We start from the raw sequence: 288,358 nt of genomic DNA, 5'->3' as shown, positions 1-288,358 counted from the left end.
GATCATGAAGATGGTGCAAGACTGGACAACGTTTAGTTCTGTTGCCATGAGTCAGAGGTGACTTGACAGCAACTAGCAACAGCACTTTCTACTAGAATACAAACTGGAGAGACAACCTACTTACCCATTAATCAGCTGTACATTAGGGAAATATTTAGCCCTACTATGGCTCACATGAAAACCTTGGTGGCTTAGTGGTTAAGAGCTATGGCTGCTAACCGAGAGATCAGCTGTTTGAATCCACCAGGCCCTCCCTGGAAACTGTATGGGGCAGTTCTACCCTGTCCTATAGGGTCACTATGAGTCAGAATCGACTCAACAGCAATGGGTTTTTTTTTTTTTTTTTTTGGTTTTTATGCCTCACACATACTGCCCCCCCCAACCTAGTGCCGTAGAGTAGATTCCAACTCATAGCAACATATAGGACGGAGTAGAACTGCCCCATAGTGTTTCCAAGGATTGGTTGGTGGAGATTAAATCATTAAAAACAAAACTTCCAAGGGGAAGGATGAAGCCAGTTTTTAGCCCCAGTTGTCACAACCAGAGGTACATTTGATAGTTAGAGACTATCAATCAGAGAAGGACAGGCTTTTAGGAAAAAAGACATTTTCTGGTCTGCACTTTCTTGCAAGATGATCATTCCCCTCTGGTAGCCAAGGCTTAAAGCTTTGCATCGTAGGAAAAAAAAAGCACCCAAATTTTAGAGCAGTTCCTTGTTTCCCTAGGGTTTTTGGTCTGGGTGCAATAGCAGTTAGAATGGAGATATCTAGAGTGATGGCAATGGCAATACAAAACATGTGCTTTAAAAGCTATACTTTGAGAATTATAGGCACCAGTCACTGAACTCACCTCTGCAATGCACTTACTAACATGCAGAGGGTATGGTCGGACTGGTGTGGGTCAGTGTGGGACAAGGACTGGCATGGCATGTGACGTTTATGGGTGAAGAAGCACCTCAGCAGACGACCAGGACTAGGATTGAAGAGCTACGTATGGAAGAGTGTTTAGACAGGACGCTCTGAGTAGCAAGTGACAGAAAACCAGCTGTTATGGATAGAATTGTGTCCCCCCAAAATGTGTTGTAAATCCTAACCTCCATGCCTTTGGTTATAATGTCATTTAGGAATGGGTTTTCTTTGCTATGTTAATGAGACAGGATTAGTGTAGGGTGTGTCTTGAGTCAATCTCTTTTGAGGTGTAAAAGAGATTGAACAAGGATGTGAAAAGCAGAGATGGGGGAAGAGAGATGCCAAGCCACATGAAGAATGCCCCAGGAGCAGGAGCTCAAGGAGACAAGGACCTTCCTCCAGAGCCGACAAAGAGAGAAAGGCTTTCTCTGGAGTTGGCACCCTGAATTCAGACTTCTAGCCTTCTGAACTGTGAGAAAATACATTTCTGTTTGTTAAAGCTACTCACTTGTGAGATTTCTGTTATAGCAGCCCTAGATAACTAAACACCAACCCAAATTAGCTCAAGCAAAAAGAGTGATTTATTTCAAGAATACAGAAGTAGTTCATAGGGTCAAACGACCATCACCTGCACCCAGGTACACTCTGAGGTTCCAGGGACTGGAACCAGGAATCCAAACATTGCAGCAGTCTTTGTTTCTCTCTCTCATTTTTTTTTTTTTTTTTTTGGCTTATAAGAACATACATTTATTGCTTCATAGTCTTGGAGGCTAGGAGTCCAAATCAACATGTCAGCTGCGCCATGCTCCATCTGAAGTCTCTAAGGGAAGATCCCTTCTTGTCTTGCCCAGCTTCTTGTAGCCCAGGCATTCCTTGGCTTCCAGCTGCAGCATAACTCCCTTGTCACATGGCCTTCTTCCCTCTCTTAAATGAAGCAACACTTAGGATGTGGTCTGGGAGGGTTCCCAATGCAGAGTTCTATGTCCTCAAAATGGATACATTACCCTCCCATTGGCATCAATGTCTTTCACCAACCAGGAAGCCCCTTTTTCTCTCTTGCTCTCCTTCTCTCTTCTGCTTCACTTCAGCTTCCTTCTCTGCTGATAGAGATGGACATTCTCAGCCCAGCAGGGAAAGTGCCTCTCAGCAAATGTCAGTCACATCTGAAAGATCTGCAACCAGAGAAGAGAAGACGCTTTCCTTGGTCCCAGGTTGGAAGATCCTAGGAAAGAGCTCTGGCTATCCAGTTTGGATCTTATGCCTTCCTCTTGGCCTATCACTGTAGTGGGGGTGGGGGGAGTTCTATGTCGACCCAGCCTGGGTTATGTTCCACTTCTTTGAACCAGGGTGTGCAGGTTTTGTACCAGAAAGTGGCTTCATAGACATGACCACAGTCAATTGGTTTTCAGTTGGACAGCCTTCATGATACATCTCTGATTGTCACTTTAGTTAACCTTAGTACCCCACCAAAGAAGGTTGGGCAGTTACTAGGACAATTTCACTCTGGGTGTGTGTGTGTGCATGTACATGTAGTCAGGCTGCCTGGGTAAAAATTGCTACCCCAACACTTATTAGCCAAGTGATCTTTCTATGTAACAGTTTCCTTATCTGTAACGTGAAAATAATACCAACTTCATGGGGGTGTTAATAGGATTAAATGACATTATATATAAAGTCCTTAGAACAAGCCTAGAATACGAAAGATTAGTTATCACTATTACTAACATGAAGGGCACTGGTGGCTCAGTGATAGAAGTCTTGCCTTCTCTGTGGGAGACCTGGGTTTGATTCTCAGCCAATGCACCTATATGCAGCCACAACCCATCTGTCAGTGGAGGACTTGTGTATTGCTATAACGCTACACAGGTTTCAGTGGAACTCTCAGACTAAGTCAAACTGAAAGGCCTGGAGATCTACTTTTGGAAATTAGCCAATGAAAATCTTATGGGTCACAACAGTCTAATCTGCAGCCAGTTATAAGGATGGCATAGGACCGGGTAGCATTTTGTCTCATTGTGCATGAGTCACTGCCATGAGTCAGAGGCCAACTTGACAGCAGCTAACAACAACATCACTAACATATATATACTAACAGCTGCTAAATAAGGACAATGTTCATGCTATCTTATATGACCTGAATAGGAAACCATGAGATATACAAACTTACTTTCCATTTATTGTCTTTTGCTCCTGAGAAGCTGCTCAGGCTGTCCCTGAAAGATGCCTAGTGGGGCTCTCAGGCTGCCCTGTGTCTCTCTGGGCCTTACTCCAGAGTGAGTGCCTTTCTCATTTTATGGTGCAAAGCAGTTTATTCTCCAAATTCAGGGTGGCTATCGGCCCCAGAGACAAAGCACCAGTTGATGCTTACAATCGGCAAAGCTGTATAACCTCTGCTTGGCTTGTGTGAGCTGGTCAGGTCACAATTACTGAGCAGCTCTCCCTCCTCTCTAGGACAATGGTCCCTTGTTGCTCTTGGTGGCTTCATGTCAATCCATTTGTCATCAGACCCTCTTTTACTCATTAGAGCAACTCCTAACCTATCCAATAGTGCATTTCTGAAGCCTGTATTTACTTTCCTCAGCTTCCTTACACAATACTCTGTCTCCATCTTCATTCAACTCAATTCAGCAAATACTGTTTGAGCTTCTACTATAGGCCAATTATCCTTTTGGTATCATTTATTTTACTTCCTTTTCTTTTCTCAACTTTTAGTTCTCTCTCTCTTTTTCTAAGTTTCACAGTAGAAGACATCACATCTTTCATATACTTGAAACTCTATTAAACAAAAACAAAACTGTTGCCATCGAGTTGATTCTGATTCATAGAAACCCTATAGGACAGAGTAGAGCTGCCCCATAGAGTTTCTGAGGAGCGCCTGGTGGATTTGAACTGCCAACCTTTTGGTTAATAGCTGTAGTGCTTAACCACTACGTCACCCAGGCTCCAAAATTCTATTCGATGTTGAAAGTGTATTCAGAAATAAAATTTCATATATCAGAAGTCTGTGTGAGAGTGAATTTAAGTTAGGAGAGGATTATAGAGACCTGACTTTTTATTTGTCTGTAGTTAGTAAATTCTTCATTCCACAGTGTGGGCTCATTTTTTCAATTAATCATTTTGTTGGATTAATTGTACACATTTAATGAGAGATACTTGACCAGATGGGCCCATCAACACTTATGGTCTCTAAGTGGTTGTCAAAGGTGGTCAGCCCAGTCAAGAACAAACTAATGCCTAAAGAGGACCTATTTTCCTTTGGGCATGCCTTCTTCACCTTTAAAGAGCCCTGGTGCTACAGTGGTTAAGCGTTCAGCTGTTAACTGAAAAGTTGGCAGTTCAAACCCACCAGCGGCTCCACAGGAAAAAATATGTGGCAATCTGCTTCCATAAAATTTACAGCCTTGGAAGCCCTATGGGGCAGTTCTACTCTGTCCTTTAGGGTAGTTATGAGTCAGAATCAATTCAACAGGAATGAGTTTGGTTTGGTTTGGTCTTGCACCTTTATGCCTCAAAAGCGGGAATACTATTACCTCAAGCATGGAAGAAAACAGGTTAGTCGGATGTCAATAAACCTCTTTGAATATGTTATTATATAACTAAAGAGATAGCTGCCATGGAGTCAGCTCCAACTCGTGGCAACCTATGTACGACAGAAAGAAACATCACCCTGTCCTGCATCATCTCATGCTGCTGGCGTGTTCGAGTCCATCGTTGTGACTATTGTGCCAATCCATCCCACTGAGGATCTCTCTTGCCCTCTTTGGCCCTCTGCTTCAGCAAACTGACATCTTCCTCCAGTGACTGGTCCCTCCGGATGTGTCCAAAGCGAGCAAGTCGGGCAATGTTCTCTTCTGATCGGAAGTTTTTCATTGGCTAATTTCTGGAAGTGGATCACCAGACCTTTCTTACTCTCTGCTTAAGTCTGGACGCTCCACTGAAACCTGTCGTCCATGGATAACCCTGCTTACATTTGAAATACCCGTGGCATAGCTTCCAGAGTCACAGCAACACACAAGTCACCACAGCACGACAAACTTGCAGATGGGTGGTGGATGTAATGAATGAAAGACATGATTATTAAGCAATTTATCATATAATCATAATCAGTGAGATGACAAAGACCCGCAGATAGGTACTATGTTTGCAGACATCTGCCTAATTTCATTGCCTCTCACTCTTTCCAAAGAGAGAACTGTGCAAAGTGTATAAAATGATGCCTATTTATTAATTAGCTATTTTCTTGGATGTCATGCTAGGTCTTTTGTGCAATCTGTAGTGGAGATGACTGAGGAAAAGGGCGAGGAGTCCACAAGCTAAATCTTTTATTTTTAAATCATATTTATTGTTTGTTCATTCATTCATTCAACAATCATTTATGGAACATCAGCTATTGTCAAATACCATGGAGTTGTCATGTGGGTCAGTGTCAAGCTGTGCTCCATAGGGTTTTAAATGGCTGACTTTTTGGAATTACATCACCAGGCCTTTCTTCTGCCTCTGGGTGGGCTCAAACCTCCAACATTTCAGTTAGCAGTCAAGCACATTAACAATTTTCACTACCCAGGGACTCCAAAGCTAAGAGAATGAAATTATAATTTACCTTTTTTTTTTTAACGTGTCTGTCAGTTCATTGTACCATGATGGCTTGCGTGTTGCTGTGATGCTGGAAGCTATGCCACCGGTATTTCAAATCCCAGCAGTGTCACCCATAGTGGATAGGTTTCAGCGGTGCTTCCAGACTAAGACTACGGAGAAGGATCTGGCGATCTACTGAAAAAATTGGCCAGTGAATAATTTACGAGTAGCAGTGGAACATTGTCTGGTACAGTGCTGGGAGATAAGCCCCTCAGGTTGGAAGGCACTCAAAATACGACTGAGGAAGGGCTGCTTCCTCAAAGTAGAGTCAAGCCTAATGACATGGATGGAGTCAAGCTTTTGGGACCTTCATTTGCTGAGGCAGCATGTCTCAAAATGGGGAAGAAACAGCTGCAAGCATCCATTAATAATAGGAACATGGAATGTCTCAGGTATGAATCTAGGAAAATTGGAAATGATCAAAAGCAATCCAATAGAATGTGGAAACTATCAAACAATATCATTAATATGTACAAGTAAAATTTTGCTGAAGATCATTCAAAAGCAGTTGCAGCAGTGCGTCGACAGGGAACTGCTGGAAGTTCAAGCTGGATTCAGAAGAGGATGTGGAACAAGGGATATCATTGCTGATGTCAGATGGATCTTCACTGAAAGCAGAGAATACCAGAAGGATGTTTACCTGTGTTTTATTGACTATGCAAAGGCATTCGACTGTGTGAATCATAACAAATTGTGGATAACATTTTGAATAATGGGAATTCCAGAACACTTAATTGTGCTCATGAGGAACCTGTTTGTAGACCAAGAGGCAGCCATTTGAACAGGACAAGGGGGATACTGTGTGGTTTAAAAGCGGCAAAGGTGTGTGTCAGGGTTGCATCCTTTTATCATACTTACTCAATCTGTATGCTGAGCAAATAATCTGAGAGGCTGGACTATATGAAAAGGAACGGGGCATCAGGATTGGAGGAAGACGGATTAGCAACCTGTGATATGCAGATGACACAACCTTGCCTGCTGAAAGTGAAGAAGACTTGAAGCATTTACTGACGAAGATCAGAGACTATACAGCCTTCAGTATGGATTACACCTCAGCATAAAAAAACAAAAATCCTCATGACCGGACCAATAAGCAACATCATGATAAACAGAGAAAAGATTGAAGTTGTCAAGGATTTCATTTTACTTGGACCCACAATTAGCACCCATGGAAGCAGCAGTCAAGAAATTTTGTGTTGGGCAAATCTGCGCAAAAGATCTTTTTAAAGTTTTGCAAAGCAAGGATGTCATTTTGAGGACTAAGTTGGGCCTGACTCAAGCCATGGTATTTCACATATGCATGTGAAAGGAAGATCGAAGAGAACTGACTCTTCTGAGTTATGGTGTTGGTGAAGAATATTGAATATACCATGGATTACCAGGAGAATGAACAAATCTTTCTTGGAAGAAGTACAGCCAGAATTCTCCTTAGAAGCAAGGATGAAGAGACTTGGTCTCACATACTTTGGACATGATATCAGGACAGACCAATCCCTGGAGAAGGACATCATGCTTGGTAAAGTAGAGGATCAGTGAAAAAGAGGAAGACCCTCAACAGGATAGATTGACAAAGTGGCTGCAACAATGGGCTTAAATATAGCAAGCATTGTGAGGATGACTCAGGACTGGGCAGTGTTTCATTCTGTCATACATGGGGTCATTATGAGTTGAAACCAACTCAACTGCACCTAACAACACAAAAGCAACCCCTCCCCCCTTTTTAAGAGGACTTTCAAAACATCTGTATTCCTGGTAATTGGCAGCTTACAATGATGCTGTTGCCCAAGGCTGCTGTCAGGACAGGAGCACAAGTAAGGTTCTGTGATGACAAGGTTCTCTGGCAATGAAACCTCTTAAACAGTGTTAGAGACAGACAACAAAACAAAATTCTGACATCCCAGTTAATTGGCCTAATAACCTATTTAGTGCTTCTATTCTACCTCCTAACTCAATGTGTAGTGCCTGAGGTCTTAAACCTTGTAAGTGGCCATCCAAGGCACAACAATTGATCCCTTTTTGCCTGGAGTAACAGAAGAAGGAGAGTCAGGAATAGGAGGAGGATATGGAATGTGTGGCTAATTGCCTCCAGGAACAACTGCCTTCTTTGCCATGAGACCAGAAGAACTGGATGGTGCCCAGCTACCATTACTAAATATTTTGATCAAAGATTCCATAGAAGAATCCCGATCAACATGGGGAAAGTGCAGAAAAGAATTTCAAATTCTCATGGACTCCAGATTTCCTAAAGCCATGAAGAGTGGATGAACCCCTGAAATTATTGCCCTGAGATAATCTTTAAACTTTAAATCAAAAATGTTCTCTGTAGTCTTCTTAAAGCCAAACAATAAAAAAAAAATAGTTTAGCTTAATTAGTAAAAAAAAGTCTGCATTGAGCATTATGCTGTTTTAATAACTATCTATATGGGATCAAATTGACAACAGCAACTCGAAAGATTAGATAGAAACCTTAGGGGACAACGAGTTTATGTTAATGGGGGAAGGACAACTCAGAAAAGGAGGGTGAGAATGGTTACGCAATTCAAAGAATGTAATTAACGTTACTAAATGGTACACGTAGAAACTGTTGAATTGGTGTATGTTTTGCTGTGTATATTCTCAACAACAACAAAATAAATAAAATTATATAATTAAAAAAAAACAGAATTCTGTACTGTGTCAGGATGCATTTAACAAGACTTTTGTGTCTATCTGGTATTTCGATGCCTTATAGAGCAGCAAAATGAGTGAGCACGGGAGCTCGAAATAGTTGCTATAGTAATGACTAGGGCACATTTTGACGATCCATTAAAAATGTTTTATAATTAAAGACTTTTAAATATTTTTATAATACTCTCTCTAAAATAAACCTAAATACAGAAAATTGATGAATTTTCTATGTACTCAGCCCTGACAAAGCCCATTCATAAAGAGGCTGAGTCCAAGTGTCTAGAAATTCAAATAAAAGGAGCAGCTGTCACTAGAGTTACTTCTTGAAACCATAATCCAACCTGACACCTTCACTTTCCTTTATACTAAAAACTGTAGCCCCTCTTCTGGCATTGCCATGAATTATTGACGTTAAGTTCAAATTTTCTCTAGGATAGGGAGCCTAACAATCTCTTTGACAGGCTGAAAGATGGATATACATCAAAGAAACAATCCTTTACTGCTGATAAAATTCAAATCACTCAGTCACTAGAAAAGCAGTAAATAATCAAGCCCTGATTGAAATGCATGATGTACCCATCATGCTTTCAGCATGTGCTGGGCCCAGGCAAGAGCGCAAATGGAGGCCCACATATCATATGTGTAAAAGTTATAGTCCAGGCTAACAAATTGTTCAGTAGAATATGTTCTATTCTCCTATGTTGGCAAATATTCTTTCTTGATACTTGGAAGGCAAGATCAAATTTAGAATTTTTGGAGTACTTATTGGAATGTCCCCAGACTGCAGTCTGTAACCTTCAGTCACCCCCCTTCTTTTCCACTGGCTCCATCTGGTACCGTGGGGGGCCTTGTAGTACACGGCATATGGGTGGACACCCTAGTCTTGCATATAGAAGTTCTATTTGCCTTCGACCGCCATCCCAAGGTCCCTGGGTAGCACAAGAGGTTTGTTTTTGGCTGCTAATCCAAAGGTTGGTGGTTTGAACTCACCTGGCTGCACTGTGGAAGAAATTTCTGGTGATCTGCTTCCATGAAGATTAAAAAACCAAACAAAGATTACAGCCAAGAAAATCCTATGACATGTAGCTCTACTCTGTAACGCATGGGGTCACTGTGAATCGGAATTGACTCAACAGCAATGGGTTTGGTTTTTTTTTTTACCACTCTCCAGTAGGTGCCCGCCTTGGCTATTCTCAAGTCTGGGGATGTGTACTCCGTGCTATGCAACCTTAGCCCAGACCCAGGGAAGAGACCAATACAGGCCCTGGAAGAGGGCTTAGGGCCATGTAGGAAGGGAACTCCAGGGTCCTGGATACCTGGACTGTGATCTAGACGGTAGGACATGAGCTCCAGGTAGTTGTGTCCCTTTGGATCTGGAGGGAAGGCATGGCCAGAGAAGGGCCAAAGTGAACCCCCTAAAGCATGGGGCCTAGAGCACCAACCCCTTTGTCCACATCAAGGGTGGGTATGGGGTAACTTCCTTGCACTTGACTAAGGGCTAAAACTAAAAAAAAAACAACCCAAACTTGTTGCCATTGAGTCGATTCCGACTCTTAGCAACCCTGTAGAACAGAGTAGAACTGTCCCACAGAGTTTCCAAGGAGCACCTGGTGGATTTGAACTGCCAGCCTTTTGGTTAGCAGCTTAACCACTATGCCACCAGGGTCCCTAAAGGCTAAAACCACCCTGTGCTTATTTAGCAGTGTTAAATTCTCCCAGAGTGCCTGGTTTACTTTCCAACTTCCTTTATGGGCATCTGGAAAAACACTAGGCTATGCCATTATCCATAGGAAAAGAGCCCAGGGGAAGGCAAAGTGGCTTCATAAGAGCCTGCCAGATCTTATGGGAGTCTGGGTTGCAGAGGCTGTGGAAAGCAAGGAATTGAAACTATTCTCCTGCCTTTTTAGGATCCTTCTTCAAACGTGACAAACTTCTCTAGTGAGCAAATGCACCGACTTCTGTGTCGGTCAGAAGCCCCTTCTCAATGTCACCTGTGCATCTTGTTCCTCTGCTGTCTCATCTTTTAAAGGTGACCAGCAGGGCTCCTCTCTCTAATAGTCCTCTCTTTGCTCTTCCCATCAGCCTCCCTGTCTGACATCCACAAGTTCTTTGTGGGTCAAAGCCTAATTTAAATCCCTTGCAACCTGGTTTGTGCCTTTGCACACCCACAGAATGTCAATTCCTCTTGCTCTGCTTTTCCCCTGCTGGATGACTCATCCAGAGTGAAGTGGGGAGGCCAGCCCCACTAAAAAATGTGCATTTTGGATCCTGGAGATTTGATTATTCTGGACTTTACATTTGATTTTACTATTTCTACAACACGACCAGAGTTGAGAATAAAGCTATTCTTTGGCATTTCCTCATTTCGTATTGGGAACTAGAAAATGAAAAAAAGAACTACAATAAAACCCACAAAAACCGGAACCTATGTCAGGCAGAAACCTGTCAGAGAAGGAAAACTCAAATATTTTCCACTAAAATGAATGATAGAATAGTGTTAAGACCCTACCTGTCAAAGGTGGAAAACTTGCAAGACTAGGAAAACAAGGCAGTCCTGTTGAGTTCCAGCTCTCACAGGTTTCACTGTTTTTCCTGCCAGGAAAATTTCAGGTTCAACTTGTTTTCTAAAGCAATGAATCATATCAGTGACTTGAAGCCAATTTTGACAGGAAATAAAAAGCTAGTTGCCTGTCTATAAAGCATCAAATCTAGTAGGGAATATGAATTATTATATTTGGAATTTTGGCAAACACCCACTAAAGCATTATTCACTCCACAAAAATGTATTAAAGATAGTTCATTGGATGGTATCATATATAAAGGTAATTAAAGTGTTCTTTTCTGAAAGATTCAGTTTTTTTTTTTAAGTTGGATTCTTATTGTTAATGGCGGAGGCAAGCTTAGACATTATAGTTACATTTTCCAACTGTGTTGATATTAAAAAAAACCAGAGAAATCACAGAGTTCCTCAACCCAGACATACTATGACGATGAATTGATACATTAACTATTTATTTACTAAATAATAGAGCTGGAAGAGACCGCAAAGATTATAGATACAACTTTCCATTTCACTAAAGAGAAACGGGAGGCCCAGAGAGGGTGAATGACTTGTTTGAGGTTGCACAGCTGGTCAGCATGTGACAGAGCCAGGCCTGGAGTCTCAATCGATCTTCCATCCTTTTAGAGCAAATGCCTTCTCCAGGAGCAATCATGATATTTACTATTTATTTATTGTGAAAGCATTTTCTCTTATGCTATATTACCTAATGTTCACACAGCTTTGCAAGATAGGTATTATTAGCTTTACTTCAGAGAAAGAGAAATCAAGGCTGGGAGAAAATAAATCACTTACCAAAGATTTCCTATCCACTTGGCAGAGCTAGCACAGGGAAAGGCACGAATGAGATCCCCAAGGGCACCTTCTTTCTACGATTCAGCATCACTTGCCCTACGCCACACTGCTGAGAGCATCTTCTTATAAATTGTTGTCTTTTCTTATGCAGCCAAGAACAAATCGGGATGAATGAGAATCTGTCTCCAAATCAATTTCTTCTTCCTTCCTTCCTTTCCTTGCTCCCTCCATTCCCTTGCACTCCCCCTTCCCCTCCTCCTCCTTCTCTTCCTTTTCTTCTTCTCTCTCTCTCTTTTCTCTTCCTTTCATCTCCTCCGTGGAAAGTATTTTGCTAGATGCTATATATTTTTTTATAGAAGGAAAAAAAAAATTTTTTTTTTTTTTTTTTTATAGAAGATAAGGCCGGCAGTTCGAATCCACCAGGTGCTCCTTGGAAACTCTCCAGGGCAGTTCTACTCTGTCCTACAGGGTCGCTATGAGTCGGAATCGACTCGATGGCAGTGGGTTTGGGTTTATGGAAGATAAAATGAAGGGTTAATATATTGACCTATTCCTTAAGCTGTTCAAAGTCTAAAAGAATATTTTGACTTGTACACAAGATAGACTGTATAACAAATTAAAAGAAGTAGAACGTGTTACAGAAATTCCAGTGTAGGAGGAAAATAAGAATGACACTGTAAGAGCTCTGGGAAGGAAAGCCCTTGGAAAGATTACAAGTTGTTTTACTCTTTGACCTCTAGGTGGTGAAAGAGACTGCATGCTATGGTGACTTCCTTTCTAGAGAATGGACCTGAGGCTTTATTAAAGAATAAGTTAATGAACTTAAGGGGCAGGTGAGGAAGTTTGGATTCTCCAAATGGGCCCTTGGGGCAGGTGGGAGTGGGGGGGACTTCTAAACTTCCAAGCAGTCTAGACTTCTAGAATGTAAAAATTTAAGTAGTAACTAAAACTTAATTACTAAAAAATATAGTTATTCAATTTGCTGTGCTCTCACCCTGAGCTATGTAAATTTGGATACATTTGTATAGAAGTAAACATCCAGATCCTGAGGGAAAATGAGTAAAAAGCGAGTTAAATAGAAAGAGATTCAACTGAGCAATAGCAGCCCTTAGGTACTTTAGCAGGTATTTCCACAACCCTGAATGGCAACTCAGTGGGTGAATAACATATAAAATCAGATATCTCAACTTGTGAAATTACACAAGCCTTCCTGATGTTTTTGGGCATTTTAAACTTTAATAACTTACATTCATGGCACGTACAAGTTTCAAAGCAAATTTAGATTTGTTTTTTTTTGTTCACAATCTAATAGCACGCCAAAAACCCATTGCCATTGAGTCGATTTTGACTCATAGCAACCCTATCGAATAGGATAGAACCACCCCATACAGTTTCCAAGGAGCTGGTGGATTCGAAATGCTCACCTTTTTTTTTTTTGCTTAGCAGCCGTTGGCACTTAACCACTATGGCACCAGGGTTTCCTAACAGCACATACTGAATTCTAATTCTGGGTTTGAAATTTTTTGAAAAATGAAAGAATGGCACCATAAATGAGCAGGAAAACATGGCCTTATGACTTGTCAGACCAAAGTTTATAGCAATGTGAGAAGAAAAATTTTACTTTGCCTTCAAATGCTGTTTTCAGATTTATTGCTACTGTATTCACACCTGAGAATTCTTTGACATTAAAAGTTAAAAAAATAACTGCAACTTCAAGAAGGAGGTATAAGAAGGACTTCAATGACATTTGTGTTTAAAAAATAATAATAACTGCAACTTCAAGAAGATTCTATGTCAATGACATCTGTGATTTTTTTTCCTTAAAAACATCTGGGAAAAACAATACCTGAAACAAACCTGAGAAAATGGGAGCATCTGTTAAATCTGGATGGTGGTGACTTGAGTGCCCATTGTTTTGTTGTCCCTGCCACCTTACTGTCAGCTAAAATATTTCATAATAGAAGAATTTCACACAGGCTTTGTGAAGACCAGCTTATTTTTATTAGTCATCAAATCATAATATACACCCATTCCTCCATCATTGTTTTGATTTACCACTGGGAAAATTACACCACAAAGATGGCAGACATAGAGTGACTAGGACTTTCAACCAATTAGCGGAGGTATAGAAAGTGACTGAAAGAAGGACTGGGAAATTTGGAGGGACACAGCCTCTCTGTTTTCCAGCATCTCAAAGCCTTAGTTTGCTGATGGTGTTGTGGGAGGTGCATCATGGAGGCAGGGTAGAGAGGGATGATGGGTAACCATCCCTCAGAGCAGGCCTGCATCTACTGGTTCTACTGGTTAAGCTGTTTCTGAGATGATTGGGTCACCACAGGACGAAACAGTGCCTTTTCTATGGTGGGAGGGAAGGTGCCTGTTACGAATTGAATGGCGTCCCCCCCAAATATGTGTAGAAATCCCAACCCAGTACCTGTAAATATGACCTTGTGTGGAAATACCGGTTTATTGTTATGTTAATGAGGCCATACCAGACTGGGTGAGTCTAAAGCGCTATAACTTCTGAGTTATAAAAAGAGCAAGTTTAGACACAGAGACACACGCAAGAGGAAGACACCATATGACGACAGACGCACAAGGCAGATGTTATCTACAAGCCCAGGAATGCCAAGAATTGCTGGCAGCAACTAGAAGCTGAAACAGACAAGAAAGAATCTCCCACTAGAGCCACACCCTGGATTTGGACTTCTTGCCTCTTGAACTGTGAGAATATAAATTTCTGTTCTTTAAATACCACGTGTGGTATTTCTGTTACAGCAGCACCAGGCAGGTAAGACAGTGTCCCACAACAAAATGGGGTGATCTCTCAAGTGCTTTGTGAAACACAGATACAGGGAAGAAAATGTCAAATGTCTGATACCGAACTGTAATACCTGATCATCTTTCAATTATAACTTACCTTCCTTCTCTCAGTATATTTTTGATGTGGAGGCAGGATATTTAGCTGTAGAAGTTTCTACCTAAAAGAATGGTGGTTAAGAAAAGCCTGTTAGAAGATGTCCAAAACTTATAGAATATCAGTGGTGAGTTTTCAGCTCACCACTGATATTCTATAAGTTGGTAAATCTTCCCAGTACATTTATTATATGCTAACCTTGGAGATTCTTATCATAACCACAGATATGGTATCAGGCAAATTTCTGAAATAGATGAAGAGTATTCTTAATAATGGGTGGGACAAGTGGTTAAGGGCTCAGCTAGTAACCAAAAGTTTGGCACTTCAAGTCCACCCACAGACACCGTGGAAGAAAGTCATTGAAAACCCTGTGGGGCGTAGTTTTACTCTGACACACGTGGGGTTGCCATAAGTCAGAATCAGTTCAACAGCAAGTGCTGTTTATTCTTAATAATTGATTTGAGAGATGGAGTGCTTCTAATGGAAGAGTTCCTGTGCTAAGCATTTCTATGCATGCATCATCTTGTTTAATCCTCAGATCAGTTCTTTAAGATAGGTAGTTTCTTCCCTACTTTAAGTATTAAAAAACTAAGGCTCAAACGTTCAAATTACTTGTCTAAAGTCATATAGTAATGGTAGAGCCAGGATTTGAACCTGAATCTGTAGGGCTCCACAGGCCATGCTATTTTAAATACCCAGCAGCTTGGTGTACCTATAGACCTGTTTCTTTTTAATGGCTCCATATCAATTCATGTGGCATCATGCAATGATTTATCTAATCATGGACACTGATAGATATCTAGGTTATTACCATTTTTTTAAAAAATATTTCAAACAGTGCTATAAGACATCACATTGGTGATTTCCATGAATGATATCATGCTGACCAGGCAGGACAAGCAGGAGATACCTAGCAAGCTGGTGGCCTTCATGAGACACATGCATTCCAGAAGATGAGAGATAAACCCTACAAAGATTCAGGGACCTGTGAATTTAGTAAGGTTTTCAGGGGTCTAGTGGACAGGGGTGTGCCAGCACATACCCTCTTATGGACTGAATTGTGTCCCCCCCAAAATGTGTTGTAAATCCTAACCCCTATGCCTGTGGTTATAATCCCATTTGGGAATGAGTTTTCTTTGTTATGTTAATGAGACAATATTAGTGTAGGGTATGTCTTAAGTCAATCTCTTTTGAGATATAAAAGAGATGAAACAAGCAAGCGAGCAGCAGAGATGGGGGAGGATAGATGCCATGTCACATGAAGATCACCAAGCAGCCAAGGGATAGAAGTTGAAGAGACAAGGGCCTTCCCCCAGAGCCAACAGAGAGAGAGAAAAGCCTTCCCCTAGAGCCAGTACCCTGATTTCAGATTTCTAGCCTCCTGAGAAAATGAATTTGTACATTAAAACCACCCCTTTGTGATATTTCTATAATAGTAGCACTAGATAATTAAGACACCCTCCAAAGTAAAAGACAAATTGCTGCATCTTGCAAACCCTGCAATAAAAAGTTGTTGCTTCTGTGAGTTCTGGAGGCAACACATTTTATACCTGGAAATACTGCTGTGACTCACTACCAGGAGGCACGAAAGGCTGCCAGCTTGGAGGACGTCTTGCAGCCGAAAAGGGCTCAATACAGTCATACAATCTAGCAGATCATATGGTGTAATCACATGGGTCATAGATGAAGTTCAGATATAAACAATGAAATGAGACCTGGCTAAGAACCTGTTGCTGGCAAGTTGACTCCATCTCATAGCGACCCTATAGGAAGAGTGGAACTGCCCCATAAGGTTTCCAAGGCTGTAGTCTTTACAGAGGAGTCCTGGTGGCACAGTGGTTAAGAGCTCAGGCTGCTAACCAAAAGGTCAGCAGTTCGAATCCACCATTCACTTCTTGGAAACCCTGTGGGGCAGTTCTACTCTGTCCTATAGGGTTGCTATAAGTCAGAATCAACTTGACTTTATGGAAGTCTTTATGTAAGCAGACTGCCACATCTTCCTCCCTCAGAGTGGCTAGTGGGTTAGCTCTTAACCACCGTGCCACCAGATCTCCCTAGACCTGGGTAAGGAAAAAAAAAAAAAAAATTCATGGCCACCAAGTTGATTCCAACTCATAGTGACCCTATAGGACAGAGTAGAACTGCCCTATAGCGTTTGTAAGGAGTGGTTGGTGGATTTGAACTGACGATCTTTTGGCTAGCAGCTGTAGTGCTTAAGCACTACACCACCAGGACTCCACAGACCTGGCTAAGAGGGGCCGTTATATTGGACCCATGCTTCAGAAGCCCCTTCAGATATCACAAACACTAAAAAATAAAGGAAATATCAGAACCTCTGTCACTCAGGATGTAGTGCTCAGCACAAGTACACTACAACTCATAACCATAAACATCTGTTCTCATTATTAACACTGTTCAGGCCCCTTGGAAATAACTTCTTAACAGTTCCTGCAAAATACCCTTGATATTCTTGAAGCAACTTTTGCATCTACGTCTGAACACTCTCGACACTGCTTTGGAGGGCAAGAAGGGTTTGAGCAGTTGTTGTTGGGTGCTACCAAGGCGATTCCAACCCATAGCAACCCTATGTACAACAGAACGAAACACTGCCTGGTCCTGCACCATCCTCACAATCTTTGCTGTGCTTGAGCTGATTGTTGCAGCCACTGTGTCCATCCATCCTGTCCAGGGTCTTCCTCTTTTTTGCTGACCCTCCACCTTACCAAGCATGATGTCCTTCTCCAGGGACTGGTCTCTCCTGATAACATGTCCAAAGCATGTGAGAAGAAGTCTCACCATCCTTGCTTCCAAGGAGCACTCTGGCTGTACTTCTTCCAAGACAGACTTGTTTCTTCTGGCAGTTCATGGTGTAGTCAATACTCTTTGCCAACACCATAATTCAAAGACATCAATTCTGCTTCAATCTTCCTCATTCATTGTCCAGCTTTCATACACATACAAAAAAAAAAAAAATTTTTTTTTTTTTTTTTTTTTTTATAGGCGACTGAAAATATCAAGGGGTCGGGTGCACCTTAGTCCTCAAAGTGCTTTTCAACACTTTAAAGAGTCTTTTGTTCCAGGTCTGCTCAATGCAATACATTGTTTGGTTTCTTGACTGCTGTTTCCATGGGTGTTGATTGTGGATCCAAGTAAAAGGAAATCTTTGACAACTTCAGTATTTTCTCTGTTTACCATGAGCAGTAGACATGCATAAAGAAAAGATAAATTAACTGGTCAAATACATTCCTCAGACAACTGCGTATGATAGATTCTTGCTTAGTGAAGTATTGCTTCCTCACGCTAAGCATCTCCTTTCACCGTTCTCATTTCACAATATGTGGCTGAGGAAGTTGTGAAATAGCACAGTTCACAAGAATTGTACATGGTGGCTGAGAGATACTGGCAATTTTTAAAAATTCCTGTTACTCTTGAATGTATATGCATGTAGGTCACATTAGCAACTTGATGAACATTGAACACTAAAATTGTGAGTATACATTTACAAAAAATGTAAGAATTGTTTAAAATGAAAAAAGTAAATTTAAGAATTCAACTTTAAATAATTTGATTTAAATTTTGATATTTATTAATTATTGTAATTTGTTGCTTATTTTTAAAAGATGATTTCAAATAGTTTAGAAGAGAAATGACTTTTTTGGGAAAGGATTTATGCAAATTAAAAAAATTTTATCTGTTACTTTAGTTTATATTCTTATGAAAATAATTTCAAATTATATATATTTTGGTTACAAAAAAGCTTTTTGTTTTTAATCCTCTAGATCCTTTGGAGCCCTGGAGGCACAGTGGTTAAGAGCTTAGCTGCTAACCAAGAGGTCTGCAGTTCAAGTCCACCAGCAGCTCCTTGGAAACCCTGTGGGGCAGTTCTACTCTGTCCTATAGGGTCACAATGAGCCAGAATCAGGTTTGGTTTTGGCTTTTAGATCTTTTACCATCAATAAAACAAATTAGGTGAAAATTTTCATTAGTACAGCATAACTAATGATACTGCTGATATTCAGGAAAAAATACATTTTATGAAATAAGTAAATAAACAAAAAAATAAATTGTATATGCTTTCAACAGCACTGGGTTTTTGGGGGATATGCTTTTATTTTGTACTCCTCCAAACATTGCCAAGCCATCAACACAATACCTGACTTAGGTGATAACAATTAAATTCAGCTGCCTTTGACATATTGCTAACTTTCAGCCATATAAAAACCATGACTTTACACGTAGTTTTCCATTTTTTAATATCATGAAGGTATCTTTGTCAAGTGAGAAGGAAGGAACATATTTTATTTAACTGTTAATTTAATTTATAACTTTCAATTATTTAGATGTGTGGTATGAGGTCTCCATTGGCATCCTTGCCCTGGGCTCTGCAGATGCTAGGAGTTTATAACCAGCTTTAATAATGCTTGAAGCAAGCACTGCCATCATAATTGTAATATTTGCAAAGATGACCTCTAAGGCCTCCACTCACTTATGGATACATATCTATTAAGAAACTCATCACTTTTCTTCATAGCCATGCCTCTGCATCACTGATCGTAGGCTTCAGCATGAACAATAGGTGTATGTATTCCTAAAAGAATGTCTAAATCAAATTTTTAAAGGGATTTCAAAAACCAAACTTGTTGCCATTGAGGCAATTCCAGCCTGTAGAGACCCTAACGGACAGAGTGGAACTGCCCCACAGGGCTGTAATTATTATTGAGAGGCCTAGTGCTGAAGTGGGTTAAGAGCTCAGGAGCTAACCAAAAAAAGGTTGGCAGTTCGAATCCACTAGCTGCTCCTTGGAAGCCCTCTGGGGCAGTTCTACTCTATCCTAGAGGGTTGCTATGAGTCAGAATTGACTCAATGACAACGGGCTTGTTTTTTTTCTTTTTTTAATCTTTAAGGAAGCAGACTATCATAGCTTCCTCTTGAAGAGCAGATGGTGGGTTCTAATGCCTACCTTTCTGTTAGCAGCAGCTGAGCGCTTAATCATTGTGCTGCCAGGGCTCCTTTAAAGGGATTTAGAGTGCTCATTATTTGAGAGACTGCTCATGATCAACTTTGTATTTTAAGGCAAAGACTTTTTATAAAACAAGCTATCATTCCCTAATTTACATATTTTTCAAAGTCTATGCTTGGCTTAAAATGGCAACTCAACCCTAGCTGCACGTTAGAATGACCTGGGGAGGGTTTAAAAAATACCCATGTCCTAGGGAGCACAACATAGAACCCCTGAGGGAGCAGGAGAACAGTGGTATGCAGACCCCAAATTCTCATAAAAAGACCAGACTTAATGGTCTGACTGAGACTAGAAGAATCCCGGTGGTCATGGTCCCCAAACCTTCTGTTGGCCCAGGACAGGAACCATTCCCGAAGACAACTCATCAGACATGAAAGGGACTGGACAATGGGTTGGAGAGAGATGCTGATGAAGAGTGAGCTACTTGTATCAGGTGGACACTTGAGACTGTGTTGGCATCTCCTGTCTGGAGGGGAGATGCAAGGGTAGAGAGGGTTAGAAACTGGCAAAATCATTATGAAAGGAGAGACTGGAAGGAGGGAGCGGGCTGACTCATTAGGGGGAGAGTAAGTGGGAGTATGGAGTAAGCTTATATGTGACAGACTGACTTGATTTGTAAACTTTCACTTAAAAATTATTAAAAAAAAAAATACCCATGTCCTGGCCCCGCCATAGGAAATTTTTATTTAATTGGTCTGGAATAGGGCCCAGGCACAAGCATTTTCTTTTAATGTACATTTTTGTTTGTTTGTTTAAAACAATTATAATTTTTTAAATCATTATAAATTAAAAAATAACAACCACCACAAAAACCAAAAAGCCAGTTGCCATAGAGTTGGTTCCAACCCCTGGCGACCGCATGTGTTGCAGAATAGAACTGTGCTCCATACGGTTTTTAAGGCCATGACCTTTCAGAAGCAGATTGCCAGGCCTTTCTTCTGAGGTACCTCTGGGTGGGTTCGAATCACCAACATTTCAGTTAGTAGCCAAGTACTTAACTATTTGTACCTTGCAGGGACTTATATAAATTTACAGGAAGTTGCAAAAAATGTACGGGGAGGCCCTGTGCACATTTCACCCAGTTTCCTCCAATGATAACGTCTTTTTTTTCCCTCCATTTTTTTAAATTAAACTTTTTATTTTGAGATCACAGTCGACTCACATGCAGTTGTGAGAAATAATACAGAGAGATTCCGTGTACTCTTTACCCACTTCCCCCTAGCAGTAACATCTCGCAAAACTATGTGGTATATTACCACAACCAGGATAGGGACATTGATAGAATAAAGATATACAGAATGTTTCCATCTCCTCAAGGATCCTTCGTGTTGTCCTTGAATAGCCACACCCACTTCCCTCCCACCACCCGCCTTAACCCCTAAAAAAAAATAATAATTTGTTCTCCATTTCTATAATTTTGTCATTTCAAGAATGCAATATAAATAAAATCATACAGTGTGTACCTTTTTTTTTTTTTTTTTTACATTTTATTATGGTTTGGGCGAAAGATTACGTAAGCAAACTAGTTTCCCTTTCAACAATTTATACACATTTTGTTTTGTGACAATAGTTGCAATTCCCTTGATATGACAGCACGCTACCCTCTTCCTCCCTGGGTTCCCCCTTTCCATTTGCCCATCTTTCCTGCCCCTTCCTGCCTTCTGAACTGTGTTTTGGGGCAAATGCTGCCCTTTTGGTCTTGTGTGGTTGATTGTTCTGAGAAGCATGTTCCTCACAGGTGTTGTTCACTTTATAGGCCTGTCCATTGTTTGGCTGAAAGGTGATCTCCGGGAGTGGGTTTAGTTCCAGGTTTGAAGGGTGTCTAAAGGCCATAGTCTCAGGAATTCCACCAGTCTCTATCAGACCAGCAAGTCTGGTCTTTTTTGTGAATTTGAATTTTGTTCTACATTTTTCTACCACTCTGTCCTGGACCTTCTACTGTGATCCCACTCAGGGTGGTAGCCGGGCACCATCTAGTTCTTCTGGTCTCAGGCTAGTGGAGGCTGTGGTTCATGTGATTCATTAGTCTTTTGGACTAATTGTTTCCCTGAGTCTTTGATTTTCTTTATTTTTCTTTGCTCCAGATGGGAAGAGACCAATAGTTGTATCCTATATGGCTGCTCACAAGCTTTTAAGACCCCAGTCACTACTCAACAAAATAGAATGTAGAACATTGTCTTTATCAACAATGTTACGCCAATTGACTCGGATGTCCCCTGAGACTATGGTCCTAAGCCCTCATGCCCAGCTACTCAGACCCTCAAGGTGTTTGATTATGACTAAGAAGTTTTCATAACTTTGCCCCCTGTGTGCCTTACTACATACATGGATATATTTGCAGCACATACAAATATGTATGTAGAAATAGCCTCTGTCAAACCTCTGTATCCTCATGGGTGTATTCCCATACTCCATCCCACACCTGTTCAGCTTATATACCTACCTATGTATCCACTTGTAAATTATTGTTTGATATTACTGTTATTGCAGGTTTGTGTAATAGTATTTACTATTGTTGTCTTCTACTCTTGTTTAGTCCCAGTGTCTTCCTTTGCCTTGGTCATGTTGTACTGACCTCCCCCTTATTGTGTATTGCGTTTCCCTTCACCCAAGTTAATACGTGTCTACTAACTAGTGATTTTCTCTCCCTCCCCCTCCCATCTCTGGTAACTATGAAATGTTTCTTTCTGTGTATAAACCTTTTCTTGACTTTTTATAATAGTGATCTCATACAATATTTGTCCTTTTGTGACTGACTTATTTCACTCGGCATAATGTCCTCCAGTAAATTTACCTTAGTCTTTAAACTAGCCCAGATGAGATTTGGCCTGCCCTGCATGTGCATAAGAGCCAGCTGTGATCACTAATTGACCTCAACAGATGACACAGCCACAAGGAGGAAAGAATCAATGAATCAGAAGGAAAATCATCAACTGGACCCTATTTAGAAGTGAGAGGTCCAAAAAGAACCACATCATCTCCTGTTTCCTGGTCGTCTTCTAGAGTTTTCCTTCCCCAGAGCACCTGTGCGGCCGCCATCTTCCTGCCTAAATCACATATAAGTCCTGCTTCCCCATAGCTTGGTGAGCTAGATCTGAGGAACTTCTCTCAGCTCCTTGCTCTACGCTTTTGCAATTAAATTAATTCCTGTTTTTCAAAGATCAGTGTCCAGATAACTGGCAAGTCTGAGCGTGTTGGACAAGGACCCATCTTTTAGGGTTCGGTAACACTATTGTGAATAATGCTGTGATGAACATGAGTGTGCTTATATCTATTCATGTCACAGCTATTATTTCTCTAGAATATATACCTAATAGTAGGATTGCTGGATCATGGCATCTCTAACTTTTTAAGAACGTGTTACACCATTTTTCACAGTGGTTGTGCCATTTTACAGTCCACCAGCAGTATATGAGAGTTCCTATCTCCCCACACCCTTGCCAGGCTTTGTTGTTTTCTGATCATTGCCATTATTGCTGGGGTGAGATGGTATCTCATTGTTGTTTTGATTTGCATCTCTCTGACAGCTAATGATCATGAGCGTCTCCTCATGTATTTGTTCACTACCTGAATGTCTTCTTTGGTGAAGTACCTGTTCATGTTCTTTGCCCATTTTTTAATTGGATTGTTTGCCTTTTTGTTGTTGAGGTGTTGAAGTTTTCTATAAATTTTGGAGATTAGTTCCTTGTCAGATATGTTGTTGCCAAAATTGTTTTCCCAGTCTGTAGTTTCTCTTTTTACTCTCTTGGAGAAGTCTTTTGATGCGCGTGAGTGTTTGATTTTTAGGAGGTCCCAGTCATATAGCTTATTGTCTGCTGTCTGTGAGTTTTTAGTTATGCTTGATAGTCTATTTATGTCATAAATGAAGACCCCTAGGTATGTCCCTATTTTTACATTTAGGCCTTTGACCCATCTTGAGTTAGTTTTTGTATATGTGAGGCAAGGAGCCTGTTTCATTTTTCTGCAAATGGATATCCAGTTTTGCCAGCACCATTTGTTAAAGAGACTATCTCTTCCCCATTGAATGGATTTCTGCCCTTTGTTGAAGATCAGCTGTCCATAGGTGGCTGGACTGACTTATGGGTTCTCGATTCTATTCCATTGGTCTATGTGTCTGTTGTTGTACCAGTACCAGGTTGTTTTGACTACCGTGGTTGTATAGTGAGTCAATGACAACATCTTGCTAATTATAGTACAATATCAGTTCCAGGAAAATGACATTGTTACAACCCATAGAGCTTAATAATATTTTCCAGCTTTACATGCACTCGTATTGTGTGTGTATATGTGGTTGTATGTAATTTTATTACACGTGTAGATTTGCGTAACCACCACCACAATCAAGATACAAAACTGTACCATCACACAAGCCTCCTTCATTCTATTTCTTCATCCCTGACCCCTTGCAATCACTAATCTGTCTTCTATCTGTATAATTTTTATGTAAATAGAATCATACGGTATGTTACCTTGTGAGATTGACTTTTTCACTCAGTCTAATTTCCTTGAGATCCATCCAGGTTGTTGCGTGAATCAATAGTTTGTTCTTTTTTATTGCCATATAGATTTCCATGGTATGGATGTATCACAATTTATTTAACCATTCACCCACTGAAGGACGTTTGAGTTGTTTCCAAACATTTATACACATGATATGTGTGGATATAAGTTTTCATTTCTCTGGGTGAAATGAACATGTGTGGAATTGCTGGGTCAGGTGGCTAAGTGTGTGTTTAGTTTAAGACACTGCCACGCTATTTTCCAGAATGGTTCTACCATTTTACATTCCTACCAGCAGTGTATGAATAATCCCGTTTTTCTGCATCCTCACCAGCATTTGATTTTACTATTAAAAAAAATTATTGTTGTGAAATACATACAGCAAAACATTTTCCATTTCAACCATTGTTATATGTACAATTCAGTGACATTAATTATGTTCCCCACATTGTTCAACCATCACCAAAATCCATTTCCAATTTTTTCCCTGATATCCTTTTTTTTTTATCCTTAACAGAAACTCAGCATCCCTTAAGCAATACCTCCCCATTTCCCATCCCTTCTCTCCCCTAATAAACTTTGTTCTCTGTGTGTTTGCCTATTTCAGATATTCATATAAGTGGAACCATACAATATTTGTCCTCTTGTGTCTGACTGATTTCACTCAGCATCCTGTTTTCAGTGTTCATCTATGTCATAGCGTGTATCAGAATTTCACTTCTCTTTATGGCTGAATAATATTCCGTTGCATGTATGAACCACATTTGCTTAATCCGTTCATCTAACGTTGATGGACTTGAGTTGTTTTTACCTTCTGGCTATTGTGACTAATACTGCAGTGAACCTTGATGTTCAAGTCTCTGTCTGAATCCTTGCTTTCATGTCTTTTGGGCATATACCCAGGAGTTGAATTCCCACCAGCAGTGTATGAATAATCCAGTTTTTCTACATCCTCACTGACAACAATTAAAAAATTATGGTGTTGAAATATATATAACAAAACATTTCCCGTTTCAACCATTATGATATGTACAGTTCATTTAATCTTTTGAAGAATGCCATATTGTTTTCCACAGTGGCTGCACTATTTTGCAATCCCACCAGCAGTGGATGAGGGTTCCAATTTCTCCATGATGTTACTATTTTTATTTTAGCCATTCTGATAGATGCGTAGAGATACCTGATTGTGGTTTTAATTTGCATTTTGCTAATGGCTAATAATGTTTTTCATGGATTGAATTGTGCCCCACAAAAATATCTGTCAGTTTAGCTGGGCCGTGATTCTCAGTATTGTGGGATTGTCCACAATTTTATGTGATTTTCGTGTGTGTTGTGGATCCTATCACTATGATGTAATAAGATGGATTATCAGCAGTTATATTGAGGAGGTCTACAAAATTAGGTAGTGTCTTAAACTAACCTATTTTGAGATATAAAAGACAGTAACGAGCAGAGAGATATGGGGACCTCATATCACCAAGAAAGCGGTGCTAGGAGCAGAGTGTGTCCTTTGGACCTGAGGTCCCTGTGCTAAGGTGCTCCCAGACCAAGGAAAGATTGATAACAAAGACCTTTCTCCAGAGTCGACAGAGAGAGAAAGACTTTCCCTGGAGCCAGCGCCCTGAATTTGGACTTCCAGCCTACTGGACTGTGAGAGAATAACCTTCTCTTTGTTAAAGCCATCCACTTGTGGTATTTCTGTCATCATAGCAGCACTAGATGACTAAGACAATGTTTAACCACATTATTGTTTACCATTTGTGCATCCCCTTGAATGAAATGTCTCCATAACATTTACCCATTTTCTAATTGGAGTGTGTGTTTTTTACTTTAAGTTTTGAGAGTTCTTTATATTTTTTAGTTGTCAGTCTTTTTCAGAGATGTGGTTTGCAAATATTTTCTCCCATTCTGTAACCTGTCTTTTCATCATCTTACAAAAGACTTTCATAAAGTGAGTTTTTAATTTCAATGAGATTCAGTTTTTCCATTTTTCCTCTATGGACTAGGTTTTTGGTGTCAAGTCTAAGAATCCTTCACCTAGCCCTAGGTTCCAAAGATTTCTCCTGTTTTTTTTCCTCAAAATTTTATAGTTTCACCTTTTATATTTAAGTTCATGATACATTTTGAGTTAATTTTTATATAAGGTGTGAAGTTTAGGTTGAAGTTCATTTTTGTCCAACGTTGTCAATTGCATCAGTATCATTTGCTGAAAAAACCTATTCTTCCTCCATTGAGTTGCCTTTGCACTTATGGCAAAAAATCATTTGGACATATTTATGTGAGCCTATTTCTAAGTTTTATTTTCTTTTCCATTGATCTATGTGTCTGTCCTTCCACCAATACCACACTGTCTTGATTACTGTAGCTATACAAAAAGCCTTAACATCAGGTAGAGTGGTTCCTCTCACTTTATTCTTCTATTTCAAAATTGTCTTAACTATTCTAGTTTCCTTGTCTTTCTAAATAAATTTCTAGAATAAGCTTGTCTATGTCTACAATAGGAGTCTCTGGGTGGTGCCAACAGTTAACTTGGTTAGCTGCGAACCTGAAAGTTGGAGATTCGAGTCCATGCAGAGGAGCCTTCAAAGAAAGGCCGGGTAGTCTACTTTAAAAAAGTCTTCCATTGAAAACCCTATGGAGCACAGAGCTACTCTACCACACACAGTGTAAAAATGGTGTGGGGGTGGTGTCTGACCTCCTCTAACTTTACAAGGGGGCAGGAGAAACAAGATCAACAGCCGAAAGCTGACTGCAGTGAGGCTGAAGTCAGACATACCTCCTTCTCCAATCTTTTTATCAATTCTAACACCAACAGTGCCTCCCATGGCACTCTCTATTCCTCTGCTGGGTTTGATAATTCATTGCAATGGCACACAGAAATCACAGACCATACTCACAGTTACGGGGTTTATTAGGAAGTAACAGGTTATAATTCAGGTTCACGAATGCTCAGGATACCATTCTTGGATCAGGACAGCCCTTCTTGGCCATGCTCGCAGGCAGGCCTCTCCCTGCCCCTTGACCGCTCTCTGAGCCTGGCCTTTGCCCTGCTCAGGCAAGTGTTACAAAGCTCTTTTATCTCCAGTAATAAGTGCCCAGAGGCACCCCACTCTGCCAGTAAGCCTCCTGACAGAAGGTGCTCAGCTCTCTCACTTCCAGCCTACTGTCTCCTGACGGACCCCTGGATCTGCTGCTTCTGCTGCTGCCATTTTTCTGCCACTGTGTCTCAACATCTGTAGTGTTACAGCTCTCCCTCTCGGTCAGTGTCTCTCTTTAAGCCTAGTGAGATGGCAAAACTGACCAATCCCTTTATAGGGTTCCATACACCTTATTTGCTTGGTCCCACTGCCACAAAGGTGCCATGCACATTATTTACATTATTAGCAAGCTATTCGATCCCCTTGGTGGGCCACAAGCAACTCATTTGCATACTCACACCTAGTCACTTGGTGGGAATTACAAAGACTATGGTGAAAGGGACCATATTAAGTAATTCACTGCACCTCGCATGGGGTCGCCATGGGTTGGAATTGACTTGATGGCAATTGGTTATTGGATTATATCCACAAAAAAAACTCACTGGAGATTATTCCAGGAAATTTTGATTTAATTTGCCTGGACTAGTATTTTTTAAAAGCACCTGGGTGATTCTGATGTGTAGCCAAGGTTGGGAAGTTCGGTTTAAAAGCAAAACACACCTAAACAAAAATTACCCCTGGAAAATAAATCACTCAAGGGTTGGTTTGAAAGTTTGAAGAATAGATGTAGTCTTCTAAGAAAACGGACCATGAAATGAAATTTAAAGAAGTGGAAGGAGCAGAGAGAAACAGGAAACTTGTTATGACCCTGTAAAGTGGTCTCCATTAAATGTCCATTTAAGTAGGAGGGAGCCTAGGTTTGAAAGAGTAGCGCAACTAATCTTGATGAAGCATCCAAAATATGGAAAGGATTGGTCTCAAGCCAGGGAATTCTTACTTGGCTTAAACACACATAAGACTTAGGTGTAGCCTTGCCCACACCCATTGAAGGCAAAACAATCTAGATAGGTGTGGTGCAATTAAGTATGTGAAAGTATTTCTTGCTTGATGCAGATGGTAATGGAAAGGAGTGTTGAATATTTAAAACCAAAACCAAACCTGTTGGCATTGAGTCGATTCCAACTCATAGCAACCCTACAGGACAGAGTAGAACTGCCCCATAGGGTTTCCAAGGAGCACCTGGTGGTTTTGAATTGCCAACCTTTTGGGTTAGCAGCCATAGCTCTTAACTACACCACCAGGGTTTCCGTTGAATGTTTAGAGAATTTTAAAAGTGGGTCAGCTCAGTAAAATATTTTGAATCCTGAGCCATATTCAGAATTCCACTTGGAATAAAACAATAGTGATACATTTATTGTTTCCTCCCTCCCTCCCTCCCTCCCTCCTTTCCTTCCTTTGTTCCTTTCTCCTCTCCTCCCCTCTTCTTTATCTCTCTCTTTCTTTTTACTGAAAAGCTTTCCAGCTGTACCCAGTAAGCATCTGTGTTATTATAGTAGTTTTCATTTGCTTAAAAATTATAGCAGCCATCACTGAACAGGTGGATACATGCTTAAGGGGGATATCCATGCCCTTTAAATGTTGTTAATTCTTCTCATCACTGCAATTAATACATACTCTTACTATAGCTATAAAAAAAAAAAAGGCAAAATCATTAAAATAATACTATTTAAAAGCAAAATACAATTTCCCCTATCTTCTATAGCTTACTAAGTAGTTGGTGGCACAAAAGTTTAAATCTGAAAAATTTCTTGTTGTTAATTGTTGCCCAGTTGGCTCCAACTCATGGCAACCTTATATATATAAGGTTCTTACGAGTTGCCTGGTCCTGTGCCATCTTCATGATGTTTGGTATGTTTGGAGTCCAGTTGGGCAATATTCTGTTGTGATCCATAGGGTTTTCATTGGCCAGTTTTCAGAAGTAGATCAACAGGCCTTTCTTCCTAGTCTTAGTCTGAAAGCTCCTTTGTAAAATCCTTTAAACATTCGACAGCCTTTTTCATCACCATCTGCATATAGAAGGAAATACCACGGGCGACCCTGCTGGTATTTGAAATACCAGTGGCATAGCTTCCAGCAACACAACACAAAAATCACCACAGTACAACAAACAGATGAGTGGTGGAATGGAGAGCTTAGGAAGGCTCTGATGTTTGTTAGCAATCACACTTACAGTTTTCAATGCTACTGTCTACAGTGGCAACAGGGGAGGAAACTGAAATCTATTTCCTTCACATTTTCTTCCTCTTGCCCTGATTCATTGATATTCACGTGACAGTGAAGTGTTAATCTATTTTCAGGGGTCTCTCTCACAGAGAAGGGAATGTGCCACAGTGGCTCTCCATTTTATCTGCTTGGAGAATCTTGTTTAAAGTGAAGTTTACTGGTCCCCAATTCTAGTCATTCTGATTCAGAAGGTCCTGCACTGAAGACCTCCAAGGCTGCATTTTTAACAAGACCCTTGGATGATTCCAATACGGGAAGCATCTGGGGCTGCTCTGAGGCTTGCAACAGTTGAGTGATAATTACGATAAAGATCCTTTAAAATAATACTATTTAAACTGGACATACAATGGAATATTATTCAGTATAAAAAGGAATGATGTTAAATTGCACAGAGCTGCATGAGGGAACTTTGGGGCTGATAAATGTGTTCACTATCTTGATTGTGATTAAGACTTCAGGGCTTACACACACACACCAAAACTTACCAAATTGTACACTTTATTTATTTTTATTGTGTTTTAGATGAAGGTGTACAGAGGAAATTAGTTTCTCACTAAACAATTAACACACATAATGTTTTGTACCATTGGTTGCCAACCCCACGGCATGTCAACACTCTCCCCTTCTCAACCTTGGATTCCCCATTACCAGCTTTCCTGTCCCCTCCTGCCTTCTCATCCTTGTCCCTGGGCTGGTGTGCCCCTTCAGTCTCATTTTGTTTTATGGGCCTGTCTAACCTTTGGCTGAAAGGTGATCCTCAGGAGTAACTTCAGTACTGAGGTAAATGGTGCCCAGGGGCCATGCTCTCGGAGTTTCTCCAGTCTCTGTCGGACCAGTAAGTCTGGTCCTTTTTTGTGAGTTAGAATTTTGTTCTACGTTTTTCTCCAGCTATGTCCGGCACCCTCTATTTTGATCCCTGTTAGAGCAGTCCATGGTGGTATCTGGGCACCATCTAATTGTGTTGGACTCAGTCTGGTGGAGGCCGTGGTAGTTGTGGTCCATTAATCCTTTGGACTAATCTTTCACTCGACTTTGGTTTTCTTCATTCTCCCTTGCTCCAGACAGGATCGGACCGGTGGAATATCTTAGGTGGTTACTCACAAGCTTTTAAGGCCCCAGATGCTACTCACCAAGGTAGGATGTAGAACATTTTCTTTATCAACTATGTTATGCCAATTGAGCTAGATGTCCCCAGAGACCATGGTCCCCAGCCTTCAGCCCAGTAATTTGATCCCTCAGGGAGTTTGGATGTGTCTATGGAGCTTCCATGACCTTGCCTTGGTCAAGTTGTGCTGGCTTCCCCAGTCAAATTGTACACTTTAAATATGTGTATGTGAATTATACCTTAATAAAGCTGTTTAAAATAAATAAAAGGAATGACATTATGTTATATGCTACAACATGGATGAACCTTGAAAACATTATGCTGAGTGAAATCAGCCAGACACAAAAGGACAAATTTTGTATGATTTCACTGATATGAAATATCCAGAATATGCAAATGCATAGAGACAGAAAGTACGCTAGAGGTTCCTAAAGGGGAATGGGGGGTTATTGCTAAATAGGTACATAGTTTCTGTTTTAGATGAAGAAAAAGTTCTGGAAATAAACGGTGGTGATGGTGCATACATAGCGTTGCAAATGTAATTAATGCCATTGAATCACACAGTTAAAAATGATTAAAAGGGAAAATTTTAGGTATAATTTACCACAATACAAAAACAAGACTAAAGCAAAAAATTACAAAGCAATCCTAATAAACTAAACATTTGTAATAAAAAAAATATGACTGCTTTGGAGATGGAAAATGTTAATTTGTGGCTGGAATACCCTTCAGTGAGAGACATTCCTTGTCAATTCTTTTTTCAGATCTTTTGAGTTGTTTCTTTCTTGGAATGCTCTCTCTTGAGTTGTTTCTGTCTTGGAATGCTCTCTTTTGAGTTGTCTCTCTCTTGGAATGTTCTCTTTTTTCTTCTCTTACAAAAGCAACAACAAAAATTCCCCTTTCAGTTCTCACAACTTCACTGAAAATTTGTCTGACAGTGGTGTGGCTACTAACTGAAAAGTTGGTGGTTCAAAGCCACCCAGAGGTGCCTCAGAAGACAGGCCTGATGATTTGCTTCCAAAAGGTCACAGCCTTGGCAACAGTTCTACTCTGCACACATGGAGTTGCCATTAGTTGGAATCATCTCGACGGCAACTACCAATAATAACAATTTCGGTCTATATAGATCTTTGCCTTTCCTAAGCTTGCTACCATCACAATGAATGACACAGAAGCATTCTGAGGGAGGGCTTCTTGTTAGAAGTATCACAGGAGGGCTCGAGACTCTGGCTTGACCACGAGGCATCTGTACTAACAAATGGTTCTTTCCTGGAGGCATCTCCTGTTGCCGCCTCTTCTGCCCCCTGAACGGTCCCTTCAGTCACTCCTCCCTGGGCCTTCACTGCCTCTGTGACTTCACCCCTGTTACTTTCTCCTCTGCACCTGGCCTGTCCTCCCCTGTCTCTGGGACATGGCTTTTTTCTCTGCTGCCCAACCCCCAAACATTTGTGTTCAACACATCAGGAAGTTGCTGGTTTACAAACACAGCCGTGATCAGACTAAAAACCAGTTCTTGGTTTCCATGGCCAGAGATTCTGTAGACCAGGGAATTGCTGTGGTTTCTATCGTGTGCTCTTTCATGGAGGCCTCAACGATGACTGGGTTTTGCACCAGTTAGTCTTGCCACTCCAATGTCACTGGAAGCTCCTTAAGAGTAGGGGCCAAGTCTTCTATCTCTTCCATATTTTCCATAACCTCTGTTTTTTTTTTTTTGTTGTTGTTGTTTAGATTCAGAATTAGAAGGGACGTTAAAGTTGTAGTGAGAAGGGAATATGATATAAAGAAAAGGGTGAGACAAATGTGGGCTTCAGTCCCCTCACTGTCACTTACTAGCTTCGTGTGTCAACAAGTCATCTTCAAAACAGGGATAATAGCATCAGCTTTGAAGGACTCTGATTAGGATACAGTGAGATAACAGTATGTGAAGCTGCTGACACGGTACCTAACATATGAAAAAAATAAAGTTGCCGCCAAGTCAATTCTGACTCACGACAACTCCACGTGTTTCAGAGTAGGACTGTGCTCCATAGGGTTTGCAATGGTGATTTTTCAGAAGTAGATAGCCAGGCCTTTCTTCTGAGGCACCTCCGCGTGGGCTTGAACCACCAGTTTTTGGTTAGCAGTGAGCATATTAACTGTTTGCATCACCCAGGGACTCTTGCCTAGGGCATAGTCGATACAGAAAAAATGTTAACTCTCTTCCCAATGGAGATGATCAGTTTTAACTTTTTACTTGGTGTAGGAATTTCTATTATAATATCCTTTATCAATGGTAAGTCAACCTGTGCTTGAAGACCCCAAGGGACAGGGAATTCACTCCATCCATCCAGTTTTCAGAAGTATAATTGTCACGCATTTCTTCTTTATATTCACCCACACTATTCCCTGTAGTTTTTGTGTACTAAATTTTCTGTTTTGGGAGGTAATTGGAATAAATAACCACAGGGACACAGCTAGTCTATAAAGCACTTTTGTGCAAATTAGAAAAAAAGGCTCTTTCTTTGCAAGACACTTTAATTTCATCTGCTGGAAAATTGTTATAATGCACTACTTTTGTAGAACAAGGCATTTTGTTGCCACCAGCCAGAAAATTCTATCAGCTATACAAATTTATGATATCCAGGATGTGACTAATCAAAAAACCCAAACCCACTGCTGTCAAGTCAGTTCCGACTCACAGCAACCCTACAGGACAGAGTAGAACTGCCCCACAGCGTTTCCAAGGAGTGGCTGGTGGATTTGAACTGCTGACCTTTTTGGTTAATAGCTGACCTCTTAACCACTTCACTACAAGGGCTCCTGACATGATGTGAATGGTATCCCCCTAAATGTGGCCTCTTTTTTTGTACACCATCTGAGTACAAGAAAACATGGACCCTTCAAATGACTGCTATGATTTACATGGTATTTTACAGGTTAAAAAACATTAAAAAAAAAAAAAGATTTAATTTGCTCTTCATGAAAATCCGTAAAATTATCTTAGTTTTATAGATGAGACAATTGAGGTTCAAATAGTTTACCAAATACCAAAAAAACGCACAGCTATGTGGTACAAGAGCTTTTTGGACCCCAGCTTTCATCTAGTGTAATTTTTATTCCTTTAATCGCACAACTTTCATGATATCAAGAGAATGTCTCTGTGATATTAGACAAGTCATTGATAAAAATGTTCCTAAGGTCAGGTCTATTGGAGGAAAAAGGAAACGTTACATCTATTGAGTGACTTCTTAGTGCCATGTGCTTTATTTCATGTAATTCCACCCTCTTGAGGTAAAATCATTATACCCATCTTACAGGTGAGGAAACAGACTCCAGGTGGGTTAGGAGGCTGTTCAAGTTCCCGTAGCCAGTATATGCAGAGGTGGCCTTTGCGTCCAATTCTGTCTGAAAGCCCTGGTTTTCCTCTTCCACATAACGCCACACTCACAGGTAAACCTCAAATAATTCTGGATTTCATTGTTGTTGTAACTGTTAGTTTCTGTCAAGTCAATTCTGACTCATGGCAGATTCTGACCACACTTGTGCAGAGTATAGCTGCCCCACAGGGTTTTCAAGGCTCTGACCTTTTGGAGGAGCCCTGGTGGCAGAGTGATTAAGTGTTTGGTTGCTAACCAAGAGGTCGACAGTTTGAATCTACCATCTACTCCTTGGAAACCCTATAGGGCAGTTCTACTATGTCCTATAGGGTTGCTATGAGTTGAAATCGACTCAACGGCACTGGGTTTGGTTTTAAGTTTTGACCTTTTGAAAGGAGATCGCCAGGCCTGTCTTCTGAGGCACCTCTGGGTGCTTTCAAACCACCAACCTCTCAGTTAGTGGTCAAACGCTTAATCGTTTGTGCCACCCAGGGACTCCTGATTATTTCTTATTAGCTCAGTATCATTTTTTTATGTTGTGCTTGGTTGTTTCCCTCTCTCCTCCCTTTTTGGGTCTCCTTTAAAAACCCTGAGTTAAACAGAGCTTTTAACAGAAACTATTTGTTTGGTTACTCACCATTTTTTCCCTTTTTGGTAATCATTTCTAATTATGAAGTCAGAATTTCTCCCTTGAATACTTCCCAAGAGCCATTTTTCCATTCAGAGTAGCACTTGCTGATTAATTGACAGCAGGCACTCAATGAAGATTCCTAGAATTTAGTTTATGGGTTCCCAGGAGCCCTGGTGGTGCAGCAGTTAAGAGCTCCGCTGCTAACCAAAAGGTCAGCAGTTCGAATCCACCAGCCACTCCTTGGAAACACTACGGGGCAGTTCTACTCTGTCTTATAGGGTGGCTATGAGTTGGAATAGACTTGATGGCATCTTTTTTTTTAGGGAGCTAGCATACTTAAATTCGAAAGCATTGCTTTCATTTGGAAATACATTTCGAAGTTTTGTTTCCCTCCACTCAATACATACATCACAAGATGGGAGAATTAAGAATGGCAATAGCTTTGGTGATTACATGGGAAAAACAGTCAAATTCCACTTCTCTGCCACATCTGTTCTGACACCAGCTGCCCATGTAGCATTTCTTCCTCTGACCCTAACCACCCAGACCTAGGTCAGAACTTATAAGTTAAAGGGCACAGCCTCTATACTGCAAAGTCTGTCCAAGACCTCAGATGCCAGCCACAAGTTTGGAGTCCCCATGACAACATCATTTCTGACCTATAGGTTACAAACTTGGGGGTTTCCCACTAGCCCTCAGAATGCCAGCTGTAAGGTCAAGGGTCCCCAGATTCCTTTCACCTGTGATCTGCTGGCTACAAAATTGGGGTTCCTTTACCCCCTCAGGATACCAGTTGTAAGCCTGGGAGTCCCCAAGCCCTCTCACTTGACCTGCTGACTCCCACTACTCCCTTGGGTTCAATAATTTGTCAGAATGGCTCACGGGACTCACAGAAAGTGCTATAGTTACCATTATAGTTTTAATACAGCATAAAGGATACAAATGAAGAAAGACAATGGACGAGGTCTGGGAGAGTTTCCAAGTGGGCTTTCCATGTCCCCAAAAGGGATCCGCTACTCCCGTCACATGCATTGATGTCTTTCACCAACCAGGAAGCCTGTGGAGCTTCCATGTCCAGAGCCTCATTCCATAGGCATGTTTGATTGAATGATGTTCCTCTCCACCTGAGGTCAGCTGATATCAGGAGGTGGGCTTAATGGTCTGGCCAGCCTCCAACTGACTCACCTCATTAGCATAAATCCTCAAGTGTGGTATGGAGGCCTCTTACATAACAAAGACACTTCACTCACTGGGGAAATTCTAAGGATTTAAAGGTTATCTCTCAGCAGCTAAGGACAAAGACTAAATTCCTTGGGAAAAGTTAATGTAAGGAGTTCTGTGGGGCAATGGTTACACTCTTAGTTGCTAACGGAGAGCATGGTGGTTCGAACTCACCCAGCAGCTATGTGGGAGAAAGACCTGGCAATTTGCTTCTGTAAAAAAGCTTCAAAAGTCCTGAACCAAACCCATTGCTGTCAACTCGATTGCAACAGCCAAGAATACTTATGGGGCAGCTCTGCTCTATCACATGGGGTCGCTATGAGTCAGAATGAACCTGATGGACCCAACAAAAACAAAGTTAATGTAAACCTCACAATAAATATTTCATCTCCTTCTCTCCATACCACTTCCTTCATTTTACAATGAGTAAATTAACTCAAAGGGGTTATGTGATTTAACCAAATACAACTGGCTATTAAAGTCAACACTAGAATTACAAAAAATAGGCTCTATTTAACAGGGATAAATATATCCTAAATTTAGAGCAGCAGTGGACATCTGTTTTTATTAAAAGCCTCATATTCACTTCTTCTTTTGGTAATAGATCCCTATCTTTTTCCTTAGGGAATTACCCCTTCCTGACTTTCATTCCAGAGGATTGGGCTGAGCTAATTCAATCTCCAGCTCCATGGATGGGTATGGGGTACAGGTCTGGCCAATCAGAGTGTTGCATCCCTCTAGCTGTAGTGACTGGTTCAGGAATGGGCACATGACCCACCCAGAGCCAATGAGACTCAGCACTGGATTTCTGTTGGGAGGATGGATTCGCTCTGGAACTGCCTGCAGCCATCTTAAGGGGAGAACTGCATGCGAATGGAGCCATCACAGAGGAAGACAAAGCCAAGCGATGGCAAAAGACCAGTCTTGAAATACTGTTTGATTCCTGAAATACAGACATGCCTGAAGTGAGAATACCCCTGGAATTTTTAGTTATCTGTCTAATAACTGACATGAGCCAATAAATCCCCTTCCTAACTTTTTTTCATTGCCTAAGGTTTCTTGCCACTGCCCATCTGTCACAGTTTGTTGTACTGTGATGGCTTGCGTGTTGCTATGATGCTGGAAGCTATGCCACTGGTATTTCAAATACCAGCAGCGTCACCCACGGAGGACAGGTTTCAGCAGAGCTGCCAGACTGAGACAAGCTAGGAAGAAAGGCCTGGAAATCTACTTCTAAAAATTAACCAATGAAAACCTTATGGATCGCAACAGAATATTGTCTTATGTAGTGCTGGAAGATGAGTCCCCTAGGCTGGAAGGTGCTCAGAATACAGTGGCCACAACAATGGACTCAAGCATACCAATGATCATGAATACAGCGCAGGACTAGGCAACTTTTCATTCTGTTATCCATGGAGCCGACTGGAGAACAACTAACAACAAGGCTTCTTAAAATCAGGTTTCTGTCATTTACAACTAAAAGAAACCTAAAGGAAACATGATCAAAAAAGCTAATTGATAAGAATAAGATTGGGAAGATATGGCTAATAGCTATTCACGTAGAGAAGCATCTTATAAGATATTCTTACTCATATTAACTTGAAATTTGATTTCCTGAAATGTCTGACAACAGGGCTTAGTTCTGCACTGTAGAACAAAATAAAATAATGTAAATCTACTTCTATATGACAAGGATATTCGTTAACATCTCAAAATAGCTGATCCTAGTCTCCATCTATTCAACAACAACAAAAACACACCAAACCCACTACTGTCGAATCGATTCCGACTCATACCGTCCCTATAGGATACAGTAAAACTGCCCCATAGGGTTTCCGAGGCTGTAAATCTTTATGGAAGCAGACTGCCACATCTTTCTCCTGAGGAGAGAGTGATGGATTCAAACCACCGATCTTTCCATTAGTAACTGAGTACTTTAACTCCTGCACCACCAGGTCTGCTCAGATACTGCTTAGAAGATTATTTTCAGTTTTGAGTAATATTTTTACAGAGGGACATGGACAAACAATAGACCATCAAGAGGAGGGTGACTGGGGTAATATGAGGTCTTAAAACCATACCATTACTGAAGGAACAGAAGCTCAGTCAAGGAAAGTGAAGGCTTAGAAGAGTGAGAGAAAAAAGAAAGGTGTTTTCACATACTTCAATTGCTGTCAGTTGAAAAATAAATTATTTTATCACTTTATTTTATTCTACATGGCAGAGCTCGGAATAGTGGTTAAGAGTTGAAGGAAGGCAGATTTCAACTCAATATGAGCAAAAATTCCAACCAATATGGTCTCTCCACAGTGCCTCTCATGGGTTCCATATGAGTCCCGTATGTTGGTTATTTTCTTGGAAAAATCAACTAACACATAAATATTTCACTCTTTTAACAGAGATTTTGCATTTTTTCTTTTGGTCACTGTTAATAACCGAGTGCGGGACATGTTTGTTCAACACTGTATACGTATAACAAAAGTCTAGGACAATGTTGGGTGTTTTATATATTCAATAAATGCATGAATGAAGTGACTGTTAGATTTGTGCCTTCTCACTTCAAAAAGCAATTGTCAAACTTTTTTTTTAGGGCTCGGTGAATTTTTATAAAATTAATTTCAGTGAGTAAAGAATTAATTTATACTTTTAAACTACAGTGGTAAGCACACAGCAAGACCTGGCCTGTATCTTCTAAGGATGAATTAAATATTGCCTTAGTAATTTCCACAACATTTTGTACGAACTATTCCTATTTCCTGTACACGGTATCATGTTGGTGTGCACTCCAAGGAGAAGGACTATGTCTTATTAAACTCCATATCAAAGGAACTGGTGGTACTGGAGGCCCTGGTTATCTCAATGGGATAAGAAAAAGAAATAGATATATAAGGATAAGAAAACAGGAAACAAACTCATTCTTTTTGGAAGATGGCGTGTCTACTTAGAAATCCCAGAAGACTCTACAGAAAAACAGAATTATTAATAAGAATTAAGAAGATTGCTATGTATAAGATGATAGATCAATTTCAAAAGTAAACTGCAGATACAACTATTAGTCTCTACTCACCTGGAACAAAAGAGAACGAAGGAAATCAAAGACTCAAAGGACTAACAGCCCATAGGACTAATAGCCCACACGAACCACGGCTTCTTCTAGCCTGAGACCAGAAGAACTAGATGGTGCCTGGCTACCACTACTGACCGTTCTGACCATGAACACAGTAGAAGGTCCTGGAAAGAATGGGAGAAAAATGTACAACAAAATTCAAGTTTCTAAAAAAAAGGCCAGATTTACTGGACTGATAGAGACTAGAGGAACCACTGAGACTATTGCTCTAAAATGCCCTTTGAACTTGGAACTGAAGCCACTCCTGAAGGTCACCTTTCAGCCAAATAATAGAGTGGCTTATAAAATAAACAATATCACCCATGAGTAATGTCCTGCCCTAAACAATCAACTACATGAGACCAAACAAACAGAACATTCACCCAAAAGTAAAGATGAGAAGGCAAAGAGGGTCAAGGAAACTAAATTAATGAAAACAGAACAAACAGAATGTAAATAATGACAATGTTGATACATTGTGAAAATTGAAACTAATGTCACAGAACAATTTGTATAAAAATTGTTAAATGGGAACCTAATTTGGCATTCAAACATCCGCCTAAAACACAATGTTAAAAAGAAAAAAAGTAAATTGCAAAAAGTAGAATGTGGAATAGCAACTGTAGTAGGACAGAGGAGAACTGCTCCAAAGGGTTTCCTAGGCTGTGATCTTTATGAGAAGGAGCCCTAGTGGTATAGTGGTTAAGTGCTCAGCTACTAATTGAAAGGTTGTCAGGTGGAAGCCCCCAGCTGTACCTCGGGGAGAAAGCTGTGGCAGTCTGCTTCAGTAAAGATTACAGCCTTGGAAACCCTATGGGGCAGTTCTACTCTGTCCTACAGGATTGCTGTGAGTCAGAATTGCCTTGACAGCAACGGGTTTGGTTTGGCTGGCAATCTTTAGGGGAGCAGATCCCCCAGTCTTTTCTCCTACAGAGGTGCTGGTGAGTTCAACCCACTGACTTTTCAGTTAGCAGCTGAGTGCTTTAACCACTGCACCACCAGGGCTCCTAAGGATTACTGTATAGGGTCACTATATAAGGTTGTTAGAGAGCCCTGGTGGCACAGTTAAGTGTTCCGGCTGCTCACCCAAAGGTCAGTGGTTCAAACCCACTAGCCAGATCAAGAGAGAAGGATACAGCAACCTGCTTCTGTAAAAATTACAGCCTTGGAAACCCTGTGGGGGCAGTTCTACTCTGGCCCATGGGGTCACTATGAGTCAGCATTGACTTGATGGCACACAACAACAACGAGAATATGTAATTAAAAAAAGATAATTGCAATAGAAAATACAAAGCACCTAGAAATAAACCTAATAAAAATGATCAAGACATTTATGTAGAAAATTATAAAACTTTATTTAAAACCTTAAAGAAGATTTGAATACATTGAGAGAAATACTATATTCATGGACTAAAACACTATACCATAAAGATTTCAGTTCTCCATGAACTGAGAGTTTCTCTACAAATCGAGAAACAGATTCAGTACAATTCCGACTAAACCCCAATAGAGTTTTTCATGGAGCCAATAAACTGGCTTTAAAATTTATATGGAATAAAGGACCTGGATTAGTCAAAATGCTCCTAAGGAACTAGTAGGGGAACATGCCCTACCAGATACTGAGACTTATCAGAATTCTAAGTAATTCTGACATTGTGGTTTCGGCCTAGGGATAGACAGACAGACCAGTGGAATAAAATAGTGAGCTAGAAACAGACCAATACAAAAAGAAAAACTTGATATATGGCAGAACTGGCGTTGCAGACCAGTGGAGAAGAGAGGGGCAGGCCAATAAATGGTTGCGGAACATTTGATAATCCATAAGGAAAAAAAAAGAAAAAAGATGAATGGGTAAACAAGACGTGATATTTACAGACAATGAAACAGTACTCAGCCTTAAAGAGAAATGAAGTCTCGATGCATGCCATGCTACGACATAGATGAACCCTGAAAAACATCGTTGTTGTTGGTTGCCGTCCAGTCAGATTTGACTCACAGTGACCACAAGTGTGCTCAAGGCAGATATTTAAAAAAAAAAAAAAAAAAGTTAAACTATTGTTCGGTTTAAAGAAGATTTCAGGAGAGATTTTTGGTTTAAGGTTTAAAGACTATCTCGGGCAATTGTTTTGGGGGTCCACCCAGCCTCCAGGGCTGCAGAAAGACTGGATTCATGGGAATTTGAAATTCTCTTCTGTATTTTCCCCCTTTAGATCAGGATTCTTCTATACAATCTTTGATCAAAATGTCCACTAATGGGAACTGGGCACCATGTGATTATTCTGGTCGTGTGGCAAAGGAGGCAGTTGTTCATGGAGGCAATTAGCCACACATTCCATTTTCTCCTCCTATTTGTGACTCGTCTTCTTTCTCTGTTGCTCCATGTTAATAGAGACCAATTGTTGTACCTGGGATGGCCACTTGCAATTTTTAAGACCCCAGGCACTACGCAACAAACTAGGAGGTAGAACAGAAGCACATAACATGACATTAGGCCAATTAACTGGGAGGTCCCATGAAACTATGACCCTAAACCTCCAAACCAAGGAACCAAACCCATGAAGTGTTTGGTTGTACCTAAGTAGACTCAGCAGCTGCTTGTTTCTTTATTTCTTTTTTTGGTTGTTGTTGGAAACAATACTTGCCAACTCAACTTTTTACAGGTGTACAGCTCATTGACATAAATCACACTAATCAGCTGTGCAAGCTTTGCCCTTGATTAATTTGAATTTTCCATCACAGTAACTCAGTGCTCCGTAAGCAATACCTGCACCCCCTCATCCCTGGTAACCGCAAATAAACTTTGGTGTCTAAACATTTGCCTGTTCTTGTCTTTTTATATAAGTGAGATCACACGATATTTGTCTTTTTGTGATTGTCTCGTTTCACTCAGCATAATGTCTTCAAGCTCCATCCATGTTGTAGCATGTATCAGGACTTCATTTCTCTTTCTGGCTGAGTGGTATTCCATTGTATGTATGTACCACGTTTTGCTTATCCATTCATCCATTGGTGGGCATTTAGGTTGTTTCCACCTTTCAGTTATTGTAAATAATGCCGCAACGAACATTGGAGTACATACGTCTATTTGTGTGACCGCTTTCAAGTCCCTTGGGTATATTCCCAGCAGTGGAATTGCTAGTAGTTCACACTGGGTCTGGGTTATGGTAGTTCTATTTTTAGTTTTTTTTTTTTTTTTAGGAACTGTCACATTGTTTTCCAGAAGGACTGTACCATTTTGCATTCCCACCAGCAATGGTGAGAGTTCTAATTTCCCCACATCCTCGACAACATTTGTTCTCTTCTGTTTTTATTTTATTTTAGCCATCCCAGTGGCAGTAAAATGGTATCTCATTGTGGTTTTGATTTGCATCTCTCTGATGGCTAATGACATTGAACATCCTTCCATGTGCTGGGTGGCCATTTGAATGTCCTGTTTGGTGAAACATTCCGTAGGGTTTTGAATGGCTGATTTTTCCAAAGTAAATTGTTAGGCAGTCGGAACCTACTGGACTGCAATGGATTTGGTTTTTTTTTTTTTTTTTAGTTTGGTTCTGTTAGCATCTTGAGCGTGTTAACCATTTCCATCACAATGGATAAAGGGCCTGCCTTTCTTTGTAAAGTGGTAGGAGGGCTATCTTGAACTCAGGGAAATCATTCCAGGAAAGAAGATATATGGAATTTAAGTATCTAGAAATCGATTTCCTTCAAACTTTCTATGCTTGTGTACTCCCAGAAAGCTTTTTAGTACCGGGGTGTAGGGGGCAAGCTCCAGGCTGAAGACCTTTGCTGATGGAATTACTGATGCTTTATTTCTTCTGAACACATGGGTTTGCCATGAGTTAGGATCAACTTGACTGCAGCTAACGAAATCTCTTAAAATGACTTGTGGGAAGACATATGTCTGCTTTTTTGGCTATTTTTATTAAAATGTACATATTTCTTATTTTCCATACGCATATATATTATACCACTCATATAAGTGACATGTTGTTGTTGTGTGACTTATAACAGCCCTACAGGACAGAGTAAAACTGCCCCATAGGGTTTCCTAGGCTGTAATCTTTACAGGAGCAGATTGCCAGGTCTTCATCTTCCAAAGAGCCACTGGTGGGTTTGAACCATTGACCTTTCGGTTAGCAGTTGAGCGCTTAACCATTGTGCTCCCAGGCTCCTTATATATGACATGTCTTTCAATAAATAAAGTTGAAAAATCTGCAGAGCTTGCAGGGCAGTTTTATTTTACACATGCACACAAGGGAAAGCCCAGGAAGTCTGAGTTTATAGGTTTAAAATTTTGTGGGGGGGTGTAAAATTTTCACAGCTGGTAGAAAAATTCCACTCAGGGAGAGAACAATATGTATGAAAATGATAAGCATTTTTGCAAGTGGTAAGAACAGGCAATAGAGCTTTATTTAAACAACTCCTAGTTCCTTGTTGCTGGTCGAGTTGACTCAACTCTGACTCATGACAACCTCACGTATGTCAGAATAGAACTGTGCTCCACAGGGTTTTCAATGGCTGATGTTTTGAAAATCGATTGCCAGGCCTTTCTTCCAAAGCACCTCTAGGTGGACTGAAACCTTCAAACTTTCAGTTAGCAGTCAAGCACATTAACCTTTTGCACCACCAAGGGTCTCCTTGGTAAGCAAAGAGACAATATAATAGTTTTGCATTTAAAAGAAACAAACAAACAAAAAAAAAATGAAGGAATTAGGATGTCGAAGACAGCTGAGAACAGTTGGGAGGAGGGAAGGGTGGGAAGGAGGGACTTAGGAGTTGCAGCCTGTGGAGAAAGGTGGACTGTGGGAAATGTACTGGTGGGGATACCAAAGGTGGTTTAAAAATAGCGGTGCCCACGTGTGATGATGCGGTCCAGTGTAAGGCAAGGTTACAGCCCCCTCCCTACCCAGTGGTTACTCACTTCACGGGGACATCAAGTAACACTCAAATGACCAGGTGAGCTGGAATGATAAACCACATTATCTGAATACCTGGTGTTTCTTCAAAGTTGGGGTTCTGAAAGAGCATTGAAGGAGACCACTGGCCCTTCACGTAAAACTCAAAAAAAGTTTGGCTAATAATTGGATTACAGATGTTTGTCTGCTTACCATTTCCTCCTGAAGATTATCTATTGAAAAATTCTAAGAAAAAAATAAGTTCAAAATTGAAAAAAAAAAAAAAAAGTGATCTCTAATATTTAATTTTAAGGCTTTTGAATATCTGCAGCATGAACTCCCAGATCCTCCCAAATCTGCAATAAACTGCCACCAAAAAAACCGATTGCCACTGAGTCGATTCTGACTCATAGCGACCCTATAGGACGGAGTACAACTGCCCCATGGGATTTCCAAGGAGTGGCTGGTGGATTTGAACCGCTGACCTTCTGGTCAGGAGCCAAGCTCTTAACTACTATGCCACCAGGGCTCCATGAATTACCACATACAGGTGCTAAGGTGGGTGGTAGGACAGAGAGGAGCAAGTGAGAGTCCTGAAAAATCAGTGACCAAAGGCAGAGATGAAAGGAAAGCTCAGGAACTGGCAAACTCTTGAGGCTGGAACAGGACTTTGCAGATAATATGCAATCTCAGGCTTGAGTTAATTTATCTGATTTCCATGTGACAGAATGACCTTGGATGTATCTAGGACACTTATGGTTCTGTACAAGTATACACAAAATATGCTAGCAAATGAATACATTATAAAAGGTTTTGGATTCTTGGAAGGTATTAATTGAGGAAATACTTTCATGCTATGTTTAATATTAATGGTAATAACTTTTAAAGTATAATGCTGAAATGGATGTGATTATTGGGATTTTTAATTTTTTCTTGCTACACGAGACTGTAAGAAATAACCAGTACCAACTGCTGTTGAGTCAGTTCCAAATCGTGGTGACCCCATCTGTGTCAGAGCAGAACTCTGCTCCAGAGGTTTTCAATGGCTGATTTTTTGGCAGTAGATTGCCAGGCCTTTCTTCCAAGGCATCTCTGGGTGGAATTGAACCTCCAACCTTTCATTCAGCAGCCAAGTGCATTAACTGTACCACTGAGGGACTCCATAAGAAATAAAGGGAATGCCAAAGTGGACAGGATCAGTTCTGTGTTTGGCAATAATTCCAATGTGGTAGGACATGGTCATTACCTTCTGTGGTTTGTATCCAAAATCTAATCACTGCTTACACCTCTACTGCTACCCACCTGTGGACCCATCATCGTCTCTTGCCTGGATTCCTGCAGTAATCTCCTAACTGGTTTCCTTGCTTTTAAACTTGCCTTTCATACTTTCTATTTTCAACATGGTAGTCAGGGTGATCCCTGTAAAATACAAATCAGATCGCTTCTCTTCTCTGGTAAAATCCCTACAAGGGCTCCTCCTTGCAACCAGAGGAAAAGCCAAAGTTGTTACAATGCCCTCCCGGGCCCCAGATCTGATGACTCTCATTATCTGTACCTTGCTGCCTCATCTCGTACCACCCTCTCCTCACCCACTGTTCTCCTAGCTCACTGGCCAACGTGCTATTTCTCTACCTTGCCACGCCTAACCCCGTCTTAGGCCGTTGCCCTTGATGGTTCCTCTTTCTGGAAGGTCCTTGAACCAGATATGTTTGATTAACTCCCTCAACTCCTTCAAGTCTTTGTTCAAATGTGACCTTCTCAATGAGGCTTATCCTGACCACCATATTAAACACTGCCACATGTACACCCGCCCTCCTCCACCCCTTTACCATGCTGTACATTTCTTTTTTCTAAACATTTATTGCCCTCTAACACAATAATATTCTTTTTTAAATTTTTTTAATGTTTATTACATATTTTTTTTCCCCAGAGTATAAACTCCATGAAGGGAGGGATTTTTGTCTGTTTGTTAATTGACATGTATCCCAAGCACCTAGAATAGTCCCTCATAAAGAATACCTCTTCAATAGGTATTTGCTTAACGTCAACTCAGTCTTCACAAGGGAAAGCACTATTTCTCCAAGTATAATCTGGGAAATGATAGTTCTGAAGGAAGTCACACATACACACAAAAAGTTCTGTGGTCAAAATAAAGTTGTGTGGTCAAATAAGATTTATATTCCCTTCTTGAAGACTGACAATTGACACAAGTACCTATGTATTAGTCATCTAGCGTTTCTGTAACAGAAATACCACAAGCGGACGACTTTAACAAAGAGAAGTTTATTCCCTCACAGTAAAGTAGGCTAAAAGTCCAAATTCAAGGAGTCAGCTCCAGGGGAAGACTTTCTCTCTCTGTTGGCCTTCTCCTCAATCTTCCCTAGGACTAGGAGCTTCTCTGTGCAAGGACCCTGGGTCTAAAGGATGCGCTCTGCTCCCGGCATTGCTTTCTTGGTGGTATGAGGTCCCCCTGTCTCTGCTTGCTTCCCTCTCCTTTTATCTCTTGTAAGATAAAAGGTGGTGCAGGCCACACTCCAGGGAAACTCCCTGTACATTGGATCAGGGATGTGACCTTAGTAAAGATGTTACAATCCCACCCTAATCTTCTTTTTTTTTTTGGCTTTAACAAGGAGAAATTTACTCTCTCACAGTCTAGTAGGTTACAAGTCCAAATTCAAGGTGTCAGTTCCAGGGGAAGGCTTTCTCTCTTTGTCAGCTCTCGAGGAAGGTCCTTCTCCTCAATCTTCCCCTGGTCGAGGAGCTTCTCAGGCACAGGGACCTTGGTTCCAAAGGACAAGCTCTGTTCCTGGTGCTACTTTCTTGGTGGTTTGAGGTCCCCCCTAATCTTCTTTAACATAAAATTATAGTCACAAAATGGAGGACAACCACATAATACCGGGAATCATGGCCTAACCAAGTTGACACATATTTTTGGGGGACACAATTCAATCCATGACAACCTATTAGTATATTTTTTTGAAAATTCTCTGTGAACATCAAAGTTTGTTTTACAGGGTACTCCGGGAGAATTAACCAGGAATGATTGAAAAATGTTTAGAAATAAAAGTTGCAGAAATGGCTCATTAGGAGAATAGAAAAAGAGCCTGGGGAAGATGGGCACATACCTACTTTAATCCTATAAATAGCAGGTTTCACTGTGCACTCAGGATTTGGGGTTGGCCAGCCTAATGTGCTGACCAAAGGCCACACAGGCTCAGAACAATGGCCTGGGTCATGAGGACGTAAGTGAGAAGAGACGAGACAGTCATGAGCCTAGCTGCATTGCCTGCCAGGAACTCATCCATCCATTCATTCCAAAACACTGCTGTGCTAAGTACTACCACTGGCACTGGGAATCAGACTGCAGAATAGAAAGTGATGAGTAAGGTGAAAATACAAGAGTTGAAGACATTTCCAAGGGATCTCCAAGGCAAATACAAGGTCTGGGGCTAAAGTGTTAACACCGTGGCGCTCCCTAAAGCCTAACATGACAGTGGCCTGTTAGCCCAACACTCATGATGGAGATGGGGTGGGGGAAGGAAAGGAAGGGAGGCAAGCATCTCAGGACTCTCAAAGGCTTCAGGGGCATCAGGCAAAGCCTTGTTATTGTTAGTTGCCATCGAGTCCCCCCCAACTCATGGTGACAACATGCCTATCAGTCCTATGCCATTCCCAAATTGGTTGCAGATAGGACCACTGTTATCCACACATAGGGTTTTCACTGGATGATTTTCTGAAGTAGATCATCACACCTTTCTTCCTAATCTGTCTTAGTCTGGAGGCTCCGAAGAAAACTGTTCAGCATCATTGACAGGTGGATAGTGGCTATGCATGAGATACTTTAGCCAGAAATCCAGTCTGGGTCTACCGAGGCTGTAGCTTGTTCCTTTTCTAATGCAATCAACCTGGGAGTCCTGGCAGCATAGGTTTTTGTTTATCTCTATATTCTCAAATGGAGCCCTGGTGGCGAAATGGTTAAGAGTTCAGTTGCTAACCAAAAGGTCAGCAGTTCGAATCCACCAGCCGCTGGGGCAGTTCTACTCTGTCCTATAGGGTTGCTATGAGTCAGAATTGACTTGACAGCAATGGATTTTGTTTTTATATTCTCAGACATTATCTTCAATCACACTTTATTATTCATACGACATTTCTTTGGCAAGAGTAGCTGTCCGGAAGGCAGCCAAAAATGCAGGAAGTAAGGACAAAAAAAGGTTCTGAATAGCTTTGCTTCTTCAAGAACTCTTTAGCCCTCAGTGAAAGCCTACTGGCTCTAGGGCAATTTATAGCCTTCTCCAGGTCATTTCCAATTGTTGTCAATTCTGACTCATGGAGACCCCAGCGTGTCAGAGTAGAACTGTGCTCCAGAGGGTTCTCAATGGCTGATTTTTCTGAACTAGATCATCAGGATTTTTTTTCTGAGGCACCTCTGGGTAGACTCAAACCTCCACCTTCCAGATCATAGGAGATGCAAGTAGCAGTCAAGGCAGTGGGAGGGAAAAACTGAGGACTGTTGCAGAACTGCACGTGGTAAGCCCACAAGCTTTGATAGTAGTGACAACGGAGACATGAAAGCAGAAGAGGAGATTTACCACTAGAAATGAGACCCAATCATTGTGAAAGTTTACTCTCTTGGGGTTGTTTAGTGCAAGACAAACTCTTGACATGTCAATAGACTCCAAGGGTATCAGTGTATTGAAAAATAGGTTCTTTTCACAGCATTCCCCCTACTTACCGGTTATGGTCACTAGCTTCCTTTTAGTATGCAGGAAAATGTGCGATGCGTTTGAGAAAGAGCTCTTTCCAAAACACTAACATTAAAAAAAAAAAAAAGGTAGCTCATATAGGGTAAGCTCTAGCTACACAGAGTTAATACTTTTTGGACAATTACTTTGTGACAGGTTATTTCACATATAATTTTTTCTTTGGTCTTCTTATGGATTAAATTGTACCCTCCCCTCCAAATATGTGTTGGAATCCTAACCCTTATACTTGTGGATGTAATCCTGTTTGGAAATAGGGTTTTCTCTATTACGTTAATTAGATCACATCTGAGTAGAGTGGGACCTAAATCTAATCACTTCTGAGTTATAAAAACAGCAAACTAGACACAGAGACACGCACAGACATGTACACACTCTGAGGAAAACAGGTAACATGTGAGGATCGTCTACAAGTCGAGAAACCAAGGTATGCTCAAGGCTACTGTGATGGTTGTGTGTCAACATGGCTGGCCCATGATTCTCAATGGTTTGGCAGATATGTAATGATGTAATTATCTTCCATTTTGTGATATAATCTAATCACTTCCATGATGTTATCTGATGTAAACAGTCAGCAAGTTGTAAGGTGATTTTTCTTGAGGGTGTGCCCTGCATCCAATATATATGGACAATATGGCAAAACTCACTGGCCTTGCTCTAGATCTTGCATCTGGCTTGTCATATCTGACCTCTGGTTCTTGGGACTTCAGCCAGCAGACTGCTATATTGCCAGCTGAACTTGGAATCGTCAGCCTCTGCAGCCTGTGAACCAGTAGCCTGATGTGTGACCTGCTTATCTTGGGTTTGTCAGCTCCTGCAGCTACATGAGCTAGGAGAAGCCTTCAAACTAATACTGGCCCACTGACTTGAAACTTGACAGCCTCTACAACCAGGTGAGCCATTTCCTTGAGATAAATCTCTCTCTCCAAGTATATACATATATATACATACACATATACATATATACACACACATATATGTACACACACACACATATAAACCTGTTGCTGTTCAGTCAGTTCTGATGAATACCTACCCTATAGGACAGAGTAGAACTGCACCATAGGTGGCTTTGAACTGCCGACGACCTGTTGGTTAGCAGCTGATCTCTTAACCACTGTGCCACTATACACACACACACACACACACACATACATGTATATATATACACATACATATATATACATATATACAAACATCTATAAAATTACACACACACATATATATATCTGCTTCACTGGTTTTGCTTTTCTGGAGAACCTAGCCTAAGACACTATGTTTTAGGCTCCAGTGTCGACCACTCAGAAGTTTTACAAATCATATTTATAAATGTTGTTTTTGGAGTATTTTTAATTAATGGAGTTTTTATTTTTATCAGATTTTATTTCTGTATTCAGTTATCAGTAACTCATTTCTGTCTGTCAGTGGAGGCTTATGTTGTTGCTATGATGCCAAACAGGTTTCTCTCCTGTTTCCAGACTAAGATGGACTAGGAAGAAAGGCCTAATGATCTACTTCTGAAAATCAGCCAGTGAAAACCCTACAGATCACAATGGCCTGATTCACAACCAATCACTTCGATGGTGCAGGGCCAGGCAGTATTTCCTTCCATTGTGCGTGGGGTCTCTGTGAGTCGAGGGCCTACAACCACAACCATTTCTGTTTTGTAATTCTAACTGGTTCCTTTGAGAGGTCGGTATGTTATCTCAGATTCTTTTGTCTTTTGACTTATCAGCATCTCCTTAATGTAAGCACATCTTTTTGACATCACAGCATCTCCTTGCTAGGCTAGCACACTGAGATGAGTCTGTGTTGATTTACCTGGGATGACTCAATTATACAGTCTTCTTGAGGAGAAACTGCCATTACTGCTGCAGTAATAGCTAAATCTGTTAGATGTTCCATTACATTAATATGCTTCGTTTTCTGAACATGAATAAATATAAAAACGAAGTTTCACTGTGATTTCAAGCTTGGCGAAATGAGTTAGGCAGGTAGGCTGCAAATATGTTCCAAGGGAAGTGAAGAAATGAAGCTCTGTTTCCAGAGTTTAAAATCTCTACGTTTTTGTGGCTAATACTTGAAGTGCTCAAAAAGCAAAGGTGATACCCCACTGTGTCAGTTTTGACTATTGTCTAGATCTGTTTCTTAAATGCTAAGCCTGGATTCTAAATGTCCTATACAGGCAACAATTTCTGCACTTTTCCTGAAGGTGGACTCCTAGTATAACAAAAAGAACAATGGAATTCCAAGTCTGAATCCTATTTTTTGTTGCTTACTTGCCAGATAAGCCAGCTGCAAATGACCCTAACTTAGCATTCTCATTAATACAAATGGAGGTAGTGATGATATGATAATAAAAAATGGTAATAATACCTGCCTTTTTCTTCTCATAGCGTTCTTGGGAGGATCAAAGGGGATAAATGAATATGCTTTTTGATTATACAATATCATTATGTAAAACCCACTGCCAGTGAGTTAATTCTGACTCATAGTGGCCCTATAGGACTCAGTAAAACTGCCCCATAGAGTTTCCAAGGAAGGCCTGGTAGATTTGAACTGCTGACCTTTGGGTTAGCAGCCATAGCACTTAACCACTATAGTGCCAGGGTTTCCAATCCATATGTGGTATTATTAAAATGACAATTTTATTTTTGTATGGGTTATAACAGTGTGGATGGGTTCAACCCAGTTTTGTTGGTGATTATGTTTAGTTGTGTCTAGAAGGAATATATCATTAGAAATTTAACTTCTTAAGGGGTTATACATTTTGTCTTAGTTATCTAGAGATACCACAAGTGGATGGCTTTAACAAACAGAAATTTATTCTCTCACAGTTTAGGAGGCTAGGAGTCTGAATTCTGCACACCAACTCTAGGGGAAGGCTTTCTCTCTCTGTCTGCACTGGGGGAATGTCCTTGTCTCCTTTCAACATCCGTGTATCTAGCGTTCTTTTGAGATCTCCATGTGTCTTGGCATCAAGCTTCCCTTGGGTCTAGGAGTTTCTCAGTACAGGGACCCCAGGTCCAAAGGATGTACTCCACTCCCAGCTCTTCTTTCTTGGTGGTAGTGAGGTCCCTCCTCTCTCTGTTCCCTTCTCTTTCCTTTTACCTCTTATAAAAGGTGTGACTCAAGGAAGGGTGTGACTTGAGTTACATGCTCTTGTAAGACTGTGACTCAAGATACACCCCATGCTGATCCTGCCTCATTAAAATATAGATGTTTGGATTTCAAGAATCACAGGGGGACACGTTCAATCCATGACACCTTTGTAAATTCTGAGAATGATTTTAATTCAGTTTTGTCATTTGATTACCTTTGGTTAGGTCTGGACTGGCATATTACTGGTGTTCTGACATTTTATCAGTCAGAGGAATCTTGCTGACTTCCTGAAGTATGCCAGAATCTTTTTTTTGGCGGGGGGATCTTTTTGTGTCTGGCCTATAATTTCAGAGAGCAGTCATCACTGCAGATAGAAGGCAGGTGGGCCAGAGTGCCTGTGGCATCACCCTTGCCATCTCATTTTTTGAACAGGAAGAGTAATGCCTTGTCCACTAGAGTAACAAGCCTATATCAGGTATGTGTGGGAGGCCTCTTGACAGAGAAGCACTTTGTTTTAGGGAGGCGAAATGGCCATGAGGCTGAGAAGCGGCCATGAGGCATGGGCTCAGAAATCAGATAGGCATGTTTTGCTTAACCTTTCTAAATATACAACCAGGTTACTTAAGCTTTCTAAACCTCAGTTTTCTCACTCTTAAAAAGGAAATTATAATAACAATCACACTGGGTTAATACCACTGGCAAATAAAATAACTTTTGTAAAGTTATATCTAATGCATTATCATTATGAAACCACAATTGACAAAAGATTGTGTCTTAGTTAAGATTTCCAGAGAAACAGAATCAATAAGACATATATATGTAACAATCTCATATATATCATATATGTATCAGTCTCATATGCATCAATCAGAACCAATAGGATATACATATACCGAAACCAAATCAAACGCATTGATGTTAAGTCACTTCCGACCCATAGCAACCCTATAGGCAGAGTAGAACTGCCTCATAGAGTTTCTAAGGAGTGCTGGTGGATTTGAACTGCCGACCTTTTGGTTGGCAGCCATACAGATCGAGATTGATCTTAAGCAATTGGTTCACGTGATTGTGGGGCCTGGCAAGTCTAAAATCTGTATGTCAGGCTGGAAATTGAGGTAGGAGGTAGGATACTTATGTTATAGCCTAGAGGTAGAATTCCTTCTTTCTGGGAAACCTCAGTTTTTCCCCTTAAGGCCTTCAGTTGTTTGGATGAGTCTCACCCACTTAATCAAGGGAAATATTCTTTACTTAAGGTCAACTGATTATAAATGTGTTGCCAGGAAGAGTCTTATAGACTACTCCACACGATTTGTGTCTTTCTACAATGTCTTTATTAAATGGTTTATTTTTAGGTCTTATATTAATTTCATCAATTCATTAAGCATGAACACACATTAGCAGGTTCTTGGCTATCCTGGACCCCAGAGATCTCAGAATACCAAGAAGGGGAGAAATGAAAGAGACAGGTCAAGCTTACGGCAATTAGATGGTGTAGTTCGATGGTGTCATTCGATAGTTGGCGATGATCTCCAGTCTCAATGTTTAGCGATGGTCTCTGAATCATGTGTAGCTTCCTGTGGGCTCGTGAGCCTGGTGTTAGGAGGGTCCATGAGTAAGCCTCGTGACCACTCTGTTCAACGTCTCTTGAACTTAGGAGTATGCCTGGGAAAAGCTGCCGCTGCCCACTGCTTCCTAAGTTCTCAACGTATGACCGAGCGCCAGATAGTAGAAAGGTCTATGAGTAATCCTGGGACGAGCTGCTGCTGCTCACTGCTTCATGACTGTTCCGTTCAATGTCTCTTGAACCAGGAGTAAGCCTGGGTGAGCTGCCGCAGCCTAATGTTTCTTAGTTCCCAACGTATAAATGAGAGGAACATCTCTTGTCTCTTGACCAAGTGACTCTGGGAAGGCTCCTAGCACTGTTGTCTCCTTCTGTTGCTTCTTTTATACACATTGGAGCTTTTTGAGCTCAGCTGGTTGATGTTGACAGAGTCTGGTGATGTAATGTGGGTTTCTTCTTGATGAAGTCTATCAGTCTCTCTGGTTGTCCTGATATGACTATTTTCCTCAGTCAAGCCTGCCACGTCTTTTTATCTCTTCAGCCTGCTCCCCTTATTACAGACTGAACTGAAGATGACAGTCACCCTTGTCCTGACATGTCCCAACATGTCTCTTAAGCCTGCTCTCCACCAAATGTCAACCACATCTACGAAATATCTTCACAGCAACATCTAGAGTAGTGTTTGACCAAACAACTGGACACCACAGTGTAGCCAAGTTGACACATAAAATTAACCATAACAGGTGGAAATAGGGTCACAGGGGAAGGAAATGAGAGAGATGTGTCCATGGTGTAGTTTTTATGCATTTTAGAATCCTATTCAGTCCCTCAGAAGCTTATTAAAATCCACACTCTTAAAACAAAATCCACTGTTGTCAAGTTGATTCAGACTCATAGCAACCCTACAGGACAGAGTAAAACTGCCCCATAGGGTTTCCAAGGACCCTACAGGACACAGTAGAACTGCCACTTAAGGTTTCCAAGGCCGTAATCTTTATGGAATCAGAATGTCACATCTTTCTTCTGCCGTGGCGGGGGGGGGGGGGGGGGAGGAGGAGGGGGTGGGGACTGGTGGTTTTGAACTGGTGACTTTTCAGTTAGCAGCAGAGTACTTAACCATTGCACCACCAGGGCTCCTATACTACAGTGTCAGAATAGAACCGTCAAGATTTAAGTTCTGTGACGTTATGTTTATGAGATCTAAACTGAGCTACTGCATTTAAAAGTATAGACTAGGATGATAATTTGTGTGTTCTGTTAAATAGAAAAAAAAAATGGGCTAACATAGGGCTAGTATTGTTTTCTTTCTCCTAAACTGTGCATATATGACAGCCATTTTTTGAAGTCTGAAGAGCATACCTTTGTGGAAAATTATAATTGGCCTGAGGCATTTACTCTGGCAATACTACCCTAATGAGCTTACTTCTGTTTTCTGGCAGTTCACATCTAAGTATCGATTTTTTTTTAACACTGCTTTCAAGGTCCTGACTGTCCTCAAACACCTCTCTTAAGCAGTCATCTTGCTGAAGATAAGATGAATATTGCTTCTGTGCTGGTCATTATCCAGGACTGTGTGATATTTAATGAGTTGGTCTAGCCTCGTTGCTGTTATTAGGTGCCGTTGAGTCGGTTCTGACTCGTACTGAACAGAATGAAACATTGCCCAGTCCTATACTATCCTCACAATAATTGCTGTGTCTGAGCCCATTGTTGCAGCCACTGTGTCAGTCCATCTCCTTGAGGGTCTTGCTCCCCTTCGCTGACCCTCTAGTTTACCAAGTATGAAGTCCTTCTCCAGGGACTTGTCCTTCCTCATAACATGTCCAAAGTACGTGAGACGAAGTCTTGCCATCCTTGCTTCTAAGGAGCATTCTGGCTGTACTTCTTCCAAGACAGATTTGTTCGTTCTCCTGGCAGTCCATGGCATGTTCAATATTCTTCATCAACACCGTAATTCAAAAGTGTCAGTTCTTCTTCAGTCTTCTTACTCATTGCCCAGCTTTCACATGCAGATGAGATGACTGAAGATACCATGGCTTGGGTCAGCGTACCTTAGTTCTCAAAGTGACATCTTTGCTTTTTAACACTCTAAAGAGTTCTTTTGCAGATTTGCCCAGTGCAATATGTCATTTGATCTCCTGACTGCTGCTTCTGTGGTGGTTGATTGTGGATCCAAGTAAAATGAAATCTTTGACAGTTTCAATCTTTTCTGTTTCTCACGATGTTGTTTACTGGTCCAGTTGTGAGGATTTTTGTTTTCTTTATGTTGAGGTGTAATCCAGACTGAAGTCTGTGGTCTTTTACCTTCATCACCAAGTGCTTCAAGTCCTCTTCACTTTCAGCAAGCAAGGTTGTGTCATCTGCATATCGCAGGTTGTTAATGAGTCTTCCTCCAAACCTGATGCTGCGTTCTTCTTCATTTGGTCCAGCTTCTAGGATTATTTGCTCAGCATACAGGCTGAGTAAGTATGGTGAAAGGATATGCCCACGACATACACCTTTCCTGATTTTAAACCATGAAGTATGCCCTTGTTCTGCTGGAATGACTGCCTCTTGGTCTATGTACAAGTTCTGCATGAGCACAATGAAGTGTTCTGGAATTTCCATCATTTGCAATGTCATCCAAAATTTGTTATGATCCACATAATCGAATGCCTTTGCATAGCCAATAAAACACAGGTAAACATCTGGTATTCTCTGCTTTCGGCCAAGATCCATCTGACATCAGCAATGATATTCCTCATTCTACATCCTCTTCTGAATCTGGCTTGGATTTCTGGCAGTGCCTTGTCGATATACTGCTGCAATCATTTTTGAATGCTCTTCAGCAAAATTTCACTTGTGTGTGATATTAATGATATTTTGCTAATTTTGCATTCTGTTGAATCTCCATTCTCTGGAATGGGCACAAATATGGATCTCTTCCAGTTGGTTGGCCAGGTAGCTGTCTTCCAAACTTCTGGGCATAAATGAGTGGACACCTTCAGTGCTGTATCCATTTGCTGAAACATCTCAATTGGTATGTCCTCAATTCCCGGAGTCTTGTTTTTCACCAGTGCCTTCAGTGCAGGCTGGACTTCTTCCTTTGATGCTATTGATTCTTGATCACATGCCACCTCCGAAATGGTGGAATGCTGACCAATTCTTTTTGGTATAGGGACTGTGTATTCCTTCCATCTTCTTTTGATGCTTCCTGTGTCGTTCAATATTTTGCCCATAGAAGCCTTCAACACTACAACTTGAGGATTGAGTTTTTTCTTCAGTTCTTTCAGCTTGAGAAATTCAGTGTGTGTTCCTCCTTTCTAGTTTTCTAATGCCAGGTCTTTGCACATTTCATTGTAATACTTTACACTGTCTTCTTCTGTAGCCCTTTGAAATCTTTTGTTCAGTTCTTTTACTTCATCATTTTTTCCATTTGCTTTAGCTGCTCTAAGTTCAACAGCAAATTTCAGAGTTTCTTCTGATATCCATTCTGGTTTTTTCTTTCTTTCCTGTTTTTTTAATGACCTTTTTCTTTCTTCATGTATGATGTCCTTGATGTCATCCCACAACTCGTCTGGTCTTCGGTCATTAACGTTCAATGCATCAAATCTATTTTTGAGATGGTCTCTAAGTTCAGGTGGGATATACTCAAGGTCATATTTTGGTTCTCGTGGACGTGTTTTAATTTTCCTCACCTTCGCCTTGAACTTGCATATGAGCAATTGATGGTCTGTTTTGGAACAAGCTCCTGGTCTTATTCTAACTGATGATACTGAGCTTCTCCATTGTGTTTTTCCACAGATGTAGTCGATTTGATTCCTGTGTATTTCATCTGGGAAGGTCTACATGTATAGCCACCATTAACATTGTCGAAAAAAGGTATTTGCAATGAGTAAGTCGGTCTCGTAACATTCTTTCGTGCAATCTCTGGGGTTGTTTCTATCACCAAAACCATATTTTCCCAGTACTGATCCTTCTTTGCTTCCAACTTTTGCATTCCCATCCCCAGTAATTATCACTGAATCTTGATTGCATGGTTGATCAATTTCAGACTGCAGAAGTTGGTAAAAATCTTCAATTTCTTCATCTTCGGCATGTTTGGTCTAGCCTAAGGATCCTCAAATATGTGCCTGTGTGTTTATGTGTGTGGGTGGGGGGGGAGGAGTGGGGGATAAAGTACAGATTGTCACGTGGTGGTGGTGGCGGCTTCCTAGAAAATCTCCATGGGGACAGGGAGTGGAGTGACATTTTTTGCTCCTTAGCAGGAGACATGAGTTGAGAAACTCTGGCCCCACAGTTTAATGTTCAAAGCAGCTTGTTGATGATGAAATTTCTGAAGAAGGCAAGGCTGAGGTCTGGACTTTGAAGAGGAAGTTGTTAACAGCCTTCAGTGGGCCTTCAGTTTGATGTGAATCCCAAGGCTACATTGATAACAATGTTAGTCTGCACAAAAATCATTGTCCTCCTGTTTGGTTGGATTCTCCACCAAGATTCTTGGCTCAGTAACAGCTCTCAGCTAAACTGCTGACGCAAGGCTGTGGGTCTGGTTTCCAGCTGAAGCCTGCAGGCCACATGAGCTCACTTTTCTTTAACGTTTCTGCCCATCAGTCCAGAGCACTGCCTTTGTGAAAAGCCTTCATTGGCTGATGTTGGTGTTAGGTGCCCTGAAGTTGACTCTGACTCATAGCAACCCCGCATGAGAGAGAGCCGCCACATTGGGTTTTCTAGGCTGTAATCTTTACAGAGCAGATCTTTTCTCCCAGGGAGTCTCTGAGTAGGTTCCAATCACTGACCTGGCCATTTGGTTAACAGCCACCAGGGCTCCCCTTCATCATCAGCTAGCACATAGCAATTCCTGGCAAGGATCTTCCATACTTCTATGATTCTCAAAACCTGTTAATAAACTGAAAAAGTTTTCCAGCTAACAGTGATAACACTTGGGTATCTAGGGGCAGAGAAAAAGTGAAGGGGCAAAAAAAAAAAAAACAAAAAAAACTTTTCAAAATGCACATGATATAACGCTAACACCGTTTCTTAAAAAAGGGTAAAATAATTTTCCATCCAGAGGGATGTAAGTGATTAGAAGCTCGCAGTCCCCAGTGGTTGCTTGTGTGACAGGGAGGGAAAGATCAGTGTGTAAAAAACTATGTTTTGATCAGAGGAAGGTAAAGAAAGACAGAGTCTGGGTGCAGTGGGCCTGTCCCCGGGCTGCCAGCCACCCGCATACTAACCCTTTGCAGCAAGGGTTTGCGAAGGAGATAGCCAGAAAGGAAAACGCAGGAAATCTTAGCCCGCGCGGAGGCGGGGTGGGGTGTGGTGCTGCTACTGCGGCGAAACCAAAACAGAGCGGGGCAGAGGGGTCCTCTCTAGGGAAAGTCTCCTGTCTAGGTGACCAGGTCGTTTCCTCTGGAGGGAGATGGGACTGCGAGCTCTGGCGAAGGAAGGGGCGCCTCCCGTGGTGCGCGTCGCCAGCCGCGGGCTCCCGCTGGCGTCGCTTCCCTCTCTCGGTCCGCCTCGGTTCAGGCCGGGCAGGGCGGGCCAGGTGGCGCTCGGGGGCCGGGCTCCGAGTCCCCACTTCTCCTCCCTCCTCCCCGGCGGCGGGGCCAATGAGCGCCGAGAGGAGGGGAGCGGGAAGCCCAGCGCGCTCGGTTTCGGCCCTCCTACGGCGTCCGTGGCCGCTGCGCCAGCGCCGAGTTTGCGCCCCGCGAGTTGGCGTGGGTCGGCGTTCCCCGGCATCGCCTGTCGGTCGCCCTTGAGCGAGGCGTCTGCGCAGCACTCGGCCTAGCCACCCAGGAGCACTTGGGCGGGAGGACGCCCATCAGGGTGGAGCGGACTGGGGCCGGGGCAGCCGCCTCCCGAAGATGCAGGATGGCAGCAGAGCCGCCGTCCAGACTCACCTACCGCACCACGGGCTCCACCTGTCTGCACCCGCTCAGCGAACTCTTGGGCATCCCGCTGGACCAGGTAACCGCGGGCGGCCAAGGCCGGGCACAGCGGCGGGAGCGCAGACACCGCTTCCTACCCGAGGGATTGGGGGCGTGACGCTGGGAGGGGGGGTGCGGTGAGAAGTGTTTTCTACGCCCCCACCCCCGCAACCCCATTGCACGCTTTGCAGCTACAAACCAGACAGCTGGGCTTTTTTTTTTTTTTTTTTTTTATTGCGTTGGTGTTTTTCTCTTTTTAAGTGTGGAAAAAAAGTTGGTACGCCCCGCACGACAGGTTAGACAGAACTTTTTTGTTGCTGAAGTGTTGGATTGCCTCGTTTCCTGTCACTGAGTTCTAAACGTTCTGGTAAATTAAATTGATCCAGTGTTTCTTCGATCAGTGTAGTCAAGTCTAATTTAAGTTAATTCAGGTTAATTTTAGATGACACGACTTCAGAAAGAAGCCTGGTTAATCTATAGATTTTGAATGAGAGACCTGTGTTTCAGACTTCTGCAGTGGGACTTGTGTGTGATGTCTATTGGAAAGGGTGGAGGGGCACCCTCTGCTTCTCCAAGGGCCTTAATGGTTTCAGTCGCTTATCCTTGGGCTTCCACCTTCTGAGTAAGACAAGTTAGTGGGAGAAGAATTCTGGTGAAGTTATTTGAACTGTCCAGGAATTGTCTGCTAACGTTAAAATTAATAAAATGGCAACAAAGCACAGTAATTCATGGTAAGAAATCCTCCTGAGGATTGAAGCTGCCTTCTTTATTTGTCAGTGGTTAAGAGCTGTGGAAACGCTGGTGGTGTAGTGGTTAAGCGCTACGACTGCTAACCAAAAGGTCAACAGTTTGAATCCACCAGGGCCTCCTTGGAAACCGTATGGGGCAGTTCTACTCTGCTCTATAGGGTCGCTATGAATCGGAATCCACTTGACGGCAACTGTTTCTTTTACTAAGAGCTACAGCTGCTAACCAAAAGATCCGCAGTCGAATCCACCCCCCACTCCTCGGAAACCCTATGGGGTAGTTCTGCTCTTTGTGTAGGGTCTCTGAGTCAGAATCTAAGCGACGACAACGCCTTTTTTTTTTTTTTAAAGTGCTCTATGCTAGACCATCTACCTGTACTTAGTAGTGACTGAATAAATAGCTGTGAATTTAAATTGAGTTGGGTAGGGCGCCCTGGAGGCTCCCTCCACTGCTGAATGTTTCTTCAACGTTGAGCTTCTCTTTACCTGCATCTCATTAGTGATTTTTTTTTTCTTTCCTCCAACATGAGCAAACCTGCTGCCCTTTCCACTCACATTCCTTTAGCAATGAGGAAGTGAGACCTGGGACGTTGGCCTTATTCTGTTACTGTTGACTGAGCCATCCTTCTATCTGCTGACTGAAGGTCCGACTCTGAACCTCCCCAGGGCCTCCCGCCTCAGCTCCAAAACTCAGAATGTCAGGACGTTAGGAGGTGTATCAGATGCTAACTCATTTGGGCTTTTGTAAATTAGTTTCAGTTTGTAGTGAGGATGGGAGAGACCCAGGGACCCAAGCAAAAGGCAAACATAATAGCAAATTCTTTAGCTCTGAAGCTAAATATAACTTATAGCTGAATTTCCTTAAGGTGAGTTTGTTTTGTACTCTTTCCCCAGCCTCCCTCAGAATTTGTTTTAATTATATTTTCCTTGTTAAGGCGTTTTGCACAGTTAAAAGAATCCGGGGTGTCTTTTTGTATGAAGAGAAATAGTTAATGGATCATAAAAACTCATTGCCCTTGAGTCAATTCTGACTTATAGTGACCCTATAGGACAGAGTAGGACCGCCCTGTAGGGTTTCCAAGGAGCGGCTGGTGAATTCGAACTGCCAACCTTTTGGTTAGCGGCCGAGCCCTTAACCAATGTGCCACAAGGGCCCCTAACGGACCATACCAAAAATGAAAACCAAACCCAGTGCCGTCGAGTCGATTCCAACTCATAATGGACCATAGTCAGCCAGTATTTATGTTTTCAAATGTTTTTTTAAACCGCACTCACCCCTTCTCTAAACCACTTGCCATTGAGGCAACCCCATGTGGGTTAGAGAAGAACTCCATACGATTTACAGTAGCTGATTTTTGGGAAGTAGATCGCCAGGCCGTTCATCCGAGGCACCCCTAAAAAACCAACCAAACCCGCTGCCGTCGAGTTGATTCCAACTCATAGAGACCTATGGGACAGAAGAGAACTGCCTCATAGGGTTTCCAGGGAGCGCCTGGTGGATTTGAACTGATGACCTTTTGGTTAGCAGCCATAGCTCTTAACCACTATGCCACCAGCACCCCTGAAAAAAAAAATTAATGGTGATGCCACCAGCACCCCTGAAAAAAAAAATTAGGTCATCTCAAACCTCTAGCCTTTTGGTTAGCAACTGAGTGTGTTCACCTTTTGCACACCCAGGGACTCTACCCTTTCTCTAGTCTTCTGAATTTCTGTAAAAGTAACCTGGTTTTTAATTTGTAAAAAGAAATGGAAGAGCCTTAGGGATGTTAAAGACTGCAGGGAAGAAGGGATGACTAGAGTGAAATGAAGGAAAAATGTTGGTGGTGAACAAGGACGAAGTATCTTTGATCTCTTTGATTTTAGGATAGCCAGAGTGCTTGGTGGCGCAGTGGTTAAGAGCTCGGCTGCTAACCGAAAGGTCAGCAGTTCAAATCCACCAGCTGCTCCTTGGAAACCCTAGGGGGACAATTCTCCTGTGTCCTATGGGGTCGCTCTGAGTTAGAACCAACTCAGTGGCACCTAACAACAACAGACTGCCTGCGCAGGATCAAGTTTGAATGACTCCTAGTGGGATAAGCATTTATCACGCAGTGCCCCACGTAGCTTAATTGTAGGCCCAGGGAAAATCCCAAGCCGTAAATAATGTGGTTTGAGGCTAAATTGTGGCTTGCGAGTTTGGTAGCCTGGTGTATATTTCTGTGTACACCTTCAGTAACTTTGGAAGAGCTAGATGACCTTGTGTGTTTTTGACTCACGCCTCCAGTGACTGGCTGGGTGTGACTTAAAGGGACACCCAGACTCAGCCCTTTTATAGTCTTCTTTCAAGGGAAGCAACCTCATCAATGCAAAATACCTTCCCACCTGGGGGGTGGAGTGGGGGTTGGGATGGGATAGTAAAGACTCTGGAATGACAAGCAAAAGAACAATATACTGTTTTAGTATTTATTTATTTGCTTATGTCTACTTGCTGGAGAATATGACACAATCCAAAATTTAATTACTGGTCCAGAGCAATGGGTCCCGTGCTGGTGGCATTGGTGCCGTGGAGTCGATTTTTGACTCCTAGTGACCCCATGTGACAGAATAAAACTGTTCCATAGGGTTTTCTAGGCCCTGGTGGCAAAGTGGTTAAGCACTTGGCCACTAACCAAAAGTGGTTCGAACCCGCCAGCTGCTCCGTGGAAGAAAGATGTGACATAAAGATCACAGCGGTGGACACCCTATGGGGCTGTTCTACTTTGTCCTGTAGGGCCACTATGAGTTGGAATTGACTTGACAGCAATGGGTTTGAGTTTTTTTGGTTAAGCTTTATGGAAGCAGACTGCCAGGTCTTTCTCTCATGGAGCCCCTGGGTGGGTTTGAACTATCAGCCTTTTGGTTAACAGCTGAGCTCTTAATGGTTGTACCACCAGGGGTCCTTACAAAGTAATGTATTTAATGTGTGTGTGTGTGTGTGTGTGTGTGTGTGTGTGTATAAAGAACATTTGTGAACCCCCAGACAGCTTGAGAACTAGGACATTATCAATGCATTCCTCCCCCATCGTATATAAGCCGTCCCTCCACCTTTTCTTAAAATAGTCACCATTCTCAACTTTATTTCTAATATTCTGTTGCTTTTCTTTATAATATTTAGTGGTACCACGTGCATATATGTATCTCTACACAATATATTGTTTACTCATGCTTGCTTTCGAACTTTGTAAAAAATGTCTTTTTTTCCACTCAACATTGTTTCTAAAATTTGTCCAGGTTGTCAGTGTATTTGTGTGTAGCTGTAACTCATTCATTTTCACCCCTGTCTAGTGTTCTGGAATATGAATATGCCATGATTTATCTTTTCTCTTATTGATGAACTTTCGGTTGTTTTCTTTTTTGGGGGGAGTGCTACTCAGGGAATGCAACCATAAACATTGCATATGTCAAAGTGTTTCTTTGGGATATACATTCACTCGGGTGGAGGTGCTGGGCCAAAGGAGTGGATATGTTTAAAATGACAAGATAATGTCACTCCTTTTGCCAAATTGGCTTTTCTAGTTTCCTGGTGAGGCTGTTTGAGAGTTCTTGTTATTCTACATTCTTATTGTACTTGTGGAGCCTTGGTGGTGCAGTGGTTAAGAGCACAGGCTGCTAACCAGAAGGCTGGCAGTTTGGATCTATCAGCCACTCCTTGGAAACCCTGTGGGGCAGTTCTACTCTGTCCTATAGGATCGCTTTGAGCTGGAATTGACTCTATGGCCATGGGTTTGGTGGTTTTTTATTGTACTTGTTAGAATACCTTTTTATTTGAAATGCTGGCTGCTGTTTTAATAAATGCGGCCTTGTAAAAAGTTAGAAATTCTGTCCTGGTTCTCACATTAACAAAACAAAACCCAGTAAGTCTGAAGTTTGGGAACCACCGGTCTGAAAAGTGGAGCATATACAACCTGAGAAAACACACTTCCTGGTTTTCTGAGAGAGCCAGCAACGGGTGGAATGAATAGGTGTCGGAGCAGTGTGTTGGGCAGCAGTACCTCCATCAAATCTCAGGTTTGCTGATTGATTGTTAGGGTGTGTGATGGTTAATGTTATGTGTCAATGTGGCTAGGTTATAATTCTCAGTGGTTCGGCAGACAGTATATATCAGGTCCCATTTTGTGATCTGATGTGACCAGCCAATCAGTTGGACGAGGAGTTTCCTTGGGGGTGTGGCCTGCATCCATGATATAAACGAATGTCCTGGCAAAGTTTGCTCTTCCTCCAATCCTGCAGTCTTCTTGGTGTCTGAACCCAGTTCCTGGGACAAAAGCCAGCAGGGGCCTGCAGCCTGTTGCCTGACCTCCAGATTTTGGATTCACCAATCCCTGCAACATCGTGAGCCAGCAGAGGCCCCCAGCCTGTTGCTCGACCTGTAGGTTTGGGTTTTGTCAACCCTGGCAACCACGTGAGCCAGCAGAGGTCATCAGCCTTTTGTCTGACCTGCAGATTTGGGACTTGCCAGCCTCCACAATAGCATGAGCCGTTTCTCTGGAGTAAATCTCTCTCTATAGATCGATATATGTTTCACTGGTTTGGCTCCTCTAGAGAACCCAGAGTAAGACAGTGTGCTAAGGAGAGACAGTGCTTCATCCCTTTTTTCACGGGATTGCCATGAGTTGGGGACCAACCTGACCATAGCAAACAACAATAACAACAACAGTGTGGGGCCTAGCTACTCAAAGGGTGGTGTGGCGACCAGGCATCACCTGGGAGCTTGTTAGTAATGTTGATTCTCAGACCCACCCATGCCCACTGAGTGCGACTCCGAGTTTAGCAAGAACTCCAGATGATTAATACACATAGTTATGTTTGAGGAGCGCTGGTGTGGGGGACAAGAGTAACGCCAGTTGACTTCTTTTGTCATCGCCAGCTGACATCCTACCCTCTATGAGCCTCAGCATCTTCATTTTAAAATGGGAAAAGGCCATAAGACCTACCTTTTGGGGCTGAGAATTAAAAAAAAAAATTTATTGTGGTGAAATATATATATAACAAAACATTGTCGTTTTAGCCATGTTTAAGTGTACAATTCCGTGGCGTTAATTACATTCACCGTGTTGTACAACTATCACCAGTATCCATTTTCAAAAGTTTTTCATCACCCCAAGTAGAATCTCAGTACCCCTTAACTCCCCATCTTCTCCTCCCACCAGCCCCTGATAACCACTAGTAAACTTTTCTCTATGCATTTGTCTAGATATTTCTAGATACGTCATGTAAGTGCAATCATATATGTCCTTTTGTGCCTGCCTTAGTTCACTTAGCATAATGTTTTCAAGGTTCATCTATGTCAAAACATGTATCAGAATTTCATTTCTCTGTATGTCTAAGTAATATTCCATTGTATGTACAGACAGTCCCCAACTTACAACAGGGTTCTGTTCTGCTGACTCCGTTGTAAGTTGTACACCTCATTTTTTTTTGTTATTATTGCCTTTTGTGATCAGTATCTTTACAAATCATAGCAGTGAACATCTGAGAAAGATAGCACCAGCATATTTACATGCTGTAACATTGTATGTGGTATATAGTACTAACATAAGATGTACAAAAAAAAAAAAAGATGGTCGTAAGCGTGGTTTGTTGTAACTAAAATATGTTGTAAGTTGGAGACTACTACATTTTTTTTACTCGTTCATCTCTTGATATTTGGGTTGTTTCAGACTTTTGGCTGTAGTTATAAAATGCCCTATACCTAGTCGGAATCGACACCATGGCATTGGTTTTTGGTTTTATACCGAAATGTTCTTGGATCAGTCAGGGTTCTGGCTGAAAACAGAATTGAACTAAATTGGTTGAAATGAAGGAATTTTAATGAGCTACTTAAAAAAAAAAGAAAATTTTTTTTTTTTTTTTTTTTTTTACTTAGGTGGGTGTGGGCAGGGCTAAGGCAACCAAAAAAACATGTTAGTGTGCCCAGACCCAGGGCTGAAGGGAAAAGAGGAAGTCCTGTTGCTCTTGCCCAGTGAGAGCTGGACACAGCCTCTGCTGGGATGTGGTGAGGGAGCCTAGAGAGAACCTTGGCCTTTCTCCTCACCCTGGAGCCCTTCCATCTCTTGCCAGTGTCCCCCAGTGACCAGACCCTACCTAAGCGTGGCTGAACTGGGGCCACCTGGGTGCCGTGGTCTGCAGGGCCTTCCTCCAGGGCACGGAACCTCAAAGTGAAGAGTAGAGACAGATCTGGCAGGGTAGCCAGAGGATAACAGCACAGTCCTTGATAAAAGTTTGCTTCTGTCTCATTAAAGAGCAACCTTTTATTATCCTGGTGTACTGAAAGTTGTCCCTGGATGACACAAAGAGTTGAGTGCTCAGCTACTAACTGAAAGGTTGGTGGTTTGAGTCTACCCAGAAGCGCCTTGGAAGAAAGGCCTGGCAACCTGCTTCCAAAAGGTCATAGTCATGATAACCCCATGGGGTGTATTTCTACTCAGACACACATAGTGTCAACATGAGTCGAAATCGATTTGATGGTGACTGGTTTGATTTTTTGGTATGCTAAAAATTATAAAATAGTTCTTCATATTCCATGTAAACACATTGAATCCTTTTACCAGTGTCTTAAAGTTTCACATGTGTCTTCGTAATTTCTGGTTGATTGAACTCTTGTGAATGTCTTTGGCCTCTGGGTTTCCCTGTGTCATGCAGTTTATTATCTTTAAAAATAGAAATATTCATTGAGTATTCTGCTTTCTGAGTGAAGAACTCTCGTCATTTTTTATTTGATTCTACTGTTTATTTTTTTCTGTTAAACAGGGACTCTAAACAGCACTTGAAGCTTGTGTGCAATTGTGACTATTGATGAAAAGTCTATGGTTTTAGTTTTCAGGGGCTTATTAGTCTGACATCCTCCTAAAGATGTTAAATGTAAAATTATCTTATTTAATTAAAGATAGATAGCATAGCAACTCAGGCATGTTATTGTTGTTAGGTGTCGTCCAGTCGATTCCAACTTGTGGTGACCCCATGTGACAGAGTAGAACTGCCCCATAGGGTTTTCTAGGCTGTAGTCTTTACAGGAGCAGATTGCCAAGTCTTTCTCCCATGGGTCCTCTGGTGGTTTCAAACCACCAACCTTTTGGTTAGCAGCCGAATGCTTAACCATTGTTCCACGAGGGCTCCTTGTAATTCAGATACTAAAAAAAAAAAAAAAACCCAGGGCTGTCGAGTCATTTCCGACTCATAGCGACCCTATAGGACAGAGTAGAACTGCCCCATAGAGTTTCCAAGGAGTGCTTGGCGGATTCAAACTGCCAACCCTTTGGTTCGCAGCCGTAGCACTTAATCACTATGCCACCAGCAGATATAGGGTATAGGAAATGAATGATGACTTAGAGGCCTGAACAGGTGCCTCATAGTTGAGTTCACGGAAAACTCCATTTCTGAAATGAATCCATGTGTGGCTGACAGACATGGTGTTCGGAGGCAGTCAGTAGGATTATTCAGCTATAAAGGCTTACTTACCCAAGGTAAGTAAGGAATTTTTCCTTTGCATTTAGGGGGAATTAAGGAATGGAGAATGAGTAGGTTTTTGTTTAAATCATCTGCAAATGGCTTCTGCCCTCCACTTTGTTTTTGTTATGGAGCGTGACATGATCTGTCTTTAAACTAACATTAGCGTTTTTCGTTTGCAAAATTGACGCAAAGGCCAGGATGGATTTGATGATGTTGTCTTTTTTAATCTTCGTGGTGCACAATCATGTCCTATTGTGTGCCTTCAAGTTGATGCCAACTCATAGTAACCCTATAGATATAGAGTAGAACTGCCTCATAGGATTTCCTAGGCTATCGTCTTTATGGGGGAGATTGCCAGGTCTTTTCCCCCCCGGGGAGCAGCTAATGGGTTCGAGCCACCATCCTTTTGGTTAGCAGTGAAACACTTAACCATTGTACCACCAGGCCTCCTTGATCATGTGTTAGAATCTGTAAAAGCTGAAAAGAAATAGTTTCCTGACTTTGAGGAACTTCCATGTTAGTGGTAGAAAATTTCAGGTGTCAAGGATATTTTTACCTGATGTCACCCCCAAACTTTGTGTGAGTGCATGAAGTAGCAATTCAATGTTAAACTAGGCTTCTTTGTCAGGGTTTCATTTCCTCTAACCCTGTCCCACCCGGCCCCCCATTAAGCAACAGCAAAGAATGAGGCAAGGGAAAAATAGAGGAGGAAATAAGAGTCCAGGAAATGGTTTTGAGATTAAAGCAGGGAAGGTTTAAGGCTATTAAAGGTTTAGGAAGGTTGTGTTGCAATTTAAAAGGCTGGGTGAATGTAGAACAGCTTCGGAGAATGGGCACTGCGGACTAATGGTGATATGAGCAGTGGGTTTTGGTTATTCCACCCGGACCTCTTAACAAGCTTTCCTTACCTGCCTGGAGTTTTCAGTCACCTGATTGGTTCCCTCACCCAAGCTGGGACAGCCCAACCTTCAGTTCTTTTCCTGTCTATGACTTGCCCTTCCTTAAAAGCTCAGCTCATATTCCATGGTCGATATTAAATCAATTAAATATTTAACACTATCAGTGCCAGGTAGTGGTAGAAATATAAGGATGAAAAAAAGTCAAGGTCCCCCTCCTGGGAGAGCATGTACACTGGTTGAGAAGACAAAAAAAAAAAAACCCTAACCAATCTTGTTGTCATTGAGTTGATTCCAACTCATAGCGACCCTATAGGACAGAGTAGAACTGCCCCATAGGGTTTCCAGGGAGCACTTGGTGGATTTGAACTGCCCACCTTTTGGTTAGCAGCCTGAGATCTTAACCACTTAAGATCAGCATTGCCATCGAGGCGATCCCGACTCATGGCGACCCCATGTGTTACAGAGTAGAACTGCTCCATAGGGTTTTCTGGCTCTAATCTTATGGAAGCAGATCACCTGGTCTTTCTTTTGTAGCACTGCTAGGCAGGTTCTAACTGCCAACCCTTGAGTTAGTAGTCAAGTGTAAACCACTTGCAACACCCCAAAACCTATTGCTCTGTCGAGTCATTTCCAACTCATAGCGACCCATAACTGCCCCATAGGATTTCCAAGGCTGTAATCCTTACAGAAGCGGACTGCCACATCTCCTGTGGAGAATGGGCACTGCAGACTAATGGATTTGAGCTGCCAACCTTTTGGGTAGCAGCCCAGTGTTTAACCACTGTGCCACCAGGGCTCCTTTTGTGATACCCAAGGACCTACATAATTATATAAGTGCTACACACTACTCACAGACCTGTGTAGGTGCTACATAGAGGGTTGTAGATGGTGATGTGGGTGGAACAGCAGAAGGAAGGCCCCAGGACAGGTTGAACTCCTGTAGAATTTACTGATTACCTTTTGATAGAGTTTACATTTGACAGCCAGTAATTGTTACCTTCTGAGCCCTGGTGGAGCAGCGGTTAAGAATTCAGCTGCTCATGAAAAAGTCAGCAGTTCGAATCTACCAGCCACTCCTTGCAAAGCCTATGGGGCAGTTCTCCTCTGTCCTGTAGGGCCGCTATGAGTTGGAATCCACTCGTCAGCAGCGGGTTTTAATTGTTCCCTTATGCTGTATTGTTGTTTATTTTGTTGGGTTTATATTCTGAATTCCAAACTAATTTAAAATTTCTTTCAGGTTGAGGTTTCATCCCTCTTTGTAGTCTCAGGAAAATGGTAGGTACTCACTAAATGTTTATCGTTAGTAACTGTACGTGATAATGCTGCTGTTGTTGGTGATGGGTGCTGTCAAGTCCATTCCAACCCATAGTGACCCCAAGTGACAGAGCAGAACTGCCCCATAGAGTTTTCTAGGCTGTGATCTTTACAGAAACAGATTGCCAGGTCTTTCTCTCGTGGAACCACCGGGTAGGTTCAAACTGCCAGCCTTTCAGTTAGCAGCTGAACACTTAACCTTTGTGCCACCAGGACTCGTTACATGATGTTAATGCTCTACACAATCAAAAGTCAATATATAGAACCACGTGTTCCCACTGGATCCTATTTTAAAGTGGTCAGTAGATCGGTCCTCAGGGCGGGAAGGACCTGTCACCTAATGTTCCCGGTTGAAGCTGCGCCACGCTGGGTGTGGCTGTGCCGTTGCGGTCCTACCTGAACAGTCTGCTGTTCACTCTGGGGATTCCCAGTGCACACAGCTCAGACTGGGTGTCAGCATGTGGCAGGCCACAGAGCATCGGCCCCGGAGAGAGCAAACTTTAGGTTTCTCTTTGGCTTCAGCAGTTTCTACAAAGTCAGCTCTGCTCTCCCCACTTAATTTCTGATATTGAACATGAATGGCTTTCAAGAGTAAATTCATTTGGTTAGACCATAAATCGTAAATAATGAATTCCTACTGTGTTCTTGGGGCTGTGCTAGGCTCTGAGGATTCGAATGTGGATAAAACAGTGCTGGCCCTCAAGAAGCTCATTGTGGGGTACGGGAGGGGGCACACGTGTCAACCAGGGGTACTAACTGTGTGGTCCCTGTAATCAGTGATGTAATGAGCCCTCCAAAAACAAAACAAAGCACCAAACCAGTTGCCATCAAGTTGATTCTGACTCATGGTGACCCCATGTGTGTCAGAGTAAAACTGCTCTGTAGGGTTTTCAATGCCTGATTTTTCAGAAGTAGGTTGCCAGGCATTTCTTTTGAGACATCTCTAGGTGAACTTGAACTTCCAACCATTCAGTTAGCAACCGAGTTCTTAATTGTTTGCATCATCCGGGGGCAATGAGCCCTCTAGGTGATTCTGATGTTTGCTAAAATTTGACAGCCACCGATGTACACAAATAAATTAGAACACAGTTTAATCAAGTATTGTTGCTACTGGCCCTTGAGTCGATGTCCACTCCTGGCAACTGCATGTATTACAGAGTAGAACTACTCCAGAGGGTGTTCATGGCTGTAATATTAATGGAAGTGGATCGCTAGGGCTTTTCTTCTGTGGTACTGCTGGGTGGGTTCGAACAGCCAGCCTTTAAGTTAGCAGTAGAGCACAAACTGTTTGCGCCTCTTAGGGACCCAAGTCAAGCATAGGGGGCCTAATGGAGGGAGAGATCCATTTTGCTCTGTGGAGGGGATGAGATGTAGTTGTCAAAAGTGAAGAAAACCTCCTCACCGGTAAGGAGAAATTCGAATTGGATCTTGAATGAGTAAGAATTTATCAGGCAGACAAAGTGGAGAGGGCTGTGATGGATAGAAAGAACAGCCTGTACCAAGGTGTGGAGATGTGAAATTTATATGGTTCATTCAAGGAACCGAAAGTGCTTTGAACTGGTTAGTAGGGTGCTAGACTTGAGGTTGGTGAGTTAAGCAGGGATCACATCACAAAGAAGCCTAAATGCTGTGGTGAGGTGTTTTCTTTCATCCTGAAGACGAGGGGTCAGCAGACATTTTCTATAAAAGGGCATACAGTTGCCGTCACAACTATTCAACTCTGCCATTGTAGCACAAGAGCTGTCATAGATAATACATAAACAATAGGGCAAATAAATAAAACTATTAAATGGACACTAAAATTTGAATTTCATATAATTTCTATGTATCATGAAATCTTCCTTTGATTTTCTTCCTCAACCATTTTTAAACATTTTAAAAATGTAAAAAGGTCCTTGGCATATGGGCCACACACAGTAATGGATTTGACCTGCAGGCTACATTTGCCGACCCCTGCTGTAGACCAATTGTCTTCAAAATGTGGTGCACGGACCACCATCAGAAACTGCCACCCAGACCTACTGAAGCCGAATATCAATGTGGAGGCCCCCCCCCAGGTGATTATTAAACCAGCTGGTGTTAGAGCCACTACTGCGCTCAGGTAAGACAGTGAGAGGCTGAATTGAGGAGTTATATGAAAGATTTTCATTTTGTGAAGTGGAACAGGAGGTCATTGCTGAGGGAGGCAGGGATGGAGGTGGACCGGGGGCTTTGAGGGTGAGCAAAGAAGAGTCTTTATTGGGGACTGGAGAAGGAGCTGACTAAGGTCAGCTTAATGGGCTGCTGAGTATAATCAACCCATTGAAAATCACTGATTTTTAGAGGCATGAACGTATGTCAATATATGGTTTTTCTCTTTTAGCAGGAGACGGGTAGCTGTGAGTTTGAGGAGAAGGTTGTTGAAAAGTTAAGAAGTAAGGGTGTTGGAAGATGCTGACGAGTAGGTGGAGCAGAGAAGGCGAAAAGGGAAACATCTACAGATTGGACGGACTTAAGAGTTTTCAGTGGAGAGGAAGTAGGAAAGCTGGGAGGCTGGGATATCAGAGTTGAAGATTTCTGATGAAACTTTCTGGGTGCCTGTGAGAGCTAGGATGTGGATGGGGGGAGTAGAGGTGAAAGGCATTTGAATTTAGCAAGCCAAGAAACTGAGGTATTAGAGGGATTATCCTCATAAACACTGACACTGCCCGGGTAAATTTTGGGATTTGTGGTGGAGAGGAAGACTGTGATGTCCCTAAGGTCTCCAGGAATGGGGATGAGTCAGCACGAGTTTGGTAGAGTCTGGTGACATGAAGGAGGATCAGAGAGCAGATATCCAGATGTTATGAGTCTGGAAGGAGGAAAGGTTTTGTAGAAGGTTGGTGGAAGAAAAATGATCCAAAGCAGCGATTACCCAATGAACCAGTTGCCGTCAAGTCGACTCTGACTCGTGGCAGCCCTGTGTGTTGCAGAGTAGAACTGTGCTCCATAGGGTTTTCAATGGCTGATTTTTCAGGAGTAGACTGCCAGCCCTTTATTCTGAGGTACCTCTGGGTGGATTTGAACCTCCAATCTTTAAGTGAATAGCCCAGTGCTTAACTGATTGTGCTACCCTTGGACTCCTAATGTAGCAATAAAAACCAAACCAAACCCACAGTTGTCGAATTGGTTCTGACTGATAGTGACCCTGTAGGATGACAGAGTAGAACTGCCCTATAGAGTTTCCCACATCTTTCTTCTGTGGAGTAGCTGGTGAGTTCAAGCTGCCAACCTTTTGGTTAGCAGCTGAGTGCTTAACCACTGTGCCATCAGGCCTCCTAATGTAGCAACAGGGATCTGGAAAAGTAGACCTTCTTCTACTGGTAAAATGGGAGAGCAAGAGCCTGCAAGGCCAACAGGGTTCTCTGACCAGGCCAGGAGGTGACGGGAGAGCACTGAGAAGACTGATGTTATTCTTGAATGGAGCCGAGGGAGGACTTTGAGAAGGTCAGCAGTGGGAAGATGAGTCATGTGGAGGAGGATGTTGGGAGCAGAGCAAGGATGCAAGTTGACAAGTGAGCTTGCCTGCAGGGCATTGGGGTAGGGGATGAGTGGGAGGTTCTGGGCAGGCAGAGGGGCTCCTTATGGTGTCAGCGTCCTGGTGAGGGGTGGCCTGTGATTGACCCCCAGTCTTGCAGTCTTTCCTGGGGGTGCACATAAATTTGGTGGAAAGTTCTTTTGTGGTTCTGAAAAGAATGCTTTTGGGAAGTGTAGGGGGCATTTGCTGAAGGCTGAGAGCATCAGAATATAGGATATATTAGGAGCAAGTCTGTGAGGTATAAACTCCAATTCCATAGAGTTGAGAGGGCAGAGCCGTGGAGTTGGGACGATCTCTTAGGCCAGGCCCTCCACTTTGCAGATGAGGAGCCTGTACACAAAGAGCAGGAGGATGAACAGTCTTCATTCTAGGGGGGATTTGGGGGTTGCAGTGTCCTCAGTTCAGTCCAGGGGTACGCTGGCTGTACAGGGAAAGTGCTGGCTGATGTCACAGTCTGGTGGCTTGATTCGACAGTAATTGAAGGGGACAAAGTGTGGAGGTGTGGTCAGATACTTACTGGAATTTAAAGGAGGAACGTACTTCCTGTGTGGAACATGAGGTGGTTCTTCACAACGTGGCCTCAGTTTACCTGTGTGGCGTAATGATACCAACAACTCTCGTTTGTTGAGTGCCTACATTATCAGGCACTCAGGCAGCTGCTTTTATGCATTATCTCAGTTAGTTGGTTTGACAACACTTAAAGTTATCCCAAACATTTGAAGTTAAGAAACAAGGGCCACTTAGGGTCATGGTCTTACGGGATATTCCGGCCAATTGACCTAATATAGTTCTTAGTACTTCATTTTGCGTCCTAGTTCTTTGTCTAGTGTCTGGGGTCTTAAAAGCTTGCAGGTGTCTAGCCAAAGCACAAAAATTGGTCTCTGCTTGCTTGGAGCAGCAGAGGAAAGGGGGAGAGTCAGGAATAGGAGGAAGAAATGGAATGTGTGGTTGAGTGCCTCCATGAACACCTGTCTCCTTTGCCATGAGACTAAAAGAACTGGATGGTGCCCAGCTACCATTACTGAACATTTTGATCAAAGATGCTGAAGAAGAATCTTGATCAGAAGGGGGAAAATGTAGAACAGAATTTTATTTCCCATGGAATCCAGCCTTTCTGGAGTCACTGAGGCTGGATGAACCTCCAAAACTATTGCCCTGAGGAAATCTTTAAATCTTAAACCAAAAATATTCCTCAAGCCTTCTTCAAACCAAACAACAGTCTAATTTAACTAGTAAAGAATGTCTTTATGTTGAGGTGTAATCCATACTGAAGGCTATGCTGTACTGTACTAGGGGAAAACTTCCTGGGAGTTGCTGTTGTAGCTCCACCTGAAGAAGGAGGATTTCTTGGGAGGAGGGGACAGGTGGGACAGGTAGACTATTCCAGGAAGAAGAAGCTGTTTGGGCAAAGGTACTGAGACTCAAGAAACACTAACATTCTTTGTGGGCAGTAACTGAGGATGACTCAGTCTTTTTAAAATTTAATTTAATTTTAAACTTTTTCTTGAGTTTTGAAAGTTTACTTAGCAAATTAAGTTCCCATTTAACAATTTCTATGCATATTGTTCAGTGACATTGGTTACATTTTCCACACGGTGTCCACGTTCTCATTATTTCTGTTCTAGTTCTTATGCTTCCATAAATCCTGTTCCGCTGTCCTCCCTGACCTTCTCATCTTTGCTTTTAGGAAAATATTGACCGTTTGGTCTCATATAGATGATTTTTTTTTTTTTGGTAAAAGAGCACAGTACTCATGGGTGATAGTGTTTATTTTATGAGCCAATCTGTTATTTAGCTGAAAGGTGATCTCCTGGAGTGGTTTCAGTTCAAAGTTTAAAGGGTACCTCAAGGCGAGTCTTGGGGGTTCCTCCAGCCTCTACTAGCCCAGCAAGTCTGGCCTTTTTTTTTTTAAGGATTAGAGTTTTGTTCTACAATTCTATCCTTTTCTATCTGGGACCATCTACTATGTCCCTGGTCATACGGTTGGTAGTGGTAGCTGGGCATCATCTAGTTCTGGTCTCTGCTTAGAAAGCCGGGGTTTGTGTAGGCAGTTAGCCCTGTAGGCTAGTTTTCTTCTTTGATTCTTTGGTTTCCTTCTTTCTCTTTTGCTCCAAATGAGTAGAGACTAAAAGTTGTATCTTAGATGGATGCTCACAAGTTTTTAAGACCACAGATGCTACTTACCATACTAGGATGTAGAACATAAACTTTATAGACTATATTGTGCCAGTTGATCCAGTTGTCTCATGAGACTATGGTCTTAAGCCTTCAAACCTAGTAAACCAATCCTGCGAGGTGTTTGGCTATGTCTGGGAGGTATCTGTGACTGTGCACCTTTTGTGCTTTATTATATAAATGAATATATGTGTAGGACACACAAACATGTATGTATCTCTTCCTACAGATACACCCATATATGCACACATACATACACATATACCTTGCAATACACATATATGCATATATATCTACCTGTGTAATCACTCGTGTATTTTTTGGTTGTTACTGCTGTTGTTGTCAAATTGTATGTGGTATAGCGTTTACCAATAAGGCCCCTTAATCTCATGTATTTCTTATTGTCATCATTTACCTGGTTTAAATTGTGTAGACTTCCATCACCAAAAATAACAAGTGTTTACTGTTTAGGGAGTGATTCCCCCTCTTTCCCCTTCCTGTCCCTGGTAACCACCAAAGAATGTTGATTTCAGCATGTATACCTATTTTTGTCTTTTTATAAAAGTGGTATCACACAATATTTATCCTTTTGTGCTTGATTTGCTTCACTCAGCGTAATGTCCTCCAGGTTTATCCATGTTATAAGATATTCTGCAGACTCATCATTATTCCTCATAGCTGTGTAGTATTCCATTGTATGTATATACCCCCAAAACCAAACCCAGTGCTGTTGAGTCGCTTTCGACTTGTAATGACCCTGTAGGACAGAGTAGAACTGCCCCATGGGGTTTCCAAGGCAGTGATCTTTACGGAAGCAGATTGCCACATCTTTCTCACACGGAGTGGCTGGTGGATTCGAACTGCTGACCTTTTGATTAGCAGTCGAGTGCTTTAACCACAGTGCCACTAGGGCTCCCATGTATGTACCATGTTTTATTTATCCATTCTTCTATTGATGTGCACTTGGGTTCTTTCCATCTTTCTGCTACTGTGAATAATGCTTTTATCTCTAGGGTATATACCTAGGAGTGGGATTGCTGGATCATAAAGTGTTTCTATTTCTAGCTTTTTGAGGATGCTCCATACCATTTTCCATAGTGGTTGTGCCATTGACTCTTAGTCACCTACTAAGTAGATACTAACTGAATAGTCGTTGAACTGAAATGGAGCTATATTTAGATCCTTGGATTGGAATGAATGACTAAATTAAGATAAAATTGGGAACCAGCTTTTTTTTTTTTTTTGTTACCATCTGAGTAATTAGGCCTGTTTATTATTTGGAACCTGCATTACAGAATTAGGCCCAATTTCTAATTCAAAGGCTAATTAATGATTCATCTGCTGATAAAAACTAAAACCAAACCAGCTGCTGTTGAGTCGACTCCAACTCATGGTGCCCCCATGTATGTTAGAGTAGAACTGGGCTCCATAGGGTTTTCAATAGTAGATGGCCAGGCCTTTCTTCCAAGGCACTCCTGGGTGGATTCAAACACTCCAACCTTTTCTTTAGTAACAAGCATGCTGACCCTCTGTGCCACCCAGGGACTCCTTTAGTTGCTGATAATTGAATGTTAATCTTGTGTTGTTTAAATGTAACGTACTCCATTCCCATTTTTATTGTTTGAGGTCTATATACTTATCACTTGCAGTTATAAATGCAGATATTTAATACTTTTTGGACCAGCTATATCAGGTTTGTGTGAGCGGAAGTTTCCTCTAGCAGTCTAAAATCAAGTCACACCTAGAAAAAATGCCATATAGCCAATTACTCTTAAGAATTTGGCTTCATGGCCTCAGAGTTACATTTATAAAGAAAAATATGATGAAAAGATTTTATCTAAGGAGATACAGTCTGCAGATAGTTTTTGTACCAGCAACTTGTAAAAATAATTCAGTGTGTGATTCAATCACGGTATTTGGTTGTGTGCTTTTCAGAGGCTTGCTATTTTAAGTAAGGCAACACTTTCAATCAATGAGATAAAAGGAAAGCTTGCTGCGGTCTTATTAATAACAGTTTCTGGTAGTTTTGCCAGGATAGCCCAAGGATAGAGAGTAAATCAGTGGGAAAAGTAATTTAAAATACTTTGTGCTGGTTAAAAATGTACTTTATTAAAGGGCCGTATCCCTTTGGACTTAAGAAACTTGACCACGTGCAACAAGGTGAACTAATTTATTAATGAATTTGTAATCCATCTTTCAAGTTATCCAAAAAATGTGCACTTGGTGAAACTTGGTGAATCATTTACCAATGTCCTTGTAATACTGCAGCTCTGCTTGGTAACTTTTTAAAATTATCAGTGGTTAATCTTTTTTTTATGGATTGATAATATTGATTTGCTTTGAGGTATGGTTTTGAAAGTCTGCAATAGCGTTAAGATTTCTGGTCTGATAATTGCTTGGAAATTTCCCACTTATATTAATATGATGTTTATTTTCAGGTTTATTTATTTTACCAGAACAGCACAGAGCTCGGGCTTTAATCCAATTTAAAAAAGAGCAGGGGTACCTTTGAAAAGTTTTTGTTAGGTTTTTCTGAACTCTTATTCAAGCAACTAGTTAAAATAAAAAAAAAATACGGAAGTGCTTTCCCACTTTGTCTCATTCATTATTCTGTAGCTCTGTCTTGAAACAGATCACATCAGCCGAGGTATACGCCAAGAGGGTGCCAGGCCTGAAGGAAATTGCTAAATTCAAAAGTTATTTTGTGAAATTCCGTGAAGTGGTTTAACTTGAGTGTCGCTGGGTTCAGATTTCTTTGTTCCCACCCCCTGGCCTACTAACTTTTGGCAATATTTTTTATTCTTTGTTTTTATTGCGTATAAATAAATAAATTTTTTTTTGGATTAAAATTTTAGTTTTCTAAATAGGTACCATATGCATTTAGTATCAGAGTCACAAGGCCATCTCTCTTCTCTCTGTCCCCTGTTTCCTAGCTGTCCAGTCCCCTCCCCCAGGCAGCCACGGTGGCATATGTGTACGCAGAAGCTTTTTCTCTGTTTTCTGACACAAAGCTATAGTGTGCGGTTCTTCTGCTCCTTGCTTTTGTTTGTTTGTTTAAACTCAACAGTGCATGCATCTTAGGGATTGATTTATATCTGCATTTTTTTTTTTTTTTTTTATACAGAGCTGTAGCAACATTTGAGCGATCCCTAAGTAGCACAGTTTGTGCTTGGCTCCTAACTGAAAGGTTGGCTGTTTGAACCCACCCAGCGGTTCTGTGGAAGAAAGGCCTGGTGATATGCTTCCATAAAATTCCCCCCAAAACTGAACCTGTTGCCATGGAGGCAATTCCGACTCATAGCGACCCTGTAGAATGGGGTAGAACTGCCACACAGGGTTTCCAAGGTTGTCATCTTTAAGGAAGCAGACTGCCACATCTTTTTCCTGCAGAATAGCTGGTAGGTTTGAACTGCCGACCTTTTGGTAGGTAGCCGAGTGCTTTAACCACTGTGCAACTGGGACTGCATTGGAAACGCTATGGAGCGCAGTTCTCCTCTGACACACATGGAGTCGCCATGAGTCAGAGTCGACTGAAGGCAATGAGTTTGTTTTTTTTGATTTTTAGCGACATTTGACTTTCTTTTCTGAAAGTCCCGTTTCTGTTCTTTCAGGAATTGCCTCGTCCTTTTGGCAAGTGCTGAAACTACTTGTGTTTGGTGGATGAGGGGCTGGGAAGGGATTTTCCGTGTTGCTGCCTTCTCTGATCACCAACGGCTGGCCTTTTACAATGGGAGTTGTTAGGAAAAGGGTGTGGAGCTTAGGGAGGCAGGAGACCAGGTGTGTTTCCAGTTTTCCCCACAGATGGAGAGATATATATTCAGGGCATAGGCATAAGGACTTTAAAGATTTCTGCATCCCCCCCACCTCCTCCCCCCATGCCGGGGGTGAAAATGGCTCTGCCTCTGATTGGCCTTGGGACAGTGACATTTCCCTGGAATTCTTGGTGTTCCCATCTGCTGCTTTTTGAAACCCATTCAGCCTAAAATTCTGTGACTCCAAGACTTTTAGTGGCAGCAGGGAAGGTTTGGTTTTAGATTGTAAAGGAATACTTTTTGAGGGAAAAGACCATAAACCAAGCTACTTTATTTTTTCCCTCTTTTCAGTGAACTTATCTAGAAGAATTGTACCTGTATATTTTACAGTCTCGTTTCTCCAAATGCAATATGTGCGTGTCAGGGCATGCTGACTCAAGTGATTTGACCTTTGGAACTCTGGAATGTTCTTTTTCTTTCTTCATTCTCCTCCTCAGTAGAGTAAGGCCAGAATGCCTTAGGAACTTGAGTGTTTTACTGGAAGGAAGAACATCTGCTGTTTTTGTCTACCAGGAAACCTTGGTGCCATAGTTGTTAAGTGCCGTGGCTGCTAACGAGAAGGTTGGCAGTTCAAATACACCAGGCACTCCTTGGAAGCTCTATGGGGCAGTTCTGCTCTGTCCTATAGGGTCGCTATGAGTTGGAATCGACTTGACAGCAACAGATTTTTTTTAGGATTGTTGAGGGGGTAGTAGTGGTTCAGTGGTACAATTCTCGCCTCCCATGTGGGAGGCCCGGGTTCAGTTCCTCATGTGCAGCGACCACATGTCTGTCCGTAGAGGCTTGCATGTTGCTAGCATGCTGAACAGGTTTCAGCTGAGCTTCCAGACTAAGATAGGCTAGGAAGAAAAACTTGGTGATCTACATCCGAAAAGTCAGCCAATGAAAAAAACTCCTTTGGATCACAAATGACTCATCCATTGTGAGTGTGCTTGGGGTTGCCCTGAGTCTGGAGTGACTCCACTAAAGAAAGCAGCTAACAAAAACAGGGTTGTTGAGGTGTTTAGCCTCCCCGCCCCCTTCTAAAAGATAAATGCCCATTTTTTCTCCAGACAATAAGTGGTAATGTACCTGCAGTAACAAAAGCAAAGTAAATCAGTGTTTACTTGAAGTTATATTTACAGAAGTATTTTATACAAATTATGGAGCAAAGAATGAAAAAGAAGGCTTTTCATGTTTGGGGTTTGAGGATGGCGTTTATAAAAAGGCCTTAGGAGAAGACTAACGTATTTATCTTTGTAATCTCAGCCTTATTGAGTTAACGTTTACCTCAGTTTTGTAGCTAGCTTTACTAAATTGCAAAACTCCAGTTGACGTACATGTTTTTTATCTTTCCACTGAAGTAGTTAAGAGTGTTTTTACATATGTCTTTATCTGATTACCGGTTTTGTTATCTTAGTTTCAAAGAAGAATAAAATGAGACTATAAACTAAAAACAATTGTTTCATCAAGATAAAGGGTAGCACTCTATTTCATCATAATAGCAAATAATGAAGTATGGCTGTGTACCTGAGCTAGAGAGAGAATTTGAAAGCAGGTTGAAGCTGAACCGAACCCGTTGCCATCAAGTCCATTCCGGCTCGTAGCGACCGTATAGAATAGAGTAGAACTGCTCTATAGAGTTTCCAAGGAGTGCCTGGTGGATTCGAACTGCAGACCTTTTTGAATGACAGCCATAGCTCCCAGCCATTATGCCACCAGGGTTTCCTAAAAGCAGGTAGTGGTCTGTAAAATGAGTTGTAAATTGACCACTTCCCATTGCTGTGGAGTCAATTCCAACTCATAGTGACCCTATAGGACAGAGTAGAACTGCCCACAGGGTTTCCAAGGAGCAGCTGGTAGAGTTGAACTACTGACCTTGGTCAGTAGCCAAGCTCTTAACCACTGCACCACCAGGGAGCATCTACAAGCAGTGATATTTCATTAGCAACAAGCACACCCAGCTCCCAGATTTTGGTTTCTAATATCATTCTCCAATAAAAGGAATCAGGGCTCCTTTAGACAAATGGCTGATACTAGGAGTAGGGCAGAAAATACACAAGATGAGCCTAGAGCATCTGGTAGTGCCAGAAAGCAAGGATGTGCTGAAAAACAAAACAAAACAAAATCAGAGTGATGGAACATGTCAAAGGGACACAGGAGCCAATTGAAAAGAGCCCCCAGTGGTCAAAACTGGAACACTCTGAGCAACAAAAATAAATAAAGAAGTATGGATTATAACCGAAAGTATACAATAATTGTCTGTGAGTATATATTGATATAAATAAATGATTGAATGAATAAATAAGGAGAATAGACAAATCTCCTTGCCGAAGAGTTCCAAATAATTTGGAAAGGGCTGTATAACTCTCTGCTCCTTAAATGTGGGCTGAGCATAGTAACTTCTTGCAAAGAGCACAGTGTGCAAAGGGAGGGGGATAACTTTAAATTGGAGAAACCTACTTCAGCTAAGTGATCAAGGTCAATATCAAGTTGTACTGTATCTGCCAGAAAGGGAAGTTGGGACTAGTGTTTTTCTAAGGCAATTTTTTTAGTCAGAAGAGTGGAAAGATACGCAGTTATACCAGTATATGTTTGTGCTTTAGATTTACTTTTTGTTTTAAAGTTAAATTTATTAAAATATTTACATGCGTTCTATGTCACTTTGAGCGAAGAGGTAAAGGACATTTGGTTCTACCTGAATCTTCAGGCTCCTCCTCATCGGTTCAGGTAATTTTCATTAATAAATAGTGTTTAATAAGATAAATACTTCACTTAAATCAAATAACAGAGCCACTCCCAAACAAAACACTCCATGTGTTTATCTCACTGAGATATTTCCTCCTTAAGTTTTGACCTTGGGCATGTTGTTCTGCCTCTCAGTTCTCCATTCAGTCTGTCCTTATAGCAGAACTATTCTAAGCACATATTGTTTAAGCCACAAGAATCCATGCAAAAGTCTGCTCACAAGGAGTTATGGGATACTGGCTATACAGGAGTAGACAAAATTTCAGATCCAGGCTGCGGGGCTGACATTTGGGTTTCCTTCTGAGGTCTGTCCTGTGAAATCATCTGCTATGGGGCAGTGATAAGAGTATTAGGAGTATTAAGAATTGGATTCTAGACTCAGTAGATAGATGGCTGCCTTTGAGTTGATTCTGACTCATGGTGACTTTATGCACAACAGAACAAAATGTTGCCCAGTACTACCTCATCCTCACGATCACTGGCATATTTGAGTCCATTGGTGCAGTATTATGCTAGTCCCTCCCGCTGAGGGTCTCCCTCGCCCTTTTTGACCCTCTGCTTCACCAAACTTGATGTCCTTCTCCAGCAATTGATCCCTCTAGAGCAAGCGAGTGAGACGGTGTTCTGTTGTGATACATAAACTTTTCATTGGCTAATGTTTGGAAGTAGATTGCCAGGCCTTTCTTCCTAGTCTGCCTTAGTCTAGAAGCTCAGGTGAAATCTGACCACCATGGGTGACCCTGCTGGTATTTGAAATACTGGTGGCATAGCTATGCCAGCATCATAGCCACCCACAAACCACCGCAGTACAACAACCTGATGGATGGTAGTCTAGACCTAGAAAATAAAAAAAAAAAAAAATTTTTTTTTTGCAGACTAGGAAGAAAGGCCTGGCAATCTACTTCCAAACATTAGCCAATGAAAAGTTTATGTATCACAACAGAACACTGTCTCACTCGCTTGCTCTAGAGGGATCAATTGCTGGAGAAGGACATCAAGTTTGGTGAAGCAGAGGGTCAAAAAGGGCGAGGGAGACCCTCAGCGGGAGGGACTAGCATAATACTGCACCAATGGACTCAAATATGCCAGTGATCGTGAGGATGAGGTAGTACTGGGCAACATTTTGTTCTGTTGTGCATAAAGTCACCATGAGTCAGAATCAACTCAAAGGCAGCCATCTATCTACTGAGTCTAGAATCCAAGCGAATATTTATTAGGCATGTGACCTTGAACAAGACGTTTAAACTTTCTGAGCCTGATTCCTCATCTGTAAAATGATTTCATAATATTTACATTAAGGGGGATGTTGTGAATATCAAATGATGTAGGTGATCCATTGGAAAGGTTTGATAAACTGTACCATAAATATATATTGTTTGTTATCATTTCCCCTGTTGTCAGCTCCATCACATGGTTAAAGCCAGTAGAGAAAAAGGCTTTGTTGTTATAGAACTGAACTTAGGAAATACACGTTTCCTGTCTTTCGGTTTACTTTCTAGTGGTCTAAGTTGGACAACTGTTTTACACTATTGAAAGATCTTGGATTTAAATATATTCTTGGGAGGACTACTGTAATTATTGGAGAGGATACCTGGATAGTGAGGTGCCTGTGGGTGGCATTTGGAAAGGAGGTTGAGTTTTCAATGAGTACAGGGTGAAGAAGTAGAAAAGTCTTGGCTGAGGGGAGGCTAAGAGTACTAAGGATACTTCAAGGCAGAGAAATATGGGAGGAAGACGGCAGTAAGAGAAGGTAGTGATGACAGGTGGAACGAAAACTTTCTTTTGACTGTAGTGAAATGAGAGGGTGGAAATCTAAGCTGAAATGCAAGGCAAGTTTAGTGCACTCAGGAAGTGTGAGAAAACCTTCCGAAGTAATGACTGTTCTTATCAGGAAAATACTGCTTCTTATCATAGAAATGCTGAGGCTGTTAGTTGGGTGTGTTCATGGCCACTGGAGTGGCTTTGACTATGGGAATTAAAAAAAAAAAAAAAGTCTCCTAAAACAGACACAGAGCTCCATTTTTTACTTATCTTTCAGTCAGTTGGATATATAAAGTGCCTAATGTAGTTTCTGTCTCTTTCAATCAAAAGGAAAATATTCCTGAGGAGGTATGGTCAGTAGCCAAACCAAGTCAATTCTGACTCATGGTGACCCCATGTGTGTCAAAGTAGAGTTGTGTTCCATCAGGTTTTCAGTGGCTGATTTTTTGGAAGTAGAGTGCCAGGCCTTTCTTCCAAGGCATCTCTTGGTGGAGTTGGTCCATAGATATCCTTATTTATTCTGTCATATGGGATTTTTTCTACCTTTAATTCTGGTCACTGCTAATGTAGCTATAAATAAAACTTTTTAAATTGAGTGCTTCCTGTGTACCACGTGAAACACTCCACATGAATTATTTCGTCTATGCCATACAACAACCCTATGTGGTAGGAAATAATATTCCCCCATAACAACCCGGGGGTGGGGGGGTAAGTGACTTGTGTAAGCTCCCGTGGCTGGACAGTGGCAGAGCCAGGATTTGAACCAGGGTAGGCAAGTTCCCTCCCAGGACTCTTAGCCACTTCTCTATTTTATGCCTGAGGGCCTTGAGTGCAGACTCAAAGCGGGGATAATTCAGTGAATGTGTTGGCAAATCTGGGAATGAGTCACAATACTAAGCAGTTTTGCAGCTGCCGTGTTTGGCTTGTCCAATGTGTTGAAATGACCCAGGGCACTTATTTTACCCTCTTGTCTGTATCAGGTGGAGCCCTGGTGGCGCAGTGGTTAAACGTTCATCTGCTAACCAAAAGGTCGGCAGCTCAAATACGCCAACTGCTCCTTGGAAACCTTATGGGGCAGTTGTACCCAGTCCTGTAGGGTCACTATGAGTCAGAATTGACTTGATGACGGTTGGTTTAGCCGTGGACCATACCTCCTCAGGAACATTTTCCTTTGGATTGGAAGAGGTAGAAACTACATTAGGTGCTTTATATATCCAACAGGCTGAAAACCAAAATGTTTAGGGATCTTTCAATCTTTAAAGGCCATTGACCAAGTTCATTCCTTAAACCATGACTTCTTTATTGATTAATGCTAAAACAAAGATCACTGTAGCCTGGCAGCTGGTCAGGGAGCAGAACTCAGGGCAGGCAGGTAGGGACATCAGGAGGAAGGGGGGTCACTCCAGACAATGGGGGTGGTGGCAGTCATCACCCTACAGCCTCTGCTTGAACGCTTCCAGGGATGGGGGGACTCATGAACTCCAATGGGAATCAATTCTTCTACCTACTCAACTCCCAGTATTATGGTGAGTTCAAAGCTACTAGGGGCCCTGGTGGTACAGTGATTAAGAGCTCAGTTGCTAACCAAAAGGTCAACAGTTGGATCTACCAGCTGCTCCATGAAAGCCCTATGGGATCGTTCTGCTCTGTTCTGTGGGGTCGCTGTGAGTTGGTGTCAACTTGAAGGCAACGGGCTTGGTCAAAGCTGCTTCCCTAAAGTTTCCATCCCCTGAGCTTAATTCTGCTGAGGACACACGGTAATTTTACTGTTGAAATATGTAAAAACTGTGTTTCTAAGGCTTTTTGTCTTTAAGTTAAATACTCCCTCTTCCTATCACTTCATAACTGGATAGATAGATACATACATATATACATACATGCAAAGATATAGATAGATACATGCATGGATACATATAGACACATAGATATGGTTATAGATATAAAACCAGAATTGACTTGACAGCAATGGGTTTTTTTTTTTTGGTTTTTCTGTATTTAGGTATCTATCTAGTTATGAAGTGATAGTCACAAAATTCATATTTGTATCTATGAAAAGCCCCAAACCAAACTCATTGCCGTCGAGTCGATTCCAGCTCATAGCGACCCTTATAGGACAGAGTAGAACTGCTGCATAGGGTTTCCAAGAAGTGGCTGGTGAATTTGAACTTCTGACCTTTGGTTAGCAGCCAAGCTCTTAACCACTGTGCTGCCAGGGCTCTATAGCTATAATTATATATCTTTATCCATATTTATGTCTATAGCCATATCTATACCTGTCTATATAGTTCTGGCATGATAGTCATCAGATGTAAATGGCAGTCTCAGTGAGTCTGACCCTCTTTAAAATTACCCAGATTATTGTGGAGGATGAAGAAGACTTTTACTTTTTTTTAAAACTTGTGTACGTATACATATGTATGTATATATATGCAAACGTAGTATCTTGGAATTTAAAAACTTGGGAAGAGCTTCAGGACTTAAAGGAATGAAGTGATTGTGGAAAATATCACAAGTTGTGGTAGTTATTTTGGTGCAAGGGGCTATTGTAGTCTTACGTCCAGTAGGATTGCAGAGGTTGGTATAAGAAGAAGAAGTTGTTAAAAACTTGGAGTCCTGAATAACTTGGAGAATGGAACTACTTCTGACAGGAATGGAAAAGTGGAGATAGAGGTTGGCTGAGGAGGGGAAATAGTGAGTTCTGCTTGAGCTATGTGAAAGAGTTGGCAAGATACCAAAAAAGGAATGTCCTCCCTTTTCTCCCTCCCTGGCCATCTTGGTGGCTGCTCTTGGTTGGGGGCTGTCCTGCACCTAAGGCAGGAAGGTGGTGGCTGCAAAGAAGATAAAAAAGTCACTGGAGTCGATCAACTCTAGGCTCCAACTCTTTATGAAAAGTGGAAAATACATTCTGGGATACAGGCAGGCTCTGCAGATGATCAGGCAAGGCAAAGCGAAACTGGTCATCCTCGCCAGCAACTTCCCGGCCTTGAGGAAATCTGAAATAGATACTGTGCTATGCTGGCCAGAACTAGTGTCCATCACTACAGTGGCAATAATATTGAATTGGGCACAGCGTGCGGAAAGCACTACAGAGTGTGCACACTGGCTGTCATCGATCCAAGGGGTTCTGATATCGTTAGAAGCATGCCAGAACAGACTGGTGAAAAATAAATCATGTAATTTTTTTTCTTTAATAAAAGCGGCCAGAGCTTGTTTTAAAAACAAAAACAAAAAAAAAGGAACATCCTGAAGACAGAGTGAGAATGGAACCTGTGGCCACGTGAGAGATCCGAGCTGGGGAGATACAAATCCTGAAATCATTGGCATCCAGGAGAGGATGAAACCAGGGAAGTGGATGAGCTCACTGAGGGAGAGTCAGCTGAGACTCGTCTTGCCCTGGTGAACACTCTCCATTAACTGTGTGTGGAGGAGCTTAGGAGAGAGGGCAGCATTGGAAAGGTAATTTAGAATAATAGCATAGGAATGCATGTGGGTGGAAGGGGTGTTGCAGAGCCATCAAGGGAGAAAGAGGGTTGAATTTTTTGAGAAAAACACTGTTGGGGATGGCAATAAGGAGTTTTAGGAAAGCAGTGAAGAGGGTAAACTGCAGAGTGTTAGAGGGGAATGAGGCGTGAGGAGAGTATGTCTGTGTTGACCACTCACAAGAGAAAGTTAGTGGCTAAGGAGAGAAGACCGTGGCCGAAAGGGTCAGGGAGAGTTTTGTTTTTGCTTTTACAGATGGTGGGGAGTTGTTCATACTGGAGGACAGAAGGGAAGAAAGAAATCACGAAATGTGTGGAGAAGAAGCTGACAGAGACTGTTGGTGCAGAGTGTGGTACATGCAGGAGGGGATGGGGTCCGGAGCGTGGTCAGCTGAGGGCTGCTGGAGACACCCCTTCACAACCCGGAAGGATATGGGGTGGGCCAGAATCCCTTCAAGGCAAAGATGTTATGAGGAAGTGTGAGATGCTGCTGCTGAGTAGCTTTGGCTTCCTTTTTTCATTCAGCTGAAGAAGGCCTGGGTGAAAATGTGAAATTTAATTTATCTATCCGTAGTTGTTCTTTGGAAAGAGCCAGATACATGAGAGGGAGCCAAAGGGCAGGATGCGAAAAGTAAAGAGGCTCAAAGTGTCCATGATTTAAAACACTGATTCCCACACAGCAATGACCATCAGAATCACCTGGGCCCCACTCCTGATCATTCCGAGTCAGGATTTCCTAAAAGTCTTCATTTAGGACTCTTAGGGAATCTAACCACCACTTGCCTGTCAGTTTGTCCTACTGTGGTGGCTTGCATGTTATTATGATGCTGGGAGCTATACCACTGGTATTTCAAATACCAGCAGGGTCACCTATGGTAGACAGGTTTCAGTGGAGTTTACAGATTAAGACAGACTAGGAAGAAGGGCCTGGTGATCTACTTCTGAAAATTAGCCAGTGAAAACCTTATGGATCACAACAGGATATTGCTCAGTATATTGCTAGAAGATGAACCCCCTAGGTTGAAAGACACTTAAAATACAGTGACCGCAACAATGACTCGAGCGTACCGACAATTGTGAGGCTTGCCCAGGACCGGGCATTGTTTCATTCTGTTATGTATAAGGTCACCATGAATAGGAGCCTACTCAGTGGTAACTGACAACAACAGGGAATGTAAAGAACTAATCTGCCTTTCACAAGCTGCCTGGGTCACACTGGGATCCTCTTCTTAAAAGTAAGAGGGAGTGTGATTTTCTAGGGCATAAATACTCTGAATTTTGTGTAAAGCTTTGTCTGATCATTTACTCCTTTGAGAACTTGATCTAAATTTTTGCTCACTTGGGAATTTCAAGTCTCCCATGGTGATCAGACAACTTGCTATTTCTAAGGCTGTGCCAACCCTTGGGTGTGTGGGTATGTATTTTGTTATTTACCATTCTGAGCCTACAATTTCTTGTTCCGGCATCTCAGAGAACCCTCTAATCCTTTTCTCTAGGCTCTTTTCCAGTTCACAGAGTGCCTCTTACTCTCGCTCCATATAGTGTTTCATTTTTACTTTTAAACTCATGTAGAAAACAAGCACGCTGTTAAGCCTCTTCCTTTCTTGACCTGACCAATGGCACGTTCTTTTTCTATTTATTCTTTCATCTTAAGTAAACCCGGGGTCCAACTCTTAGTGAAGTGACCCACCCGCCCTCTCTTCTCTGTTGAAAATAGAGATTGCTGTTATCACTTTTGGTTTGGTAAATTGTTTTAAATCTGTAAATTAAGAATTTGAAACTTTTCAGAGGGGGCGTGGTAAGAAGAAAATGAAGTCCATGAGTATAGAGTGTCATTTAGGTGCTTGTGTTAGATGTTACATACATTTTGTTTTGGAATTTTAAAAATTACACTAACAAAAATCTTATTTTACAGGTAAGAAGATCCAGGTTCTTTGAGATTAAATTATTTACCCAAGCACACCCAGCGAGCTAGTGGCAGAAGTAGTTGTCTCACACCAAAGTTGAACCAAGTTGTCTGATACCAAAGTCCATGTTCCTTCTAGTATGGCATGCTTACTCCTTTGCTCATATCTTCAGAATTAATAAAATGTGGCCGTGTTAAGAAGGCTAGACATTTGAATTAGGTTAGTGCAAGTGAAATTGTTATTGATTGGTGTTTATACATTCCAGGCAGCTCAGGAATTCTCTCTCATGTCCTCGGGAGGACTTTATAATAATATCTGAATGAGCAAGTTGTAGCATTCAAAGATGTTTTAGAGGAATAAACACAGAAGGTTATTTTTATCTCAAAGATGTTTAAATTTGCAGTAAATGTTTCCAACCAACTTGATAAATAGTTTTATAGCCACATTTGCAGGCTGTATACTTTGCTTAAAGATGGACAAGTCCAGATGCCAACAGCTGAAGCATTGATTTCTACATGTCAGGTGTGGAACTTGTTAAATGAACTGGGAATTGGTCATTGGAATTGACCCAAGGCTCTGTGGTTTTCTTTCTGAGTTTCTGGTTAGTTTATTCATTTTCAGAAGTAGATGTATTCTTTCTCATGTGATTCTCTTCAGTCCTGGACCCAGATACAGTTTTACCCCTTTACATTGTCCAACATGTGTCTTTGGTAGAATATTCCTGATTATGCTACTTCTTCAAGGGCCCTCCCAGAACTCTGCTGCAACAGGATGGTGTCTTAGGCTGACCTTAGAGTAGGCCTTCTAGATTCAGAGGCCCACCAGGCATCCAGGGAAGAACCTGCCTAATAAACTTGCTTCAAGCTCTTGTTCATTCCACATGGAATCACACTGTCACCTTGAAACAGGCTACTCAGCCATATTGAAAACCCTAGTCAACACCCCTTCTCCCCTCTCTTTGTCTTGATAACCACAAGCTTGTTTTGAACAGGAAGTCGCAGCAGGTAGTGGCTCTGTCCACTGACTAGCCCTAGTTACACCTTGAAGCATGCACAGATGGAAATCACATCCTTCGACTGACCCCCCCCACCCCGCCAAATATAGGCATGGGAGGGTTAAAGGCAGAAAATTCCGGGTACCAAACCCAACCCCCTGAAGCCATTGGAAACAAAAAGCTCCCCAGCCCCCTTAGTCCGCGAGCACGTGGCCTTAAGGTCACTAGACCCCACGCGCTCCTTGTATGCGCAGACAATAAACTTGCTACTTTCTGTTTCCATTGCAATCAATGTCTGTCTTATTTCAATCGGCTAATACGACAGGACAAGAACCCGAGTGGCATTCAGTTACAACTTCTTTTTCTGATGTCATTCCCTTACCTTGGGCTGCAGGAAGGTGCTGAAACTCAGGGCACATGTTTTTAATTGAATTAAAAAAATTTTAGTGTGGTAAATATATATAACATAAAAATTTGCCATTTTAACTTTTTTCTCTTTTTAAAATTGTTATAAAAATTTATGTATAACACATATGCCATTTCAACATTTTTCATATGTACCATTCAGTGACATTAATTATATTTACCATGTTGTGCAACCATCAAAAAAATCCCAAACCGTGACAAAGTTTAACACCCATTGATGATAAAAATTCTCAGCAAAATAGGAATAGAAGGGAAATTCCTTGACATAAGAAAGGGCATTTATGCAAAACCAACAGCCAACATCATCCTAAATGGAGAGAGCCTGAAAGCATTTCCCTGGAGAATAAGAATCAGACAAAAAAAAAAAAAGGATACCCTAAATCACCACTCTTATTCAACATTGTGCCGCAGGTTCTAGCGAGAGCAATAAGGCAAGAAAAAGAAATAAGGGTTATCCAAATTGGTAAGGAAGAAGTAAAAGTATTCCTGTTTAACGATATGATCTTATACACAGAAAACCCCAAAGGATTCACAAGAAAACTACTAGAACTAACAGAAGATTTCAGCAAAGTGTCAGGATACAGGGTAAATATACAAAAATCAGTTGGATTCCTCTATACCAACAAAGAGAACTTTTGAAAAGGAAATCACCAAATCCATACCATCTACAATACCCCCAAGAAGATAAAATACTTAGGAATAAACCTAACCAGAGATGTGAAAGACCTATACAAAGAAAACTGCAAGACACTACTGCAAGAAACTAAGAGCTATATAAATGGAAAAACATACCTTGCTCATGGATAGGAAAACTCAGCATTGTGAAAATGTCAATTCTACCCAAAGCGATGTACAGATACAATGCAATCCCAATCTAAATTCCAACAACATTTTTTAACAAGTTGGAGAAACAAATTTCTGACCTCATGTGGAAAGGGAAGAGGCCTGGATAAGTAAAGCATTACTGAAGAAGAAGAACAAAGTGAGAGGCCTCACACTACCTGATTTTAGAACCTATTGTAAAATAGGCAGTCACGCCATGGTAGTCAAAACAGCCTGGTACTGGTACAACAACAGATACATAGACCAGTGGAACAGAATTGAGAATCAAGACGTAAATTCATCCATCTATGAGCAGCTGATATGTGACAAAGGTCCAAAGTTGTTAAATGGAGAAAAGACCGTCTGTGTAATGAATTGTGCTGGCATAACTGAATATCCATCTGCAAAAAAATGAAACAAGACCCATACCTTATACCATGTACAAAAACTAACTCAAAATGGATCAAAGATCTAAATATAAAATCTAAAACTATAAAGATCCTGTAAGAAAAAATAGGGACAACGCTAGGAGCCCTAATACATGGCATAAACAGAATACAAACCATAACTAACAGTGCATAAACACCAGAAGAAAAACTAGATAACTGGGAGCTCCTAAAAATCAAACACTTGTGCTCATCAACAGATTTCACCAAAGGAGTAAAAAGATGACCTACAGACTGGGAAAAAATTGTTGGCTACGACATACCCGAAAAGGATCTGATCTCTAAAATCTGTAAGATACTGCAACACCTCAACAACAAAAAGACAAATAACCCAATTGAAAAATGGGCAAAGGATTTGAACAGACACTTCACCAAAGAAGACATTCAGGCAGCTAACAGATGCATGAGGAAATGCTCACAATCATTAGCCATTAGAGAAATGCAAATCAAAACTAAAATGAAATGCCATCTCACCCCAACAAGGCTAGCTCTGATCCAAGAAACACAAAATAATAAATGTTGGAAAGGTTGTGGAGAGACTGGAACACTTTTGCATGGCCGGTGGGAATGTAAAATGGTACAACAACGTTGGAAATCCATTTGGTGCTTCCTTAAAAAGCTAGAAATAGAGCTACCATACGATGCAGCAATCCGACTCCTTGGAATATGTCCTAGAGAAATAAGAGCAGTTACACGAATAGATAATATGCACACCCATGTTCATTGCAGCACTGTTCATAATAGCAAAAAGATGGAAACAACCTAGGTGCCCATCAAGAGACGAATGGATAAACAAATTATGGTACGTACAGACAATGGAATAATACCATGCAATGATAAAGAACAATGATGAATCCACGAAACGTCTTACAACATGGATGAATCTGGAAGGCATTATGCTCGGTGAAATTAGGCAGTCATTAAAGGACAAATATTGTATGAGGCCACTATTATAAGAACTTAAGAAAAGGCTGAAACACAGAAGAAAACGTTCTTTGATGGTTACGAGGGTAGGAAAGGAGGGGGAGGGGAATTCATTAACAAGAATCATCTTCGGTGAAGGAAAGGACAACACACAATTCAGGGGAGGTCAGCACAACTGGACTAAACCAAAAGCTAAGAAGTTTCTAGAACACAACCAAACACTTCGAGGGACAGAGTACTGGGGCTGGGGTTTGGGGACCATGGTTTCAGGGGATATCTAGGTCAATTGGCATAACAAAGTTTATTAAGAAAATGTTCTACATCCCACTTTGGTGAGTTGTGTCTGGGGTCTTAAAAGCTTGCAAGTGGCCATCTAAGATGCATCGGTTGGTCCCAGCCCACTTGGAGCAAAGGAGAATGAAGAACACCAAAACCCAAAACCAAACTCATTGCTGTCCAGTCAATTCCAACTCGTAGTGATCCTATAGGAGAGAGTAGAACTGCCCCATAGAGTTTCCAAGGAGCGCCTGGTGGATTCATACTACCGACTTGTGATTAGCAGCTATAGCATTTGACTACTATGCCACCAGGGTTTCTGAAGAACACCAAAGACACAAGGAAAATATTAGCCCAAGAGACGAAAGGGCCGCATAAACCTGAGTCTAAATCAGCTTAAGACCAGAAGAACTAGACGGTGCCTGGCCACTACCAATGGCCGCCCTGACAGGGAACAGAGAGTCCCTGGATGGAGCAGGAGAAAAGTGTGGTGCGGAAATCAAATTAATGTAATAAAATCAGTCCTAATGGTCTGATTCAGACTGGAGGAACCCTTGAAGCCGTGGCCTCCAGAAGCTCTGTTAACCCAGAATTAAAACCATTCCTGAAGCCAACTCTTCAGACAAAGATTAGACTGGACTATAAAACAAAAAATAATACTCATGAAGAGTGTGCTTCTTAGTTGAAGCTGATACACGAGACCAAATGGGTGGTTCCCGTCCGTAGGCGGGATGAGAAGGCAGGAAGGGACAGGAGCTGGTTGGATGGACTTGGGAAACCTGGGATGAAAAGGGGGAGTGTGCTGTCACTTTATAGGGAATGCAATTAATGTCATAACAATATGTATATAAATTTTTGTATCAGAAATTAAGCTGTAAACTTTCACCTACAGCACACACAAAAAGAAATATTAAGCTAGCAGCAATAAAAAGTAAATAAAAACAAAAGTTAAATTTAGAGAATTGAAGATAAGTTATTAGTGATATTTTCATTTTATACCAATAATCCTTGGCTGCTGAAAAGATGGTTTTATCCCTTTGAGGTGTGTCAGGCACAGATTAGTCATTCAAGACATGTTTGAGACATGAATAAGGCTAACCTTTCACTAGCTGATGATATAGTGCTAAAATAAAAGAAAAATTCAATATACAGTATATTATTTTTTTACTACAGTTGTGTTCCTAAGAAGTTTTCTGTAAGCTGATTATTTATTTTTTTTAATTGTGCTTTAAGTGAAAGTTTACAAGTCAAGTCAGTTTCTCATACAAAAACTTATACACACATTGTTATGTGGCCCTGGTTGTTCTCCCTATAATGTGACAGCATACTCCTTCTCTCCATTCAACCAGCTCCTGTCCCCCTCTGCCTTCTCATCTCGCCTCCAGACGGGGGCTGCCCACATAGTCTCATGTGTCTACTTGAGCTAAGAAGCACACTCCTCACCAGTATCATTTTATGTCTTATACTCCAGTCTAATCTTTGTCTGAAGAGTTGGCTTCAAGAATGGTTTTTGTTTTGGGCTAACAGAGAGTCCGGGGGCCATGACATCTGGTCCCTCCAGTCTCAGTCAGACCATTAAGTGTGGTCTTTTTACTAGAATTTGATGTCTGCACCCCACTCTTCTCCTGCTCCATCAGGAATTGTCTGTTGTGTTTCCTGTAAGGGCAGTCATAGCGGTAGCTGGGCACCATCTAGTTTTTCCCATCTCAGGCTGATGGAGTCTCTGGTTTATGTGACCCTTTCTTTCTCTTGGGCTCATATTTTCCTTACAGCTTTGGTGTTCTTCATTCTCATTTCCACCAGGTGGGTTGAGACCAGTGGATGCATCTTAGCTGGTAAGCTGATTATTTGTAATCAAATCATATTAAAAGTACTAAAAATCCCTCTGTATTGTATCTTTTAAATTGCAGTAAATACTTACAATAAGGAAAAAAAAAAAAACCAAACCCATTGCTGCCTAGTCAAATTTGATTCATAGCAGCCCTATAGGTCACAGTAGAACTGCCCTGTAGGATTTCCAAAGCTGTAATCTTTATGGAAGCAGACTGCTATATCTTTCTCCTGAGGAGCCTCTGTTAAGTTAGAACCATGGACCTTTTCCCTTAGCAGGCGAGCACTTAACCAGGGCTCCTTGTGCAACCACGATCACCATCTGTTCCAAAAGTTTTTCATCAGAACTCAGTACTTCTTAAGCAATAACTCCTTGTTGCCCCTTTCCACTAGGCCCTGGTAACTGCTAATCAACTTTTCTGTCTCTGCATTTGCCTATTGTAGATATTTCATGTAAGTGGGATCATACAATATCTCTCCTTTTGTGTCTGGCTTATTTTACTTAGCATATTGTTTTCAAGGTTCATCCATGTTGTAGCATGTATTAGAACGTCATTGCTTTTTATTGGTAATATTCCATTGTATGTATATACCATGCTTTTTTAATCCATTTATCTGTTGATGGACGTGTGGCAATTGTGAATAACATTGCAGTGAACATGTATCTGTTTGTGTCCCTGCTTTCAAGTCTTTTGGGTGTATATCTAGAAGTAGAATTGCTGGGTCAAATGGTAATTCTATGTTTCATTTTTTTGAGGAACCACCAAATTGTTTTCCACAGTGGCTGCCCCAATTGACATCCCCACCAGAAATGTAGCCGGTTCTAATTTCTTCACGTCCTCACCAATACTTGTCTTTTTTTTTTTTTTTTTCCAATAATAGCCAAATTAGTTGTTTTTCATTGCCGTGGAGTGCATTCAGATTCATGGTGACTCTATGTGTGCAGAATAGAACTGCTCCATAGAATAGTCATCTTGGTGGGTGTGAAGTGGTATCTCATTGTGGTTTTGCTTTGTGTTTCCCTGATGACTAATGATATTGAACATCTTTTCATGTGCTTATGGGCCATATGTATTTTTTCTTCAGTGACATGTCCTGGGCACATGGGATTTTAGAGTGCTTGCTTTGCCCAGGAGAGAGAAAATACAGGGAATGGGTATGCCAAAAACATCACTGAAGATGGCCTACCTGCAGATGAAGACATAGCCTACTTTTTCTCCTCTCTTTGTCTTCACACATTGCACACAAGCAAAATTTTGCTCTCAGCAAAACTGAACCCACCCAGCCCCGTGTTCTTCCTTCCAGCCACTTACTGATGGGAGGCAGTGGTCAAAGGAGGGAGTCAGGTGGACCTGGCATTAACTACCTATGAGGCCGTGGACAAATTACTAACCCTTCCTGAGTTTTAGTGTTTTTATTTATAAAATAGAAATAATTTTACAATTAATACCTACTCATAAGTTTGCTAAGAGAATGGAATGAAAAAGATGTAAAGTGCTTGGACCTTGTTCTAACCAAAGGGTCTGCAGTTCGAATCTGCCAGGCACTCCTTGGAAACTCTATGGGGCAGTTCTATTCCGTCCTATAGGGTCGCTATGAGTCGGAATTGACTGGAGGGCACTGGGTTTTTTGGGTCATAGGTTTGTTAAGAGAATGGGATGAAAAAGATGTAAAGTGTTCAGGCCTTGTTCTGTTGTTGCTGTCACGTTAGTTGCCATTGAGTCAGTTCTGATTCATGGCCATCCCACATGTACAGGTAGAACGGCTCCATAGGTTTTCAAGGCTGTGACCTTTTGGATGCAGATCACCAGGCCTATCTTCCGGGGCGCCTCTGGGTGTGTTCGAACCACCAGCCTTGCAGTAATAGTTGAGGGCTTAACCATTTATGCCACGCAGGGCCTCTCCTTGGGCATTAGAGAATATAATTAATTATAATTACTGTTTCTTGGGCACTGTCCTGGGTGTTACACTTACAAAAATGGACAAAACTTATTCTCTTCCTTCAGAGAACTCAAACTTTGAATATAAGCACACACGGAAATGTAATTGCAATTACATGTGACAATTAAAATGTTAGATGTGTATATTATCACAGAAGGAATATAGAGACAGACACCTGGCCCAGCATGTGTGTGTTTATGGGGGGGAGGGGCGGGTAGGAGGTGACTAGGAAATTAAGAGGGTGGGAATCAAGAAAAGGTTTCTTATGGGAGGGGGAGGTAGGGAGTGGGCATCAGATGAAAGCAGGGCTCATTCTTGTAGGAGATGGGGGCGTCCTCGAAGAGCTTTAAGGCTGGAAGAGAGGCAGCTGGATTTGTGTTCTACCTAGTTCCTTTAGTGGAGGATGGTTTGGGAAGATACAAACTAATTATTCGCTATAAAATGTGGAGAACCCCGTACAAATACAGGGACTCGTCATCCTCCCAAGGACTTGAAACTTAACCTAAACCTTGGCTTAGTGACTAGAGTCCTGCTCTCCAAGGGTAATTGCCCATCTGATACCTGCCTGCTTGTCTGCCAGTGTGGGCTTCCAGTTTGGCCCACCCTGGGTAGACCAGCTATTCTCTGCCCACCTGTTGTGTCGTGGCTTTATCAGACAGTATCCTGCCTTCTCCTACCCCTGCCCCCATGGTGACCAGAAAAAAGCCCCCAAAAAGTTGCCATTGATTCAACTCTAACTCATGGTGGCCTCATGTGTGTCAGAGTAGAACTGTACTCCGTGGGGTTTTCAATGGCTGATTTTTTGAAAGTGGATTGCCAGGCCTTTCTTCGGAGGAGACGCTGGGTGGACTTGAACTTCCAACCTTTTGGTTAGCAGCTGAGCATGTTGTTTGTACCAACCAGGAACTCTGCATGGTGACTAGGGTGCAGGCTTTGCTGGCCAGGCTGGACATCTGCCTCCACACCAGACCCCCCAGCCTGGGAATGGTTACCCAACATGTCCTCCCCACATGTGTGGGCCTAGTGCCGGGGCCCTGCCTCCTCCTGCCTGTCTTACTGGGAGTTACCGGCCAGAGACCCCACAGATTCCTATTAAATTTAAGGGGAAGAGATGTCAAAGATATTTTGGAGCTGGGTGTTGAGCCTTTTGGGCAGGGCCTTGCTGACAGTAAAACCTTGGTGGAGTCCCAACTGTTCAGTGTCATGACCTTAGCTTTGCTGGTCTAGAGTCTTGATTTTGTCAGTGAATTTAGAATTGATGGGGCTCAGGACTGGCACCAACCAAGCCAAATGCCATTTTATTCCTTTTTAGCGACAAACAGAACTGGTAAGCAAGATGGAAATACAGGTAGTCCCTGAATTACAATGTATTTGAATTAAACAAACCGCACTTACGGCTGTTTTTTTTTTTTTTTTTAATGATTTGTGTGTTTTTTTATTTATGTATGTATTAAAATGTATCTGTATGTTTATATGTAATGTTTCCAACCCCAAAGACAAAGATTGGATTTATAAAGATACTGATAATAAAAGGTAATAATAATGAAAACTAAATGAAATCAAATCGAGGCCTTTGACTTATGTCAGAACCGACTTACGATGGAGCTGTTAGAACTGAACCCCGTCATAAGCCGAGGACTACCTGTACTGATGTTAGTTGTTGCATTTATATCCTATGTCGGAGACTTTTCCTGCAAAACCAAAGGGTAACCAGAGGTTACTCCGAGAGCAAAGAGTTAGCTGGGTGGGTGTGGTGGCCATTGCAATTGCATTGTGTTGGTCAGATCACTGTATCTGGGTCAGCTGGCTGGGACCCTGTTCAGCTATACAGTGCTAGAGACATCCTCACACAGACTTGCTCGACTTTTTTTTTTTCAATTGAATTCTTACAGACCACTCCTTCTGTAAACACATTCTCTTTTCCAGGTAGATAGTAGTGCTGTGGATTAGGTTACAGTTTACTTCAGTTACATTCCAGCCCTGAGGACGGGCAGCCTGCCAGGTACAGGTGAAAGTGTAACAAAGACTACGGGAGTTCTCTTTGGCTGCGCCTAGCCATTATGGAGAGGAGCAGGAGATAAGGCTATAGAGGAGTTTCAATACCTAAGAGCACCATATAGTAACTTGGTCCTTTTAGAAATATAATACCATTCCTTTCTGTTTTGTGTTTGTATATATGTAACAAAACATTTGCCAATTTCACAATATTTTACAGGTACAATTCATTGACACTGTGTTCATCATATTGTACAGCCATTACCACTCTTGTTTTCCAAATTATTCCACCGTGGTTTAACAGAAACTCCCTGCCCCCTAGGCAATGACTCCCTGGTCTCCCCTCAGTCTTAGATGTTTACTTGGTCTGTATACCCTGGTGGCGTAGTGGTTAAGCGCTATGGCTACTAACCAAAGGGTCGGCAGTTCAGATCCGCCAGGGGCTCCTTGGAAACTCTATGGGGCACTTCTACTCTGTCCTGCAGGGTCGCTATGAGTCAGAATCGGCTCGATGGCACTGGATTTGGTTTGGTTTTTTTTATATATTTGCACTTACCAATTCTGACACCAACTGTCCCTCCCATGGCACTCTGTACTTCTCTGCTGTTTTCGATAATTCATTGCAATGGCCACACAGAACTACAGACCATACTTATGATTATGGGGTTTATTAGGGAAGTAACAGGTTACAATTCAGGCTCAGGAACACTCAGGATACAGTTCTTCCATCAGGACAGCCTCTTCCCTGCCATGCTCACAGGCATGCCTCTCACTGGCCCTCAGTCTCTGCCCGAAGGCACTCAGCTTTCTCGCCGCATGAGTCGGGAAGGCCACTGCACAGTCTGCTGCTGCCAGGTCTCTGCCCTGGGTCTTTGCTGCTGGGTCTTGTTGCCTTTAGCTCCTGGATCCAGGAGCTTCTCAGCGCAGGAATCCTGGGCCCAAAGGACACTGGTTCTTCTTCTTTGGTGGTGGTGGGCTCTTCTTTTCCACCTCTGGGGTGGCTCATTTCAAACCTAGTGGGATGGCAAAACTGACCAATCCCTTTGGTGGGGCGTCCCCTGGCTTTTCTAGCCATGGTTCTTTCATATTTGGAGGATAACTTCCCCTCCCAATCATTTTACCAGTCTACAAGTCATTGACAGTTAGTCCTTCAATAGGGCAGAGTCCTCAGGGTAAGGTTACTCATGTACCAGCCACTCAGGTCTGCTGTAGGTATCCATCTGATTTGGTCAGCCTCTCCAACAGTTTGTCCTGACTTTACCCCTTCTGGTGTCAAATAAAATTTAACTGAGAGAAGATTATTTCCTTGCTGCGAGCTTCACGAGCTATCAGCACAGAAAAACCTTTAAGGGACTTCAGGTTCGGCCCCCATACTCCAGTCCAGCAGTGCCTCCCCCTTAGTCCACTCTTTGAGTTACAGCTTCTACAATTACAGTTTTTACAATCCCAGTTAACACTCAACACGCACAGCTGAATCGTATAATCCTATCAGCATCTTTCCCTACTGTCTCTTCTCCAGACTCATCAGGAAACTATTCAGTGGGGATCCTCCCTTGTCCCCCTCATTTAATGCAAGCACTCACGAACTTGTGTAATCCAGCCACTTCATGCCTGTATTTCCCCACATATTAGACAGCCAGTTTCTGAATTGCCCGTCCCTAAAAAAAAAAAATAAAATAAAAAAATTAAAAAATTATTTTTTTATTTTTTTTTTACCAAACCAGTATTCTGAGGAGACAAGCATGTTCCATGGTCTTAAAGAATCTTCTGTTTGGGTTGGAACTTTGAACATCTGCATCAGTAAGCAAAGTCCATTCCAGAGCAAACCATCAAATTGCAGCATTCGGTACCAGCTCTCGGTGTCAAACGTCTTCCTTTTCGTTTGGTCGGGTTCTGGTCAGTTCACTCCTAACCATCCAAGGTAGGTCACATTGGGTAGCAGTCTTAGGCTTGAGAGTTCACACCCACCTCCCGGCACTTCAGACAACCCCTTGACACTCATCCCTAGCCCTATTGGGCTAGATCAGTGGGTTCCACCCATAAACATAGGAGTCCACGCAACTCCCTTTTACTTCTGGCCAGCCAGCCGTTCCTCTCACTTTCATCCCTAGACCCTGTGGGCTAGGTCAACTGGTGCCACTGGAACATGTCCACACTCAGCCCGTCTCTTCATTACTGCACTTCCCCCATTTCTACTCATTCAGTGGACCCAGGCAGTCACCACAAGTGAGCAGACCAAGCTATCTACTCGCTGGTTCCCTTTAACTTCAGTCCTGGAAGGGGATTCCTTCTGATGGACACCGACTTTTCTTTCTTCAGTGCATCCAACAGCAAACTGCTTGCTTGAAATTCAAAAAGCAAAATGGTCAGTCTTTTTTTTTCCTTCTCCAGGTCCTGCCTTCTCTAGTACTCTCAGCAGTTTTGGGTGGTTCTGCATGTCTTTTCAAATGCAAATCTGGGTGGGGCTCAGGTTTTCAACCTAAGCCCCCACTCTATACACAGGGCTACAGCCTTCAAACCAACAACCTGTATTTCCCTCTGGCACATCCTAGTTCCCCTTTTAGCAAATAGTCAAATATTGGCTGAAGGCGGGTTACGTGGTCTCTATAATAATAATAATCTATAATACCCAATATTCATTTCTACAGAACTAGGTAAGAGGAACATTTAATATCCATAGTATATCCAATTAGGCACATAACCCTAAACACATAACCCTTTTTTAAAACATTTCAGTTTCATCTTATTTTCTTCGTACTTTAGCTGTCCTCTCATTCATATGCATATGTCATTGAGCCTCTGGCTGCATGGAACCAGTAGACCTTGGCCCCATATCAATCTTCCTGCTTATCTGGCTTGATTTTTCTCCCAGGCCATTCCAGGTGGAGCTTTTCTCTCCTCAGCTGCAGCATAACCTTCTCTTCAGCCATTACAGTCAACAAGCAAAGCAACCATCCAAGAATCAAAAGTTTTACTTCCCAAGCTCGTTTATTCTTTCTCTTACAAAGTTCCATGCTTTCATGAGTCTGGAGCCATTGCAAAGCATCCCACTCCTGACACCAACTGCAAAAAAAAGGCATGGGTTGATGTCTGACCTCCTCTCTCTTCACAAGGGGAAAAGAAAATCAAGACCAAGAGCCCAAGGCTGATTCCTATGAGGCCAGGTTAGACATGCCTCCTTTCTCCACAACCTTTACCAATTCTCACACCAGCTGTCACTCCCATGGCACTCTCTGCTTAGTTTGATTATTCATTGCAATGGCCACACACAACTCACAGACCATACTCACGATTATGATGTTTGTTAGGGAAGTAACGGGTTACAATTCAGGCTCATGAACCCTCAAGGATATAGTTCTTCCATTAAGACAGCCTCTTCCCCACAGTGCTTGCAGGGATGCTTCTCCCTGACCATAAGTCTCTGCCCAAAGGCACTCAGCTTTCCCGCTCCATGGGCGGGGAAGCCCACTGCACCGAATCCCACTGCCAGGTCTCTGCTTCTGGGTCTTGCTGCCTTTAGTGTTACAGATCTCTTTCTCACTCTGCCTCCTGTGTCTAGGAGCTTCTCAGCACAGGGATCTCGGATCCAAAGGACATGCCGGCTCTTTTTCCTTGATGGTGGTGGGCTCTTCTTTTCTACTTCTGGGATGGCTCATTTCAAACCCAGCTGGATGGCAAAACTGACCAGTCCCTTTGGTGGGCTGCAGTTACCCTGTCACACAGTCCTGCCCAATCACTTGCATGGGAGTTACAAGACTGTGACTAGAAAGGCCACACAAAAGTGACCCGTGGCACTGTGTACTGCCCTCAGTGGGTATGATAATTTGATAGAATGACTCACAGAACTCATGGAGACTACCTATACTTACAGCTAGCCATTTATTTTAGCCAGAAAGCATACAAATGAAGAGACACATCAGGCATAGTCAGGTAGAGGTCCTGGCATGAGGCCCTCACTGACCCCAGGGACATGCCCCTCTTCCTGTGCTTAGATGTTCTTGCCAATCCAGGAGACCCAACAGGGTCTTTTATAACAATGTATATGCATGATTGGTGCCTCATTGTATATGTGTGATCCGATCAAATCAATGAATATGCACGATTGATTGCATTGTGCACTCTCCCTTACTGAGGTTAATGGCCAGCGGTGGTCTGTGTAGCCCCTACTCATTTGTCCACATTCAAGTATTGCCTGGCTGTTTTAGGAAAAATAAGGGCACATTGATTGCTTGAGATATTCCAAGGGCAGTTTTCAGGAACCAGAGACAAAGGCCAAATTGAGTTCTTTGTTCCTCACACAGTTTACACTTACAATAAACTTTCCATCATCTAATAGTGAGTTCTCACTCCCCCCAGACACACAGGTTTGTATCTCGCCCTTGTAGTGTCCTGGATGTCTTGTGTTTTAGGGGTTTGTTGTGCTTGTTGTACTCCTTTCCCTAAACGGTGGTGGCTGCCAAAGTTTAGACCCTTTTTGTAAGCTTGGTGCCATGTGTAAGCACAGAGCCCAGTGGTTAAAGAGCTTGGTTTCTAACGAGTAGGTTGGCAGTTCGAATCCACCAGCCGCTCCTTGGAAACCCTATTTTTGGAGCCCTGGTGGTTCAGCGGTTAAGAGCTCAGCTGCTAACGCAAAGGTCAGCAGTTTGAATCCACCTGCCACTCCTTGAAAACCCTATGGGGCAGTTCTACTTTGTTCTATAGGGTCCATATTAGTCAGAATTGACTTGATGACAATGGGTTTGATTTTTTTTTTTTTTTTTTTTGGTGCCATGTAGTAGCATGCCTGAACTCAGAGAAGGGCTATTTGGGAATATTTATGTAACAATAAATTTAAGTGACCACTTTTCATCTACTTTAGAGTTTCAGAAAGAAGAAAACAGGGTGGAGAAAAAAGCCAGCAGGAGAAAATAGAATAACGGGGGAGGGGGGCAGCGGGAAGGAGAGAGCAGAAGGGAGCGGATGCTAAGGAGGAGAAAGACATTTTAAAAAGAGGCGGAAGGAAGGAGAGGTCACATGTGGGCAGTTGTGTGCCTCCTTGTCCTCCTGGAATGGTACCACACCCTTTGAGTGGCTCTGACCACACCGCATAGGCTTAGCTCCCTTGTCTCGTGGTGGCACTTGGGGGGCTGGGTCACTATAGCAGTAGTCAGTGTGGCCTCTTTTGTGGTTGGCATGTCATTCATAATTCATCCCTCCCCCATCACAGCCACCAAGGCAGGAAATACTGTCAACAGCCAGGTACTTTGGCAGCTGGGAAGTAAGCAAGGTTAAATCAACTGTTTTCGGTTTTTTAACTTGCTGTTAAACCAGTTGCCATTGAGTTGATTCCGACTCATGGTGACCCCATGTGTGTCAGAGTAGAAATGGCTGAATTTTCAGAAGTAGATTGCCAAGGAGAAGAAGGGTCTGGTGATCTACTTCCATAAAGATTACCTGCTGCGGTCCAATCGATTCTGACTTGTAGTGACTAGGAATCGACTTAACAGTAATGAGTCATGAATATTACAGCCTAGAAAACCCAATGGGGCAGTTCTACTCTGTAACACAAGGAGTGAGTTGGAATTGATTCGATGGCAACAGGCATAGCCTGCTGTCAGTGCTGCCTAAAACTGACTGGTTCAAGAGAATCATTAACTACTATTCTGTTTTAACGACTCACTATTTCTATTTTAATTATATATCTCATTAACTCACTTTGGCCTAAATCAAATTGATTTCTGGTCATCTCACTTTCTTCGGTATTTAAATTTTAAGTTCTGATAAAGCCTTGCTGTACTACCTATGTAAAAACAATTGATAAGTTTATGTAGGAGATTTCGTTTATTAAACGAAGGGTTTAATTAAATTCACTTGGCCATGGATAGGAAACCCTGGTGGCGTAGTGGTTAAGTGCTACAGCTGCTAACCAAGAGGTCGGCAGTTCAAATCCACCAGGCGCTCCTTGGAAACTCTATGGGGCAGTTCTACTCTGTCCTATGGGGTCGCTATGAGTTGGAATCGACTCGACGGCAGTGGGCTTGGGCTTGACCCATGAATACATTGTATGTTTTTAAATTTAAAAAATTGAAAAGTGCCAAATAATTGGTATTTGTTAAGGGATTGGGAGGAGGGTTGGTGTCATATTTAAAGGCCAGCAATTCAGATGATGATTAACCAAACCAAATCCATTGCCTACAAGTTGATTCTGACTCATAGCAACCCTATAACAACCCTGTAGGACAGAGTAGAACTGTCCCATAGGGTTTCAAAGAAGCGGTTGGTGGATTCAAACTGCCAACCTTTTGGTTAGTAGCTGGGGTCTTAACCACTGCACCACTAGGGCCCCAAATCATGATTAAAAACCAACCAAACCAAACCCATTGCTGTTGAGTCGAATCCAACTCATGGCAACCTTATAGAACAGAGTAGAACTGCCCCATAGAGTTTCCAAGGAGCCCCTAGTGGACTTGAACTGCCAACCTTTTGATTAGCAGCCATAGCACTTAACCACTATGCCACCAGGGCCCAAAATCATGATTAGGACAGGTCAAAGTGGAATTCTGTTGGCAGATTCACCAAGTGCCAATGAATCCTGTGATTAGTTAGCAAAAACACTAGAGCAGCTGGTTTGGTGAGAGCCAGAGTGTGGGGTGAGGGCAGTCCAGGGCCACTGGTGTTTATTATAGCAAGAAAGGGGTTAGCGAGCTGCATAGGAGACCTATCTGAGTCCATACTGGGGAGACCCTTGAGGATGTGGCAGGGTTGAGCCAAGGATAGAAAATGGCTGGGCCAAGGGTGGGGAAAGGTTGACAGGAGAATCGGGGAATGAATGAAGATGGCAAGTAGTGAGGACAAGGGTGACTGGAAGTTGTTGGTTATAGGAACGAGGGGGGGATTAAAGCAAATTGGAAAAATCAAGCTACATCAAAGATTTGTTGAAAGAGAACATGAAGTGTATACTCTCTGGGCAATGCACAGATTAACTTGGTACAGTCTACTAAGAAATGACAGGTACTATGTTGCATGTGACATGTGCAGTGGCTGGCGTAAGCAATTCGTAGTGATCACTGAGAGGAGAGAGAGATCCAGGGCCAGGCTCCCCCTGATTCCTTGAAGACAGGTACTGGTTTTTATTCAACACTTGGCAAACCTCTGGTACCTACTAGGTGCACTCAATGTGTATTCAGTGAGCTGAAGTTTTTGTCGGTGTAGTTATTGTAGTCCCTGGGTGGTGGAAACAGTTAACACACTCAGCTACTAACCAAAAGGTTGAAAGTTTGAGTCTACCTAAAAGTGCCTCAGAAGAAAGGCCTGAAAATCTACTTCCAAAAAACCAGCCATTAAAAACCCTATGGAGCACAGTTCTACTCTGACACACATGGGGTTGCCCTTAGTTGGACCCACCCAACAGTTGGAGTTGACTGTAATTGGGTTCGGCTCGCATTAGAGCCAACTTGACGGTAACTGGAAGAAAAAAATCCATCTAGCGGAATAACCTTGCCCGCCATTGTGTTGAGGTCCAGTACAATGAAGCCTTGGTGGTGTAGTGGTTAAGAGCTCTGCTGCTAACTTAAAGGTTAGCAGCTCGAATCCACCAGCCACTCCTTAGAACCCTATGGGGCAGTTCTCTCTCTCTCTCTTTTTTTTTTTTTTAGTTAGAATGAATCTATGGATCATTGATATGCTTTCCTGATTTCCTCACTTAGAAGGTGAAGGACCTGAAGGATTAGATGAGTTGTCCAGTGATCAGTTCATCATAGACTCTGTGCTTGTCACAGAGCTAAGTCAGTGACAGGTCAGATTAGGAAAAATATCCTCGTTCTGACTCCAGGTATACTTGGAAGGGCTGTCATGTTGCAAACTATAATAATTCATTTTTAAATCTTTCTCTTCCAGAATGGTATTATACTCTCGTGCCACTGGCATGTTTCTGTGGCATTAGGCACTTGAAAAGGATTGCAACATATGAGGCATTGGTGGTTCAGTGGTAGAATTCTTGCCTTCTATGTAGGAGAACCTGTTTTGATTTCCCAGCTGTTTGTGGAGGTTTGTGTGTTGTGATGATGCTGAACGAGTTTCAGCGAAGCCTCCAGACTAGGATGAGCTAAGTAGAAAGGCCTGGCAATCTACTTCCAAACATCAGTCAGTGAAAACCTATTGATCACCATGGCCCAATCCACAATGAATCATGGGGATGGTGTAGGACTGGGAAGCATTTTGTTCCATTGTGTATGGGGTGTACTATAAGTTGAGGTTGATTGGATGGCAACTAACAATAACACAGATTGAAACAATGGAGTCTTCATAGTAGTGGGTAGTCATAACAGTTCATCGAAGCTTAACTTTTGCCCTAAAAGTAGGTGGTGCCATGTTGGCAGCTGTCTTAAGCTAGGTTCTCTAGAGAAGCAAAACCAGTGAAGCGTATATATAGAGAGAGAGAGATTTATATCAAGGAAATGCCTCATGTGGTTGTATAGGCTGGGAAGTCCCAAGTCCAGGGGTCAGGCTTGGAGGCTTCTGACTCATGTAGCTGCAGGGGCTGGTGAACCCAAGATCGGCAGGTCAGACAGCAGGTCACTGGCTCACAGGTTGTAGAGGTTGACCTATCCCAAGATCAGAAGGTAAGCTGCTAGCTCAAGTCCCAAGAACCAGAGGTCAGATGAACAGCTGCAGAATCCAGAGCAAGCAAAAGCCCAAGAGCCTTGCCAGAATGTCTGCCTATAGTGGATGCAGTCCACCCCCCACCCCGAGGAAAATCCTTGTCAACTGGCTGCTCATAAAGGATCTCATCATGGAGGTAGTTACATTGTATCAGATATCATTATGAAGGTGATTACATCTTAACGTAGGTGCCAGACTGGCTCGTAACTGCCAAATCACTGAGAACCATGGCCCACCCAAGTTGACACACAACCTTGACCATCACAGCAGCGTAGAATTTCATTCATTAAGTACTAGAGTTTAGGGACTTTTCTATTTTAGTAAGTGCTTCCCTTTCCCTGGGACGCAGTAGGAGCAGGCTTGTGGCTTACACTGTGGTCCAATTCAAATGTAAAACAGAAATAGAAAAACCATAACAGGAGAGAGGAAGTTTAATCTTGGCTTAGTGGGGTTCTGGTGTGAGTAGTTAAAGTTTTTTTTTTTTTTTTTAAAGCTTACATCACTGAAAAAATTAGTCTACAAAGCTAAGAGGTTTACATATAAAACCCAAAGGACTTAGCCCTCTTCACGGGGATAGAGTCATTTTAATGTAAGAAGGGGCATTTGAGAACCTTTTAGGCAACTGCAGAAGCCCTGGTGACCTAGTGGTTAAGAGCTACGGCTGCTAACCAAAAGGTCAGCAGTTCAAATCTACCAAGTGCTCCTTGGAAACCCTCTGGGGCAGGTCTACCTCTGTCCTACAGGGTCACTATGAACTGGAATCAACTCGATGGTAACAGGTTTGGTTTTTGGTTTTTAGGCAACTGCAGGACATCAATCTTGTGACACTCAATGCCAGCTAATCTTGGCCAGTTATTGTTCATTCTGCTGTCAGGGACCAAGAGAAACTGGAGCCAGAGCAAACGGAAGGAGGATAGTGAGATGGTACCAGAGGGGGCAGACAGGCTGAGCTTTGGGGGAAAAGGCAAAAGTGAGAAAATAAACGTAAAGCTTTAGAGAAAGGAGACAGTTTAAAATAATGTCTCAGAAACATCTGCCAAGTTTCATGAGAAACCACAATGTTGTGCTTCACTCGATGGTCCACATCTGAGTAGCCTTGTCGGATTTTTTGTAGGCATATTCATTATTCCAGCATCCCCAAGGCAGGTCCCAAACCCTCTTTTTGCTGCCTAAGAATAATGAAGCAGGAGAAAATGTAACTTCCTGTAGATCAAAGGCTAAGTCCCTGGCGAAAGGTGAGTAAGCTTCAGCCTTTTGTTAATTGCTGAAACAGTGAACTGGTAGGTCTCTGTGAGTGTTTTCTTCAGGGTAGTGACTGTGGGCAGGTAATTCATTCTTTTTTTTTTTTTTTAGTCGTTGTAAAAATATATATAACCCAACCTTTGCCAATTCAATATTTTTTAATGTACAGTTCAGTGACATGATGTGACAAGTTCATTCAGCTCACTGAACATACATTGCGTATATCTACTAGGTATCGGGACTTGCCAAGGGTTTACAGTGTACTTATGCAAATAACATGCACTGTCTACATTTATTTGCCAACCTCAGCCTCCCCCTGCAAGGTATTTTTGTCAAGTGCTCTGCTACTTATTTATTTATAGCAACATGTAAAAAAAAAATTGACATAGTGGTGCTTATGACAGTACCTTTCAGGTGGGGGAGGGTGCTGTTGACAAACGTAGAAGGCACATGTTATTTGTATGAAATTACGGTAGTAAAAACATTACCTGAATCCATTGCCAAATTTCCCGTTAGCAGAGAGACCCATTGCCGTTGATTTGATTCCGACTCCTAGCGACGCTATAAGACAGAGTAGAACGTTCCATACCCAGTAAAACCCAGAAAACCCAGTGCCCTCGAGTCGATTCCAACTCATAGCGACCCTATAGGGTATACTTAATGTTTCCTAAACAACAATTCCCCCTTTCCCCCTCCCTCCTGCCATGGTGATCGCTATCTTTGGCCTTTGAATATTCTAAATATTTCATAGAAGTGGGATCACACAATATTCATCTTTTTTGTGATTGACTTATTTCACTCAGCATGATGTTTTCCAGGTTCATACATGTTGTGGCATGTATTAGGATTTCATTTCTCTTTATGGCTGAGTAATAGTCCATTGTATGCATATATCACATTTCGTTTATCCATTCTTCTGTAGATGGACACTTGAGTTGTCTCCCCCTTTTGGCTGTTGTGAATAATGCTGCAGTGAACATTAGTGTACGTGTGTCTGAGTTGCTGCTTTCAAGTCTCTTGAGTGTATATATACCTAGGAGTGGAGTTGCTGGATCATATAATTTTTTTGAGGAACTTGGGCAGGTATCTCTTGATGGTGCGTTAGATCGTTAAAACAATTTTTAGCTTTTCTAATATGTTATGAAATATCTTTGTAAACTGTGAAGTTCTGTACATTTTTATTAATACTATGAAGCTAGACCTATTTATAATCCTTAAAATAAAAACTGGTAGTAAATGCCATCATCCCCTGTGGGTATTACTTTGGGACCTTTTCAAGCTTCGGCTTTAAAGAAAGTAGCCATTACCAAAGTAAAAGTAATCATTTATAACAATGATAATAAGAACAAACACTTACCTAGTCTTTGCAGGACAATTCTGAATATTAATATTTACATATATTAATTCATTTAATCCTCTCAACTACCCTATGGGGTAGGGAGTGCCTCCATTTTATAGAGGAAGAGGGCAGTCAACAGTGGGACCAACGTTTGGATCCAGGCAGGCTCCAGATTCTGGGCTCTTAGCCATGACCCTGCGCTGTATTAACCTTAAAACAAACACAGTACACACATTCCCTCATGATCAAGCTCTGAACAGCTCTTTGCACACAACAGTTGTGATGCTATCAGACTACGTGCTGTATGTCAGAATTGTGTGTAGGTCGTCCCCAACTTACGATGTATTCCAGTTGTGATGAACCACACTTACGACTGTCTATTTTTTTGTGTATCTTATTGTTAATAATATGTACTACATACAATGTTAAAATATATCTGTAAGTTTTTATGTAATGTTTCTAACCCCCAAAGAAAAATACATATCGGATTTATAAAGATACTGGTAATAAAAGACAATAATAATGAAAACTAAAAAGAAAAAAAAAATGAGATGTTCGGCTTACGTCAGAACAGACTTACAATGGAGTTGTCGGAACAGAACTCCATCTTAAGTCGGGGAGTACCTGTATATATTTTTCAACAGGTGATATTTTTTCTTGAATACAAATTTTTCCTAAGAATTTAAGCTTAAAATACTCAATTTAAGAAGAGGCAATGTCTGTATTGAAGACAATTTCTTGGGAATTTCTCACTATATTATTTGTTATTATTTGTGTGTGGGCAGGTTTTTAAGGGGACCAACTCTTAGGAAAGGAAATAGGTTTTTGATGCGTCTCCGTTTTCTCCACCATACCCTCTGAAGTCTTCCTTCTGTGACATTCAGAACTTACCAGACAGTGACTTTGCTGTAAACTCTCTTGGCTTTCTTAATTAATGATATATCGAGGATGAATTAGTTTGCCTTTCCAGGATTAATTAATTTGCCCGTCGTTGTTGTTGTTAATGCCAGTCTTAATCAAGGTTTTCTAGATAAACAGAACCAGTGAGAGATATATATATCTCACTCTCACTTTCCTCATTCATTCTACAGAGATTAAACACTTGTTATATGCCAGGTGCTGTGCCAGGTACCTCGTACGCAACCATTGCTCATCTGTTAGTGACGGCCTGCATGTTGCTATGACGCTGATCAGGTTTCAGTGGAGCTTCCAGACTAAGAAGGACTGGGAAGAAAGGCCTGGCAATCTACTTCTGAAAATCAGCCAGTGAAAACCTTATGGATCACAATGGTCTGATCTGCAACCGATCATGGGGATGGCCTCAGGACTGGGCAGTGCTTAGTTCCTTGTGCGTGAGGTTGCCATGAGTTGGGGGCTGACTCTTTGGTAGCTGATGACAACAACAATGACAACACTGTGCTAGGTGCTAAGAGTCCAAAGAGTGGCAAGTCACTAGATTTCTGTCCATGAAACACAATCTGTTGAAAAATAACAGACCTTTCCAGAGTTTTTATGGTTTAGTGCGCTGTCAATTTCAAGATCTCATCTGAGCTTTGTAACTACTTGTGAAAAAGGGGCTGTTACTACATCCTTTTTTGTCTTTTCCCTTTGCATTTATGTTCCTTCCCTAATGTTTTTGTCTTTTTCCTTTCTTCATGTTTCTGGGTATTCCTAAATATTTACCAGCACTACCTAGCTCTGCATGCAGGACTCAAATTACCTGTTCCCTCCCTTCTTAAATCAAACACAGTTTTAAATCTCTTTTGTGTCTTTCTATCCACGAACAGGCAAATGTATTTTGACTCTGTTTCAGGTATTTTCCAAATGAGTCACTAATCATTTGTGATGAAATGTTTCCATTAAATTCTGGTATTTTTTAAAAACCTGTTTTAATCTCTGTGATTATTTTATGGAAATTTAGATGTTAGATTAACTTCTGGAAATTTTTAATTTTTTTTTTTTTTGTGGGGTCAGGGAATCTGGAAAATACCAGTTTCTATTATTCAGAGGCTAAAACATTTAAATTTTTGTGACATGAGTGAGAATTTGCCTTTTCTTCATAGAGTCCGACTAGAGAATCCCAAGTTCACAAGTTTCTGGTGTTTTTTGTCTTTTTCCTACGTTGCTTGCATCTTGTCATATTGAAATATTTAGGTAACAAGTATATTGTACGTGATCTAGATCAAGATTATAGATGTGTGTATGTATATTTTTACATTTATGTGCTTGCATAAATTTTCATTGTAGTTAGCATTAGAATTTACTTTTCTGGGAAGTGAGCCTTAGGCACACAGGGTATTTGCCAACTACAGATTTGGGCAGGAGAAAGGGCTAACTTCACATTCGGCTTGGCTTTAATAACAAGAGTTAAGAAAGCAAGGCAAGAGTCTCTGTAGTCATTTCCTAGGACTGCTGTGATAAATTAGCACAAAGTAGGTAGCTTAAAACAACAGATATTTATTCTCTCAGAGTTCTCAAGGCCAGAGCTCGAAATCAGCATCACTGGGCTGAAACCAAAGCCTTCCACACTGGGATAGGGTTGTTTTAATGTTAGAATGGGGCATTCACAGGGCGCTCGAGGTTTTGATGGCTGTGGGCATTTCATGGCTTATGGCAGCATCACACCAGCCTTTACGGCCGGCATCTTCAAATCTCCCTGCTCCATTTCTACATTGCCTTCTCCTCTGTGTTTCCGTGTCAGACCTTCCTCTGTCTCTCTCTCTTATAAGGACGTTTGTGATTGTATTAGAATCCAACCAGATAATCTAGGATCATCTATCTCAAGATCCTTAACTTAATCACATCTGCCCACATCCTTTTATAAGGTAACCCAAACAGAGATTAGGACTTGATATCTTTGGGGGTGGTATTATTCTGCCTCTCATACCCTCCTTCTTTTTGTAGATAAAGTACAAAAAAATTAAGCCATTCTTAGGAACCAGTTTTTCGTATCAGTTTACGTTGTTGTTATTAGTTGCCATTGAGTCCTCTGACTCATGGCCACCCACGGTGTGCAGAGTAGAACTGCTCCATAGGGTTTTCAAGGCTATGAACTTTCTGAAGCAGATCACTAGGCCTGTCTTCTGAGGCACCTCTGGGTGGGTTCAAACAACCAACCTGTAGTCTATACTTCAGCATATTTATTCTCTTCTCTTTCTCTTTTTTTTTCTGTTAAAGAATGTAAAAAGTGTTCTCTGCCGTCAGTGGTTCTGTTGGGGTTGGATTAATGTGGTTAACTACAGTGTTTTACATTTAAATTGAGAGTGAGATTATCAAGCTTGGTTTGTATTAATTACGTCTAAATAGACTGTACATGAAATAACTTTGATAATTAAAAAAAAAAAGTGACACCTGTACCTGATAGAGGAACACTTTTGATGAAGTCACTCGTGGCTCTAAAACCTTCCATTCTTACTTATCAGCCTTTCAGTAAACATTTCCTGAATACCCAAGAGAAGCCTGGTACTGCATTCCTTGGGAGTCCCTGAGTGGCACCAATGGTTAAGCACTGGACTGTTAACTGAAAGGCTGGTGGCTTATATTCAAACCCACCCAGAGGTGCCTCAGAAGTAAGGCCTGACGATCTTCTTCTGTAAGGTCACAGCCTTGAAAACCCTATGGAGCGCTTCTTGTGCACACATGGGGTCACCCTGAGGACGCACCTCCATGACAACTACCAACAGCTGCATTCCTTGCGTAATAAAGAGTAAACTGCTAGCACAGTCTTCAAAGCCTTCTATTTCCTCTTTGTCCTACTTTTCCTCCCTCTACGTTTTCTTATTCCCTTTACGTGGTCAAACTGCCTTGCTCCTAATCATACTCTTTGCTCATTGACTCACTCACTCACTTACTCATTCATTCATTCATCATTCAACAATATTCAGAACCTAATGTTTGCCAGACACTCGATACATTCATGAAAAGGGCAGCGTGGCCTCTGCCTTCTTGAAGCTTTTTGCCCAGGTGAAGAGGTGACTATGATACAGTGTGAGAAGTGCTGTAACTGCAGAAGCTGAGGGTGCTGTGGGGGCCCGGCAGCAGGTCACCTATCTTGGACTTGGCTTCCTGGAGGAGGTGACATCTAAGCTGAGGCTGGAAGAATTAATTAGGAGGGGAGAGAGGATTGAGTAAGATCAGAGCCAAGGACATTAGTTAGATGGCTGTTGAAGTTGTCCAGGTGAAATGAATGTGGCCTCAATTAAGGGTACATGTAGGCGGTACATGTGCATGTAGGTGGGGACATTTAAGACAGATTTAATACATAAATCAATAGGGTGAGAAGATTGATTAGACTTAGGGCGGGTGTGTGTGTGTAAGAGACTGTTAGGATCCCTATTGGTGCGATGGGAAAGCACTTGGCGGCTAACTGAAAGGTGGTTGGAACTCACTAGCTGCTCCTTGGGAGAAAAGACTTGGTGATTTGTTCCCATAAAGATTATAACCTACGAAAGCCTATGGGGCAATTTTATCCTGTCCTTTAGGGCTGTTATGAGTCAGAATCGGCCTGACAGCAGTGGAGGAGTGGGTATGAGTCAGAATCCACTTGAAGACACACAACACCACAAGGTTCCTGGATGGCACAAATGATTTGCACTTGACTACTAGTCTAAAGGTTGGTGGTTCGAACCCATCAAGCAGTGCTGTGAAAGAAAGGCCTGGCAATTTGCCTTCATAAAGATTGAAAAACCAAAACCAAACCCCTTGCTATCAAGTTGATTCTGATTCATAGCAACCCTATAGGACAGGGTAGAACTGCCCCACAGGGTTTCCAAGGAGTGGCTAGTGGATTCGAACTACTGACCAGGGGTTCTGGTAAAGATTACAGCCCATAACACCCTAAGGAGCAGCTCTACTCTGTAACACATGGGGTGACCATGAGTCAGAATCAACTCAATGGCAACAGGTTTTTTTTTTTTTTTTAAAGAAACTGCAAACTGAACGGTTAGAGGCTCATGTCTACCCAGAGGTGCCTCAGAAGAAAGGCTTGGTGATCTACTTCTGAAAAACAAGCCACTGAAAACCCTATGGAGTGCAGTGCTGCTCTGACACGTGGAGTTTCCATGAGTTGGAATTGACTCCAAGGTGATCAGTTTTTTATTTAGGAAAAAAAGAAGAAACAAAAACCAAAGCTATTGCTATTGAGTTGAATTCAGCTCATGGCAACCCCATGTGTTACAGAGTAGAACTGCTCCGTAGGGTTTTTTTGGCTGTAATCTTTATGGAAGCAGATTGCCAGGCCTTTCTTCCTTGGCACCAGTAGGTGGGTTCAAACCACCAACCTTTAGGTTAATAGATGAGTGCAAACCATTTACACTTCTCTGGTTTCTGCTTTGAACACCTGGGTGGTTGAGTGGCTTCATCCTTAGATAAGAGACCTAGGAGGAAGACTAGGTAAAGGGGAAAATGATGAGCTCTGCGTGGACATAGTGAAATTTGCACGTCTGTGGTTTATTCAGGTGAAGATTCCAGTAGGCATTGGGATATACAGGTCTGGGAATTTAGGAGAGACTTCTGGGTGGCAGTGAAGATTGGGAAGTCGTCAGCTAGTACTTGGAACCACAGAAGTAAGAGAGGTAGCCTTGGTATACAATGTGGCATGGGAAGAGAAGATGGCCTGGGGTGGTTCCCAGAGGAGGTGGGTACAGGGAGAGGGATAAGTAGTCATCAGAAAGACAAGAGAGGACAACGAAGAGAATGCGGTGTCAGGGAGTCAAGAAAGGCAGAGAATGACGAGCAACGTGAAGCGCTATGGAGAGGTCATGGCGGATGAAGATTTTTGATTGGCTTTAGCGGGGAGGAGATAGTTGGTGACTTGGCCGGAGCGGTTGTTGTTCAGCGTTAGGAATATGCTGTGGTTTATGGCATGAATGGGGGGTGAAGTGATGGAGTATGGTTTTAGGGATTCTTTGGGGTTATTTGTATTCTCGTAAAAATACACATCTCTGCCCTTTCTCCTTTGACTCTAAAAGAGGTGGGAAGGTGGGAGAATTGATAGTCCCCAAAGAAAAGGCTTGCTTATTATTTACTTTTTTCTTACTTTTTTAATCTGTAGCTGGTAACTATGAAAACAGTTGCCCAGTTTGTGTTGAGTAGGTGAAGGCTCTTTGGAAACACGGATATGTAGTGACTTTGATGCTTAGTCCACATTAGAGTTTCCCTTCTATTATACACACATATTTTGGAGAAGGTGATTACATAATAGGAGCTTAAAATAGCTGAGTTCCTAGGGACCAGGCAGAATCACAAATATTACTTATTTTGACTGTCTTCCATTGCACAACCACCACCCTGCCCTGGGTCCCTCTACTCTTGGAGTTGTGGCATTTGTGTTGCATCCCTTCTGGCCCTGTAAGATCTCTCTTTTATAAAACCTAAATGGCTATGTGTTTTATTTTCAAATTAAAATTAATTTTGTTTTTAGACTTTTGGGAATTTCACAGCACAGTCTGAGATAATTGGTCACACCCAGGGGTGTTGCATAAGAAAATAGAGCCCTGGTTCTGCATTTTCCATTATCCCCAAAGATCATACTCACTGCTGCATCTTAAATAGCAAAAGATGTTATTGGTGGTAGAATAGTCTGCATTGCTAGGGAGGGCAATTTCTTTGGAGTGTTAAAGTTTTTACTTAAGTCTACCTGGAAAGAAGATCTTCAGGTTTTTTGTTCAGGAGGCAGCAGAGTTTGTTGGCAAGAGAAACAACTTGGGAGTCTGTTCTCTCTCTCTTGCTTATAATAAGTACCTAACCTTATTTAACCTCTTCGTTTTTCCCAGTGGGGAAAACACCGATAATATTTGTACTTACTGCCTGCTTAGTGATATGAAACAACCAAATACTCTGTGTGTGTGTGTGTGTGTATGCATCTGTAGGTCGATACTTTTTTTGTTGTTGTTTTCTAAAAGAAACTCCATTTTTATTTTTTATTGTGCTTTAGGAGAAAGTTTACAGCTCAAGTTAAATTCTCATTCAAAACTTTATACACATATTGTTTTGTGACATTGGGATAGTTACTTTTTCATAAGAAAGATGACGCTATGGTACCATAGTATAATTGATCCATATTCATGCTGATTGGGGATATATTTTTGACTAATTCTACCATTTTCAAATGCATTAAAATAAACAGTGAGATTAAAAAAATGTTAGGGCAATGAATACTGGCCTCTTTAAAGACCAGTCAGAATCCCAAATCTCTTTTGGGAAAAAAGATGAGCTAACTGCATTTTTACATTTAGCACATGGAACACAGTTCTGTATGCATTTGTTAGGCCATTGAAGATTGTTGTGGGTGTTCTTTTCATCATTTATAGGCTTTCTACTAATGCTTGTGCAGACAAATTAGTCCTTGCTACTGTGTTGGCTAAGCAGTTTGATAGAACAACAGAGGTAATAATAATACCTAGTATGCATTGAGCAGCTAGTGCTGTGACTGGCACCATGATAATTACTTTACATGTATTAACTCATTAATTCTATCAGGGAAGGTATATTATATCTCCATTTTATAGATGAGGAATTTGAGAAACAGGTTAAATAACTTGGAAGGTTGTATGGAGCTCTGGTGGTGCAGTGGTTAAGAACTTGGCCACTAACCAAAAGGTCGACAGTTCGAATCCATCAGCCGCTTCTTGGAAACCTTATGGGGCACTCCTACTCTGTCCTGTAGGGTTGCTAGGAGTTGGAATGGACCCCGCGGCAGTGGGTTTGGTTTTTGTTTTTAAGGTTGTACAGCTAGGGGGTGAGTTAGGATGGAATTCCACCCTAAGCAGTCTGATGTCAGAGTTTGTGCTTGTAACTACATACCACAAACAGCCAGTCCACAGTTGCTGCAGATGGATTCTGACTCACAGTGAACCCGTGTGTGTCAGAGTAGAACTGTGCTCCATTGAATTTTCAATGGCTGATTTTCTCCAAGGTGCCTCAGGGTGGACTTGAATCCCCAACCTTTCGTTTAGCAGCTGAACTACCCCATAGAGTTTCCTAGGCTGTAATCTTTATAAGAGCAGATTGCCTGGTCTTCTCTCTCATGGAGCGATTGGTGGGTTGGTATGTTCTAACCATAGACCTTTCGGTTAGTGGCCAAGTGCTTAACCATTGTGCCACCAGGGCTTCTACCACTCTGAATTACTGTTGATTAAAAGCTGTGGCTTCATTTATCTGAGTAACTCTAGTCCTCTTTTATAGTAAATACTTGAAAATGTTAGTCCGGTGGCCAATAAACTCATTGGCTAAAGTCCAATAATATGTGAAAAGGTGCCAAACTGGTAGTCAGGAAAATACAAATTCAAGTTAGTATAATTCCAGTTTTTCACCAGCTGATTGAAAATATTAAACAGATTCATAACATCCATTGCTGGCAAGGATGTGGGGACAAGGACTTGTGGGAGTAAAAAAAAAATTACTTCAGCTTTTAGGGAAAATAATCTGGCAATATTTATTAAAGTTTTAAATAAATATAGTGAAACCTGTGAGAGCTGGAACTCAACAAGACTGCCTTCTTTTTGTGGGTCTCACGAGTTTTCCACCTTTGATAGTATGCAGTCTTACCACTTTCCTACTGCTCATTTTAGTAGAAAATATTTGAGTTTTCCTTCTCTGACAGGTTTCCACCTTACACCGATTCCAGCTTTCGCAGGTTTTACTGTATACCATTTGACCCAGCTCCTAGAGCTTTATCTTATGGACATAAAAGTCACCTGTACGTAAGGATATACGTACGAGGATGTTTTTTATGGTGTTGTTGTAATTGCAAAAGCTGGAAACCACTTGGAAGTTGGAGAACAATTACAAAGCTTCTGTAAGGATCACAGCAAAGAAAACCCTATGGAGCAATTCTACTCTGTAACACATGGGGTCACCATGAGTCGGAATCGATTTGAGAGACATTTTTTTTTTTAATGGAAATTGAAGGTGTGGAGCCTGTTTACCCCCTGCGCTGCATACTACAGAATATTATGCAGCTTTCAAAAGTAGACATTAGCTTAGTGTGAGTTGATCTTTTGTGAAGTGAAGAAGAATCAAGTTGTAATTTGTATACCATGATTATATTAAACCAAAGGGAAACCCAGTATGTATGTAAAAACCCAAAACCTGCTGCCATTGAGTCGATTCCGACTCATAGCGACCCTACAGGACAGAGTAGAACTGCCCCATAGGGTTTCCAAGGAGTGCCTGGTGGATTTGAACTGCCCACCTTTTGGTTAGCAGCTGTAGCTCTTAACCACTATGCCACCAGGGTTTCTATATATATATATATATACACACACACACACACACGAACAAACACACACATATACACACACATATATGGGCATATTTATGTGTGTTTTTAGAAACAAAAAAAATTATTCAAGAATATTCTCCCATCTGCTAAGAAGGACAGCGGGTGGTGGGTGTAAAATTTTGGGATTGGAGAACTGTGAGCTGTTTTCATTTTACATCTGTGTATTGTTCAATTTGTGAAAATGAGTATTTATTAATTTTATAATACAATGAGGTTAGATGAAAAATAAAATCTGTGGGCTTTAAGGAGGCCTCATGGCACAACGGTTAAGCACTCCACTGCTAACTGCAAGGTTGGTGGCTTGAACCCACCCAGTAGCTCTGCAGGAGAAAGCCCTGGTGATCTTCTTACTTAAAGATTACAGCCAAACATATGCACACCCATGTTCAATACAGCATTATTCACAGTAGCCAAAAGATGGAAACAATCTGCTTGTCCATCAGCGGATGAATGGATAAACAAAATGTGGTACACAGATACAACAGAATACTACACAACGGTAAAGAATGACGATGAGTCTGCAAAACATCTTAAAACGTGGATGAATCGGGAGGACATTATGCTGAGTGAAATAAGTCAGTTACAAAAGGACAAATATTATATGGTTTCACTTTTATAAAAAGTCAAGAATAGGTATACACACAGAAAGCAGCAACGTTCTTTGATGGTTACCAGAGATGGGAGGAGGAAGAGGGGGAGTCACTTTCTAGATAGCACACACTTGTTATTTTCTGATGATGGAAAAGGCAGTACCCATTATGGGGGAAGTCAGCACAACCTGACCAAGGTAAACGAAGACATAAGAAGTATGCAAGAATAAAGGACAATTTTGGTAAATGCTGTAATACATACAATTCTGCAACGACAGTACTAACAATCAAATAGTGTATCTGTGGTAGATATGTTTCCGAGGAGCGGCTGGTAGATTTGAACTGCCAACCTTTTGGTTAGCAGCCAAGCTCTTAAACACTGCGCCACCAGGGCTTCGGCATATCTATCTTGTTGCCATTGAGCTGATTCCGACTCATAGTGACCCTGTAGGACAGAGGAGTAGAACTGCCCCATAGAGTTTCCAAGGAGTGGGCAGCTGGCTGGTGGATTTGAACTGCTGACATTTCAGATAGCAGCCCGAGCTCTTAACCCCTGTACCACCGGTGTATACTGCATATGTATTCACATATATATAATAAAGCACATAGGGGCTTTATTATATAATAATAATAAACATAATATAGACATATTCAAACTTCTTACAGCATTTGTATACTGGGTTAGGAGGCTTTGGACCATAATCTCATGGGACAACCTAGTCTATAACATAGTTCATAAAGATAATGTTCTACATCGTAGTCTGGTGAGTAGCGTCTGGGGTCTTAAAAGTTTGTGAGCAGCCATCTAAGATACAACTATGGTCTCTCTTCACCTAGAAAAGAAGAGAATGAAGGAAACCAAAGATGCAAAAAAGAAACTAGTCCACAAGACTAATAGCCCACATGGACCACACCTCTTCTATCCTGAGAACAGGAATACTAGATGGCACCTGCCTACCATTATTGACCGTTCTGACCAGGGAAACAATAGATGGCACCAGATAGAATGAGAGAAAAACGTAGAACAAAATGGAAGTCCCTAAAAAAAGCTAGACTTACTGGACTGGTAGAGACTGGAGGAACCCCCGAGACTATTGCCCTAAGATACCCTTTGAACTTGGAGCTAAAACCACTCCCAGAGGTCCTCTTCTGGCCAAATTATAGATTGGCTTATAAAATAAACAATAGCACCCATGAGTAATGTGCTTTCTTAAGCAATCAATTGTACAAGACCAAATGGTCAACATTTACCCAGAAGCAAACAGGAGAAGGCAAGGAGGACAGGGAACCTAGACCAATGGAAACAGAGCAAACAGAATGGAAAAAATAAGAACACTGACACACTGGGAAAATTGTAATGTCACAGAACAATCTCTATAAAAATTGTCAAATGGGAACCTAATTTGCTCTGTAAGCTTACACCTAAAACACAATAAAATATTTAAAAAAAAAAAAAAAATTATAGCCAAGAAAACACTCTGGGGCAGTTCTACTCTGTCATTGCTGTGAGTCAGAATCAACTCGACGATACCCAACAACAACAATGAAAACAACAGCAGCAACAACATGGATTCTTTTAATCAACTTCATCTGGCTGTAGCTTTACTAGATGCCTGAAGGAAGAATCTCAACCTCTTCTAATATGTTCCATTCAGCCCTGGGAATATAGGATTATAGTCTGATTAGCTTGGATGAATTTTACCCGTTCTATATAAATCAGTTGGCTTCCCTGTTAATCTTTAAACTCTGTGTAAAGTTTGGTTTACAGTGCGGTAAACCCATCTGCAGGGTCCCTGGATGGTGTAAACTATTAACATACTCATCTACTAACCAAAAGGTTGGCAGTTCCAGTCCACTCACAGATGCCTTGGAAGAAAAGTCTGGTGATCTACTTCCAAAAAATCAGCCATTGAAAACACTGTGGAGCATAGTTCTACTCTGACACAAATAGGATCTCCATGAGTTGGAATCGACTTCTTGGCAACTGGTAAACCCTTCTGTTAGCCGTTCTGCCAGTATGCAAAGCAAGATGTGACATGATGGTGAGTGAGTGTTATGGAGCCAAACTGGAGTCTGAGTAAGGTAGCTAACACATATGCATGTGCCCATCACCGCATGGAAGGCCACTGTAAGGATGGCATGGCAGTGGCGTCTGACCTCCTCTAACTTCACATGGGGGAAGGAGAATCAAGATCAATAGCCCAAGACCGATTCTTATGAGTCGGAGGTCAGACATAAGTCCTCTCTCTCCAAACTTTTTACCAATTCTGATACCAACCAACCCTCCCACTGTTCTCTTCTCTGCTGGGTTCGATAATTCATTGCAGTGGCCGCATAGAACTCATATACAATACTCACAATTATCGGGTTTGTTGGGGAAGTAACAGGTTACAATTCGGAATCAGAAATGACTCAGGATACAGTTCTTTGATTAGGGCAGCCTGTTCTCAGCTATGCCCACAAGGCAGAACTCTCCCTGGCCTTCAGCCTGTAGGCCCTTCACCCCTTAGGCCTCTTGGACTGGCCCAGCTTCTGCCCTCCTCAGGCAAATGTTGCAAAGCTCTTCAGCTCTACCAATAAGTGCTCAGATGGCCACACTCCACCAGTAAGCCTCCGCCCAAAGGTGCTCAGCTCTTTAGCCTTGTGGGTCAGCAAGCCCAGAGGCACCCCACTCTGCCGGCAAGCCTCCTGCCCAAAGGTGCGCAGCTTTCTTGCTATATGGGCCAGGAAGCTCACCGCACCATTTCCTGCTGGTCTCATGGTTCTGCTGCCTCTGCTGCCACCATTTGTCTGCCATTGCTTTTAAACGTCTCCAACTGTCTCTGGTGTTACAGCTCTCTGTCTGTGTCTTCTCGAACTAGGAGGTTCTCTGTGCATTGATTCTGGATCCAAAGGATGCACTGTACTCCTAGCTGTTCTTTCTTGGTGGTAATGAGGTCCACTTTCCACCTCTGAGATGGCTCATTTTAAACCTTGGGATGGCAAAACTGACCAATCCCCTCATTAGGGTTCCATATGCCTTATTTGCATGGTCCCACTCCCACGAGGGTGCCATGCACCTTATTTGCATAATCCCTCTCAATCTTTTGGTGAGAGTCACAAAGACTAAGGCTAAACCCGTTGCCGTCGAGTCGATTTCGACTCACAGTAACCCTAAAGAACAGAATAGAACTTTCCTATAGGGTTTCCAAGCAGTGCCCAGTGGATTTGAACTGCTGACCTTTTGGTTAGCAGCCATAGCTCTTAACCACTGCACCACCAGGGTTTCCAAAGCTAGAAGGGCCATATTAATGAATTCACTGCACCACAGCCACCCAGAAGTAAGTCCTGAGAACTGACGATAAATTAGGAAGGTTATATTTAGAAGAAAAATTATACTATAATACTATAATGGTATTGTATAATTACCAAAAAATTATCAGTAAGTAAAGATTTTGTAGTTTACATCAGACATGTAAGTTTAAAGGGAACCATTTATAAGGGATTCTGGGTAGAAGAGTCAGCAAGCCTGTGGCCCTGGTAACCCTTTTCCTCTATGGACTAGAGTTTCTTTACCAAAAAAGGAGGTGCTTTGACCAGATGATGGTGAAAAGTAAGATTCTCTTGCCTATTTTTATTTATTTATTTTATTTTTGTTGTTGAGAATATGCATAGCCGAGCATACATCAATTCAACAATTTGTACATGTACAGTTCAGTGCAACCATGTACAAAGTTGTGCAACCATTTTCACTCTCCTTTTCTGAATTGTTCTTCCCCCATTAACATAAACTCACTGCCACCTAAATTTCCTATGTAATCTTTGGAGTTGCTGTTGTCAGTTTGATGTCATATACATAGTTCTTGAAAAGAGCATGATGTTCAAGGCAGACATTCCTTATTAAGCAAATATTATTTGGTTTAAAGAGGACTTCAGGGGATATTTTTGGTTTAAGGTTTAAAGACTATCTCAGAGCAATAGCTTCCTGGGCTTTCGAAACTGTTGCCCTGAGATAATCTAAATCAGAATCTACAGTTTAACAAGATCCCCAGGTAACTCTTACGTCTGATTCTTATGTATAAGAATCACAGGGGGATCTTGTTAAAGTGTAGATTCTGATTCAGTATATCTGGGCTGGAAAGGCAAATTCTCAGTAGGCAGTTGAACCAGAATGAACTGGTTCGAAGCCTTGGCTGGGTGGACCTGGGCCACATGAAAAATTTGAATTATGTTTTCCCAAAAGATATGTTGAAGTCCTAATCTCTGCGCTGGTGAGTATGACCTTGTTCAGGGAAATGGGTTCTTTTTCATTGCAGATGTTATCAGTTAACAAAGTCATATTGGAGTAGGGAGGGTCCTAGTCCTAATCCCTTCTCAGTGACCGTTTATAACAGAGAAAGATAGGCTCGGAAATAGGGTTACACACAGGGGGAGGACGTTGTGTGAAGATGCATTACAAGCCAAGGAATGCCTAGATATGCCCAGGCTCCCAGACCTGAAAAAGACAAGGAAGGAAGGATCTTCTCTTAGAGCTGACAGAGAGAGCGTGGCCTTGAATTTGGACTTCCAGCCTCTAGCATTGTGAGAAAATAAATGTCCTTTAGGGCCACCCACATTGTATATTTTGTTATGGCAGCCTGAGGAAACTAAGACAGTAAATACACACACACACACACACACACACACACACATGTCTGTGTGTGTATATTTGATGGCTGCTTCTGCTGCTGGTCATCTCTGTGTATGCGTAAAACTCAAAGTACCTGGGCCTCGGTCAAGATTACAGAATTGTCCCCAAACATTCAATTTCCTCATTGAGTCACTGTTATGGGTTGAATTGTGTCCCTGTAAAATGTATGTTGTAAATCCTAAACACTGTACCTGTGGAATGGAAACTCTGGTGGTGTAGTATTTAAGTGCTACGGCTGCTAACCAAAAGGTCGGCAGTTCAAATCTACCAGTTGCTCCTTGGAAACGCTATGGGGCAGTTCTACTCTGTCCTACAGAGTTGCTATGAGTCAGAATTGACTCCAGGGCAATGGGTTAATACCTGTGGATGTAATTCCATTTGGGAATAGATTTTTTTGGTTATGTTAATGAGGTCATTATCAGTGTAGGGTATGTCATAAACCAATCCAAGCTTAAATGGGGAATGACACCTAGAGATCTCCAAGGAATGCCAAGAAGAACTCTAGAAAAGCTGAGACAAGAATTTTCCCCCAGAGAGTGCTCCTACAGCTGGCACCCTGAATTTGGACTTTCATATCCTAAACTGGGAGAGAATAAATTTCTGTTCATTAAAGCCACTCACTTGTAGTATTTCTGTTATAGTTGCTGTAGGTAACTAAGACAGTGGCATTTCCTTCAGCAGCATGCGTTCCTCTTCCTCAGGTTCTCCTTCCCCTGTGGTGGCCCAGGGTTCTTCACTCAGGCCCTTATTCCTAGATTACCCCTGCACCCTACTTTACTTCTACCCCATGTCCAAGCCTGGTGGGGAATCACGAGAAGGTACTCTGGACATAAGCCAAGCCCTCTAAGTTCTAGTCCCAGCTCTGACCCAGGGTCTGCGTGACCCAGGTCAAGTCATTTCCTCTCCTTGGGCCCTAGTTTCCTCATCTAGAAAATGAGATGTTTGAAATACATATGGTTGGATTAAATGTATTGTTGTATAGCGGCTAAGTAGATGGACTCTGGAACCAGACTCCCTGAGTTAAAACCCAGGTGTTGCTACTTACTAGGCATGATTTAGGGCAAGTTTCTTAACCTCTCTGTGACTGAATTTCCTTGTCTGTAAAATGGGAGGACATCATAGTACCTGCCTCTAAGAGTTGTGAAGATTAAAGGAGTTAGTACAGGCAAAAGGGTTTAGAACAATGCCCAAATGCAGTAAGCACCGTAAGTGTTAGCTGCTATTATTAACAATTTAACTGGCTAACAGTTGACTTTTCTGTCATGGAGAAATTGTATCTTCAGAAGAAGTGGAAGACAGCATATTTGTGGACAGGGTTTTTCAGGACTCCATAAACGGTACTGAATTCTATTCAGTCGTCCCTGCTTACTGGGCCAAAGATCATAAGGGATATGACTTTGGGGGAGGAGGGACAGTGGGGCAAGCTAGAAGCTGATTCCCAAAAGATACCACCTACATAGTTCAAGGTTTTTCTTTGCCACGGCTAAAGAAACAGCATACTTTTTTTTTTTTTCTTCATTGTATCTGTGGAGTTTTCACTCTAAATCATAACTGGTGTGTGTGGCATGATATTTGCAGGATAATGTAAGCAAAACCTTAAGTAAAATTTAAACTCAACCAAATATATAGAAATTCTTCTTCTGAGAACTAAGAGAGAAATTCTGTTTCTAAATGGACTTCTGGATAACTAATGCTGAACTGGGTGAAAGAGGCTTGTGATGTGAGTATACAAACTTGAGAGACAGCTTGTGCAAGCCTCAAAGAGGAGTTGTTGGAAACGACTTTCTGCCCTAGCAGTTTACTTCAGCCTCCCCCTATGTAAGATTGGAATCTTCAGAGGTAGTTCCGTGCAGTGACCCAGCATCTCAGTGGTATCCTATAGCTGAGTGTTTTAGGACCGTGTTATAGATTGAACTGTGTGCCCCCCGCAAATGTGTGTCAACTTGGCTAGGCCAGGACTCCCAGTATTATGTGGTCGTCCACCATTTTGTCATCTGGTGTGGTTTTCCTATGTGTTGTAAATCCTACCTCTCTGATGTTAACGATGGAACCCTGGTGGTGTAGTGGTTAAGAGCTCAGCTGCTAGCCAAAAGGTTGGCAGTTCAACTCTACAAGCCGCTCCTTGGAAACCCTATGGGGCAGTTCTTCTCTGTCCTGTAGCATTGATCCGAGTGAAACTGTCTCAATGGCATCTAACAACAACAACGTGATGTTAATGAGGCAGGCTTAGAGGCAGATACGTTAATGAGGCAGGATTCAATCTACAGGATTAAGTTGTGTCTTGATTCAATCTCTTTTGATATATAAAAGAAAAGTGAGCAGAGAGACAAAACCTGTTGCCTTCGAGTAGATTTCGACTCATAGCAACCTTATAGAACAGAGTACAACTTCTTGCCCCATAGGGTTTCCAAGGAGCAGCTGGTGGATGTGAACTGCTGACCTTTTGGTTAGCAGCTGTAGCTCTTAACCACTGCACCACAGGGCTCCCAGTAGAGAGACAGGGGGATCTCATACCACCAAGAAAGAAGCTCCAGGAGTGCAGTGCATCCTTTGGACCCGGGGTCCCTGTGCTGAGAGGCTCCTATATCAGGGGAAGATTTTTGACAAGGACCTTCCTCTAGAGCCGACAGAGAAAGCCTTCCCCTGGAGCTGACGCCCTGAATTCGGACTTCTAGCTTCCTAAACTGTGAGAGAATAACTTTCAGTTTGTTAAAGCCATCCACTTGTGGTATTTCTGTTATAGCAGCACTAAGTAACTAAGACAGACTGTATACTTTGTGCCTTGATTTCCTCAGTTTTGCACTGAGGGCTATTGAGAAATTAAATGAAATAATAGATACAAAGCATTTAGAATGGCAGCTGACCTTTGTTGAGCCCCATCACATAGTAATTGTTCAACAAATACTGATTAGTAATAATATTTAAAACTTGTGCATATGAAACAAAAGACCAAAGGGTAATGAACTTTCTCAACATATATTCAACCCTTTTTATTAATCTCCTGGAGCTGCCACAACAAAGTACCACAAACTGGGTGGCTCAAAACAACAGAAATTTCTTCTCTCACGGTTCTGGAGGCTAGAAGTCCAAATTTGAGGTGTCAGCAGGACCACGCTCTGGCTATAGGGAAGAATCCTTCCTTGCCATTTCCAGCTTCTGGTGGCTCCTGGCATTTGTGGATTTGTGGCAGCACAATGCCAGTCTCTGCCTTCTTCATTACATGGTCGTCTTCTCTGTGTCTTTGTGTGTGCTCTTCTCTTTTCATAAGCACACCAGTCTTTGGATTTAGCCCTGGTGGCACAGGTGTTAAGAGCTGCGGCGAGCTACAGCTGCTAAGCAAAAGGTCGGCAGTTCAAACCCTCCAGCTGCTCCTTGGGAACTATGGGGCAGTTCTCCTCTGCCCTGTAGGGTCACTATGAGTCAGAATCGACTCCACGGCAATGGGTTTTGGTTTTGGTTTCTAATCCAACATGATCTCATCTTAGTTACATCTTCAAAGACCCTATTCCAAATAATACATTCCGAGGTTGCAGGTGGACATGAATTTTGGGGGGACACTGTTCAATCCAGTATGGCCTCTAGACAGGTTACCAAGCTTTAGAGAGGCCTAGGAGCAGACCTAGGGAGGCAGGGGCAACAGCCAGGGAGCCCCTCCCGGTAGCTGTTTTTGTGGGCTGAGAGGAACCCCCAAGCTAGTAGGAGGCTAAGGCTCACAGCGTTCTGCCCAGCTTTTGGTTTGCGTTTTGCTTACTTTCCACATGTTGGAATGTGGAAAATGATGTCTGAATTTTTATGGGGCAGCTACTAAATTCTCCCTGAGTAATACTATTTTAAGGAGCCCTGGTGGCACGGTGGCTAAGTGCTCAGCTGCTAACTGAAAGGTCAGTGGTTCCAACCTACCAGCCGCTCTGTGGGAGAAACGTGTGGCAGTCTGCTTCCGTAAGGATTTACAGTTTTGGAAACCCTATGGGGCAGTTCTGCTCTGTCCTGTATGGTTGCTGTGAGTCAGAATCGACTCGATGGCAGTGGATAAATGGTACTTTTGCAGAGAATGTTGGTAACTGAGAGGAAACAGTACAATATAAGAAGTGAGAACTCGGGCCAGGTTTTAAATTCCAGCTCTGGCACTGACTTTCACTAGCTTTGTGACTTTACCCATTGTACTTGCCAGTTTTGTCCCTTTGTTTTCTGCATATGTGAAATGAATGTAAGCTACTTCATCAGGCTATTGTAAGGATTAAATTGAATAATTTATGTAGGATTAGCACTGTGCCTGGCACGTAGTAAGCACTTAATAAATGGTATTTTTTGTTGTGACCTACCACCTGTCTGTCAGTTTGTCATACCGTGGTGGCTTGCATGTCCTACTGTGGTGGCTTGTACGTTGCTATGATGCTGGAAGCTATGCCACTGGTATTTCAAGTACCAGCAGGGTCACCCATGGTGGACAAGTTTCAGCAGAGCTTCCAGACTATGAAGAAAGGCCTGGCAATTTACTTCTGAAAATTAGCCAATGAAAACCTTATGGATCACAGCAACACATAGTCCAGCTTGCTTGCTTTAGACACGTCATCAGGGAGAATCATTCGCTAGAGGAGGACATTGGGGGGGCAGAGGGCCAACGAGGGTGAGGGAGATCCTTGGTGAGAAGGATTAGAACATGAGCTGCAACAAAGGACTGGAACAGGCTGGCAATGGTGAGGATGACACAGGACCCGGCAACGTTTGGTTCTATTGTACATAAGGTCACCGTGAGTCAGAGTCAACGTCATGTTAGCTGATACAGCAACAACAGCATTGTTACGATGAGGGGGTATCAGTTAGAAGTTTATTTGGTTATAAAATTGTGCACATTAATTATCAATCATAAATAATATTTACTTACCCACAAAGCTTGGAAGAAATTGGCTCATGACGGATTTAAAAGCATTTCTTGGTGACATCCCAAGGAGTTTGGAATGAAAGTATTACAAGGGTTTCTTTGAAAGTGCAAAGAAACTAAAGAACATGGTACAAACACTTTTTGTGCTCTGGTACGGAAAGGAATAGCATTTTTAGTACTCCTCCCAGCCACATTTACTTGAAGGAGACAATGCATGAGAGTACTGCTGGTGGTGGAGGAATGCCTTGCCTTTAAATAAGGAATTGTTTAATTAGATTGATTTTTGTCTTGGAGCATATAAGGCAGTGCTTGCTGAGAAAAACATTCCAGGCTTGGACAGTTGCCTGTACCTCTGTAGTGAGGGAAATAATTTTGGACTGTTAATATTTGTTATTCGTTAAAAATAGCCTGGCCGCATCCCTTCATCAAGAGTGAGGCAATGCTTTTAGCTCTTGGCAAAGTTCATTTTTCTGCTGAAACAATACGAAGGCCGTGTGTGGGACAGAAATCTTCAAATCCTGCATTTCTAACAGCATGTTAGAGCAGAAAGATTTAACTTAAGAGTGACACTTAAAAATCGCAGCACAGTTTGACGATCCTTTGGTGAAGTAAGCAGTTCAACACATGGGCAACTTGCTCTTAAAGATGTGTGTTTTATTTCCTTGCAGTGACTTTGAAGTCTTGCAAGAGTTGTGGAAAGGGAGTGTCTTGCTGAATCTGAGTTCTGTCGGTTTAGCTTGTGTTTAGGCATCTGATCAAAACAACTGGTCTCCACTGTTCCTTATGCACGAAGGCCCACACAATACTTTAATTGTGGAGAACAAATTGTTGGGGATCAGGAATGAAAGTGTAGCTTTCTTTGCTGCTCTAGAGTGAGCGAGTGGATCAGGAAAAGAGGAAAACTTTGCACATGCTCCCTTGAATGTGAAGGGTTTATTGAAGAATATCATGGGATGGTACATATTTTCTCCTTGGCCACCCACATTGTTACATTTGATGTTTCTGCTGCCTCTAAAAAGCCTGTTTTCCTTTATGATGAAATATTTGCTGATGACTTCTTCCACTTATGCATAATTCTTCCCTAACCTTTATTTGTTAACCATTTACTGTGTAGTCAGTTCCAACTCATTGTGACCTCATACATGTCAGAGTAGAGCTGTACTCCATAGGGTTTTCAGTGGCTGACTTTTGGGAAGGAGATTGCCAAGACTTTTTTCTGAGGCACCTCTGGGAGGCCTTGAACTTCCAGCCTATCATTTGGAATTTTGCATATTATCTTTTTCTTTTTCCATATGTCACTGCTGTTTTTTTTCACCTGGTTGTAAATGTACATATGAAGGATCCCTGGTGGCACAGTGGTTAAGCACTCAGCTGCTAAACAAAAAGTCGACAGTTTGAACCCACCAGCTGCTGTGTGGGAGAAAGATGTGGTAGTCTGCTTCCATAAAGATTTACAGCCTTGCAAACCCTATGTAGGGCTGCTGTGAGTTGGAATTGACTCAATGGCCATGGATTTTTTTTTGTTTTGGAATGTACATATAATTGTATATTCTGCTTTTTGTTATAGGATTTTTTTTTTATTTTAATTAAGTGCACTTTATAATGTCTACGGTGACTGAGGCAAACTTGAGGTTAAAGGTGCAGTCCTCAAGACTGCCAAGACTGCCCAGGACTTCAGACAGCAACTGCAAATTCGAGGGACCACAGGGCCACCCTCAAGAACCACGTTAAGTGCTATACTTACAATCACAGTTTATTGTAGCAAAAGGATACAAATCAGAATCAGCCTAAGGAAGAGATGCATAGGGTGGAATTGGGGACTGGGAGGGTTCCAAAGGTGAACCTTCTGGGTTCTTAGGGACGTACTATCCTTTCGGCATTGATAAGTGGCAGTACATGCAAGGAGTATTGCCAACCCAGGAAGCTCACCTAAACTTGGTGTCCATAGTTTTATTAGGAGCATGACTGCTCCTAATCAGCATGACTGATTCAATCATCCTGTATATTATTGAACTCAATCTCCAGCCCCCTCCTCTCCCTGGAAGTTGAGCTGATATCACATAGCTCAAAGTCCCAGCCTCTAATCACATGATTGATCTCTCTGGTGTGGTCACCCCCATCCTGAGTCATCTTCTTATCATAAACTATCTAGGGACCCACCATGAGTCATTAGCATAAGCTATCAGGTGTTAGCCCCACTGCAAGGACACACATAAAAAAGGGTTTAAAGGTTACGCCACAAGAGCTGGGACAAAAGCCAGACATCTCTTTGGGTAAAGTTAATGGTTCACAACACAATGTCTATTTTTAATGATGGCAGATTAGTCTGTTGAGTGACTTCACCATTGATTATCATGAGTACCTGGGGGGACAAACCATTAAGTGCTCAACTACTAATCGAAAGGTTAGCAGTTTAAAACCACCCAGAAGTGCCTTAGAAGAAAGGCCTGGTGATGATCTGTTTCCAAAAGGTCACAGCCATTGAAAGCCCTGTGTTCTACTCTGACTCATATGGGGTCACCATGAGTCAGAATTTACTTGATGGCAATTTTTTTTTTTTTGTATTGTATGTTTAGGTTGCTTGTTCTTCCTTTTCTTATGTGAATACTGCCTCAGCGTTTTGGACGCATTTATTTTTTTTAATCACCCAATGAATAAATTTCCTGGAAAAGGTCAAATACTACCTGGACTAACAAATACTACCATATTATAATGAAAGAATTGTAACGCAGGGTGCAACCTTTAGTTGTTTCATTTGTTACCCAGTGTCTTTACCAATTGTTGAACTTTTATTGTTTTCACTATTAGATATAATGCTGCGGTGAATATTTTTTGAGCATAATTTTTGTTCACATTTCTAAAAGTGCTGATAACAGTGGGTTTAACATCAATAGTCACAGACATAGATATGCAAGATAAAACTTGTAAATTTCTTTCCACCAAACTTAATTTGGAGCCCTGGTGGTATAGTGATTAAGAGCATGGCTGCTAATCAAAAAGCCAGCAGTTCAAATCCACCAGCCACTCCTTGGAAACCCTATAGGGCAGTTCTGCTCTGTCCTGTGGGGTCACTTTGAGTCGGAATTGACTCGACAGCACACAACAACAAAAACAACATTTAATTTAGCCTTCTAGCTAAACTGCCCATTCTAGATAACAAACTTTTAGTTTAAAACTGGTTACTTCACAATAAATATTAAGTCAAGCTCAGGGTTTTCTTCTTCCTCACCTGGAAGAGGTCTAAGCTTTGAGGGGCCTCTAAGCTACAGACCATCGTGGCCTTGATGAGGATATGTGGTCTCTGTGCCGTTCGTCTCCTCCTTGTGGTCTTGGACACTGGGCTCTTGCTGCTGTGCTAACTGCTCCCTACAGCCTCTTCCGTGAGGTTCACACTCAATCTTCTCCTCAATCCAACCACAGGGCCTTTTTAGGTCTGCTAGCCCTCAGCTCGCCTCACAGCTGTTCCCAGAGCCCAGGAGCTAGGACTGTGAGGTGCCCCAGATCCCTATGTACTTTAACAGCCCTCTCAGCCTCCTGGAAGCAGCAGTTGTCTACAGGGCTTGCCATCTTCCCTGACTATACCAAGAAACCACCCAACTGTTTCTTTTACTGTGAAACCTCCATAGGTTTCCCCAGACTCCTCTAGGGATTCCATCAGCTTCTGTGGTCTCAGCACCTTTTGCCCCCACCCCTCCACCCCCATGTCTTAAACACCAGTCCTGTTCCTGCTGATTCCCTCCCTCAGCCTGCTCGTCAAATTCTTGATCCCTTTCTATGTAGAAAAATAGCCCTTCCATCACGTAGAGTTTTTCTTCCATCTGTGATTATGGTAAAACTCTGTTCCTTAAGTTCTTCAGGCTTGCTCTTTGTCTTAGTCAGAGTTCTCTAGAGAAACAGAATCAGTGAGTATATATATGGAATATATATATGGATTATGTACTTGTACTTTTACACAAATAATGTACACTGTCTATGCTTGCTTGCCAGCCAGGCCTTCCCCCTGCAAGGCATCCTCACAAGCTCACCATGCTCATTTTTCTTCACAGCAACATGGAAAAAAAAAAACAAGGATAGCAGTGCCTATGAAAATACTTTGTGGGAGGAGGGCACAGCCAGCAAACAAATGCAGAAGGTGTGTGTTATTTATGGAAAAATACACTATATATGTTGTTGTTAGGTGTCATCGAGGAACTCTGGCAGCACAACGGTTGAGAACATGGGGCGTGGGTGCTAACCAAAAGGTCAGCAGTTCAAATCTACCAGCTGCTCCTTGGAAACCCTGTGGGCAGTTCTCCTCGTCATGTGGAGTCACTATGAGTTGGAATCAGCAGCAACGGGTTAGGTGCCATTGAGTCACTTTGGACTTATAGCCATCTTCCGTGCAACAGAATAAAACATTGCCCAGTCCTGCACCATTCTCACAATCATTGCTATTTTTGAGCCCATTGTTGTAGCCACTGTGTCAATCCATCTCATTGAGGGTCTTCCTCTCTTTCACTGACCCTTTACTTTACCAAGCATGATGTCCTTCTCCAGGGACTGATCCCTCCTGATAACATGTCCCAAGTACGTGAGGCGAAGCCTTGCCATCCTCGCTTCTAAGGAACATTATGGCTGTACTTCTTCTAAGATTTATTTGTTCTTCTGACAGACCATGGTATATTCAATATTCTTCACCAACACCATAATTCAATATGTGTATGTGGAAAATGTATATATTAATGGAGCCCTGGTGAGACAATAGTTAAGGACTTGGCAGCTAACAAAAAGGTCAGTGGTTCAAACCCACCAGCTGCTCTGTGAGAGAAAGATGTGACAGTTTGCTTTTGTAAAGATTACAGCCTTGGAAGCTCTATGGGGCCATTCTACTTTGTCCTATAGGGTCGCTATGAGTTGGAATCGAGTTGATGACAATGGGTTGTACTTTTATGTATATATATATAGAGAAAGAGAGACAAGGAGTTCGAGGAGGAGATTGAGATTCATTTACTTCAAAGAATTAGTTCATGTAATCATCAGGGCTGGCAAGTTCATAATCCATAGGTCAGCCAACAGGCTAAAGACTCTTGCAGGCTTATGTCCCAAGATCTGTAGGTCAGGTGACGGAAAGAGTGCAGAGTAAGACAGAGGGAGCTCTGCCAAAATATCTGTTTATTCTGGAGGCAGAACGCACTCTAAGGAAACTCCCTTTTCAACTGATTGATTGATTGCCTTACATTAGATCATGGAATGTAATTCATCATATTACATTATGGAACAAAAACTAGACTAGTGTTTGGTCAAACCACTGGGAACCATAGCCTAGCCAAGGTGACACATAAAATTAACCATCATACTCTTGATCTATGAAGACCTACTAGCCCACTGCTGTCGAGTCAATTCTGACTCATAGCGACCCTATAGGACAGAGTAGAACTGCCTCGTAGAGTTTCCAAGGAGCGCCTGGCGGTTTATTCCAAAAGCTTGTCTTCATTTTTTCTATGAAGACAAGCTTTTGGAATTAAAAAATATATATATATACTCTTTCCCAAATTTCTGGAGACTGCTTCGACTTTCAGATTTGCCTCTGCTTGAGATTTACTACCCTCTGCATACGAGCGGGAAACCTCACAGAGATTGACTTGTTCTAGGCTCTGTTAACTCTACCTACCGGAGGAAAGGACATATAGAAAACTTTGGTTGCTGTCTGAATGTTGGGTAGGACAGGAAAAGGGTATGAGGGAAACAGGGAGGGGACTGGGGAAGCAAATGTTTAACAGCTCAGGTTGTTGTTAGCTGCTGTTGAGTCAGTTCTGACTCATAGCGACCTTACGCACAACAGAATGAAACACTGCCTGGTCCTGTGCCGTCCTCACAATGGTTGCTATACTTAAGCCCATTGTTGCAGCCCCTGTGTCAAGCTAGCTCTTTGAGAGTCTTCCTCTTTTTCACTGACCCTCTATTTTACCAAGCATGATGTCCTTCTCCAGGGACTAATCAGCAGTAGTTAACTTTATGTGCCTCTCACAATTTGTGCAAGTGTTGATTCAGTAGATGTAGAATAATCATATTAATGGCAAATGCTCATAAGTACCAGGCACTGTTTCAAGTAATCTTATATATTAAATTCTTTGGTGCTCCGAACAACCCTGTGGGTTAGTGGCTTCCATTTCATAGACCAGCAAACCAAGGCACAGAGCTTTTGTAACTCTCCTGTTCGTGAGTGGTGGAGCTGGGTTTTGTAAAAAGCCTGGTGGTCTGGCTCTGTGTAGACTCCCTGCTTATAACCACTTTGGTCGTAGGATGGGATGTCGCAAGGACTTAATTTGATTATTATTATTGAGGATAGGTCTTTTTTTCTCATGTATTTGGTATAATTTGTTTTGTTTGTTTGTTTTTAAGGAATTTGACCATTTTAAAAAGGTGGTTCTCCTATTTAGGAAGACATGATTCCTTAATTGTTTAGGTTTATTTCTAAACTCATATATATTACCTCCCTAAGTTATATCTTCCTATGATGTGAATAAAGAGAACTTCCCAATGTCAAGTGTTGGGAATCACCAGGGTTTAAAATCTGTATCATCTTAGGTAGGCTAGTGATTTGCTTTCCAGAATTGTGTAAAACACACACACACACACACACAATAAAATAAAAAAACCTTTTTACGATGGAAAATTTCAAGCATACACAACAGTAGATAAATCAATATAGTGAACTTTCATGTATCTAATGCTCAGTTTCAGGAATGTCGAGCTCATGGCCAATCTTCTTTCATCTATACTAGGGCTGCCCTGTATGTTTTAGGATGTTTAGCAGCAGCATCCCTGGCCTCTATCCACTAGATGCCAGTAGCACAACCCCCCTCCCCAGATGTGACAGCCAAAAATGTCCCTAGACTTTGCCAAGTATCACCTGGGGGGCAAAATCATCCTTAGTTGAAGACTACTGATCTACCCCCATTCCACTCTCCCCATCCCCACTAGGGTATTTTGAATCAAATCTCACACATCAAATAAACACCATTTCGGTATGTATCTCTAAAGGATAGATAGATGATATAGGTAGTTGCCATCAAGTCAGCTCTGACTCTTGGCAATCCTGTGTACAATAGAATGAAATGTTGCCTGGTAGTGTGTCATCCTCATAATCACCAGCATGTTTGAGCCCATTGTTGTGGCTCTTGTGCCAATCCATCTCACCTAGGGTCTCCCTTTGCCCTTGTTGGCCCTCTACCTCACCAACATGATACCCTCCTCTAGCAATTGATCCCTACTGGTGATGTGTCCAAAGGAGGCAGTCAGACACTGTTTTGTTGTGATTCATAAGGTTTTCATTGGCTAACTTTTGGAAATAGCTCATCAGGCCTTTCTTCTTAGTCTGTTTTGGTCTGGAAGCTCTGCTGAAACTTGTTTACCACGGGTGACCTACTGGTATTTGAAATACTGGTGGCATAGCTTCCAGCATCATAGCAACACACAAGCCAACACACTACGAGTGTGATTCAGTATGCCAGCAGGACAAACTGACAGACAGGTAGTGGCTCCAAAATATAAGGCCTCTAATTTTGTTGACCTTTTAGAGAAGAAAGGAGCAAAGATCTTAACTTCTCCTGTATGACTATATTCATGGGAGCTGGCTGCTCTTGATTGCTGAGTTGGTTGTGGGAGTTCCTATCAGCTGTTGGTGTTGACATGAGCCAGCGAACAGAAATTCATATCACATTCCAGCTTGTACCTTTTACTATGTACATCTGGTAATTGAAGAGCAGCCCCATTTCTGCTACAACACTCCTGCTAGAATGAAGTGGTGCTCTTCTGTGTTTTCACTTTTGTCTTGGAACAATTCGCCATGGAACATTCAGCTAGCCATCCGTGATTCACTCCTGGGGAGGGAGGCGGTGGAGTGGACTTGTCTGTGTGTGCAGGGGGAGCTTTCCATCCTTTACTAGGTCTTGAGTTTTGGCATTTACCATTAACACTTAAGGGAAAATGTTCTGGCTAGATATAGAACCTGAGACCATCAGAGCCAGAAGACATTAGAGACCAGATCTTCCAAACCACACATTTTACAAATAAAGGAATTGAAGCCCACAGGCTGTAAGTCTCCTTTTCCTGACCTGCGGATAGAAACAGTGTCTGGCTCACTGCTCCCCAGTATCTGGCATATCGAGCCAACTAGTAAACCTTGTAGAATGAACCAGTGAATTGCATAAGGCTGCCCATCTGGTATCTTAGCGTTAAAAAAAGGATATTTAACCTATTCGAGATTATATTATGGTGACTGAAAAGACAGTTTTCAATGCCCAAGTGAGTTTTCCCTTCTTTTTCAGTTGTTACGGTAACAAGTCCATGGGCAATTTTCCAACAGCGAGGCACTCTTTTTCTCGAAGATAGGTCTGGAAGGGCTTTGAAAAAAAACAAGCCAGCTTGGTAGACCATGAGGAGGGTGAGGAGGCTGGGTTGGGTGAGTGATGGCTCCAGGCCTGGGAGCTAATCTTTAATCTGTTCTACCTCATTCCTGTTCCACAGCATGCACAGTCCTTCATTTGTGTTCTTCTTCATTCTGGGAAAGCCCAGTCCCTCCTGGGTGACTCTGTAGGTCTCTTTCTCTATACTATTGTCTACAGGAATTACCAATCTTGCCTGTGTCCTAGAATCACCTGAGAGATTTTAGAAGTCCGGATACCAGGCCAATTAAATCAGAATCGTTGGGGATAGGACCCAGGTATCAACATTTTTTTTAACGTTCTTAGCCTGGGCCCCTCCAATTTTTACCTATTTAAAAAGTCCTCCTGATTTGCCAACCTGAGTCTCATCCCTCCTTAATCATGAAAATTCTCTTTTACTTGGCATCTTGTTTGTTGCCATCAAGTTGGCTCCAGATCATGGCGACGTTATGTGTAACAGAACGAAGCATTACCTTGGTCCTGGGCCATCCTCACAACTGTTGATATATTTGAGGTAATTGTACTTTAGATCTAAAGGGCACATAATATAAGTTCACACAGTGTAAGTGCACACGATGTTAATGTTGACTTATTTTGTGTGTGTTAGATTATAAGCTCCTTAAAAGCAGGGATCCTGCCACATTTTTCTCAATTCCAGAGATTCTCGAACTTGAGTGTACATCACAATCCCCTGGGAGCTTGTTAAGATATAGATTGCTGGGCCCACCTGGAAATGCTTCATTCAGTAGGTCTGGGGTGCAGTTTGAGACATTGCATTTCTAACAAGTTTCTAGGTAATGGCTGCTGCTGCTGCTGCTACCACTCTTGAGAGCCACTCTTGAGAATACTCTTGAGAACCACTGCTGTATCCTCTGAATCAGTTGTTCCTCATATGGAAGGATGCGCCATAATTATTAAAAAAAATATTGGCCAAACCCAAAAGCTGGAACAAATTTCCCTGTGGCCGTTCTCCAGGGTTCGTGTGTCTGCTGTGGCTGTGGGCTGGTCCCTGGGCCGAGAGAATGAAAGAGAATGCGTGATTCATCACCTTAAGATAATTGTAACTTTTTGGCTTTTCGGCTGCCAATTCCTTTAGATTTTGAGCCTTGCTAAGGTGGTTATTTCTCTCAATCTCAGTGTGTGTATGTGCCTGCCAGTTGTTGGTTATGCCTTGAGGCTAGGTAAAAAGATATGATTTAATCCAGTAGGGTGACAGTTCACTTCCTCTCTGTCTTTCAAAGTAAAAATTGATTTTTTTGGAAAGACTGGTGAAGAAAGATCCCCAAATAGAAGAAAAACTCAATATAGCTGATTTTTCAAAAAGGAACAAAAATTCCCTGAAAGTAATCTTTTTTATGAATTTTAAGGGGTCCGAAGCCTTGCTTTTTTTGGGGGTGGGGAACAAATGAGCTCAGCTGGAGCTGATATCTACTATCTCAAGCCCTTACCTCTGGGCACAGCCTTGGGGGATTACACCAAACGGTACGGTTTATTGTAGCGGGAAAAACCACTGACATCTAAATTGAGGGTTTATTATATCTTCAATCTCTTTTCAATTAAATGCCTTCTACAGGTGAAGTGAGACTGAAGTTTTCTTCTGAATACTCTGAACAGTTTAATTTCCTTTTCTAGTTTTAATTAATGGTTAAACCACTGACTGTATTTGGAATTTGATTTAAACTGCAAAGATGCATGCCAGGTTTATTTATTTGTTTCTCTATCCATTAACTAATTATTTAATTTTTAAATCAGTTGAAGTTTTCATACAGGTTTCAGGTGACCGTTTCGTGTTTTCTTTTAGATAACATATTCTTGGAAGAATGGTCACTGAGATTTTTTCCGAGGGGATTTGGCGCTTACCTGGTGTGATTGGACAGTCTGGCATTGGAAGTTGAATGCGGGGCTGTTGTTTTTTTTGTGGATCTTCGGTGTCGAACCTTGAGTTAGAGCCATTCCCTTGCTTATTTGGTGTTAATTTAAAAGGAGAAAATTTTAGAGCCAGAAAACAGTTGATGATCATTTTGGAGAAATGTTTGATTTCTTCTATTTGGTGCCAAATGAGAGAGTCGTTTTGCAGCTCTTGATTTAATGTCGTTGACCACCTCTAAAAGGGACATAATCTTTATCTTAGGGTTGTTGCTATCGAGTCAGGCCCAGCTCATAGTGACCCTATAGGACAGAGTAGAACTGCCCCATGGGTTTTCCAAGGAGCAGCTGGTGGATTTGAACTACTGACCTTTTGGGGATAGGGGAGACCCAGAAGGCTAACTTCACAGTCAGCTTAGGCCCTTTGCATTAAAAAGTCCCTTGCTTGTGTGTGTGTGTGGCCGGGGGGTCCCTGGGTAGTGCAAACATGCTTAGCTGATAACCAAAAGATCGGAGGTTCAAGTTCACTCAGAGGCATCTATCTTGAAGGAAAGGCCTGATGATCTGCTCCTAAGAAATCAGCCACTGAAAACCCTATGGAGTACAGTTCTAGTCTGTCACACCTGAGGTCACCATGAGTTGGAGTCGACTTGACGGCAACTGGTTTGTTGTGGGTGGGCAAGCAACCTTGACTAGTCTTAAATGGTTGGAAAAGAAACTGTTGGATCCACCACTAATTTATACCACTAATTGCAACCTTTCATAACTCTTCCAAATGAATACTCTACAGAGGAAAAAGCCAAACCCCAGCCTGAGATTCATTGATGTGGAAATCTGAAAAAAAAAAAAAAAGAGAAAAAATTGTCACAAGGGCAAAACTGTAGAGGTGTTCATTCTCTCTTTTGTCCCCCATAGGTGAATTTTGTGGTCTGCCAGCTCTTTGCTTTGTTTGCTGCTTTCTGGTTTCGCCTCTACTTAAAGCCTACTAAAACTAGCCCTGATGTCCGGCACGCGTTCGCCACCATTTTTGGCGTTTATTTTGTCATCTTTTGTTTTGGCTGGTGAGTATGAACTTTTTAAACTCTAATACTTATCATTTGGATTTTTTATGTCAATGTTACTGGCATTTCCTAGGCACTAAGGTAAGAAGTGTCTGATTTTTACTCTTGTAAAATAACGGGGCCATTGCAGGAATTTCCACTTAGTGGGAAAAGCTGGAACCAAATGACTGATGACCCACTGGAAGTCAGTGCAGTGGATTTTTTTTTTTTTAAATTAGACCTCAACAGATTTCTCCCTGGGTCATGTAAACAGGATGCTGCAAGGCTTTATTTTTTCCATATGCGGAACTTTCCCTAACTGCTGTGGATGATGGTGTATTTCTTTCATTCCTGCTAGAGACAGTGGTGTTAGTCATGAAGTTAGTCAGAGGAAAACAAAGGTTTCAGTGCAGGTCTCAGAGACTGTGAGTCATTCTCCAACAGAGAAAAGCCTGTAGGTAAGCTCAGCAAATACCCCGAGTGGTGCTTCTTGAGGAAGAAGTTTTAGGGGCCAACATTTTTAGAAGTGCAGTTTAAGGAAATTTGTGGATTTGTTCAGAGTACTAGAATAACTGTTCTTACTCCTTCAACAGAAATCTGACAAAGGATGAGTATTTTGAATTAAACTTTAGGTAAAAGTCTTAGTATCTGGGGAAACTGATTTTGGTAGTGTCCTAATAAAACATAAGAAAATAAAGTCCAGAAGAAAGAACTCCTTTCTTGTAGACTCTCAGTTGTATGTGACAAACTTGTAAGCATTCCATTTATAGATACCTGACATTACTATCGCTGTAATTGGCAGGTTATGTCTTGACTTCCTACTGTCATTTCAAGATATAGTATCTTAAATCTTAATTACGTAGACCAAAATTACTTGATTTATTTTCTCTTACGTAAACGTGAGTTAACTGGCCACCTGCTTTTTGGTGAGGGTGGGATAGAGTAGACAGTATGAGTGGCTGGTAGATCCATTGACAGAAAATATATTTAGTGTCTTTCCCTCTCTATTATGTCTTAAAGGTACTCCATACATCTTTTTGTGCTGGTGTTAATGGGCTATGGGATTATGGTCACTGCAAGCATATCCAATATTCACAGGTAAGATTCTGGGAATGAATAATGTAAGGTAAGGTTTTCTGTGATCTTTGAAATATATTTCCCAGGGTAAAGGAATAACTTCCTCATTTTTCACAAGTGGTGTATCCTAAGTCCTTTAGAATATCAGGAGGGATGAAGATCTCTAAAGAGAAGGAGCCATCAGAGAAGGCTCTATGAAAATGGTGGGGTGCAACTTGGGCATCAGGAGAAAGAGTATATTAGGATTAGATTCAGACGCATGTAGCAGAAAAATCCAGGCTAAGAGGGACTTAAACAAGACAGTGTATTTCTCATTCACATAAAAGAAGTGCATAGGTAGTTTTACAGAGTCACAGGTACTTAGCCCCCTTTCTTTCTATTTTATTGACCTCAACATGTAGCGTCCATGTTCAAGGCTACCTCATGGATTAAAATGGTTGCTAGAAGTCCAGCCATCATGTCTATATTCTAGTAACAAGAAGAAAGGAAAGAAAGGTGTCACTTTCCCTTTTTGAGAGCCGTATTGGAAACTTCACATAATACCTTCATTTATGTCTCTTTGTCCAAAACTTAATAATATGGCCACACTTAGCTTCAAGGCCATGTTATAGCTGGGCAGCAATGAGCTCACCTAAAAATTGGGTTCATTTCCTAAGGAGGAAGGGGAAAATGTCTGATGCGGTAGGCAGTTACCAAACTGCTGCAGGTATGTAGCAAATAACAGCATGGTGGTATTTCAGGCAAAGGGAACAGGAGCAAGGTAGAATGGATTGGGAGTGGTATGTACTTTGGAACTTGGCATGTTAAAAATGAGTATGTAGTGAAGAGGGTCAGTGGGCCAAATTTTTTTTTCTTGGGTTTTTATTGAGGTAAAATTCACATAACATAAAATTTCACCATTTTAAAATGTACAGTATAGAGGTTTTTAATAAATTCATGCCCCATCCCTCTGTTAGTCTGTCATACTTTGGGGGCTTGTGTGTTGCTGTGATGCTGGAAGCTATGCCACCCATATTCAAATACCAGCAGCGTCACTCATGGTGGAGAGGTTTCAGCTGAGCTTCTAGACTAAGACAGACCAGGAAGAAGGACCTAGTCGTCTACTTCTGAAAAGAATTAGCAGTAAAACCTTATGAATAGCAGTGGAACATTGTCTGATATAGTACTGGAAGATGAGCCCCCCAGGTTGGAAGGCACTCAAAATACAACTGAGGAAGAGCTTCCTTAAGTAGAGTCGACCTTAATGATGTGGATGGAGTCAAGCTTTCAGGACCTTCATTTGCAGTTGTGGCATGACTCGAAATGAGAGGAAATAGCTCCAAACATCTATTAATAATCGGAACGTGGAATGTATGAAGTATGAATCCAGAAAAATTGTAAATCATCAAAAATGAAATGAAATGCATAAAGATCGATACCCTAGGCATTAGTGAGCTGAAATGGACTAGTATTGGTCATTTTGAATCAGACTATCATATGGCCTACTATGCCGGGAATGATAACTTGAAGAGGAATGGCATTGCATTCATTGTCAAAAATAACATTTCAAGATCTATCCTGAAGTACAATGCTGTCAGTGATAGGATAATATCCAACGTCTACAAGGAAGACCATTTACTCTATTATTCAAATTTGTGCACCAACCACTAAGGCCAAAGATGAAGAAATTGAAGATTTTACCAACTTCTGCAGTCTGAAATTGATCAAACATGCAGTCAAGATGCATTGATAAATTACTGGTGATTGGAACGCGAAGGTTGGAAACAAAGAAGAAGGAACAGTAGTTGGAAAACATGCCTTGGTGATAGAAATGATGCTGGAGATCGCATGGTAGAATTTTGCAAGATCAACAGCTTCTTCACTGGAAATAGCTTTTATCAACAACATAAAAGGTGACTATACACATGGGCCTCACCCGAAGAAATACACAGCATCAAATCAGCTACATCTTGGGAAGCGACTGTGGAGAAGCCCAATATCATCAAGAACAAGGCCAGTGGGCAACTGCGGAACAGACCAACAGTTGCTCATATGTAAGTTTAAGTTGAAGCCGAAGAAAATTAGAACAAGTCCACAAGAGCCAAAATGGAGCCTTGAGTAATCCCACCTGAATTTAGAGACCATCTCAAGAACAGATTTGATGCATTGAACACTAATGACTGAAGACCAGACGAGTTGTGGAATGACATAAAGGACATCATACATGAAGAAAGCAAAAGGTCATTAAAAAGATAGGAAAGAAAGAAAAGACCAAAACGGATGTCAGAAGAGACTCTAAAACTTGCTCTCGAATGTAAAGGAGCTAAAGTGAACAGAAAAAATGATGAAAGAGCTGAACAGAAGATATCAAAGGGTGGCTCGAGAAGACAAAGTAAAGTATTATAATGATATGTGCAAAGACCTGGAATTAGAAAGCCAAAAGGGAAGAATACACTTGGCATTTCTCAAGTTGAAAGAACTGAAGAAAAAATTCAAACCTCAAGTTGCAATATTGAAGGATTCTATGAGGAAAATATTAAACGACATAGGGAGCATCAAAAGAAGATGGAAGGAATACACCGATTCACTATACCAAAAAGAACTGGTCGATGTTCAGCCATTTCAGGAGGTAGCATATGATCAGGATGTGAAGGTACTAAAGAGACAGGTCCAAGCTGAACTGAAGGCACTCGAAAAATAAGTCTCCAGGAATTGGCAAAATATCAATTGAGATGTTTCAACAAACAGATGCAGTGCTCACTCATCTATGCCAAGAAATTTGGAAGACAGCTACCTGGCCAAGTGATTGGAAGAGATCCATATTTATGCGTGCTCCAAAGAAAAGTGATCCAACAGAATGTGAAAATTATTGAGCAATATCATTAATACCACATGCAAATAAACTCTTAACTGAAGATCATTCAACAGCAGCTGCAGCAGTACATTGACAGGGAACTGCCAGTAATTCAAGCCAGATTCAGAAGAGGACCTGGAACCAGGGGTATCAATGCTGATGTCAGATGTATCCTGGCTGAAAGTAGAGAATACCAGAAAGGTGTTTATTTGTGTTTTATTGACTATGCAAAGGCATTCAACTGTGTGGATCATAACAATCATGGGTGACATTGTGAAGAATGGGAATTCCAGAACACTTAATTGTGCTTACGAGGAGCCTGTACATAGTTCAGGAGGCAGTCGTTCGAACAGAACAAGGGGATACTGCGCGGTTTAAATTCAAGAAAGGTGTGTGTCAGGGTTATGTCCTTTCACCACATCTACTCAATCTGTATGCTGGGGAAAAATCCGAGAAACTGGACTGTACAAAGAAGAATGGGGCATCAGGATTGGAGCGAGACTCATCAACAACCTCCATTATGCAGATGACACAACCTTGCTTGCTGAAAGTGAAGAGGAGGACTACAAGATCAAAGACTACAGCCTTCAGAATGGATTACATAAAGAAAACAAAAATCCTCACAATTGGACCAATAAGCAACATCATGATAAAGGGAAAAAAGTTTGAAGTTGTTAAGAATTTCATTTTACTTGGATCCACAATCAACACCCGTGGAAGCAGCAGTCAGGAAATCAAATGACACATCGCATTGGGCAAATCTGCTGCAAAAGATCTCTTTAAAGTGGTAAAAAACAAAAATGTCACCTTGAAGACTCAGGTGTGCCTGACCCAAGCTATTGGTGTTTTCAGTCACCTCATACGCATGTGAAAGGTGGGCAATGAATAAGGAAGATGAAAGAAGAATCAATTCCTGAATTATTGTGTTGGCAAAGAATTTTAAGTATACCATGGATGCCCAAAAGAAGGAACAAGTCTGTTTTGGAAGAAGTATAGCTAGAATGTACCTTACAAGCAAGGATGGTGAGACTTCGTCTCACATGTACTTTGGACATGTTATCAGGAGGGATTGGTCCCTGGAGACGGACATCATGCTTGGTAAAGTAGAAGATCAGTGAAAAAGAGGAAGACCCTCAATGAGATGGATTGACATAGTGGCTTCAACAGTGGACTCAAGCATAACAAGAATTGTGAGGATGGTGCAGAACGATCTGTTGTACATAGGTTCGCTGTGAGTTGGAGCCAACTCAACGGCAGCTAACAACAACAATAAATTCACAGTGTTATGCCTCCGTCACCAATATCTAATTCTAGAAGATTTCCATCATTCCAAAAAGAAATCCTGCACCTCCCAATTACTCCCCTCTTTCTCTTGGCAACTGCTAATCTACTTTCTTTTTCTATGGATTTGCCTAATTTGGAGATTTCATATAAATGGAATCATAAACGATATGGTCCTTTGTGAGTAGCTTCTTTTAGCATAATATTTTCAAGGTTCATCCATGTTCAGTATATATCAGTACTACCCTTTTTTATGGCTGAATAATATTGCATGGATATACCACGTTATGTTTATCCATTCATCAGTTGATGGACATTTGGGTCATTTCAGCCTGTTGTCTATTATGAATAATGCTGTTATGAACATTGGCATACATGTTTTTGTGTGAATGTATATTTTTAGTTCTCTTTGGTACATCCAAGGTGTGGAATTGGTGGGTTATATGGCTCTGCCTTTAATTTTCCATAGTTGTGGTACCATTTTCCATTTCTGCCACTAGTGTATGTGAGTTCCAATTTCTGTACATCCTTGCCAACACTTGTTGTTTCCTGTTTTCTAATTTTTTTAACTTTTTAAATTTTAGCCATCCTAGTCGGAATTGACCCGGCGGCACTGGGTTTGGTTTTGGTTTTGGAGTGGGTGTAAAGTGGCATTTTGTTGTGGTTTTGATACGCATTTCCCTAATGACTGAAATGTTGAGCATCTTTTCATGTGGTTAGTGGCTATTTGTACATCTTCTTTGGGGAAATGTCTATTCGTATCCTTTACCTACTTTTTAGTTGAGTAATTTATCTTTTTATTGTTGAGTTGTGAGAGTTCTTATATATTCAGGATACAGTTCCCTTATTACATATATGATTTGAAAGTATTTTCTCTCTTTCAACAGTAAACCTATTAATTTTACAGGCCATACAGTATCTATCAAGACTACTCTGCTGTTGTAGTGAGAAAGCAGCTATAGACTATGTCAACAAATTGGCATTGCTGTGTTCCAATACAACTTTATTTACAAAAATACTTGTAAGTGATCTTAGCAAAGCTTTACGATATCAGATCAATATACAACAATTCTATTTCTATATACTAGCAATTTCAGTTTCAATTGGAAGTCCAACTAAATTGGATTTGAAATTAAAAGAAAAAATACCTTTTATAATGACATCAAAACATATGAAATACTTAAGGATAAATCTGAAAAAAGATATGAAGTGTTTGTACGCTGAAAAGCATAAAACTTTGCTCAGAGAAATTACAGAAGGCCTAAATAAATAGATATATTGTGTTCATGAACCAGGGGACTCAATATAGTTGAAATATCAGTTTTCTCTAAATTGATCTCCAGATAAATAGCAGTCTCATTCACAATCTCAGGAGGCTTTTTTTTTTTGTGAGGGAGGGGAGTGCAAATTAATAAGTTGATTTTAAAATCCACATGGAACTACAAAGGACCTAGAGTAGGCAAAAACAACTTTGAAAAAGAAGAATAAATTTGGAAGACTAACCCTGCTGGACTTCAAGACTTATTTTGAAGCTGTAGTAATCCAGACTTCGTAGTATTGGCTTAAAGGTAGAAAAAGAGATCAGTAGAACAGAATAGAAAGTCTAGAAATAGAGCCACACAATTGATTTTTGACAGAGGTACAATGTGAATTCAGTGGTTTAAGTACAGCCTTTTCAACAACTGGCACTAGAACATTTGGATATTCACATACCACCTCCCCTCACCCTCCCCCCCCAAAAAAACTTCAAACCACACTTCATAAAAATTAACTCGGAATGGATCATAGGCCTAAATATAAAACCTAAAAATAGAAGACTTGTAGAAGAAAACCTTGGATAAGCTCTCTGTGACTTTGGGTTAAGCACAGGTTTCTTAGATGATGGAAGGAAAAATTTAATACATTGGATTTCATCAAAATCAAGAACTTCTAGACTTTGAACAGAGTGTTGAGGAGACAAGTGACAGACTGAGGGAAAATCTTTCAAAAGGCGTTTCTGATAAAGGATTTCAATCCTGAATATATAAAGAAGTATGAAAAACTTAGATAAGCATCTCAATGAAAAAATGAACAAAAGATTTCAACAGATACTTTCATTAAAGAAGATAATAAAACCAAAACAAACCCGATGCTGTCGAGTCGATTCAGATTAATAATGATCCTGTAGGACAGAGTAGAACCTCTCCCGTAGGATTTCCAAGGAGTGCCTGGTGGATTACAACTGCCAACCTTTTGGTTAGCGCCATAGCTCTTAACCTCTGTGCCACCAGGGTTTCCAAAGAAGATGATAGGATGGCAAATAAGCATATGACAAGTTGCTCTTCATCATTTTTCATTAAGGAAATGGAAATTAAAACCACAACGACATACCTGTATATACCTATTAAACCAAACCATACCAGCTGCCACCTATTAAGCCAAACCATACCAGCTGCCATCAAGTCATTTCCAATTCATGGTGACCCCATGTGTTGTAAAGTAGAACTATAAGTGTTGTTGAGAATCTGGAGAGCTGGAACTTTCATATACTGCTGGTGGGGTTTTAAAATGATAACAACCACTTTGGAAAACGGTTTGGTGGTTTCTTAAAAAGACTCCTATCATAGGTATTTATCCAAGAGAAATGAAAACATATGTCGAAGCAAAGACTTACATACAAATGTTCATAGCAGCTTTATTTATTATAGCTGAAAGTTGGAAACAACCCAAATGTTAACAACAGAATACAACAAAACAACAACCCGTTGCCTATGAGTCTATAGGACAGAGTAGAACCAGAACAGCATTCGGCATTAAAAAGGAATGGACTATTTATACAGTGACATGGATGAATTTCAAAATAAATATTTTGGATGAAGGAAGCCGTGGGAATTCTATACATAGAAAATTCAAACTAATCTATAGTGACAGTGATCCTGTCAGTGATCACCTGGGGCAGACTGGTGCAGGAGGTGTGAAAAGAATTCCCAAGGGGTATGAGGAAGCTTTTGGGGGATGACGGACATGTTCATTATCTTGAATTTAGTGATTGTACTCTTTAAATATGTGCCATAAGACTGTTCTAAAAAAAAAAAATAAAGGAAAAAATATTCTTACTAGGATATTTTGATTTGAAAGCACAGAAGTAATTTAATTCTGCCTTTAAGGCTGTGTGTTTGGATAATCAGTTGGGATGCCTGGGGTATCTGTTTTGCATTGTCTCAGTTTCCTGTAGTCTCTGAAAACCTAACATGAATTCTGCCTTTCCGTAACACTAGAATGTGAACTCCTCAAGAACAAAGACTTTTGTCTGCTGTTCACTGTTATGTCTGCAAACGTAGAAGAGTATCTGGCTCAAGGAAGGGCTCAATAAATATTTATTGAATGAATGATCGAGAGACTTTTAAAAGTCATTTGCCCGTTTATGGCTTCTTTTCTGTTTCTCTGAAAAGCAGATACCTCACTCCAGCTGCAGAAAAAGTTTTTATCGATAAAAATAGTACCACACCGATTTTTTCTTTTACGAGCATTGCAATTTAACTTTTCAGTGTACAATCCGGGAGTTCCTTGTAATAATGATCTGGCTTTTGGGGAAACATATGTTTGCATGCTTTTAAATTTCATAGTCATTCAACTTAGTGTCTGAAAGTGCTCTGAAAATTTCAGTTCTTATCAGCTCTGTTCTAAGTGCCGTGCTTGAAAGAGATAGTGTCATCCCTTCCAAAAGGGAAATAGGAAATCCATATTTCTAATCTGGAAAGAATGGCTTTTGGAAGTGCTTCATATTATGACAAAATGCTTATGAAAGCTTTTTTTTTTTTTTGAAGGGGGTGGGGTGAGATGGGTGGAAACGTTTGGCTTTTTCTAAACTTGATTTTGGAAACAATTAAATGATCAATAATAATATTTGTTGCATCTATAGTACGTTTCCAGCTACCTTACAGATTGTAGTTTGCCAGCATTCCCCACATGTGTGATGCGGGTGGGGTGTGGTACAGTTTTTAGAGGGTCAAGAGCATACATACATGCACAGTCATTCTGTGTTAGGTGCGGGTTCACTGTGTTAGTCTTGGGCCAGGAATGAAATACTCCGGCCAGAAATGGAATACTCCAGGCGTGGCAAGTAGCAAGCAGTTTATAGACAGGCTATGACTGTTTTACCACAGGAATTTGTGGTTGCAGAGGACTGTGCCACAAGACCAAAAAGAAAAGATGCCAAAACAAAGTCTTTCCCTCTTTCTTTGCTTGTGTGGTCGCCAGTATTGCAGAGGTAGGGAGTGGCTCATAGTTCCCGATGGATGGACTCCATGTAATTTAAGAGAATAATTCCAAAATGGTTTCCTATGGATGGAAAAAGCACTGGAGTGGGAGTTGGGAAATCTGGCTCCTCCTAGCAGGGTATTTGGAAAAGTCACTCAGCTTCTTTGTACATCCCACCTGTACAATGTGGTTTTAGTAGTCCCTAAAACAGTTAAGTGCTCACCTAGTAATTGAAAGGTTGATGGTCCAAACTCACCGAGAGGTACCTCAGAAGAAAGTCCTGGCTGTTTACTTCCGAACGGTCATGGTTATTGAAAACCCCATGGAGCACAGTTCTACACTGAAACACATGGGCACACATGAGTTGGAATTGACTCCCCGGCAACTGGTTTAGTTTGGTTTTTGGTTTAGTAGTTTAAACTTAAGGTTCTCTTCAAGACCATGATTTCATGATTCTTCGTACATATTAAGCCCAAGGAATGAATTGCTGTCTTTACTTCACTGAGTAAGTTATAAGAGTTCTGTAGTACAGCTGGAAGCGGAGGGAGAGTGTTGTTATTTGCCACTGTAACTATTTATGGACTAATTGTTGTTTTCAGGAATTGTTTTGGGAGTTCTTTGGGGTACCACCTGAGTTTCCTTCCCAAGCCACTCTGTTGGGCAGAAGGTACAGGCGGTAATTTACCATCTGTGAACCAACTGGAGCAGAATATAGTTTATATCTGTTAGGTCAGAGGCCTCGCGTGAGAACTTCGTGAAGCAGTTATCATTTCGGGAGTATCTGCTTTGTGCCAAGTACTAAGCCAAGCTCTTTTTAATATATTATGTCATTATTTTTAATGTATAAAATGTTATTTACTATACCATTTGGCATATTATTATATTATTTAGTATTTCATTTCATTATTTCAAATATATTATTTTTAGGACAACTTCAAAAACCAAAACCAAACCCGTTGCCGTTGAGTCAATTCCGACTCATAGAGACCCTATACAGACCAAACGCACTGCCGTTGAGTCGATTCCAACTCATAGTGACCCTACAGGACAGAGTAGAACTGCACCATAGAGTTTCCAAGGAGCACCTGGTGGATTTGAACTGCTGACCACTTGGTTAGGAGCCCTAGCACTTAACCACTACACCACCAGAGTTTCCCTAGGAAAGTGTAAAACTGCCTCATAGGCTTTCCAGGGAGCAGCTGGTGGATTAGAACTGCCGACCTTTTGGTTAGTAGCCATAGCTCTTAACCACTGTGCCACCAGGGCTACGTTGTTTTTTTTTTTTTTCCCTCCAAGGTGAGGAAATGAAAGCCAGAGAGGTAAGTAAATATACAGCTCGATGAATTTCCACAAGGTGAACACATCTAGGAATCCACTGCCCAGGTCAGTAAGGAGACTATTATAGGCACTTATGCCCAGTCTCCACCGCACCCTTCTTTCTAAAGAGAACCGCTATCCCAAGTTCTCTCACTGCAAGTTAGTTTTGGCAGTGCTGGGATTTGATGAACTCTTGCTGGTTGGTTTCCAGAATATGTGCTCTCTCCACCGCTCCTGGATTCCTTAGATTTTTCAGGTTTATTCAGGGCATACCTGTATTGCTATATTATAATGGCAGCCCTTGGCAGCATTCTTAATAGGTGGGGCCTTAGTGCAACAGTTGAATTGAACCTGCTTTTCCCTCTGGGCCAAGAGAAGGACAGAATCTAGCATCTGCTGAGGACAAAGGGAAAGCATCAGGTGTGGCCACATTTGAAGGGGTCCTGGAAGAATCTGGATGGTCCCTAGCAGGTGTTTGAGCCTGCTTTGTGCTTCTGCTTTGATCTTCTTTAATGAGCTGGAAAAACAGAACAGGTGTCTTGAGACAAGGACTCCCAACTCCTTTCTACTACTGCTCTTAAGGGAGTGGTTTGCTTTTTCTTGGAGTCCCTGGGTGGTGCAAACAGTTAGCACTCAGCTGGTAACCAAAAGGTTAGCAGTTCGAGTCCACCTAGAGGTGCCTGGGAAGATAAGGCTTAGTGACCTACTTTTGAAAAATCAGCCATTGAAAACGGTATGGCACACAGTTCTACCCTGACACACATGGGGTCACCATGAGTTGGAGTTGACTAGATGGCAGCTGGTTTTTGTTATTTTTTTAATCATTTGCTTTGTTTACCATCTTCCTGGCTAAAGGATCAACTCAGGATAGGAAAAAATCTTTTTGTGTAGTAACATCCTTGTTTGGGAATAATGGTAAAGAGAACTTAAAATTATATAGTGCTTTAGAGTTTTCAGAACTCCTTCACACACATCATCTGGTGACGCTTGCTACCAAATGAATTTTTATTATGGCTATTTTACTATGCCTTAGTTTGATCTAGGCTTCATGGGTTATTTTAATGTGAATTTGTGAATTTCAATATAATTTAATATCAGAATATATGACTTCCTTGTTTTATGACATATTTAAAAGTTATACCTTCTGAATTTATGTAGTATTCGATGGGTTCCTGAACCATTTAAAAGTGTTTAATGTGTTCATTTCAGTTAATTTCAGCTAATAGCAACTGAATTCCTCCCATGTGTCAAGTTAAGGGTTGCGATACTCAGGGTCACAATGAGTTGGGGAGAGAGAAACATTCATAATTTTAATATTATAATTTTATATGTTAGCAGGTAGTACTAGACAAATAGAAGCAAGGGAGCAATGAATTGTGCCCAGGATGGGGGGAGGGATTGAAGGATGAGGGATGAAAGGTGAGGTAGGATGAATGGAGCAAGATCAAGCCAAGTGATACTGAAGAGTTGACCTTGGAGCTGAGCCTTATCTGATGACCGTTTCCAGATAACTTTAGGGTGGAGAAAGGAGTTGCAGGCAGAGGGAGGAGCATGTAGGAAGACATCTAGCCTGAAAGTACAGGATGTAATTGTAGAAAGGAGTCCCTGGGTAGTGCAAATAGTTAACACCCTTGGTTGCTAACCAAAAGGCTGCAGGTTTGCGTCTACCCAGAGGTGCCTTGAAAGATAGGCCTGGTGATCTACTTCTGAAAAATCAGCTGCTGAAAACTCTATGGAGCACAGTTCTACTCTGACACACATGGATTGCTGTGAGTCAGAATAAGCTCAGTGGCAGCCGGTACTGGTTCATTGTGGCAAGTGAGCAGTCTAGTATAGTTTGAACATATAGTAGATGTGGGGCATGCCTGGAGATGAGTTCAGAAGGATGAGGTAGAGTTGTGTTCAGGAGGTTTGATTTGACTAGATAAGGGATCCCCTGGAGTCTTTTAAGGAGAGTAACATTCACATAGTTGTTTATTCATTCAACAGATAATAATAGGACAACATGGTATACAAAACACATACAATCATCATTACCTTCATGGAACTTACAGTCTAGTAAAGGAGACAGTAGTTAGATGATCACACATATTTATAATTACAGATTAATAAAGGTTATGAATGACAAGTTGTGTGTGTATATATACGTATGTATATCTGTGTACACGCATGTGTATCGCTCGTTATGTGTATTGTTAGTTTATATAGTAGCATGGTAGGGCAGGCTGTTTTGAAGGAAGCCAGGAAGTGGTAAGGGGTAGGTGGTAATTGAGTAATGGAAGCCTCAGGCATGGATAGGGAGGGTCCTGCCTGACCAGAACCTTGGAATGCTAAAACCTAACTAGCAGGTAGGAGTCCCCAAACAAAACAAACAAAAAAAACCCAAACCCACTGCTGTTGAGTCAATTCCAACTCATAGCAACCCTATAGGACAGAGTAGAACTGCCTCATAGTTTCCAAGGCTGTAAATCCTTACGGAAGCAGACTGCCATATCTTTCTCCCGCAGAGCCCCTGTCGGTTTTGAAGTGCCGACCTTTTGGTTAGCAGTCAAGTGCTTTAACCACTGTGCAGCCAGGGCTCCAGTCCCTCTGTGGCACAGTTAAGCACTCGACTACTAGTGGAAAAGTTGGCAGTTCAAATCCACCCAGAGGTGCCTTGGAAAGACAGGCCTGGTGATCTGCTTCTGAAAGTCCATACCCTTGAAAACCCTGTGGAGCAGCTCTACTCTGCACACATGAGGACATCATGAGTCGGACTTGACGGCAGCTAACATGAACAAACCAGTAGGTGGAGGAAGATAACCTGGACTAGGAGCCTTTGCTGTTGTTAGCTTCCCTCTCTCTCTCTAAGCATGTTGTTAGTTGCTGTAGTCAGTGGCAACTCATGGCAACCCCATGTGTACAGAGTAGCCTGTGACCTTTTGGAATCAGACTACCAGGCCTGTCTTTCAAGGTGCCTCTGACTGGGTTGTCATCTGCCAACCGTTCGGCTAGTAGTTGAGCACATAACCATTTGCGCCACTCAGGGACTCCAGGAGCCTTAGGAGACTTAACCAGGGGGGTGGGAAGAAAACAACAAGAATGGAAGCCAAGAGAACGACGTGTCTCAAGAAAGGAAGAGTCAGCAGTATGATGATGATGATTTATATTTTGTGAAGATCATCAGGTACACATGATGGTTTTTGAAGAAGAGAGACTGAGTGCAAGACCTTCTAGGCCAGTGTTCTCAGCCCCTCCTGCGCGTTACTGCTGCCAGGCGCATTCTGTATCAGTTAACCAAACCCATTGCCGTCGACTCAATTCCTCCTGCCAGGCGCATTCTGTATCAGTTAACCAAATCCATTGCCGTCAACTCAATTCCGACTCATAGCGACTTTATAGAACAGAGTAGAACGACCCCCGTAGGGTTTCCAAGGCTGTAATCTTTACGGAAGCAGACCGCCACATCTTTCTTCCTTGGAGTAGTTAATGGGTTCAAACTGCCAACCTTACCACAGATTAGCACTTACCCATTGTGCAACCTGGTCTTTTGTACCGATTAAACCAGAATAAAATTGAGAGCCACAGCAGCAATCCAGGTGAGAAAAGATAAACAGCTCAATTTGGGCACTGGGGTGGGAAGGTGAGGATAGCAGATTGATTGGGTTGTAGACAGTCTAGATTGGACTTTGTGTCCAATTGCATGTGGCGGGTGATGGAGAGGAAGAACAGTAAATTTATTAGGAGTATCCTCATCATGAATAGCTGTCTGATCTTCTGTGTTTTGCATTTCAGATACACCTTTTTTGTAGCAATGGGATACCTTACGATATGCCACATCAGCCGAATATACATATTCCACTATGGAATTCTTAGTACAGATTTTTCCGGGTGAGTATCTTAATTTTGGGGAGCCTTGATTGCTAACTTTGACTCAGATTTTGGGGGTCTGTAAACATCAGGGCGCACATGTGAATCATTGGTGTCTGGTTAAAACAGGTGGTAAGACACTGTGCTAATGATGTTGAGGTTGAAGACTTGAATACTCTGTAGGACTACTTTGTTTTAAGGCAGAAGCCACAAACTATGATCCATGGGCCATGTTTGTCTGTATTAGTTTCCTGTGGATGTTGTAACAAAGTACCACAAACTGGATGGCTTAAGACAACAGAAATTTATTCTCTCACAGTTCTGGAGGCCAGGAGTCTGAAATCAAGGTGATGGCAGGGCCATGCTGTCTCTGAAGCTCTAGAGGAAGATCTTTCCTTTCCTCCCCCAGCTTCTGGTAGCCCCAAGTGTTCCTTGGCTTGTGGCAGCATCACTGTCATTTCTGTGTATGTCTTTACATAGTTGACTTCTCTTTGCATCTAAATCTCTTCTCTCCTTAAAAGGACATGAGTCATATTGAATTAGGGCCCACCCTACTTTAGTAAGCCCTCATGTGAACTTAACTAATTACATCTGTAAAGACCAAATAAGGCCATATTCACAGGTACCAGGGGTTAAGACTTCAATATATCTTTTTTGGACAAAAATCAATCCATTGCACCATCCCACTGCTTGTTTTTGTAAATAGAGTTTTATTGGAACCCAGCTGTCTTAGTTATTCTAGTGCTGCTATAACAGAAATACTGTAAGTGGAGGCTTTAACAAAGAGAAATTAATTTTCTCACAGTCTAGTAGGCCAGAAGTCTGAACTCAGGGTGCCCCCTCTAGGGGAAGGCTTTTTCTGCCTGTGGCTTTTGGAGGAAGGTCCTTGTCATCAATCTTCCCCTGGTCAAAGAGCTTCTCAGTACAGGGACCCTGGGTCCAAAGGGTGCACTATGCTCCTGGTGCTTCTTTCTTGGTGGTATAAGGTCCCCCTGTCCCTCTGCTTGCTTCTTTCTTTTATATCTCAAATGAGATTGATTTAAGACAAAACCTAACCTTGTAGATTGAGTCTTGCCTCAGCAACATAACTGTTTGCTAATCCTGCCTCACCGACATCACAGAGGCAGGATATACAACATACAGGAAAATCACACCGGATGACAAAATGGTGGACAATCACATAATACTGCGAAACATGGCCTAGCCAAGTTGATACACATTTTTGGGGAACACAGTTCGATCTGTAACACCACCCATACATTTATTCGTTTAGATATTGTTTACGGGTGCTTTTGCACTACAATGGCAAGAGACTCTATGGCCCGCAAAGCCTAAAATATTTACCGTTTGGCTCTTTATAGAAAAAGTTTGCCAACCCTTGCTTTAAGGCCCTTAACATAGGGTAGGTGTTCGTGTCTTGCTAGTTAACAGAGAACTCTTCTGTGCCAGCGGCATTTTGTTCCATTGTGCATGAGATTGCCATGAGTTGGGGGCTAACTTAACAGCAGCTAACATCAACAATGGAGACCCATGGAGGGTAGTACCCTTCTAGTTGCTGGAGGTCTAGAGGGTTTGGCGGTCCCTATAGTCAGAATCGACTTGATGGCAACGGGTTTGGTTTTTAACCAATAAATAGCTGATATTCTGACCTCCTTGAATGCCTCCCTGGCTGTCCCAGCCCCTCCCCCAAAACCTCTATACCGTGAGAGAATACATTTCTTTTTTTTAAGCCACCCAGTTTGTGGTGATTTGTTATGGCAGCCCTCAGAAACGAACACACGTTGTTTTATGATTTTATACCTTTTGATGAGCTAACCGCCTCCACCTCGGCTGTTCGTATCTCTATTGCTGCTCTTATCATGCTTCCTGTTATTTCTGTGTTAACATGACTCTCCTCTCATGGCAAACCAGGGGCCAAAGTCCTCAACATGTGTTAGGGAGTGTTGGGCTTGATAAAGGTTACACATGAGGAAGGAAAGAAGATGGTATGCACTTCAAGGGGAAGTGTCTTTATCTGAAAATGAAGGAGCAGTGTCTTAAAGGCTAAGAGGACCCACTTCTGAGGCTTCGCCTTTTGGTTTGCGAGGTATGGGAGATGAGCAATCTCCCCTTGAGACAGTAGAGGGTCAGGGATGTTTTTGTCGTAGAACAGGATTAAGCTAAGGACGTGATTCTCAATTTGGGCAGTTTTGCCCCAAGGGGATATTTGGCAATGTTTGGAGTCATTTTGGTTGTCATTACTGGCAAGGGGGAGGATTGCTGCTGGCATCTAATTGGTAGAGGTCAGGGATGCTGCTAAACATCTTACAATGCATAGGACAGCTCTCCCTCACCCCCAACAAAGAATTATCTGGTCCAGATGTCAGTATTACTGAAAATGAAAAATCTGGAACTATGAAGGAGGTAGAGAAACATTTTCTGAAGAGTATGAGGATGTAGCAGAGATCGTGTCCACTGTAACTCAGGGTGCAGAGGGCTAGGAGGAATGAGATGGGAGAGCTGAGGAGTGGAAGGCTTTGCCAGGGGTGACCATGTGTGCAGAGAACAGGCCTTTCCCTCCGTCAGACTTGCTTCCTAGCCTGCTCTACTGCTTACAAGTGTGAGTACTTGAGGGATTTACGTATCTCTCTGCACCTCTGTTTCCTCTTCTGTAAAATGGGTATAATAATGTTCTAGTTAGGGGGCACGTCCCTTTCCTTGTCACTGGGCCCCTCCATTTGTTTGAGCCCTAAAGCCATAAACTCTAGAATGAGTTTTATACCATTCTGCACAATTCTAACATACTTAGAACACAGACAGGTATTGAATGGGATTGGATTAATTTAGGATTAGTTTATGTTAGCGGCATCCCTGGATTAATCCAATTTAGCGTTTGTGTCAAACAGTATATTATAATTCAATGATAATATAGAAATTTTGGGAAACACAAAGTTGTTGTATTTTAGATTATTCCCTGACTTGGGTTTTACTTATCACTCTACAAATAATCAAGCTTTCATGGGCTGGACCGTTGCTCATGGTCAGGGTAACATTCAAGATGCACTTTTGTTAGTGCTACTGATACAGTTTATATCAATATGTAGAGTCCTGAATGTGCTAGGTGTTTTCTCTGTGAATGTGGGCTATTAAAGGTGCTAGAACATTTACTTTTCTCCTGGGGAAAGCTAAGCAATTGCTTGTAATAAAGCAGTACTTGATTCCTTTTAGGTTTGTGACAGTGAACTGGTTTTTCTTTTTTCCTCACAAAAGAGTACAATTCGAGTTTTCTTCTGAAAGTAGCAGCAAGAGCTCTCTTTGCTTGTTCCTGGCTAGGCTAGATTCAGACAGATAATTGCGTTCCCGTCATGTTGGCAACTCAAGTTGCTCATGTGTTTTTGAAAACAGTAGAAACTGTGAACTGTTGTAGTCTGCTAGTGAAAGTATAAGTTGGTTCAACCCAATTTATGGCAATTTAGCCATAAATTTCAAACAAGCATTTTTAAGAAGGTCATATGGTATAATAAACTTCTGAGAAGTGAATTGTCTTAAGGAAATCAAATTATGTATAAGGATGTTCAGCTTTTGTCCATAGTAGTAAAAAACTGGAAATATCCTAAATGGTCCAAAAGAAGTGAATGATGAAATTCTAGTATATCCATCTGATGAATTAGCAATCCTCCATTGAAAATGATGTCACAGAATGTTTAATGATTACTGGAAAATGCTTACAAATAAAATGGAAAATAAAAACGTCAAGACAAGTTACATGTATTAACATTCCATTTTTATGAAATATGGACATGGGTAGAAAAAGAGTAGACAGAAATAATCAAAATGCTGAAACAGTGGTTCTGTTAAGGGAGCCATCATTGGTGATTTGAATATTCATTTCACTCTTTTATTCAGGCAGTCTCTGGGCTACCAACGTCTAGCTTATATAAAACCTGTAGTTACAAACCAACCCCCGTTAAGCCTATTATATTAAAAATTTGAGGTACATACAACGGTTCCTAATAACAAATGGGTGCTACTTTGTGACACGCATCAAAACACTATTATTATTACTGTATTATTATATTAAAGATCTACTACACATCTGTAAGTTTGTAAGCCACTGTGGTGGCTTGCATGTTGCTATGATGCTGGAAGCTGTGCCACCAGCATTTAAAATACTAGCAGGGTCACCCATGGTGGAAAGGTTTCAGCAGAGCTTCCAGACTAAGACTAGGAAGAAGGACCTGGCAGTGTACTGCTGAAAAAATTGGCCAGTGAAAAACTTCATGAATAGTAGCGGAACATTGTCTGGTATAGTGCCAGAAGAGCCCCTCATGTTGGAAGGCACTCAAAATACAACTGGGGAAGAGCTGCCTCCTCAAAGTAGAGTAGACCTTAATGACGTGGATGGAGTAAAGCTTTTGGGACCTTCTTTTGCTGATGTGGTATGACTCAAAGTGAGAAGAAATAGCTGCAAACATCCATTAATAATCAGAACATGGAATATATGAAGTATGAGTCTAGGAAAATTGGAAGTTGTCAAAAATGAAATGGAACACGTAAAAACCAATATCCTAGGCATTAAACCCATTGCCAAGGAGTCAATTCTGACTCATAGTGACCCTACGGGACAGAATAGAACTGCTCCATAGGGTTTCCAAGGAGCGATTGATGGGTTTGAACTCCTGATGATTTGGTTAGCAGCCAAGCTCTTAACCACTGGGTCACCAGGGGTCCATCCTAGGCATTAGTGAGCTGAAATGGACTGGTATGGGCCATTCTGAATCAGACAATCATGTGGCCTATTATGTGGGGAATGACAAATTGAAGAGAAATGGCATTGCATTCATTATCAAAAAGAACATTTCAAGATCTATCCTGAAGTACAACACTGTCAGTGATAGGATAATATCCGTATGCCCACAAGGATGACCAGTTAATACAACTATTAATCAAATTTACAACTGACCACTAAGGCCAAAGATGAAGAAATTGAAGATTTTTACCAACTTCTGCAGTCTGAAATTGATCAAACTTGCCATCAAGATGCATTGATCATTACTGGTGATTGGAATACAAAACTTGGAAACAAAGGAGAAAGACTGGTAGATGGAAAATACTGCCTTGGTGATAGGAGTGATGCTGGAGATCACATGATAGAATTTTGCAAGACAAATGAATTCATTGCAAATACCTTTTTCAACAACACAAATGGTGTCTATACAGTAACCTTGCCAAATGGAATACAGAGAAATCAAATTGACTACATCCGTGGAAAGAGACGATAGAAAAGCTCAATATCATCAGTCAGAACACCACCAGGGGCCAACTGAGGAACAGACCATTACTCATATGGAAGTTCAAGTTTAAGCTGAAGAAGACTGAAACAATTCCACAAGAGATATATCCCACCTGAATTTAGAGATCGTCTCAAAAATTGATTTGACACATTGAGCAGTAATGACTGAAGACCAGAGGAGTTGTGGGATGACATCAAAGAACACACTCAGCATTTTTCAAGCTGAAAGAACTGAAGGAAAATTCAAGCCTCGAGTTGCAATTTTGAAGGATTCTTCAAGGAAAATATTGAATGACACAGAAAGCATCAAAAGAAGATGGAAGGAATACAGAAAGCCATTGTAGCAAAAATAATTGGTCAGTGTTCACTCATTTCAGGAAGTAGCGTATGATCAAGAACGGATGGTTCTAAAGGAAGAAGTTGAAGCTGCGTTGAAGGAAGTGGCAAAAAATAAGGCTCCAGTAATTGACAGAATACCAATTGAGAAGTTTTAGCAAACGGATGCAGTGCTGGAGGTGCTCACTCATCTATGTCAAGAAATTTGGAAGACAACTTCCTGGCCAACCAACTGGAAGTGTCTATTCCAAAGAAAAGCGATTCAACAGAATGGAGAGATTATCAAACAATATCATTAATATCACATGCAAGAAAATTTTGCTGAAGATCATTCAAAAGCAGTTGCAACAGTACATTCACAGGGAACCGCTAGAAGTTCAAGCCGGATTCAGAAGAGGACATGGAACGAGGGATATCGTTGCTGATGTCAGATGGATCTTGGCTGAAAGCAGAGAATACCAGAAAGGTGTTTACCTGTGTTTTATTGATTATGCAAAGGCATCCCACTATGTAAGAAATTATGGATAAAATTGCAAAGAATGGGAATCCTAGAACACTGAATTGTGCTCCTGAGGAACGTGTACATAGAGCGAGAGGCAGTCCTTTGAACAGCACAAAGGGATACTGTGTGGTTTAAAATCAGGAATGGTGTGCGTCAGGGTTGTATCCTTTCATGATACTTACTCAAGCTCTATGCTGAGCAAATAATCAGAGAAGCTGTACTCTATGAAGAAGAACACAGCATCAGGATTGGAGGAAGACCCATTAACAACTCGTGATATGCAGATGACACAACCTTGCTTGCTAATGTGAAGAGGACTTGAAGCACTTACTGATCAAAATCAAAGACCACAGCCTTCAGTATGCATTACACCTCAACATAAAGAAAACAAAAATCCTCACAACTGGACCAATAAGCAACATCATGATAAACACAGAAAAAATTGAAGTTGTCAAGAATTTCATTTTACTTGAATCCACAATGCAAAAAATCAAAGGGCATATTGCATTGGGCAAATCTGCTACAAAAAGACCTTTTAAAAGTATTAAAAAGCATAGATGTCACTTTGAGGACTAAGGTGTGCCTGACCCAAGCCGTGATGTTTTTCATCACCTCATATGCATTCGAAAACTGGACAATGAATAAGGAAGACCGAAGAAGAATTGATGCCTTTGAATTATGGTACTGATAAAGAAAATTGAATATACCCTGGACTGCCAGAAGAATGAACAAGTCTGTCTTGGAAGAAGTATAGCCAGGGTGCTCCTTGGAAAGGAGAATGAGGAGACTTTGTCTTGCATACTTTGAACATGTTATCAGGAGAGACCTGTCCGTGGAGAAGGACATCATGCTTGGTAAGGTAGAGGGTCAGAGAAAAAGCGGAAGATCCTTGACTAGATGAGTTGACACAGTGGCTGCAACAATGGAGCAGGACCGGGCAGTGTTTCATTCTGTTGTACATAGGGGCGCTATGAGTCAAAACCTATTCAACGGCACCTGACAACACCACCACATGTTAAAGATGTTTCAGGGTATCTGGAAGTGTTTCTTTAATGTTTTTTATGCAAAGAAAGGTACACTATATGGTATATACTAAGACAAACATTTGACTAATTGACTTTAAATAGGGGCCATACCTAAGTGTTCTGACTTAACATACAAATTCGACTTAAAGACAGACTTGGGAACAGAACTTGCGCATAATCTGGGGACTGCCTGTATGACTATAGTAATAAGGAAAAATTCTAAATATCATTTTAATATATTTGCTTGTATATTAAAAGATTATAGTGAAGTGCAGCAGACATGATTGGAACAATAGCAATTTGTGTTCTCTGTTATCCTATTTACTGGAGCATAATAAAAATATCATTTACCTGTACCTTTTGCTTGTGGTAGAGATCACTTGCTCTTTTGTTCTATAGTTTGTGACATCTTGATCACCCTATCTGACAAGCCCAGGATGTACAAGTAATTGCGTTCTGTACATGGAAAAGGGGATCCCTGGGTGGTGCAAACAGTTAACGTGCTTGGCTGCTAAGTGAAAGACTGAAGGTTTGAGTCCACCCAGAGGTACCTCAAAAGCAAGGCCTGGTGATCTGCTCCCCCGAAATGAGCCATTGAAAACCCTATGGAACATGGTTCTACCCTGACACACATGGAGTCACCGTGAATCCAGATTGACTCGACAGCAACTGATTTTTGGTTTACTTCATGAGAAAAAGAGACTTTCAGGATTTGTTCTTATCCATGTTTCTCTTTCACACTGCTGTCGACTTTTCGATAACTAGCACAATCACTTGCAATTTAATTCTGAGGATATAAATGTAAGTTGTACCAAGTATATTTGTTATGTTCTTGTTAAAATGGAGGATCAGGGTTTTTTTGTTGGATGGTGAAATATAAAGGCTCAATCTTAGAAAAGATAATGGAAGGACTAAATCTGAGTAAATCATCCTGTTATGATCCACCGATGAATGGTTCTGAACAGGATACCAGGGAACTCAGAAACGAGTCCACGGTTTTGGGAGGGGGGGTTCCTCTGCCTTCAGTTGTTGTCCTAGGAAGCCTGATAGAGCCATGCACTTCCTTTGCTAAGTGCAGCTCCTGGAGTCCCTTATTTTCTTCCTCCAAGATGGCATAATTGATAAGAGTTTGGGAGTATTTTATTAAGGCTGCAGTATTGTCGGCCTCCTCTGCAGTAAGTAGTGGAGCCAGAGGTACAAGAGGGGCAGAAGCAACTAGGAGGTAGGGAAGTACTGCCCGAGCTTTCTTTGTCCCTCAGCCACAGGGTTCGGTTGCCATATTGTGCAGTTCACATTGCACCTTGGCGTCCCTTGAAGTTGTGTGAGATGGCAGTGTTAGGTCAGGTTGCTGCTGATTAGAAGCTTGTTTATAGTCATATTCTGCCAAACTTCTTGTTGGCTGACTACCTGCATTCTGGTACAGTATGCAAGTGCCACAAGTGGGTTTTTGTTAAAACAAAGAACGTTATAAAAATAAAATGTTTAACCTTTTGGATCAAAAATTACCTCTTAGGAAAATAAGATCCTTGAATGTCCAATTTAGCATGATGCTTCCAGCCAGATGTGTGATAGGTTGACTCTGGATATTTGTAACTAATGCCTGCATTCTGTCATTGTTCCATACTAGCTGTAAGAGGACAGCAGAACTTAACCATTTAGGTCCAAAGATAAAGGTAAAAGAGGTCGGGTTTATTTGAACATTGCTCAAAACTGAGTTTTTTGTTTAATGTTTTAAAGACAGGTTATGTCTTACTGGGAATTGATATGGGAAGTAGAAATGGATGAATGGATACTGCTTCTCCCGAATTGCCTGGAGTCTGTATCACAACATGTATTGGTTACCTAGTGCTGCTGTAACAAAGTATACCACAAGTAGATGGCTTTAAAGAATAGGAATTGATTGTCTCCCAGATGAAGAGGCTGGAAGTCCAAATCAGACCATCATCTCTAAGGGAGGAACTTCCTTGTCAGTGGCCCTATGATTCCTTGGCATTCTTTAGTGTTGCTTGGTGTCTCTGTCCCCTCCATGTATGTCTCTTGCTTATTCTCTTTTTATAACTCAGAAGTATTAGGTTTAGCACCCACCCTATTCTGGTATGACTTCATAAACATAACAAAAGAAAATCCTGTTTCCAAATAAGGTCAGATTCACAAGCTCAGGGGCCAGGACTTTAATACATACTTTTGGGGGACACAGTTCAGTCCAAACCACAAGGCATTGATTTTGTATATGTATGTATGTCATTCTTTGTACTCCAAACACATCTCTTTTACCTTAATTCATTTTCCCCATTATGTGTCGTTGTTTTTAATCCAAATTAGACTAGTAATCTTACGTCCAAGAAGAAAAGATGGTTTTCTTTTGCCTTTTTTTTAATCATGAAAAAATTTCGTAGGACAAAGCAGATGTGGTTATACCTTCAATAATGCTAGACTCAAACCTTGATTTCTAATTGGTTAGATGATTCCCCTGGATTCAAATGCAGAGCCTGTGACTGACAAGTGTGTACATGTCCAAGGACATAGCATAGTTCTTGGGTGGAAAATCTGAGTACAGCTCAAATTCTGAGGCCTCATTGTCCTGAAGAATTTCTTTGGCTGTATCAGGGAGCCATTTATGAATCTCCTCCTTATTTTGTCCTTCTCGTTATTGTAGTATGTGCTTGTATATGCTGGGTTTTCTGTCTTTGCAAAAAGAGCGTGAATTCCAATTGCAAATCAGCAGTCGTGTCTTAAATTATTTTGTTTTGATTGAAATATTTAAGTTTTACCTTCAAAGTCAGAAGCTCTTAGGATTTGACTCTTGAATGTTAATAACTTATGCGATCTAAATTTTGGCATCTAATCTAAGTTTAAATAAACACACGTTTGGCATTTCTCAAGCTGAAAGAACTGAAGAAAAAATTTAAGCCTCGAGTTGCAATAGCGAAGGATTCTGTGGGGAAAATATTAAACGGCGCAGGAAGCATCAAAAGAAGATAGAAGGAATACACAGAGTCATTATACCAAAAAGAGTTGGCCGACGTTCAACCATGTCAAGAGGTAGCATATGATCAGGAACTGATAGTACTGAAGGAAGAAATCAAAGCTGCACTGAAGGCATTGGCGAAAAACAAGGCTCTGGGATTTGATGGAATATCAGTTGAGATGTTTCAACAAACGGATGCTACGCTGGAAGTTCTCACTCACCTATGCCAAGAAATTTGGAAGACAGCTACCTAGGCAGCTGACTGAAAGAGATCCATATTTATGCCTATTCCCAAGAAAGGTGATCCAACTGAATGTGGAAATTATCCAACAATATCATTAATATCACACTCAAGTAAAATTTTGCTGAAGATCATTCAAAAGTGGCTGCAGTAGTATATCAACAGGGAACTGCCAGGAATTCTGGTCTGGTGCAGAAGAGGATGTGGAACCAGGGATATCATTGCCGATGTCAGATGGATCTTGGCTGAAAGCAGAGAATACCAGAAGGATGTTTACCTGTGTATTATTGACTATGCAAAGGCATTCGACTGTGTGGATCATAACAAATTATGGATAACATTGGGAAGAGTGGGAATTACAGAACACTTAATTGTGCTCAGGAGGAACCTGGACATAGATCAAGAGGCAGTTGTTTGGACAGAACAAGGGGATACTGCATGCTTTAAAGTTAGGAAAGGTGCGCATCAGGGTTGTATCCTTTCACCATACCTATTCAATCTGTGTACTGAGCAGATAATCCAAGAAGCTGGACTATATGAAGAAGAACAGTGCATCACGAATGGTGGAAGACTCATTAACAACCTGTGTCATGCAGCTGACCAACCTTGCTTGCTGAAAGTGAAGAGGACTTGAAACACTTACTGATGAAGATCAAAGACCACAGCTTTCAGCATGGATTGCACCTCAATATAAAGAAAACAAAAATCCTCACAACTGGACCAGTAAGCAACATGATAAATGGAGAAAAGCTGGAAGTTGTCAAGGATTTCATTTTATTTGGATCCACAATCAACAGCTGTGGAAGCAGCAGTCAATAAATCAAAAGATGCATTGCATTGGGCAAATCTGCTGCAAAAGACCTCTTTAAAGTGCTGAAGAACAAAGATATCACCTTGAACACTAAGGTACACCTGACCCAAGCCATGTGTCTTAGTTATCTAGTGCTGCTATAACAGAATACCACAAGTGGATGGCTTTAACAAAGAGAAATTTATTTTCTCACAGTCTAGTAGGCTAGAAGTCCAAATTTAGGGTGTCAGCTGCAGCGAAGCCTTTCTCTCTCTGTCGGCTTTCTCATCTATGTTCACCCAGACTAGATGCTTCTCTGCACAGGGGCCTTGGGTCCAAAGGATGTGCACAGTTCCCAGCACTGCTTTTTGATGGTATGAGGTTCCCCAATTCTCTGCTTGCTTCCCTTTCCTTTTATCTCTTGTAAGATAAAAGGTGGTTTTGGCCATGCCCCAGGGAAACCCCCTTTACATTGGATCAGGGAGGTGAACTGAGCAAGAGTGTTACATCCCACCCTAATCCTTTTAACCACAGGCAGAGATTATGGTTTATAACACATAGGAAAATCACAAAATGGAGGACAACCACACATGGCCTAACCAAATTAATACACACATTTTTGGGGGGACATAATTCAATCCATGACATTCTACCCTTTAGCCCACCAAAAATCACATTCTTACAACATGTAAAACATAGTCATTCCATCGTATCGTAGCAAAAGTCTTAAATCAAGTCCAAGTCCAAAATTCAAAAATTCCTCTTCATCTCTGAAATCCAGAATACAAGTTATTTGCTTCCAAAGTGTAATGGCAGAACAAGCACAAGCTAGACATTTCCATTACCAATGGGAGAAATTGGAGAGAAAGAAGGCATAACAGGCACCAAGCAAGATAGTAGAACACATTACGTTAACCGTCACGGCTTGAAAATAATCATTTATTCTCTGAGACAATTTACACAATAGCTTTGCCCTCCAGACTCTAGATATTGGCCATACTCCCTGGATTCCAAGTGGAGTCCCCTGGACCTGGGCTTTCAGCTCCAGCTTCCAGGCCTATTGGGACAGCAGCTCTGCTCCCTCGGCTTTAGGCGCACCATTCTCCTAGTCCATCTGAGTGGCAACTCCACCCTTAGAAATACCAGGAGCCATGGCTCCACCCTTTGAAACCCCTGAGGTCATGACCATGCCTTTTGAGACTGAGACAGCATGGCTTCTTGTGTTCATTTTTGCTTCGGCTTTTGCTTCCTGGTTTCGTGGCCTCTCGGCTCTTGGGCCTCACGCCCACATCTACCCTGCTGGGGCAAGTGTTCTAAAGCTCTGTAGCTCCACTGATAAGTGCTTGGAGGCACTTGGAGGCCACACAGGCACTCAGCATTCTTGCTCCATGCGTCAGCTCCAGTGCTCTCTGGTGCTGGTCTCCTGGCTCTGCTGCTGCTGGTTTGCTGCCACTGCCACTGGTCCTCTGCTGCTGTTTCTCACCATCTGTGCCTTCTCCAGCCTTAACAGTTCTCCTCACTTCCTTCTGAGCCTTCTATCCATTCAGTTTCAAAACTACTTCCACATTTTAGGTATCTGTTAGAATAGCACCCCACTCCTGGCACCAAATTCTGTCTTAGTTATCTAGTGCTGCTATAACAGAAATACCACAAGTGGGTGGCTTTAACAAAGAAAAATTTATTTTCTCACAGTCTAGTAGGCTAGAAGTCCAAATTCAGGGCATCAGCTACAGTGGGAGGCTTTCTATCTCTGTCAGCTTTCTCATCCATCTTCCTGCAGACTAGGAGCTTCTCTCTGCAGGGACCCCGGGGACATAATTCAGTCCATGACACCATGGTATTTTCAGTAGCATCATACGCATGTGAAAGCTGGGCAGTGAATAAGGAGGACAGAAGGAGAATTGATGCCTTTGAATTGTGGTGTTGGCGAAGGATATTGAATACACCACGGACTGCCAAAAGAACAAATCTGTTTCATTCTGTTGTACATAGGGTCACTATGAGTTGGAACTGACGCAACGGTACCTAACAACAACAACAAGTTTAAATAAATTGATGAATTGAAAAACATTCAGGGTGGACTGTACCTGGGCATTGTTTCCTTTGGTAGTTTTCCTCACACCCATAGAAAAGCAGAGTATGTAGGAGGTACTCCTTTCCTTTTTAGTGAACAGTGTTCTACTTTGTGGCTTTCTGATCTGCTTTTTCACAAGGTATTAGTATTAATTATTAGTGTTTTATAAAGCCACGATCACATGCGTGAGTTGTTTCCTATTTAAATTGCTAGAAACTTCTTCAGCTATATGAAACGGAAGCAATAGATTGAATGTATTAACCTCCCCCCCCCAAAAAAAAACCCACTGCTGTCGAGTCGATTCCAACTCATAGCGACCCTATAGGACAGAGTAGAACTGCCCTGTAGAGTTTCCGAGGAGCGCCTGGCAGATTCGAACTGCCGACCTCTTGGTTAACAGCCATAGCACTTAGCCATTACGTCACCAGGGTTTCCATTAAAAGTATAATCTAGATAATATGTTACAGTATTTTATCTTAGCTTATTTTCTTCCAAAAAAGGACATCTAAGGTGCTCTAAAGGGGTCCTGGTTCTGCAGTGGTTAAGCACTCAGCTGCTAGCCGAAAGGTCAGGAGTCTGAACCCACCAGCAGCTCCTAGGAAGAAAAACCCTGGCAATCTGCTCCCATAAAGATTTCAGCCTAGGAAACCTTAAAGGGGCAATTCTACTCCATTCTATAAGCTTGCTGAGTTGGGATCAACTAGAGGCAACGAGTTTAGTTTGGGGTTAAAGGTATTCTAATGAATGGCAATAATACGTTCTTTTCCTCCATAGACCTAATAGTATAGATAACTATATTAAGTAATTATTTTATATTGACATTGATATAGATATTCAGTATTACATATTTCATTCATCTGGGTCCTCTAAGAAGCAGATGCAAAGATGGGGATAGAAATGTAAAGGTTTTATTGGGGCAATGCCCATAGGTAAAATGGGGCATGAATTGGATTCCTGCCAGTTGGTGGGTTTGAACTGCCAACTTTTAGGTTAGCAGCCATGCCCTTAACCATTGTGCCACCAAGGCTCCTTTCCCCTTCTCTTAGCCTCATGCATAATATTAGGGATCTTATTTCAGTTGATGGACTTTGACTGTTGGACTTTACAATTAAGATATAAAGTTGGGCATAGGTGTTAAATTACAAAGGGCATTTGTTGGTACTTTCTTTAAAATAGTTTTATTATTTATATTTACAACTTGAAGTATTCCATGCTTAATATTTTGAAGAGCTGGAAAATGGGAGTTAGGATGAGAAGAATTAAAGAGGAAAGTGGACTCACAGAGAAGTGAATAACTACTGTTGGCACAGGTCAGATTTAGCCTAAAGCCCATTTGTGTTCAATCCCATCTTCCCAGACACTTGGACCTGGTCTAGGCACAGGGCACAAGGGCTATGTGGCATCACAGGGTCGTCCTAGGGACACTGTCTAAGACATGGATTAAAGCCTCCGTGTTTACAATGGAATACTACGCATCGATAAAGAACAGCGAGGAATCTGTGAAACATTTCATAATATGGAGGAACCTGGAAGGCATTATGCTAAGTGAAATTAGTCAGTTGCAAAAGGACAAATATTGTATAAGACCACTATTATAAGAATTTGAGAAATAGTTTAAACTGAGAAGAAAACGTTCTTTTGTGGTTACAAGAGGGAGGAGGGAGGGAGGGTGGGAGAGGAGTATTCACTAATTAGATAGTAGATAAGAACTACTTTAGGTGAAGGGAAAGACAGCACACAATACAGGGGAGGTCAACACAATTGGACTAAACCAAAAGCAAAGAAGTTCCCGGAATAAACTGAATGCTTCGAAGACCAGCGTAGCAGGGGCAGGGGTCTGGGGACCATGGTTTCAGGGGACATCTAAATCAATTGGCATAATAAAATCTATTAAGAAAACATTCTGCATCCCACTCTTTGAAGAGTGGCGGCTGGGGTCTTAAACGCTAGCAAGCAGCCATCTAAGATGCATCAGTTGGTCTCAACCCACCTGGATCAAAGGAGAATGAAGAACACCAAGGACACAAGGTGATTACGCGCCCAAGAGACAGAAAGGGCCACATGAACCAGCGACTACATCATCCTGAGACCAGAAGAACTAGATGGCGCCCAGCCAACACCAATGACTGCCCAGACAGGGAACACAACAGAGAACTCCTGAGGGAGCAGGAGAGCAGTGGGATGCAGACCCCAAATTCTCATAAAAAGACCAGACTTAATGGTCTGACTGAGACTGGAAGGACCCCGGTGGTCATGGCCCCCAGACCTTCTGTTGCTCCAGGACAGGAACCATTCCTGAACCAACTCTTCAGACATGGATTGGACTGGACAATGGGTTGGAGAGGGATGCTGGTGAGGAGTGAGCTTCTTGGATCAGGTGGATACTTAAGACCATGTTGGCATCTCCTGCCTGGAGGGGAGATGAGAGGATGAAGGGGGTTAGAAGCTGGCGAAAAGGACATGAAAAGAGAGAGTGGAGGGAGGGAGTGGGCTGTCTCATTAGCAAGGTGTATATGGGTTTTTGTGTGAGAGACTGACTTGATTTGTAAACTTTCACTTAAAGCACAAAAAAAGTTATTAAAAAAAAAAACCAAAACCTCCGTGTTTATATAAATAAGCCATACGGGTCAGAAAAAGAGTTCCCAGGGGACAGTACATGTGTATAGAAGTTTTTGTGTGGGCACATACTTTTATTTTTCATGAGTATATACCTAAGAGTGGAATTGCTGGGTCATACAGTAACTCTATGTTTAACCTTTTGAGAATGGCCAGACCTTTCCACAGCAGCTGCACCATTTTTCTTTCCTATCAGCAGTGTATGAGAGTCCCAATTTCTGCACCTCCTCAACAATAATTGTTATCTTTCTTTTTTAATATAGCCATTGTGGGAAGTCCTGTTTCATTGTGGTTTTGATACGTATTTCCCTGATGGCTAATGACTTCGAGTATCTTTTCATGGGCTTATTGGTGGTTTGTATATCTTTGGAGGAAATGTCTATTCAAATCCTTTGACTATTTTTTAATTGGGTTATCTTTTTATTGAGCCCTGGTGGCACAGTGGAACCCTGGTGGTGCAGTGGTTAAGAGTTCAGCTGTTAACCAGAAGGTCTGCAGTTTGTATCCAGCAGCTGCTTCTTGGAAACCGTGCGGGGCAGTTCTGCTCTGTCCTATACGGTTGCTATGAGTTGGAATTAACTGGACAGCAATGGGTTTTTTGGTTTGGGGTGGCACACTGGTTAAAGCAGTCAGCTACTAACCGAAAGGTCAGCAGTTCGAATCCACTATCCTCTCCGCAGGAGAAAGATGTGGCAGTCTGCTTCTGTAAAGATTTACAGCCTCGGAAACCCTGTGGGGCATGTCTACTCAGTCCTACAGGGTTGCTATGAGTCAGAATCGACTCAATGGCAGTGGGTTTTGGGGGGGGGCTGGGGAGGTTGTAGGAGTTCTTTATGTATTCTGGGTACAAGTCCCGTATCAGATATATGATTTGCAAATAGTTTCTCCCATTCTGTAAATTGTCTTTTCACTTTCTTGATGATGTGTTCTTTGAAGCACGAAAGGTTTAATTTGGATGATGTCCAAGTTACCAATTTTTTTCTTTTGTTTATTTTGCTTTTGGTGTCATATCTAAGAAACCATTGCTTTACCTAAAGTCATAAAGATTTATATCTATGCGTTCTTCTAAGAGTCTTGCAATTTTAGCTCTTATAATTTTGACCTTTGATCCATTTGAGTTAATTTTTGTATTCTCTTCATGTGGCTATCCAGTTGTCCCAGCACCATTTGTTGAAAAGACTAGTCATTCTCCATTGACTTGTCTTGGCACCGTTGTTGAAATGGGTGCCACTTTTGAAGGCAAGTTTTTATTTGATGGTTTTTTTCAGATTGATGTTGGTATAATTTTTTGTCACCGAATTGTTTATTTACAGGCAGTTGCATTTATTTATAGGCAGTTGCATTTTACAAATGTATCTTTTGCTCTGTGTGCTTAAAAGAATTACTTTTAATAGAACAATGCATGTAAGGATGAAGAAACCAAGATAGATATCTATTCAAACATAGCAGGGCACTGAATTAGATATCCTCCAAACCAGTGCATCTCACACTTTCATGTGCTTCCGAATCCCTTAGAGGTCTTATTATAATGCAGATTCTGGTTTTCTAGGTCTCTCTGACACGGGGTCTAAGATTATGCATTTCTAACAAGTGGGACCACACTTTGAGTAATAGAGCTCGAGAGTGACTTTCTAGTGTAATCGTGTTATTACATAATCTTTTTACATCTACTTGTTTAAGGTGATTTGGAAAGGAAGTAAAAGCTGCTGTTTATTTTGAATTCATTGTTTTTACATTTTTAACAGTAATATTCAAGATGAAAAGCCACTGTGTAGAGAAATAGAATCAAAGTTTCTTCCAGTGGCATTTTTGCCAATGTTGATTATTTTCTGTCTTCTTTCCAGGCCGCTGATGATTGTCACTCAGAAGATCACAATCTTGGCCTTCCAAGTCCATGATGGTGAGACAGTGACCCTCCTTTTGATTCTAAGAGTGAGCCTGCCATTCAGAGGTCTTCTTTCTGTATTGTAGTCACAGGCCAAATCTGGGACAAGTGCTGGCAGTTCTTGCTTTATCTTGTTCAATTTCCAGGCCTCTTTAATCATATATGTATTTTAATTATTGTTATTATCACCTGGATTTTTTTTTCTCATTAATGAGCCAATATTGATATATTATTATTAGCTAAGTCCATAGTTTCCATCTAGGAGTTGCCGGGTGGTGTAAACAGTTAATGCGCTTGAGTGCTAACTGAAAGGTTGGCAGTTCAAGTCTACCCAGTGGGACCTCAGAAGAAAGGCATGGCGATCTACTTCTGAAAAATCTGCCACCGAAAACCCTATGGAGCACAGTTCTACTCTGACACACATGGGGTCACCATGAGTTGGAGTCAACTCCATGGCAACTGGTTATAGTTGCCATTAGGGCTTACTCTGTGTGTCGTACAGTCCTGTGGGTTTTGATGAATGCATAGAGTCATGCGTCTGCCATTACAGTACCGTACAGAATAGTTTCACTGCCCTAAAAATGTCCTGTGTTCCAACTATTCATTCTTCTCCATTCCTCCTGACTCCCTGGCAACCACCAATCTTTTTATTGTGTCTACCGTTTTGCTTTTCCCAGAAATAATAGCCTTTTACTCTCCCAGCTATTTCAGTATTAATCCTTGCCGAATATCTAGTCTAAATTTTGTGAAATATTTGCACTGAGGACAGTGGGCTTTCTGTTTACCTTTATAACACTTAAAATTTAAGGGTTTTTTCTTGTGCTGCTCTTCCCTTCATTTCCAAATCTGTTAAGAAGAAATGGCATCCTTTCCACTTTGGTTTAGCCTCTGAGAAGCTCATGAGGTAATAAAAAATGAGGCAACGTTCATTGGTATCAATTGTTAATCATTTTTTAATGCTAGGTGTTTTGTTTGTTTTTGGCGTGGAAAATTATCTACTGAGATTAGCCTGACTCTATAAAAAGCTGGGAGTCCCTGGGCAGAGCAAACTTTTAATGTGCCCAGCTGCAAACCAAAAAATTGGAGGTCCAAGTCCACCCAGAGGGCCTTCGAAGAGAAGACCTGGCAATCTACTTTGGAGTAATCAGCCATTGAAAACCCTGGGGAGCACAGATCTGCTCTGACACACGTGGGCTTGCCATGAATCAGAATCGATGCAACAGCAATTGGTTATAAAAAGCTGGGAGAGGGAGGAATCTTCGTGTATATAAAACTGAACATTTTTTTCAGCCCACCTCTTCCTGAAAATGGTCAGACAGTGAAATTTACGCTGTTAAAACTGGGTTCCAGGAAAGTAAGACAGCACTTCCAGGTGGGCAGGCGATTTCATAATGGGCTTAAGGAGGCCAGATACTATTAGTAAAAGTGTATTTTATGGATTTGTACTGCTTGCCAATGCTTCTAACCACCGAAAGTTCTTTAAGTATCGACAGGTTGAGAAGATTTGCAAACTCTGCCAACTACTTTTCTCGTTTATTCTTAAAGCTTGGGAACTGATTTAATTTCATTTTGATCCTGTGTATCCCTAGTTCTTTAGAGAACTGGGTAATTTCATACCGAGGCTGGGGTCGTCCCAGGAAGACCAACTGTCCCACCAGTTTGCCCAGGACTGGGAGGTTTCCCAGGACGTGGAACTTTCGGTCGGAAAGGGCAAACCGGAACGAGTTGGTCACACCCTATTTGTACTTGAAAATCTACTTGGTAGTGGCTGTAAACTACCATTAGTAACGAACCAATAGCTGAAATCAGTTTAATTTCTGCAATTTGCCAAAGTTGTATTATTTGTTGAGATCTGAAAAGAAAAAAGTGTGGTTTTTTTTTTTTTTAACAGTGCTTCTAGGTTTTTTTTTTCTTTTCTTTTAAATATAGGCTTTTTGCCTTAGTTAGCATTGTCAGTTAGCTGTATTTCATGGAATACGCCTTCCATGTATCAGTGTTCATTTGCTGTTTTCTTTTTTTGTGTGTGGGGGAAGAGCAAGTGATTTCCAGAAATACTCCACTTTCTTTTATGCATGTTTGTGAATTGCCTTTGTGACTGGTGTCCATAATCAGTTTTAGCTGAATATACAGCTTCAAAGTCAACTTGTATTGCATATATATATATATATTTTTTTTTTTTTTGAACTTTAGATGAAGGTTTACAGAACAAACTAGTTTCTTATCAGAGTTAGTACACACATTGTAGTATGACATTGGTTAACAAACCCACAACGTGTCAGCACTCTCCCTTCTCAACCCTGGGTTCACTATTACCAGCTTTCCTGTTCCCTCGTACTTTCCAGTCCCGCCCCATGGCTGGTGCATCCCTTTAGTCTCGTTTTGTTCCATGGGTCTGTTCAAATCTCAAGAGTGGCCTCATTACTGAGTTGAAATGGTGTGCAGGGGCCATACTCTCAGGGTATCTCCAGTCTCTGTCAGGCCAGCAAGTCTGGTCTTTTTTTTGAGTTAGAATTTTGTTCTACATTTTTCTCTAGCTCTGGCCAGGACCCTCTATTGTGATCCCTGTCAGAGCAGTCAGTGGTGGTAGCCAGGTACCATCTCGTACGGGATGCAGTCTGGTAGAGGCTGTGGTACATGTGGTCCATTAGTCCTTTGGACTAATCTTCCCCTTGTGTCTTTAGTTTTCTTCATTCTTCCTTGCTCCCGAAGGGGTGAGACCAGTGGAGTGTCCTAGATGGCTGCTCACAGGCTTTTAAGACCCAAAACGCTACTCACCAAAGTAGAATGTAGAACATTTTCTTTATAAACTGTTAATGCCAGTTGAGCTAGATGTCCCCTGAGACCACGGTCCCCACAGCCTTCAGCGCAGCAATTCGGTCCATAGACACACCCAAACTCCCTGAGGGACCAAATTGCTTATACATATTTTTTTTTACATATTTTTAAGATTTTATTTTGTTGTTTATGGTAAGGAATCGCCATGTGCAGGAGATGAGTTAGGGTGTCTTGGATCCATCGCACACTGAATTAAATAGGAGTAAACTCTGAAAGGAGCCCTGGTGGTGCAGTAGTTAAGAGCTCAGCTGTTAAACCAAAAGGTCGGCAGTTCGAACCCACCTGCTGTTCTGCAGGAGAAAGATGTAACATTCTGGTTCCATGAAGATTACAGCCTTGGAAACCATATGGGGCAGTTCTACTCTGTCCTGTAGGGTTGCTGGGAGTCAGAATTGACTCGACAGCAATGGGTTTGGTTTTTTTTGAAAAGGAGTCCCTGGGCGGCACAAACGGTTAAGTGCTTGCCTGTTAACTGAACGGTTGGTGGTTCAAACTCATCCAGAGGCACCTGGGAAGAAAGGTGATCTACTTCTGATAGATCACAGCCGTTGAAAACCCTATGGATCAGTTCTACTTTGAAACACACAGGGTCACTATGAGTTGGAATTGACTCCATGGCAACTGGTTTTTTGTTTTAATCTCTGAAAGGGACATTGTGTTTGGTAAAGTGGAGGGCCAGCAAAGGAGGGAAACCCTCAAAGGTATGAATTAACCTAATGGCTGCAGCAGTGGACTTAAACATACCAACAAATGAACTGGGTGGTGTTTTGTTCTGTTACACCTAAGGTCACCTTGAGTTGGAGCTGACATGACGGCAACTAGCAGCAACAACAATCTCTGAATTCTCCTCTTTTCATATGAACCTATAGAGCCTTTCCTCTTAATTTATATACTTATGTGTCCTTTGATCCAGGATATTTTTATTTATTTATTTTTTAATGGAAAAGAGGGACTCCTTAATCGTTTATGAAAGCAAAAATAAATTACTTTTTCAAATGAGTTTGAGAAGGCTCTATTAGGATAGTTATCTACCTGATTTCAAACATCTTATTTAATTCTGTTCTTTTCCATAGGATTGAGCAAAAGACCTGAAGACCTGTCTGCTGAGCAACATCGACTTGCTGTAAAGTAAGTTAAGTTTAGTAATATATTTTCGAGATCTTTCCACTCTCGTTTTTTTACATCTGCATATTAATTCCATTATATAGATAGAATATTTTCATTTAACGAATCTGCTATTGATAGACGCTTGGGTTGTCTACCAGTCTTTATTTTTTACTAACAGTAAGCAATGAATAACCTTGTACATAGGTCATTTTAAATGTATTCAGGTATAGCTATAGAGTCCAAGAAGTGGGGTTACTAGGTTGCAGAGTAAATGGGTCTGTAATTTTATTAGTTCTACTACAAGATTCTCCTTCACTGGGGTTGTTGTGGAGCCCTGGTGGCATAGTGGTTAAGATCTATGGCTGCTAATCAAGTGGTCAGCAGTTTGAATCCACCAGCTGCTCCTTGGAAACCCCATGGTGCAGTTCTACTCTGACCTGTAGGGTAGCTATGATTCAGAATCAACTTAACAGCAATGGGTTTGGTTTTTGGTTTTGGTTTGGGGTTGTGATGTCTATTTCATAAACTTTTACTAGGCTCTCAAATTTAAATTTGAGACACGTGTCTGGGGTTGTCAAGAAACAGTTATCTATACACATCAGTGTGTGATTAAATGCCAGACTGAAGAAGGTAGGAAGTAGGGCTGGAGAGATAATTGAGGGCTTGAAAACTGAAAGGTGGGCTTTGGCCAGCCAGCATTGATGTACAGTAGAAAGGGTCAGTGTTGGAGAGAAAGGGAGGCCATCTGGAGCAGGAGAACAACATTTATATGAGAATCAAATGGCACATGAGGCAGCACACTGGGGAGAGTGGTAAAGGCATGGTGGAGGGTTCCTGCTGGAGGTAGAAGAAGGTAACTAGGTAAACAAGGGAAGGTCCCCGCTATAGAGGAGACTGAGTGCTTCATTAAGGAATTGGTATTTGGGAATGAAAGCATTGGAAGATTCTAATGAATAAAGTTCTTTTCTACACATTATGGGGCTATAGCAGTATCTGAATTGTGCAAACAGGTAAGCTCAGCTGCTAACCGAAAGGTTGGTGCTTCAAGGCCACCCAGAGGCATCTTTGAAGAAAGGTCTGGTGATCTACTTGTGAAAAATCAGCCACTGAAAACTCTATGGAGCACAGTTCTACTCTGGCACACAGGGAGTCGCCATGTCAACTCGGCAACTTTTTATTTTTTTTAACTTTCATGACTGAATTAAATTTAAAAAAAAAATTTTTATTGATAATTTTTTTTTTTCATTAATGGCATGGAAACTGAATCATTGAGTGTGTCTGAATTGAGTGTGTTGCCCTGGACTCTGGGGGTAGGATTGGTGGGACACATACATACCTCCGGACTTTGGGGTGAATGCATATGTCCCTCTGCACTCTGGGGGTTTAGGATTGATGGGATGCATATGTCCCATTGGACTCGGGACACACATGTCCTAGTGGACTCATGTGCTGGTTGATGGGACACATACGCCCCTACAGAATGCACCAGGATGCTCCACTTCATACAGTATCCTGTAAAAACAATAATGTGTGGTACACCCCTGTTTCTCTGTCTTCAAATAGTTAGACAGGTCCCCTCCTGATGGCTACAAGTACCGTTAGCGGGGAAGTAGCTTCTTGATAAAAACCCAAGAGGTGGAAAATGTAGGTGGGACATACAAAAGAGTCACAGAAGGGCTTGTAAGTGATACAGTGACAGATTAAAATGGCATTTTACAAGCCTTTCCCCACAATTCTGGCCTGCTGGAAGAACAAACCTCTTAAAATGCCATTAAACACTACACAGAACTGTTCTTGACACAATTCATTTTTCTGCCACTCTCATAGCCTGTTGTTCAGGACCGCCTGCCTGGGTGCCAAACCAGACAAGGATGGTCACAGTGGGAGTTCTCTGTGGCCCCTTCTAGTAGAAACTGGTTTTACCCAGCATTTGTTTTATATTTATTTTGGCCATCTGGAGAAAGTTTTCCCATTCCAAAGCATCTTGAGCAACTAACACCGGATCAGGTTTCCACCCTGCCTTGTTGATTACTCTCAGCTTCTCTCCTAGACAGATAAGGTGGGTGAGGAAGGGTGGGTGGCATTTCCTAGCCAGAGCAGCCTTTGCTCTAGACCCCTCCCTCACTGTTTTCAGGTGTCGTCTGCCAGCACAGGCCTCCAAGGTGCTTGGCTCCTTCTCTGAACCACCCAGCTCATTAATTTTTCCTTTAAACATAGTTTCTCAACACAAATTTTAACCCTGCGGTGACCTACTTTTCTGCCTTGAAAGTTTTGTTGATACCATGTGTTTTCATTAATTGAGTATGTCTGAATTTTTGTTAGGTAGTATGGATTTTTTTTCCTTGCCCCCTTCCCACAAGCCTACCCTAAGAGTTTAGGGGTGTATACAAAGTACCACTAATTATACCCCAGAGTACCCACTGGGGTCTACTGATAAATATGTGTAACAAATAAAAATTTTTTTCTATTTTTCCTACCAAAAATTCAGACACCTCATACAACACCCTGTAAAAACAGTAATTTGCGGCCCATGCCCGTTTCTTCAGTTTCAAACAGTCATAAAGCCCCCCTGCCTTGCGGCAGCACATACTATCAGCAGAACAGCAACTTCCCAGTAAATCCCAGACCAAAACCAAATCAAACCCATTGCCGTTGAGTCAATTCTGACTCACAGCGACCCTGTAAGACAAAGTAGAACTGCCCCATAGGGTTTCCAAGGAGTGGCTGGTGGATTCGAACTGCTGACCTTTCTGTTAGCAGCCAAGCTCTTAACCACTACACCACCAGGCTGAAAAAGTTCACGGTCACTGTATGTACTATGGGCATGTAAGGGCTGTAGAAACAGCTAAGAAAGGTCATGTCACATAATAATCCACAAAGACAACATTGGTGTCTTAGTTATCTAGTGCTGCTGTAACAGAAATATTACAACTGGGTGGATTTAAAAAAAAACAGAAATTTATTTTCTTACAGTTTAAAAGGCTAGAAGTCTGAATTCAGCTTGCCGGCTCTAGGGGAAAGCTTTCTTTCTCTGTTGGCACTAGGGGAAGGTCCTTGTCTCTTTTCATCTTCTGTTATTTGGCTTCTTGGTAATCTTCTTGTGGCATGGCATCTGTCTTCCCCCATGTCTATTAACTTGCTTAATCTGCTCTTTTATATCAGAAGATACTGATTTAAGACATACTCTCCACTAATACTGCCTCATTAACATAGCAAAGAAACACCATTCCCAAATGGAATTATAACCACAGGTATAAAAGCTCTTTGCCATCAAGCTCTTTCTGACTCAGTGACCCCACAGAAAGGAGTAGTAGAACTGCCTCATAGGGTTTCCAAGGCTGTAATCTTTACGGAGGCAGACTGCCACATCTTTCCCCCAAACTGCCAACTTTCTGGTTAGCAGCCCAGACTTTTAACTACTGCGTCACCAGGGCTCCCACCACAGGTATACCCATTGCCATCAAGTTGATTCTGACTCAGCAACACTGTAGGGCAGAGTAGAACTGCCCCATAGGGTTTCCAAGGCTATAAATCTTTACATAAGCAGGCTGCCGTATCTTTCTCCCTCAAAGTGGCTGGTGGCTTCAAGCCCTGGACCTTTTGGTTAGCAGCCAAGTGTTTAACCACTGCAGGTATAGGGGAAAGGATTTCTAACACATATTTTTGAGGGGCACAATCCAATCTGTAACAGCTGGTGTTTACAGTTTGTTTATTTGCAAATACTGAAAAGAAATCAAAGAAGAAGAGTTTTTAACTTCTTTGTTTTGTTTATTTCCACAGAGTGAAACCCTCCCTTTTGGAATACTTAAGCTACCTTCTCAATTTCATGAGTGTCATAGTTGGTCCTTGCAACAATTTCAAGGACTACGTAGCCTTCATTGAGGGGAGCCACACGCACATGAAGTTGTTGGAAGTGAACTGGAAGCAAAGAGGGTTCCACAGCCTGCCAGATCCTTCCCCCACTGTAAGTTTTCGTGCTGAGTATCTACCCAGAGGTCCAGAGAATATGGTTTTGGTGCCAGGGCTGATTCTCACTAATAGTTGTTTTAGATAAAAAGCCAAACAGTGCACTAGATGACTTGGGCAGTAACTTTTTCCTCCTATTTATTTAAAAATGCCAGTATTGATATTTATTTGCTGCACTTCTCTGTGTTGGAACAACCGATGTTTATATTACAGAGGGGCTCATTGGCTGGGGGTAATAAAGCAGTCAGTCTATCAGTCAATATTTGGCGCCTATAATTTGCCTGTGGTGCAAACAGTTAATCTGCTCAGCTGCTAACCTAGGGGTTAAGAGGCTTAAGTTCACCCAGAGGCACTTTAGAAGAATGGCTAGGTACTGATAATGAAAGGCAACAATAGTGAAAACTAAAAAAAAGGGTATTCAACTTACATCAGAGCCAACTTGCGATGGAGCCATCGGAACGGAACCCCATCATGAGTCAGGGATTACCTATACATCTCAAAACTCAGCCACTGACAACCCCATGGAGCACAGTTCTACTCTGACACAGATAAACCAAAAACCAGACCCATTGCCCTTGAATAGATTCTGACTCATAGAGACCCTACAGGACAGAGTAGAACTACCCCATAGGGTTGCCAAGGTTGTAATCTTTTTGGAAGCAGGCTGCCACATCTTTCTCCTGCAGAGGGATTGGTGGGTTCAAACCACTGACCTTTTGGTTAGCAACTGATCGTTTAACCCATCTGCTACCAGGGCTCCTTCTGAGACACATGGCATCACCATAAGTTGGAACTAGCTCGATGGCACCTGGTAAGATGTGCCCACCACTGTTGGAATATCATGGGTGTTTATCTTTATGTATTGAAATTCATATACAGCAAAGAATAACATATACTAATAGGTGGGCAGGATGGGGCACAGATAGATGTACTTTTTATTGCAGAGACTGATTATTACAAGAGAAACCAGTTTCACATTAGCATGCCAGAAGCTCAGTTTTATTGACTTCAAGAGAGTTTAAGATGGCTTTTTGAATTTTCTTTTTAAATTGAATTTTTTCATTCTCAGAGTATAACTCATTGAACCTAGTAAATATGCTAAATTTACTTGGATTAAATATCTTACATTACAAGGAAATTTTTAATTACTTGAGGAATGGAAAAAATTGGAAAAGAGAAAAAATAAATAGAGTTAAATACAGGCAGTCCCCATATTAGGAACGAGTTCCATTCCTAAATCTGCCTTCAAGTGGAATTTATATGGAAGTCGGAATAGTTAGGTATGGCTCGTATCTAGTGTTAGTCAAGCATTTGTCTTAGTATATAGTATATAGTATATAGTATATGTGTATCTTTCTATGCATAAAAAGTATTAAAGAAACACTTCAGATACACTAAAACATCTTTAACATAATAGTACAGTAATAATAATAATGTTTTGATACACATCGCAAAGTAGTGCCTATTTGTTATTATGACCCATTGTATGTACCTCGAATTTTTAGTATACTAGGCTTTAAGGGGGTTAGTTTGTAACTACAGATTGTATGTAAGTTGAGCATTCATAACCTGGTGACTGTCTGTACATCAGAAATGCTAAAGTCTAGAGAAAAATATGAGTTAAATATTGAAAATTTAAGTAATTTATTAGTTGAACTTGAATTTTTGGAGTTGTATCGCAATCAGGTAATCAGCAGTTTATGGTTGGTCAGTTGTCTCTGCTTTGTTGAAACTATCCAGATGAGCAGATGGCTATGAGGCATCAAACACACTTGGTGTTTCCAGGCAGTATGTGCCATTGTAGTGCTTTCGTATTTCTCGTGCTTTTTACTTAGAAAATGGGCTTACTCGAGAGTCTTCACATGGCTCTGAAAGGAGACTCTTGCATTCTTATGCACAGAGAGGTGAAGTGGTCCGGTTACGTTTGGTCTAAAGATGCACTCCGTACCTAGATTATTGCCATGATTTTGGCCAAGCATGGTGAGCACTCAACTCTGGGCCAGCACTGCTCTCAGCACCTTACAAATGCTCATTCATGTAAGCCTCCTCACACCCTCTGAGGGAGGTGCTATTAATATCCCATATTCCAGATAGTAGTAGTCCATTTTTGTAAATTATATTTCTGTTGAAAGCCTAGAAACACAAACAGACTGGGAAACTGGGCAAAATCATTCTGTCCAGAGGAATTTCAGAAGCCAGCATATCTCTTACCCTAAAGCAGACTACACCTAGACTATCTGAGAACAGGATTTCTGAAGCCTTCTGCTATCTGTCCATGTACTGGCTCAGATATACGACTACTCCTTGTACAGAATCCTTCATAATTAAGCCTCTACTCTCCTTGCTGGCAACTCAAGCCCATTTCCTTGTCTCTGCTGGCTACAAAAATGGAAGGCCAATGGTTATTTCTTTGTGATGGGAAATTGTTGTTAGATATCATGGAGTCGGCTCCGACTCATGGCAGCCCCATGTACAACAGTAGAAAATGTTGTCACATCTGGTGCCATCTTCCTGATTGTTGGTATGTATGAGTCCAGTGTTGCAGCCACTGCGTCGATTGATCTCATTAAGGATTCCCCTCACCCTCGCTGGGCCTCCACTTTACCAAACATCATGTTTGATGGGAAACTGCCACCCTATAATGTTATCCATTTCTCTTATGTTTTGGGTAATAAAACCACCTACTCTTTGATGTTGATAGCATTTGCCAGTAATAGTTTTCTTCCATTCTGGAGACATTCATTACTCAAGCATCGGAGGTCTCCATACTCTGCATCTAAATATAGCAGGTACCCCCGTCACCAAAATGGTGCCATGAGGGAGAATGCCTATTGCAACCCTTTCTAGGGAAATAATGCCAAAGGAGTTATTGGAACAACTTTCTTAACATGCCCTTGCTGAATTTGTTTTCCTTATACTCAGGTCTTCTGAATGGTTACACTGATGATTTTTTCTCATTTCAGGGAGCTGTAATTCACAAGTTGTGTATCACCTTGGGGTCTCTCCTTTTGTTTCTGACACTCACGAAGACCTTCCCTGTTACCTGCCTGGTTGACGACTGGTTTGTCCATAAAGCAAACTTTCTGACTCGACTCTGCTACTTATACATTGTCATGCAAGCCTCAAAGCCCAAGTATTACTTTGCATGGACATTGGGTAAGTTTGATGGGGTGGCCCTAAGTGAACTAAGGGAAAAATGACACTCCTTGGATGGCTTAGCCAGAACAACATCTTGGATCACCTAATCAAACAAGGAAATCCAATACATGATGAAAATCAGTTGAGCTCAGTGTCATTTCTTACTTTCCAATACAGCACTCTTCTCTCTAACCGTCTGTGGACTCAATTTTCTGTAATTTGGAGACGAGTAATCCTGACCATTGTCTAAACCCGATGTTATTAACAGATGTTCAAACTTGGAAACTTCTGCTTCCACCAATCAAACTTGGCCATTTAGTACAGTGGAAAGTTAGGAGAAAATTCTAGAATGATCTGGCTTTCTTATCACTTTTCTGTACATAATACAGGATACACACTGAATTAATTTTATCAGCACACGTGCTAATTTAGGTTACACTTCTTTTAAGAAATTGTTGGTTAAACTTTGCCTTAGAAAGAAGCTGGTTTTAAGTAATTTCATTTTTTTTTAAGCTGGGAAGTTCATCTTCATTTGGTTTTTACTGCAATTTTTCTTTTCTTGTGGGGTGACTTGGTCAGTATTAAGCTTTTATCTTTTTCCTTTCAATTTTTGGCTGGAGAAGTTTGAAGCTTTTCCCAGATGAGCAATAAACCCTTCTATTTACTTATCAAGAATGGTAAAGGATTTTGATAAGCACAGTGGCTGTATCTGTTGTAAATTTGGAACTGTTTCAGGAATGGGACTTTCATGTCTTAGCTGAAATGAACTGGTGCTTGCTGTCAAAGGGCAGTGGCTTAGTTTATTAAGTCAAATAGGTTTGAATTCAGTTCCTGGTGTTCCCACAAATGAGGGCATAGCATTTGATTGAATTCTTCTCACAGTTCATGTTCCAAGCTTAAGGCCCAAATTAAAGTTTGTAGCTACCAAATTATTTTTTAAGAACCCAAAATATTTATGGACAAGTGAAGTCCAATGCACTATTTTTGCACCACTTTGTCACTCGTCTGGCTTAAGAGCTTTTCTAAAATTGCAACGTGGGAGATGATGTTTCTGGTCACATACAGTTCAATTTAAGGAGTTTTTGTTGAATACCAGGGTCTGTGCTAATTAGAATTCAAAGATAAAACATCATCTCTATCCTCAAAAGTGTTACACTCTGCGGGAACGCAGACACGTACACCAACCAAGGCAATGCTCATCGGGAAGAGCCATCTTAGTGGTAGGAAGACCAAGGGAATGATGAATGTGGAGTAGTCACTGGAGAAGACTTCAAAAGTCTCCTTTTATCTTATTTCTTTTCCTGAAGTTGCTTTAGAATTTAAAGATGATTATTTCTTTAGTAGGTGGGAATTATACCAGCTGTGGTTGGAACCCTACTTGGAACCCTGGGCATATTTTTCCCTGTGAAATAGTTAACACACTTGCATTGCTTTAACATGAGTGTGTGTGTGTGTGTGTGTGTGTGTCTGTGTTTGTATGCTTATGAGAAGGAGAGGTAGAAAGAATATCTCACTCCTTTTGCTACCTCCTACTTCTTCACTTACCCTCCTTTTCTCTTCCCCTCTCCCTACCCTTCCTGACTAAATCAGCTTTTCTCTTCCCCTCGCCCTACCCTTCCTAACTAAATCAGCTCCTGGCTTCAAGAGAAAAGAAAGGCCATTCCATGGCCAAATAGGGAAAGTCTGACACAAGATGGGTTGTGCTAGTGGGGATCTGGGTCAGGAGAGGGTTGCAATTCCATCCTGTATAGATAGATCTTAAAAGGGCATAATGCTTAAGGCAGGCATTCTTTACTAGTTAAGCTGAATTGTTGTTGGGTTTTAAGAAGACTTCAGGGCATATTTTTGGCTTAAGGTTTAAAGATTATCTTAGGGCAATAGCTTCATTTTATCTTTTTTCTTTTCTGTGACTCATTTTCTCTGTGGACTTAGCTCTTTTCATTTTCCTTTTTTTTTTCCCCCATTATCTTTTTTTGGTAGCTTCAGTAGAAACACTTCATTAATTTATATGCCCTCACTTTGAAGTTTGTTACAGTTTAGGTTGCGTGAGTTGGTCTGAAATTAACCTTTGTATTATTTATGAATAAAGATGCAATGAATAGTGCAGCAGGGATTCTTTAAACTGCTTAACCAAATAATTGTTTTATCCAGCTCTTTAAAACACCATTTACATATAATTGATGTACTAATTATACATGATTATAAATTTAATCCTTAAAGCTCAGCTGAGCTGCACTGTTAGCCTACTTCTAGTTACTATTTATATTGAAATGATAAAACTATTTTCTTTGGACTTAGTATACAAATTCTGGTTGTTTTCCCCATCCTAATTAGTACTGATTAGCATCCCTGGGTGGCACAAACAGTTAAGTGCTTGGCTGCTAACTGAAAGATTGGCAGTTTGAAATCTACCGAGAGGTGCCTCAGAAGAAATCCTGGTGATCTACTTTTTAAAGCTCAGCCATTGAAAAGCCTATGGAGAATCCCCGAAACTGTTGCCCTAAAATAATCTTTAAAACTTAAATCAAAAATGATCCCTGAAATCTTCTTAAAACCAAACAGTAGTTTAGGTTAACTAGTAAAGAAGTCTGCCTTGAGTATTATGGTCTTTACAGATCTATCTATATGGGATCAAATTGACAACAGCAACTCGAAAGATTAGATAGGAAGCTTAGACGGTAGTGAGTTTATGTTAATGGGGGAGGAACAACTCAGAAAAGGAGGGCGAGAATTGTTGCACAACTTGAAGAATGTAGTCATTGCCACTGAATTGTACATGTAGAAATTTGAATTGGTTTTTGCTGTGTACATTCTCAACAACAACAAAAATAAAATAAATTACTTTAAAAAAAAACGGAACAAAGAAAACCCTATGGAGTACAGTTCTACTCTGACACACATGGGCTCGCCATAAAAGTCATAGTCTACTCAATGGGAACCGGTTAATTAGTACTAATTAATGGGAGTCAACTTGAGCCCAGACTTTGTTCTTAGGCCCACAAACTCCAAAATAGGGGTGTCCAAATTGATTTATATGTACAAATCATAGACTGAAACTATGTGCAATACAAGCAAAGCCAATTTTGGACTGATGAACTTAGAACCTCTAACTGCATGAGGCAAAAGGGAGTCTTGGTTAAAGGCCCCCAGAGTGCAGTAAGGGGAGCAGTGAATTCCAATATCGTCTAAATGCAGAAATTCTGAGAGTAAAAAATCTCCCGTTGTCAGTCCATCACCATTTCTCTTTCAAAGTGATTCTTAGCCACCCAAGTTGTGCAGTTGGAGTTCTGGTATTCATGTTCTGGCTCTGTTTACTGCTTGTGTGATTAATGTTAACATCTCTAAACCTCAGTCCCCTTAATAGCAAGTTAGCAGTAATGATAATAATAACAGCTAACATTTTTTTGGTGTTGACTTGAACCAGGCACTGTGTTATGTAGTTTGTCGTTGTTGTTAGCTGCCATTGAGTTGGCCCCTGAATCACGGCAACCTCACGCACAATGGAACGAAATGTTGCCTGGTCCTGCAACATCCCCACGATTAGTTACAGATCAGACCATCATGATCCATAGGGTTTTCATTGGCTGGCTGTCGATTGCCAGGCCTTTCTTCCTAGCCCCTTTTAGTTTGGAAGCTCTGCTGAAACCTGTTCAATGTCATCACAACACACAAGCCTCCACTGGCAGACTGGTGGTGGCTGTGTGTGAGCTCCTATGCACATCACACATACTTAATTTTGTTTAATCTTTTCAACAGCCCTTTTATGATACTTACCATGATTATTTCCATTTTATACTCAAGGGAACAGGTTTCTAGAGGTTAACCAACTCTTCCTAAGGCCATACAGGTGGTCCCTAACTTAGGACGGGGTTCCATTGTGAACACTACGTCATAAGTCAGTTCTGACATAAGTCAAATATCTTTTTTATTTTTAGTTTTCTTTATTATTGGTGTCTTTTTTTAAATTGAACTTTAGATGACGGTTGACAGAACAAACTAGTTTCACATCAAACAGTTAGTACACACATCGTTGTATGACATTGGTTAACAAGCCCACAACATGTCAACACTCTCCCTTCTCAACCCTGCGTTCCCTGTCACCAGCTTTCGTGTTCCTTTCGGCCTTCCAGTCCCTGCCCCAGGGCTGGTGTTCCCCTTTAGTCTTGTTTTGTTCCATGGGCCTATTCAGTCTTTGGCTGAAGGGTGAACCTCAGGAGTGGCCTCTTTACTGAGTTGAAAGGATATCCGGGGGCCATACTCTCAGGGTTTCTCCAGTCTCTGTCAGGCCAGCAAGTCTGGTCTTTCTTTTTGAGTTAGAATTTTGTTCTACATTTTTCTCCAGCTCTGTCCGTGACCCTCTATTTTGATCCCTGTCAGAGCAGTCGGTGGTGGTAGCCGGGTACCATCTGGTTGTAGTGGACTCAGTCTGGTGGAGGCCACGGTAGATGTGGTCCATTAGTCCATTGGTTATTATTAGTATCTTTATAAATCCTATCTTTGTCTTTGGGAGTTGGAAACATTACATATAAACTTATAGATACGATGACATCAGCAAACTGCGAACTTTAACAGTGTATGTAGTACATGTTACTGACAAAAAGAGGTACAAAAAAAATGGATGGTCATAAGCGTGGTTTGTCACAACTCAAATACGTGGTAAGTTGGGGACTAACTGTAGTATGTTGCTGGATGGAGATAGGAACCCAGGAGATCTGCCCTCTGAAACCCACTCTTACCATCTGAGCATTAAAGATGTCAGGATTAAATGATGAATGCTTGTGAAGTGCTTCATAACCAAAACCCTGTGCTATCAAGTTGATTCCGACTCATAGTGACCCTATAGGACTGTGTAGAACTGCCCCATAGAGTTTCCAAGGAGTGCATGGTGGATTCCAACTGCCAGCCTTTTGGATAGCAGCCTGAGCTCTTAACCACCGCACTACCATGGCCCCAACATAAGATTAAAAAAAAAAAAATCCGTTGCTGTCAAGTCGATTCTGACTCATAGCGACCCTATAGGACAGAGTAGAAGTGCCCCATAGAGTTTCCAAGGAGTGGCTGGTAGATTCAAACATAAGATAAAACCAAAAACCAAACCCAGTGCCGTCGAGTCGATTCCGACTCATAGTGACCCTATAGGACAGAGTAGAGCTACCCCATAGAGTTTCCAAGGAGTGCCTGGCGGATTCAAACTGCCGACCCTTTGGTTAGCAGCCATAGCACCTAACCAGTACGCCACCAGGGTTTCCCAAACATAAGATAAGCACTGTTAAATCAACTATACCAAAAATAAATTAGGCAAATGTAGAACAGGTGATTTTTCTTTAGAGCATGCCTTCAGAAGCCCATCTTGAGTTGACTTGAACTCCCATAGAAACAGAACTAATAGAGCCGTGGTGGTGCAATTGTTAAGCACTGAGCTGCTAACCACAAGATCAGTGGTTCAAATGCACCCAGTGGCTCTGTGGGAGAAAGACCTGGTGATCTGCTTCTGTAAAGATTACAGCCTAGGAAACCCTATGGGGCAGCTCTACTCTGTTCTGTAGGGTTGCTATGAGTTGGAATTGACTAGATGGCACACAACAAATGGGAAAGAACAATTTTGCTAAGATCCTCCAGATCTAGGATTTTACATTACTGTGATTTATTTAGGAGCCCTGGTGGTGCAGTGATCAAAGCACTTGGCTGCTAACTGAAAGACTGACAGTTCAAACCCACCAGCAACTCCACGGGAGATGTGGCAGTCTGCTTCCATAAAAGTTACAGCCTTGGAAACCCTATGGGGCAGTTCTACTCTATTCTATAGGGTCGCTGTGAGTCAGAATCAACTTGATGGCAATGGGTTTGGTGACTTAATTAATTTTAATTTATTTTAAAGAAAATATTCTAACAGAATTAACTTGAAATAAGGTAAATTAAAAGAGAAAGTTTATCTCTTGGTCATCATAATAAAAATGTGTTCATCAAATCTACAATTGATTATAAAAACATTTCATTAAGGAATTGATTAGAAATAAGACATTCTAGGGGGACATTCTATCAGTGTTCAGTGAAGTGAAATAACAGGAGCTTTTAGACTGACTTTGTGGGTAGGATGCTTGAACAGCTTTTTTTTAGTAATTCGTGACTTTTGGTGATCATGTCCATATGTGGCCTCTATTGCTGCTGACCCCAAATTCCCATCTCTAGCTTGGGTTCTCAACTTTTCTAACTGTATCTCGGCAGCTCCAACTGATATCCTGCTGGCACATTGTGCTTAACGTGTCCATAATGAGCTCAAATTTCTCCTTCAGACCCAGTTCTTCTCCTGATGTAGCACTCTGTTGGTTCACATGTTGCCAATCGCAGTGACAGCTCTTGGATTTCTAATGGGTCCCTCGTTTCTTCTTGTCTCTCCTTCTGAACTTAGGTATTTTTGCTTCCTTCCCTTTCTCTACTCATATCAAGTTGGTTACTAAAATGCAGCTGTTCATATCTTCTCTTTGATTCTCCATTTCTCTTTTGCTCTCCTTTCCTGCTATCCAGGAGCACCTAGCTCCTTCCCTCTTACTCAGTGAATGCTAGTGAATGAATGAATAAAAATCAGGGCCATCAAATAGCCAAATATGTTTGTTTTATCATAATGATACCAGGTTCTTGAAATTTTTTTGTTTCTTTTCTAAGGAAGCTAGTACTTATCTCTTGATTTTGAGGTGAGATATTTAATATCTTTTACAATGGTCATATGACTTTTGATCCATATCCTAATGTCTTGTTTTAAAAACTGTAGCCGATGCAGTGAATAATGCAGCTGGCTTTGGGTTCAGCGGAGTGGATGAGAATGGAAATTTCTGTTGGGATCTCCTTTCTAACCTAAACATCTGGAAAATTGAGGTGAGTGTATTATGCTCTTGGATCAAGCTTCATAGTAAATAAAGCAAATGGTATTGTTGGAAGTTCGTCATCTGAGGGTCCGAGAACAGCTGCTATCAGGGAAATACTAGGTCCACCAGCCTCCTGAACATTTTACATCTCAAATTTTTTTTTTCCCCACTTATTTTTTAAGCTACCTACTTTCTTGACAGTTTCAATGGTTCCAGGAAGAATGGAGCACAAAATCTGAAAAAGAGCCAGGAAAATCTTTGTGTTGTTTATATTTCTGTTCTTGCTACTAAAAAATACAGATGTCATTTCCTCTTGCTCACATTCTGCTTTCTTCAGTCAAGAGTACACAACTGGAGCTTCCTCTATTTAGAATTCAGTGTCGCAAACGTTTTCTGTGGTTCCTTTGGAAACATTTGTAGTCCATAAGCTTTTAAGAAGAGAATCGTCATGCACACAGCTTTTAGGCCACTAGAAGAGTTTTTGTCTTTCCATTTAGAATGGTTTTTCTTTCTCTGTCTACATTCTTGGACCACAAGTCTCTGTATGTTCTCATCATCAGAGGTGATCTCTTTGGCACTCCGTCATTCTTGGTTTTCTTGGCATTGCTGGCACTCAGAACTGATGGGAATGCCAAGTCTTAGACCCTTTCCTCCTTGCAGGTGGGTGGGAGTAAGGGCATGGTTCTCAACATACTGAAGTGTTGGTTCTTTAGCCAGGTGACTCATATTTCTGTTGCTTTCGGTTTTTCAGCCACCACAGGGGGCTGGCAGGCGGGGTGCCATTGCAGCGTTCAGGCAGAGGAGTTTGTGCATCTATAGCAAGAAGCCAGGGATGTGGAAACTGACCACCTTGGGTGGAAAGTAGGGGGAATCCCTCCACCGTCTTGCCATCTGAGGTTTTTTGCATTTGGATGGCTCCCAGAGGGAAAGTGATCAGCATTTCACCTAACAAAATATGGCAGAATTTGCAGGAAAGGTTATATTTTCACTTATTTATTTATTTAGCATTGAAGCGATTGCTACTTCAAAAGACAAATAAGCAGAAAGTGGAAGCACTTACATATGTTGTATGTTACCTGATTAAATTATGGCATGCATTCAACCTAAACTCATGGCTCTATTTAGTTACTCAGGTCGATTAGATGCAACAAATCCTGAGTGTTCACTACGGGCAGGGCACTCATTTTTGCATAGTTCTAGGGGATCCAAAGGCCTGTGTGAGCAGAAAGCCTTAGCAGGTGTGATAAGAACATAGTCAAGGTCTGGACTCAGTTCGGAATGAACAAATAATGCTTTGTTCCCTTCGCAATGAACCACATTTTAAATAGGCAAGTTCCAGCCTTCAGAGCAACTCTTCTGATTTTTGGAAAAATAGTGTTGATCATCTGCAAGTTTCTCTTTTCTGCATAGAGAATGTCAGAGAGAGTCTGAATATGTTACTTTTTTTCTCTTTTCCCACTAAAATTCTTCACTCCCTCAAAACATGTGGACCACTGCTGGGCCACCCTGGAGTGCCGGGGGCAGATGTCCTTTGACGTGGCTCCCTTGACCTTTGGCTGCCCATTAGTCTACCCCCGCTGTGCATCAAAAGAGGGAATCCTTTCACTGTAGGCATTTGTTCAGGATAAAGGGCTACGTTGTTAAATCATGCATTTATTATAAAAGAAGGCCAAAAAGAAAAAGTTTGTATTTTTAGTATTTGATGCAGGATACGGGACTAAAGAATACCAACAAAGCTGCTTTAGTTGAGGTAGCCTGAGGCTGTACTTACAATATTTTATTAACCATAGATTAAATGGGTAAAGAAAACTCCTTAAGGCTTTAAAAGCAAAACTCACAATACAGAGTCTGTCTATCCATCCATCCGTCCATCCATCCAACTGTCCATCCATCCGTCCGTCCGTCCGTCGGTCCATCCATCCATCGAATCATCCATCCATCCATCCCAGCGGTTAACATGCTAGACTATACCCAAAAGATTAGAAGTTTGAGTCCACCAGAGGTGCCTCAGAAGAAGGGCCTGGTAATCTACTAAAAAAAAAAAATCAGCCTGTGAAGACGGTTGTACTCTGACACACATGGGGTCGCTATGAGTCAATCGACTCAACAACAACTGATTTTGCTTAATCTGTCCATCATCTCTTTTCTTGCTTTTTTAATATTTTATTGTGTTTTAGGTGAACATTTACACAGCAAATTAGTTTCCCATTCAACAATTCATACACAAATTTTTCTGTGACATTGGCTGCCATCCCTGCAATGTGTCAGTACTTTCTCCGTTTCCACCCTGCCTTCCCTGTCTCCATCCCTCCGGTTTCCCTGCCCCTCCTTGCCTTCTGATCTTTGCCTTTGGGAAAATGTTGCCCATTTGGTCTCATATAGTTGATTGTTCTAAGGAGCACATTCCTCACAGGTGCTATTGTTTGTTTCATAAGCCAGTCTGTTATTTGGTTGAAAGGTGACCCCTGGGAGTAGCTTCAGTTCCAGGTTAAAAGGGTGTCTTAGGGCAGTAGTCTTGTGGGTTCGTCCAATCTCTATCAGTCCAGTAAGTTTGGTCTTTTTCATGAATTTGAGTTTTGTTCCACATTTTTATGCCATTCTAACCTGGACCTTCTATGTGTCCCTGGTCAGAGCAGTTGGTAGTAGTAGCCAGGCACCATCTAGTTCTTCTGGTCTCAAGCTAGAGGAGGCAGTGTTCCGTGTGGCCATTAGTCCTATGGACTAATTGTTTCCTTGGGTCTTTGGTTTCCTTTACTCTCTTTTCCTTTAGACAGGAGGAGGCCAATAGTTGTATCTTAGTTGGCCACTCGTAAGCTTTTAAGACTCCAGAGGCCTACTCACCAAACTAGGATGTAGAACATTTGAACTATGTTATGCCAGTTGACCTAGATGTCCCCCTAAGACTATGGTCCTGAGTCCTCAAACCCAGTAACTCAGTGCTGCGAGGAGTTTGTATATGCCTAGGAAGTTTCCATAACTGTGCCCCCATGTGCTCTATCATATAGATGTGAGCATATACGCAGCACATACAAATATGTATATAAAAATGCCTACAGCTATACCTATGTATGCATATGCACATGCTCTCATATGCCCTCCCACGGCTATACAGCATACATAACTGCCTGTGTAACTACTCACAAATTTTTTATTGTTATTACTGTTGTTGCAGAATAGAATATATTATCGCATTTACTGCGATTGTCCTTTATTCTTGCATACCACTCAGTGTCTTCATTAACCTTGGTCATGTTGTACTGACTTCCCCCATGTTGTGTATTGCCTTTCCCTTTGCCAGAATTAACATGTGTCCACTATTTAGTAAGTGATTCTCCCTCCCTCTCCCTCCCATCCCTGGTAACTATCATATAACATTTGTCCTTTTGTGATTGACAGATTTCACTCAGCATAATGCGCTCCAGATTCATCCATGTTAATAAGCTGTTCTTGGACTCATCATTATTCTTTACTGTTGCTTGGTATTCCATTTCATGTGTGTACCACATTTTGTTTATCCATTCACCTGTTGATGGACACTTAGGTTGTTTCCATCTTTTTGCCATTATAAATAATGCAGCAATGAACATGGGTGTACATATGTCTATTCGTATCACCGCTCTTCTTTCTCTAGGGTATGTACCTAGGAGTGGGGTTGCTGGATCATATAGTACTTCTATTTCTAGATTTTTTGAGGATTTGCCATACTGTTTTCCATAGGGGTTGTACCATTTTACAGTCCCACCAGCAACGTGTAAGAGTTCCAATCTCCCCACAGCCTGTCCAGCATTTGTTGTTTTCAGTTTTTTTTTTTGATCAGTGCCATTTTTGCTGGGGTGAGATATTATCTCATTGTAGTTTTAATTTATCTCTCTAATGGCTAGTGATCATGAGCATCTCTTCATGTGTTTGTCAGCCGCCTCAATGTCTTCTCTGGTCAAGTGTCTGTTCATGTACTTTGTCCATATTTTGATTGGATTGTTTGTCTTTTTGTTGTTGAAGTTTTCTATAAATTTTTAAGATTAATCCTCTGTCAGCTATGTCATTGCCAATTTTTTTTTTCCCAGTCCCTTTTTACTCTTTTGGAGAAGTCTTTTGATGTACATAAATGTTTAATTTTTAGGAAGTTCCAGTTATCTAGTTTATCTTCTGTTGTTTGTGCATTTTTAGTTAATGTTTGATAGTGTATTTATTGCTAAGAATTAGGACCTTTAGCTTTGTTCCAGTGTTATATTCCAGGAACTTTATAGTTTTAGGTTTAACATTTAGGTCTTTGATCTATTTTGAGTTAGTTTCTGTGGATGGTGTGAGGTATGGATACTGTTCATTTTCCTGCAAATGGATATCCAGTTTTTCGAGCACTATTTTATTAAAGAGAGTGTCTCTTCCCAAATGAATGGACTTTGACCCTTTGTAGAAGATTAGCTATTCATAGCTGGATAGATTTACTTCTGAGCTCTCAATTCCATTCCATTGGTTTATGTATCTGTCATTGTACCAGTACCAGCCCATTTTGATTATTGTGGCTATATAGTAAGCTCTGAGATCAGGAAGTATGAGGCCTCCTACCTTCTTCTTGGATAATGCTTTAGCTATTCATGGCCTCTTTCTTTTCCATATAAAGATGGAGATGAGTTTTTCCATTTTGTTAAAGAATGTTGCTGGGATTTGGATTGGGATTACATTATATCTATAAATTGCTTTGGGTAGTTTTGACGTTTTCACAATGTTAAGTCTTCTAATCTATGAGCATGTTATGTTTTTCCATTTGTGTAGGTCTCTTGGTTTCTTGCAGTAGTGTTTTATAGTTTTTCTTATGTATGTTTTTTATATCCCTGGTTAGATTTATTCCTAGGTATTTTATTTGGGGCGGGGGGGCTATTATAAATGGTACTGCTTTCTTGATTTCCTTCTTGGAGTTCTCCTTGTTAGTGTAGAGGAATCCAACTGATTTTTGTATGTTGATCTTGCACCCTGCCACTTTGCTGAACGCTGTATTAGTTCCAGTAACTTCCTTGTGGAATCTCTTGAGATTTTATTTGTATAGGATCATGGCATCTACGAATAGGGATAGTTTTACTTCTTCCTTATGAATTTGGGTGCCCTTTATTTCCATTTCTTGCCTTATTGCTCTGGCAAGGACAATGTTGAAGAAGAATGGTAATAATGGGCATCCTTGTCTCATTCCTGTTCTCAAACAGAATACTTCCAATCTCTCTCCTTTGAGAATTATGTTGGCTGTTGGTTTTGTATATATGCCCTTACTTACGTTGAGGAATTTCCCTTCTGTTCCTATTTTGTCGAGTTTTTTTTTTAATCAGGAAAGGGTTCATCTTCTTCCTTTCTTTCTTTCCTTCCTTTCTTCCTAACATGTTAGGCCAGTGTGTGACCTATATAAGATTTTCTTGTGGTTGGAGAAATGTCAGTAGAAAAAAGCAGCACTTGTATTTGCATTTTCCACCCTCATTGAGTGTTCTGGTCCTTGAATGTTTGTTCTTTTTTTTTTTTTGGATGAGAAAACCCAGTTGATGGTTTATTTTAGAGTGCCACTTCCTCAATGGTTGAGTTACCTGCATCATTGCCTGCTGGGTGATTTTTATTTGTTTTCTTTTCTACATTATGGCCTCTTCATCCTGAAAATCTCTTAATATTCTAGACACAATTGAATTCCCTTAAACATGTGTCACTCCTTGTAGAATTAACTCCACAAGACTGTCTAGTTTGTAGATGGCCACATCGTAAAATGATAGCAATTAGATTCAAGCTGTCTCCATAAAGTCACTGAATTCTCATGATTAAACTTTTCCTGTGGTAAATCCCTTAGAGAGTATTCATTTTAAATTTCAAATAACTTTCGAATTTTTTTTGTAACCCAAGTGGAAGAAAAATCCATAAAACATTCCTTTGGTATGCCTATAATTTGGAAATAAATTTTGGGAAAAATTAAGACTTTGTAAGCCAAACTTCAGCTGAAGAGTCAATCTTATAATCACCAGAAAATTGTCCTGTGTACAGTGGAACAGCTGATCCTGTCTGGACTGTAAGTTGTTATTGTTTAAAGACCACATGTCATCTGTTGCCAGGGAAATTCTGGGAAGAGCTATCCATTACCTGGGGTATTTTTACAGCTAATGATAGGTGCTGTTTTCTTCCTCCTAGACTGCCACAAGTTTCAAAATGTACGTAGAAAACTGGAATATTCAGACGGCTGCTTGGCTAAAGAGGTAAGAAAAATAAAGATGACGTCATTACTCAGGGTACTGAACTATGTTTAGATGGGGCTCATTAGATGAACAGCTGTGGTCTGCCAGTAGTAATGTCATCTGACACTTTGGTTTTGTATTAACATCCAGGCCCTGTCAATGGAAAAGTAGAAATAGTGTGATTTGAGAATGTCTTCATGCAGCATGCTTATTTTAATTTATGACACACTTACTACTGCCTTTAATGCGTACCAGGCCCTCGTCTAATCCTCATATCAACCCTATGAGATGTTGATAGTTATTTATCCCCATTTTACAGATGAGGGAAGTGAGACGCAGAGAGGTTATGTAACTTGCCCACAGTCAGACAGCTAGTGAGTGATAGATACGAGTCCAAGCGGTCTGTCTCCCAAACCAGGCTCTTCATCTGTATGCTGAGCTGTCTGTTACCTAGAGAAGCATCTATTGCTCAGATGTCAAGGAGGGTCAGTATCAGCATCAAATAACTGTTAACCACTGTGTTCAAATAATAGTGTTGTCTTGGTCGTCTAGTGCTGCTATAACAGAAATATCACAAGTGGATGGCTTTAACAAAGAGAAGTTTATTCTGTCACAGTCCAGTAGGCTAGAAGTCTGAATTCAGGCGCCAGCTCCAGGGGAAGGCTTTCTCTGTTGGCTCTGGAGGAAGGTCCTTGTCATCAGTCTTCCCTTGGTCTGGGAGCATCTCAGTGCAGGAACCTCGGGTCCAAAGGACACACTCTGCTCCCGGCACTGCTTTCTTGGCGGTGTGAGGTCCCCATGTCTCTCTGCTTGCTTGTCTCTTTTATATCTCAAAAGAGATTGGCTTAAGACACTACCTAATCTTGTAAACCTCATTAGTATAACTGCCACTAATCCATCTTATTACATCATAGTGATAGGATTTACAACACATAGGGAAATCGCATCAGCAGATAAAATGGTAGGCAATCATACAGTCACATAAGGGAATCGTGACCTAGCCAAGGTCATAGATATTTTGGGGGGACACATTTCAGTCCATTAGAAGCATTAGAAGCTTTATGGTACCTCTGATGTTTATGCTTTTTAACTTTATATTTTTGTTGATACTCTTTTGTCCTTGTTTTCCTACATGTTCAAAATGAGAAACATTACTTATTATGGAAATAATAATATACTTTATCCTTATTATTATTATTATTTTTTTATCCTTAAAGCAGAAGGTCCCTGGGTGGCAAAAGCAGTTTGCAATTAACTGCTAACCTAAAGGTTGAAAGTTTAAACCCACGAAGCGGCACCATGGAAGAAAGGCTTGGTGACCTGCTTCTGTAAATATTACAGCCAAGAAAACCCTATGGAGCAGTTCTACTCTGTCACACACGGGATCGCCATGAGTTGGAATCAATTCAACAGCAAGAAGTTTTTTTTTTTTTATTCTTAAAGCGGAGTCCCTAGGTAGAAAGTGACCACTCAAACCTTCATCAAGTACAGTGTGATGGGGTCCAGATCCTTTAGTTCTATGCTGGTTACAAATTTGTATTCATCTCCCAAAAAGTATGAATTGTGACTTGCCTCTCTGGTAGCATTCAAGAAAACCAGAACAACTCAGGACGCTTGCAATGCATTGCAAGTCCCTGGATAACGGTTAGGCAGGCCTCTTGGGAGTAATGGATGAAACAGTTTCTCTGTGGTCTGGTTCCCAAAAAAGCAGTTATAGCTAAAAGTTGCTGGTATGTTTACCTGTGGCTCATTGTACCTACCTCTCTTCACAGTGTGTGCTATGAGCGGGCTCCCTGGTACCCCACGGTGCTAACTTTCATCCTGTCTGCCTTGTGGCATGGTGTCTACCCTGGATACTATTTTACCTTCTTAACTGGAATCCTTGTCACACTAGCAGCCAGAGCGGTAAGCTTCCTTTGGTTGTAGGGTCTTTTCCTTAGTAATCTGATGCCTCTAAGTTTGGTGCCTTTTTGGTCCTAGCAGGAGCAGTGAAAGCGATGTTTTGAAAAATCAAACAACAGACACAAGTCTTCCCATTAGAGAAATACTTCAGTCTTTAGGAACTCGGGTCATTAAAAAAAATGGTTAATTATTTTAATATTGTTTACAGAGAGTTTTTCACAACAAAAGGAAGTTTAGTTGCAATGTTTAGTACCTTACGAGATGAAGACATTTTGAATCATTACAGACTGTGAACATACGCAGTCTACTGGTTAGAGATGACAGTGATTGTTAATTAACATAGGCTCTGTAGGGCTTCACTTTGTTTATGCAACGAATCCTCCATTTATTTTCTCATTTAATTATTCTACACTGAGAAATAATTCAAAAAGTCTCTGAGCAGCCAGTAAAATCACAGCCACAGAAACTGTTTTCTGTTAGGAGATTGATCTAACCTCTTATGTTGTCATCCCTAATCCACTTAACCTAAACCCGTTGCCCTTGAGTTGATTCCAATTCATAGCAATCCTACAGGACAGAGTAGAACTGCCCTGTAGCGTTTCCAAGGAGTGGCTGGTGGATTCGAATTGCCAACCTTTTGGTTAGCAGCTGAGCTCTTAACCACTGTGTCACTATGGCTCCCCAGTTAATTTAGTTTGTGTAAAATTCTTCATAAATTTTATAAATTTGGGTATCTGTGTTTTTTGGGTAGTCTTCAGTTTGTCCTACACTGTTCCTACCATTTGCTGGTTGTGGAGCAGGTAACAAAGGAATAAAAAATATGTCTGTCCTCATGGAAGGAGTTAGAACAGTATATAAACCCAAATCCATTGCTGTAGAGTTGATTCTGACTCATAGCGACCCTCTAGGACAGAGTAGAACTGCCCCATAGAGTTTCTAAGGCTGTAATCTTTAAGAAAGCAGACTGCCACATCTTTCTCCTACAGAGCATCTGGTGGGTTCGAACTGCTGACTGTTCGGTTAGTAGCCGAGCGCTTAACTACTGCATCACCAGGCTTCTTAACATATATATAAGTAATTGCAGTTCTAAATGTTTTAGTTGTCAATCAGGGAGTTAGTGTTCTCTGAGTTAGAAGCAAGGGACACCGTAAGCAGCTAGTCTGTGGTAATCAGGAAAGTTGGAGAGAAGAGTTTAAACAGAGGGAATAGCATGAAGGCAGTGTGGAGGCAGAAAATGATAAGAACCGTTTGGAGAATGGCAAGTAGTTCAGCTTGGTTGTATTTGGAAAGGGTCCTGCATGCCAGGATTCAAGATAAACGAACAAACAAACAGAAAAAACCAAACCCTTTGCTGTCGAGTTGGTTCCGACTCATAGCGACCCTATACGACAGAGTAGAACTGCCCCATAGAGTTTCCAAGGCAGTAATCTTTACAGAAGCAGACTGTCACATCTTTCTCCTGTGGAATGGCTGGTGGGTTCAAACCACTGATCTTTCCGTTAGCAGCCAAGTGCTTTAATCACTGTACCACTAGGGCTCCTTGGGGTCAAGGTACGAAGGTGATGGGGTGCAATTTAGTGTTTTTGAGCAAGGGGGATTGCCATGAGAGTGGGGCCTGGAGAAATTCCTTTGGTGGACATTGATGAGAGCAGAGAGAGAGAGGTCATAGATCCACACGGGAAGTGAGTAGCATGTGCTAGAAGCAAATCCATAGCGGACAGCCAGAGAGGAAATCTTTTAGATGACCAGGTAGGAAAGCGCAGATATTCAGGTCTGTTGTAGAGCAAATATAGCTCTATGTACTTCCCTGCCGGAAGTATTGTGATTCAGCATAGCATAGTTATACAATGTTGTTGTTGTCAGGAGCCCTCAAGTCTATTCCAACTCCTAGTGACCCCGTGTGCCAGAGTGCAACTGCCCCACAGGGTTTTCCAGGCTATAACTTTTACAGGAGCGATTACAGGTCTTTCTCCCACAGAGCCATTGGGTGGGTTTGAACAGCCTAAAATTCGGTTAGCAGCTGAGCGCTGAACTGTTGCCCCACCAAGGCTCCTTCAGTTATATAATAGTACAATGTTATTTTTATAAAGATGAGCCTGTATCACCCAGAAAAAACTAAGCTATGCTGTGTGTTTTTTGTTTGCTAGGGCAGGTAAATGTGTAATATGTCTTAGAATGGCTTTCATCTTTAGAAATGGTCAGAATTTAAAAAATAATAATCTGTTTAATCTTCAGTTATCTGAAAAATTCACTTACGTAGAATGTCTCCTCAGAATGATTCATAGGATGCTTAACCAAGAAGCCACGCAGATCATACCACACACACGGTCGTAAAGTATCTTAGGCCCCTGGAAGTTTACTTAATAAAATCTCATACCTAATGCCCAGCACTGTCTGAGCTTCCCTTGATGGATGGACCTGTGGCCTCTGTCCTGAGGAGCTCAGGCCTGAGGAGGAGAGTTCTTCTCTTGCCTATAAGCCAGCCATTGTTTTCAGCTCTGCCTTTCATTCGTAGCTCTGAAAGTTAAGCGTCCTGGAGAGCAATCGAGTCATGTGTGTCAAAAGACCTCAAATGAGTGTATCCTTTGACCCAGCCTTTGCAGTTTCAAATACTTGTGTCTTTCCTAAGTCTCCGTTTCCTCATCCGTAAAATAGGGATAGGAGCCCTGGTGGCGCAAAGGTTAAGTGCTTGGCTGCTACCCAAAAGATTGGCGGTTTGAAACCACCTTGCAGCTCCGCGGGAAAAAGATGTGGCAATCTGCTCCTGTAAAGATACCATAGGGTTGCTATGAGTCGAATTGACTCGATGGCACCTAACAACAACAACAAAATCGGGATAATAATGCTTCTATTACAGGATTGCTGGGAGAATCAACAGAGATGATACTTACGTAAAGTATCGGCACAGGATTGGCAGCCAGTAAGCACTTAGTAAATAGTAGTTGCTTTTATTGGTAGTAATAGATGCATGATTTATATCACCATTACCCAAAGGAATTAGAGAACCATGTAGAGATTTCTCTACAAGAATATTCATCACAGAATTATTTATAATAGCAAAACAGGGGGAGGGAGGGGAGAGTAGGGGAGTCGGAAGACAAGCTAAAGTTTCCACAATTAAAACTATGTTGGAGATTAATATTTACGGACATGGAAAAAAGTCTATGATATATTTCTAAGTGAAAAAATAAGCTAGAAAATATATTGATGCCATTAAAAAATGTAACTGTGGGTATATATGAATAGAAAAAGGCTGGGAAGGATATGTGCCAAGTTTTTAAAAAGTGTATAAAAATGGCATGGCAGAGGTGTAAAAATGGTGTGGCTAACTTCACCAGGGGGAGAGAGACTCACCATCAGCATTAGCCCAAGGCTGATTCCTACGAAACAGAGGTCAGTCATACCTCCTCTCTCCAAACTTTTTACCAATTCTGACACCGGCCATTCCTCCCACAGCACTCTCTACTTCTCTGCTGGGCTCGATAATTCATTGCACTGGCCACACGGAACTCATGGACAATATTCTCAATTAAGGGGTTTATTAAGGAAGTAACAGGTTACAATTCAGGATCAAGAACCACTCAGGATACAGTTCTTCATTCAAGACAGCTTCTCGGCTATGCCCACAGGCGGGCCTCTCTCTGGCCCTTGCTCTCTTTGTCCTTGGCCCTTCGGGCTTCTTGGGCCAGCCCCGCCGTTGCCCTGCCCAGGCAAGTGTTACAAAGCTCTAGCTCTACCGATAAGTGCTCACTCTACCAGCAAGCCTTCTGCTTGAAGGTGTTCAGCTCTCTAGCTCTGTGGGTCAGTAAGCCTAGCTCCGTTGACAAGTGCCCTAGACACTCCACTTCACCAGCCAGGCTTTTGTCTGAAGGTTCTCAGCTTTCTCACTCCATGGGTCAGCAAGCCTAGCTCTGCCAAGTACCCAGAGATACCCTACTCTGTCAGCCAGCCTTCTGCCCGAAGTCAGTCAGTTCTCTTGCTTCGTGGGCTGGGCTGGTTCTGCTGCTGCTGTTTCTCTGCCACTGTTTCTCACCATCTTTCACTGTCTCTGGTGTTACAGCTCTCTGTCTCTGTTTCCTGGGTCTAGGAGGTTCTCAGCACAGGGATCCTGGATCTGAAGGACGTGCTTTACTCCTAGCTCTTCTTTCTTGGTGGTAATGAGATCCCCACCCTGCCTCCACTCCCAGCTCTGAAATTGGCTTACTTTCTTAAGCCTAACAGGATGGCAAAACTGACCAATCTCCTTGTTAGGGTTCCATACACCTTATTTGAATAGTTCCACTCTCTCCACCTCCCCAGGTTTCCATGCACCTTATTTACAGTCTTAGTAGACTGTCCAATCCCTTTGGTGGGCCACATATGCTGAATTTGCTTAGCCCCACCCAATCATTTCATGGGAGTCACAAAGGCTAGAAGGGTAATATTAAGTAATTCATTGCACTGCAGAGTGCTTCTCTATGGGGATATGAGAAAAGGAAAACAAAATCATTTTTGCTTGGATGTTCTTTTAACAGTTTTCTACAGTGAAGCTGTATTTTTTTTTATATAATAAGAAAAATCAGGGTGGTATTTCTAGTTGAAATAGAACTGAGTTGGTCTGTTGTTTTCTGTAGTCTGTGTCCCTGTGATATACTGCCTGCTTACACTGAGTGAAGGTTGATTTTGCATTTCACCCCCTTGTTTTTTGCTTTGGCTTGCAGGTACGGAACAACTGCAGACAGTACTTCCTTTCTTCAAAAGCTCTCAAGGTCACCTATGATGTGGTCACCTGGGCTGTCACTCAGCTGGCTGTCTCTTACACAGCCGCGCCCTTTGTGATGTTGGCAGTCGAACCAACCATCAGTTTGTACAAGTAAGTTTCCATTTTTCTCAATTGTTCTCTCCTGAACTTATCTGTTTTACTGTTTGGCATATGGAATTAACCAGCACTAAGAATGTCTAAATGTGGCTTCAGTGTGAAAAATGCCCAGAGAAATCCTTAAGAGGAAATGGCTGTCCTGGGGATACCAACTGTCTTAGTCTTCTAGTGCTGCTATAACAGAAATACCAAAAGTGGGTGGCTTTAAAGAACAGAAATTGATTTTTTCACAATTCTGAAGGGTAGAAGTCCAAATCAGGGTCTCATCCATGTTGATTCTTTTTGTGGTCCTCTCTAGTAGTTTGTGGTATCTGTCGGCAGTCCTTTCTCATCCATGGGTCCAAATGTGGCATCTGTCTTCTTCCTGTGTGTGTGTCTCTATGTCTAGTCTGCTCTTTTTATATGACACCATTTAGAACTGATGAGGTTTAGGATCCACCCTACTCTGGTATGACCGAAATAACATCTTAACAAAAGAAAACCGCTGTTCCTGAGAATGAAGAAACTAAAGATACCAAGGAAAGATTAGTCCAAAGGACTAATGGGCCATAACTACCACGGCCTCCACCAGACTGAGTTCAGTACTAGATGGTGCCCAGCTACCACCACTGACTACTTTGACAGGGATCGCAATAGAGGGTCCCAGACAGGGCTGGAGTAAAATGTAGAACAAAATTCTAACTCACAAAAAAAGACCAGACTCACTGGCCTGACAGAGACTGGACAAACCCCGAGAGCATAGCCCCCAAACATCCTTTTAGCTCAGTAATGAAGTTACTCCTGAGGTTCACCCTTGAGCCAAAGATTAGACAGGCCCATAAAACAAAATGAGACTAAAGGGGCACGCCAGCCCAGGGGCAAGGACTAGAAGGCAGGAGAGGACAGGAAAGCTAGTAACAGGGAACCCAAGGTCGAGAAGGGAGAGTGTGGGCATGTCGTGGGTTTGATAACTAATGTCGTAAAATTATATGTATACTGACTATTTAATGAGAAGCTAGTTCTGTAAACCTTCATCTACAGTACAATTAAAAAAAAATCTTTATATATAAAGAAAACCCCTATTCCCAAACAGGTACAGAGGTTAGGACTTCAACATAATGTTTTGGGGGATACAATTCAATCCATAACACCAAGGCAGAAATGCTAATACACATGAGCAAATTAGGAATCCATTAAGCTATTTATAATTAAAGGGAGCTCATGTGTCTTAGTCGCCTAATGCTGCTGTAACAGAGATACCACAAGTGGGTGGCTTTAAAGAACAGATTTTTTTTTTTTTTCCACAGTTTAGGAGGCTAGAAGTATGAATTCAGGGCACCAGCTCTAGGAAGAGGCTGTCTCTCTCTCAGCTATAGGGGAAGACCTTCATCTCTTTCAGCTTCTGTAGCCCTGGCATTCCTTGATGATCTTCACATGGCATCTGTCTTCCCCGTTCCTGCTTGCATATCTCTCTAAGGATGCTGTTCTTTCTATCACTAAGAAATGATTAGGTTTAGGACACCCCCTACACTGCTGTGACCTTATTAACGTAACAATGTATTTCTATATTACATCCATAGGTAAAGGGGTCAGGACTCCAACACATATATTTGAGGGGCACAACTCAATCTATAACAGGATGTATCTGGATTAAAAACTCAGAGGGGGAATTTACTGCTTCTGGCTTTTCCCAGAGGTTAAGATCTGTTGAAAGAGACCTGGTGGCACAGTGGTTAAGTGCTCAGCCACTAACCATAAGATCAGTGGTTTGAACTCACCAGCCACTTCGCTTGAGAAAAGGCCTGGCCATCTGCTCCCATAAAGATTTCAACCCAGGAAACCCTATGGGGCAGTTCTACTCTGTCTAATAGGGTCACTATGAGTCAGAATCAACTGGACAGCACACAACAACAACAAGATCTGTTGGGAACTGCAGGGAATCCCAGGAGTGCTGGGGCCTGCCGACTGCTGGGCTTGGCCAACACAGGTGGTCATTACATGAGACCTGTGCTCTCCACTGAGATGGAGATTCTGATGGAGTGCACATAGGGGATTTATGTTGGGAGTTCCATATACTGGATTTAGGGTGGAGGAAGAGGTTCACACCAGAGACCTGAGGCCTTTAAGGAAAGGACGTCGGGCCATTAATATTCACACTCCAGTCCCCAGCCGCAGGGCAAACCTATTCTTGCTTTCTTGTCTTGTTACACTCTTAGGTTTAATTAGTTCTGTTTCTCCATTCTTGTGAAGTGGGTGAGAACATGGGCTCGTGAACTGGTTGTGTGACCCCTGGTGAGTTATTAACCTCGTTTACCTGTGTTTTCTCAACTATAAAATGAGACTAAGAATAGAAACCACCTCAAGGACTGAGTGAGGAAAAGAAACAGAGGGCTTGGCACAAAGCCTACACAATAAATGCTAACTTACACCGTGAAACCTGTGAGAGCTGGAACTCAACAGGCTGCCTTGTTTTTCCAGGTCTTGCAAGTTTTCCGCCTTTGCCAGGGTGCAGTCTTACCACTTTTCCATCACTTGGTTTAGTGGAAAATACATGAGTTTTCCTTCTCTGACAGGTTTCTGACTTACAGTTTCCAGCTTTTGCAGGCTTCACTGTATTATGTCATGAGTTGCACAGGCGTGTGTACGTTAACACTAAAAGATAGCAGTGGTAAAAATGCTTACTTAGAGATAAGCAATACAGACCTTATTTGTGAGTTGGGGTATAGTTAATGGACTGTAGTCCTCTGTAGTAAATGAATCAAAAATGAATCAAAGAGAAAGTTTTACTACTTTGTACCTATCTCAGTGTCTATATGTGTTGGTGGTGGTATTAGGTTCCATTGAGTAAGGTCAGACTCATAGTGACTCTGTGTACCACAGAACAAAACACTGCCCAGTCCTGTGCCATCTCCACAATCTTGGATATTTCTGAGCCCACTGTTGCAGCCACTTTGTCAGACCTCTTCCTCCAGGGTCTTCCTCTTGTCTCCTGACCCTCTACTTTACCAAACGTGATGTTCTTCTTCAGGGACTGGTCCCTCCTGATAACATGTCCAAAGTACATGAGACAAAGTCTCGCCATCTTTGCTTCTAAGGAACATTCTGACTGAACTTCTTCCAAGACAGATTTGTTTGTTCTTCCAGCAGCCCATGATATATTCAGTATTCTTTGCCAACATCGTAATTCGAAGGCATCAATTCTTTTTGGTCTTTCTTTTATTCATTATCCAGCTTTCCCATGCATATGAGGCCATTGAAAATACCATGGTTTGGGTCAGACACTTTTGCTCTTTAACACTTTAAAGGAGGCCTTTTGCAGCAGACTTGCCCAATGCAATACATCCTTTGATTTCTTGACTATTGCTTCTATGGGTGTTGATTGTGGATCCAAGTAAAATGAAATCCTTGACAACTTCAGTTCTTTTCTCTGTTTATCATCATGTTGTTTATTGGTCCAGTTGTGAAGATTTTTGTTTTCTTTACGTAAATGGTAGTCTTTGATCTTCGTCAGTAAGTGCATCAAGTCCTCTTCACTTTCAGCAAGCAAAGTTGTGTCATCTGCATATTGCAAGCTGCTAATGAGTTTTCCACCAGTCCTGATGCCACGTTCTTCTTCATACAATTCAGCTTTTCTAATTGTTTGCTCAGCATACAGACTGAGTAAGTATGATGAAAGCCACAAGTCTGATGCACGTCTTTCCTGACCTTAAACCTCGCAGTATCCCCTTGTTCTGTTTGAACAACTCCTTGATCTATGTACAGGTTCCTCATGAGCACAATTAAGTGTTCTGAAATTCCCATTCTTCTCATGGTTATCCACAGTTTGTTATGATCCACACAGGTGAATGCCTTTTCATAGTCAATAAAACACAGGTAAACATCTTTCTGGTATTCTCTGCTTTCAGCCAAGGTCCATCTGACATCAGCAATGATATCACTTGTTCCACATCTTCTTCTGAATCCAGCTTGAATTTCTGGTAGTTCCCTGTCGATGTACTGCTGCAACTATTTTTTAATTATTTTCAGCAGAATTTTACTTGCATGTGATATTAATGATACTGTTCAATAATTTCCACTTTCTGTTGGATCAACTTTCTTGGGAATAGGCACAAATATGGATCTCTTCCAGTCAGTTGGCCAGGTAGCCATCTTCCAAATTTCTTGGCATAGACGAGCGAGCATTTCCAGCACTGCATCCATTTGTTGACACATCTCAATTAGTACTCCGTCAATTCCTGGAGCCTTGTTTTTCACTAGTGCCTTCAGTGCAGCTTGGACTTCTTCCTTTAGTACCATAAGTTACCTCTGGAAATGGTCGAACATTGACCAATCCTTTTTGGTACAGTGACTCTGTATTCCTTCCATCTTCTTTTGATGCTTCCTGTGTCGTTCAGTATTTTGCCCATAGAGTCCTTAACTGTTGAAACTTGAGGCTTGCAATTTTTCTTCAGTTCTTTCAGCTTGAGAAATGCCAAGTGTGTTCTTCTCTTTTGGTTTTCTAATTCCAGGTCTTTGCATATGTCATTATAATACTTTACTTTGTCTTCTCAAGCTGCCCTTTGAAACTTTCTGTTCAACTCTTTTACTTCATCATATTTCCCTTTTGTTTTAGCTATTCTGCATTCAAAAGAGCATGTTTTGGAGTCTCTTCTCACATCTATTTTGGTCTTTTGTTTCCTTCATGTCTTTTTAATGACCTTTTGCATTCTTCATGTATGGTGTCCTTGATGTCATCCCACCACTTGTCTGGTGTTCTGTCATTAGTGTTTAATTAGTCAAATGTATTCTTGAGATGGTCTCTAAATTCAGGTGGGATATACTCAAGCTTGTACTTTGGCTCTAGTGGACTTGTTTTAATTTTTTTCAGCTTCAACTTGAGCTTGCATATGAGCAATTAATGGTCTGTTCTGCAGTTGGCCACTGGCCTTGTTCTGCTTGATGATATTAAGCTTCTCCATCGTCTGAGTTTTTTTTTTGAGTTTTATCGTCTCTTTCCAACGATGTAGTCAATTTGATTCTTGTGTATTCCATTTTGCAAGGTCCACACGTGTAGTAGTCATTTATGTTGTTTGAAGAGGTATTTGCAATGAATAAGTGGTTGGTCTTGCAATATTCTGTCATGAAATTTCCGATGTTGTTTCTGTCATCAAGGCCGTATTTTCTAACTACCGATCCTTCTTCTTTGTTTCCAACTTTTGATTTCCAATCAGTAATTATCAGTGAATCTTGATTCCATTTTTGATCAATTTCAGACTGCAAAAGTTGGTAAAACCTTCAGTTTCTTCATCTTTGGCATCAGTGGCTGGTGCATAAATTTGAATAATAGTCATATTGACTGGTTTTCCTTGTAGTCATATGGATATTATCCTATCATTGACAGCATTGTACTTCAGGATAGATGTTGAAATGTTCTTTTTTGACGATGAATGCGCCAGCATTCCTCTTCAATTTGTCATTCCTGGCGTGGTAAACCCACAATTGTCCAATTCAAAATGGCCAATTCAGCTTACTAATGCCTAAAATATCAATCTGTATACTTTCCATTTCATTTTTGCTGACTTCCAGTTTTCCTAGATTCATACTTCATACATTCCACATTCTGATTATTGATGGATGTCTGTAGCTCTTTCTTCTCATTTTGAGTCATGGCACATAAGCAAATGAGGGTCCCAAAAGCTTTATTCCATCCATATCATTGAGGTCAAGTCTACTTTGAAGACTTTCCCAGTCATATTTTGAATGCCTTCCAACCTGAGGGGCTCATTTTTTGGCGCTATATCAGACAATATTTGCTGCTATTCGTAACATTTTCACTGGCCACTTTTTTGAGAAGTACATTGCCAGATCCTTTTTCCTAGCCTGCCTTTTTCTGGAAGCTCTGCTGAAACCTGTCCACAATGGGTGACCCTGCTGGTATTTGACATACTGATGACATAGCTTCCAGCATCCACAGCAACACGCAAGCCAGCACAGTACTGACAGACAAACTGACAGACACGTGGGGGAATGGAATGGAGGCAAAAAAAAAAAAACCCTAGTGTGCCACTAAAAGGCAGGAGCCATTTCAGGTCTATTCTAAGGAAATTAAAAATGAGCAGCCTCTATACTGGGGCTCTCTGCTGAGAGAAGTACATCCCAACCCTGCATCCCCCTCACTCTGGGTGGATTTCTCCTTCCCTGAGCCCTCTGGAAGGCAGCCCTACCAGCTCACAGCTCCATTCTTCTTCCTATGTTAGAGTGCCCTCAGGCCAGCATTTGCCCTCTATAGTTTTCTGCCTTTTTAATACCCCAGGGCCCTGGTGGTGGAATGGTTAACCTCTTGGCTGCCAAACCAGTTTGAACCCACCTAGCCCGTCCATAGGAGAAAGACTTGGCAATCTGCTCCCATAAAGATTACAGCCTAGAAAACCCTAGGGGGCAGTTCTTTTCTGTCACATGGGATAGCTATGAGTTGAAAATCAGCGGGAGGGCACACCACAACCAAGTAGCTTTCAGCCCTCCACCCCATTGAGTTATCTGCCTGTGTTGTCCAAGTTGTTGCCCTCCTCCCCCCGCCACCCCCAGTTGATTGCTCTTATTGGTTGGTGCTCTGGTTACAAAGTCCAATAGGTTTCAAGTTGTCTGCCTCCAACATGGTTTTCCACAGTGAAGTGCATGCTATTTGTGAACGCAAGATTTTTCAGAATCTCTTTTTTCGTGTTATAGCAGAAATGCCTGTATTCATTCAGCTCCATACTGTGCTAGAGTTGGGAATGGAAGGGTGAGCAAAAAAAGAGGGATCATTCCTGCTCCCACAAAGGCGATAGCTCATGCAAAAGATAGACAATTATTGACCAACTTATAAATGCACACGGGAACTATGCTCTGAGTGAATGATGCAACGTTTTATGACAGTGTATATCAGAAACCTGATTCAAACTGGGTGTCAGGGGTAGCTTTGTGGAGGAAGTGGCTTTTGAGTGCAGTTCCGGAGTTGTGTGGTGGGAGCGAACCAGGCACAACGTGTGTGAGAGTGGTGGGTGGGGTGGAGCGTTGTGGGAAGTATTCCAGACAAAGGGAACATCATAGGAAAGCCTCTGAGGTAGGAGGAAGCTACACACAATGAGGATCTGAGAAAAATGAGTGTGCGGAGAACCTAGAATCCCAGGTAGAGAGTGGCAAGCTGAGGAAAGAGAGACAGGCAAGGCCTCTTTACTTCTCAAACTAGCTCTGTGATGTGCAGGTATCACTATCCCTGTTATCATATAAGGAAGTGGAGGCTCAGAGAGGATGAGTAATTTAACCAAATTCACACAGCCACTAAGTGTAAAACCTGAGTTTCGGACTCAAAATTCCTTTAACAGCAAGAGAGTGCCGTTAACTAAAAATTACTTTAGGAGAAGATATTTTTTGAAGAAAATTGCTGCTGGGGGATCATACTAAGCAGTGATTTGTTTGTGATAATATACAGTTAACCAACTATACAGACATACATACCAGTTGCTGTAGACTCAATTTTGACTCATGGCAGCCCTGTGTATGTCAGAGTAAAACTGTGCTCCATAAGAGTTTTCAGTGGCTGGTTTTTCAGAAGTAGATCACCAGGCCTTACTTCTGAGGTGCCTCTGAGTGGACTTGAATCTCTAACCTTTTGGTTAGCAGCTGAGTGTGTTAACTCTTTGCACCACCAAAGGTCTCCACTTAACCAACTAAAGTATAAAAAACCAAACCTGTTACTGTCGATTCCGACTCATAGCGATCCTATAGAACAGAGTAGAACTTCCCCATAGGGTTTCCAAGGCTGTAAATATTTCCAGAAGCAGACTGCCACATCTTTCTCCCGTGGAGTGGCTGGTAAGTTCAAACTACCGATCTTTTGGTTAGTAGCTGAGTGCTTAACCACTGCGCCGTTAGGGCTCCTCAGTTATAGTATGCAGATTCCTCTATTTAGACCAGGGTTCTAGGAGCAGAATCAAGTTACCATCAATCCAGATCACTTTCAAGTAACTTCCCATTTCTTTTCAAAAGCAGTCTAGAATATTTTCTTAATATACCATTGGCATTTTGGTCAACTTTGGCAATCTCATATTATTGAACCTAATGTGATATCTGGTTATCAGTTTTTATAATCTAAATTTCCTGTCTAGATCATCTTTGGTGATGGAAATTGTAAAAAATGGCATGGGGGCAGTGTCTGACCTCCTCTAACTTCACAAGGGGAAGGAGAATCAAGATTAATAGACCAAGGCTGATTCCTGTGAAGCAGAAGTCAGACATGCCTCTTCTCTCTGCCATCTTTACTAATTCTGATACCAACCATCCCTCCCACAGCACTCTCTACTTCTCTGCTGGGTTCAATAATTCATTGCAATGGCCACACAGAACTCAAACGCCATAGTCAGGATTATGTGGTTCATTAGGGAAGTAACAGTTTACAATTCAGACTCAGGAACACTCAAGGTTATAGTTCTTCCATCAGGACAGCGTCTTCCCAGCCATACTCACAGGCACGTGCTCCTTGGCCCTCAGTCTCTGCCCAAAGTCACTCAGCTTTCTTGCTCCGTGGGCAGGAAGCCCACTGTGCTATCTCCTGCAGGTCTCTCTTGCTGGCCTCTCCTTCCTTAGTGGTGGTGGGCTCTTCTCTTTCCTGCCTCTGGGGTGGCTCATTTTAAGCCTAGTGGGATGGCAGAACTGACCAATCCCTTTGATAGGCCACAATTACCCTATCACACAGTTCCACCCAGTCACCTGGGTGGGAGTTACAAGACCATGGCTAGAAAGGCCGCAGACAAAAGTAATCAGTCACACCACAGAAATGTTCTCTATCTGTGTTGTCAAGTAGGTTGGCCGTTAGCACATGTGGCCATTGAGTATTTGAAATTTAATTCAGTTTTAATGATTTTGAATGTAAATAGCCACATGTTGCTGATGGCTATTATAGATTATACCTCAAAAAAGTGTTTTTATGCTTTTTTAAGGAAGTTGCTAAATCCACTGAAAGGAATTAAAACTGTGTGGCCTTTTAGTGGAGGGGAGTCTGGTTTTATTCTAGATCTCTTCCTTCCTTGGTGCTAACTTCACCAGCTGGCAATGAACACCACTTGTATGCAAATCTGTTTCTTCAGTATATTCTTCTCTGGTTAGCATTTTTAAATTTCAGATGTGATTCATTATGCCTAGTCAGTTTTTAGTCTACAGTGGCCTCTAATCTCAACTTTAAATTTCTCGGTCTAATTTTTTTCTTTAGCTTCTAAATGAGACCCAAGTGAATACTTAAGTATAGAACAAAAGAACTCTTCTGTGGAATCATTTTGAAAAGGAAATTCTTATACATTAATTTGTTTTTGACTTGTAACTTTAGATAACACTTCCTTAAATTCAGTGTGTAAGAATTTTAGAATTTGTATAGGTATTTTTGTAGATAGCAAAGTCCTTGAGATCAGGGACCATGCTTTATTCATCTCTATGTCTGGAGTGCCTAGTACAGTGCCCAGCATGCTCCATAGATGTTAATTGTATTGAGTTTTTCCATAATGGAAAGGTAAAAAATATTCGTTATAACTTTAGAGAAATCTGGAATGTCAGAATAGATCACTAAACCTCACTACCTACCAACCAACCAACCAGTTGCTGTCAAATCGACTCCAATTCATAGCAACCCCGTGTGTGTTAGAGTGGAACTGCGCTCCATACAGGTTTTCAGTGGCTGAAGCTGTGGAAGTAGATGGCCAGGCCCTTCTCCAAGGTGCCTCTGGATCGACATGAAGCCTCAACCTTTAGGTTAGCGGCCAAGCGTGTTAACCGTTTTCACCCCCAGGGACTTCTAAACCTCACTAGTGGATTGAGTTTTTTCCCCCTCAACTTCCATAGTATTAGGATTTAACCTAAAATCATTGCTGCAATGCAGATTTAGCTACGTATGAAAGATTAAGGCAAAGAGAAAGAGCAAAGCCTATTTTGGGTAAGGAGTAAACGTGGAAAGGAAACCCTGGGTGGCATAGTGGTTTAGAGCTATGGCTGCTAACCAAAATGTTGGCAGCTGAATCCACCAGCTGCTCCTTGGAAACCCTGTGGGGCAGTTCTACTCTGTCCTATAGGGTCGCAATGAGTTGGAATCAACTCTACATGGCAATGTTTTGTTTTTTTTTTCCTTATTTTTGAACTTTAAAACCTGGCTTTACTATGGCTAAGGCATGCTTTTATTCCAGGATGCCCTTGAGGATCCCAGTTTACACGTGTTGAACCAGTGTTTTTATCTGTAAAGTCCTTTTCCTCTCTCAGTAATGTCCTGGCCTAGATAATAAATTATATAGTCATTTGCCTATGGCTGTCTACCCCTCTTCTGGTTAAATTACCATTACTCATGTATTTGTCTTGTTTCCCATTCCCCTGAAGAAAGGGGTGGAGTCGTATGCCCCTTTGTATATCCCATTTTAATGCTTCGTACATCCTAAGCAGCAAATGTTTATTGAAAGGATAAATGAATGAAGAGGTATGCTATAAACCCTGTACTTCAGTTAGATCTCTTGACTAGTCTGTAGACATTTTCAAGGACACATTCCTCTTGTGAAAGGGTGGAGAAGTTTGGGAGATACATGAGTTAACCAACTGTAATGCACCTGACCTTTTTACCACAGAAACTGAGGAGTGATACATACATTGTTTTTTTTTGTTTGTTTGTTTCCCCTCTTTTAACACTGTCTTCCTTTGATCTTCAAAAAAGTTAGAGAATGTATAAGTTAACCTTTCCAAATGGTTATGGTGCAGTTGTATAAATGCAAGCTGTTTCTAATTACTTGCATTTATTGATCTGCCCAAAACTCACTGAGTGTCTACAGTGCATACAGTATGCTGACTTTCCACGCTTATGCAATAAAAATCCACATATCTCCAAAGTAAAACTTGTTTTTATTCCTTTGGATGAAAGTTATTTTCTGGGTCATGGACTACGTTTTCAAAATCTGGGTCCTCCTGGCGCGTAATAAGTACAAGAAGAAGCCTTCAGACTTGGGTAGAGCATATTGGCTAAACAGTTGTGTTAAAAAATTTAGAGAACAAAATGTAGGATGAATTGGGTCCTTGAGTCTTTAGACTTTGAGTATTGAAGGTTTCTGGTTGTTGTAGGATGAATTCTCTTGTTTGCTTGTTATGTCAATGGGACAATACCATGTGTCTATCTGCAGATGGACTGGTTGGTTGGCTTTTCCCAGTTTTATGGTTTTAGTTCATCCCTGGGCCCTGGCCTACTCATCCACCAAAGGGAGTTATTTGTGTAGTGTTCAAAGGCAAGCCAGAGTACAGACTCATCCATTACTACCAAACGCAGTGCATTCGCTCATCATACAGAAGATGATGTAATTGTGTGACATTTCTCATGTATATCATTGTTTGAAATTTAATTTTTGTGTGTTTTTATTCCTAGGTCAATGTACTTTTTTTTACACATTATAAGTCTCCTGATAATACTATTTCTGCCGATCAAACCACAAGCTCATAGTCAAAGACCACCTCAGACCCTGAACTCTGTTAATAAGAAAAAAACAGATTGATACCTCGGAGAAAAGCCGGACAAGTGAAAATGTAAAACATTCGAAAGATGAAATAAGAGGACTGGAGGATTCTCCAGTGGCTTAGAGGCAATGTTTACATGGATCTTTTTTTTTTTTTCTTAAAGCACAGGGAGTCTTTTTACAAAGGCTTTTTGTCTATTGAAATTGGCCATATCCAGTTGATTTGTTTTAGTATCTTATAGGACATCTGAGTGGTGTGGAGGTGTGTAGAGAATGGGCCAGAGCAGGAGAGATAGACCATTCTGGGATGCCGGATCTTTGCTTTTGGGGGCTTTCTGATGTCTGGCTACAGAAGTCTGGATACTGGGAACCCAGACATTGGTTCCAGAAGTTAGAAGGAGATTGCTAAGAAGCCTTGTCCCAAGGTTCCTTAACCAGACCCATACCCAGACAGGGTTGTTCCTTGGGAAGCCCCAGATCCTATGAATTGTGACATTACTGGCTTGCGGACACAGTAACTCCACTCAGAAGATGGTGGAGGAGAAGAATCATGGAGGAAGATTTCAGGGCATGGAAGACTCTACAAGCCAAGAGAACTCAATGTGAACACTTGAATGGACCAAAACTCAGGCATGCCTAAAGTAGGCTGCTTTTTTTCCAGGGACGTAACCCTTTCCTTTTTGTCTTCTGAACTGAGCCAAGACGGGAAATCAGATAGGCTCCTGTACATGTGTAACAGGAGTCTAAGAGTGGCTGCCATTTTCCTAATGTTTTCCATTTTAAGTGTGCTTTATCTGCTTGCCCACAGACGGCCCTGAGAAGACACCCCAATGTTCCTGCCATTCAAATGCAGCAGAATATCTTTTAAAGAGATAATTTTATAAAAAGTAATTTAAAGTTCTGTAGAGGATTAGTAAGAAGCAGCAGATCTCGCTCTCTTTTCTTCTCATTTTATAGAGGTGTTGATGATCATGGCCATGATGTACACGTGGGTTGGTTTTCCTTTTCCAATGTCATAGCTGACAAAATCCAACTTCGTTTTAGTTGAATCGTTGTCTTAGAAAACAGAAATTGAGAAACAGTTTTCATTCCCGTCTTTGTTCTGAATATGCTGTGGCTCTTTCTAGGGACTACTGGGCAATAATCTCCGTGGGAGAAGAAAAAATGGATTAAATTGTGTGGAAAATAATAATCATGAAATGTAAGCAGCAATGGTTGCCCTCAAATGGTTTGGGAAGAGAGAACTTGTTTAAATCAGGTGGTTAAAAATGAATTTCTTACTGAATAGTGTGTTTCTCTATAAAGGAAATATTTCTGAACACAATAATTGCTTTCTGTTTGTGTTGATAGAGACTTGACATTCTGAAGCATATGTGTGTATGTGTTTTAACAAATGTACACAGATTTAAAGTTTTACTTGCCTAAATTGTAAGCATTGTGGCATACTTAAATTTTACTATATGTCAGGCACGTGGGTAGATGTGTGTGTGTGTGTGGTAAACATACACGTAACAAACCATTTGCTGATTTAACAATTTTTACATTTTTACATTTTAATTTTGATTGCTTTCATCATGTTGTGCTACCATCGTCCATTTGCCAAGCATTCCACCACCATTAACAGAAACTCAGTTGCAATGGCTCCTGCTTTTTCCTTCCCTCCTATCCCTGGTAACCACTAATAAGCTTTGGTCTCTATACATTTGTCTGTTTCATATAAGTGAGATCATACAGTTATTTGGCCTTTTGTGACTGACATGTTTCACTCAGCATAATGTTTTCAGGATTCACTTATGTTGTAGCATAAATCAGGACTTCGTGTCTCTTTATGGCTGAGTCATATTCCACTGTATGTATATAACACGTTTTGTTTATCCATTCATCTGTTCATGGACACTTGGAGAGTTTTCAACTTTGGCCACGTGAAAAGTGCTGCAGTGAACATTGGCGTACAGGTGTCTGTTTGCCTTCCTGGTTTTAATTCTTTTGGGTATATACCCAGAATTGGGATTGCTGGATCATATGATAATTCTATGTTTAACTTTTTGAGGAACCGCCAAAATGTTTTCCACAGTGGGTGTACCATTTTATATTCCTGCCAGCAATGGATGAGGGTTCTGTTTTTTTTTTGGCAGGTTGGAGTGGGGGAAAGGTTGGGTATGATTTCTGATCTTGACTCCCAACTTTGCAGATATGATTTCTCCCTTAGATGAGGAAATTGAGACTCAGAGAGATGTTTAGTAACTTCCTTAAGGTCACAGAGTTAGGGGTAGAGCTGAGATTTTAATCTAGTGTGGCCTCATGAAAGCCGTTAGCTGGATGTCTTTCTATGAGGCAGCCTGCTGATACAGCATTCACCCTGCCTGTGAGCTGTTATCTTCCCATGTGACTAGCACTTCTCTTAGGATGATGAAATACAAAAGTGATATGATCATCCTTTAAAGGGTTCATGTGGCATTGGTGCTGGGGAGGGAACTAGAATCTATATTCTACAACTTACGTGGGATAATGGATGTTAAGAAGTACCACATTTGGGCCAGTGTATGAGGCTCACCCCAACTAACCAGGAAAGTCCTGGGGCAACCGTACTTTGCTGTCTTAAGGGGAATATTAAGTAGTGGATAGGGGCTAGCGAAGGAGCCTTGGTGGCACAGTGGTTAAGTGCTCACCTACAAACCAAAAGGTCGACGGTTCAAACCCACCAGCCGCTCCTCAGGAGAAAGATGTGGCAGTCTGCTTCCATGAAGATTACAGCCTTAGAAACCCTATGGGACAGTTTTATTCTGTCCTGTAGGTTTGCTATGAGTCAGAATCAACTTGACGACAACATTTTTCTTTTTTTAGAGGCTAGGGGTTGTAGGTGCCTAAAAGCTCTCAGGGTCTATCTCCAACAGGAATACTTTTTGATGCCAGAATAAGAAAAATGCATATCTTGCACACCAGCAAAAAATGGTATCTATCACCATTAGCATAAAGTGTGTGAAATGGAGTCCTGGGGTGGTGCACATGGTTAATGTGGAAGAAAGGCCTGGCCAATCTACTTTAAAATCAGCCATTGAAAGCCCTAAGGAGCATAGTTGTACTCTGTTCCTCCTGGGGTTGCCATGAATGGGAATTTTTCTTTCTTTCTTTTTTTTTTTTTACTGCCATTGGCATGGAACATGTGAAATGATTCATATTACAATGAAATCTTTGAACTTACAGTGTGATTTATGACCAATTTAACACAGTGATATTTAAGTATTATCTTCATTTCCAAGAGAGGAACTTTGGTAGTAGAGGAGGGGTGTCCACTAGAGTGACCAACCAACCTCCTTTGCCAGAGGCTCTCCCAGGTTTAGGGAGCCCTGGTGGTGCAACAGCTAAGTGCTCAGTTGTTAACCAAAAGGTTAACAGTTCAAACCCACCCAACGACTCTGTGGGAAAAAGACCTGGCAGTCTGTTCCCATAAAGATTACAGCCAAGACCTACAAAATAAACAGGAACACCCAAGAGGAGTGAGCTCCTTTGGACAGTTAATGATATGAGACCAAAAGGGCAAAATCACCCCAAAAGCAAAGATGAGAAGGCAGAAAGAGATAGGAAAACCAGACAAAACGTAATGGAGAACTCAGGGCAGAAATAGGGAGAGTGCTGATATGTTGAGGGGACTGCGACCAATGTCTTGGAACAGTCTGTGTACTGTAAGGTCACAAACCAACAATGAAACAAAATTAATAACAAGAGATGCTGAAGACTTTATCATCTGCCCTTGAAGAACTCATGATGTGATCAGGATGACCGGATCAAGGGTAGTGAGCTATGAGGAAAGCCCAGGAGAATACCAGCATTTAGAAATTATAAAGAGATTGGGTGCCTTATCCTCATTTTCCTGCAGGTTAAGAGCTACTTTATTTCATGGTGGCTGAAGGTTATCCAAGTCAGCAACATCACATTTCTGCAGCCTCATGCCCAGGTGAAATTAAGCTTGACCTTGTCCTGAAATTGGATATTGATCTTGCAGCATGTCCATACCAGGGCATGCAGTAGCTGCCCAAAGGGGCCACCTGCACCTCCAGTGTTGCCCATTCAGGTAGTGGGGTAGCTAAGCCTCTTTGGGGATCTTTAGTGAAGGTGGAGACTCAGTGATTCATGAGGCCCAAGAAGAAAGGTACTTGCATGTAGAATGCACAGCCTAAGTAAGCTTTGTCTAACTCTCTAAATTTATCTAAGGTCTCTGCTACTAACCTAAGGGGTGGTGGTTTGAGCCCACCCGGTGGCACCATGGAAGAAAGGCCTGGCAATCCACTTCCATAAAGATGACAGTCAAGAAACTCCTATGGAACAGTTAGTTCTACTTCTTAATACACGGGGTCGCTATGAATCAGAAGCAACTCAATGGCAACCAACAACAGCATTTACTGAGAGTTATATTTACATGCCTTATCTAATACAGTTCCGTGAATATGACGTTATTGCCCTCTCTGCAAAGGTGGAAACCAAGGCTCAGAGACTGTAAGTAACTTGCCCAAGGTTACTCAGCTACTTAGTAGAGCAGCTGGGATTTGAATCCTGGTTTGATCAACTTCGAAGCTTATCTCACCACATTGTGCAGAAGCACTTTTGTTTTTAGAGAAACAAAGAGTTTTAAGGCTGAAAGCAACTCTAGAACTCATCTGGTTGGGTGGTTTCCAGTGCATACTGGCTGGTTCAATCACCTGGAGAGTGGCAACCAAACCAAAACCAACCCCACTGCCATTGAGTTGATTCCGATTCATAGTGACCCTAAAGAATAGAATAGAACGCCCCATAAGGTTTCCAAGGAGCAGCTGGTAGATTCGGCCTGCAGACCTTTTGGTTAGCAGCTGTAGCTCTGGCAAGGAGTGGGGAAATAGATTTGCTAGTGAAAACAAAATACTGACTGTAGCTACTTCCATCTTCTAAGGCGAGCGACATACTTCATGTCAGTGAAGGGTAACTGGTAACCTTTCTGTAACCTGCCTCTGGCTAGGGGAGCTAAGAACCTGGTGGGGGTGGGAGCTAAGTTAAATCACCTGATTATGTTACCAAAAAAAAAAACCACATTGCCTTTGAGTCGATTCTGACTCCTAGTGACATGATAAGACAGACTAGAAGGTAATTTGATGCTTCTGCCAGTGCTTTGTGCTCCTAAAGGCCTTTGTTTGACAGCCGACTCATAGCAACCCTATGTACAACAGAATGAAGCACTGCCCGGTCCTGCACCATCCTTACAATTGTTGCTATATTTAAGGCCATTGTTACAGCCGCTGTGTCAATCCATCTTTTTGAGGGTCTTTCTCTTCTTTCACTGACCCTCTACTTTACCAAGCATGATGTCCTTCTCCAGGGACTGATCCCTCCTGATAACATATCCAAAGTAAGAAAGACAAAGACATCCTTGCTTCTGGGACCATTTTGGCTGTACTTCTTCTAAGACCAATTTGTTCATTCTTCTGACAGTCCATGGTATATTCAATATTCTTCACCAGCAACATAATCCAAATGCATCAATTCTTCAGTCTTCCTTATTGTCCAGCTTTTGAATGTATATGAGGTGACTAAAAACATCATGGCTTGGGCCAAGTGCAGCTTAGTCCTCAGAGAGACATCTTTGCTTTTAAAGAGGTCTTTTGCAGCAGATTTGCCCAATGCAATACATCTTCTGATTTCTCGACTGCTGCTTCCATGGGTGTTGATTGTGGATCCATGTAAAATGCAATCTCGACAATTTCAATTTTTTTTCTGTTTCTCATGATGTTGCTTATTGGTCCAGTTGTGAGGATTTTTGTTTTCTTTATGTTGAGGTGTAATCTGTACTGAAGGCTGTAGTCTTTGGCCTTCATCAGCAAGTGCTTCAAGTCCACTTCACTTTCAGCAAGCAAGGTGTGTCATCTGCATATCGCAGGTTGTTAATAAGTCTTCCTCCAATCCTGATGCTGTATTCTACTTCATATATTCCAGGTTCTCAAATTATTTGCTCGACATAGAGGTTGAATAAGTATCGTGAAAGAATACAACCCTGACACACACCTTTCCTGATTTTAAATCACACGGTATCCCCTTGTTTTATTCGAATGATTTCCTCTTGGTCTATGTACAGGTTCCTCATGAACATAATTAAGTGTTCTGGAGTTCTCATTCTTCGCAATCTTATCCGTAATTTGTTATGATCCACACAGTCGAATGCCTTTGCATAGTCAATGAAACACAGGTAAAAATCTTTCTGGTATACTCTGTTTTCAGCCACTAAACAACAACAACAAAAAAAAACCCATTGCCATCAAGTTGATTCCGACTGATAGCAACCTTATAGGACAGAGTAGAACTACCTATCCCATGTCAGCCCTAGGAAATTAATAAGTAAGTAGTTCGTGTATGTTGTGGGGAGCAAACGGTTTTGCTGGAGAAATGAACAGAACTTCGGGGAAATTAGGCATAGACTTCTCGGGAACAATAATAAGATGGCAGAAATTTGAGGCCTGAGGAAGGGGAATTCCCAGGGGGTAGACTGGCCAGGGTGACCTTTCAGACTAGTAAGGTGTAGAATTGCTGTGCCATTAGGCAATGTTCTCTTACCAGCATAGCTAGAGACACTTGAAAAAGCATGCACTAAGTTCCAGTTTGGACTGACACTGAAAGAAGAGAAAAGAACAGACTAAGATGGAGAATGCACTAGAAGCTAATGACTGTGGAGCAAGATCTGACCAGGAGGAATCGAAGCCTCCCTCAGGAATCCCTACAAATACTGGCCCAAGTATTAGCCATAGTACAGGGACATCTTATAAAACCGGAGACCTGGGGGATATGCAGGTAGCAGGTATGTTAACAGATAAATTTAATTCTCATTATTCAAGATAGCTATATCCCATAAAGTCCCCACAAACACTTGAATTGTTCCTAGGGGAAACTCAGGATTAGGTTCCTATGAGCCTCTGGTCACAATGTTTTTGACAACCAATCAATAATACACAAACCAAACCCATTGCTTTTGAGTCTATTCCAACTCAGAGTGACTCATTCCAACTCATAGTGACCCTATAGGACAGAGTAGAGCCACCACGTAAGGTTTCCAAGGAGTGACTGGTGAATTTGAACTGCCAATGTTTTGCTTAGCAGCCAAGCTCTAAACCACCACTCTGAGCCACCAGGGATCCTATTTAATATATAGTTTTTGCTAATAATTACATGCAGTAATTCTTCGTAGTAACACACTAGCCAAAAAGGGTTTAACATTTTCTTGACCCTGGGTAATGTGACTGCAAATTTCTTTGGCTTTTAACCTCTGTACAATGCTGTCCATTAGGCATTTTTTTTTTTCTCCATCAATAGTCATCTCATGAATCCACAAATGTAGCAACACTTCCACCTTTTCCATGGCTTCATCATGACCCATAAATGCTTCTTTAGCATTTTCTGGAGCAGCCTTACCTACAGATTGGTGAATTTCCTCCTCCTTTTTCTGGGTATACCATATTGCTGACTCAGTAACACTGAGATCACAGTCAACAGGCTTGTAACTCATGACCTGAACAAAGCTTATCTATCACAAGTATTTTCTCTGTAAGGCACATCCCAGCCTTCTTGTGCTTGCAGCACTAGACAGCACTTCAGTGCCACACTTGGGGACCATTTTAAACAGCAAAATCACCAATGAAAAAGCACCAAAATGTGGCACTAAATAGACTGTGAAAAAGAACCTTGTTCATGCTATGAGAGCTGAAACGAGGGCAGAACATCGCCTTGTTAGCCCTTAGCTGAGAGCACACACTCTGGTCTTTTGCTGCTCTGCACATTTCTGTGAATGACTGCAAAAGTCCCTAGAGTATTGATTTGTAGTTAAAAATAAGGTTTAGTGAGTAGGTGAATTCATAAATCTGGAATTCACGAATAATGAGAATCGACAGTGTTTGGGTTACAAGTAGACTTTGGGGTCCCCTCCCTAGATATTTTGATTCGCTTGGTCTGGGGTTATACTCAGGAATCTGAATTCTTGACTAATGCCCCACATCATTCTGATGTGGGTTAATATCATTAGGTTTGGCTTAATCCCACTTTTCACATTTGAGGAAACCGAGGTCCAAGGCCATGAATAACTTCCCCGAGGCATCCTAAAGCTCTTCTGTGGCCAAATTGAGGATAGAAACAAATTCTCTATAAAATACCCAGCACAGAGGTGGGGCCAAGGTGGCTGACTAGGTAGATGCTACCTCGGATCCCTCTTGAAACAAAGACTCGGAAAAACAAGTGAATCGATCACATACATGACAATCTACAAACCCTGACCATCAAACACAGATCTAAAGAGTTGACCTGAGTGACAGGTGAGCGAAAAGCTGCGCCCTGAACCAGCGACCACTTCTGGAACCCGTGACCCACTCCACAGCCTTTAGCCCTCATGGTTCCCTGGTGCCAAGTGGTGGGGCTGATAGTGGCTTGCTGAGGCAGGGCAGGCATGGGACACAGCCCTAGCCCCTAGCCCCCTGGGGTAACCTCTGTAGAGACTCAGCCAGCACAAGCAGGTGGCACACTGACGTGGCTAAGGAGAGAACGAACGAGCAACCACAGGGAAGCAGCGACGGTTTTCGGAGCCTGGAGCCAGCGTCCCAGTCAGAAAACCTTGGCACTGGGCTTTGCGCACAGCAGAGCGGAGCACGGCATCCTGAAATGGCGCAAAAATGGGACGCAGCCCTAGCTCCCTGAAGTGACCTCCGGGGAAGCCCAGCCAGCTCATGCAGGCAGCGCAGCAGTGCAGCTGATGGGAGGAGAGGTCACCGAGAGGTAGTGACTGGTTTTGGAGCCGGGAGTGCAGCATCCCAGCTGGGGAACTGTGGCACTGGGCTTTGGACTGGGAGGGAGGAACTAACCATGGCTTCTGAGACAGCACATGTGCAGGACGTGGGCCTGACCCCCGGGGGCAATCTCGACCCAGCCAACACGCACAAGCTACCCGCCCCTCAGGAATCTCAGATAAAACAGTCCTTATCAAGCAAGATAAGTAACTTTGTCTATAGTCCTGGGTGCTACTCTCTCCTATCTATCTGATCCCTCCCCTCCCCTTCCCAGGTGGCTTCATTAGCATTGGAATTCCCTGGGCCGGAGAGTGAAGTGCTCTGCGTTTTTTTTTGTTTGTTTGTTTCTTTGTTTTGTCTTTCCCTAACCCATTCTTCTGGCCTGAGAGAAGCAGCTACAAAAAACCCAGGGACCAAGAATCCTTCCCTGACTTCCTGAAATTGAACTAAAAATACAGAACCAGCTCCAGCCAAGCATATGAGATCCACAGTCTTGGGCTTTCATCCCTACAGGGAACAAGGTGGCTATTATAATGCAAAGGCAGTTCTGATAGTGATCTGACTAATTGTTTTAGCGGATTACTGGAAAGACAAGTTCCCCAGGTCTCATAGCTCTACCTATTAAACAGAGCCCTCACTGACCCACAAAGGGGAACTGAGGGCTGAAGCTCCACCCAAACCACCTAACCTCCTGCCATAGGGGTCTGAGGATAGTGACATCTACCAGTCTGTAGAGGTACATGCATTCGGTGCCTAAAGTACAGCTGCAGAGCCCACCCACCAAAGTACTTTAGGAATAGAGACACGCCTACCTCACTGGAACTTGGGAGAAGCCTGTCAGCATCCTGTCCCCCCCCCCCCAGAATGTGACCCCCTGCTACTACTAGACTCTGGTGCACACAACTATAACCGCTAATCCTCTAAGTGAATAGGTGACAGTCTACCCCACACACTTGGTGACCCAAAATCAGATTCTACTCAAGAATAGTGAATGGACTCTTAGCTTATATTTCTGGTAATGGCCCAAACCAGCTGGTAAGAGAATGTAAGTGATTCAAGGGCTACAACAATCAAAAGACAGTGCAATCTAGTAGCCCATCGACGTACATTGAAAGAAAACAAAACAAGATAAGACTCAGTGAGCAAACATAAAATAAATCATTACAATATCTTATAGATGGCTAGGAGACAGCAGTCGATATCAAACCACATAAAGAAGCAGACCATGATTGCTTCTACGACTCCCCAAATTAAAGAATCAAAATCTTTCCCAAATGAAGATACAATCCTGGAATTGCCAGATGCAGAATATAAAAAACTAATTTACAGAATGCTTCAAGACATCACGGATGACCTCAAAAATGAAATAAGGCAATTTACAGAAAAAGCCAAGGAACACACTGATAAAGCAGTTGAAGAAATCAAAAAGATTATTCAAGAACACAGTGGAAAAATTAATAAGCTACAAGAATCCATAGAGAGACAGCATTCAGAAATCCAAAAGATTTACAGTAAAATTACAGAATTAGACAACTCAATAGGAAGTCAGAGGACCAGAATCGAGGAACTGGAATGCAGAGTGGGGGAGATGGAGGATAAAGCAATTGGCACCAATATAGTTGAAGAAAAATAGGATAAAAGAGTTAAAAAAAAAAAAAAAAATGAAGAAACCCTAAGAATCATGTGGGACTTTATCAAGAAGAATAACTTGTGTGTGATTGGAGTTCCAGAACGAGGAGGGATAACAGAAAATACAGAGAGAATAGTTGAAGATCTGTTGGCAGAAAACTTCCCTGACATCATGAAAGGATATCTATCCAAGATGCTCATCAAACCCCATATAAGATTGATCCAAAAAGAAAATCACCAAGACATATTATCATCAAACTTGCCAAAACCAAAGATAAAGAGAAAATTTTAAAAGCAGCCAGGGATAAAAGAAAGGTCTCCTACAAAGGAGAATCAATAAGAATAAGTTCAGACTACTCAGCAGAAACCATGCAGTCAAGAAGGCAATGGGATGACATATATAGAGCTCTGAAGGAGAAAAACTGCCAGCCAAGGATCATTTATCCAGCAAAACTCTCCCTCTCAAATATGAAGGTGAAATGAAAACATTTACAGATAAACACAAGCTTAGAGAATTTGCAAAAGCCAAACCAAAGCTACAAGAAATACTAAAGGAAATTGTTTGGTCAGAAAATCAATAACATCAGATAACAACAAAACACAAGGTCACAGAATAGAACATCCTAATATAAACTCAAATAAGGAAATCAGAAAAACAAATTAAGATTAATTTTAAAAAGAAAAAAATGCTCAAAACAGGGAATCATTGAAGTCAATATGTAAAAGATCACAATAATCAAAAAGAGGGACCAAATACAGGAGGCATAGAACTGCCATATAGAGAGGAAAGCAAGGCGATACAGGATGATACAAGTTAGGTTTTTACTTAGAAAAATAGGGGTAAATATTAAGTTAACCACAAAGAGGTCTAACAATTCCATAACTCAAAATAAAAACCAAGAAAAACATAACGACTCAGCAAACGTAAATTTGACTACTGTGAAAATAAGGAACACACAATTTACAAAGAAAAACGTCTCAGCACAAAAAAGTAAGTGGAAAAATGAAATTGTCAACAACACACATAAAAAGGCATCAAAATGACAGCACTAAACACATACTTATCTATAATTACACTGAATGTAAATGGACTCAATGCACCAATAAAGAGACAGAGAGTCTCCGACTGGATAAAGAAACACGATCCGTCTATATGCTGCCTACAAGAGACACACCTTAGACTTACAGACACAAACAAACTAAAACTCAAAGGATGGAAAAAAATATATCAAGCAAACAACAATCATAAAAGAGCAGGAGTAGCAATATTAATTTCTGACAAAAGAGACTTCAAAGTTAAATCCACCACAAAGGATAAAGACACTACATAATAATTAAAGGGACAATTGATCAGGAAGATATAACCATATTAAATATTTATGCACCCAATGACAGGGCTGCAAGATACATAAAACAAACTTTAACAGAACTGAAAAGTGAGATAGACACCTCCACAATTATAGTAGGAGACTTCAACACACCACTTTCGGAGAAGGATAGGACTTCCAGTAAGAAGCTCAATAGAGACACGGAAGATCTAATTGCTACAATCAACCAACTTGACCTCATAGACCTATACAGAACACTCCACCCAACAGCTGCAAAGTATACTTTTTTTTTCTAGTGCACATGGAACATTCTCTAGAATAGATCACATATTAGGTCATAAAACAAACCTTTGCAGAATCCAAAACATTGAAATATTACAAAGCATCTTCTCAGACCACAAGGCCATAAAAGTGGAAATCAATAACAGAAAAATCAGGGAAAAGAAATCAAATACTTGGAAACTGAACAATACCCTGCTCAAAAAAGACTGGGTTATAGAAGACATTAAGGAGGCAATAAATTCATAGAATGCAACGAGAATGAAAACACTTCTTGTCAAAACCTCTGGGACACAGCAAAAGCAGTGCTCAGAGGTCAATTTATATCAAAAAATGCACACATACAAAAAGAAGAAAGAGCCAAAATCAGAGAACTGTCCCTACAGCTTGAACAAATAGAAAGCGAGCAACGAAAGAATCCATCAGGCACCAGAAGAAAAGAAATAATAAAAATTATTAGAGCTGAACTAAATGAAATAGAGAACAGAAAAACAATTGAAAGAATTAACAAAGCCAAAAGCTGGTTCTTTGCAAAAAAATAACAAAATTGATAAACCATTGGCCAGATTGACTAAAGAAATACAGGAAAGGAAACAAATAACCCGAATAAGAGACGAGATGGGCCATATCACAACAGACCCAACTGAAATTAAAAGAATCAGATTATTACGAAAAATTGTACTCTAACAAATTTGCAAACCTAGAAGAAATGGATGAATTACTAGAAAAACACTACCTACCTAAATTAACACAATCAGAAGTAGAAGAACTAAATAGACCCATAACAAAAAAAGAGATTGAAAAGGTAATCAAAAAACTCCCAGCAAAAAAAAGCCCTGGTCTGGATGGCTTCACTGCAGAGTTCTACCAAACTTTCAGAGAAGAGTTAACACCACTACTACTAAAGGTATTTCAAAGCATAGAAAATGATGGAATACTACCTAACTCATTCTATGAAGCCACCATATCCCTGATACCAAAAACAGGTAAAGACACCACAAAAAGAGAAAATTACAGACCTGTATCCCTCATGAACATAGATGCAAAAATCCTCAACAAAATTCTAGCCAATAGAATTCAACACCATATCAAAAAAATTATCCACCACGACCAAGTGGGATTTGTACCAGGTATGCAAGGTTGGTTTAATATTAGAAAAACCATTAATGTAATCCACCATATAAATAAAACAAAAGACAAAAACCACATGATCTTATCAATTGATGCAGAAAAGGCATTTGACAAAGTCCAACACCCATTCATGATAAAAACTCTCAGCAAAATAGGAATTGAGGGCAAATTCCTCAACATAATAAAGGGCATCTATACAAAGCCAACAGCCAACATCATTCTAAATGGAGAGAGCCTGAAAGCATTTCCCTTGAGAATGGGAACCAGACAAGGATGCCCTTCATCACCGCTCTTAAATTCAACATTGTGCTAGAGGTCCTAGCCAGAGCAATTAGGCTAGACAAAGAAATAAAGGGCATCCGGATTGGCAAGGAAGAAGTAAAATTATCTCTATTTGCAGATGACATGATCTTATACATAGAAAACCCTACGGAATCCTCCAGAAAACTACTGAAATTAACAGAGGAGTTTGGCAGAGTTTCAGGCTACAAGATAAACATACAAAAATCACTTGGATTCCTCTACATCAATAAAAAGAACATCGAAGAGGAAATCACCAAATCAATACAAGTCACAGTAGCCCCCAGGAAGATAAAATACTTAGGAATAAATCTTACCAAAGAGGTAAAAGACCTATACAAAGAAAACTACAAAGTACTAGTGCAAGAAACTAAAAGGGACCTACATAAGTGGAAAAACATACCTCACTCATGGATAGGAAGACTTAACATAGTAAAAATGTCTATTCTACCAAAAGCCATCTATACGTACAATGCACTTCCGATCCAAATTCCAATGACATTTTTTAATGTGATGGAGAATCAAATCACCAGCTTCATATGGAAGGGAAAGAAGCCTCGGATAAGTAAAGCATTACTGAAAAAGAAGAAGAAAGTGGGAGGCCTCACTCTACCTGATTTTAGAACCTATTATACAGCCACAGTAGTCAAAACAGCCTGGTATTGGTACAAAAACAGGCACATAGACCAATGGAACAGAATTGAGAACCCAGATATAAATCCATCCACATATGAGCAGCTGATATTTGACAAAGGCCCAGTGTCAGTTAATTGGGGAAAAGATAGTCTTTTTAACAAATGGTGCTGGCATAACTAGATATACATTTGTAAAAAAAGAAACAGGACCATACCTCATACCATGCACAAAAACTAACTCCAAGTGGATCAAAGAGCTAAAAATAAAGACTAAAACGATAAAGATCATGGAAGAAAAAAATAGGGACAACGTTAGCAGCCCTAATACAAGGCATAAACAGAATACAAAACATTACTAAAAATGATGAAGAGAAACCAGATAACTGGGAGCTCCTAAAAATCAAACACCTATGCTCATCTAAAGACTTCACCAAAAGAGTAAAAAGGCCACCTACAGACTGGGAAAGAATTTTCAGCTATGACATCTCTGACCAGTGCCTGATCTCTAAAATCTATATGATTCTGTTAAAACTCAACCACAGAAAGACAAACAACCCAATCAAAAAGTGCGCAAAGGATGTGAACACGCACTTCACTAAAGAAGATATTCAGGCGGCTAACAGACACATGAGAAAATGCTCTCGATCATTAGCCATTAGAGAAATGCAAATCAAAACTACGATGAGATTCCATCTCACTCCAACAACAACAAAAAAAAAACAAGGCTGGCATTAATCCAAAAAACACAAAATAATAAATGTTGGAGGGGCTGCGGAGAGATTGAAACTCTTATACACTGCTGGTGGGAATGTAAACTGGTACAACCACTTTGGAAATCTATCTGGCGTTTTCTTAAAAAGTTAGAACTACCATATAACCCAGAAATCCCACTCCTCAGAATATACCCTAGAGAAATAAGAGCCTTTACACGAACAGATATATGCAGACTCATGTTTATTGCAGCACTGTTTACAATAGCAAAAAGCTGGAAGCAACCAAGGTGTCCATCGACGGATGAATGGTTAAATAAATTATGGTACATTCACACAATGGAATAGTACACATCGATAAAGAACAGTGATGAATCTGTGAAACATTTCATAACATGGAGGAACCTGGAAGGCATTACGCTGAGTGAAATTAGAGGCAAAAGGACAAATACTGTATAAGACCACTATTATAAGTTCTTGAGAAATAGTATAAACTGAGAAGAATACATTCTTTTGTGGTTATGAGGGGGGAGGGAGGGAGGGTGGGAGAGGGTTATTTACTGATTAGTTAGTAGATAAGAACTACTTTAGGTGAAGGGAAGGACAATACTCAATACACAGAAGGTCAGCTCAACTGGACTGGACCAAAAGCAAAGAAGTTTCCAGGATAAACTGAATGCTTCGAAGGTCAGTGGAGCAAGGGCGGGGGTTTGGGGACTATGGCTTAAGGGGACTTCTAAGTCAATTGGCATAATAAACTCTATTATGAAAACACTGTGCATCCCACTTTGAAATGTGGCGTCTGGGGTCTTAAATGCTAACAAGCGGCCATCTAAGATGCATCAATTGGTCTCAACCCTCCTGGATCAAAGGAGAATGAAGAACACCAAGGTCACATGATAACTATGAGCCCAAGAGACAGAAAGGGCCACATGAACTAGAAACTTACATCATCCTGAGACCAGAAGAGCTAGATGGCGCCTGGCCACAACCGATGACTGCCCTGACAGGGAGCACAACAGAGAACTCCTGAGGGAGCAGGAGAACAGTGGGATGCAGACCCCAAATTCTCATAAAAAGACCATACTTAATGGTCTGACTGAGACTAGAAGAATCCCGGTGGTCATGGTCCCCAAACCTTCTGTTGGCCCAGGACAGGAACCATTCCCGAAGACAACTCCTCAGACATGGAAGGGACTGGACAATGGGTTGGAGAGAGATGCTGATGAAGAGTGACCTACTTGTATCAGGTGGACACTTGAGACTGTATTGGCATCTCCTGTCTGGAGGGGAGATGTGAGGGTAGAGAGGGTTAGAAACTGGCAAAACGGTCATGAAAGGAGAGAGTGAAAGGAGGGAGCGGGCTGACTCATTAGGGGGAGAGTATGGAGTATGTAGTAAGGTGTATATAAGCTTATATGTGACAGACTGACTTGATTTGTAAACCTTCACTTAAAGCATAATAAAAATTATCAAAAAAAAAAAAAAACTCCTAGCACAGTGTGCAATTCATGGACACGAATAGGTTTAAGAACAGCCTCTACGTTTCCTCTGGTGCTTTCTTGGTTGAGAATACCCCCTCAAGGACTGAACTGAAAAATCTTCGTGGTTATCAATTGGCCTTTGTGTGCCAGGGCACATTGTCAACTCCTAGTGGCCCCACAAAAGGAGCAATGGTGTTTCAGTGGTAAAACTCCCTCATGTTCCATGCGTGAGACTAGGGGTCAATTTCCAACCAGTGTACCTCATGCACAGCCATGTTGCTATGATGCTTGAATGGATTTCAGCAGAGCTTCCAGATGACAGTGGACTAGGAAGAAAGGCCTGGCGATCTACTCCCAGAAACTAGCCAATAAAAATCCCTATGGAATGGATGAATGAATAAAAAAAATGTGGTATATACATGCAATGGAATACTATGCAGCTATAAAGAATAATGATGAGTTGGTGAAACATATAACATGGATGAACCTGGAGGACATTATGCTGAGAGAAATAATTCAATTAAAAAAGGTCAAATATTGCATGATCCTCCTTTTTATAAAAAGACAGAAATAGGTATACGTACAGAAATCAAAGTTCTTTGCTGGTTAGCAGGGATAGGATGGGGAAGGAGAGGGAATCACTCTTTAGACAGTAGACACTTGTTATTTTTGGTTGATGGGAAAGTAATACCGAATGTGGGTGAAGTGTGCACAAATTCACCAAGGTTAATAATGACACTAAAAAGTACACAAGAATAAGGGATGTTATTGGTAAATGCTATAACATACAATTTCACAACAATAGCAGTAACAACCAAAAAATACATGAGTGGTTACATAGGTAGATATGTACACATATATGTGTATAAGAAGGTGTATGCGTGTGTTAATACGTGTGTATCTGTAGTCATAAGAAGGAGCCTGGGTGGTGCAGTTGGTTGAGCACTAGGGTACTAATCGAAAGGTTGGTGGTTTGAACTCACCAGCTGCTCCTTGGGAGAAAGATGTGGCAGTCTGCTTCCCTAAAGATTTCAGCCTTGGAAACTCTATGGAGCAGTTCTACTCTGTCCTATAGGGTTGCTGTGAGTCAGAGTTTACTCAATGGCAATGGATTTCCTAGGCATATGCATAGTCACGTTTGTGTGTGCTGCACATGTATTTATACATGTGTTAAGCACATAGGGGGCACAGTCACAGATACTTCCCAGACATAACCAAACATCTCACAGGATTGATTTACTGCGTTTGAAGGCTTAGGACCACAGTCTTGTGGGACAACTCGGTGAATTGACACAACACAGTCCATAAAGTTTGTTTTACATCCTATTTTGGTAAGTATTATCTGGGATCTTAAAAGCTTGCAAGTGGCCATCTTAGATTCAACTATTGGTTTCTACTCATCTGGAGCAAAAGAGAAAGAAGGAAACCAGAGATTCAAAGAAGAAACTAGCCTATAGGACTAATTGCCTAAAAGAACCACAGCCCCATCTATCATGAGACCAGAAGAACGAGATGGTGCCCGGCTCCCACTACGGACTGCTCTGACCTCGGACACAATAGGTGGTCCAGGATAGAATGAGAGAAAATGTAGAACAAAACTCAAATTCTTAAAAAAAGGTCCAGATTTACTGGATGGGTAGAAAAACTAAGGGAATTCCTGAGACTCTCCTTGAGGTATGCTTTAAACTTTGAACAGAAACCTTGATCTCCCTGAGGTCACCTTTCAGATTGGCTCATAAAATAAACAATATCACCTGTGAGTACTATGCTCCTTTAAAAATATATATATATACACACCTATGTGTGTGTTTGTGTGTGCGTGTGTGTGTGTATGACCAAACAGTCAACATTTGCCCTAAAGCAAAGACGAGAAGGTTTGGGGAGGGGGCAGGGATGCCAGATTAATGGAAATGGAATGACCAGAACATGAAGAATGAGAATGTTGACATGATGTGGAAAATGTAGCCAATGTCACTGAAAAATGTATACAGAAATTGTTAAATGGGAACTTAATTTTCTGTGTTCACCAAACACACACACACACACAAATCCTTATGGATCACAGTGGTCTAATCTGCAACCAATCGTGAGATGGCACAGGAGTAGACAGTGTTTTCTTTCATTGTGCATGGGGTCATCATGTATCAGGGACTACTTGATGGCAGCTAACAACAGCAAAGTGGCCTCACACAGTTTTATTGTAACTGCTGATCTAGTCGGTGGTGGAGAAGCACTTTTCTGGACAGAGCAGCACATTTCTCTGTGCCTTTCTGGATCCACATAGCCCAGAGGATCAAATGGCACCTTTTGTTCTCAGACAAGGACAATTCATATGCAATAAGCACTTTCAACATTAAAAATTACCCAGTCTAAGCAGTTCCCTGCTCCAGTCATCCACTCATCCCAAGCCTTCTTTCTGTCTGAGTGAGGGTAAGATCAGTTAGGACTAAATTCCTGGGAGTTATTAATTCATTGAAGCATTGGTTGCAGAGGTAGACTTGTTGCCTTCCATGTGGGAGACCTGGATTAGATTTGAGGCCAATGCATTTCAGGCGCAGCTACCACCCTATGGATCACAGTGATCAGATCTGCAGCTGGCCAGCTTTGAGTTCCATTGTACATGGGGTCCTTATGAGTTGGGAGCCAACTCCATGACAACTAACAACAACATCCATTCACTGGACTGCATATGCTTGGACCCTTGTATTTTATAGCATTTGGAAGTTAGGAGTTCTGTTAAAGACTAGGTACACACTATGTAGTATTCCATTATTAAGACAAAAATGGTATTATATCAATAATAGAAATTGATTGGAGTTTATTTAATATACAACTTGCAAATCAGGGTAACATTTCAACTAGGGAGTCAAATATGTTCCAAAGATGAGAGAACCTTCAAAGATTCTCATACCCCATCTTATTGACATTGCCATGGGAGAAGGGCTGGAGCAAAACTGAAAAGACAATTTGCAGTCAGGAAGGATTTCATACAGCATTGTCTTGAAGAACAATTAACTACTGATTTACCCTAAAACATAGCTCTAGCCTAAACTTTGGAGTCTCTCTTTCTTGAAATTGACTGCACATAGATAATTCCTCCAAAAGAGCATAATGTCTAAAGCCAAACGGTCTTTACTAGTTTATCTAGACCATTGTTTGACTTAAAGGTGATTTTTAGAAACCAGTTTCTTCAAGACTCAAGGTTTAAAAGAATTTCTAATGATCAGTGGTCTGGGTGGGTTATCCCAACTCCATGGACCCCAGAAATCTGTTTTTCAACATTTTCTGAATAACCAAGGGTGTTTTTCTCCATCCCCTTCCTGATGGACCTTTAGGTTGGTCTGTTTCCGTAGTAACAAACATACACATCCTTTTGTATTTCTCTGTGCACAAATACAGTGCTAGGGTAAATTAGTGGAAGTGAATTTGCATCATCTTAGTATAATAAATGGACTTTTAGCATGGCTAAGTGTTATTTATTGTTCTTCATATGGCTGTATGACTTTTCACCCTTTCTCCTTCCCTACCCCCCCCAGCAATGTATAGCAGTTCTTCTTTTCCCAAGTCTCATCAGTACTTGGTATTACCTGACTTTTTTTCCCCCCAACCTGATGAGTGTGAAAAAATACACAGAGAAGAGTAATTGAAAAAAACAAAACAAACAAAAAAACTGTACAGAGAAAACACCTTAGCTCTTTAGTTCCATTCCCTGGAGGCAACCACTGTTTCTTTTTATGCAGCCTTTTTGCTTTATTTCATCTTGTTGAAAATGTATCATATCATAAGCATTTCTCCATGTTACTATCAGCTTCCTAAAAGTTACAGTTAAAGGCTACAAAATATTCTATGGAATGAATGTGCCATAGTTTTTCTGAAACACAGAACATTCCTCTTAATTGTTAGATATTTGGTTGCTTCTTCACTTAAAAAAAATTTCTTCTAGAAAACTCTGAAAATACATATAAAAAGAATACGGCATCTGTCTTAGTTATCTAGTGCCGCTATAACAGAAACACCACAAGTGGATGGCTTTAACAAACAGAAGTTTATTTTCTCACAGTCTAGGAGGCTTGAAGTCCAAATTCAGGGTGTCAGCTCCAGGGGAAGGCTTTTTCTGTCAGCTCTGGAGGAAGGTCCTTGTCATCAATCTTCTCCTGGGCTAGGAGTTTCTCCATGCAGGACCCCAGGTCCAAAGGACATGCTCTACTCCCAGCAGCGCTTTCTTGGAGGTATGAGGTCCCCATGTCTCTGCTCGCTTCTGTCTTTTTCATCTGAAAAGAGATTAGCTCAAGACACAATCCAATCTTGTAGTTTGCATCCTGCCTCATTAACATAATAGAAGTAGGATTTACAACATGTATATTTGCAACACAGGAAAATCACATCAGATGACAAAATGGTGGACAATCACACAATACTGGGAATCATGGCCTAGTCAAATTGATACACATATTTTTGGGGGATACAATTCAATCCATGATATTCATAATCCTACCACCTCTTAACATTTTATTGTATTTCTAGTTCTCCTTTTGTTTGCATATCTATACCTTTTTTTATTTTGGTAAAAAATGTGTATATATACATATATATACACATACATATATTTTAAATAATTGCCATCTCAAGATTTTTTTACATGTACAACTCAGCAACATTAGTTGTGTTCATCATGTTGTATAACCATGCCCACTATCCATTTCCAGATTTTTCTTTCACTTTCACTCTTAACAGAAACTCAGCACCTCTTAAGCAATAACTCCCCATTTCCCTCTTCCTCCCACCCCTGGTAACCAGTAATAAACTCTGGTCCCGGTTATGAATTGAATTGCATCCCCCAAAAATGTGTGTCGATTTGGCTAGGCCCATGCATCCCAGTATTGTGTGGTTGTCTACCATTTTGTGTTCTGATGTGATTATCCTAAGTGTTGTAAATCCTAACCTCTATGATGTTAACGAGGCAGGATCGACTCAATGGCACAATGGCAAAGCATTATTTTTATCAAACGCATGCCAATGAGGCAGAACTCAATCTACAAGATTAGTTTGTATCTTGGGCCAATCTCTTTTGAGATATAAAAGAGAGAAAAAGCAGAGAAGAGAGAGACCTCATACCACCAAGAAAGAAGTGCCAGAACCGGAGCGTGTCCTTTAGACCTGAGGTCCCTGCACTGAGAAGCTCCTAGACCAGGGGAAGATTGATGACAAGGACATTTCCCCAGAACTGATAGAGAGAGAAAGGCTTCTCCTGGATGCTGGTGCCCTGAATTCGGACTTCTAGCCTCCTAAGCTGTGAGAGAATAAACTTCTGTTTGTTAAAGCCATTTATTTGTCACATTTCTGTTCTAGCAATACTAGATAACTAAGACAGTATGTATTTGCCTACTCTATAGATATTTCATATAAGTGGGATCATATAATTTTTGTCCTTTTGTGACTGAGTTATTTCACTTAGAGTAATGTTTTCAAGGTTCATCCATATCATAGCATGTATCAGAACTACAGTCTTATGGCTGAGTAATATTCCACTGTAGTTATATACTGCTTTTTTTTTTTAATTTATTCATCTCTTGATGGACATTTTGGTTGTTTCCACCACTTGGCTATTGTGAATAGTGCTGCAGTGAACACAGGTGTGCAAATATCTGTTTCCATTCCTGCTTTCAATTCTTTTGGGTATATACCTAGGAGTGAAATTGCTTGGTTGTATCGGAATTCTATGTTTTACTTTTTGAAGAATCATCACACATTTTTCCACTGTGGCTGTGCCATTTTACAATCCCACAATTGGATGAGGGATCCAATCTCTCCACACCCTCACCAACACTTGTTGTCTTCTGTTTTTCTGATCATAGTCATCCTAGTGGAGGTGAAGTGGTATCTTGTTGTGGTTTTGATTTTCATTTCCTGTATAGGCTTTTTTTTTTTTTTTTTACAAATGTCTTTTTTTTTTATAAGGTTTGAAATTTTAGGTTTTTAACTTTACACTGCGAGCATGTCCCCATGTCAGTAAATCTTCCGTCCCTCTCTCTTCTGCTCCAGCAAGCATATCAAGGAATAAAAACTGGTGATGTGCCAATGGGGGTTGGCTTGAACAGAGTCTAGTTTTTTTTTTTTAATTTTGAAAATGCAAATCAATTTCAAACTTTACCTAGGCATGAAATTGCTTGGTCATATGGTAATTCTTTAAGCTATTAATGGTGAAAAGTTAAAAGGAGCCCTGATGACGCAATGCTTAAGTCCTAGTCTGCTAAATTTTAGGTTGGCAGTTGGAACCCACCCAGCAGGTCCACACGGGAAAGACCTGGTGATCTGCTCCCCTAAAGATTACAGCCTTGCAAACCCCATAGGACAGTTCTACTCTGTCGCATGGTGTTGCTGTGAAACAGAATCGACTTGACAGCACTTGAGAACAGCAATGAGAAGTTACTTTGACATGTCACAATCCAGTAAAATGTGGAGGTGGAGGCCTGCTTCTCTGAGCAATTTAACCCAATGCCCGGAAGTGACTATTTACTTAGCGTTTCAGTGTGTAGGATGCGTTTGTGCATGAAATGTGGCTCTTTGAACAAAGCAGCTCTTTTGATCTATCAGGTTGAATGACCTTCTCAAAGCCTATGAAGCAGTTTTGCTGCCCTCTCAGACTCACCAAACTTGAATTACCATTATTGAAGACTATTGATCAACAATTGTAATAAAAAATCAGGAAAAAGAATCTCAGTAGCGAACACTAATAAATTACATAAAACCCCAAAATTTCTTGGAACCTTTAAAATTTGTCAATCCACAAGCGTATTTTCTAGCAGTAGATCTCATATGAATAAGAATTTAGATAAAAAATAAATTCACAGCTTATTTTGTCAGTGCGCAAAGTAGGTGGGACCCCTGTGTGGTACAAACTCTTTGTGCTTGATTACTAACCTAAAGGTCGGCAGTTCAAATCCACCCAGCTGCACGTCAAAAGAAAGGCGTGACAATCTGCTTCTAAAGATGACAGCCAAGAAAACCCTATGGAGCACAGCTCTACTCTATAACACATGGGGTTGCCATGAGCTAGAATCAACTCGACGACAATGAGTTAAATATAGCTGAAGTTGAAATATTGAGCCTGGTTAACATAATTCTGGTGTTTTAAAACTTTTGAAGACTTGAAGTAATGATTTGCAATTTAGACTCCAATGTCACAATTGTTTTTGTAAAATACCAGTAAGCACAGGACAGCCCTGAACTGAATCTATAGATGTATACATACACATACTCACTACAGTAATTTGATTGTCAGTCTTGGTAAGGGAAAGTGTGAGGCACATATTTCTAGAAGAAAGCACAATTTAAAACCTCAATGCCTGCCTTTGATGTTGCTGAATCACCATTTCCTGTGAGTCCTCAGTAGCGAGGGTGGTAGAATTACCAGTAAGTGCTGAGAGGAAGCTTTGCAACTGAGCCGGCGAAGGGGGCAGTGAGAAGTCTAGAGCTCTGCCTATGTTTTTGCTGAGAGACTGGAAAACGTTGAGTGGTTGAGTTCTTTGTTAATGATTCCCACATGAGAGCATTACAGGTCTCAGGCCTTGTCTAAAGTCTGTATTTTGCAGGATCTCTTGAGGCAACAAGGAAGTAGTCAAAAAAGACATTAGTAATAATGGCCTCCATGAACAACTGCCTCCTTTGCCCTGAGACCGCAAGAACTGGATGGTGCCTGGCTACCATTACTGAACCTTTTGATCCAAGGTTCTGTAGAAGAATCCTGATTAAAAGGAGGAAAATACAGACTAGAATATCAAATTCTCATGGAATTGAGACTTCCTGGAGCCATGAAGATTGGATGAACCCCTGAAACCAAACTGACAACAGCAACTCAAAAGATTAGATGGGAAACTTAGGGAGCAGTGACTTTATGTTATTGGGAGAAGAAAAACTCAGAAAAGGAGGGTGAGAACAGTTGCACAGCTCAGAGAATCTAATTAATGTCACTGAATGGTACTTGTGGAAACTGTTGAATTGGTGTATGTTTTGCTGTGTATATTCTCAGCAACAAGAAAATAAATAAAATTAAAAAAAAAAAAAAAGACATCCAGAGAGGGCCTTATGCAGAGTTCTGAAAATTTCACCCATTAAGAATCCAGTATTAAAACCTGGATTTGCCAGTGTACCTTAAAACCTAGCAAAGACTGGACAATAAACACTTAGCCACGTTTACTTCTGCTACACTTGGAATAAACAGTATATTCACGGGATTTACAATTATACCATTCATTACCATTTGGAGAAGTGAAGCGCATTTTTGCAGATGTCATATATCACAGAGGCTCTCTGAATTTCTGTTTTTCCATCCCCTCAATCTACAGAAGTGGTTATATAGAAGGCGTTTAACAAGATGCTGTCTGTCCTCCAAGCGAAAAGACAGATAAAATAGATGACGCCCCTCATCATAAAACAAAACAAACAAAACTTGTCATTGTTTCATTATCTCCATGACTTTGAAATACTATTTTCTCTTTTTCTTCCTCTGGTATATAAACCCACTGCCGTCAAGTTGACTCTGACTCATAGGGACCCCATACGGTTTCCAAGGCTATAAATCTACCAGACCGCCGCATCTTTCTCCCGTGGAGCTGCGGACGGCTTCGAACCACCGACCTTTGGTTAGCAGTCAATCACTTTAACCACTGAGCCACCGGGACTTCTAGGTATATAAAGTCTTGTTATAAACAGTGTCATGGATCGAATTATGTCCCCCAAATTATGTATTGTAAATCCTATCCTCTATGCCTGTGGTTATAGTCTCATTTGGGAATGGATTTTCTTTGTTATGTTAATGAGGCAGGATTAATGTAGGGTAAATATTGAGTCAGTCTCTTTTGAGATATAAAAGAGATTAAACAAGCGAACAGAGCAGAGATAGGGAAAGATAGATGCCAAGGTACGTGAAGGTCTCCAAGGGTGCAGGAAGCAGAAGCTGAAGAGACAAGGACCTTCCCTAGAGCTGTCAGAGGCAGCCTTCCCCTGGAGACAGTGCCCTAAGTTCAGACTTCTACCTCCTAAACTGTGAGAAAATTAATTTGTTTGTTAAACACACACACACACCCACACCCACCCACCCCCCCCACACAAGGCATTAGTGATAACTGAGCCTCTTTCAAATATGAATGGTTAATTATACCCCACTGTCCAAAAAACAATAACCTAAAATTCTTGATTTGAATATGGGGATGGTTTCATCTGAAATAATGTAAAGTAGTGACATCTCGTGGACATTTCTGGTCATTGCTGGTAACTTCATTTGAAAATTGCCCACGTGCTGTCCAACGGACTCCTACTCATGGCAGCTCGCTGTATGTCAGAGTAGAACTGTGTTCCGTAGAGTTTTCAGTGGCAGATTTTTCAGAAGTAGATCACCAGGCCTTTCTTCAAAGGTGCCTCTGGGTGAACCCAAACCTCCAACCTTTCAGTTAGCAACGGAGCACGTTAAGTGTTTTGACCACCCTGGGACACCAAACTCCTAGAAAGTACACTTTCATCTCTCTGGTGTTCCTTTAGGACAGTAAATGGTAGTCTGTTGAAGTAAAAGTCAGATTTTAATGACTGTGTTCCAGTGAAGTCAAATACTGAATTGATTCCCTGCTCTACCCTTTCCCCCACTATAGAAAAAACAAAAGCAGGAGAGCACATGGACTCAAAAAAAATGGATGTCAAAGGCAAAATACCTTTATTAAAGGCATATTTCTGCTACTCACTTGCTATGTGATCCTGGAGAAAGCACATAACCTCTGGAATACTTTTCCTCTAAGGTAGAATAATATCAAGAATTACCAGTCAGAATTGTAGGGGAATAAGTGAGATAAACCATAATGTAACTTATCAAGCTGATTTCTGAAATCATGGTGTATTAGGAAAAATCAAGTCATTTTGAAAACGGACCATGTAATCTCTTTGGATATCAATTTTCTCATATCAAAAGGTGGGTATAAAATAAGCTGGCCAGTAAGGTAACATCTATTTTTAACATTCTATGATATGATATTTTTCTTTACACTCTCATGAGTCTCCTTACTTCCAGCAGCGGACTCCCTTCTCTGTGGTTGTCCCACTGAGAGGGAACTTATTATCTTGAACTATTACTTTGAGGGAAGTATTTTGTTTCTTGAGTAATATGTTCTGGGTGGCCAATTTCTGAAGGAAGATACAGACATGTTAACATGTTGTCTTTTATCGCTGATAACTTTGTGGCAAGTATTTTGTTCCCTGGGGAATAAACCCTGGGTAGTTAGTTTCTGGAGGAAAATACAGGCATATTATATGTTATCTTTCTTTGTTGACACTTCAGTTTTATGGTTGGGGTAGTTAGGCAAGTTTCTGAATTTAGAAAGAAACAGGTAAATGCATTGGCAAGTCTTTAAGCCTGTGGTGACTGTGTGTCTGGCTGGCACAATAAAGGACTTGTTCACACATCTCAGTACAACATGGAAACCTGCCCTCTCCTGGCCCAAGATTACCAGGCTGAGTACTGCAGTATATCAATCTTGCTTTCTAAGTCTCTCTCACCAGCTCATTTGTTTTGCAGCTTAGATAAAATCCACAAATTGAGTTTCTGGCTCACCAGCACTCTGCAATTAAAAGGAGATTAAAAAAAAAAAAAGCATATGAGATGTTTATCATTGAAATAGCAGAAAGTATTAAAATGTTCTGGCAGTGCAATGGTTAATCACTCAGCTGCTAACCAAAAGGTTGATGGTTTGAACCCACCAGCCACTCTGTGGGAGAAAAGATCTGGTGACCTGCTCCTGTAAAGATTACAGTCTAGGAAACTCTATGCGGCAGTTCTACTCTGTCCCATACAGGGTCACTTTGAGTGGGAAATTGACTCAATGGTATACAACAACAATGTTAAAAAGTAGCATATCTTCCAGGCAAGTTAATTCCTCTGTCTCTTGCTTGCTTTCTTCTTCCCTTTTCTGAACATTGCAAGGATAGTTTTGGTTCCTCATGAAAAGAAATGACATTCCATTTCACTCCACATTTTATTTGTAAATCACAGTGTGTAATCAAAGGAGTGTACCAAAAAGGGAATTTTTGGCTTTGTATAAATATTGAAAATGCAAGCATGTATCTTTAAGAACTTGCATAATATTGCAGACACATGGCTGCTTCTATCTTCTCTGGTCACGTCGGTGTAGTTCATGATGTAGTTATGTATTCAGGTGCATAGTTTTCTATATACCCCTTGGTAATTCTTCTCACACTGTCCCTCAGATCTATAAAATGCCTCTCAATATTATTTCTCACATGGTTAATCCCGTAAAATTGTTTATCAGTTTCACTCCCCACCTGGAGATAACTTCCTGAAGCCTCCTGTTGCCCTCTAATGCTCTCCTTGCTCACTTGCCCTGCTGTCTAGCTCCATCAACCTATGACATGTCTTCACCATCCTTCTATGTTGGATTCCCTGTTTCTTGGGATCTTTCGCTTTATTCTTTCTTGGTTTACTCCCCACCCCTTTTTTTTTAAATTAACTTTTATTGAGTTTCAAGTGAACGTTTACAAATCAGGTCAGACTGTCACATATGAGTTTATATATACCTTACTCCATACTCCTACTTGCTCTCCCCCTAATGAGTCAGCCCTTCCAGTCTCTCCTTTCGTGACAATTTTGCCAGCTTCCAACTCTCTCTATTCTCTCATCCCCGCTCCAGACAGGAGATGCCAACAGTCTCAAGTGTCCACCTGATATCATTAGCTCACTCTTCATCAGCATCTCTCTCCTACCCACTGTCCAGTCCCTTTCATGTCTGATGAGTTGTCTTCGGGAATGGTTCCTGTCCTGGGCCAACAGAAGGTTTGGGGACCATGACCGCCGGGATTCCTCTAGTCTCAGTCAGACCATTAAGTCTGGTCTTTTTGTGAGAATTTGGGGTCTGCATCCCACTGATCTCCTGCTCCCTCAGGGGTTCTCTGTTGTGCTCCCTGTCAGGGCAGTCATCGATTGTGGCCGGGCACCAACTAGTTCTTCTGGTCTACTCCCTTCTTTTGATGTAGCATATCCTGCAGTAGCTTCAGGAGAAAGGTCACATGAGAGATAATATCTCCACTACTCAAAACTCTGTTGACTGTGTATAGAATTTATGGATGTCACTTAAAAGTCTAAGCTGTTGCTCAGTTGTATGTGTGTTATTGTTTGCTTGTTTTTTGTCTGTAGAAGCTTTCCTTGATATAAATCCTTGGTGTTCTGTTATTCTTTTGTAATATGCCTTGGTGTGGGTGATTTTTCATTTGGTAGATCCTTTCAATCTGGAGACTCACGTCCTAAAGTACTTGGAAATTTGCTTTTATTATTTCTTTGAAAGTTTCCTTTTTGGTTTTATTGGGTTGCCCTTTCTGGAACTCATTATTAGTGTGGCGTTAATTTATTGTTTGCTATTTTTATTGGATTTCCAAATGTCATGTGTTTAATGTCATATGTTTTGTAGTCTCTGATTGTTCCTTTTTTGTGGTATCTTATTCTCTTATCTCTGAGGAAAAAGATAGGGGTTGTTGAGTACCCAACAGTGGTGTTACATATATGAAGCAACATATGGCTTAACTTAGTGTGAAGGGCCAGGGAACGCTTCCTGGAGGAAGTGACATTTGGGCTGAGCCAGAGTTAACTAAGCAACGCGGATGCTTGGAGGCACACATTCCAGATGGAAGGAAGAGCCTGTGTGGGAATCCTGAATAAAGAAGGCCAGTGTGTCTTGAGTCAAGAGCATGGGGGGAAGTAGCTCAAGATGAAGCTGCTTATATGAGCAAGAACCACACCATTCAGGGGCCTTGACCAGGTGAAGGGTTTCAGTGTCTCTCTTCAGGGCTGTGAGAAATCATTTAAAGTTTCAAAGCAGAACTGATCAAATACCAAAACACGTGCATGAAAGTTTGCTGGGAAACAGGGTATTTATACACTCTCCAAGTATCTTGCCACAAAGTACTATTGACTACAAAGGGAAAAAGGAGCCCTGGTGGTGCAGTGGTTAAAATGCCTGGCTACCAACAGAAGGGTAGAGGGTTCGAACTCACCAGCCATTCCTTGTGAGAAAGATGTGGCAGTCTGCTTCTGAAAAGATTTAGAGCCTTGGGAACCCTATGGGGCAGTTCTACTCTGTCCTATAGGGTTGCTATGAGTCAGAACCAACTCGACAACAACAGGTTTGGTTTTGAGTTTTTAATGAGGCCAGGAGCCCTCATGGCACAGTGGCTAAGAACTCAGCTGCTAACCAAAAGGTCGGCATCTTGAATCCCCCAGCTGCTCCCTGAAAATCGCATGGGGGCAGTTCCACTCTGTCCTATCAGGTCACTATGAGTCAGAATCAACTCAACGGCAATGAGTTTCTGGGTTTGGGCACAAAGGGAAAAATAGTAATTTAAAAGTGGAGAAGCCTGGCTGACTCCACCTTAACGAAGTGATCAGAGTGAATATCATTATCATGGGACAAACTGATGGCATGTGCCCCTTTGTATATTGCATAGAGAAGGACACGCTATCGCTTCTGTGATACTCCTGCCAAAAATGCGTAACTGGGATCTAAACCTGGGGAAACAAAAGACACACCCGGCCAGGGGGGACAGTCCACAAAATAAATGGCCTGTACTTTAAAAAAAAAAAAAAAAAAAAAACTCAAAGTAATGAAAGACAATAAAAGAGTGAGAAATTGTTCCAGACTGAAGGAGTAAAGAGACACGACAACATGTGATCTGGATTGGATCCTGGACCGGAACTTTGTTTTTTTCTTTTGCTATATAGGGCATTTGTAGGATAATGGGGAAAAATTTGTAAAAGGAATGGCAATAGATTAAACCTTAGAATATAGTTTAATGATGTAAATTCCTGATTATGATCATTGTTCTGTGGTTCTTTAAAAGAATGTCCTCCTCTTTACACACTGGAATATTTATGGGTAATGGGGCATCATCATGTGTGCAACTTACTATCAAATGGTTTAAGGAAAAATTGTGTGTGTATGTGTATACACCCCCACAGACGTTGAGTCTATTCCTACTCATGGCGACCCTATAGGACAGAGTAGAACTGCCCCATAGAGTTTCCAAGGAGCACCTGGTGGATTCGAACTGCTGACCTCTTGGTTAACAGCCATATAGCACTTAACCACTATGCCACCAGGATTTCCATGTGTATACACACACACATACATATATATATTGGGCCCGTGGTGGTACAATGGTTAAGTGTTTGAGAGAGAGGCAGAGAAAATATGAATAAGAATAAGAGAAACCACATAAAAGAATGATAAAGCAAATATGGTAAGATATTAACATTTGGGGAATCTGGGTACAGTGAATTCTTCTACTATTTTCACATCTTTTCTGTGTGACTGGAATTATTTCAAAATTAAAGAAAAAGAGGTTGCTTAGGCTGCAATAAGAGACTCCATTAGAGAGAGTACAGAGGGGACTATGTGGAGACCATTTAGTGGGTCACGCACTCATCCACGGAGTGTTCCAGGAACCTGGTGTAGAGAGGTGGCAGTGGTGATGGAGAGGAGTGGATGGAATCTAAGAGGTATTTTTACACATAAAACAGACAGGAGTTAATGAAGATGTAGGGGTGATGAGTGATGGTGATGCCATTCACTGCAGTGAGGAACAGTAGCCGAGAACCAGGTTTAGATCTAGATTTCTATTTTGCACAACATGTGGCCTTTCATTTGCCTTTGCAACAGCCAAGTGGAGAGTTAGGGCAGGCAGTGCATTTGCAGTTCTAGAGGTCAGGGCTGAAGAGAAAGACTTGAGGCTGTTTAGCCCATAGATGGTAACTGAAACCTTGAGTATGGATGAGGTTGTGAAAGAGAGTGAGTGGGACAGAGAAGATGACCAAGGAAGCCCAACATTTAAATGTTGGGTAGGAAGAAAAACCAACCTACACAGCATTAGGGATGACAATGGAGATGCAGCCACAGATATGAATGTGGCAAAAATAATTATAAAAGGATATAGTCTTAGTTATCTAGTGCTGCTATAACAGAAATACCACAAGTGGATGGCTTTAACAAAGAGAAATTCATTCCCTCACAGTCTAGGAGGCTAAAAGTCTGAATTCAGGGTGCCAGCTCCAGGGGAAGGCCTTCTCTCTCTGTCGGTTCAGGGAGAAGGTGGTTCTTGCCATCAACCTTCCTCGGTCGAGGAGCTTCTCAGCGCAGGGACCCTGGGTCCAAAGGACGAGCTCTTCTCTTGGCTCTTGTTTCTCGGTGTCATGAGGTCCCTGTGTCTCTCTGCTCACTTCTCTCTTTTGTATCTCAAGAGAGATTGGCAGAAGATGCAACCTAATCTTATAAATTGAGTCCTGCCCCATTAACATAACTGCTGCTAGTCCCACCTCATTATCATCATAGAGATAGGATTCAAACACAGGAAAATCACATCAGATGACAAAATTTTGGACAATCAAACAATACTGGGAATTATGGCCTAGCCAAGTTGACAAATATTTTTGGGAGACACAGTTCAATCCATGACAGATATTACATGCAATTTTATGACATTTGAAAACATAGAGGAAATAGATGATTTTCTAGCAAAATATAAATTATTAATTACAAAACTTGAACAGACCATAAACCTCAGAACAAGTTGGAAAGGTCACTAAAGATCTATCTACCGTTAAAGAAAGGCACCATGCCCAGAGCTTTTTTATAGTTGACTTTTTTAACCTTCAAAGAACAAATAATTTTTATGTGTTTCCAAGGACTTAACCGTGGAAAAAACACACTTCATTTTGAGGCATAATAGTAGTTAGAGAAGAAATGATGAGGGAATTAAGAGGAGAATAAAAAAGGAAAATGATATTTCGATCGTTAAGATTGTGTGTCAACTTGGCTGGGCCATGATTCTCAGTGGTTTGCAGTTATGATATAGTTTGGCAATGGTATAATGATGTGATCACTTTCTCATGACTGGATTTGATATAATGTGATCACCTCTATGATGGGGTCTGCTGTGAGTAGCCAATCAGTTGAAAGGGAGTTTCCTTGGGAGTGTGGCCTACATCCAATATAGGTGGACTTTCTGGCAAGGCTCACTGGCTTTTGCTTGCTCTGGATCCTGCGGCTGGTTCCTGTTCGTCTGACCTCTGGTTCTTGGGACTTGAGCTAGCAGCTTACCAGCAGTCTTGCCTGCTGATCTTGGGATTTGTCATTCTTCAAAGCCTGTGAGCCAGAGCCCTGATGTGGGACTTGCCGATCTTGGGCTCACCAGCCCCTGCTGCTACGTGAATCAGGAGAAGCCTCCCACCTGACCCACAGACTTGGGAGGTTCCAGCCTCTACAACCACATTAGCCGTTTCCTTGATATAAATCTCTCTCTATATATATTTTGGAAACCCTAGTGGCATAGTGGTTAAGTGCTAAGGCTGCTAACCAAGAGGTTGGCAGTTCAAATCCACCAGGCGCTCCTTGGAAACTCTACGGGGCAGTTCTACTCTGTCCTATAAGGTCGCTATGAGTCGGTATCGACTCGACAGCAGTGGGTATGTATATTTATGTGCTTTACTGGTTTTGCTTCTCTAGAGAACCCAGCCTAAAACAGATATGATATTCAACAGAGAAGAGGAAGGCTATGTACTTGCCTAGTTCTTCCACTAGTATTCATAGTAAATGTGTCCTTGCTTACTGCCCAATAGTAGTAGTTAGCAGTATTCACATTAAATCAGAATGTGAAGACCAGAAACTTGAAACTTGTGAATAAGTACCTAGCATGGAATTTTTGCAAGAAGCTAAAGAGAGAAATTGTGGTATGTAAATACAGGATTAGTTATGGTTTTAGTTTTTTAAGAATCTGTATGAGTCAGAATCGACTCGACAGCACTGGGTTTATAGTCAAAGAGGAAACCCTGGTGGTGCAGTGGTTAAGCGCTACTGTTGCTAACCAAAGGGTCGGCAGTTCAAATCCGCCAGGCGCTCCTTGGAAACTCTATGGTCTAGTTCTACTCTGTCCTATAGGGTCGCTATGAGCCAGAATTGACTCAGCAGCACTGGGTTTGGTTTTTGGTTTTGGTAGTCAAAGATTTGGGTACAAGTCATTAACACACTTGGCAGCTAACTGAAAGGTTGGCAGTTTGAGTCCACCTAGAGGCTCTTCAGAAGAGAGGTCTGACAAACTACTTCCAAAAAGTCAGCATTGAAAACCCTGTGGAGCACAGTTCTACTCTGACACACGCGGGTTGCCATGAGTAGGAATTGACTTGACAGCAACTGGTTTTACTGGTTTACCTTCAAGAAGATGAGGTTTTGCCTGAAGTTGGGTTGATTTCTGTTCCTCATTTGCAAAGCCTTATGGAGGGAAAATGCTAACATCATTGTTAAGGATTGAATTGCATCCCCTAAAAACACGTGCTGTAAATTCTGACCCCTATACAGTTAAGGTGGTATAGTAGTTAGCGCTTAGCTGCTAAGCAAAAAGTTGGTGGTTCAAACCTGCCAGCCACTCCTAGAGAGAAAGATGCTACAGTCTGCTGCTGTAAAGATACAGCCCTATGAGTCAGAATCCACTCGATGGCAATGTTTTTTGTTTTTGTTTTTTCTTTTAATGCCTGTGGTTGTAATCTCATTTCAGAATGTTTTTTTCTTTGTTATATTAATGAAGCAGTGTTGGTGCGGGGTGTGTTTTGAATCAATCTCTCTCTCTCTCATTTTTAATTGTGCTTTAGATGAAGGTTTGCAGAACAAATTAGTTTCTCATTAAATGATTAATACACATTGTTTTGTGACATTGGTACCAACACTGCAATGTGTCAACACTCTCCTCTTCTCTACTTTGTGTCCCCCATTTCCATTCGACGGGCTTTTCTGTTCCCTCATGCCTCCTTGTCCTTGCCCCTGGGCTGGTGTGCCCGTTTAGTCTTGTTTGGTTTTATGGGCTTGTCTAATCTTTGGCTGAAAGGCGAACCTCAGGAGTGACTTCATTACTGAGTTGAAAAGGTGTCTGTGGGCCATACTCTTGGGGTTTCTCCAGTCTCTGTCAGACCAGTAAGTCTGGTCTTTTTTTGTGAGCTGGAGTTTTGTTCTACAGATTTCTCCAGCTCTGCCTGGGGCCCTCTATTATGATCCCTTTCAGAGCAGTGGGTGGTGGTAGCTGGGCACCATCTAGTTGTGCTAGACTCCGTCTGGTGGAGGCTGTGGTAGTTGTGGTCCATTAGTCCTTTGGACTAATCTTTCTCTTGTGTCTTTGATTTTCTTCATTCTCCCTTGCTCTAGACAGGGTGAGACCAGTGGAGTATCTTAGTTGGCTACTCACAAGCTTTTAAGACCCCAGAGGTTACTCATCAATGTAGGATGTAGGACATTTTCTTTATAAACTATGTAATGCCAATTGAGCTAGATGTCCCCTGATTGAGTCAGTCTCTGTTGAGATATAGAAGAGCAGATTAATCAAGCAGCAAGCAAGCAGAGATGGGGAAGATAGATGCCATGGCACATGAAGATCACCCAGGAGCCAAAGAACAGAAGCGACAAGGTCCTTCCCCCAGAGCTGACAGAGAAAGAAAGGCTTCCTCTAGAGCCAGCATCCTGATTTTGGACTTCTAGCCTTCTAAATTATGAGAAAATAAATTTCTGTTTGCTAAGGCCCCCCACTTGTGGCATTTCTCTTATGGCAGCACTAGATAATTGAGATAATCATATAACACAATCTAGTTTGAACCCTCACCGGGTGGAGACCTGAGAGCCTGGAAACAGATCATGATAACAACTTATCAGGGTGTTGGCTAACGGGCTGGTTGAGAGAAAGGTGGCCTTGAGATGTGCAAGCATGGAGCCCCTGGGATTTGTGTGCCTGGGCAGACTCCAGTTGGCTGTACAGAGCTGAGACTCGCTTTAGAGAGCTGTGTGAATTTCTCCTTGCTTATCTATGCTCTTGGGTTACTCTGAAAGCAGAGCTTAGCTTCTGGTGTTTTTCCTTGGGAGGCGGGTTGAACACACATATGACACCTTGAGCTCTCCAGGGTTGGCACATGCTTTCCTAAACACATTATTCCGGATAAAGACATGGAATTGGAACACTTTTTCAGTTCACACTATTAGGCTCTCAAGGCTGGGGAATAACAGTGGTTGACATTAGTGTTTCTGGGTACCTAGCATTTAGAGTTGGGAGGAGACTTAGAGAATATCACTCAGCTTCCTTGTTTTAAAAACCAGTTGCCGTCTTGTTGACTCTGACTCATGGTGACCCTATGTGTGTCAGAGTGGAACTGTGCTTCATAGAATTTTCATGGCTGATATTTCAGAAGCGGATCACTAGGCCTTTCTTCTGAGGAAGAAAGTCCACCTCTGGGTGGACTTGAACCTCCAACCTTTTGGTTAGCACCTGAGTATATTAACCATTTGCACCATCAGGGACATCTTTCCTTGTCTTACAGAGGAGGAAATGGAGGTCAAGAGAGGTGAAGTGACATAATTAGTAAGGGGGCAGACCTTGTAATAAAACCCAGATTTCTTGGTTTATGAGTCAGTGATCTTTTCATTACCCATGTGACATCCTGGGAGACTCAGGTTGGCTGTTTGCTGGGAACTAGCTTGAGAAATAGTCCTTAATTTAGCAGTCATGGTGGGGGCAATCATTGCGCATTCCCTCAGATGAGAGGACTAGGAGAGAGGGGAGGGAGGTCCAGCTTCCTGAATGGAAGCTCTCTAGGTGAGGAGGGTAGCCTGTCCCCTCATGGATTATTCTTTACGTAGTCCTCAACTGCACAGGGCAGGACTCCAGCAGTGATTTGGATCATTAAACAGTGAGCTCCCCAAGATCAGGGACCACGGCTTATTTCCCTTTCTCTCCCATAGTGTCAGCATAGAGTAGCCCTCAACCATTATTTGTTGATTGGCTGAATGAATATAGTTAACCAATTCCCTTTCTGAAAAAAAAAAAAAAAATGAACCCACATATCACATTTTGGTGCTGAGACTGTGCTTGACCCAGTCCTTGGGGAGACCATCTCCCCTTTCTGCTCTTGAGCTCTGTATTCATTTTCTGTGGCTGCTATAACAAAGTACCACAAAGTGGGTGGCTTTAAACAACAGACATTCATTCTCTTACCATTCTGGAGGGAACAGCAGGGCCATGTTCCCTCCGAAGGCTCTAAGGGAGAATCCTTCCTGGCCTCTTCCAGCCTTTGGTAACCTCAGGCATTCCTTGGCTGGTAGATGCATCATCCAATCTCTGCTCTGTCTTCACATGCCTGTCTTCTGTCCATGCCTGTGTGTCTGTCTCTGTGTCCCTTCTTATAAGGACACAAATTATATTGGATTCGGGCCCACCCTACTCTAATATGACCTCATGTAAGCTAATTATAACTGCAAATGCTATTTTTAAATAATGTCACGTTCACAGGTACTGAGGGTTAGACTTCGACATAAATCTTTACAGGAAGACACACATCAATCCATAATAGGCTGCATGAGCTTAACCAAGAATTCTTTATTTCTGCCACCTGCTCCCACTTTTATTTGTTTCCTTTAAACTAGTTTGAAATTGGTGTGTTACCTGGAATCAAAAGAAACTGCACTTTTCTGAATTACTTGAAATCCCTTACAACGGGCATATGTCATCTTAAGAAAACATCTTTGAAAAAAAGTAATGAATTATTCTTGTTAAAATGGCTAAAAGCACCCTTCACACTCTTCCTGGCTTTCTTTGAACCACAGAGCCAGTTATGCTGATGATGAACACTGGGACCATTTGGGGTTAACGTTACGGCACTGCAATTCAGATACTTGCTGGTTATTTTGTGTGTGTGATAAAAATGTATATAACGTAACATTTGCCAATACTGATTAGTTTTTTAATCCTCACTTTCCTCATCTTTATGATGGGATAATAATAGGAATTATCTCAAAGGGTTGTGGTAAAGCCTATAGAAGAATCCTAATCAAAGGGGGGAAAATGCAGAACAGAATTTCAAATTCCCATGGACTCCAGACTTCTGAAGCCATGAAGGCTAGATGAACCCCTGAAATTATTGCCCTGAGGTAATCTTTAAAACTCAAACTCAAAATATTCCCTGATGTCTTCATAAAACTAAACAATAACTTAATTAGTAAAAAATATCTGCTTGAGCATTATGCTCTTTTAAGAGCTATCTATATGGGATTGAATTGACAATAGCAACTCAAAACATTAGATAGGAACCTTAGGAGGCAGTGAGTTTATGTTAATGGGGAGGAACAACTCAGAAAAGAGGGTGAGAATGGTTGCACAAGTCAAAGAATGTAATCAATGTCACTGAATTCTACAAGTAGAAACTGTTAAACTGGTGTATGTTTTGTGGTGTATATTCTCAACAACAAAATAAATAAAATTAAATAATAATAATAATAAAAAGGGTGTGGCAAAGCGTAAATGCAGTGCGCATATAAAGTGCTTGGCACATGGCAAGTGCTCAATAGATGTTATTGGTAAATGTACTGAAGACTGGAGTGAAGGTAATGGAGAGACTTGAGCACGTACAATAAAGCCCTTCTTTGAGGATAATGGTGTTGGCAACAACATTTATCGAACATTTACTATGTGTCTGGAACTGTGCTGAGAACTTACCCTACATTATCTCATTTAATTCTCACACTCTATGAGGTCAAATTAGCAACCCGGACTGATGGCGTCTCGAGGGGTCAAACCTAAAATCTCACGAAAGAGAGTCTGATTGGCCAGCTGTGGTGTGGTAGGCAGAGTATTAGTCCCCTCCCCCCATCAAAGCTGTCCACATCCTAATCCCCAGAACCTATGGATATGATCTGTCACATGTTGTTGTTCTTAGGATCCAACTCATAGCAACCCCGTGTACAACAGAATGAAACACCGCCTGGTCCTGTGCCATCTTCACAATCGTTGTTATGCTTAAGCCCACTGTTGCAGCCACTGTGTCAATCCATCTCATGAGGGTCTTCCTCTTTTCCGATGACCCTGTACTTTACCAAGCATGATGTCCTTCTCCAGTGACTGATCCCTCCTGACAACGTGTCCTAAGTATGTGAGATGTAGTCTCGCCATCCTTGCTTCTAAGGAGCATTCTGGTTATACTTCTTCTAAGACAGATTTATTTGTTCTTTTGGCAGTCCATGGGGTATTCAATATTCTTCTCTAACACCACAATTCAAAGGTCCTGATTCTTCTTCAGTCTTCTTTATTCATCATCCAGCTTTGACATGCATATAAGGTGAATGAAAACACCATGGCTTGGGTCAGGTGCACCTTAGTCTTCAAGGTGACATCTTTGCTTTTTAACACTTTAAAGAGGTCTTTTGCAGCAGATTTCCCCAATGCAATGCATCTTTTGATTTCTTGACTGCTGCTTCCATGGGTGTTGATTATGGATACAAGTAAAATGAAATCCTTGACAACTTCAATTTTTTCCCCGTTTATCATGATACTGCTTATTGGTCCAGTTGTGAGGATTTTTGTTTTCTTTATGTTGAGATGTAATCCATACTGAAGGCTGTGGTCGTTGATCTTCAATCAGTAAGTGCTTTAAGTCTTCTTCACTTTCAGTAAGCAAGGTTGTGTCATCTGCATGACGCAGGTTGTTAATGAGTCTTCCTCCAATCCTGATGCCCTATTCTTCTTCATATAGTCCAGGTTCTCAGATTATTTGCTTAGCATACAGATTGAGTAGGTATGGTGAAAGAATACAACCCTGATGCATGCCTATCTGACTTTAAACCATGCAGTATCCCCTTGTTCTGTCTGAACGACTGCCTCTTGATGTACGTACAGGTTCCTCATGAGCACAGTTAAATGTTCTGGAATTTGCAATGTTATCTGTTACATGGCAAAGTGGAATTAAGGTTGGTAATCAGCTGACTTTAAGAAAGGGAGATTATCCTGAATTATTTTGTGAGCCAATGTAATCACAAGGATCCTTAATGTGGAAGAGGGAAGCAGGGGAGTCAGTGTCACAGTGATGTGACGTGAGAAAGATTCAATCAACCATGGCTGTCTTTGGAATATGGAAGAAAGGGCCACCAGCCAAGGAATGCAGGAAGCCTCTAGAAGATGGCAAGGAATCGGATTCTCCCCTTCAACTTCCAGAAAGGAGTGCAGCCCTGGCAGCTCCTGAATTTCAGCCAGGTAAGGCCCATTTTGGACTCCCTCTTGAAGTATGTACAAGTTCTTCATGAGCACAATTAAATGTTCTGGAATTCCCATTCTTCACAATGTTATCTGTTACATGGCAAAGTGGAATTAAGGCTGGTAATCACCTGACTATAAGAAAGTGTTGTTTCAATTTACTAAGTTTGTGGTAATTTGTTACCCCAGCAATAAGAAACTCATGCATGGGGTCATGGCACACTCCTGCACACTGCCACATTTCCAGGACCTAGAGTGGTGCCTGGGGCGTTATGGCTCATCAGTACCCAGTTTATGAAGGCACAGGCTGTCTGCATTCCACAAAAGCTAGTATTAGCAAAATGAAGAAAGTTAAAAATCACCAGAATCCTACTTCTCAGAGGTAGTTACTGGTATCAATTACTTTGATGAACTTTCTTCCAGACATATCTCCAGGCATATATAGATCTGTAACAAGCTAATATTTTAGCATCACTCTTGCTCCATTTCCTTTTTCCTTCCTGAGTTCAGGACCTCTGCTTAGGTTGGGTCTAGGTTTTTATCTGCCTTGGGGGAATTTAGGGTGCTTTTTTTAAAGGTCCACAAAGAGAAAGAACAAGGCAATTTCCACCTTCCACCATACAAAATAGATTATAGAGCAGGACAATAAACAGACCATTGTCTCAGGAGAGAATTTTCCACTGAAAAATGAAGTCGGCACTAAAGGTAAGGACACTGGGCTTAGGCTACCTACAAGCTTCAAAGGCCTTACTTGATCAAACTCCATTTACGTTGCAGAGTGAACTATTTTCCCAACATATTACTGACCATTTGTCTGATTTATTTGGATAATTTTCTCTCACTTAGGTACTAAGTCCTTGGGTGGTACAAATGGTTAAAGTACTCAGCTGCTAATCTAAAGGTTGGAAGTTCCAGGATACCTAGAGGTACCTCCAGAGAAAGGTCTGGTGATCTACTTCTGAAATATCATATGAAAACCCTAAGAAGCATAGTCCTACTCTGACACACGTGGGTTCACCATGAGTCAGAATCCACTTTATGGCAACTTTCTTTTAGCCTAGAAGGCCCTGCTAATCACACGACTTGTCACGTTTAGGCAAAAGGGGGATCCATATATGCAGAGTAGAACCGTGCTCCATAGGGTTTTCAAGGCTGGCCCTTTCAGAAGCAAATCAACAGGACTTTCTTCAAAGCACCCTCTGGTTGGGTTTGAACCATCAGTCTGTTGGCTAGTAGTTGAGTTCTTAACCGTTTGCACCACCCAGGGACTCAGGTAAAAGAAGAGACTTCCTTTTTCCCTGGATAGTGACGGGAAGGAAATTAAGGTAGAGAGAAGGAGATTAAAAGCCTGAGGACTTTGTCCTGGAGATCTCCTGGCTCTAGGCCCTGAGAAGGGAGAAGTGTTTTGTAAGGAAGGAGTGATGAGGACTGCTGAAGGTGGCCCTTGTCCTGACTCCTAGTTTAGGAAAGAAGCCCCTTTTCAGCATGTCCTGACACTAGATAGGGCACAGTGGTGTCATCTTAGAGGTCAGCACAGTCAGGTGGAGGGACGGAGCTTTATTTCCTGATTCCCTCAGGCTCCACCATTTGGGTGGATGCTAGATGGAGGCCCAGTGGTTGGCTTTGGGACTTTTCTAGGTAGGAGGGGATAACTCTGCAGCAGAGACTAAGTGGGCCTTTGGGCTTGCAGACTGGATGGAGAGGGGGGCACAGGGGCTTGAGGCCAGTAAAGCAAAGGTGAGCTCAAGTCAGCCAGAAGGAACTCCAGCTCTGGCCAAGCTCAGAAAGAGACCAGCAGCCACAGAAGCTTGCTGAGGGCCCCGGGGACAAGGGACACTTCACCAAAGACCAGAAGCTACTCACAAGGCCTTCAAAGGCCATGGCTTTTCCCTTCACCATACTGGGTACTTTCTCAGCCCACACACCGGGCACCACTAGGGGAGGAGAAATAGGCAAAGGGAGCCATCCGGAAACCAAGAAATGTTCCTAGAAGATACTCAGTATTACTAAAGGAGCTGTTTACATGATCAGATCAGAGGACTAAGTTTAATCAAGACTGGAAATTTAGGTAATTTTGTTTTTCATCCCACTAACTACTGAATGTGAGATTATGAAAGGTAATAAACAACAACAACAAAAAAACCTGTTGCTGTTGAGTCAATTTTGACTGATAGTGACCCTGTAGGACAAAGTAATACTGCACAATAGAGTTTCTAAGGAGCACCTGGTAGATTTGAACTGACGACCTTTTGGTTAGCAGCCATGGCACTTAACCACTACATTACTAGGGTTTCCATGCAAGGGAGTAGAGGAGCTTAAAAGCAAAAATAAAACATGAAAAAATTATATTTTCTTTGCCTATTCAGCTACAGATAAGTTGTTTGATCAGAACAAGGGGATACTGCAAGGTTTAAAATCAGAAAGGTGTGTGTTAGGGTTGTATCCTTTCACCGTACTTACTCAATCTGTATGCTGAGCAAATAATCCAAGAACCTGGACTATAGGAATAAGTACGTGGCATTAGGATTGGAGGAAGACTCACTAACAACCTGCAATATGCAAATTACACAGCCATGCTTGCTGCAAGTGAAGAGGACTTGAAGCACTTACTGATGAAAATCAAAGGCCACACCCTTCAAGTATGGATTACACCTCAAATTAATGAAAACAAAAATCGCTGCAACTGGACCGATAAGCAACATCATGATAAATGGAGAAAATATTAAAGTTGCCAAGGATTTTGCTCGAATCCACGATCACCATCCACGGAAGCAGCAGTCGAGAAATCAAAAGACGGGTTTCTTTGGTCAAACCTGCTGCAAAAGACCTCTTTAAAGTGCTAAAAAGCAAAGATGTCACACTGAGGACTAAAGTGCGCCTGACCCAAGCCATGGTGTTTTCATTCGCCTCATATGCCTATGAAAGCTGGACAATGAATAAAGAAGACCAAAAAGAATCGATGCTTTTGAATTAGGGTGTTGGTGAAGAATATTGAATATACATACCATGGACTGCCAGAAAAATGAACAAATCTATCTTGGAAGAAGTACAGCCAGAATGCTCCTTAGAAGTGAAGATTGTGAGACTCTGTCTCACATACTTTTGAACATGTAATCGGGGGGACCAGTCCCTGGAGAATGACACCATGCTTGGTAAAGTAGAAGGTCAGTGAAAAAGAGGAACAACTGCAATGAGATGGGCTGATACCGTGGCTGGAACAATGGGCTCAAGCATAACAACAATTGTGAGGGTGGTGCAAGACCAGGAAATGTTTTGTTCTGTCGTGCATGGAGTCGCTGTGAGTCAAAACTGACTTGATGGCACCTAACGACAACAGCAACATGGGGGATCACACTGTTTATCTTCTGTAATCTCTTTCTCCCCCATACAAACATACATTATAGATAACTTTCTGTACTAATAAATGATAAAAATAAATAAAATGACTAAAATCATTTTTAATATTTGTTTAGTACTCTATTGTCAATAAAAATTACAATGTAGACACTCAGACTCCTGTTGATGGAAATTTTGGCTGTTTATCATTTTTCCCTCTAATAGACAATGCTGTGATGAACCTCAGCAAAAAGGATTTAAATGCACACACAGTTCCTCCCCAAAAGATTTCAGATACTCCCAATTACAACTACAGCTTGCTTTTTTGCCCTATTAAGGAGAAAAATAATTGGGCCCTGTTGGCACAGATGGTTAAGCACTCGACTACTAACCAAAAGTTTGGTGTTTCAAACCCATCCAGAGTTGCCTCGGAAGAAAGGCCTGGCAATCTGCTTCTGAAAGTCACAGCCATGAAAACCCTATGGAGCACAGTTCTACTCTGAAACACATGGATTGCCATGAGTTTGAATTGACTCAACATCAGCAGGTTTGTTTTTCTTCTATATACCTGGGGGTAAAGGGAATAAAAAGAAAGGCACAGAGGAGTTTCACAGGGAGTGTCTGGCTGTGGGGATACAAGGATGGGACCCGTGCATTCCCTGTGCATGCCCTGCCACTTGTCCTGGCTCAACCACGACCACGCTGACAAGATAATGGAGCACTGCTGTGGTTGTTTTTATCTGCCATGGGCAGGCCCCAGACTCAGGGCGACCCCATGCACAATGGGATCAGACCATTGTGATCCACAAGGTCTTCATTAGCTGATTTTCACAAGTAGATCTCCAAGCCTTTCTTCCTAAATGGAGCACTAGGTGGCGACTGTTCATGCCTCTTGGAAATTCTGTCCATCTGCCACGCACAGGGTTTCCACTTGTCCCTGCCATAGCAGGCATCCAGGAGCTCTCCTGGGGCTGACAGGGGAGGCGGGGAAGCTGGACAGAAAGCATGTGTTTGCCTCCCTGCTGAGATAACGAAGTGGAGCAGGCAGGAGGAGCTGGGCCACCTGAAGGACAGCCAGCAGCCCTATCTAAGCTGTCCAGAGCCAGGCTGCCCTGGGCAAGCTCTGTTTACCAAGAGCCGCATGGTCCTGATTGCAGGCGACTGCATGGCTTCAATTAGACTTTTTGACTGATGGCCAGTTTAATGAGCCTATTTACAGAGGGTCGTTCAACATGGCAATTACACCTATAAATCTATTTGCAGCAGGACTCAAATAACCTTCTGCACACAGCCCTGTATAAAACTGCTGTCTGATTAATTAACATTAATTTCCCCACCGTATGGAACCAGCTGCAGTTGATGTAAACGCTTCCAGCTCCTCTCTGCAGGCCCCGTGTGAATGGCAGCGTTTCTTGGGGTGGGGGGAGTGTTAAGGGAGCTGGAGGGGAAGGGACCGCCTGTAGCCATGGAGTTGCTATTCCAAAGAAGCCCGTGGTTTTTCTTCTGTCCCTGGTTTTTTTCTCTGATCCTGTTTGATTGATGTTTCAGGGCAGTGTCATATATAGGGGGCAAAATTCAATTAATTGGGTATGAAATATTTATAACCCTGCTGTATGTGTCTATCAGAGAAGAGCCCTTAATAGATCTTCTCATTAGTATGAGCTGGTGACTCATTTCTCTGCTTTCACAGTCATTTGGAATTAAAATCCAATTAATCTAATATCCCTGTGAATGTTATTAAATTATTGGAGAAACTGCATTCAAGAGATAGAGTGGGGGGAAGAAGCAGGCCTCTTGGGTGTTCATTTCCTCTCTGCAAAGCACACAATGCCAGGGGGACCAACCCGTCTTCCTTTGGGCTCCTGGTCTCCAGGATTTGGGTGGTGTCTACACTTGGCAAATAAAGCATAGGCTTATGAATCATGGGCTCTCACTGCCAATGCTGACGCTGCCAAAGCTAACAACAACAACAACAACAATCAAATCAGAAATCTGAATTCTGAAACCTGCAAAACATTGGCAAAATTCAAGATTGCAATTAAGTGGAAAGATAAGATTTGCACCGTTTTCAGCAGCTCTGAATCAGCCTCCTTAAAGTAGAATGCAGACCGGATGGGGAATTCCCAGGCTCCATGCACTTCTAGAACGCTGGGGGTTTATGAATTCTTAAGCTAGTGGCCCTTCGAAAGGGTCAGTGATAGCAGTCTATATAAGTGATGAGTGGAACAAAAAGGCAAGGACTCCTTGTTTGGGGGAAGAAAGGCACCATTGGCAAAATTATTAGCGATTTTTTGTATCACAAGGCATTTTGTTTGTCTAACAGTCTGTGGAGGCACTTGAAATATTTGCATTTTTTGGGAAGAGGAAAAGATGTCGCAATAATGGAAAGCAGTGTTTAGAAGTTTTGCCAATTGACTAGCTAATAAGAGAATCTGGCTCATTATTTAGAGGTGACCAACTCTAAACATTAGTTATGACTTTGACATAATGATTCTAGAAGCCACTGACGAGCCTTTCAAACTCCTCTCTCCTTGCAGAATCGAGTGTATCTGTTGAGTTCTGACTACATGCCAGGCATTGTGCCAGGGGCTATGGGCATCAGTTTTACATTGATACTTTTATAACCTGAGATGTTCTCAAAAGGATGTGATGATGAAAAAGATTTAGTCACTGACTTTGAGAAGCTTCTAGACATGAAAACAAATGATTGAAAACATGACGGGTAGAAGGATTTGCTACAGGTGCACAGCGTGGAGACCAGGCAGTCAGGAAGTTTTTCTTGGAAAAGCTGAGTACCGCCTATGCTGGCTCTGGGGGTGTGATGGGATGTATTCCTGTGTTGGCTTAGACTGTTTCCCTATTTATGATATTTTTCCCTTCCTCCCTTACCTTTATGGGAGAAAGATGTGGCAGTCTGCATCTGTAAATATTATAGCTTTGGAAACTCTATGGGGCAGTTCTACCCTGTCCTGTAGGGTCACAGTGAGTCGGAACTCGACAGCAATGGGTCTAACGGGGCCTTACCTTTGAGGCAGTGGTGGTTCACAGGTAGGATCCTCGCCTTCCATGTGGGAGACCCAGGTTCAATTCCTGTCCAATATACCTCAAGCACAGCCACCTCCCGTCAGTGGAGGCTTGTATGTTGTTATGATGCTGGACATGTTTCAGCAGACCTTCCAGACTAAGATGGGCTAGGAAGAAAACCTGGTGATCTACTTTTTAAAATTAGCTAGAGAAAACCCTATGGATCACAGTGATCTAATCCGCAACCAATCAAGCAGCATTTTGTTCCATTGTCCATGGGGTTGCTATGAGTTGGGGCCAGCTTGAGGGGAGCTAACAACAACAACACTTACCTTCAGAGTCCTTTTCAAGTCCCGTCTCTTTTAGGATGTCTTTCTTACACTGACCTGCTGCATCGCTCCTCTTTAATACTCATTCTGCCACTAAATCAGGTAATTGGTTTCCATATGTCTTTTGTTTCCCCTGGTATATTATAAAATACACCAAGAGCTCTGGTGGCACAGTGGTTAAGAGCCCAGTTGCTAACCAAAAGGTCAGCAGTTCGAGTTCACCAGCCACTCCTTGGAAACCCTATGGGGCAGTTCTACTCTGTCCTATAGGGTTGGTATGAGTTGGAAGCAACTTGACATCAGTGGGTTTTGGTTTTTATGCATATTATACGGTTATAAAAAAAGAATGAAAGTGTTCTCCAAATACTGTTATGAAAAGGTCTTCAGGATACATTGTCAAGTGAAAAATGCAAGGTTCAGAACAAAATGTATCATAGGCTATCTTTTGTGTTAGAAGAGGAGAAAATTAAATTTGCTGGATATATATATTTATAGTATATATATGTATATGTTTATATAAAGGAGCAGTGATGGTTCAGATGTTGAATTCTTGGCTTCCATGCAGAAGACCCAGGTTCAATTCCTGGCCGATGCACCTCAAGTACAGTCACCACCCATCAGTGAAGGCTTGGTGTTGCTCTGATGCTAACAGGTTTCAGCAGAGCTTCCAGACTAAGACTAGGAAGGAAGGGCTGGTGATCTCCTTCTGAAAATTAGCCACTGACAACGCTATGGAAACTCTCTCTCTCTCTAATATATATGTATAATTATATATGTACAACATATATGTATTAGGGGAAACAAAAGACATATATAAACCAGTTGTCTGATTTAGTGGCAAATGTATACATATATACATATTTTTGTATTTTTAAATTAACAATAAAATTGACTCTGTCCGTACAGTCTTATGATTTTTAACACATGTGACTATTGTGTGGCCACCACCACAATCAGGATACAGAATAGTTCCATCAGCCCACAAAATCCCCCTTGTAGTCTCACCCTCCTGCTACCCAACACCTGGAAATCACTGATCTGTTCACCATCACTAAGGTTTTGTCTTCTGAGACTGTCACATTAATGGATTGACTACTCTTACTCTGGAGCCCTGGTGGGGCAGTGGTTAAGAGCTACGGCTGCTAACGAAAAGGTCAGCAGTTCAAATCCACCAGCTGCTCCTTAGAAACCCTGTGGGGGCAGTTCTACTCTGTCCTATAGGGTTGCTATGAGTCGCAATCGACTCGACGGCAACGGGTACTTTTCCTCAGCATGATGCTTTTGAGATTCATCCAAGTTGTGTGTATTGCCAAGATCATTTGTTTTTTATGACTGAGTATTATTCCACGGTATGGATATTCTGCAGTTTATCCATTCACCTGTTGAAGCATACTGTGATTGTTTTTAGTTTTGAGCAGTTATGAGTAGAGCTGCTACAAACATTTATGTACAGCTTTTGTATGAGCAGGTTTTCAGTTCTCTGGGGTAAATACCCAGAAGTGGATTGCTTCGTTGTGCAGCAAGTGTATGTATACCTTTCTAAGAAATTGCCAAACTGTTCTCCAAAGTGGCTTACCCTTTTGTATTCCTACCTGCAATGTCTGAGAATTCCAGTTCCTTCACATCCTCAACAGCACTTGGTATTGTCCATATTTTTTATTTTAGTCATTTTAATAGGTTTTGGTGTTTCATCCTGGTTTTAGTTTGAATTTCCATAATGGCTGATGATACGCTTATTTGCTACCTTATATCCTTTTTGCTGAAATGTCTCTTTGAGCTCTCTCTCTGTGTATACACGTGAATATATTACTTACTTGAAAATTAAATTTTAACCTGGCTGCCCTGTCCCCAACGTCCCAAGCCCTATTTTCCCTGTTCAGGGAGGAATTCTGGGCGTGAAAAACCATTCCGTCATGATTCATGTCTTAGTCATCTAGTGCCGCAATAACAGAAATACCTCAAGTGGATGGCTTTAACAAAAAGAAGTTTATTTCCTCACAGAGAAGAAGGCTAAAAGTCCAAATTCAGGGCGTCAGCTCTAGGGGAAGGCTTTCTCTCTCTGTCGGCCTTCTCATCAGTCTTACCCTGGACTAGGAGCTTCTCTGCGCAGGGGCCCCAGGTCCAAAGGACGTGCTCTGGTCCCGGCACTGCTTTCTTGGTGGTATGAGGTCCCCCTGTCTCTCTGCTTGCTTCTTTCTTTCATATGTCAAGAGATTGCCTCAAGACACAATCCAATCTTGTAGATTGAGGCCTGCTTAATTAACGCAACTGCAGCCCATCCTCCCTCATTAACATTATAGAGGCAGGATTTACAACATATAGGAAAATCACACATATCTTTGGGGAGACATAATTCAATGCATGACAATTCACCTTTCCTCATGTTGTAAGTGGGAGTGATAATTCTTACTCCATTGACCCAGAGAGATGCCCCTCATGAAAGATAAGTGACAGGGAGATTACATGACTTGCCCATGGTCCTGTAGTGGTTGGTCGAAGAGCTAATTCTAGAACTGAAACCTCTGGTTCTCAAACTTTGTCTGGACAAAAGACCTCATAAACTCCCCACCTGCTCCTGGTTGTGGCTCCCAAGCCCTTAGCAAATGAGTGAAACTTTTGCCCAGATAAAGGTCGCCATTACTGTGTACATGTATACCTGGTTAGGTGTTTTCTGGGGAAAATCTGGCTTAAAAAAGAATATATGGGTTGATCAAGTTTTTGTAAGGATTAGTGACCCAGACTTCATATATGACGTGTAATTGATAAGTCCTTAAACATGTAAAATGTTACGGAGGGCATCAGACCAAAAGGAACTCTGCTATATAAGGAAAGACTTAAAAGTAATTCCTTTATTTAAGAAGGAAAGCACAGTTGGGCGGCTGTTTACTCTGAACTCTACAGGACCGAAGGTTTTTCCAGGCCTCTAGAGAAGACAGTATGACAAGGCATGAGATTAATAATAATTTTTTGTCACAGGTTAAAAACCAATGTCAGCTTTCCATCTAGAAAATGGGGCTATATTGAGTGGGAAAAGAATACTGGTACATCTAGATCTAAACACGCCGTGGGTTGGGCCCTTGGTCTTTACGGCCGATGCTTATTGAAGTAGAGGCCTGCTTCAAAGTACTTTTGATAAACATGCTGTTCCAAATACAGTAATTAGAAAAAAGATTAATAAAACCTCCTGGGATGTATTTCTGTTTATTATTATTTGTGTAACAAATATGCTCTCCAATTTTTTTTTGACATTGCCGTTCATAATTACACTCAAAAACCCCATCAAAGACCTGGTGTCCACTGGTGAGTGGACTTTTTCAATGAGGAGACCAGAATGAGGCATCTCTTTTCCACATGATTGCTCTGGCAACCCATGGGGTGGCAGCGGTCAGAGTCCACCTCACTGTGGCCTTCAGTGAGATCTCCATGGAGAATAGCTTGTTCTGCTCTCAGTGGATTGGGGCTTTGTTGATGATCCGTTTCCTTGATGCCTGGAGACCAGGATACCTTCAGAGGTGTTGTTTGGGAGAGTTTCTCAAACAGCACTGGGGAATAGACTTTAAGAACCTCTTATCTCCCCAAAAAAGTCCATAAAGAGAGACAGAAAGAGAACATTACGCTGAGTGAAGTAAGTCAATCAAAAAAGGACAAATGTTGTATGATCCCACTCTTGTGAATTATCTAGAATAGGCAAATGTATAGAGATCAAAGCTTATTAGTGGTTACCAGGGACAGGAGGAAGGGAGGGAGCGGGGAGTCATTTTTAGGAAGTATTGAGTATCTGTTTATGGTGATGGAAAACTTGGCAATGGACACTGGTGATGGTTGTGCAATATAATTAGTGTAACTGTCACTGAGTTACACAAGTAAAAACATTAAACTGGCAAATGTTGTGTTATACATATTTTCTACGACAAAAAAAAAAGAGAGAGAGAGAGAGAAAGCTTGTATGTCCTTAATTTCATAATACATATTAAGTCTTCAATATATGAAAAATGTATAGGAGAAAAGATGTTAAGATTGCAAGAGAGCATTTAGATACCTAATGTAATTTTAATTAATCAGTCGATAACTAAGGGGCTTTGTGCCCAACCTGGTAGAGAAAGCTAGCAGGCTAACATAGCTTTCTGAGTGAGGTTCGAAGGTTGTCATAGTGGGCCACCATCAGACCTTGGGATATCCCTGTGCCCTTGTACTTGAGAACTTGTTTTTATACCTGTTGGGACTTCTGGGGAAACCCTGGTAGCTCAGTGGTTAAGTGCTACGGCTGCTAACCAAAAAATCACAGTTTGAATCCACCAGGTGCTTCTTGGAAACTTTACGGGGTAGTTCTGCTCTGCCCTATAGGGTCGCTATGAGTTGGAATCGACTTGATGGCAAAATGGGTTGAGTTTTTGGGGGGACTTCTGGATCTTCTTGCTGAGATCAGAAGGGAAGAGCTGGCTGTCTTCCATTTCTGGGCACCCTTGAACAAGTCCGTTTTTCTCCTTTGCCAACTGGACCCCTTCTAAGAGGAAGTTAATTGGAATGACTTTTTGTGTCTTTTGCCCTGAGGTAACTCAAACTGGCTTGGAAACATCTGACTGGCCTCAACTCTTTTGGCTCTGCTCTTCTGGTGAATTCTTTCCACTCCCAAATGTAGTTAGACCTTTCACCTACAACCGAGGCACTGAGAAGGGAGGGAGCAGGCCTTCTCTTCAGTTCAACAATACTCCAAAGAATTAGCCTGTCATTTTAAAACACTTCTGGTGACCTGCTTTTTATGCCATTTATGGGCCTTAACTGACATTATAAAGAGTCCCTGGGTGGCGCAAATGGTTAAGTGCTCAACTACTGGCTGAAAGGCCGGTGGTTTGAATTCACTCAGAGGTGCCTCAGAAGACAGGCCTGGCGATCTGCTGCACAGCCTTGAAAACTTTATGGAGTAGTTCTACTCTGCACACATGGGGTCGCCATAAATTGGAATTGACTCATCAGCAACAAGAAACAATTGACATTATAATGGAGCTTTATATTAAGAAAATTACTTTTGTGTTTCCTTTGATATAAATATGAATGAAAAAGAAACTTTAGTATTATAAATATATCATGTTGCTGTACTTAGCTGCCATTGAGTCAGGTCCCCTGCCCTGGCTTGTGGTGACTGACCCCATGCACAATGGGAATGAAACACTGCCCAGTCCTGTACCATTCTCATGGTAGTGGGTTGGACCATTGTGATCCATTGTCTGATTTTTTTTTGAGAAGTGGATCACCAGGCCTTTCTTCTTAGTCTTCCTAGTCTGTCTTAGCCTGGAAGCTCCACCGAAACCTATTCAGTATCAGCAACACACAAGCCTCCACCAATAAGATGGGTGGTGGTTGCACATGAGGAACGTTGGCTGGAAATTGAACTCAGGTCTCCCACATGGAAGTTGAGAATTTTATCACTGTACCAGCGCCCCTAAATATATCATAAAAAAAATATCATACCAGTCTGTAATGTATTAAAGTAGAATCATTTTAAATATACATTTTCTTTATAACCTGCTCTTTCAAATAGAATTTACATATGTTTTTTTCCCATATTATTAGGTATATAAGCTGTTCATTGCTGTGTAACAAATTATCCCCAAATTTAGCAGCTTAAAACAACAAACATTCATTATTTTACAGTTTATGAGTGTCAGAAATACAGCTTAGCTGAATGGTTCTGGCTCAGGGCCTCTCAGGAGTTTGCTGTCGAAATGTCAGTGAGGACTGCAGTCATCTGAAGACTTAACAGGGCTGGAGGATTTACTTCCAAGCTCACTCATGTGGTTGTTGGCTGGAGGCCTCAGTTCTTCGCCACGGAGTCTCTTCACAGGACTGTCTCAAGACATGGTAGCTGGCTATCTTAGTTTCTTAGTGCTGCTAGTAACAGAAATACAAGCAGGGGTCTTTAATGAACACAAATTTATTTTCTCATAGTTTAGGAGGCTAGAAGTCTGAATTCAAGGTGCTGGCTCTAGCGGAAGGCTTTGTTTGTCAGCTCTGGGGGAATGTCCTTGTCTCTTTTCAGCTTCTGTTCCTCACTTCCTTGGCTATCTTTGTGTGGCCTGGCATCCATCTTCCCCATTTATAGTTCCTTGTTTCTATGTTCAATCTGCTCTTTTACATTTCAAAAGTGATTGGTTTCAGACATACCCTACACTGATATGGCCTCCTTAACATGACAAAGAAAACCCTATTTCCAAATGGGCGTACATTCAGAGGTATGTGAGGTATTTGTCACACACACCAACCGTGGTACAATATGGCACCAGACAAGGGTGTGAATACTAGGAAGTGAGTTTCACTGGAGGTTGGCTATCACATTGTGTGTGTATGTGTGCGTGTGATTCATCAACAATGACTTTGGCCCAAAGCTTGTCTCTCACTCCCCAACCCCCTTTAGTATACACAGCATACAGCCTCCCCTTTTCTTCCCATCTCTTCTCGTTCCCACCTTTATAACCTCCAGTTACAATTTGTACAGAATGACTGTACTCCTGCATTTAGGCCTGTGAACTTCTGTGTCCAAACCTACTTTACCTGTCTCATTACAGTCCAGCTATCAGCTGCCTTTACAAACCTCTCCTGAATTCCCAGTCTGGGTTAGGTACCCCTCTTAAGTGTTTTCATGGCACCCCTTTCGTCTCTCTGCCAAATACTTTAACATATGATCTTATAATTATGTGTTGATGTGGCTGTCTCTGCTTCTAGAATACCAGCTTTTTGAGGACAGGGCCTGATGGATCATTAATTTCTGTTTTCCCATCACTTAAAAAAAAAAAAAAATAAATAAATAAATTTTTTTTTTTTTTTTTTTAGGCAGTGCTAGCTCATACTAAGGAGTCAACAAATTTTGTTGAATGAATAAATGAATGAATGAACACACTGTGAAAGTGCCTCAGGGATCTGTGGTCCATGAGAGCTTGACTGATAAGACTTCTTCACCACCACCACTATCATCATCACCATCACCATCATCATCATCACCGTCACCATCATCACCACCACCACTATCATCATCACCACCATTATCATCATCACTACCATCTTCATCATCACCATCATTATCATCATCACTACCATCTTCATCATCACCATCATTATCACCATCATCAACACCATCATCTTCATCACCACCATCATCGTCGTTACCATCATCATTATCACCACCACGATCATCATCACTATGGTTTTGTTGTTGCTGTTGTTGTATTTTATTTTCCCAGCAGGCTTCAACCCATCCAGAGCTCAGCTGTGTGAGCTCTTCCAGATCCAGAGTGTGCCAGCCAGCATTTCATTTGAGTTTTGTTTTCATTATGCAGGCTTCCTGTGAAGTTTCAAATTAATTTTAATCCTCTCCTCACTTTTAAGGCCTCTAAAAAGGGCTGTATTCCTGCCTTCCTAGGTACACTGGGGCCCATCCCATCTCCCTAGGATGGCTTTCAGCCTGGCGAGCACTCCACACCCCTGTGCCACTCTGCCAAGGTATTGAGCTTCCAGACTTCCAAGTGGGGAGACAACTGTCCCCTAGGCTCCAGGAAAGCATACCCAGGGCACTCCAGCCACGCCAACAGCCACTTGGGCCTGATGGCTTTTAAAATTCACCCGAGCACAAACATTATTTCTTATTCTTTGCTTTCACTCCTGTTAAAAGTAAACAATATGAAAATAATGATTCCGCTGAGCTTTAAACTTTTTTTTTTACCATCTGTCTGGAATATTTGGTCTGGAGCTGACTCTAGGGTACTGAGAAAGAGGTATAGCACTTTTTTTTTTTTTTCCTTCTTTCTTGATGCACACTTCTTTTTTCTTGCCTAGAATTACTTATAAGTTATTCACAGACCCACTTAGGAAAATAAATGTGGAGGAATGACAGCTATTCCAATAATCTCTACCATTAGTTACAAGGCCTACGGTGTTCCAGGCTTTGTGTTAGGCATTTTTACATACTTGTTCTACTGGAACCTCTCTTCAACCCCATACAACACATATTACCAGTTTTACCAGTTGCCATTGAGTCGATTTTGACATATGGTGACCACATGTGTGTCAGAGTAGAACTGCGTTCCATAGGGTTTTCTGTGGCTGATTTTTCAGAAGTAGGCTGCCAGGCCTTTCTTCCGAGGCACCATTGGGCGGACTTGAACCTCCAACCTTTCTGTTAGCAGCCAAATGTGTTAACCATTTGCACGACTGAGGGACTCTGCAATAGATACAATTGTCCCCACTTTGCAAAGGTTCAGAGAGTTTAAATAATCTGCACGTGGTGGCGCTGAGATCTGGTCTTTTGTCTTCCGATTCGAAAGCACACTCTCTCATCACTGTGCCAGGCTCTCCCCTCTTCAGCTCCTTCCAACCATCAATCTGCAGGAATGCCCTGGTTGCCTCAAGATTCATTCCCCGCACTGAGGTTGAAGAGTCTGGTGATTTGAGAAGTTCTGGCAAGTGAGTGGGATGATGAGATATTGTGCCAGTCCTGCTGCTGGGCTTTTAAAGCGGAAGGCGCAGTGGGTATGCGGCGTAGGTGGGCCATTTTCAGCCTGGAGCCAAGCCTTCTTGACCCAGCAAGGGAAGGGCATTGCTGGGTGGTGAGATGAAGAGTGGTGACAGCAAATCCCAGAGACAAGGTCTGTGGAGGAGCTGTTTCCAAGCTACCTCCCTCCTAGTGGCCTCCTCCATAGGAGGCATTCTCCTCCCCCATCCATGGGGGTCCTTTCTCTGTATTTTTTCAACAATATTTCTATCAAGGTTCTTAGATGGTACAAATGGTTTGCACTCAACTGCTAATCTAAAGGTTAACTGTTCAAACCCTCCCAGTGGTAATGCAGAAGCTAGGCCTGGCAATCTGCTTCCATTAAGATTACAGCCAGAAAAAAACCTATGGAGCAGTTTTACTCTGACACACACCAGTGGCCGTGAGTCAGAATCGAGCTGACGGCACCTAACAACAACATTCTAGTATCTGGAGGCTGGTAGGTGCCAGGCAGGGATAGATGTCATATTGGCCGATGTTATTAACAAACTGTAGGGGGACTCAGTTTCCCCAATTAATTGTCAGCAGCCCATTTTTAAGAATAAGAAGTGGTTTGGTGGTCTCTCCAGCAACCACTGTCAGGTTCTAACTGTCGGAGACACACGTAAGTGTCCTAGATTAATCTCAGGCCTCCCAAGTAGCAGCTGAGCCATCAGGCTGGCTGCGAAATGCCTTCTTTTATTTTCTGCCTAACATCAGGCTGCAAATGAAAATACCTTTTCAGCCCTAGTATTATTACCCCTATGGATGGCACCTTTAATGTGTGCTATTCATTGTTATAATGGCCGCACCTGTGTAGCGCCAGCACATTGGAACTGCAGCAGCTGTGGACTGTAATTGCAAAACATTATTTTCTGTTTCTTCCTGAAAGCTTTTGTGTGTGTGTGTGTGTGTGTGTGTGTTTCATTTATAATGACTCTGGTCCAAAGATGTCCCCCCCCACCTCATACAAGGCTCACTGTAAATAAATTTATTTCAAAATGCATCTTTCTGAGAAAGTCAGCTACAGCGCCCAAGCCCCCAACGCCCGGGCACACCCTCTCTCAGTAACGAGGCTTCAGAGAGCTCCTTCAGAGCGTGGGGTCTGTGCAAAGGTTCACGCTATCGCCTCTGCTGGGAGCGGTGGTCTTTATGTGCCTTGGCACAGAGGCTCTGCAGTGATTAATGTATTTGTTCCTTGATGTTCAGCCCCTGGGTATCTGGAGGACAGTGAATCAATTCCGCCCTTGCAGGCCCAGATTATCACCAGCACCAAAGAAATTTCTGCAGCAGGGACGACCCAGTGCAAGACAAGAAGGTTTCTAAGGAGAACATGTTTTTTCCTACCTCCCTTTCTTTCTCTTTGTGCTCTTCTGTGCAGCCACTCCAGCTCCTCCTGTGACGCGAAGCCCACTGAAAGGCTGTGAGTCAGGGAGCCTTTCAGGTTGTGCTTTTAAAGTCAGCAGCACAGTCAGTAATGGGAAATTTATACGGAGGTGGCTGTGGCAGAGTCCCTCTCTGCTCAGGCACCAGACCACCATTCCCCCAGAGAGCTGTCCCATCACTCAGTCAGTTGACAGACCTAGCAGGTGGTATTTGATGTAGTTATCTCAGCCACTGTCTGGTGAACAACACAAAGGATTATCTGCTGGTTGGTCAAAGAAACTTGGCCTCCATCTCTCTTTCCCTTGCACCCATGTCTTTTGCATAGATGCCCAGGTACTTCTGGCTGGAGGATGAGTGTGGAGGAAACTGAGTCGGGTTCTAGCACAGAATTGAGATGCCACCTTTGGATTGTGCCTCAGGCTTTCTGGCCACCTGCCACACAGATTAGGGACAGAGGAGGGGTCTATCCAAGCTGGGGCCACCACAGAATTTACTCTGGTCTGTAAATGTGGACAAGGTGGACAGCGTTGGCATTCACCATCAGCCACATCCTTCCGTAAACAAACTGAGCTTCTCAGCCAAACGGTGCAGTCCCCCCCGCCACCTCCTTTGGCAGGTTCTGATGAGGGGACATTAGTGTAGAGGCCCACAGTTTTAAAGAGAGCCAAGGAGAGTAAGTGACATGGGTCCTTTATATTTTGCTCATCCCTGAGTGATGCAAATGGTTAATGTGCTCAGCTGCTAACCTAAAGGTTGCAGGTTCAAGACCACCTAGAGGCTACATGAGTTGGAGGTGATTGGACGGCAGCTGGTACTGGTACATTGTGCTCCTCCAGCAGAGAAGTAAGCTTTCTAGACTTGCAGACATCTCCACATGAAATAGACTTTATTTTCTAGAGCAGTTTTAAGTTTAGACAAAAATCATACAGAAAATACAGAAAGTTCCCATATACGCCCTCCCACCCCGCACACAGTTTCTTCTGTTGTTAGCGTCTTACATTTGTGAGGGACACTCGTTACAATCAATGAACCCATGCCGATATATGATTATTAACTGAAGTCCGCAGTTAACATTATGTTTCACTCTTGCTGTTGTAGAGTTCTCTGAGTTTTGACAAACGCATAATGTTTTGTGTCCACCATTACAGTATCACGCAGAATGACCTCATTGTCCCCAAAAACGTCCTGTACTCCACCTATGCATCCCTCCCCTTCTCCCCTGGCAACCACTGCTCTTTTCCCTGTCTCTGTAATTTTGCCTTTTCCATACCCTCACATAGTTGGAATCACACAGTGTGTAGCCTTACAGTATGAAGCCAGTCTGAAAAATCTTCTCCACATTAGAGACATAAACATCAAGGGTAAACATCGTAAAGATGACTTTCATCTTTTTGTGGTGAAGCTGTGCATTGGTTCCTTCTCTGGTACATATTTTTCTACAAAGGGACATAATATTTAGCTGTTAAAAAAAATCAATGTGTCCTCCTTGACTGCCTTATTGATTGAAAGCATGTTTGGCAGGGAAAATTGAGTGATGGGAACCAAAAAACCAAGCCCCTTGCCACTGAGTCAATTGTGACTCATAGCGACCATATAGGACAGAGTAAAACTGCCCCATGGGGTTCCCAAGGCTGTAATCTTTATAGAAGCAGACTGCCACACCTTTCTCCGTGGAGCAGCTGGTGGGTTTGAACTGCTGACCTTGTGATGTTAGCAGCTGAGTGCTTAACAACGGCGTCACCAGGGCTCTTGAGTAAAGGCAAGGACATAAGCATTTTACAGCTGATCAGGATATGAGTGCTGGCATCTCAATTTTTATGCTTAAACTATGACTGGTGACTTTAAAATAGTAAAATATAATGAAAAACTCAAATTTGTGACTGGTTAGGCAAGGTTGAACCAATTTTTTTTTTTTTAAAGGAGGAACCAAGTATTAACAACAACAAACTGTAAAAAGAAAACATGGCTGAGAATCTATTCACCCGTCCCCAAGCCCTGTAAGAGTGAAGAAGTCTGTGAACAAGATTTAAAAGATCTGGTGAACTTTGTCAGTGATAATTAATTGTTCCTTCCTCGAATCTGCTTAATAGGAGAAATGCGCTTTCTGTTTATGCACATTAGTGCTTTTATAGTGACTTATTATTTTTTCCTTTTTAGTATGTCGATGTTGTGCAGGCATAATAATAGAAAAGAAGTCAAAGCAAAATTCTTCTTTACTAACTGATTTAAATGTGTTTACAGGCAGGCTGTATTTAAACACCGAGTCGGAATGTACTCAATGTCAGTGGGTTTGGTTTGGGGTTTGTATTGAAAATTATGATGACTGCTTCTTGCCCCTTTGTCCAGGAGGTGGCAACATTTCCTTAAGAATTTTCAAGAACACGCTGGCTTCAGAAAATGCCGATTTATCTCAGAAGAGCATGTTTTGTCCTGTTTCCAATGGTACAGCATGACATGTGTGGTTCCCCGTAGCCATACCTCCCTACCCACTTATTCCCCCCAGGTTAATAAAGGGGAGACTAGCTCGCTCTCTCGAATTTAAATTGTCAGTATTTTCAGTCTGGAATGAGTTAATGTTGAAATGAATTCATGTAGCTGACAATTTTAGACTGTTAGACTCCTTACCCTGTCCTTCCCCCAGAAAGGGGCGTTTTTGGAAAGGCAGAGGGTCTTTGTGAAGAGATACTTACAGTTCTAGAAGTTAAATGGGTTGCCTGCCACCACCATCGAACATTTTTTACTTTCTGGAAACCCTAGTAAACCTCGAGATGATCCTTTGCAATGATTGTTCTCTGCTCCATTTGACTGCTCTACTGTTTCTTGATGTTTGTCCACGCTGTGGTGATTTAGGGGCAAGATGAAACAAAGTGAGGACACTCATATGGGCTGAGGGAGTGAAATAAAGCAATGAAACAGGTCGTCCAGGTGACAGCATTCTGAACCCTACATGCGGTACAGCGTCTTCATAGCAAGTACGTTTGGGAAATACTTTTTAAGGAACGGAAATGTTGATAAGTTTATTTCCACCCCACCCTCATCCCCTTCTTCCCCCATTTTCCAATATATTTTAATTTTTGGAAAGCATGGGATAACTGTGAATAACACATACACACATACAAATGGGCCTGGTTTAAAGCAACTTCAATAATTGTGACTTCTTTACACACGGGTAATGCTTCTGACCAGCATTACCCATGCGTAATACACTTCTCTTCTGGTCAGAAAAGAAAGTTTGTATCAAATGTTAGAAAAGAAAATTGGAGTCAAATATTATTTAGCTATGGGAACTCTTCTCATATAAGAACGAGATTCACATTTTGAAATGTTTGGTCTTATTCTCTGCAATCATGTGTAACCTCATGAACATACCTTTCAAGTTGGAAGGATGGACAGTACACCAACTCACAAAACATTTGTTATTTTTGTTGTGTGCTGTTGAGTCAATTCCAACTCATAGCAACCCAGGAGGACAGAGGAGAACTGTAGTCTTTATGGGAGCAGATCTCCAGGTCTTTTCTTCCGCAGAGCCACAGGTGGGTTCAAAATATCCACCTTTTGGTTAGCAGCTGGGCACTTAACCATTGTGCCACCAGGGGTCCTTATTTTTTACTAGCCAAAATTTCTGTTAGTCTCTCTCTCTCTCTTTGGTAAACATACAGGTACACACCCGTATGCACACATGCACTCAATTCCCGGCAGGATGTCCATCATAGCTCCTTACCTCTGGCTCAAGTATCCACATTGCAGTCCATAATTTCCCTTGGGCAGGAAATAGCAAGTAGTTTCTTGAATCCATTCAGATGGCCCCGCCTGCTCCCCACGCCCCCCAACATGGGAGGTTTCATTCTCCATTTCTGCAGCCACCTGTGTGGTAGCCCCTTGCTTGGACCATAGGGGAAGCTATTCTCTTTCTTTACCTCTCCCCAACAGACCCCTCAGTTCCTCTTTCTCTCTGGCCCTGGCCACCACATGACCAGTTATTCCATTCCATGTCTTATTCCTGGATGGAGCTGGAAAGCTCTCCTGCTCCGTCCTAGAAGGGGTTGCCTGTATGGAATGACCCAAACATGGCATGAAGAGGAAGAAAAAATGTCCTGCCATATATGCAAATCAACTTAAAAACTTTGAAAAGATAAAAATTTATAGGTTATACATAAATACACGATTCAGTATAAAACCAATACCACAATACAAAATAACATTGTTAAAACATGATGTTTTACATTCCTTGAAGTCAGTAACATCAACCTCTTCCGAGCCTCAGATTCTTCCATCTATACATGTAGCTGATTTGGACTTTTCTGGAAGCTACTGAGCCTAAGTTGCAAATTTGCTCGTGCTACACTCATTCACCCAAAGAAATTGTGGTCTTTTTATCGTTCTTATCTTTTCACAAGGATTCCCTGGGTGTTGCAAATGGTTAAATGCATTCAGCTGCTAACCAAAACATTGAATATTCAAGTCCACCCAGAAGTGCCTCAAAAGAAAGGCCTGGCAATCTACTTCCAAAAAAAAGCCATTGAAAATCCTATGGAGCACCTTCTACTTCTGACATGATTGTGGAACACCCTTCTACTCTGACACGTGTGGGGTTGTCATGAGTCGGAATCAACTTGACAGCAACTGGTATCTTTTCATAAGCCCCTGTCTGCTTGGTAGTGGGTGGGTGCTTAGGGGACAGAGCAGCACCTTTTAGTAAAATTCCATCGATCTAGTTTTACGTGTGTCCCTGGGGGGCACAAATGGTTGCATGCTTGGCTGCTAGCTGAAAGGTTGGAGGTTCAAGTCTACCCAGAGGCATCTTGGAAGGAAGGCCTGATGATCTACTTCTGAAAAATCAGCCATTTGAAAACCCTAAGGAGAGCAGTTCTACTCTGATACACATTGGGTCACCGTGAGTCAGAACTGACTTGATAGCAACTGAATGGTTGTTGTAATTTGATGTATAATTTAGCCTCCATCTCTTTGAGTCTCTGAGTTTCCTATTCCTGGCTCTGCTGCCCTTCAGATGGCATGCGGCTTCCTGGAGGTGAGCTTGTTTGTATCCTCACCATCTTCTCAGACAGAGTGGCTAGCTTTTTCTGTTTCCCAGCCTGATGACCACTGAGGTGTAAGTGGCTCCATCTGGCCTTTGCGACGTTGATGGGCTAGCAACTACCACTGGTTTGGGCAATTTGCCCCTTTTCTTTTTTTTTAATTGATTAATTTTTGTTGTTGTTGATAATATACACAGCAGAACATACACCAATTCAACAATTTCTGCAGGTACAATTCAGTGACATTGATTACATTCTTCAAGTTATGCAACCATTCTCACCCTCCTTTTTCAAATTTTTCCTCCTCCATTAACATAAACTCAAGCTTCCTATCTATCTAAACTTTCAAGTTGCTGTTGTCAATTTGTTCCCATAAAAATAGTTCTTTAAAAGAGCAAAATGCTCAGGGCAGACATTCTTTACTAATTAAGCTAAACTATAAAGAACACTTCAGGGTGATATTTTTGGTTTAAAGTTTAAAGTTCATCTCCGGGCAATAATTTTGGAAGCTTACCCAACTTCTATGGCACCAGGAAGTCTGGATTCCATGAATATTTGAAATTCTGTTCAGTATTTTCCCCCTTTTGATCAGGATTCTTCTACAGAATGGGCCACTTACCCCTTCTCTTAAAGCTCCCACTTAAGAGCTTTCCCATCCTCACCTAGCCTGTGTGGGTCCACCTCTGCCTCCTGGCACCATGGCACATGGTTACTCTAGAGCCCTCATGCAAGTCACCAGGAGGAGCATGTCGGAAGAGCTGACTTGGCATCATCTTTCCCACTGACATGCTGTGCAGTTCCCTGGGCCAGGGGCAAATCTTGCCACCACTCTCTGCTATACCTTGGGAACATGTCACTCGCCCAGAAGTTCTCTGGTGCTCCCATATTTTTCTGGATATTTCAAAAGGTCTACCCCAATGCGATTGGACCCTAGAGAATCACAAGAGGCTATGAGATCATTTACATTGGAACTTACTTGCTTCGCCTCTCTCCTCTCCTTTTCCCACAATCCTCTACTGAGAAAAGCAGCCTCCAGAATTTTTCCTCTCTGGTATAACCTCTTTCTGCTTTACAGCAGTGAGTGCAATAGCCTAACTGTTGTGAGCACAAGGGGAGTCTCATCTACCTTATGGAAGAAGCTCTAAGACTTGAGCCCTTAGGTGTGGTTCTCGGTATGCTAAATGAATTTAGAAAAATCTTCTGCAAAGCCTGGCTTGCAATCTATTGTCTTTCTCAATTTTGAATATGAGAAACTAATAGAAACACTGTATTTCCTTCCCTTTCACTTCAATGGATACTTCCAGATGAGAGAACGCTATGTCTACGACAATGTGGAAGAGAGAAGCTCATTAATGTTTAATTCCTCTCCATAGAAGAGACTATCTACACCCACTTCTTGCTTCCCCCCAACCCCCGCCGAGTTCTACAAAGAGGAAATGTTACTTTTGCTTTTTGGGGATCCTGTTGGTATCAACATCTCAGCTGATTTACCTACAGGTTGGCTGTTTGAGCCCACCCAGTGGCTCCATGGGAGAAAGATTTAGCAATCTGCTCTTGTAAAGATTACAGCCGAGAGAACAGTTTGGAGCAGTTCTACTCTGTCACGTGGGGTCACGTGGGGTAGCTATAGTTGAAAATGACTCAACGGCGCCTAACAACAACTGATGGTACCTTGTGGCAAAATGTGAGTTGGGCTTGGGTTTTATTGGTTTTTAAAGTTACTGCCTGATTTATTTTAACTCTCTTACAAATAGTATTCTATCATCCACTTCCTTCTGGTAAGTTATTATAAATTATTAAAGAGTTCGTGTGTGTGCGTGTGTGTGTGTGTGTGTGTGTGTGTGCATTAAGGGTAAGGGGTGAGCAGAGGGAATTATCTGAAGGAATCCAGCTTCTATATCCATTCAATCATTAACTTTCTGTAGAAAATTAGAAAGAAATATGGAAGAATGCCTGATAGAACCAAACTCAGCTTAGCACCTCAGTTCTCACTAATTCTGGCTGACATTTAGAAAAAAAAAAAAAAATATATATATATATAGTCATTGTAAGGACAAAATGGTCTTCTAAGCGATGGGCTACCACTCTTTACTCCTAGGGAAATTCCCATGGGTAGGAGTGTCACAGACCCGTTGAACCTTCCAGAAGCTTTGGTCTCCCATCCTCCTGCTGGTACTCTTTGGAGACTGAATCAGGAAGAGAACTTTTGCCACCAGAAATCCTGACAGTCACTGAACGATGAAAAAATATCAAAATTTTCACACAAAATTTCTGCCAAATAAGCCCAAACCAAAAACCAAATCCGTTGCTGTCGAGTCAGTTCCAACTCATAGCCACCCTGTAGGACAGAGTAGATACTGCCCACATAGGGTTTCCAAAGGAGCATCTGGGAGATTTGAACTGCCAATGTTTTGGCTAGCAGCTGAGCTCTTAACCACTGCACCACGAGCACTCCCAAATGAGCCCAGATTATCTATAAAACGTGAAAAAAAAATGACTCCAAGATGTATTGATTTAGGATCCTGTCTGCTATTCCACTGTCAACACAAGCAGTTGTTCATTTGCACTGAGGTCCCTTCAGTTCAGTTGAGTTCATTCCTCTTGGTTAGTAGAAGATCATAAACTTTATTTTCCATAGTATGTGTAAGACTCAGCCTTAGTCAATATTTACACATAATGATAGTTCTCATCAAGGCATAAGGACTGAGTAGTTATGAAATGATTATACATCACAACCCATCTATAAACAGGATTTTAATTATCATCAACAGCAGCAATAACAAACATTTATGGAGGAGCTACCCTGTGCTGTAATTGAATTAATGAATTAGTTAATCGTTGCTTCCTGTTTCCATCAACATATGCTTCAGTTCAATCTCGGTCAAATCACAAAGGCACCAGACCAAGAAACCTGGTCAAATTCAGAAGATTAACTGCTTTCTCATAGTATTAAGAGGTGTTTGCTTGTGTTGGAGAGTGTAACTAAAGTTTTCCAGGCAAGACCAGTTTGGCAGGGCACAATGCAAAGTCTTGTGTGTAGTGACAAGTGGTTGTAGAATGCAGACTTCACCCAGAACCTCCAAGTGCAGAGCCCCAGGAGATGAAAGCCTCCAGTTCCATGGTGGTTCTGCCAGTGACGGACATGTGTTCCCTGTTGTGCTCTTGCTCCATTGCCCTGTGATTCTCCCCTTGTCATTTGTCCATTGTGTGTTGCTTGCATGGCTCTCAGTGGCCCCTGGGTTAACAAGATGTCTTCCAGTCCTGCCTGGTCCTCAGAGCCTCTTCAAGCTGGCTCTGGGCACTGACACTGACCTAGGGCAGTGCTTTTCAATTCCTCCTCAGCGCCCCCTGCTTCCATCCAACTGGTCACCTGTTTGGCCACTGATGGGAGACCTCTTTCCAAATATCCAGTTGGATTGTAGACTCAGAGATTGGATGATCTTGTGCTTGTAGATTCCTGCCACGCTTTTGGTGTTACTACTCAATCATTTCATCTTCCATATTCCACTTAGAAGGAGTCCTGGTGCCACAGTGGTTAAGTGCTAGGCTGCTAACTAAAAGGGTGGCAGTTTGAACCCACCAGCTGTTCCATGGGTGAAAGATGTGGCCGTCTGCTTCTGTAAAGATTATAGCCTTGGAAGCGCTGTGGGGCAGTTCTACTCTGCCCTATAGGGTTGCTATGAGTGGGAACTTGACTCGACAGCAATGGGTTTGGTTTGGTTTTTGATTCCTTACAATTCACTCCTACTCCCAACCCATGGGAGACTCTGCCCAGAAACTCTCTCATGTGAGGGATGGGTGGCAAGGCACACAGGAACACTGCCCTGTAACACCCATAATTGTTCCTGGGTTCTCACACTTACCAGTGTCTGGAGCTGATGTATCTTGACTGCGGCTCCTATTACTTTCCTTTCAAGGGTGTTCATCCTACCCAATTCCCAGGCCAAGAAGTCAAGAGAAATCTTGTCTCCTACTTGTTTATGAGACCATTGTGATTGGCTAGTTTTCTGACTTTACAGTTTTGTTTCCTTCTCTGGGTTATTTCCACCCTTCCCATTTAAAGCAGAAAGCCAAGGTTTGCCCTTCCTTGCCTCAAGACAGGTTTGTAGTGGGAGAGAAAGAAGAAGCTCTTTCTAATTTTTATAAAAGCCTAAGCCAGGTGATGGCATCCCTGGGTGGCCCAAACAGTTAAGTGCTTGACTACTAGCTGAAAGCTTGGGAGTTTGAATCCACTCAGAGGTGGCAACCTGCTTCCAAAAGGTCACAGCCTTGAAAATCCTATGGAGCAGTTCTGCTCTGTGCACATGGGATTGCCAGGAAACAGACTCGACATTAACTAACAACAACAACAATAAGCTCGGGTGAGATTAGGTATCCCCAGAGAAGGAAGGGAGAGAGAACTTAGAGGAGAGGAGAAGAGACCTTTTACCCTGGATGGGGAGGGTTGAGGTTGACGAGTTTCACCAGTAGCAGGGAGCAAGTTCCCTTCAGTTGTAGGTGCCCAAAGGAGGAGTATACCTCAGACAGGATGACTGCCTGATGGACCTTGTAGGCAGGGGCTTCCAGTTTGCCCAAGATTTTCTGAGCCCCAAGAATGGAGCAGAAGCAGCTGACGTGCCATATCCCACAGGGCTGGGATTGACTCCAGTGGTGCTCTGTGTCTTCCGATGTCTCATGACCAGTGGGGCCTCTCCCATGTTTAGAGCTACTTAAGATCCAGGGGAGTCCCTGGGTGGTGCAAACAGTTAACACACTCGGCTACTAACTGAAAGGTTGGAGATTTGAGTCTACTCAGAGGCACCTCAGAAGAAAGGCCTGGCAAGCTACTTCTGAAAAATTGTCCATTGACAACCCTATGGAACACAGTTTTACTCTGACACACATGGGTCACTATGGGCCAGAGTTGACTCAACAGCAACTGGCCTATTAAGATTCAGGGCCTTTGCATGACCTGGGGGTAGGGCACTCTAATCATGACTGAGATTGGCTTTTCCACTGGTCAGGAGGATACCAAAAGCCAAACCAAATTTACTGCCGTTGAGTTGATTCTGACTCATAGTGACCCCATAGGGTTTCCACTGCTATAAATCTCTATAGAAGCAGACTGCCACGTCTTTCTCCCTCAGAGTGGCTGGTAGTTTCAAACCATTGACCGTTACAGTTAGCAGTCAAATGCTTTAACCACTGCACCACCAGGGCTCCTGGTCAAGGGGATAGAGCTTAGAATTTGACTTAGGTAGATTAAAAGAGAAAGGAGAAAATGTAATATTTCTTGCACTCTCTGTCCTTGGAGACTAGTCATTAAAAAAAAAAAAAATTTTTTTTTACACTTTATCCAGTCATTGCACCTCTCAAGAGGGTCCAACACAAATAAAATGACTGCCACGTTGTTTTGCTGGGCAGTAGTTATGTCATGATCATGCTCACATGTACAACTTTGTGGGACCCTCATAAGAATTGCTGAACAGTTAGAATCCACCCTCCAGATTTTGGATAGAGAAGTTTTTTTTTTTTAATGATGCGAAGCCTAGGTTGAAGTAAAGCAGCAGGTTGGACTTGTTGTGTGCGATAGATTTGCTTAGAGGTGTAGCAGCCTGTGAACAGAAAGGTAGGAAATACAGATCGCAAGAGGCAGAACAAGTGGGTGAACAATGGTTTAGATTGTGAAATCAAGTTTAACTTTCCATTTGGGATTGAGCATTTATTTATTTATTACTCATTAGTACCACCTGGTTTTATGCTGCATTCTAAGGTTGTCCACATAGCCCTGAACTAAATAGAAATTGCTACAATGAGAACTATGGCTGTTTATTACCTTAAACTTGCCTTGGGTTTATGTGAGACCTTAAACATAATGGTGGCAGTTCTCTATATTCTACCTAGAGGGATTCTGTACCTAATAGATGCATGTCACTGGAAGTATAGGAGGCCTGGAGACAAGCCTTCCTTTGGAAGCCTCTGATATTGTAGACACGAATGTGGAAATCACAGTGGCACAGAGAGAGCTTATTAAGGAGCCCTTCTTTGCTCCGAAAGTCATGAGCTGGAGTCGACAGCATTGAGTATCCTGCCCTGAACTCATGGCGGCCCCAGGCACAATGCTACAAAGTGCTGCCCAGCCCTAGTACCATCCCGTGTGATCGGTGGTTATTCACAAGGTTTAAATTGGCTGGTTTTCAGAAGTAGATCGCCGGGCCTTTTTTCTGAGGCATCTCTGGGTGGAATTGAACCACCAACCTTTTGGTTAGCAACCAAGTGTGTTAACTGTGTGTACCACCCAGGGACACCTGCAGAAAAAGAGGGCATGAGAAATCTACAATTACAGAGTTTAACAGAATTGGTAAAGACATTAAAAAAAAAAAAACCATCGATTCCTGCTCATAGTGACCCTATAAGACAGAGTAGAACCGTCCCACAGGGTTTCCAAGGCTGTAATTCTTTACAGAAGCAGGCTGCCACATCTTTCTCCCTCGGAAAGACTGGTGGGTTCAAACTGCCAACCTATTGGTTAGCAGCTGATCACTTAACCACTGCGCCACCAGGGCTCCTGGAAAAGACACAGAATTTACAAAGTAACCAAACAATTATCTGATCATGTTATGAGACAGAAATCTGACAGCTCATCCCCCGGCATGTTCTAAATTGTTGGGTGTAGATTAACATGTTTGAGAAATTCACAAGAGGGTTAAAGTATAATCACTTTCTATTGCTCTATTTAAGTCATAAAAAAGATTAACATGTACTAGGCTTAACTGAAATTACAGGAGCAAAGCTAACAAGAAGTAATTTTGCTTTTGACAGATTCCCTTCCTTATTCCTCTACTCGCTCCAGATGGAGGGTAATGTAAACTTTATATCATAGGGATAAATGCCTATTGATTGATTAAACATTGATGGTGGCGCTCTGTCTCCATCTGTATATAAAAGTGGCTGTTTTCAAAATTAACCCTTCTGTGGGTCTGACACATGCTATCAAGATGCATCCTGAGTTTTGGAAGCCCGGCTGCCCACAGCTGTGCCATTATGCAAACTAGGCTATTTTCCAGACCTTATTTGCCTGCAATGGTAAAAAGCTACTTTCGTAGTTTAGTTTAGATACAACACACATTGGAATACTGTCACTGACTTCATATCTTGGGGTGCACATAGTGCTTCATAATTATGAAGGACTTTCCTTTTACTTCACAATAAACAGATTTTCCCTGAGAATAAGTTCACCGTAAAGGAGTTCCCCATATAATCCAAGGACATATTTTTCATTTAAGATGTTTATTTCTTTATTTAGGCAGTCTTTTTGACCTGATGAGGAGTGTATGTATTCTCTTCCTTGCAGTCAGAGTATAAATTAAATGAGGGCTTGGTGCACATTTTGTTTTCTTTTTCATCTCAATGGTAACTTTGCTATAATGCATGATCCTTCATTTGGTTTGAGATTTTAGAGCATGAAAATTACTCTTGGTTTAGACCTGCCATTCCTCCCACCCAGTGCTCTGTCCTGAAGGTTAGTTAATGGTAGGTCTGCTTCTGAGGTCATTAGTGGTTCGGCAGTAGAATTTTCCCCTTCATATAGGAGATCTGCTTTGATTACCAGCCAATGCACCTCCTGTGCAGCTACCACCCATCTGTTAGTGGAGGCTTGAGTGTTGCTATGATGCTGCACAGGTTTTAGAAGAGCTTACAGACTAAGATGGACTAGGAAGAAAGGCCTGGCGATCTACTTCTGAAAATCATCCAGTGAAAACCCTATGGATCTCAATGGTCCAATTTGCTGCTGCACATGGGGATGGTGCAGGACCAGACAGTGTTGTGTTCCATTGTGCATAGGTCTGACATGTGTTGGGGGCCAATTTGATGGCAGCTAATAACCACAGGCCTGCCTCTACTGGACATCAGTATTGAAGGACTAGTAATGTAATCCAACATACTCATTTTTCATTCCGCAATGACTTATTGAGCAGCTACCATGAGCAAAGTATTGTATGCACTGTGGGAAGACACAAGTATGAGATACAACCCCTGTCCTTTGAGTTTGGCATGCTGTTGCTGAGTGCCATGGAGTCAATTCCAACTCATAGTGACCCCGTGTGACAGAACAGAAGTGCCATATTGGGTTTTCCAGGATACAGTCTTTACAGAAGCAGATCTGGTGGGTTCAAACCACCCACCTTTCAGTTAGTAGCCAACCCTTGAACCACTAGGGCTCATTAAAATGTGCATACATAGATCTAAATTCAAGGTACACAATAATAATTACTATGAGAGCAGGTAAATGAAAGTGGAAAGGGGATGTTCAGATTACATGGAGATTTAACATAAGGCCATGTACTATGAATACATTATGCATAAATTTATCTAAACCCTCTTTGAACATTTTCCTTACTTCTAAACCAGGGCTTCCTTGTATTGATACATGGCACATGGGATGAACATGTCACCAATTATTTTTAAACACTTTGTCATCAAAAGTTTAGGATTCTCTTCTTCAAAAAGTGTCAAGCCCTATCCTCATTATTCCTGTAATGAAATTGTTGAACAGAATCTAATAAATAGCTAGGAGCTGCTTGATTGTAGATTGCAATAGGCTAGCACATAGGACTTCAACAGCCTTAAATCAAAAGCAGATTAGTGTGGAAAGAGACATTTCTAGGTTTGCAAGAAGTATAATTTAATAGAGAGGATAAAATATTGGGTGCTATTTCCAGTTCTGCCACTTGTTCATTGTGTAGTCTTAACTGCTCTATATTTTAGTTTTTATAGCAATAAAATGCAGGTAATACGATTTAGGCACCTATTATGAGAAATTAATGGTATGAAAGATCTTTAGAATCTTTATGCTTAGAAAGCATCGTTTGGTCAATGTTCAAGTATTAGGGGGGGGAAAAAAAAGATAAGTTAAAATGCCCTGAAAGTAACATCATGAAAAATTTATAAATATATAAAAATATTAAAAAATTATATAACTTGGGTTTAGTCATTGCTCCATTCTTTAATTTGTGTTATCTTCTTCCTCTCTGAAGAGTTTGGTTTTCTTTGGAAGTTACTATTGTTTTAAAGTTTTTTTTTTTTCTTAACACTCTTTGGATGTCCTGCCGTTGGCTTGTCCGTACCTCTGCTGGCCATTGATTGATGTCATTTGAGCTCAGGCTTGCCTTTCAGGCAGAGAGAAGACCCTCCCTGCACCAAAGCTCTACAGCATTCATGATGAACAGAGTTCTTTCTGAAGGTGACCTGCTTTCAGCACATCTGGGGACTCCTGAGATGATGTCACTTTCAATAGTTCTCTGGCTTTGAAGTGGGCATGTGATACATTTTCTCACTCCAGCTCATGCATTTGACACAAAGCAAACTTTATGGGTCCAATTAAGTTGGCTGTGAAGAGAAACAAAAATCTACCAAGCAAATGCCTGTAACTTGTAGTACCTTGGGGATTCCAATCAACATTTGCTTGACTGATAAGTGGTTCTATGGCAAGTTAAGCAACAAATTATCAGGATACTGTGCTTGGATACTATGTTGCCCAAGAGCCAAGAAAGCAAAGCTTGAAAGGCAGCATTGACTCCTCTGGATGAATTCCCAACTTCAGTCTCAGCACTTAATTTTCTCTTTTTCATGTTTCTTCAAGAAAATGGAGGTTACCAGACTGTACCAATTCTAGGCCTAGGTAAGATGGGCCCCTGACATGCACCCTATGCTTTAGAGAATATTACTTTGGCTTTCTGCTCCCTGGGCCCTTCCCTATGGGGCCAGTGGTCTGTGGACACCCAGAGCTCACATCCTTCTTTTTAGACCATGCTATGAGTGCACTTCCAGTTGCCATGACGTTGACTTTGACTGATGGAAACTCCTGTGTGGCACAAGCGGTTAATATGCTTGGCTGTACTGAAAGGTTGGAGGCTCAATCTACCCGCAGGCTCCTCAGAAGAAAGGCCTGACAATCTACTTTTGGAAAATCAGCGATTGGAAACCCTACGGAACATGGTTCTATTCTGACACACATGGGGTCACCATGAGCCAGAGTCGACTCAACGGCAATGAGTACATCAAACCAGTTAAAGGAGTTACTGTCAAGTCAATTCCGACTCGTAACGACCCCATTAATGAGGTCACACAGGAGTAGGATGGGTCCTAAACCTAATCCCTTCCGAGTGGTGTCTTATAAAAAGAGCAGAATAGACACACACACACACACATACACACAGGCACACGGGGAAGACACCATGTGATGATGGAGGCAGAAGCATCTATAAATCCAGAAACACCAAGGATTTCTGGCAGCTACTAAGAGACAAAAAAGGACCTTCCCCCAGAGCTGACACCTTGATTGGGATTTCTAGCCTCCAAAACTGCAAGGCAATAAATTTCCGTTTCTTAAAGCCACCTCCTTTTATTGTTGCTGTTGCAGTAGCCGTAGGTAACTAAGAAAGGCTCCTCCAAAAATTGATGAGCTATAGAGTAATTTAGAAAACCTCGACCACATGCATTGTCTCCTATGTGATAAGAATGCACATACTTAATTTTTCTAGCTATAATGTTTACTCTAAACCTTGAGTTCATACATCCACATGGCCACCTCCAATCTGAAGTGTCTCCAGATTCTTCAAATTTAACACGTTAGTCTAAACTCCTCGTCTTGCCTGCACCTTCCTCTCATTCTTTGTTCCTTTTCCCAAGTCCTGGGAGCCTTTTAGGTTTCTCCTTCTCTTCTCACATCAAATCAGTTGCTAAATCTTGATGATTCAACCCCATAAATATTTCTCAAATCTGTACCATGTCTTCCATCCCCACTAACATTGTCCTGGGTCTGTCATTATTTCTGTTTTAAACTGGGTTAGTACCTCCTATAACCTCTCTCTGCCTTCATTCTTGCCCCAGTAGCAAGACTTTATATTTCTCCCAGAATAATTTACTAAAACATAAATCTGATCAAGTCATTTTCCTCCTTAAAAACCGTTGAGAGTTACAGTACAAATTCTAGTTCCTTAATATTGCATACACAGCTTTCCATGATCTGCCCACTACCCATCTCTTCCTCTCTATCACCCACTACAACCTACATTAAAGTTATAGTCTAGTAATGTTGCCTTATTACACAGCCTGCCCTTAAAACATAACATACACCTTGATGCTACATGCTAGTGAGCCTTCATGCTGGGGTTCTCTCTCCCTGAAATACTTTTTCTAACTCCTATACCTCTTTCTAAATTCAGGCACCAAATCACCTCTTGCAGGAAATCTCCCCTGCTTTACCACCCCAAAGGCTGAGCAAGGTTCCTCACTTCTGTGATCCTCTTGTATCCTGCAAATGCCTTTATCACTACACTTTCAGTCCAGTTGCCATGGAGTCAGTTCTGACTCATGGTGACCCCACGTGTGTCAGAGTAGAATTGTAGTCCATATGGTTTTCGATGGTTCATTTTTTTGGAAGTAGATTGCCAAGCCTTTCTTTCAAGACACCTCTGGGCAGACTCAAACCTCCAAACTTTCAGTTAGCAGCTGAATGCATTAACCATTTGCATCACGCAGGGGCTTCTCTTAGTCTTCTACTATTCTTCTACCAATATTAAGTCTTTATATTTCTACCAGAATAACTTATCTAAAGTGTAAATCTGATGAAGTAATTTTCCTCCTTAAAAACCATTATGAAGAAATAAGACCAAAGGTGAAAAAAGAAACAAGGGTTTCTTATTGTATTCTGAGTGAAATCCACACACTTTCACGTGGCTGATAAAGCCTTGCGAACTCTTTCTACCACCACCACGTTCCAAAACTCTTCCCTTCCTCCCTCCCCACCCCTAGTCAACTATGCCCCCACTGCACTGGCTTTTTTCACTCTTTGTCATTCCTCCCACTGAATCTGGGCCAGGCTTGTGACTGAGTTGACCAATAGAACATGGTGGAAGTGACACTGTACCAGTTCTAGACTTTGCGTTTAAGAGGACTGGCAGCATTGACCTCCTCCCTCTCGCAACTCAGCAGCCATTCTGTAGGAAGCCCAAACAGCCACGTGGAAGGCCTGTGTGCAGGAGAATCCAGGCCCCTGGCTGACAGTCCATGCCGGGCTCCCAGTTGACAGCCAGCACCAACTTTCCAGCCATCTGAATAGTGACTCCTTCAGCTCCAGTCACCCTAGCCAACAGCATATCATTTTCCCAAGATGAGTTGTTTAGCCAGGCCTAAACTGCAAAACTATGGGCAAATAAATGATTTTTATTGTTTTAATGCAGAGTTTGGGAAAAACTGTTCTTCAACAATAACCCAAAACCCATCGCTGTCTAGTCGTCTAGTTGATTCCGACTCATCGTGACCATACAGTACAGGGTAG

At 41.6% G+C, this 288,358-nt stretch overlaps 1 protein-coding gene and 1 pseudogene across 2 annotated transcripts; both read left to right on the top strand.

Moving 5' to 3' along the window:
- Positions 1-58,667: 58,667 nt before the first annotated feature.
- On the top strand, positions 58,668-225,498 carry MBOAT1 (membrane bound O-acyltransferase domain containing 1). Of its 2 annotated transcripts, XM_003416450.3 has the most exons (13): positions 58,668-58,946; positions 140,256-140,401; positions 141,401-141,478; positions 154,902-154,997; positions 172,645-172,700; positions 176,594-176,648; positions 180,408-180,591; positions 183,557-183,749; positions 190,501-190,604; positions 196,751-196,815; positions 198,567-198,699; positions 203,397-203,548; positions 214,935-225,498. In XM_003416450.3, exons 1-13 carry the CDS (start codon positions 58,851-58,853, stop codon positions 215,059-215,061), a joined length of 1,485 nt encoding a protein of 494 aa, XP_003416498.1. In that variant the 5' UTR covers positions 58,668-58,850; the 3' UTR covers positions 215,062-225,498. The 2 variants fall into 2 exon arrangements, with proteins under 2 accessions (XP_003416498.1, XP_064137363.1); XM_064281293.1 differs by lacking the exon at positions 198,567-198,699 and having other exon boundaries at positions 214,935-215,050.
- Positions 84,654-87,086, top strand: LOC111752393 (large ribosomal subunit protein eL30-like; annotated as a pseudogene).
- Positions 225,499-288,358: the final 62,860 nt, after the last annotated feature.

Source organism: Loxodonta africana, chromosome 1 (genome assembly GCF_030014295.1).
Source record: "Loxodonta africana isolate mLoxAfr1 chromosome 1, mLoxAfr1.hap2, whole genome shotgun sequence".
Taxonomy (NCBI): domain Eukaryota; kingdom Metazoa; phylum Chordata; class Mammalia; order Proboscidea; family Elephantidae; genus Loxodonta; species Loxodonta africana.
Note: the sequence above shows the minus strand (reverse complement) of the source record. Positions and strands in the feature narration are given on the sequence as shown.

Excerpts from the sequence above, each read along its gene's own strand:
- MBOAT1 (XM_003416450.3), top strand. The coding sequence starts at position 58,851 with ATGGCAGCAGAGCCGCCGTCCAGACTCACCTACCGCACCACGGGCTCC. Across the intron at positions 172,701-176,593 it reads GGCCTTCCAAGTCCATGATG|GATTGAGCAAAAGACCTGAA; the intron begins GTGAGACAGTGA and ends TCTTTTCCATAG. Across the intron at positions 180,592-183,556 it reads TGCCAGATCCTTCCCCCACT|GGAGCTGTAATTCACAAGTT; the intron begins GTAAGTTTTCGT and ends TTCTCATTTCAG.